The sequence below is a fragment of the Syzygium oleosum genome, unplaced genomic scaffold (assembly GCF_021117445.2).
Source record: "Syzygium oleosum isolate NSW1041296 unplaced genomic scaffold, Sole_v2.1 Sole_v2.19, whole genome shotgun sequence".
Taxonomy (NCBI): Eukaryota; Viridiplantae; Streptophyta; class Magnoliopsida; order Myrtales; family Myrtaceae; genus Syzygium; species Syzygium oleosum.
The window spans coordinates 495,677-771,308 of NW_026607503.1; the positions used below are offsets into that span (position 1 = coordinate 495,677).

The window sequence follows — 275,632 nt, forward strand, 5'->3', positions numbered from 1 at the left end:
AAAAACTCATTACGAAATCAAGAATGCATTCGGAATCAAGTATTTTTAACAAACGCATTTTTATTCCAGAATGCAAAAATCGCTCCAAAATGTATTCCGGAAATTTTTTAACAGACGCTATTCTGTTCTAGAATGCATTCCGGAATAGAATTTTTATTCCGGAATGCATTCCATGCGCACCCCTAATTGCCTCTTGTGACAAATTCTTGCGATTTTCTTGCGTGACTTTTTAAAGTAAATTTTGAATCCAATGTGGAAAATTGTTCATCTAATATGGCAAAGTGAACAAAAGGGCAATGCTTCATTTAAAGTTAAGGAAATCTGTATATCTTTAGAGTTGAAAGAGCAATGCTCTTTTTTCTCGATGGAGAGATAGAGCATTATGTCTCAAGCCCTCGTTCGCGTTCGCCATCATGATGCAGATGAGACTAGGGCGCGCATGATAACCATTTTGTTTCTGTTCAGAACTAGTTTTCTATTCTCGGGAACAGGTTTGGAACAGAAACCCTTTTGGTAATGCAATTCCATTTTTTTATTTCTGAAACAATTTTTTGTTCCAGAACAAAAAAAAAGTAGTTTTTCTGTTTTTGAATGAAAAATGAAAACTATTTCTAAAAGAATCTGTCTTCTCTCTCAAAACATATCTCTTCATAAATTTGGCCCCAGTTTGACCTAGTCAGACCGGTCCGAACGGGCTCGGTCCGGTTCATTCCAGGCAAGAAAATAAAAAAAAAATTAGAAAATTTAGAAAAATCGGAAAAAAAATCTAAAAAAAAATAGAAAATCCATAAAAATCGAAAAATTCCAGAAAAATTCATAAATATTTCCAGAAAATAACAAAATTTCAGATTTCGGGAAAATAGGAAATTTGGTGAATTTTTTCAAAAAAAATCATAAAATCAAAAATTTCAAAACTTTACATAATGGCTTAGAATATCTGTGGCCACCCACTTTGATTGAAATTTAAATTTTTTGAAGTGCCCAAATGATATTTTTTAAGACTCCTTAGTTTAGGGATTTAAAAGGGGTTTTAACCCCCTAAAAAACCCTAAAAGGGGTTTAACCCCCAAAATGGGTCTCCACCCCTAAAAAACCCTAAAACCCTAAAAAACAATACAATCCCTTGAATGAATAAGCCTTTCGGGCTTTACTAGGGTTTTGGTGTTTTGATTGATTTTCATTTTAAAGACCATTTCTAAAAAAATGGATTTATGTTCCGAGAAATATAAATTTATGTTGTTATCAAACGGGTTTATGTTATAGGAAATAGAAATTTTATGCTAATATCAAAGGATTTTTGTTCCAGAAATAGAAATTTTTTTTTGTTATCAAACGGGTTTCTTTCCTTAGAAACTCGTCCTATTCCAAGAATTGTTTATGGAATAGAATGGTTATCATTTGCGCTCCTAATCTTCGGGCTCGGAGGAGGAAGAGGATGCCTTGCAGAGAAGATGAGGCCATAAGTGGAGGATTGAAGACAAGACCTTGCATTAAAGTAGACTTTTGGAGAACATAATTAATTTGCTGAATTGATTTTTGCAATTGATTATCAATAATCAATTTAATGTAATATATATTTTAAAAAATAGACTTTTGGACATTTGAAGTATTTACTTAAATTAGATAAAAATATCCTTTTCCAAAGATTGAAAAATTTAAAAGTTTTCTAAGTAGTAAAAGAAACTTAGAACGTTTAAGGGAATTTAACCTTAATTCTTCAAGAGATAAAAGTTTAAAGTTTTGGAAACGAAAGTAAAATCAATTTTTAAAATCTCAATCTAATTACAAACATCGTATTGTATTGTAAATTTTCACATAGTAAAAATGAGCTAGGAACAAGGCTATCGGTAAGAGAAAAATATTTCAAAGTATACATAATAATACGTTATGAATTTTAAATTGCATATTGTAAATTCCATTAAGAGAATATTGAATCCAAATCTTCCCAAAAATAAGTCGAGAACAACCGTTACGAAACTAAATCATCTCGATATGTCATTCCTATAGCCGATGTTGCATCACTCTCTTTCGAAAGCCACGCCGGCAGCATTTTTATCCGCGATACCATGCACGTGCCCCAAAAAAATGAGAAGACAAGTCACGTTTATATTTCGTGCATTAAATGATACTGGTAGACCCATCAAATGAGTGAATCAAATCCAAAATGGTTCGATTCAAATTGATCAATGTCTACGTAATGCATATATAGTAACCTATACTCGACCCAATCAATATTGTTAAAACATTTCCATATTTAACTAAATATAGGAAAACTTATTCTCAAACCAGGGTGAGCACATAGAGTGAACGAGTGCAAGTTTGAGCGAGGGCGAGAGAGAACCATAGATGTGAATTGGGTTTTAGTAAGTTATGAACTCATTTGCCACTCATATTATTTTGAGTTTTACATTTCTAAACCCATCTACAACCCATTTAATATAATTAACCTACATAACACATTAACTCATCAAATATGGTTTAATAAATGCATCATAAACCCATTTTGACGTATCTAAGTACTGTCACAAAAGTTTTATCCATTTATCGCATTTTAAAGCTCGACGCCTTTAGCAAAAAAAAAAAAAGCTCGATGCCAAAAATATATTCTTAGAAAATTGGAGTTAGCAACGGATAACGTAAGACGAACAGCCTACGTGCACAGTCAGCATTGCACGTGACAATGCGTGCCGGATCAGAAATCTCGAGAGAGAGAAAGACGAGACGAGACGAGACCAGTCTTCTGTCCGAGTCAGACAACTTTCCTCAGACACAGATGGACAGAGATTCTGCGTCCCATCGCGACAAACAAACGAGACATCACCTTGCCGAGCCCACCGCATCACGCTCCCCACCACGCCATAAAGAAACGAAAAAAGCGATCTCGATCTTCTTTACTTTCAAGCCTTTTACTTTAAAGATCGATTTGCGTGCAGCCCGCTTTCTTCTGCTCATCCATTCATGGGTTATCCGAAAAATGCACCTTTTCCTTTACAGAAACGAGCTCATGCCATTTAGAAACCTGAAGAAGATAAGGTTACACAGGGAATGCACATCGAAATCTTCACATCATCTTCAAGCTCGACACACTCAAAACGATCGACTCAACCCACAAAGAAACCAGACATTTCGTGCCGGTCTTTCCTAGTAGGAAGATATCTGTTTATTACGAGAAACTTAGGACTAAAGCTTAAACTCCACTGCACTGGACTGAACTTGGCGTCGAGCTCTTGCGGCGTTGGCGTCAGTGGCAGAAGATGACCTTGAGCTCGCGCGGCGAGGAGCACTCGTGCATCAGCGAGGGGCTGTCGTGCGCGAACGTGAACGTGGCGGGGCACGCGCGCTTGAAGAATTCCGAGTAGCTCGAGGCCCGGCACGTCTCCTTGCTGTTGTAGTGGTTCCTGCAGCACAGCTCGTCGGTGCGGAAGGCCTCGCACCCGCTCTTGCACGCCACCACGGGGCCGTGCCCCGGCGGGGACCGCATCTGCAGCTGGGGCGGGCACGTCGCCAGCAGGTCGGCCCGGCAGCCCACGACGGGGCACATTCCCTTCCCCTCGTGCGGCGTCACCGTCATGGGGACGTTGAAGCCGTCCACGAGGCTGACGCCGTAGGAGGAGAAGTCGGCGTGGCCGTGGTGGATGGTGAACTGGGCGAGGGTGGCGGGGGCGGCGCCGCCGAGGCCCCCGCACTCGAGGCGGCCGCCGCAGTCGCCGGTGGCGCAGGAGAAGCGGCCGCCGTGGGCGTGGGAGCAGTGGGTGCGGGCCCAGACGCGGCCGGACCAGAGGGCGTCGGGGGCGGGGAAGGAGCGGTGGGTGAGGGTTGGGAGGGGGAAGCCGCCGCGCTCGAGGACGGGGTGGCCGGCGTTGGGCTGGATGGCCGGCCACACCGTGAAGGGGCAGTTGTTGACCAGGGTCAGAGTGAGTGCTTGGGAGAGGCAGGGGGCGCGGAGGAGGAGGACGAGGAGGAGGGTGGTGGTGGTGGTGAAGAGGAGCGAGGGAGTGGAGCTAGCCATTGTCACCGAGAGAGAGAGAGAGAGAGAGAAGGAGAGAGGGAGGGGAATTGGCCAAGTGTGAGAGGAGAAGGGTAGAGGGTGAGTGAGATTTTATAGGCGTGGAAGGAGTTCTTTGGGCCCTAATGGAGTGGCGGAATGACTCGTTTGCCCCCCAGCTCAGCAAGCTCTTCTTCTTTTGGAGAGGTGGAACCCTTTTATGAAGCCACTAAAACAATTGGCTTCGTGCGGACAATGTTTGTCTCGACTCGTTCGGATAGATACTACGAGTGTCACAGGTTCAGATTGTATCGAGTTTCCATCGATATCCGAACCGACCCCAGCATGATTGTCGTGTGTTTATAGTGTCTTGAACTGCGTGGAACTCAAATCGAAAATACAGCTCAGGTCGGTATGATTCAGATCGAGTTAATTTTTTTTCTCACATAACTCACTCTCTGTAACTATCCCCTTTTCTCCTTTCTCCCTTCCTCTCTATCCTCTGCCATGCTCTAAGTTGAGACATAGCCATTGTCCCTCGACCACAATGTTACTGGCGACCCCGCAGCCCGCCTAGATCCACCCGGCCGCGCCTCCATTTCTATCCTCTTCCCCTTTCGACCTAAGATCAGGGATTTTCCGGGACCTCGACATAGGATCGAGTCAAGCTCCATCAGAGGCGAGCCCATATATCTTGACTTGTTATCGTAGTCTCTTGTCCTTGTTGAGGAGGGAAGGCTTTGCTCACGTCGTGCCTAGTGGGTTCAAGTAGCTAGGTAAAGAGACACATTCAAGGTCGTTACAGATGGGGACGAGGGATGGAAGACATAGAGGGGTGACGACGTCGTACGAGGGCCGAAGGAGTAGCGGCCAAAACAAAGTGGGAGACCGAGATTGTGATCGAGCTACAGACGAGGAGTGGAGTCGACACTAGTGTTCTTGGTGATCGAGGTGCAAATGACATTTTTTTTTAGGGATTCACATTTTCGAGGAGTGAGTGGGTGTATTCTTTAATGTTTTTCGATTTGAGTCAAGTACCTGACCCGACCCGACCTGTGTAATCCAAAATTATTATGATGCAATTTTTTTATACATATTATCCGAATCAGAAAGAGACCCGACTTAAAAAAGATCCAAAATTTTCGAGTCGGTTCGGGTATTTTTGGCACCGCTGGATAATGAGGGAAGAATTTTGCTAGCATAATAATTTTTGGACAATTGTGAGATTAACAACATATTGTGAGTTACAAATTCTTAAAAAAATAGATCCCACAATAACTTATAATTATTTATTTTTTATTTTTTTGTGGTCCAGAACATTGTGTTAATTTCATATTAAATTAAGGACTGTCACTTAATCATTTCTTAGGGGGAAATTATCCAATCAATCACAAATCTATTGTGCGGATATCAAATTAGATATAAACTTTTCAATAATTTAAAGATGCCCCAAGAAGAAAACAAAATATAGAAACCAAATGTACACATCGAAACAAAGTGACCATATGTCTAATTTATTTAATGATCTAAATTTATAGGAATAGACGATCGTGCATTCAATTCAAAAGCATTTTGAACAATGCACATTGTGATTTTTGTTAGGGAAAAATTGTCCAATTAATCTTAAATTTATTGTGCGGATAGTAATTCAGTCATAAGCTTTTCAATTTTACATAATTTACTTCCATACCTTTGATCGAAAATTTCAATGTAGCCTTTTTGGGTGAATCTTCGTCGGAAATCGCTGACTTAGCGATGTGCCATGTAATACGATCGGCGATGACTGCACCGTCACGTCATCCATTTCCAAAAAGATATTGGTTAGAATGACTATATAGGAAATTCACTTAAAAATTTGGAACTAAATTAGCAAAATTGAATAATTTATGACTGAATTAATATCTATATAATAAATTTATAACTGATCGGGGATTATTTCTCCGATTTTTGTGATCAACGTTTCATTGAAAAGAAAGCAAGAGTAGGCAACCCACTGACCCGATTTTGAAAATTCAGAATCTATTGGCATTGGGGAAATGGAGGCCAGCTCAGCACATGGATCCTCCGAATTCCAGCCTACGTTCTCGATTCCCATTTGAGAAGTGGCGTGGAAACGACGACGTCTCGAGCTGCATGGATCAGCATGCATCAGTCCCGATGTGAGGTCGACAAACTAGTTGGCGCAATAAGATAAAGCTTCAACCCACCACGAGGTCGTGTCGGCTTCCCCGCTTTTAGAAATGTGGATTTTGTTAAAAACCGTGCTCCAACGAAGGAATCGGGAATCGGACTAAGCTGGCTAAGAACCGGCGTTTCCATTAGGATCGGTTCGGTTTTCAATGAGTACTGATCCGATTCCAGGCGTGAAATTGCCCATCCAATATATATAAAACGGAAGCATGCATCCAAATATCACGATATCATTTCGTGTGAAATAATAAGCAAGAGATGGAATCAAATATCCAAAAGAAAGCATTCATGTTAAAATCATGGTATCATTTCGTGTTTAGATTTCTTTATTATTCTTATCTTTTCCCTTGCAAAAAAAAAAAATACCCACATAAAAACTAGAATCATCATGATATTAATTGATGAATGCAATTTTTATGGGGATTGGGGACCAGTTCCATAGATTCACTCGGGAACTGAATTGGACCGACGGCCCGGTTCCCGAGTGGATCCATGGAACCAACGGACAGTTCTCAATTTCAATTTTTCGAAACCGGTCCTTAATAGGCAGTTCCCGGTTCTAGGGTGGGAATTGCCCATCCAGATCATGCTCACCCCTACAAAATTTCTAACACACTAAATGGCCTTTTGTTTTCGTGATAGGATAATATTTACTTCTATAGTTAGTTGGTATCTTATTAAATATGTTGGATTACAATCGTATGGGCTTTGAAATAATGGAGGCGCGTGCTAGCTAGCATCTCTCTACGGAGAAGGTGAAAAGGTTACTTTTGACTTTTGATAATATAGAAGAACGACCCTAAATTAAATTAACATATAAGTTAGATTAATATAATTTAGATGAAATTTAAATTGCATCGCCAAATTAAAGACACCCATTATAACCACTTCATAAGCCATGAATACCATATTTCACATTCACAACAAGCGGTGCATTCCAGTGGAGAGATCGTGAGTGCGCCGGTAATTCAGAAAACTTATTGCAAGGGTGCAATGGTTCCCAAAATTTTCGATTAGTGCAATTAAGTCCGAGAACTTGTTAACTCTTTAATCCATTGCCTCTATTAGTTCCGTCTAGTTCGAGCTCAAATCTATTGCCGGCATCTAAGATTGATGCCGCCCGAGCGAGCCGCCGGACCATGCGAGACGACCTCAAGCTTGCGCTGTTGGTGCCGTTCACTTGGTCTTGTTGTTTCTGCTACCAGCTTGCTGGGGACATAATCCGACGCTGTTCGAACCCACATCTGTTCCTCACCTGCGGACAGATTCAATATCAACCCATTTCCCCCCTTTTCTCAAGTCTATTTCCTTTTAGTTTTTTTTTCTAAAATGGCTGACGTGGCAGCAACATCAGCACATCTCTCTTTGAAAAACAATAAAAAATGTCACATCATTTTCGGTTAGTTAATTATACGGAGTTAGCGAAGGTATTTGACTGCACCGATTTGATAAGTTTCAATACTTGATTGCACTTTTAGGACTCGAATGTACTTTTACAGCAACTTTTAAGACTTTTAATGTAATTATCTTTATATTATATAAGAAATTCATTCATGACATTGTAGCTGATGATCTGGTCGTATTAGCATGAGATTATTACTTACGCAGTGTTCCCCGCCCAAAAAAACCATCGTCCTATTATGAAAAACATAAAAAAAGAAGATAAGAGCTGGATTGGCCTCTAATAACCGCTTTTGAGTTCCTAAGGATTATCGTGATTTTCACCGGAAAAGTCGATTCCGAAAACTGAAATGAAATATCGCGTGTGAATTGCAGAGAGATCGAGGACGATTGCTGAAGACTGTGGAAGGTCATCGAGGCCATTGCCCTTGAGAGATGACCGCGATGGCGGCAGTAACGGCGACAACGAATAGCGATAGCAATAACGAATTTCTCTAAGTGAGATACTCTCTCCACTAGGGGTGTCAAAAAAGCCCATGCCGACCCGATCCGACCCTAAATTTTAGGGTATTTTGGGGTTGGGCCTTAGTCTTCTTCTGATAAGGCTTTTAGACGTGGGTATTATTAGGGTTGGGGTAAGATTAGGCTCCACCCATTGACACATTGGGACCACCCGCAAATCTCCCTCTCTCTTTCCCCTTCTCTTTACATGACGAAATCCTAGATCTAAGCCAACAGAAGCATTGTTCTTAATCCCCTGAGCAAAGAGGCGCCATGGCTTCGAAGCTCAGAGAAGCCACGACGGCGCTAGCAATCTTGGCCCACCAGGCATCATCCCCCCACCACGTGGCTCCGATCTCGGCTGTCCGCCGCCGCTGCCGCCTCGTGGCCCGGCGAGGACGGGATGTCCGCGTCCTCCGGTTTCAACAGCTCCGGCAAGCTGCACCGAGAGCTGCAGGCGCTGCATGACCGGACGAAGTCCCCGCTGGCTGCGAACCTGAGCTCCGGCACCCGGAACGGCGGCAAGGGCAGCGGGAGCGAAGGTATCGAGTGGATTTTCTTGCTTTTGCTGCTCTTTCGGAACAGGCTGTGGAAGACGGACGCCGGAGGAGGAGGCGGCAGAGGTGGCAAAGGTGGAGGTGTTTGCACGGCGGAATGGGAGGTCATCTGGGGTGCCAGTTGGTGGGCGGCGTCGTTGTGTAGCGTTTCTGGTCTTCCGCTTCTTCTTTCTCTTTCTCTGGTTGTACAACACCGAAGCCAAAACTGTCTTTATCTCCTTCGCCACGCTGCTCTTCCTCCACTTGATCTTCGCATACTTGTACTCTGTCGGCGGCGTGGGCGGTGGCCGCGGGGGAGGCGGCAATGGTGGCGCCTTTCCGACTTTAGCAAATTTAGCTCCATCGCTTGCCCTACCTGCCGAGCTTTCGGGAGCAACGGCCTCGTATGTGTGCCTCATCGGCAGAGGAGGCGATGGCAGTGGCGTAGGTGGCAGAGCTGGAGATTTCGCCGCTAGTGGAGGCGGAGGAGACACCCTATAAATTTCGAGTCGAGTAGGGTATCATGAAATCCCGACCCGACCCGACCCATTGACACTCCTACTCTCCACTAGGGGTGTGCAAAGGAACTCGGAACTGTCCCGGAACCGGACCGGACTGGAACCGGCGGTTCCTGTGGAGACCGGTTCGATTTTTTGTTCCAATTTACTAGAATCGGTGAGTACCAATCCGGTTCTGGGCGTGGAACCGCATACCCACCCACCCACCACGACCAGTAATATATATATTTTAAAGAAAATTTTCAACAAAGAAAGAAAACATTTTAAGAAAAATCAAAATAATAAAATCCTTAATCTAAAACTCAACATCCATTGACTGAGTGTTTGTCTCGTTCTCATTTTGTCTGAGTCGTCTCTCTATCTCTTATTTATGATCTCGATTCTTAAGCTCATCGTCCATCAACTCACGGCCTCGACTCCAACTCCCAATAACTCACGGCTGCGCCGGCCATTTATCGCCTCCCTCTCTCGATCTTGGTCACCTCCATTTATGTGAAGCTTGGGGACACACCAGAAAAATCGGATCGGATCGGACCGGACTGTGGGTCCGGTCCGATTCCTAAGTGGATCCATGGAACTAACGGGTGATTTCCAGTTCCAATTTTTCGGAACCGGTCCTAAGTGAACGGTTCCCTGTTCCACGGTGGGAACCATCCACCTGGACCATGCTCACCCCTGCTCTCCACCACCACCACCTTCTCCAACAACAGCTCCACCCACCCCATTCGGATTGAGCTCGAGAACGGTAATTGCATTGGATCGAGTCGACTTGACTCGACTAGACCCCGACCCAAATTAACCTGCTTATAAATGGCCGTCTTGTCCATGTTCCTAGCTCGACTTCCGACGCCGGCCCAACGAACGATCTGGATCCGGATCCGGGTCAAGTTCCGGTGAGGAATCGAAATAACGTGCTGGGGTCAGAGTCGGGTCCGTGCGAGATGATCAGGGGTGCATCGATTTCAAGTGGGCCCGCTGTCCAGCTTTCCCGGAACCAAATGGGCCCCCCCTTAATCATCTCATCAAACGGCCCTCAGTTTCCGGGCTAATGCCATAACTGACGATCTGGCCCACTGGGCCTCCATTAATAATAATGCAGTAAGGCATTCTGTTTTTGCTTTTTTTTTTTGGTTTTAAATTGCATTGGAACAGTAGTATTGATTGCATTTTCTTTTTTGGTCGAAATATTGATTGCATTGAATATAGAGAGGATTGCAATAATTTTCGCATTTGATGTGAAAAAATGTGGAAAATCGACTTGTTTTTGCATTTTTAATGGCGGATACGAGAGAAAGAAAATTGCTGGATAAGTCTACGAGGAACGATAAGGGCGCCAGAGATTTTACATGATTCAGCTCGAGTATTGTTACCTGCTTCGCGGAGAGAGCCGATCAGCGATCGTAAGAAAATTCGCTATTAATTCGGGGAATTACGCCGAAGAGATTCTCCATCGTGTTCATTCACAATCTCTCATGGTACTCTCGCCAAGGAAATCCACGGAATTAACACACGAGATGGAAATTTTATGCGTAAAATAGGAGCGTAACCCCACTTGTGTAATGATGTTGTGCATCCTTATCTAAACAAATGCAAATCTTCGTGCTCAGAGTTTGAAATCGAGAAAGAGTACGCGATCGAATCTCGGCAAGTTTAGGACTGGGGAACGCTTGCACGATCAAGCCATTATGACTATGCAATTCTTCAAATTCATAAGTTGATCTCTTTGCGATTTACTCTCCTTGTTGATGTCTTTGGTAATTTCGTTCTCTCTTGTTTGATAATAAATTTTAAGATACGTAGAGTTCTGCGTTATTGCACAAGAATTAGTATCATAGCCAAATGCTTGATCGGCGACTCATTCTCAACATGTACCGGTGTTTGGTGGATATCTCAAAAAAGGAAAATACTAGACACGACTCTCTAATCAATGTGACAAATGGCGTCCCCCAACTTCCCGCTAAGCTTAGCTGGGCCAAGGCAATTGAGGTAAAGTCCGGAAGATAGATATTGTCGTGACGAGTACTTGCCAAACTCGACATAGCCAATGTGAATGTTCTCGAGTTAAGATAATGTTGGCGCGGAAGGATACCTAGACTAAGAGGGAGCGAGCCTAAAGCAGGTGGCTCGCATATGAGAGAGGAGCGTAACGTGAAACGATTAATATATCATAATTCAATCCTAACTTATCGGTTTAAATTTTCGAATGGAGATACATCCAATAGGATATACCGCGTTATTCAGACTCGGCCTTTCTCTTAGCGATCTTCCCGGACCGAGATATCGGGTTTCCGTTGTGCCTCCCAACACGAACAAAGCATCCTATCGCACGTTCGACTAGGGAATACAACTGTTGAAGTATTGTGCTACATCGCTTGACAACGGAACGGGTCCTAAACGCTTTATATATTCATGTAGTGTCCCTTTCGTGAATGTGTTTCCACCCCCATTTGTTAAATTTCATATGCACTGCTGAAAATTCCACGCGCTTAAATTTTTTGGCAGGACTTTCTATCGACGACAGAGTTACTTTCGAAATGACAACAACAATATGATCAAGGTGCATTTGAATTGTCGTGCAAGATCGATTAGTTTGAATATGGAGTACAGTTCGGTGCGGTCGTGTTCCGTCAAACGTGCGCGTACGACCCAGCTAGATCTTCGCAGGTGACCGTTGTCGAGCTGTGTTCCTCCCCCTCCTCCGCTGCCTTTGCTTTGCGTTCCCCCCCACCACCCCGAACAAAAAAAGATCGAAGCTTTTTTGCTTTCGCGGACGCCCGCGTGGGTGATGCAATCACCACCGATTATTTTAAAGGCAAATCCCATTCAATTCCGAAGATTTTCTCCCAAGAACTCCCTCTCTTCTCTCTTCTCTCTCCTTCTCCGTGGCTTTAATGATGCACGAACTTTAGCGAACCCCATGTGATTGCGAGCTGATCTTTTTTCCTCCAACTGTAGATTTCCACCACTCTTCTCCCCCCTCACGCATCTTCATACAGCCCACCTTCCACACACATCCCTCCATCGTCCCATCCTATATAAACAGGCAATTCTCCTTTCGCCTCTCTCGTTTTTTTCCGGCAAAATTTGAGGTCCGTCCGTGCGTTCTTGTCTGGTTTTGAGCTCGGAGGGGGGCTGTAGTGATGCTTCGTCTCCATCTCGACCCGTCTCTGGCTTGAAGCGGTTGAGAATTTGGGCTGGTGGGTAAGTGTTTTTTTGTCCTGCAGCAGCCCTGTTTCTCCACTCTGAAGCTTGCAAGATAACCCCCGAGTTTGGATCTTGTGAGCCGTGAGCGAGAAGTTGCCGAGCTCTGGCTTATTCCGGGAGGTTGCTTCGCGCTTTGTGGCTTTTCCGAGAGTAGATAGCAAGTGGGGTCTTTCCTGTTTTCTCTTTTGGGGAAGTCTCGACTCCGTGGTTGAATTCTGGGGGCAAGTTTCGGAGTTGATTGTTTGCTTCTGCTCTGCGTTTCTGCTCAAAGCGAAGTTTTTACCGTTTGGGTGTTCTCAGTACTCGCTAGGAAGGTCATAATTGGAGTTGACAAGTTTGAATTATCTGAGCAAACTTTTCAGTTGGTTGGGAATGTGAAATTGGAGTGAGAAAGATGGCAACTTTCAATCATCTGGGGCTTGCGCTGAGCATAATCTTCGGTTGCCTCTTCTTGGCTTTTGTAGCGGAAGTGTACTATGTGCTGTGGTGGAAGAGAAGAAGAATAGCCTCGAGTAGTATTGCAGACGTCCCAGAAGAAGAAGACTACACCAAATACGCAAAAGAATTGCTCCAACTCATCTGCTGGAAAAGGCCCTCTTCGTTTCAGCACTCCGCCAACGCCAAAAACAGCAGCGCAAATCCAGCCAATGGGAAAGATTTAGGTGCGAATGGGCACGAAATGTCAGACCTAGAAGTTGGAAACAGCAAGGACTTGCTGTCGAAGAGCCTTGGGGATCAAGAGAGTGTGGACTCGGAGCTCATGAGGCTCCACAACCTCCATGGCCCGCCGAGGTTCCTCTTCACAATCAAGGAAGAGACTAGGGAGGACTTGGAGTCTGAGGATGGGAGGTCAAGGGGTGATAAGAGCAGGAAAGGCTCAAGGACCACGAGCTTGAGTGACATAATCTTGGCCCTCGACCAGACCCAGTTCCTCACTCCTCTGGCCTCACCTCCAATCAAGTCATCATCGGCCCTCAACCCCCTTGAGAGTTACAGCAGCAATGGGTTCAACAACCCCCTGTTCGAGTCCTCGGCAGAGACCGAGTGGGCTCGGCCTCCGGAGTCGCCGCCGCCGAAGTTCAAGTTCCTCAGGGATGCAGAGGAGAAACTGTGCAGGAGGCTCAGAGAGGAGGCTGCTAGAAGAGCAGGGGGTCAAGAATGTGGCTTTGCAAAGCCCTGCGGTGGTGATGGAGACAACAAAGAAGGGCCTCTTGTGAGGATCATCGTGGGCAAGAATGGAGAGAAAAGGGAGGTTCTTTGGAATGCGATGCCGCATTTTCCTTCAAGCACTTCCCAGGTACTCCCGCTGGCATCTTCTCCAACAGCAATCAGACCCCTAGACAAGAACTCCATTGTTCATTGATCTCCATGAACTCTGCCTTAATGGGCCCTTGTTCATTCTTTCTTTTTGAAATTTTTTTTTTTCTTGGGATGTGATTGCTTATCGTGTCGATTCTATTTTAATCCAAAAGGGCACTTGATTCCATCCGAGCTAGCTGTTTCTGTTATGTGGGGATTTGGGTAAAAGGCCTGATAAGTGATAAGTAGTGTCTAGGACATTCTTGGTCGTTATGAGTCATGAAGCGCACCAGAAGATGCATGAGAGTTTGCCTTGAGCATTTAATGCGAGCTCATTGAAATGAGAAAAATCATGGTAAGGTCACGTCAAGCTCGAGTGGCGTGGCGACCCTCCCAGCTGAATTTTTCAGCATCTAAATCATTCAAATGTCCAGGAGCCTTTGGACACAAAACAGGCAAACATTGAACAAGGGAAAAAAAAGGAAAGAAGAAAAGCGAAAGAGAAAGGAAGACCAGCATATATGGGCTGCCGCTGGAGCCTTCTCAGCAATCACAAGATCACATAGTTTTCTCTAGTTTTTTTGCCAAGTGGGTGTGTGAAAATGCTCAGTCGGAAAGGAAAAGATTCTCCTTTGGCTGGCTTCAAGCTGATACCAGAAGAAAAAACACTGTAAAATCCTTTTACTTTAAGAGCGTTCGAATCACTTTTCTTCTACTTTCTGATTCATTCTCTCCCTCGCTTTCTCAAGAAATCTGATTCTTGGGTACATATGCTTAAAGCGAAGGAACAAAACATGGTGCCATGAACAGCTTTAGTCGTGCAGACGAAGTCTTCTACCTTGTTCGTCTTCTCTGTTTTTTTTTTGTGTTCCCCCCTTTTCTTTTCCCTGGTCACAAGACAAGTCATTATCTCCATCTTCATGGAGGTGGAGGACGGTGTGGGGCTGCACCAGGCAGACCCCAGAGAAAGAAAAACAGAAACGGTTGGCTCCTCGTCATCGTCGTCATCATTATCGTCTGCAATTTTTTTTCCTTTTATTTTCGCTCAGTTCGTATGCATGTTGTGAGGAGCATATAAGCATATGAATAAGAAAAAAGACGTGATGGTTCCATAATACCTACTTCGTGCCAAAAACAAAAGATGAGATGGGGGGAGGAAGGTCTTCTCGAGTCACGCGTCGAAACGCATTATGGTGTCCAGCTAATTGTTGTCCTCTTGGTCGTTTAGATTGATCCGCCCCCCGTTTGAAAAAGGTGGGAAAGCAAGAGAAATTCCTACTCCCACGCCACCGCAAAGTCATCTCTTTGTGCTCAAGTCAATCGAGGGTAAAGACTTTTTTTTCCGTTTCCTCGGCACGAATTTAGGAGTCGATACACCAGAGAGAGAGAGAGAGAGACAGAGGGAGATGGTAGTGGCGGTCTTTGCCCAACTCATTCTAGAAAAGGCAAACCCCGAAGAAACCGAACCCTTCTTAAAGAAGGACGCGGGAGTGCCATGACTCGAATTCGAGCCTCGGGGACGAAGGGATTAGCCCCGGTCGTCTCGTTCGAGCAAAACCCTTTTTAATGACTCAAGCGATCGACTCGTCCAACGAATGAATCACACGAGAAAAGTCGCCGGAAGAAAAACGAAGGGATCGCGCGAACAAAGGTCCGAGGGGACGAAATGTCGAGCAGCACATAGAACGGGGGGAGACTGGTTTTTTCACGAAATTTGAAAAGTAAAGGGGTTGGGGGAGAGGTCGATTCCAAAGGAACAAGTGTTGGACAGGCCTTGGGAGAAAAAAACAAGGGAGAGAGTCCATCGGGGCATTTACCTAAACAACAAGAAAACGTCGTCGTTGTTGTTCACGCGATCGGGCCGAAAGTTTTTTGCCCCCACCACGCACACACACACACACACAAACCTCCCTCCCTCTCCCTACTCTCGAAGTTTTATCAATTCCCTTTGCAAAACCACCACCTTTTCCTTTTCTTTTCTTCTTTGTTTTTCCGAGATGGACAATCTTTTAGAAAAGAGAAAAAAAAAAGAGATTTTGAAGCAGTGAAAGTCACACCACCACCAGCGCCCATTAAGAAAAGATGGTGCCTTTCCGAAGTATAGAAAAAGCCTTGAGAGATTGATTAATGATAAATGCAAGTGAGTGGGTGGAAAAATGTCATCCTCTGTTTTTTTTTTTTCTATTAATTCTAGATTTTTTTTTATGGCGCCAAAAATCTCAAACTCGTACCTGTGTGACGTATTTATCTTCCGTCAAAGTTCTGCCAATGATAACAATTAAAAATCTAGTTACACGGACGCCAGAGAGCAAACAGTGTTGGCATAGCGCCCATATGTCTTAAGTGAAATAAAAACGACGTTGTTTTGGCTGAAAAATCATTAATGGAACATTGACGGAGGGAGGGTAAATGTGTCACGTAGGTGTAAGTTTGGGGGGCTTTTATGTCACAAGAAAAAGTTTAGGATAAATACGTCACGGTTAGATAGTTTGGCGTTTTTGATATCTCAGAAAGAAATTTAAGGTAAATGTAGCACGGTTGGGCATAGTTTGGAGGTTTTCCGTGGCTTTTCCCCTCTACGGAAATGTTGAACCACGTGGCATTTTGTGGACCGCCCGAAACGCCAATCGCGGAATCATTTCGTGCTCGTGTCGTCCATCCAAAACTTTCGATCCGCACCTTCGTATTGTCTCGTTGGTTTTCGGTTCACATTAAAGAAAAAGATAAGGGGGGCCAAAAAAAACCAAAACTCCCCATTGATTATAAAAGGACGTACGACACGACGACATGCTACCAACTGTTTTTTAGAAATGGGGGGGTAAAGCGATCTTTCGAAATCGAACTCTTTGGTTTTTTGCTTTATTTTTCTTGTATGGACATCATTTGAATATGGGTTGAAGAAGCTAGATACTCCGAGACGTAAACGTTGTTATTAATAGTGAGGGAGACGACACCAGAGCAAACATGTTTCCATGTGAGGGTGCGGCCCCCATCAACATTTAAAACTCGAAAATGGCCGACCCATCATCATCATCAATTCCATTTATTTTCAGATCTGCCACCCACCCTTCTCTCTCTCTCTCTCTCTCTCTTTTTTGGGGGCCTCTCCTCCGTTCGGAATTTCGGGAGCGCAATGAATGTGTTCACTGATGGGGCGTGCATCGTACTTCCCCATCGACAGGAATGCATGGGGTCTCGCGAGCACTGTATTGATCAATGTCTGATATTTGTGATCAGTAGGATGATCTCAAGAAGCGCTGCCAGATCCCGTTGGCCATACTTCTGGTGGTGTCGCCTGGTTGTATCGGCGTAGAAGTCCTTGGAGCTCGGTACCTCGAGTTCCGCGGACATACCGGCTACTTCCTATCAATCTCCACATGAAAGACAAAAACCCTCGGAAATTCTCGAAGAGGCGTCTCTAGAAATTCTCAAAGTTGAAAGACTTATCAGATAATATAGAAGACAGAAAGACGGAGCCGACTGAATCCTGCCCTGGCGGAGGTCATAGGATCAACGCTCTCGAGCCGCCAAATGACTTTTATAGTTTCGGTTTGTGTATTATTTGTAATTTGAGTTTGGGCCAATGAATATGATTTTTAACATGAATATTTGGGAATAAAGACACTAGGAATGCCATAACTTTTGTACGGTGCTCACTTGAGTGTCATAACTTTTTTTGGCTCACTTAAGTGCCTCTTCGGCAAAAAGTGATCACTTGAGTGCCATCGGCCATTTGGCAACCGGAAAATACGACGTGGTTTCGCCGGAGCTGACGTTGACAATATTTTAACATTTTTTTTGAATTTTTGAATTTTTTATTTTTATTTTTTCTCTTGCTTTGCAAATTTTTTTCAATGCCGGCGAGGGTCACCGGCGACCCTCACTGTCTGCGAAGGCCTCGCCTAGATTGGGTGAGTGCCGCCTTGCCCTTGGCCGCGAAGGCCGTCGCCAGATCTAGGCGGTCGCGAGCGAGGTGGCCTCGCCAGATCTGGCGAGAGCCTTCGCCGACTCCCCTGCGACTGGCGAGGCCGCGATTGCCCCGCCAAGGGCCTTTGCGGCCGCGAGCGAGGCGGCGAAGCTCTCGCCAGATCTGGCGACGGCCTTCGCGGCCAAGGGTAAGGCGGCCATCGCCCAATCTGGATGAGGCCTTCGCAGCCGGCGAAGGTCGCCGGTGACCCTCGCCGGCATTGAAAAAAAAAAGGAAATAAAAATAAAAATAAAAATAAAAAAACATTTAAAAAATCCACGTCGGATGAGAAATTAATAAAAAAATCCACATAGGATGGTTTGCCGGAAATAGTACTCAAATGACCTATTTTCGCCGGAAGTAGCACTCAAATGATCTTTTTTTTTTTTTTTTTCTAGAAGTGGCACTTAAGTGAGCGAAAAAAGAGTTATGACACTCAAATGAGCGCCGTACGAAAGTTATGGCACTTCTAGTGTCCTTATCCTTGAATATTTGCTATCCAAATATGATCTCTTTCTTTTATAATTGAGAGTTGAAAGTAGACAGGTGTGAGATGCTGGGAAAATTGTCAAATCAGTCCTAAACCTATTATACGGCGGCCAATTCAGTCCTAAACCTTTTAATTTTGCCAATTCAGTCCTAAACCTTTTAAATTCTTGCCAATTGAGTCTTTCCGGCCAATTTTGGCCGGTCGGCGCTGACGTGGCCGCCGTTCAGCGGGGTGAATGTTAGGATTTTGCCAATCTTCTGTTGGATGTAGCCCTAGTTTAAGAATGAGCTGGATAAAATCTTCTATTTCGCTGTGTTTGTGCGCCTAATCCTAACATTCACCCCGTTCTTCCTCCTCTCCCGGCTGCTTTCAATATTCCGAACATATCGCATAGGCTCATTCCGTAAATGGCAATGGCGATGTGCTTTCTGAAATTCCGAGCGTTGCTCGCGCTGGAGGCCATCGCGTTCCATCCGTCGCTCCTTTGGCCACGGGGGGCGACGTTTGTATTGCGGCCGAAAATCTTCTTCAAGAAAAAAAACAAAGCCGGAAAGCGTGGCCCGCACTGCAAAGGTAGCTTGCAAGGAAGCTCACCAAAATTTCGGGTACTTCACGAAATCGAGGGGGTCGAAATTTTGTGGTCTGTCCTCCCCTAATTGATCAAGCAGATGCCTTTGCTACCAGTCTTTGCAAAAGACCATTTCTTTTCGCACGTAGACAGAAGAGAAAGAAGGGGGGTTCGAGCTGTCTTAGGCAATTGCATGTGATGGCGTTAATAAAAACATGTGGACTATTCCACCCCCTCGTGCAGTGCGGGAAGCCTTTCCCCTCCTCTTCCCTTTCTATTTCGTAGCAATCAATGCACAGCTTTTGATTTTCTGATTTTTCGGATTATTTATTTATCGTGCCAGTCGATTCGGCCCGACACCTCTTTTGGCGGAGGAAGGCGATCGGGATTCCGAGTTCAAATCTAGTGAGAGACGACAAGGGTCGCATTTAGCAGGGGTAAAGTGATGAGGATGTTATTGCTAATTAGAACAATATTTCTATTTATGTCTCGCTTGATAGAATGGTGGAAGTATATAACCGTGTCGCGTTCACTAGATATTTCAATGCGCGGCTTCGTCATCTTGAATTTTTGTGTTAAACTGCTCTCGTAATTCCCCTTCCACAACCATTGTTGCACCGTTTTTACTTTGTTCGAAGTTCGCTATAACAACCGATATTACGTCATGCTTAGTACAAAAGTAAATGCACTATAGTAATTCGAACGGTTGAGTTCGGATGTTGGAGCACCGAATGAATTCGCCTCCAACCAGTTTTGAGTTTCATAGAATTTCCGAAATACAACTTGATCTCGTCCCACTACTAAGAGATGTGAAATCCACACGTCAACACAATTCATTTAAAAAAAAAAAAAACCTAATTGGCTCGAGTCGAATTTTAAGATCGATCGATTGATCGATTATACCGCTTCGCGCCGTGAGAAACATCAATATCTTTAGTTCTATTTTCTAATTTCGACATAAGGAACTTGTCTAGCCAAATTGATTTTTTAAAATATAAATTTAATCTCTTTGCCCGAATGTCACTGAATTAGTTTAGTTTACCAAATAACCTAAAATGTAAAGGGAAAATGAACCTGAACTTGAGGTTTATTTCCATTGTATGCTAATCACAACTGGTTGAGTGAATTTCTTAATTCAAAAATCGACAACAAATCTATATTTGCAAAAAGAAAAAAAGGAGAGAAATGGCTGAATTTCGGGCTTGGTACGACCCAAATTGATCCGGTCCGGGCTTGTCATTCGGGCCCATAAACCCCAGGCCCGGTATGCTTTATTGGGGCTTAAATCCTGAAAAGCCCGGCCCATATTCCGCCCTTCCAATGGGCCAGGACCCCCGGGTCGACTCGGGCTGGGCCTGAACGTTCGAGCGGCGGTCGGACCGGAAACACTACGGCTCGACCCCGATCTCCGTACTCGCCGATTTTCTCAGACAGACCTGCAGAAGCCTCGGCCCTTCGAAACCTCAGTACGGCGACCCTGCTACCTCGGCGCAAAGCTGGTTCCGATCCGGCGCAGGTACGCTCCGTTGATTCCAGCCGCTAAATCTTGTTCCTTTTGTGGCGATTAAGCAGAGGTTTTTGAGCGCAAGAATGAACTCTGTTTGAGTTTAAGTTCTGCTGGGAAGCGCGCTTCTTGATTTTCTTTCGAATCTGAAGTCCCTCGGGGATACGATGGAATTAGGGTCGTGCCCGCTCGATCTTTTACGGCGTTCTCGCTGTGTTGCGAAAGTAAAGATTCTGCTGAATTTTGCTGGGTCCCTTTTGAAAAGCTGTCCTGTTGGAATCGTGGGTGGGGGGATTCTTGTTCATTCTTGTGTTTTTTCAGCCAAGTGAAATGCAGATTAACTTGATGGCATGATCTTTCTTGATAATCGATTTTGCCATGCTTTCTCTGTTGGATGTTGCACCCTTGAATTTCATTTGTTAGAGTAGCTCACACGGTGCCGATACTGAGCAATTTTACCGGGAAACCCGATAAACCTCTTGTCGAGTCGGGCTATTCTTTGTTTGAACGAAGGAAGTGTTGCAAGTTATATTCAAAGTGGGATGTTTTTTGGAAGGAAAAAAAAACGCTATTAGCAGATTAGCATCTGGAAATTAAAGCGGAGTGCGTAAATATGTAAATTCAAGTGCCTCAAGTGCTATTGTGTATATACAGGTTAAGGTTACTTTAATCTAAACCTCAATGATATTGGAAATTGTTTAGCAAGTCATAGATCGCGTGGATTTGTTTGATACAATGCTGCATAAGCAAACTGAATCATGTAATACTTTTTTGAACTGTTAATTCATCTGAAAGAATTTTACTGTTTACCGCTTGGTAGGGTCTTGTTCGCAATACTAGAGTAGATCTGAGTGAGACCTTTAGCTTCTCTAAGCAGTTCCATTAATGCTGACTTTAGTTAAGTTTTAAGGAGTTTGACATTTAGAAAATGTTTACATGCGTTCTGCTTCACTTTGTACACCCCTTGAACAGGAATTGATTTATCCTGATGTTTGAGTGTTCCTCTAGTGAAGTTATTTCTTATCAATGGCTCAGTGTAGAGGTGAAATATCGCTGAGTGTGGAGGTGAAGTGGAGATCACGTATAATGAAAAGTCAATGCTCAATGATGCATTATGTTTTTGTCTGGATTATCTGCCAACATGTTGTTTATGAAAGTATGAGCATCACACCAAAGTTGTAGAGAATGGAATGTGGTACTGTTGGTAATAAAATGTTGATGCGGACGTTCTTGGTGCTTTGATTTGGTTTTCCAATCAAATGGAGAGTTGGATGTTAGGGCCTTAGCTACCTTTTTCCCATTTGCAGGATATTCAGATAGAACTTTCTTCCCCTTCAAAAGGAGTGTGATGGATTCTGTGGACATGTTCTTTTTGGGTTTGGTTTGCTGTTTTGGTGGTTGTACTTTTCTGGATGACACCAATATCCACTTAAATTACTCTGTTCAATATGGACTATCTATGTTCTTTTAGCAAAATTGTGGTCATTAGGCGTCATAATCATGTACTAGCCTTTTTGGTTGGTTCCTAAATCAATGCCATATACCGGTTTTCCTCTCTCTCTCTCTCTCGCTCTCTTGCTCTCTTGATCTGCAGCGCTGTGATTCTTGCTTCATACGAGTAGTGTGGGTTGTTTGAATATATTAGGAAGGCTTAGGCAGTTGCTCATAGTTTATCTGCCTGAAAGTGTTTATTGAACTGCTGTGATGGAAATTGCTACAGGAGATCTGGTTCAGTGTTTCCTGCTGTTTAATCTTACTATATTTGAAGGTCTTTCATCTCTGGTTTGTCTGATAATGACCGTTGGGATGTGTGCAGTGAGATTCAAAGTACAATGGGCCGAAAAGCAGGAGCACTGTACATCAACCCCAAAAAGTTTGGTTCGCTTCAAAAGCCATGCATGAAGGAAATGATATCATTTCTCAATTGCTTGGCATTAAGCCAGAACAATGATGAGAAATGCGTCCGGCCAAAGGAACTTTTGAGTGCTTGCATGGATGCTCAGGTTTGTTTTACTTTTTCTTTGCGTATCTATTCTTATTATCTCTCTCTCTCTCTCTCTCTCTCTTGTGCATGATTGTGAGCCCGATACCTGTATGAACACATTTTTAAGCAGAACCACCTTTTATTTTTGGCTCTTGTTTGATTCAGAGTGGAAGAAACAGAACGGCTTGGGGAAGCATTAATTATCACCTGCAGAGGCTTAACAGGGGAAGGAAGTAGTTCAGCTGCGTAGAGCGGCTGGTTGAAATTGATAAGAGTTTCCAATTGAAGAAGCCAAGTAGAAGATGATATTCAGTGCCGAGTCTGAACATTTGAGCAAGTCCTTGTCTGTTCCCGCATTTGAAAATTTTTTGGAACTTGGTTCTTTTCACTTGGTTTAAGTTTCTATTTTAGGAAAGAAATAATTTAACCGGAGTGCTTCATTATGAGAGCTGAATTTACGCTCGAGTGTTTCGGGTTCTTTTGCCATTTGGAATGCAAGTTCTACTCACGTAGCAGTTCATCGATCTATCTGGCAATCTTGAAGCGCTGCCTCACGACCTGTAGTAGAGTTTGATTTTAAATAATGACTGGCGCGAGTTTCATCACAGCTGGAGTGTATATTCTTGAACTTGCTTCTTCATTTTCGTGGGGATGTAATATCTACCACAACTCTGGTCCGACCTTGTCATGTAGAGATGGTTTTAAGTAGGCTGAGAATTCAACCAAATTGCGAAGGATGGATGTTGAAAAACTGGTCGTAGCTTATATATAGGAAGTATGACATTGGAACAGAAACTTTTGCTGTCGACACATGGGACAAATTTGCGAGTCCAACAGTTATGTAAACAGACATCTCTTCCATTAAAAAACTTAGGACGATGATGGTACATTTAGCTCGTGTACATTGTATACTGATGTCAGAAATAACTTAGCCCCTCCTCGATCTCCCTCCGCGCTGCCACCTTTGGCCGCATTTCTTCCGACAAACAGTAAGAATGATGCGGTCCTTGCCACGGGCTGACAAAAGAATTTTAACTTGCATGGCCAGGTGATTTTCCCACCTGCGACGAAAAATGAAAGCTGGCTTTCCAAAATGTTTCCCAAGAACAGAGAAAGAACGAAAAATCGTATAAACAGTTAGCTATCTCTTTGGGGGAGAGGCTGTGTATGGTGAATCTGAGCATCGGCTTCTTCAGCTTGCGCCTGAGCCTGCTTCTGCTGCTCGACATACCGGCTTATTCGCTCGAGTAATTGTGCCGCCTTTCTCTTCCCTCTATCTGTCCCGTTTTGCGCCAAATCCACGAGTGAACCCATCACTCCGAGTTCTTGTGCCTTTACTAGGTGCCTCTGATCTGCAGAGCAGAGATGCGCCAAAATTGCAGCTGCATTCTCTCTGTTTCGTGGAGAACCACGGCCGATAAACTCGACAAGAACAGGCACTGCCTCGGCAGCTCCCATGGCTGCCTTTCCTTCGGAGTGACTAGCAAGTATCGCCAATATGGCCAAGGCCTCATCCACCATAGTACCCACAGGTTCGGTGAGCAGTCGCATTAGTGTGGGCACGATACTGGCCCTCACAGCCTTACCCTTGTTGCCTTGGTATATACACAAATTGAAAAGTGCTGTTGCAGCATCTTTCTTCCCCCTTTGGGTACCTTCACTTAAAAGCGCTACTAGCGGTGGTATTGCGCCCGAAGCACCAATGGTGACTTTATATTCATCCACGACCGAAAGGCTGAAAAGGGTGGCTGCCGCATTTTCCCGCGCTTCCATGCTTCCCTTCTTCAGAACGTGAACTATACCAGGAACTGCTCCCGAAGAGACGATGGTTCCCTTATTGTTTTCGCATATGGATAAGTTTAGAAGAGCTGTTACGGCATGCTCCTGCGTACGAGAGTCAGGTGTTAAGAGGAGTCTTACTAGGAGAGGAATTGCGCCGGCTTCAGCAATGGCGACACGATTATCTGCATTGCGCTTCGCAAGAAGGCGGATCTCACCAGCGGCAGAGTGCTGCTCTTCGGGGATGTCAGAGATTAGTTTACGGAGAAGAACTTCAATCTTTGCACGATCAGCAGGGGAGAAGGCAGAAGTAGCTTTATTAGCGTGAGAGCTCGCAGGACGTTTAGGCGGTTTGATGCCATTTGCTTCACACCACTGAGCTATGAGGCTGCGCAAAACGTAGTTCGGTGTGAGGGAGGTATTGGCGAGGGTTTGTTGTGTCTTTGGACATGTTCCATGCCCTTCTTCCAGCCATTTCTCAATGCAAGAGCGTTCATAGGTCTGCACTGGCAAAACGAGGATCATTCTATATACAGTGTAACATGTAACAGGCATATGGATATGCTAATGTAGAAATACAGATAGGGATTAAGTCAAATGACTCTTATTAGTAGAGAGAGAGAGAGAGAGAGAGAGAGAAGAGATACGTGCGTCGCCCTGGTAAAAGAATTGGATGTATCTTCAATTTTGAATTGCTTTAGAGACGAAAAAAGATAATGAGTTTTGTTCTGGTATATCTCAAAATATTTCAGGCTGCTCTAAGCAACTGCAATGAAATGACAAAAGTAAGCAAGAGTTTCCAATATGCTCTTCCAATGGCGGGACCTCAGACAGAACACAAAATTGTGAATGTGATACACCAACTCGAATGCTTGTTATTTATGGTCACTTGAACAGGATGAAAGAGGGTTAGACAGGCAATTGAGATTCTAAATCCTAATTCACAGAGAGAAAAGATTGTGCATCCTTTTACCTGTCCTGTTGAAACAATGACAGGATCCTTCATCAACTCTAATGATATTGGACAGCGGAAATCATCTGGTATAATGGGGGCTTTGTGGTTTCCATCAGCAGATGCTTCTCCAGCTGAACGCAGGGGTGAACTTTCTACTTTTGCAGGAGCATTCATTTCAGGGTTCTCTGTCTGAACAAAATCTTTAATTTTCTTCAACAGCATGGACATCTTCTCAATGCTCTTCCCTGGATCCTCGCCACTAGCAGAAACCATCTCAAATAGAGCAAGCGATTCCTGAGTAAGGTCAGTTATTTCCATCAATTGCAACTTCGCAATCAATCTCCTTAGGACAGTTGGATCTGCAGCTGCGTCAATGCCCTCATAAAGAGACAATAGATCTTGATAGAGTTCCATGTCCGGTGGATCAGTCCGTCCTTTGGCTCTTCTGAACTGTGCAAGAACAAGCTCAACCTGGACAAAGAAATCAAATTGAATATAAGCACATTAAGAGACAAACTGAGCTTCACTGAAGCGTTTACAAGCTGAATATCAGCAGAGATGATTGTTGGTTTGAACGATTGGCAATATCTGACGAGCTCTATAAGGTGCATATTTGTGACATTGAGCATCATAATAAGGCCAGACAGCGTAAAAGCGAACTTAGGAATATATGAACTGTTGAAGCTCAAGAAATTACTGATGATAGATGAAAGGAAGATAAGTCTAAATTGAACTTCTAGTTAACGATGTCCCGCACCACTGGCAACTGAAACTTGCGTAAATGGAAAACTACCTGCTCCTGAACTTCGTCAGATATATCGAGTTCTTCATAGGAAATTGCACTTAGAGCTCGTTCTATATGCGCTGTCACCTCGTCAAACTTGCTCATGAGTTGCTCCCTTTCTAGGACCTGCAAAATACGAAAGATCGAAGCTAAATAACGGCAAGAACCCAATGGGCAAAGCTTAGTAGTGCCATAACGAAAGACTAAGAGCTCGTGACAGCCGTAGAATACTGTCAATATGAATGATTAAGATACAACCACGTGACAGATTCAAGAACAAAGCGGCAGCAATGAAATCATGAATTGCATTTTGTCAACAGATCGATATTAAATGGATCGAGGGTCAGGAGCACAAAAGTCCAACTCAAGCTTGCAGACCGAAGTTTATTGACAAATCATAAACTTCATCAAAGTGGGGTAGAGGTGGAGTGCGTTGACCAAAGCAGTTGATTCGATTTCCCATATGTATATCTCCCTTTCCTATTTCAGAAATCTTTCCAACTCAAAAATACTTGATGACAGATGACGATTCGAACAAAGCAATCCAGTCTCTCTCAGTTTGAAAACAATCAGCAAACCCTTTAGTCCGCGATACATATTTTACTAGAAATGAATGCTCAGAAACTGGAAATCAGGAATCCAATCTAGACAGCACCACAGCTTGCAAAAGAAGGAGCAGAGCCAGAAATTTGGATCAACCGCAACTACTTCCATCGGTGTTGCCTGATTTCATACCCTGCAGTCACGAGATTGCCTCGAAACCGCGGCTACGAGCGACGTGATTCAGTTGTTCGCAGGCCCTCAACAAGTGAATAAGCAGATTCCTAAATCTAGCTGCGAGCTCTAACTCCAGCTACGGCAGCAGCAGATTCAATGCTCGCCTCGATTCCAAATCGAGTAAATCAACTGAAAACGACTCCGAGAACTAAGGAAAACACACACACAACAACAACAGCAACAACAAAAAGCATGCGCGCATTGATTACGGTATAGCATCAGAGCCGAAAAGGCAAAAAAAGAAAGCCACGTACAAACCATGTAAATCTTGCTCCCCTCGCTCCCGAATCGGAGCAAATCCTTGGCCGAATCCAGCGCTTCCTTCAGCGAGGCCAGGGCCCCCGCCGCCCCCTCGCCGACCGGCCGCTTCGACTCCCGGACCTCCTCGAACATCGGGATCAGGAGCTTCAGCCGCCGGGCGAGGTTGCAGTACTGCCTCTTCACCGCGCACCTGTAGTCGGAGATGGAGGCAATCTCGTTGACCGTCTCGATGAGGCTCTCCGCGAGCGCGAGCTCCGCCCTGTCCGCCGCCGCCATGGCCACCTCCGCCGCCGCGAGCAGGTTTTTCCGGGCCGGAGATGGCCGAGCGCCTGCGGCGTCGATCAACTGTAAGTGCGGGCGCTGATCCTCGAGGAGGAGGTTGCCATGGTGAATGCGTACTCCATGTGAGAGAGATAGAGTGAGCGTATTTTATATCCGTTTGCGCAATTTTAACACGACGGATTCGCGTTATTTACGAAAATGCCTCGATCTGGACAGTGGACACTCCAGAGTTTACCTTATTTACATTACCGTTACGTGAGATGGCGATGGGCAGCGTAGGCTGATTGGCGCGGCGGAGAGATCTTGAACTTGAACCACAAGTAGAACGGATAATGACATAAATCACCTAAGAATTTTAGTTTAATTGTCTGACGTGATCCTATACTTTTGATATATGTTAAATTTAGTTCCTGAATTAAATGAAAATCATTTTCATAAAGTCATGTCCAGGGATAATATCGAAAATATAAAAAATTTACTGACTTCATTGTTGAACTAAAGTTCAAGACGTTTCGTGTCATTTTTCTGGTTGCAAAAATGCGTACCGGGGGATTTTATACGTAACAAGATTAAATATATATCGAAATCGTTCGTACGGTTGATGTGCTTAGTGATGCTGTGAATTATAGTCGATTTTTTAAAAAATGTGGATCATATTTAATAATTTTGCTGTATTCTTAATATCTGCTTTTTTTTTTTTTTTAGAGAGAGAGAGAGATGAGGATTGAGGAGGGGGACATGAGGTTGGCATGGCTGCAGCGGCTTGGCTTGACTTGGCTTTGGCTTCGCCTGCTTGGCATGGACTGGTTAGTGGGTAAGGTCAAAAGCACGCGCGATTGATGCTCAGCTCGGCGAGGAAGTAGTAGCAGCAGCAGCAGCTATTATAATTGGCTTGAGCATGATGGCGTTCGAGAAATTATTCGGTGGATTTTTGGACTACTGTAAATCTAAATCCGATTCGACAAAAAAAAAAAAACTAAATCCGACAATTTGAATTAAAATTTATATGAAACTCATGTGATTCCAATCATTTTTAATGATTTATATTCACTTTTGTACGCGTATGACATTCACGTAATAATTTCTCTCGATGTGAGCGGGATGCATAATATAAAGATGCTATTGGATTAGGGGTGAGTGGTTTCGGTTTTCGTCCAGATTCCAGGTGGAACCTGCCTAACATGTTCCTTAATTTTTAGAGCCCGAAATCTACTATGTATACCTAAGAATCCGTAACCTACCGTGTCATGGGTTCCACCTATACTCTTAATTGAACAATTACAGTAAATTATCATATCTAATAACCACCATTTGCTACTATCCATCGATCACGACTCATATATAGACACACGGAGAATATGAAATATTGACAAAGTAAAAGTGTCAGTTATGGATATGGCCGGAAATGGAAGCTTATACTGGTGATTTTGGATTACACACTCATCATTATACACCATGGAATGCCTCAAGATTGCGCGAAAACATGAAACAAGAAAAACATAAAGACTTGTTCCTGGTTTCGGGTTGAACCTATCCATTGGAACAGGTTTTCCAATTTTTTGAATCTGAAATCTATCCCAAACCAAAAAAAAAAAATTCCTCAAATTAATGACCTATAGATCATAATCGATATGGTGACAATTTTCTCTTCTTCTTCTTTTTTTTTTTTCGTTTTTTGGCTTTTTCTTCCTTGCTTTTTATAACTTTTGGCATTACTTTTTTCAAATTCAGTGCCACGTTAGTACCATGTGAGCTCAAGATATATTTTAAAATACCACTTGTAGAATTTTTTGTCACTCGAATTGGACGAAGTTGACAATAGTACTCGATTGCACAAGTTGAATAAGTTTTAGGCGTCCATTGTAGTTTTTGAAAGTTTGAAACTTGATCGCAATTTTGCCTCAAATTTTAGGATTTCTCATGCATTCATCCCCAAAAAAGTATATAATAAGTTTGTGGGCATAGAGCGCCTAGTTCGGGCCCAAACGAGATGGCCGACTATAAGCCTTTGCCCAGGCTCGCCCAAAGAGGGCTTTAAACTCTTGTGTGGCTTGGGCAAGGGTGTAGGCCGCCGTATCCACAATCAGGTTTAGTGGGTGATCATACGAGAAGGAATTTACTCAAGAATTGCTTCACCAAGTCCATCTTCCGTCCCCAAAAAAATGATTTTAGGGCGTGACGGTGTCCGTCTTACATATACTATCGACCATACGCATGTTGTTCAAATCATTGGTTCGGTATTAGATGGAGGAATGGAGCCATTCTCTTAACATTTCCCACCAACAGATTAAGTCCTATGCGACCACTAGGTCCACTCCCTAGTAATCCAATGTGAGAAGTAACCAATTCCGACACGTCATGATCGGCCCCATCATGCTACTTACTCCAATGCTTTTAGGGAAATTGTCAAATAAGGACCCAAAGTGGGTGCCTTTTTTTAAAAGAGGACCCCAAGTGAACAAACTATCAATTAAGGACCCAAATGCCCAAACTAGTATCAAATAAGGACCTGAGCTCGCCGGGTGACCAAATGTTCGCCGGCCGGCCGACATTTCCGGCACCGGAATAGGGGCAATTTTGTCCAATTTTTTTTTTCTTTTCTTTTCCTTTTCTTTTCTTCTTCCCCGGTCGCCGGTCCGGCGACCGGGTCAGAGCTGAGGCCGGCGAGAGCTCGAGCTCGAGCTCGCCGGCCATCTGGACGAGCTCGGCCGGCAAGCTCTGCCCAGATCTGGGCGAGCTTGAGCTCGCTAGCCATGGCGAGCTCCGCCCAGATCTGGGCGAGCTCGAGGAGGCCGGCCTCGCCCGGATCGCGTAGTCGAGGGCCCTGGCGGGGCCGTCGCCGGAGGCGATGGTGTCGCGCGCGAGCTTCAGGAGGAAGGGCCCGAGATCCGGGTTGTCAAGGGCCGCATCGGGCGGGGCGGGGTTGGCGGCGGAGCCCGGGGACGCCGGCGGGGGCTTCCGTGGGGAGAACTTGGAGCGAGAAGGGGAGGGGGAGGGTGCCATGGCCGGCGAGCTCGAGCTCGCCGGCCATCTGGGCGAGCTCGGCCGGCGAGCTCTCGCCCAGATTTGGGCGAGCTCGAGCTCGCCGGCCATGGCACTCTCCCCCTCCCCTTCCCGCTCCAAGTTCTCCTCACGAAAGCCCTCGCCAGAGTCCCCGGGCTCCGCCGCCAGCCCCGCCCCGCCCCGCCCGATGCGGCCCTCGACAACCCGGATCTCGGGCCCTTCCTCCTAAAGCTCGCGCCCGACACCATCGCCTCCGGCGACGGCCCCGCCAAGGCCCTCGACTACGTGATCCGGGCGAGGCCGGCCTCCTCGAGCTCGTCCAGATCTGGGCGGAGCTCGCCATGGCCGGCGAGCTCGAGCTCGAGCCGGCCTCAGCTCTGGCCCGGTCGCCGGTCGCCGGATCGGCGACCGGGGAAGAAGAAAAGAAAAGAAAAAGAAAAGAAAAAATTTTTGGACAAAATTGCCCCTATTCCGATGCCGGAAATGTCGGCCGGTCGCCGGCCGGCGAACATTTGGCCGGCCAGCGAGCTCAGGTCCTTATTTGATACTAGTTTGGGCATTTGGGTCCTTAATTGATACTTTGTCCACTTGGGGTCCTCTTTTGAAAAAATGTACCCACTTTGGATCCTTATTTGACAATTTCCCATGCTTTTATGACACTTGTAAATCAGTTCATGAATCATTTTTTATTTTATTTGAACCTATTTTTTTTTTAACTAAACGAGGCAATAATTAAAACTTATTCGGACGTAGACCCTAGGCATGCATCATAAATCCTTAATAAGGATGGCTTCGCCTAGCGATACCGTTTCCAAGTTAGTGGATCAGCTCGATCCGTCGAGACCACACATTATGCATATGCATAGGCCACGTCCAAGTTGGGTCTAGATTTAGCCTAATGAGTGCTCAATATTGACGTTTGGATAAGATAAGGGAATGAAACATCAACGTGGAAAACAACGTCGATCCAACTGCCTCCTCGGGAAGTAGTATTCATGTAGGATGGATCTTGTGGCCCTGAAAAGAGACGAAGAGAACGGGGGCAAAACCTCTCTTGCCATGCTTTCGGTCATCGTTAGGTACAACATAGCTGGTTTCGATAGGTTGTACAAATGGCGACGACACGATCCTAGGCGACCTCTTCTTTCTAATCGTGCTCGAGAGGGGGCCGTCGAGTCTGTCGAACTTGGAAATTCAAAATTTATCGAGCTCAAGTCAACTATCGAGCCTCGTTCTGCCTTGTTCTTGTTTTGAGCTTTGATTTGTTGAGTCGAGATGACTTCGAGTTTTGCGTATTTGAGTTAGCTAGTCTCCTGTGCGGGGGGCGACCTTGCAAAGATATCGACGGAAAAGTAAATAATCAATTACGCGAGATTACATCATCGTGTCGATACGGCAGAGAAAACTTCCTTCTCGCCCTTGGAGAGGATTCTAGCCCGGATCGGAAGATCGGATTCTTCTCGAGAGCCGTTGATCACGCGAGTCTCGCGTGAGCCCGATAACACAGGTCAACACGATCAACGGGCTGAAATGAACCCGGATCCCAAAGAGGGTGTTTTCCCCCGTTCCATGGACCAAATTGTCCGGAGTGTCGTCAAGAAGGGCTTGTGCTGGCAAAGCAGCACAAGAGGAAATGCCGACCAGTCCTTAAGGTACGCGCGGGGACCAATGAATTTTCTAATCTTATCTTTCCCAAATTGCAAATCCCCGGTCCCAGATGAGGAGATTTGGCTTTGGCTCGCGGCACGCCTTCGTACAATCGACGCCCTACGCGTGTCGATCGGAGTTAATGATAGCCGTCGATGCCCCCTCAGACTCGAGGGAATAGACCACGCCGGATCAAGACCGGAGATACACGTGGCCCACGGGGCACGTGGGAGTTGGTCTCGGATGGTGTGCTCGCTTAAAAGATAAGATTGGGACCGTCAATTTCTTGCCAAGCCGAGAGCGACTCCATCCTATCGGCTCGAGCCGACGCCGGCGTTGGCTCCCAGGCTCCCAGCCGTCCGATTTCAGACAGCCAAAATGTCAAGGACCGCGAGAGGAGAGCGGAGCGTGTGGGTCCCAGGTTGTTTTCTCTTATTTGTCCCACCTCCACCCTCGTTAAAAATTAGAAAACGAATATAAATAATTTCTAAACTTTTGGCTCAATATATAATGTCATTTCTAAATTTTTAATTTGTATAATATGATTCTCAACCTTTAACTTAATATGTAATATGATCATTGAAATTTTAATTCGTTCAATGTGCTGAACTTTGAGTCCATGAATTAATATATTTATGGATTCAATATAGTCCCTGAATTATCTAATCCGGAGCTAAATTTATTGAGGGACGATATTATACATTAAACTAAAATTTAAGAACCATGTTAAGTAAATTAAAAGTTTAAAGACCACGTTACACATTAAGCCATAATTAATGAATCATTTATGTCATTTTTTCTTTAAAAATCTCAATAACCCATCGCTTCGAGAAAAACTTCACTTGCTCAAATTGCAGATTCTATTCATATTTCATTATTAAACAAATGTCAAAAAGTACTCACTGATAGGTAAATGAAGTGTTTTGTATAATTTGAAATTGAAGGGGAAAAGATGAAGATGCTTGTGTTTCGAACGGAGGTCGAAGCCGAGTCCCATGTCGATCTTAAGATCGCCACAATCGATTGGAGCGCCGGGGAATTTCTAACTGGAAATTTAGAGGTCATTAGTATGAATCTCCCCAGGTATATGAAGTCATATAACCAGATCAAATGCTCGGACTTTAATCGGCTAATGATTCGTGCATGACTTCGTACCATTAAAAAGAAGAAGGTGGGTCCCACGTCACGGTTGTTTCACGCGATTTCCCGGACGAGCGAGGGAAGAGATTCGACCCAAAAAGCCGAAATATATAAAAATAAATAAATAATAATAATAAAAAAAAGGGACGGGCGAGTGAACCGCGGCGCGAGCACGTGGTGGATGTACGACGGCGATGATAGTTGTCGTATCCAGCGTGGCACGATCCGGTCTTGGAGTTGGCGGAAGGAATCGCCACCGTCCATTTCGGGGAGCCCAGGATGGGGAACGCACGTTCCTGTCACAAGCCGAAAATGGGAAGTTCATTCGAAAATAAAAAGAAAATAAAAAAAAAAAACACAAGATAATCCACCGTCAATGCAAAACTCTCGTACGGACTCCTTTTCTTTTGTCCCCACCAAAACGAAACACCCTTCTCTCTAAACTTCGTCCTCCACGTCACGGATAATCTCGAACATTTCGAGGAAACATTTTTGCTAAAAAAGAAAGCACCGCCAATTAATTGGAAAAAAGATATTATCATTATTCTTTTCCTGCATGGACTTTATTAGGGAACATAAAAGAAAATTTAAAGGGCATTTGTTGAGAATTGAAATAATGACATAAATAATTCATGAACTTTAATTCAATATGTAATTTGATCCATAAATTTTAAATTTGTTCAATGTAATTCCTGAATTTTAGCCTAATATTCAATATGGTACTAGACTTTTAATACATGTTTAATTTAGTCCTCGAACTTTATGAAAATGTTCAATGTAGTCCCACAGATTAAAAATTTATGAACCATATTGAAAATTAGGGAACATAAAAGAAAATTTAAAGGGCATTTGTTGAGAATTGAAATAATGACACAAATAATTCATGAACTTTAATCCAATATGTAATTTGATCCATAAACTTAAAATTTGTTCAATGTAATCCCTGAATTTTAGCCTAATATTCAATATGGTACTAGACTTTTAATACATGTTTAATTTAATCCTCGAACTTTATGAAAATGTTCAATGTAATCCCACAGATTAAAAATTTATGAATCATATTGAAAATTAGGCTAAAGTTCAGAGACTATATGAAATAAATTAAAAGTTCAAGGATTAAATTATACGTCGTGCTAAAGTTCAAGGAGTGTATGTGCCTTTTTCTCTTAAGCAATTAAATAAGAAGAATCGGCCAGCGGATCTATTGTTTTTTTTTTTTCTTTTCGTGGTGCATACCAAACGATTGCCATGTTGCAGTAATGACCCGAAATCCATACCAAAACCTACATGATCATTGGCATGGATCGGGCGGGAGCCGCTGCGACCGGGTGCGACTCCGGGTAGAAGCCGTGGAACAGGTGGCGGAGGGGGAGGGGCACCACGGGCGGAGGAGGGGGGGGGGGGGGGGGATTCGATAGCATGTGACACGCCGGGACGAGACAGGTCAGCTCGACGACCCTTAAAGGGGAAAGCGACTAAAAAAAATCGCACGCGAGGCCTGCCCCTACCACCAGGAAGCCTGGCGGTGGTGGTGGTGCTGCTCGGCTTAGCTCGACGGCGATTACTTTAATCGGGCGGGCAGCTGATGGGGAGGGATACCGTCACCCGCCGGTGACCTGACAGCCACGGAAAACGCCACCGCACTCTTCCTTTTTTCCATCAAGGCCTCTCTCGTCAACGGCGTCCATTTGCGCGCTGTAATCATGGAGTTCTATCATCATTGTCGGGGGCAAGAAAAACCCTAAAAAAGATGGACATGGAAGGTGGCGGTCCACCACCACCGCCACCGCCACCGCCACCGCCACCGTCGCTAGCGGAGGACGGGATGGCGTGGCGCTCGCGGGGCCCGCTGGTTCGTCCCACGAGGTTTCGGATTTGCGTTCGGTTGGGGAGACAAAATGAAGTGTGTGATGTCGAAGGAAGCACTCGTTCGGTTTCCCCTCCCCCACCCCCGTGCATTCGTCCCATAAAAATGTTTCGGAGAGAACGAGGAGGCGCGGGGATAATTGTTATGCGTCGTCGGAAGGAAGGAAGATTTAGGGTTGGTTTTACGGCGATAGGATTTTCGAATGTCGGCGACTGGCGAGGGGAGGGGTGGGACGGCACCGAGCAGGTGATAGGAACTCCGAAGGAAGAAGAAAAAGGAAATAAAAATAATAATCTCTCTATTTATTTCGCGAAAATGAAAGAAAACAATCACTTAAATAAATTTCTATTATTGACAGTGATATATGTCTAAATATTTTCGTGAGTGATAAAAATATTTTTCGTTCGTTATTTTTTATGAGCGATTTGAGCAATTATTTTTAGAAAAATATTTTTTTAATTATTTATTTTGTGAATGACTGTAAAGTGAGGAGCGCGCGAGGCGCTCTAACTTGAAGCCAACACAACAAGAAACTCTCTGGTTTTGCTCAAAGTGCTTTTGGGCCGAGTGACTTCGGATGGCCCATGGAGGACAGAAGTTTGGTTCGGCCCAGTAATGTTCGAAAAATCTAGTCTAAAAATCTAGAAGTTTCCCCCAATATAAAAAAAAAGGGGGTAAAAAACAAAAACAAAAAAAAAGGCAGGCAAAAGAACTATCGAGATCGATAACCCCACCTCGTTTTTGCTTGCCATGATTGTGTGGCAAAAAGATAATTTCTGGAAAGAAAGATGTCAAAATTTGGATCGTAAGTCCGATACTCAAACCATCCAAATCGACCGACCGAGCGTACACCACTGTGAAACTCAACTTTAGCACGAATCTCGAAATTACCACTGGGCAATGCATCGTGCATCAGAACACATATATTAATAACAAGGATGTGATTGCTACCGTAGATAAATGCAATTTTTTAAATAAGAGGTGAGCACTCGATAAGTTTAATTTGGGAACCGAACTAAACCGGCCTCACTTGACCGTTTCACACATAGACCGGTTCTGTTCATGGATAGAAAATTTAGAAATTGGCTTTGATCAGTTCGGTTCTACTCGAGAATCGGCCTTAAAGCCAGTTCTTAGGTCGAATCGGTTTAAAACTAATCCTAAAGCCCTTATGTTTAAAACACTTTTCTAATTTCTCATGTTGAGTATTATATTTGATTTTATATGGAATATTCAAATATTAAATCACGCTTTCGACTAATAACTTAAGTTTTTTAAACAATTGGCAATGATCCCATCAAATCTCATAGAGCTAGAGGTCCTGAAGATTTGTCCATGTTTAGTGCTAGGTAAAAAGACCAGACTTAGCATGTGAGGGAGTGTTAGAATATTCAAATATTAAATCACGCTTTCATCTAACAATTTAAACAGTTGACATTGATCCCACCAAATCTCACATTATATTTCTTTTTTATGGGAAAAGTTGCGTTACCATCACTGAATATATATGCTTGATTAAGAAAAGGAACAGAAAGATAAAAAAAGAGGGATGGATTGGTTCTAGGCTTGATGGTTTCAAGTCAGTTCTAGGATCAACCAATTCAGCTCTCGGTTAAAGAACTGGAAATCGACTCTAACGAGATAAATTCTAGATTTTTGATCCGTTACCTACCCACTTGAGATTGAGAACCCCTATTTTAAGATTCATATGTAGGCAAAGTCAAAGAAAGCTAACGAAGGGCCAAATTTACGACATGTCCACTTGAATGCCATGACTTTAAAAAGAAGAAGAAGAATTCACCACAAGTGTTGGAAAATTCGACGTGGTATGAAACTTGGTGTGAACGTATTTTTTTTAGTTCTTTCTGGCCACTTGTTATAGAGAAAATATTGCATAGCCAGTGTTGCCAAGTCAGTAAGAGGCGAGTCCACTCAAATCCCTACAACGTGTATCATACGGGTCCCACCTTGCATAAATTTTGAAACACTCTCTCCTCTCTCCATTACTTTTCCATCAACTCCTCCGTTGCGGACACCCGCTCTCCTTCCTTCCCACCCAAGAATACCCAAGTCTTCCTCTTTTTGTTTTCTGAAAGGTAAATACGTGATTACTCCGGCATTACACTGCTTATATGAGTGTAATGAACATGGAGCTAAACATAAAAGGATGGAAAACTTGCGGGTACTCTGTGGAGGACAAGATGAAGAAATAATCAACGTCCATGACTCCCTTATCCCAACCCGTACTCGTCTCCTCTTTCCGAGCCTTAGGGAGCTGAGTCTCTGGTATCGTCCGAAACTGAAGTATCTTTTTGGGCACGGGTCTAAATTCTGCCTTCCACATTTATGAGAGATTGAAATATTTGACCGTGAGGAAATGGTGGGGATAGTAGCAGAGTTACATCACCACCACGACATCCACCCCCAATCTCCCTAGTCTAACGGAAATAGAAGTTCAGCGCTATGATAAAATGAAGAGAGTGGTGGAATTTGAGTGGCTTCCCCACTCCCCTAATCCGAGAAGAATCAAAGTATGCTTTTGTGAGAACATGGATGAGATAATCGGAGGTCATCCCCGAGTAGAAGAGATTTCTCTTGAATCTCTAGATGTATATGGTTGCGATAATACGAGAAAGTTGTTTCCGCATGAGTGGCTAATCCATCTTTGAAATCGTAGAAAGATCGAAGTCAGGTACTGTGAAGGAATGGTGGAGATGATAAGCAGAGTGAGACAAGGCCAAGAAGGAAGCATAACGACTCCTATAAACAAGGCCGCTTCATATTTCCAATCTTCAATTTCTCTCCAAAAGCTGAAGCACCTGTAGCTACACAATTTACCCCAATTTAAAGAGGATATGTGATGTACCAATAACTTGCGATTCCATGAAAGTTATAGCGGTGTCCAAATTTCAGAACTGAACAGAATTCCTTTGCAATTGCGATTACTTCATTTTGAGAGAGACAAGTAGGAGAGAGAGGGAGAACACAGAGTGTCAGGAGATGATGGAAAAAGTAACATAGAGAGGGGGAGTTTCAAAATTTCCGTAAGGTGGGACCCGTATGGTACACGTGGCGAGATTTGAGTGGACTAACTTCTTAGGGCCTGTTTGGTTCAATTTTGAAAATGCTACTTGGGGAAATGCAAATACCTTTGGGTGAAAGCCCATTGGGGAAATGCAAATGGTGTTTGGTAAAAATATTTTGTAAAGCTACTTTGGCCAAAATATAGTGTTTGGTAAATTTTTTTTGCAAATGGACTTTGAGAATTATTTTATTTATTAAAAAAAAAAGCAAAACCTACCATCGCCGGAGCCGGCCGCCGGCGAGATAGATCTGGCGTCGGCGGCCGTCGCCCGAGGTCGGGCGACCACCGGCGAGCCAGATCTGCCGCCGCCGGCGGTCGCTCGAGGCCAGGCAACCCTCGGCGGGGTCGCACGACCTAGGCGACGGCCGCCCGGGTTGCGCGACCTAAGGCGGCCGTCGCACAGGTCACGCGACCTCGGGCGGCCGTCCCTCGAGGTCGTGCGACCTTAGGCGGTCGTCGCTTGGGTCGCGCGACCTCAGGGCGGCCGTCGCTGGGTCGTGCGACCCCGCCGAGGGTCGCCCGGCCTCGGGCGATCGCCGACGGCGGCAGATCTGGCTCGCCGGTGGTCGCCCGACCTTGTTGGCCCTTCTCCCTCGCCGGCCGCCCTCGCCGGCTGCCTGGTGAAGAACAGCTTCAAACCAAAAAAATATATATATATTGGTGAACAATAGCATTCGTGGAATGCTAGTATTTGGCCAATGCTAGGCCAAATGCTGAACCAAACACTCCAGCATTTTGGGAAGGGGCTTTCGGGGCTCAAAGTCCCTTTCCAAAGCTGAACCAAACACCCCCTTAGTGACTTGGCAAGATTGGCCTATGTAATATTTTCTCCTTGTTGGATGAAGTGTCATCTAAGGTGAAGTAGGCTTTCGAAGTGTGAGAAGTCATAACATTCGGGTGATTGAAAAATCCCTATAAAATCCGGACCGTGCACGTGTTTTGCGATGTTAATTTATTTGGAGAAGTGTACGGACGAACACTTCAGTTTTACCCCCTACAGTGCTTTGCAATTAGGTTCTTTTACATAAATAACCCCTATATTTTCTCTAGCCTCGAAAAACTTTGGTGCGGAATTACCATAGAAAAAGCAAAGAGTAGGGCGGTCTTATAAAAAAAATTCTTATCCGCACTTAAAGTATACGAGTCCCCACGTGATCTAACGGTCGAATGAAATGACCTCGATTTCACCGAGGTGCGCGCCAGACTTGGTCGATCCCGAGATCGCCATCTCGATAGTAGGCCCCTTCTTTAGCCAATAATATTTTGCCACTTGTCAAATTGATGTGCGCCTGACGGCACCGAGAGGAAAATCCCACCTACACGCTCGTCATATTAAAGGGGGAAAATGACACGAGCAGTCCATGAACTTTGGCCAAATATGCAATTTGATCCTTGAACTTTTAATTTGTTCAATGTAGTCCCTGAACTTTAGCTTAATGTTCAATTTAGTCCATGAACTTTTAATCTGTTTAATGTGATCCCTGGACTTTTAATATATGTTCAATTTAGTCCCCGAACTATATGAAAATGTTCAATATAGTCCATGAACTTAAATTAATGGAAGGACTACATTGAACATTTTCATATAGTTCGGGGACTAAATTAAACATGTACCAAAAGTTCAGGGATCACATTGAACAGATTAAAAGTTCATGGACTAAATTGAACATTAAGCTAAAGTTCAGGGACTACATTGAACAAATTAAAAGTTCATGGACCAAATTGCACATTGGGCCAAAGTTCAGGAACTGTTTGTGTCATTATCCCTATTAAAGGAGGCCCCTGGAAGCCCTCCCCGGTGTAATATCATACGAAATAGGCCGGTTCGGGTTTCGGCACCCTGGCGGGGCCATTTTGCCTTTCAATGCAGCTTCGGATAAATATATATGCCTTTTTTTTTTATGAATTCTCACGTACAATTTCGACGTGACATGTCTTGAGCTAGGTGACTCCAACAAATGCTTTTAGGGTCCGTTTGTTTCGTAGAATATAAATGATCGTTCATTTTTGTAAGCAATCGAAAAATATTTTCTAAATCATTTATTTTCGCTAAATAAACCCACCTTAATAATGTCTGTCTAGTTTATGTTTTTGGCCAAACCAGGATCAGCGCTCCGCGCTGGTCAGTGCTGGTCCGCTGTCAACTTTCGGTGCGTTGGTGGATGAAAACAGAAAAAAGTGAAAGCACGACAATTGAAGATATTAACGAAGGTCTAACGATAGAAAACTTCCCCAGGACAAATTCGCTCCTCCCACCCAATCAATCAATTCACCACCACAAAATTCAAACCACAAAGGTCGGGATCATTCAATGAGTGCCATTCCCACAAGCGCAGCAAAGAATTAGAGACACTCCGTACCCATCATCGCCTTCCTCCAGTCCTGGACTCGCTCTAGGAGGGGCGACCTGGCCGTCGACGAAGAGCGAGTTCGACGCCCCGCTCTCGCGTTGGGCTATGACGATCTCGTCGGGACCATACATGATCGGGCTCTGGCCGATCCTCCTACATTCGTTGGCAGCTTTCCTCTCCACGGCAAGGAAATGGCCGAGCGACTGAGCAGTGGCATTGTCCATGTTCTCCACATCAGTGCTCACTCCTGAGCACAGAGAGAATAACCAGATTCTGGGCTTGGAGCTTTTCTTGTTCTTGATGGCCTCCGGTTTTCGGATCCTCGTCGATCTCCGAGAGAGCTCTAACATGGTGGAAGTTCCAATTAGGCTCCCGAGCGTGATGCTCCTATCATGGAAGAACGATCCTGTGGACTGGATGATGAGACGCACAGTTTGGTTAGCGAAATTGGGAGGGGCTTCACCAGTTTAATTTTGCATACAACGAAACCGCAGATCCTTCATTCACATTAATTTAGCAAGAATTAGCTGATTTGTCGACTCCCGGATGAATTCCCGGGGTGACGAACTGAAATTGACCGGCATTGAGGTTGTTCAGATGCGAGATCTTCTAATTCTTCCGGCAAAATGCATTTACAGAAACTGAGTACTCTGTTTATAGCAGATGGGATTTTTCAGTCCAACTAAGTCTGCATGACAACCCATTTATAATCTCATCATTGCCTTTATTCTCTACTTTATGTCACTTTTAAAAAATGGCATCTTTGCTTCCACAGGGAATGCGCTCATAGGGTAGGGGCAACATCATTTTCAGGCAATTTGCCTTCCAATTTTTTCACTGACCTCAGTGTCCAAATCCGACGAAGAGTCTGTGGAAGAAGTGGGAGAGCCAGTGAGCAGAGTGTTGAAAGATATGGAGCCAGCCGAGTGTTCCCTGTTGTTCCTCCCCAACCCAACCCTCACGTTCACTGGCTGCAACCCCAGAGGCCATCCCTCTCTCTGCCAAACACATAGAGATCAGATCAGACCATTCAGCAGAAACAACAGCCAATGCTATTTCGAAAGGACATTGCATGAACAACGTAATGTACCGTCTTCGGCATGTCAAATTAGTAAGCACATTTGTCATCAAGGAATCTAGACGCAGAATGAAAGAAAAAAAACAAAAAGAAAGGCAGAAAACAGGTACCTGTTGAGCCATGTCCCTAGGGCACTCTGTCTTGACCGTCTTCTTTGCAGTTTCAAGCCCTCGCATGAGGTGAAACACGAGACATTTCCTCCAATGTCGTTTCCTCTAGAAACGAACAGAGTCAGGTTGATTGATCGTCTAAGATGGTGGGCTATATACAGAGAGAGGAACAATTGGATCCGTCAGACACAGAGAGACAGAGAGAGTCAAAAAGGAGGGAGAAGTTGAGCCAGAGGACTGGTGATGATTTGGGTGTTTGCCTTTTTCCTGTGCTCTTTACGACAACAACCTTGTTTGACCAGAAAAGAAAGAAGGAACAGAATCATGGTGTGCCTTTTCAAGTAGAAAAATTGCAGAGAGCACAGGGAATTAGGTTTCAGTCTTCGGAAGCATGTTTTCTTTGCACAAGATGACAAACATGTTCCGCCAACAACCAGTGCCACCAAGTTGTTAACGGTCGGGGCTCGTGTTCTTAGATGAGTATGCAGGAGGAGAGACGGCATTTCTTTATTCGCACCCCGAAGATACAGAAAATAGTTAAGACCATGCCCTGCAACTTCCTTTGCTTGTCCTAAAGCTGTTTTCTCCATAAAAAGAATTTGCCTCCCATGACCCATCAAACAACTTCCCCATAGCCGATGTCACGCCCCGCGACACCATTAGGGTTCGTCGACTTGTGAAACTTTTAGGATAGCATATCCCGAAAAGCGTGGGATCTTCGCTTCAATTCTTACTCAGGATAATCACTTGCAATCAAATCACGAGAAGCAATTCTTCATGAATCTTTCAACCTTGGTTTGGATTGACTATCTTTGACCGGACCGGTTGTAAACTAATCCGGTCCAAGAAAACTGATTCAAGATACCATCTGATTGCTATGCCAAGATAATTTGCATGCTCAAACTTGAGGGATGTAATCTAGTCGGAATAAGAAGTATGTCAGGTATTTTCTTTAAGGGGGATTTCTTTTCTACGGAGCTTTTGTGTCTTTCTATAGTTATCTTAGAGCTGATTAAAGGTCATTCGAGCTTCATAAAATTTCAAGAGACTTAACTTTGCGAAGAGCTAATTTGACTATCTAACTGTGTTGAAATCTTCTGTAATGGTTTGCTTTTGGATATAGTGCGCTGCACGCTAAGCAATTTTAGAGATGTGACCCGAAACCAACCCGGCCCGACCCAACACTTTGCTCCGGCGTGAAACTCGCCGGGCCTTTTGAAGAAGTGGGCGGGCTTGGATATGGCAGTTTGGGCTTACTGGGCCCGTACTGGCCCAATCGTCTGTGCTTAAATGTCGTTGGCCCGAACAACGGACTGGCCTGATTACAAGTAAGCTTCTCCACAAAAACCACAATCACTCGGTCCTCTTTGGCGACCCAATTCGCACTTGGGAAAATGACATAAATAGTCTTTGAACTTTGACCAAATGTAAATGTGATCTCTGACTTCTAATTTGTTCAATATAGTCTTTTAACTTTAGCTCGATGTGCAATGTTGTCCCCGAACTTTTAAATGGACTTTTAGTACATGCTCAATTTAGTCCTTAGATTATTCGAAAATGTTTAATATTTTTCCTAAACTTGAATTAATGGAAGGATGGTATTGAACATTTCCATATAATTTAGGGACTAAATTCACGTTGAACAAATTAAAAGTTCATGGACCACATTACACATTAGAGTAAAGTTTAGGGACCACATTGCACAATAGACCGAAGTTCATGGACCATTTGTGTTATTATCCCTTCGCACTTTGATACGCATCTCTTTGGGGCCATCACATGACAAAGTCCTAAAATTCAATATGTGATGTAATTGAGTCATAAAACTTATGATTGTAGTGTGCTTGAGGCTTGTCATTAACTTTGTCGGTTTTAAGCAAACAAAAAATGCCACGCGACTTTTTTAAATTATTTTTTCAATCTCATGTGGCCTTTAATGAAAAAAAAAGTCACATAGATTTTCCGTTGACTAAATTCTTACGGAGCTAACGGAACGATTAAAGTGAACTGCTGTAACAAGTTTTGGGACTTAAATGCATAAAACGAGAGTTTCGGAGCTTGGGTATAAATACGAACGAGGATTAGTCGTCCTTTTTTTTTTCTACTAAGCATTTTTTTTTCTTTTGCTTTGTTGACATTCATGAAACAATTGGATATTCTCTTGCAAAGATTACTTAGAAAACGACTCTAGCTTTTTCGATTCGGCTTAGTAAATATTTTAATTGACGCTAGTAGAAAAGTCAAAAAGTACCACGAACTTCTAATGCGTTGTTGGTTCTTGCATGGTCCGTAGCTAATTAGCCAAGTGCCAATGAATATTTTTACTTTGGTTCCTCCGAGCTATACCTACTGCCCATGACTTTATATTCCCCAAATTCATACTCCAAAACATTATTATTTGACTTTTGCAGGAAAAAATTAAAGAGATAATGCCCACATGAATCACTTTTTGTTGCCTCGAGAAGTCAAGAGAGCAGAGACTAGTATGTAGAAGAGAGTGAGCAATCCCTTGATTAGACCTTTTAAAAGAGTGGATCGAGTCATGATTTGTCCAACCAAAATTGACCTGGGATACTAAAAACAAGAACAAGCTATGTTTATGATAAGCCGTGATCCTTGTCGTTTGTTCGTGGTTAACCCTAATTCATTCGCGGTAAATCTTTTCAAGTATTTACAAAGAACGGGTAATTTTTGCCGCGAACTAACAGCTCAATATGATGAAGAACAAACTCATTCTTTCGTGGTGAAAATATTGAATAAGGTTCACCAATTTGGGTTTACCATGGACAAAGATAATGTTTACCACTGCTTATCACAACCATAACTTGTTCCGGATAAACGCAAGTCATTCTTGATGCATGCAATTTGTTCTAGGTATATAGAAGTTGTTCGTGATACATGCATGTTGTTTGTGGTGAAATGACTACTTTACTATAATCTATTTATGATGGATATCATGTTGTTTATGATAAATATAATTCATTCTTAGTAAATACAAGACCTATCGCAAACTGGCCACCAATCAAATAAAGTTTACTGTGAATAAATGATGGGATGCAAAATTTACCATGAACAAGTAAAGTTTAATGCCAACTGAAAATTTTTATTGACAAATAGACTCATTTTACTCTTGATGAATGTGGTATACCAGAAAGTATATGATGTTACTAAGAATAACCACGCTTTGCTACATGAGAAATTTAATTTTCCTTTTGAAAAAAATTAAAAATTTACATAAAAATGAGGTTTGCTTTACTTTTGATGAATCTGATTTATTACAAACAAATGTTCGAGCTGCTCTCTGAAGTAAATGACTTTATCTTACATCGAGGTCACCTGACTACAGAGAGCCCCTAATGTGAACTTAATATAACTAACAACCAACTCGTCGTTTCACATTATGTGGATACAAAAAAAGTAATCGAGATATGATATATGGGCTATACCCATGAAGCAATCGAAATCTTTCTTGCATAAATAAAAGGAAAAAAAAAATCAATCTGAGTATGATATAAACAAAATATGCAGATAAGAGGACGATCGATATCAATGATATAGGATTCCAATACATGTAACGTGCCCATGATCGGCTTCATAGATAAATTCTTTCTCTTTTTTTGCAACTTCTTTTCCATAAATAGCAATAAAGAATGGTCAGTGCCGGTCACTGCCGGCTACATTAGGGTTCCAACATTAAAGACACTGAGACGAGACGAGATGCTCGCAGCAAAAGACACCTGGAAGGAAGTGGCAAGTGGTGCTGCACTTAAAGACCCTTTGACTAGACGGAGCGCGGCGTGCCATCTTCAAGGAACACGAAGATCCTCCTCCATATCCATTAGGGTTCAAGAACAGAAAAAACACAGAGAGAAAACAAATGGAGCATGTCTGCATCTCTCTCTCTCTCGCCAAAAGTCAATGCTGAACAAGGAGAGAGAGAGAGAGGTTGCATGTGGCGCCGGGAATGAGGGGGAATCCTATGCAGACACTGTGGATGACATGTTCTTAGGTTTGTGACATCCCCCCACGTTATACCAGGATCCCATCCGAATCTGAGGTGTTATTGCCCTTCCCATTTAATATGTCAGGCCTCTAGCCGCGTCTTTTCTGATTTGCAAGTTACGAATTATGGACAAAACCCATTTACAAACTTAACTAAAATTAAAAGTGAATGGCGCCCGTGTTCTTAGCCCTCCAATCCAATGACCGATTGGAGGGAATCGAAGATGGAGGACAACATTACCTTAACGAAATTATAAACTTCCGTGGTATAATAAGTCGGACGTGTTGTGTAGCTAAACCACATACATATCGAACTTATTACGTTATTCGATATGTGCATCAATCGAGTTTGACCCTTTAGCCGTATAAGTCATGTTTGCATATATTCTCGTTTTCTAAGCAATAGCAGACAGTTAACTTACCAATGAGCATGTGAAATAGACCTCAATGTTGATTATACTTACATATTTTAATTTGACATCCGTAAACTTAACTTCAATTCTCTCAAAACCAGTAGAAGTGATTTTGATAACCTAACTCGAGCGCGAAAAATCGAGCTTGATCTCGTTGGAGTCGAGCATCGCGGTTTGAATTCCCAGTCGAGTTTGAATAGTTGATGTATATCCATAGATATTCAAACCCGATTGTACAGCTACTATCTTGGCGATGAAGGAGAATTAAGCCCTCAACCAACTTCGAAAGGAAAGCGGTTCGTTCATGAAGAGCGTGAGGGAAATGCAGTGTCAACCAAATAACAAGATTACAAAAGAGGGAAAAGAAAGGAAACGAAGTCCGAGGAGAGATTTCTATTCTCGTTAAGACAGAACAACGTAACGGCAACAGCTCCACATCGAAGAATGAATTATACAACGTCAAATCTTCAACACAATGCGGTCACATTGCTCTCCCTCTTCACTTTCTTGATCTTACCGTACAGGTGTCTCCGGATCGCCGGCGGGAACAGGGAATCGATCTCGTCTGTCAGGTCGAGCAAAGCAACTCCTGCAGTGCGATCTTTCCTCTTCGCTGACCGGACCGCTCGAGCCTTCCTCGGCGCCGGCGGGCACTGAACTGCCGCCGGGATTTCTGCTTCCCGGCCTGATGGTGTCGTCGGCGTCGGAGTCTTGAAACCGTCTTCGTCTTCTTCAACGCTGCTGACTTCTCCTGGAGATGCCAATTCTATAACCTCCTCGCTTTGTTCCTGTGCACCAACTTCTTGAAATTCCGGCGAGACCTTCCTGGAGAAGAAGTTCTTGAGGTCTTCCATGGCGTTGAGATCTCTCTTTAGGACCACGATAACTTCAGAGCTCGACGTACCCATGAAAGATTATGAGCTAAACTGAATCAGGACAACATATATACTTGGAAATAACCAGGATCGAAAACCAAGAACCAAGGGTTTGTAGGAACGAGAGGGTGGGGGCAGATCCTGCAGAGCTTTGCTAGAAACAAAGTGACAAGAAGAAGAAGGAGAGGGAAGTGGTTTAGGCTAAGAGACGGAGAAGTCTAGGAAACAAGAAGGGAGGTGGTTATTAATATAATGGTGATGGATATCTCAATATATATACATACATGTTCAGCAAGAATCCCATGTTTAACCCTCAAGAGTTTGGCCAAAATGTTAAATTAAACACTCCAATTTGGGATGCCCTAGATTTTGCTGTCGAATTGCGGTGTCCCGCACTTGAAGTAATATTTGAACGAATGATGTCATTCCTGTGAGCAAAGTTAGCGGAATTAGTCAAGCCGAAAAGCTCGAATAATCGTATAATCAAAATTTCATGGCTTATATAATAGTACCCATATGTATTTTTTTTCTGGGTCTTTAATTAGTTAATTCTTTTTGCAAGATTCTTTGGATTTTAGCTGTGAAGAAGCTTTGGATCATGAGATAGATAGAGAGAAGGTGGGGAAGGGGATTGGAATTTCTAATGTCTAACCCACTTCGGCGAAGGATCCGATGCAACAAATATGTGGCGACACCCACGTTAAACAAGAACTGAGAAAAGAGGGTCGGGTCGAGTCAGACACATGAAGCTTAAAAGAAAAAAACTTATGTAAGATCTCTCCTCAAAGCGGGAGAGACACTGCCTTTTTTAACATGCTTTCTCTAAGTAACTTTTTATGCAGGGTGCACGTGCTTCGCTACAGGGAAACCCACCTGTTAATCCGCAGTTGTTCGTCTAATATAATGCAGAAAAATTAGTACGTTAATCAGCAATCTTAATGCCTTTTCAAATGTATCTCGTATCATTAGAAATATCTTAAAGCTTTTTTTTTTTACAGTAAACTAGTGATTTGGTATGAGAACCGTAGATCTTGAGTTCGCTTTCGCGCATTATCTTACTCGTTAGATTTAGGGTTTCCCTTTTGTTTTATGCAATGACTTTCGACACTCTTTTTCACTCGTACGTATCGGATTAACAGGCTTAACGCCTTGGTATTATATCCTCCTCAGTATGACAAGAGTGTTTAAGTTTTTGGAATAAATGATGGCGAACATAATTTTTAAGCAAAATATTCCAGAAAGTTTGCCCTATAAAGTTTGCATGCACACTACTTTCGTCTCTCTCTTTCTTTCTTTCTTTTTTTCTTCTTAGAAGGCATTGGGCAAATCTTTCTAATTAAGGTCTTGGACGGCAATAGGGTATGGTCCATTATCCCAAAAAAGAACCAAAAAAAACTATAGTCTATCATATCTACCATACTATAGCCGGCCTAAAATGCCTGCGAAATGGGTACTTGTTAGCATATAGAGAGTGGCTCTCCGCATTATTTCAGCTAATAATTTGTCCATTTTAGCATGTATCATCTTTCCTATTCTCGTCGCTAAGTACGTCCACGTCAAGCTCTCGAGATATCTATCGTTCGCAAGGGAGGTACGCACAAAACATTAATTAACGTCAGTGATGTGTCTCCATATCTCTTGGGTTAGACACAATAGCCATGGCGACCTCGATCGATGGCTTGGCCAGAACGTGTGGATTTTGTTTCTAATGTAAATCGAATTTAATGTTGAAGTTCACTCATGATTCTCATTGCATGCAATGGGTGAAGCTTTGTCTACTACACGTATAGCTCTAGAAAAATTCCCATGTCCGTATTAAGAAAATTCATTTATAAAAAGAATCCCATGGTGCACAAAATGGGGAAAATCACCAAAAAAGTCCACGATCCATTATACGAATGTCAATTCAGTCTTAAACCTTTTAATTTGGTCAATTCAATCCTAAACATTTTGACGGTTTGCCAATGTAGTCATTCTTGCCAATTTTGGCTAGCAATCGCTAACGTGGAAGCCGGCCATCCTACGTGGTACGGCCGATGTCAATGTTGACAATTTCTGCAATTTTTCTGATTTTTTTTTAAAATTAAAATTTTTCCTTTTTATCTTTTCTTTCTTTTTATCTTTTTTTTTTCCGTTCTTCCTCCACTGATCACCATGGTAGAAAAGAAAAATAAATTTTTTTTTAGAGAAATTATAAAATATTATCCATGTCAGCGCTGATTATGCTATGTGGGACATTGGTCTATGTCCACATCAGTGATTGCCAACCACAATTGGCCAAAAAGATTACATTGACAAATCGTCAAAAGGTTTATGACTAAATTGATTAAATTAAAAGGTTTTGGACTAAATTGACGTTCGTACAATATGTTTAAGACTTTTTTGGTAATTTTTCCCACAAAATGTGCCTGCTATACTTCTTTTTAATATTTTGGCTCTAGAGGGAAAATTAGGGAATAAATAAAAATATCCGAAGACCCATTAGTGCTTAGTGGAGAAAATTGCTCCTATGGATAAGCAAGTGTTGGACTGACGACAAATAAGTGTATTTCAAACCCAAGATGATTAGTCAACGCATATGTCAAACCCATGTTGAGCAGAACATAACAATTTTTTCATCACTAGGTGTGTTGAACATAATCATATGTAGGCAAGGGTTTTGGTTCATGAGGATAATAGTCTTGGGACATGGAATCATGAATCTCTCCAATGCAAGCTATTATTGAGGGCTGCTTGGTCAATCTTATATGATTGTTGGGCTCATAATGTCAAACCTTTTCTTGATTGCTCTCTGGTTTTGCTTTGTTTTCTGCACTTTGCATGAGGCAGGCTTTGGGGCACCATTTGGCCTAGGATTCCTCGCTGAAAATGGGATCGAGTTGAGGTCTGGTGTGAGGTTCTACTCGAGTAAGCTTGAATAATTATACTGGCTTTTGAATGATTATAGCTTCATCTCTTGAAATGATTAAAAAAGGGGAGGTGGGATTGATCTATGTATATGCAGGAACTGAGGACCATTTAGAGGCCCAAAGAGGAAGATGGTGAGGAAGAGCATGGCATACCATGGCTTACAAGCCATGAGGTCCATCAATGCTAGTCAAATTGTCACAAACTATACGACTTTCTCACATTTCTTTATGGAATTAGGGTTAGCCTGCTATTAGTTGGGAGAGCCGACTCTCGCGTACATATGTTGTCACAAATTTCTTTAATCTTGATGTCGAACCCGCCCTCTCTCCACACGGATCCGAGCTGGATCAACCGCCTCGGGATGGAGCTCGTTGACCTCGGATCGAGTTGATCGGAGGTCGAAAACCTCTAAACATCCTCTCAGAGAGAAAGAGAGAGAGAGGGAGAGAGATTGGATTGCTTGGATTTCACCACATCGCAGACATCATGAGGGGGTGTGTGTCTGTGTGTGCGGAGGACCACTGTGGCGGCTTTACACTTTACATACTAACTACTCCTGTTGATCAGTCCATACTCTACAATCTACACCAGCAGTTACCAAATTAGATCCAGATGAGCATAAGCTGCTTTTCCAATCATATAGATCACTGCAACACTAGCATGAACACTTCACGTGTTGATTCAGAGCAAGGTATTCTCTTTTGCGTTTACAGGGAAAAGTACCTTTTCTTTTCTTTAAATAAGCATTGGATAGACTCATCCATAAAATTCTTTAGTCAGTTTGGTACGATCAGGAAGCTCATTTCAAGTACTTCGGTAAATTTTCGATTCACGAAATACATCCCTAACCTCATGCACGACCTCATTAATATGTCGAAACGCAAGAATATTTTCTTTAAATCGAGTGAAAGATAATTTAAGGGATCAGATAAGAAATTGAAAAATGCTCAAGGTAATGGTCGGAACAGAATCTGCCTACCCAGCATTCTCTGGGATCGTGCTTCGTACGGCACATGTATTTCTTTATTTGCCCAAATGAATAGTTTAGAAATCTGACCCAAAAAAAAGAGTTTAGGAAAGCTTTTCTGATTAATTAAAGTTGTAAAGTTAGGGGGGGGGGGGGGGGAGATCTGATAATGTGGGTATGATGCAGAGAAATTAAGGGGAGGAAAAAAAAGTGAACACGCACTCTCATGGCGCATCATTGCAGCTCATGCTCATGCCTCATGATTTTGCTCCCCCGTTGCCGATCATGATGTCCCATCACCAACAATCATGCCCCTGGTTTATACCTGCTAATCGTTTGATTACTTTAAACTATTTATGGCAGAAATACTGTTCTTGATTTAATCTCCATCTTTTGGCGCCTCTCAATCATTTAAGTGAGATGGAATCCGATAGGATTCGAGTGTTGGGATATACGAGGCAAGAGCAACATGATTCCTAATCTTGAGCAGATTAGGGTTTGAAGCAAAATTTGCAAATGTTCAAGAGTAAATGCTATATGCCAAAACATAGTTATTACGTAGGCGCAATTCCGAGAATAGTTCTCGTGCTCTTGGCTAATACTTTCTGAATCTGATTGATTTCATCCTTTCAGATAATTGGGCTACGTTGGCTGTCCAATGTACTCGAATCTTTTGATGGAGCTAATGGGCAGGCCTTGTGAAGTGAGATGACTTGTGAACAATGACGATGTTTGAAGAATCACTATCGTAGGACGTGCGAGGGTGAGATAGGACCCCATCAACTTGATGAGCAAGTGAGAGTCTTGATGTTTTAGGAAAAAAAAAAAGTGAGAGTCTTGATGCTCCAAGATCATAGAATGTATGGGAAGAGTGTTCAAAATCCGGCTTTAGTTACAATTTCATCTTGTTCTTTTGGGTCGTGCATCTTTTAATAGGATTAGTGCATTTGAATCCTAAAATTTGTCATGAAAATGCAATTGAGTTATAAAACTCTCAAAAAGTGCAATTAAATCCTAAAACTTTTAAAAAGTACAATCAAGTCTTAAAACTTATTTGCATTTTCCGTTTGTCAAGTTGGACGGAGTTAATGGAATGACTTGATTGCATTAACTTGACTAGTCTTAGGACTTAATTGCACTTTTTGAAAGTTTTAAAACTCAATTACACTTTCATGACAAGTTTTAGGACTTTCAGTAAACTTAATCGCGGTAATTGGGGATCACTCTCAATCCAGCCGCATGGAAAGCCAATATGGATAAAAGGGCCTTAATCAATCTACCGATTGAACCTGTCAGTAACATTCAACTGCTTCAATGGCTCACGCGGTTACGAGCTTACTCAACGAGCTTGGGTTTTTCAGCGAGGCTATGTACCAGCACTTGAAGAAGATGAACTCCTTGGGAGCCATTCACGACCATTGTTAGTCGAGGATCGAGGCTCAATTACCTCCTCGCACGATACCCCCATGAGCCATGTCTCGATTTAGACGTTAGAGCGGGTTAAGACTAAATACACAGTAGCCAAAGGGGGCCCGTCAAAGCAACAAAATTTGGTCGACCTTGCAGACCCAACTAAAAGAAACTGGAAGAGCTCATTAAGCGTACACACAAAAGGCCACGGTTTCCCCGGTCAGTTTCAAGAAGAAGTCCAGCAGACGGTCTATTGTCAACACTGGCCCAACACCATTCAAGTTTGGATCGAATCAAAGTCATATTCCCTACTGTCGTTTTCAAGTGTCAGATCTTATGGGAGAAGCGCTTCAAATTCAAAGTGGAGAATGGTGATCTTACAATATTCAGAACGATGCGTAGACCGCGTATCCCCTTTTGACAAGTCTTCTCCTTCTCCATTCGATCGTGTTTATGTGGATTATGGATTTGTGCATACGTTTGGGAAAACGTTGACAAGTCAAGTACCCAAGATGTCGTCCCTAGAAAGCCGAGTCGTTTCCTGGCTTCTCGAAGCCCCCCCATACCCATCACCAATCACAGTCCTCAGTTGAAAACATGCAAATGGAATTCCGGTCCAACACAGCCACCTCCTTTGAAACTTTGAAACATTCAATGTGAAAGCCTGTGTCTTACACATGACCTCCATCTTCCGGTGTCTGCGAAAGAGACCCCCACTTTGGGGGTAAGACATTGGGGGGTAAGAAATGGGCGAGCCCATGAACAAATCTCAGGGGAATGATTATGGACCGATGGATAATTCTATGCGCTGCAAGACATTGGGGGGGTAAGAAATGGGTGAGCCCATGAACAAATCTTAGGGGAATGATTATGGACCGATGGATAACGCTATGCACTGCTGTTTTGGTTGAATTGACAGCACGGCGTTTGAGATTCATATATAACATCATTTATGTAGATTTTGTGGTGAACTTTTGCAAGCACAATATCATCTTTTTAAGGTTTTTGTTATCAAAATAGATACGAAATCGAGTTAGACCTGAACGATACACTTGTCTGCACGTTGCATCTATAATTTGTGTTTTGATTAAGTAAGAAAGCTGATGACCCCTTTTAGTTAAACGTTTTTCGTTATTAAATTTTACCAAATGCCCTTAATAAAAATTTACTTGCACGCTCGATACAGACAGAGGTCAGTATTGTGTTTTAGCATTGACCCCTCCTCTCTCTCTCTTTCCATGATCGCCAATCTCCCTCTGTTTCTCCATCTCTCTCTCTCTCTCTTGTTCTTGACTCACATATGTCTGCGCATCATTCACAAGTCCCTCATATAAAGAATTGGGATTAATCTGAAGGAGGGCAAGTTCATCAACTCCTCCTGAGCCTCACTGAACAGAGAATTTATTCATTTCCAAATGATAGTCTTTGGTTGGTCAACTAAACCTGCTCCTTCCCATGACCAACCGCACAGCTTCCTTCTCTTCCTTTCTGTTTATCTTTTATTCGGGTGGTGACGAGCAGGACGTCATGGAGCTTTACTTCATTGACTTGCTTTGGTGACTTCGTGGTTGTAACAAGTTGGACCGGACCAAAACAAGGGGAGTTAGAGAGAGAGAGAGAGAGAGAGAGAGAGAGAGAGAGAGAGAGACAGAGTGGACCGGTCTTGGGTTTCTGTCACTACTTTAGCGTATCCAGCGCGCCAAAAAACCTGCGGCTTTTAGGGGTGCTGGTCAGTCTTTCGCCTTCTCGGACAACAACCACCATTAACGACTCTCCCTCCGTCTCTTTCCTCTCGTAAAACCAACCCCTTCTTGCGGTTTCGCACGAAGTACCTTTTGTTTTGTGAGAGTTTGATTCTTGCGCAATTCTTGATTGCCCAAGTGTTCAGACACCTTTTCTGATCTTTCTTAAGAGCAGTCAGCGCTGAATCAGACCGAGTCCTTGCCCTGTCTCAACTCTATAGGAAGCGTCGAATCTTGGAGGAGCAAACTCCGAGGTCCGTGGTCTTCAACTTTGCTGCTAATTCAATGTTATGAGAGCTTGTTTTGTATGCCCAGTTTCTTCTTCGTTTCGCTTCCGGGGGTTTCATTGTTTTATAGCTGAAGCATGAGGCAAGGAGTTGAACAAAACCTTTCTGTCTCTTTAATTTTGATTTCTGTCGTCTAATTTGCACCTCCGTATTCATTTTGCTGCCTTAACTCTGCATGAAACTGGGAGCCTTGCTTTTCTCTATGGCAAACGGTAATAATAGCCCGAAAGCCTATCTTTCGTTCCTTTTTAATTGCTAACAATCTCCGGTTAGACATGTTCGAAACACAATCTTTCGATCGGTAGTTAAAAGAGGGAAGTTGTTCAATGTCCATTGAATTCTGAAATCAGATGCAGGAGCGTCAGATTGGAAGGCTAAGAATGAATTAGGCATGGAATTTTAGAGCGTTTTATATTTTTGGGAAAGAGAGTTAAGTGGTTCTCATGTTGCCGAGGGTTGTGCCCTGCGTTTGGATAATTATAAACTCTGAACTTATTTTGGTGCTTGATGTTGATGATAAGGTCACAGGAATCTTTGGTGCCTTTAAACTGTACTTGTGGATTTTGCCCATCTCCGAGCATGGCTTGTTGGTAAAGATGCGAACTTTGCTCACATAGCACATTCTTATGTTGATTCAGGTTCCAGGGATAAAGTCGGGCCTCGCGACATAACTGTCGGTAAATAGCTAAACGGCCATTCAAGACTTTAGGCGCACTCTTGCTTCGACCTCTCACAGATGGAAGGGGACATTGAGTGCGGAGATCACGGTATCCGACTGCAGAACAGTCATCCCGGTTGCTGGTTTGGGTTATTTCACGTCTTCGACTATCATTACTGGCGTCCCATTAGGAGAGCGCTTCACGGAAAAGAGCGTCGAGGAAGAAAGCGCCACGGACGTAAGCCATGTCAGTTTGTCTCATCCTCCCTCGTCGCTTGTTTTATCGCCTTTTGCATCTCGTTTATCCACTATAATAACGAAAAAAGTGGGCAGTAAAACCTTTTCAATTCCAAATGGTTGTTGCTATGTTTAAGAGACCGTTTTCTATGTTGATATGTGACTGCTCTTTTGGCAATGACTAAGTACTCTTCCAGATATCTTGTTTCCTGACACCGCCGCCGACAATCCAATTACCCACCTTTCCTTGTCCATGGTACAAACCCTGATAATGGAAGATGTCTAGCACCGTGAGGAATTTTTGCCCTTGAATCAATCAATGAACAAGATAACTTTAGATTATGCTACCAATTCGAGCATCACATTGCTTGGGTAGCTTTGGATATCACATTCCTTTTCTGAAATACCGCATTAACTGTGGGTATCAGTGCTGTTTCATTTTACGATATTGCATCAACTATGACGACTTTGGATCTCACATTCCTTTTCTATCTCTTGAAGTTCTTCTCAGAGTTTATTTTTCCTCTGGTTTCAGGTTGCGCTACACCGAAAACAATCTCTTTCAGCTGCGACACTAGTCAAGGGCAAGATGAAGCAGAGCATCTACTGGTAAATGCATGTTTTTAACATAGAGCATTGTCTGAATTTCAGTATACAACTCTCAGTTTATATCATCAAATTACCAGCTATATTAGAGAATTCTCATTTCAATTACACCAATCTTTAATCAGAATGCTTTCGCTGGCACACATGTAACAATGAACTTGGATATCTTTTGATTCTGAAACTTTCAGCAGGAACGGCCTAGAGTAGAAGCTAATTCTCTCAACGATGTTCCTGCGAGTAGCACCAGAGAGCTACTTGCTAAAGATGCACCTGAGGAACAGATCCATCAAGATTGGATCTTGAGCGTTCTTCTACGTCGACATCACCGCACCGATTCCATCCTCGATGAAATAAAAGCTGAATGGAAGGATCCCATTATTATCCTTCATGATGGAGCCGACACTCCGATCCCCACATTGCAAGACCTTTATTCACTAAGGACAGGAGAGGAACTTGGTGCTGGAAAGAGAGCACACCTTCTCGAGAGAGGTGGAGAAGTGAAGCGAAAGCTGATGGGCGTTGGGCAGGGCGAGAAAAATTTGCAGCAGCACAACAAAGATAAGGCCGAGACAGAGAGAGTCAAGGTAAACACGGATTTCCTTCCCAATTTCCCCCACCAGCAAGATTCACACGCGGGAATTGCGAAACAATATGATGGCCAGCAAACTTCCATTAGAAAAGCAAGCTTCACAAAGTCTCGATCATTTCCTGTGGCCGATGCATCAGGCGTTAGAGATTATCCAAGCACTCTTAAGCACAAGCAAAGTGAAATGTGGTCTTTGCCAAAGGGTGAAAATCCGACAATGATCACTCCAGGGCCAAGAATTACCTCATCCAACTTGCTACAAAATCACGAAATACAATCAGTGCAAAGCAGTGCCATGAAGCAAGAAGTTACGGTTTCTTCCTCGGGCAACTCCCACCCAAAAAACGTGCACGGATGGAATCAGACGGTCATGAATCAGATTAAACGCATTAAGCATAGAATAAGGCGTGCATTTAAAGAAGAAAGAAAAGAAAATGCGACAGTGGATGCTCGCCTTGACAGAATATCCCCCGGATCTAGTTCTGCTGCCGACACAAATGAGATTTCTGAAAAATCCCAGTACCAAGATGGCGAAAACTGGACCCCTGTGGGTAAGCTACACAGCATGGAGAGAACTTCCTCTCTACATGAATCGCTGGATAGATATGCTCAGTTATTCGAGAATGTTTATGGGAGGGAGCCTAACCTGCATCATTCCAAGAGCCTAAAATTGACAAACGAAGACAGGAATTCCTCGGGTGGAAATACGCGTAAATATACCAGAAGGAGACTTTCCCTTCCGGATCCTGAAAGCCTATCTTTCCTCCTAGGTGTGGTGTCTTTAGATGCTCTCTGTTCAGAAATGCGAGAGTGGAAGGATGGGGATTTCTGTGTGAAAACCGAGTGTGATTCGGGTAGCAAATTAAATTCTTCAGCTATTCCTTCGAATCCTGATAGAAGTACTCCGTCGCATGATATCCCGGAGGTCAAGTTCCTTGAGAATATTAAAGAAGAAGACAGAGAAGAAGAAGAAGAAGAAGAAGGCGATGATGATGATGCAGAGACTAGTACTGAACTGCGCTCCAGCACGGTTGTTGCTTTAGATCAGAAGACTGTTATATATAGTGACAATGTTGTTGAATCAGCAAGGGAGGATAACCGTTCCCTGCATGAACGGGAGATGTCTATCACATGGGAAGCCATCGGTCAAGTAGATGAACTAAGTTCAGTTTGTAGACCCAAACCCTCTCCAAAGGACGACGAAGCTACAACAGGGGAGTTCTTGCCCTCAAACGGTATCAACTACATCTCAGAGACAAGTTCCATTTGCATCATGGCGCCTGGATTCACCTGCTTTATACTGTCTTGAATGCAGATTTCCCGATTCATATCCTCTCTAAATCGTTAAATGTTTCATCTGATCCTAGTCACTCCAAGTTCATAATTAGACCTGCTATCGGAATGCATTTACACTATTCATCAGTTGTTACTCTATTTTTTCTCATGTGCAAGAGTTGGGTGTGGCTAATTTGATCCATTGTTGCTTCAGGTTGCATTCATCTGGAGGAGCCGGGTTCTCTTGCGAACCTGCCCAGCAGCTCTGTCCTGGAAGCTTTGTCAGCATCTTACGAGGCTTTAAATGATACAGACACTGGAATGAAAAACAACATCGTAAACCGCTTCTTAAAGCCTTCGCATTTGGAAAAAAGGGACGAGGCAGACTTTAGCTACGTAAGTCACTTGCTCGACCTATCCGGTATCTTCAAAAGTGAGCAATTTGAACAGTGGCAAACCGCGGAACAACCACTGAATCCTGAGTTATTAGACGATATGGAGGATTGCGCAGCAGACCACGAGCTAGGATGCTCAGATGAGGTTGTCAGTACTTACAGCGACCACCAGCTTCTGTTCGATTTAGTCAATGAAGCGCTGCTCGAGATCTTCCAGCGATCGTCCGCTTTCTTCCCCAAAGCCTTCTCCTTTACAACCAACGTCAGACCGATCCCGAAGGGTCAGCTTATGCTCGAGGAGGTCTGGAAAAGAGTGAACCGGTATCGCACGAGGCCGGAGCTGGACCAGACATTTGATGACGTGATGGCTCGGGATATGGCGAAGGGAGATGGTTGGTTGAACCTCCAGTGGGAAGGGGAGTGCGTCGCGCTCGAATTGGAGGATTGGATTCTTGATGATCTCTTAGATGAAGTACTGAGTCCTTGAGAGTTGAGCAAGTTGGCAGGTAGAATCAAGATGTCTGCATACCGTTTTTTCGCTTGCTTGCGCACCAAGTTTTGTTCCTGATATGGTGGTTTTGTGCAGCATGTCATGAGACCGAGATGTCTTCTCAACTTATGCTAGAGTACTTGCTAGTAAAGGGGCCAGAACTTAAAAGGATTTTAGAGTCGGTTTTTATACAACACATCTGTTCTGCGTCTTAATAGACAATTAGTTCGGTATCGAGGCATGATCGTAAAGAATCTCTTTCTTTTTCTTTTTGTATATATGTTAGTACGGGTCGTGAGGGATCCAGAGTCATTCGTTGGATGTCGATAGATTCGTCATTGTATTTTGCTCGGTTGGATTAGTGTGATTGAGAGTTCATTAGCTCCACCATTCTCTGTAATTCGTAGCGAATGGAATCGAGATTGGAGCAACTAATTGCTAGAGCTTCTTCTGTTATTAAAAATTATTCATGTCAGCGTTGCGCCTACCATGCCACGTAGGACGATCGGCGTTCACGTCAGCAGCTTTTCGATCAAAATTGGCCGAATGGATTTAATTGGTAAAACGTGAAAAAATTTAGGACTCAATTAGCAAGATCAAAAGGTTTAGAACTAAATCAATAAAAATATAATAGGTTAAGGATTTATTAGAAAATTTTCGCTCTCCTTTACTGCACGCGAGTGAGCTGAAACATATTCTAAGAGGTTTTTGAAACCCTACTGGCTGTCGTATAGGCGACAGGGATCGCGATCCCCGTCTCGCCAGCACGCTCGTCCTCGGTCGTCGATTCTTCTCCCCACCGACGGTCCAGATTCCTCGCCGCGAAACCCTCGGAATTTTCGAAAATCTCCCGCCTCTTCCCCGTGAAGAACTTCCGATTTAAATACAGCGGCTCGCCGTCGTCTCCATCCTCACCAATCGCATCGCCCCATTCCTTCCCTCCCAAATCTCCTCCGCGAAATCCGGAGCACCGACCCGAAAGAAACCCCTAGCATCCGCGACCCCGGAAATGGCCCGCACGAAGCAGACGGCGCGAAAGTCCACCGGCGGGAAGGCCCCGAGGAAGCAGCTGGCGACGAAGGCCGCCCGGAAGTCGGCCCCGGCGACCGGCGGCGTGAAGAAGCCGCACAGGTTCAGGCCCGGTACGGTGGCGCTGAGGGAGATCAGGAAGTACCAGAAGAGCACGGAGCTGCTGATCAGGAAGCTCCCGTTCCAGAGGCTGGTCCGGGAGATCGCCCAGGACTTCAAGACCGACCTCCGGTTCCAGAGCGGCGCCGTCGCGGCCCTCCAGGAGGCGGCGGAGGCGTACCTGGTCGGCCTCTTCGAGGACACGAACCTTTGCGCCATCCACGCGAAGAGGGTCACCATCATGCCCAAGGACATTCAGCTCGCCAGGAGGATCAGGGGCGAGAGGGCTTAGGAGGTGGCGGTGGTGGCGGCGGCGGCGGCGGCTGTGTTGCTGTTCTTTTCGGTTTGTGTCTTAGGGTTTTTAGATCTGGATTTGTGGTTCTGGAGATGATGGGTCTGGGTCTTGCTCTGTGTGTGATGATGGACCCAGTTGTAAATCGCTCAGTTAGATGTGATTCCTGCGTTTAGCAATGCCAATTACTGATTGGTCAGTCTTTCATGGCTCTCTTGAATTTTTCTTTTTATGAGTAGACGAAAGTACTGTTTTTTAGGCCTTGACGTGGGTCGATTTGCAAAGATAGACCAGAAAAAGAAAAAAGGCTGTGTTCGTCCATTTGGAAATTGTCAAGAGATGGGCAAGCTGATCTAATCTTTGTGTCTGCAGTGAGAATTTCTGGGTCATTTGTCTGATTAGGCACTTTCTTTGTTTTGATTGACATGGACGTATCTGATTTACTTCCATCATCTACTTTAGTTTTTGATGTTTCACCGCATTCACATTCATCCCGAAATAGCTTGAGCGTTTCGTGCCTTGTGGAATTGACACAAATGGGCAGCGATGGTTGAGTCATACCGGTCTAGCGAGACGACTATCGAGGTTCCCGGGTCATCACCATGGCAGCTGCACAACCTTGCGAAGATCAAATTGGAGCAGTATATTTTAGTCATGTCGAGAAAAATGGCAATGAAGCTTGTTTGCGCTCTGCCAGTTCTTCGGGCATAATAAAAGACTTGGAACTTCCTGGAATAAGAATCGATTGCGATTGGTTTGAATCTTCAGCCTTTTGCCTAGATTAATTTTACTGCTGCTTGCAGGATTGAGATTTTTCCTGGCAAGTGCAGAGACGAACCCTTTGTAACGGCAAGCGCTCCTGCCCACCGCGAGTGCCCTTGACTTTTACTGGCAGATGCTCTACAGTGTTCTTCGAGACAAGAGGAACAAATGCGAAATATTTTAATGTGTGAATCGCAACCCTCTTTGATGACCACAAAGAAGAAAAGGCAGAAGCCACGATTAAAGCAAACTCCACAATCAGGGGACATGGGGAGTTGCAGACCCACCCACCATGTGAGAGCCTTTCGTTTGCTTTTTCGTTTCCATAGAAAGCGATTATGCGATTCCAATTCCATATCTCGGGAGCTGTTCGCCCATACCGGGCCGCACCGGATAATGCGGAGTCTCTGCACCACTCGACTTCCACCCCTCAAATACGTATATACAGAAAACTTAAGGACCAAATTTTTGTTGCCCTTTTGCTGGCGTTGATCCAGTCTCGACATCAAAGTGAAGAAAACAAAAGCAAATAATCGAATCAGTCGGGAGATGGAGCTCTCTGTTAATTGCTTTTGGTGAGTTTGAAGCACCATAGAACTGTGCAACGAAACTAGTAGCAAGTACTGCATGGAAGGATGCATATAAGATGGAATCTCCCATGAGTCACCTACCGCTTCTTTTGTTTTCTTTTGGGAGGGTCCTAGCAGTCACCATACCAATCAATTTTCACACACGAATAATCGATGAATTAATCCTCGCAATGGTGTAAATATCCTCGCAAAGGCATGCTTCGTGCCTTCATGCCTGGCTGTATCTAACGACAAATTACTTTGCTGAGCTTCCTTGTATCATAGTTTGATCCTGGTTTACTGTCATTCTTATGGGAAAGAGAGAACCGGCGGACAAATTATGATTCCGAAGGCCAGCAATCATGGAAGCACGTTCATGATATGTTACTGCTAATCATTCGCGACCAAGGTAAATACAATAATATTAATTATTGCCTGACATGGGTCTATTCTACACACAAGTCATCATTCAAGATAATTGTGCAAAAACATTAAAAAGGAGAGAATTTTCTATTTGATCAGGCTCTAGTGGGATTCGTCCACGTGTGTGGCGCATGTCCAACGTCCGTCTGCTCTTCGACAGTATAAATAGGACTCTGGTTCATGAGCTAAGGACTCATCCTAGAGTTTGATCCTGTAAGCTCAGTAAGTTCCAGAGATATCATCCAAGACTATAAACATGTCTTGCTGCGGCGGAAACTGTGTATGTGGCTCTGGATACATACGCGGCAACGGCTGTGGCGGGTAAAACGATCTCCATCATTTACTCTCGCGAGTACAGCTAGTTTTCATTTGGATAATCTCCTCTGCCATTATCAATTCAATCGCCTGCTAGTCCTGATTGTGTCGAACTAGGAGAGAAGAGATAATGGTCTATCTTTCATCTGAGTGACACATCCTATTCCTAGTTCACCAATTGAGTCGACTAGTTTCCATTTTCATCTTCTTCTTTTTTGTCAAATTTTGGGCAGACGCGGTGTGTATCCCGACGTGGCTGAGAACAGCCCTAAGACCATCATCGGCGGCGTTGCCCCCGTAAAGATGTACGTTAGTTCAACACCAACTACCGATAATGCAGAGTATCACTTAACTTTCTCCTGAACTTTGATGTCCTTGGCGGCTAATGTAAGAACTTACTGTCCTTCTCAGGGACCATGAAGTGTCCGAGATGAGCTCTTTCGAAGCAGAGCATGGCTGCAAGTGCGGATCCAACTGCACGTGTGATCCCTGCAACTGCAAATGAAGTGTCTTTCTCAGGTATCGGCTCACGGTTCGGTGACCGTTCCATAAAAAGTAAAAATCTATAATGAAGAATATGTAACCAGTAAATAAAGCAGCCGTAGCATCTACAAATCCTTTTCCGGGGGCTTTAAGATGCTCTAAGGCTGTGTAATGGAGCTTGTATTTCGTTTGCTTTGTTGTGGTGGGTACCATTGTTCGGGAGGGAGAAGACTGTATACATGGCTGTGGAGTTCACTATGAGTATGTATCTATCTGGACCTATGGTAATTCTATCTGCCATCTCTCTCATGGAATTGCTTGCAAGTGTTTCTAATAGGGTTTTGTTAAAGAGTGTCAATGGACACTCGTTAAGTTCATAACAAGGAAATGTTAAAATTTTCAATGCATCGATCACACAGGATACGAGTAAGACTTTTAAATAAAAAACTTTCCTTAATTGGACGCTGAATGTCCGCGAGACACTGTTAACGAAATCCTTTACAATTTTATTCGTTGAAGAGGGCTCGAACCTCCGAGCACACGTTTTCTGCCTCACATTCTCACCCATGTACAAGCACAAGCAAAATATTGTTATCATCAATCTGGTCATTAAACATCCGGAGAACTATACTCTTACTCTTTTTTTTTTTTTTTTTACGAAAAAGAGCGAGGAGGGGCAACCGGCACTAGCAATAGCAATCCCATTGATCATTACCATAAGGTTTTGTACACTTTCTATGGAATGTTAAGTCTGTGTCATAGCTAATCCGCATCACCCAGGAGGCGAAAATATAAGATTGACGATCCCGTCACCGTAGCCCTATCAAGACGCTAGCAATCATGAAGTCTCTTCACACGAGACACGCGCATCTAGCAACGCAGCATGAGCGGTTCAAAGGTTCGTCCACCAATCTAACTCGTGATACCATGAAAGACAAATAATCCTCTACAGCTAGGCCCGCCATCTTGGTGGTATCCAGGGAACTATACTTGCTGCTTACTGCTAATGGAATCACACAGAGCCCACTGCTGACCTCCTACTCCCCAAAGGAACATATCATCTTCTGCCGTTGGACTCTGAATAAAGCATCCATATCTCACAATCAATAGCTGTGTAGCCTATTAATTATATAGGTCATGTGATTCTCCCGTCAGGAGATAATTTCCATTGAAAAACTGCAACAGAACCTCCTTTTTTAGTTACTGACATGTCAATATTGCATTTATTTTACACTACCTTATGAATGGATTTACAAGGATTTGTATTGAAGGTTTCAGCTAATTTATCCCGCAAGGTCCTCTCAAGAAAATAGGGTAACTATAATCACTTGTACAAAAGGTTCACACTAAAGTCCTCTGTAGAAAATTCGAGTTTGCGATGTAAGGAGGAGTTCCATTGTAAAAATAGCTCCATAAACCTCAACATACTTATGAGCGATAGTTTACAGATGAGAAAATGATGATTCGGTTCTCGTCATCAAACTTTCAGTTGTCTTGCATACAAGAGAGGGGCGATGAGCAGAAGCAGCATAATAGATGCTTTCTACCTAAAAGGTCAAAAAGCATCGGGAATAAGTTGTTCCATTACTCATGTCAGACAATTAAGGAACTCTGCAGCAGTTGCGATTGCACCTCCTGTGATGGCATCCAACACAACTCTGTCTCTGTTATTGTTGCTGGCCGCAGATATTGTAAGGCCGGTCAAAGCACCCCCTATCATAGCATTTTTCTGCAAGAGTGAAAGAGTTTTGGTCAATCGCTCAGCTGATAAGAGAGATATTGCTGTGTTGGGTAAATCAGTAACTAGGGAGCGGAACTCAGGAAGCTTAGCAACAAAAACGTAGCATTTTTCCAGCTAGACTTCCATACAACAGTTGTAGAAGTCTTTCATGTCTGACCATCCATGTAAAAGTTCAGGTTGCGTTTCTAGTAGTCGAGGAAGCGGAAGACATTGCAACAACATCATCCTTCCCACTACCGAGACTCGTATAAAAATTTTGAACAACTAAAGAACTCTTCTTGAAGAAAGCCAAATCCCATGAAGAAATGGCAATTCCACACAAGGCAGAGCAGGCATTACCCAGTCTCTGGTGCCACGGATTCTCTCTACCCCGTACTCCACTCCTGCATAGACTCCAGCAACTGTCCCTGTTTATACATAGGATAATCCTCACATTATCGCTGCTCTTGTAAAGAGAAGAAATTTTAGACACTCCCCTGCGCAAATATGAGAAACTTTGCATGTACAGATTGTATCTTGATTAATACTTACCCCAGTACGCCCCTTCTTTGCACATCTTCTTCAACTGCAATTTCCAAGTAATCACATCAGCAGGACAAAATGGCCATCAATTATCTGTTAAACTACTTTGCAATATGCAAATGAATATGCCACAGAAATCCCTCTTGGCAGATTCTACAGTCCAGCAACTCCAAGGAGCAAAATCTTTCGAGATAATTTCGGTCTCGAATAAACCAATGAAAGCATTTTATGAAGAATGGATTAGAAGCGTCATAGTGATTGATCATGCAAACTGTTCATTACATTCGATAGTACAGATCTTAAGCATAATTTGGCAAGAAAATAGGATATATCTCAGCATTACAGATCGAATTGACCAGCATAGTCCAAGAACACTCACCGTGTCCTCAAAACTGTGACTCGAAAAACTCCCTGCAAAAAAGCCACACCGAACGTTAGCACCACTCCAGCCAATGGAACAACCTGCCAATCTGATAATTGAGATCTGAGAACCCGCTAAAGAAAGTTCACAGGACGAGACAAGTCCTTCACGCCCTTTGCGGGTAAAAATCGATACACGAGAGATCGAACAACCAGCTGAACTCTTTCAGCTGAACCGCTAGGAACATACTCGACATACACATTACTCCATTCATACTAATTTTTGGGGGTCAAACACCAAAAAGAAAAAAAGAATCAGCTTGGTAACTTCTGCAAACGTAGGAGCATAGAGCAGAGCAGACAGACACATAAAAAAGTATCATCTTTATCGTATATTCTGTCCGATGTTAAGTTCAAGAGAAGCCAAATCAATCGTGAAGACAACAATAGCGGTAAAAAAAAAAAGAAAAGAAGAGACCTTTCTTGACGATGAAGTAGGCATCTTCCGCGGCTGCTCTGGTGGCTGCGACCTGCGAGACTCAACGACCCAGTTGTCAATTCCAACCGATAGATAGATTCAGGGGAGAAGAAAGACGGAGGAAGAAAGCAGCAGAAGAAGAAGAAGAAGAAGAAGCAAGAGAATGGTTACGGTGCCGATCTTGAGGAAGCCATCGACGGTGACGTTGAGCAAGGGATTGCCCATGTCAATGGCGACGTCCACCTTGGGGCCCGAGATCGACCCGGCGTACCTGCTTCTCGGCATCTTCCCCGCCCTCACGCTTCCCACTCAAGCTCGCTGCAAATGATTTGGATGATGAAGATGAAGATGATATCGGTGTGTTTTGTCGTTATAGTCTTGTAGATGCTCCTCAATAAAATATCTCCGACCCAAAGGAAGATGAAACTAAGGCCGCATTTGGTAACTCGCCAAATAGGCCAAATAGTAACTAATTTTATTTTTTTATTTTTAGAATCAATTTTAGAATAGAAATTCGTTTCATAAATTTTTTATTCCTGAGTATAAATTTATTCACAGAAACAGTTTTGAAACAGAATCAAGAAAAAAAAAGTTTCTTCTTGATTCTGAGAATAAGAATTAGAAATGAAAAAGAACTTTTTTTTTCTTTTTCTTGATTTTCTTCTTCTTCTTCTTCCTGGCTTGTGGCCGGTGGCCGGCCGACGACCGGCCACGGGCCAGGACCGGCTCCGGCGAGGGCTGGACCCTCGCCGCCGCCCTCGCCAGATCCGGCTTGCGGCTTGGGCGAGGGCAGCCCTAGCCCAGGCAGCTAGTCGCCCTCGCCGGATCTAGCGAGGGTCCAGCCCTTGCCAAATCCGGTGAGGGCAGCACTCGCCCAAGCCCCGAGCCGCCCTCGTCGGATCTGGCGAGGGAGGCCCTGGCCTGTGGCCGGCGCTGGCGACCTGGCCATGGCCAAGGAAGGGGAAGAAGAAGAAAAAAAATAAAAATAAAAAGAAATTAATATTAAAAAATTCAAAAAATTATTAATAAAAATAAATTTTGTGTAGTTACCAAACGCATTTCTGTTCTTTTTCTATTCCAAAAATAGAAATTTTGGGCAGTTTACCAAACACCTTCAAATGTTTAGAAATTGTTCTCGGGCACAGAGTAAAAAAGAATCATTTCTGAACAGAAATTGTTTCCGGGAACAAAATGGTTACCAAACGCACCCTAAAACGTTAGTTTCGAAAGATCAATCATTTTTTATGTTTAAATATTTCGTGGGAGACCAAAATATTTTTCGCACATTCGTTCTTCAATGTAGTCTCTGGACTTTTAATATATGTTCAATGTAGTCCATAAACTATTTCATGTTCAATGTAGTCCTTCCCTTAATTAAAGTTCAGCAACTAAATTGAATATTTTCATACAATGCAAGGACTAAATTGAATATGCACTAAAAGTCCAGGGATGACATTGAACAAATTAAAAGTTTAGAGACCACATTGCACATGGAGTTAAAATTTATGGATCACATTGGGTCAAAGTTTATGGATTGTTTGTATCATTTTCCCATATCAAAATCATGCTTTCAATTAATAATTTAAACTTTTAAAATCGCCGGCCGTGATTTCACGAAATTTCGCATTGTATCAGAGCATGGGTCAAGAGTCCATCTTCCCGCTATTCTGTTTGTTTTCCTCTTATCACCGCTTGCCTCACTAAAGTCATTCAACCATATCTTGTCTTGCCCATGTAAGAAAATTGATTCGAACATGCTTAAGTTTTCAGGACGGATGATTTGGCTTTCGAAATAAGAGCGCATCCTTTGGAAACTGCAGAGGAAAAGCACCGGAAGTTTTCTAAAGAAATAAGGGATATGTTTACTAGAAATCTCAAAACTTGTCACGAAAGTGTAAATGAATTCTAAAACTTGCAAAAAGTGTAATTAAGTCCTAAAACTTATCACGCTGGTGCAATCGAGTCTTAAAGTTAACACTGTCTAACTTACTAACGGAAAACGCTAACGTGGCGCTGACGTTAATTTTTTTAAATTATTTTTTCTGTCATACATGGTGATAATGTGACTTATTATTATTATTATTATTATTTTAATATAAATTTTATTTAAATTAAAAATTAAAAATTTAAAAAAAGCAGTAGGGGGAGAAGTTAGGCGGAGAGGACTGGAAGCCCTTGCTGCCGCCGGCGCCTGGCGACCCCCACTTGCTGTCCCCTCCCGATGATGGTGGGTCGGCGGCGACAAGGAGGGCTGTTTTAAATTTAATTTAAGTAAAATTAGTATTAAAAATTAAATTTTAGTCAAAATGACGTCATTTTAATTTTATGTTTTATAATATAGTCACGTCATCGCCATGTCTATAAGGAAGCATATGTGAGCAGTAAATAAAGCAGCCGCAACATCTATAAATCCTTTTCCGGGGCATTAAGATGCTCTAAGGCTGTGTAATGGAGCTTGTATTTCATTTGCTTTGTTGTGGCGGGTACCATTGTTCGGGAGGGAGAAGATTGTATTGGAATGTTAAGTTTGTGTCGTAACTAATCCGCATCACCCTCGAGACGAAAATACAAGATTGATAATCCCGTCATCGTAGCCACTATCAAGACGCTAACAATCAGGAAGTCTCTTCACACGAGACACGCATCTAGTAACATAGCATGAGCAGGTTTCACACTAAAGTCCTCCATAGAGAATTCGAGTTTGCGATGTAAGGAAGAGTTCCATTGTAAAAATAGCTCCCTAAACCTCAATAAACTTAAGAGCGAACAGTTTACAGATGATAAAATGATGACTCGGTTCCTGTCATCAAACTTTCAGTCGTTTTGCTGCGATGAGCAGAAGCAGCATACTCTACCTAAAAAGCAAGAAAGCATAGGGAACAAGGTTGTTCCATTATTCATGTCATATTATTAAGGAACTCTGCAGCAGCTGCGATGGCACCTCCTGTGATGGCATCCAACACAACCCTGTCTCTGCTATTGTTGCCGGCCGCAGATATCGTGAGGCCGGTCAAAGCGCCCCCTATCATAGCAGTTTTCTGCAACATATTCAAAGGGAGCGAAAGAGTTTTGGTCAAACGCTCAATCGATAAGAGAGATATTGCTGTGTTGGGTAAATCAGAAACTACTAACTAGGGAGTGGAACTCAGGAAGCTTAGCAACAAAACTGTAGCAGTTTTCCAGCTAGGCTTCCATACAACAGTCATAGAAGTCTTTCATGTCTGGCCATCCATGTAAAAAGTTCAGGTTGCATTTCTAGTAGAGTCGAGGAAGCGGCAGACATTGCAACAACAACATCCTTCCCGCTACCGAGACTTGTGTAAAAATTTTGAACATGTAAAGAACTCTTCTTGAAGAAAGCCAAATACAAGGCAGAGCAAGAATTACCCAGTCTCTGGTGCCACGGATTCTCGATACCTCGCACTCCACTCCTGCATAGACTGCACCAACTGCCCCTGTTTTATACATAGGATAAATCCTCACGTTATCGCCGCTCTTGTAAAGAGAAGAGATTTTAGACGCTCCCCTGCGCATATACGAGAAACTATGCATGTATAGATAGTAGCTCGATTAAAACTTACCCCAGTATGCCGTTTGTTCGCCCATCTTCTCCAACTGCAATTACCAAGTAATCACATCAGAAGGACAAAATGGCCATTAATTATCTGTTACAACAACTTTGCACAATGCAAATGAATATTCCACAGAAATCCCTCTTGGCAGATTCTACAGTCCAGCAACTCCATGGAGCAAAACCTTTCGAGATAATTTCGGACTCGAGTAAACCAACGAGAGCCTTTTATAAAGAATGGATCGGAACCGCCATACCAATCGATCATGCAAACCGTTCATTACTGTTGAAGGATATTTTAGTCTTTTTCATTGTCAGTGAACCCTAATGCTCGCTATATATACTAATGTAATTCGTAATTATGACATAATAAGAAATTCTTATCTTTCGTTTTCATGGTATCAGAGCCACAAAACCTTTTGCCTTAGCCGCCGACGATCATCGTTACATCTCAGGAGAAATCATTGTCGCCGGTTATGATGACACGTTTTCTCCTGTCGCAAAGATGCCTTCTGTTCGTGTTTTCATTTCTCTTGCTGCTCGATATGGTTGGACTCTCCATCAACTTGATGTCAAGAATGCCTTCCTTCATGGCGACTTGGCAGAGGAGGTATATATGGAGCAACCTCCGGGGTTTGTTGCTCAGGGGGAGTCTACTAGTGTTTGTCGCCTGCGCAAGGCATTATATGAGTTGAAACAATCTCCTCGTGCCTGGTTTGGTTGTTTTAGTGATGCAGTTATTCGGTTTGGCTTGCAACGTTGTACCGTGGATCATTCTGTATTTAGTTCCACTTCTTCTCCGGGATGTGTTCTCCTAATTATGTATGTGGATGATATTATTGTCACTGGTAGTGACTCTGTGGGCATACAAAAGTTGAAACAGATTTTACGGACAGAGTTCAGTACAAAAGATATGGGTCGTTTACGGTATTTCTTGGGCATTGAAGTTTGAAGTGGCCTACTCACATGATGGTATCTCATTATCACAGCGAAAATATGTTTTGGATATCCTCAGTGAGGTTGGTTTTCTTGGGGCTAAGCCTGTCGATACTCCGATGGATCCTAATGTGAAACTTGATGCAGAGCATGGAGACTTACTCATGATCCTAGTAAGTATAGGAGGTTAGTGGGTAAGCTCAACTATTTAACTGTCACACGACCAGATATTTGCTTTGCTGTTAGCGACCAGATATTTGCTTTGCTGTTAGCGTGGTTAGTCAATTTATGAGTGCTCCTCGCACTACACATTGGGAGGCAGTGCTACGTGTTGTTAAGTACTTGAAGGGAGCACCAGGTAAAGGAATTTTGTTCAAGAATCATGAACATCTTAATGTCACTGGCTACTCTGATGCTGATTGGGCAGGATGCCCTATGGAAAAGTAAGAAGCAACAGGTGGTGTCTCGATCAAGTGCAGAGGCAGAATATCGAGCCATGGCTCATGTGACTAGTGAGTTACTTTGGTTAAGGATGTTATTATCCGAACTTAGCATGCCATCTTCAGCTTCCTCAGTTTTGTGTTGTGATAACCAGTCCGCCATGCATATCGCTTCAAATCCAGTTTTTCATGAGCGCACGAAGCATATTGAAGTAGATTGTCATTTTGTGCGAGAAAAGATTCAGAACAAGGACATAACACTTCAATACACACGGACCGAAGACCAACTTGCTGATGTTTTCACTAAGTCATTGCGAGGTAATAGAGTAACTACTTTATGTAACAAGTTGGGGCTCTTTAATATTTATGCCCCAACTTGAGGGGGAGTGTTGAAGGATATTTTAGTCTTTTTCATTGTCAGTGAACCCTAATGCTCGCTATATATACTGATGTAATTCGTAATTATGACATAATAATAAATTCTTATCTTTCGTTTTCAATTACATTCGATAGCACACATCCTACGCATAATTTGTCAAGGAAAGAGGATATATCTCAGCATCATAGATCGAATTGACCGGCATAGTGCAAGAACACTCACCGTCTTCTCAAAATTGTGACCCGAAAAACTCCCTGCAAAAAACCACATTGAACATTAGCACCATTCCAGCCAATGGAACAACCTGCCAATCTGATAATTGACATTTGATCAGAGTCCGCTAAAGAAAGTTTACAAGATGAGACAAGTCCTTCACGCCCTTCGCAGGTAAAAATCGATACTCGAGAGATCGAAAAACCAGCTGAACTCTGTCGGCTGAATCGCTAGGACCATACCCGACATACTATGCACACTTCTCCATTCACACTTTTTTTTTGGGATCAAACATCACAAAGAAAAAAGCTAAAAAAAAGAAAAACAGCTTGGTAACAGCGTAATTTACTCAATACTAATTTTTTTGACCATGAAATCCCACACACAAACGGCGGATGGCTCTCCAAGTCTTTGTAAAAACGGATGTCTTTTAGGCACCAAGCCCCCTGCGGATTTTGATTAGCACAGGTGAATTCCGATGCTCAGGTTCTATATTATGGCAAGTGCAGAGCATGTTCTGATGCACCGGTTCCATAATATGGACAAGTTCAAGGGAAGGTAAATCAATAGAGAAGAGAACAATAGCGGGAAAAAAGAAAAAAGAAAAGACTAAGACCTTTCTTGGCAATGCAGTAGGCATCTTCCGCGGCTACTCTGGTGGCTGCGACCTGCGAGACTCAACGCCCCAGTTGTCAACCTCAACCGATATACATTCATGGGAAAAAAAGACGGAGGAAGAATGCAGAAGAAGAAGAAGAAGAAGATGCAAAAGAATGGTTACGGTGCCGATCTTGAGGAAGCCGTCGATGACGGCCCTGATGAAGGGATCGCTCCTGTCGACGGCGTCGTCCACCTTGGTGCCGGAGATCGACCCTGCGAGCCCGCTTTTCGACATATCTTCCCCGCTCTCTCACGCTCCCGCTCAAACTCGCTGCAAGTGATGAAGAAGACGACGACGACGACGATATCGTGTGTTTATAGATGCTCTTCAATAAATATTTTTCGTGGGCTGTCGGAGATATTAGGATAATTCTCTAAAATATTTTGAGATCATTAGAATATATCTATTGGTTTTTTTTTGGTATCTTTTAAAATTGCGCGATATCTCTTGTTTGATAATGCATATATATTATCAGCTTATAAACAGACTGATGTACTCTTCTTTATGATATATCGAATTATACACAAATTTTTCCGTTTTCTCTCTTCTGCATTCTTATATTTAACTGACGATGAAAATATTTTCCGTGGATTCATTTTTATAAGCAATACAAGCCATTATTCTTAGGAATATTTTTCAGATCATTCATGTTTCACGAAACAAATAGAGAACTTGTGATACTCACCTTAATCAGTGAATTTCATTTACTTATATATTGCACTTGTGGAATGATAATATTGCCCAAAGTACTCGGATAGGAAATCCTAAATTCAAATCTTTCTAAATTCCTATCTACTTCCAAAATTCAGCTTACGCATGAAGTGAAGTGTTAAAACATATAAATATCATATCACGCTTTCGATCAATAATTCTTTTTCCTCTTTTTATAATTTAAATTTTTAAAACTGTTAGCTGTGATTTCATGAAATTTCACATGGTATTAGAGCACGGGTCAAGAGTTCATCCATCAGCTTTTAAAACTCTGTCCAGATTGCCATGCATGTTCCTACATCAGCTCCACAACTGATGCAGCGATAGCAACAGCATAGGAAAGAAACACGATTCTGCATTTGAAATCCTTGAAGATGGAGCATGATGACTGTCAAAACATTTAATCGCCTAAGGAGCGTCATTCTCGACATCCATGACCAGCCCATTTTACACGAACTTCGGTCGTCACATGAGGCAGGACCAGGAACATACCTAGACCCTAGTTACTAGTTAACTCAATGTGCCATTTACGCGGCAGTTCAGTCATCACCCGAGCCACACTCTGCCTACTCACTCATTATAATTTCAATCAACTCCAACATCATCGCCCTAATGTTAGCAAGCATGAGGAACTCCAAGATGTCTAAAGCCGTATGCAGTAATATGTACAAGAAGATTTTAAGGCGAAGAAACAGCAAAAACAATTATCTTAAAGCACCACAAGAACTTGCACATACTGGACCTGGTTTTCCTCCATCCTTGATACTGGTGCTATTGAGAAACAAGGCCTTCCTAGGCATCAAGCCAACAAGAAGTTGCGTCCAAATGTGGTCTTTCTTTTAAGGTCTATGATGGAACATGTACCTCCAAATGTCATTCACAATCACATGAGACATATGTACTTGCATACTTCTGACAATTGGTCTTATTCTACACACAAGCAGGTGCAAGCGTAAATACTCCTCGGAGAGTTTCAAGCACAAACCTGGATATATAATGAGCGAAGCATACTTGGAGGCGAATCACTTCATTTGAGGACAACAGCTCAACTAACCCCGCAGGAGTTCATTTCACTACATAATACATGATGCAGCTCAAGAAAGTGTGACCAAAGAAAGCTAAAACAGAATATGCTACTGGTGCAACGGGTGCATACCGAATCCTCAGATTAGGCTGGTCTTATGTAGAGCCTGCCATATCCAAGGGCTAGGATGCACTCGTTGAGCTCCATATCGTTCCCTGTAGAAGACTAACACTGTTCAAACCTTTGAACGATGCTCAGCAAATTCAGCAATTCAAACATCAAAGTATAAAGCATAGAAGTTTTTTCTGTTTTAGACCGATTCCACCAAGAATGAAACTCACAACACAAAAGTGATGCATATCCTGTTATTCCACAGAGATCATCTGTGCTGTTATCTGGTTCCAAAGATACTCCATGGGAATAAAAAGTAAAAGCAAAAAGAAATTTTTTTCAAGCCATCATGAGCTCATGTTGAACAATTTACTTCTGACAGCACAAGAATTTGAAGTCCATGAGTCCCACGTCACAATAAACAAAGCAAGTCACATTTACGAAGGCAATTTTTAATGTAAAACTAAGGCGGCAGTTCTTAGGATGCTAATTCATCCTTCGGAAAACTAATACTCAACAATTGATAGCAAAAAGTGAGAAATTGTGTCTTAGCTTAAAGAACTTCAGAAGGCTTTTCCATTTTCAAGACACCACGTTCTAGTTCTTGCTCTCCCCAAAAGTGACCTAAGTAAAATATTTAAAGAGCTGCAAACAGGCCGGTCAATCGTCATGCAGTGCATCGGCTTTAATGAAATACACAGAAGACTTCATGTCCTTTCTCTGGGAATCAGCAGGTTCAAAAGATATCGTCAGCATCGGAGACACAACACATCTCACACATCTCACACATTTCAGATTAAGGATTCCCTAAGGATATCTGAGCATTATATCAACTGTCCACAGCGAGTATTTTCACAGCCATACTCTATATTCAAAATGTCATGATGAAATTTATTAAGGAGACAAGAATCACCACCGTGGCTCCATAAATGAACCTAACAATTACCCTTTATAAAATAAAAAACATATATCAATCGCTCAATAGCGAGGGAAGAAAACTACTCATTAGGCAACAATCTGCACCACCTAGCACTGTCATGTAATTCAAAGTATTGATGTAACTAATAGACAGTTCTTCTAGTAAGCTTTTAGATAGCAGAATAAAAGGAGGAAAAAGTAGCTTTCTTGCAGCAAAATAACCACATCATTTCTCATTCACATAGAGAAATATCTAATCTTTAGTTGACACTTCGATTACATTCTCGTATAGAAAGACATTCCACAACATAGAAGTCTTCCACTTAAGATCAGGCGTGGCTGCGTGGCACGTTCCCACTCCCAATTATTTTGACAAAATAGCCGCGTACAAGTCACTTACCTATATATCTTAGCTAGAGTCATCCTCTTTATGACGGTGTCTTCTGCTACTCTTGGCAGATCGCTTCCTTTCCCTCCCAACACGTGAGTCATCTGAGCTACTTGCTTGGTAATCAGAAGACGCAGCTGCCCTCCAGCTCTTTTGCCTGTGCCTCCTGTCATAATCACCTGATTCATCTGAGCTGGAATCATCTGTATATCTATGACTCTTTCTCCTCCTTTCATCCGTCTTACTATTCCTATGCCTTCGTCGATGCTCCTCCTCATCTGATGACTTGTCCCTCTTCCTCATCCTCCCCTTCCTTCTCTTTCTTCTAACTTCATCCTTATCCTCAGAGAGACTGCTTCTTCTCCTTCCACTCTTTCTCTTCTTCGACCTCCCTCTCTTATTTCTCTCCCCCATATCACTAACCGAGTCATCATCTTCTGAACCATCCCCCCTTCTCGTCTTCTTCTTTGATGAACTTTCTGTGCTACCCTTAGTGATTGGCTTCTTCCCCTCACGCTTGGCAATTACCCTCTCAATCTCCACGCCAACATCAGAATCCGAAGTCTCACTTTCGTCTTCTTCCTCTTTGCTATCCTCCTCACTTCCCGCTTCAGTGTTACCATTCGCCTTGTTACCACTCCCCTTCAGCTTATCCAACCCAGGAAAAGATGCAACCGCAACCTGCACTGCCTCCGTGTCCTTTTCCTTATTATCATCATTCGTATTCAGGAAGTTTCTACACTGAAATGTCAGGTGGCCAACACGGCCACACTTCTTGCATGCGCCGCGGGCCTCGTCGGCATTCGACCCAGTAAAACGGGCAAGAGCAAGCAGATCTTGGAAGCTCGTGTACGAGTTCTCGGCCTCACGCTCTGAATTAGCCCCCTCGTTGGGAGTGGAGCTCTTTGCATCATCCTTGTTGGGGGCATAGGGATCATACCCGATCGCGCTCTGCCATATGCCATGGGTTTGAAGGGCTGCACTGCTGTGAACCCTATTGTTCGCGGGCATGCGAACCCTTCCTGCGGTGGCCGGCATCTTCAAAGCCTACGAAGCCCTGTATCCGACAACCAAACCGGACAAATCATAAACACCCGTCTCCGATTTCTCAGCAATCGCAATGACCAAACTGACACGTGGGCTTTCGGAACTACCAAATCATACCCCAGCCGAGATTTCAACCCCGAATTCAAGAAAACCCCAACTTGCAGACTCCGCAATCAAGCCACCTTAAAACGAGTCGGTACATACATAGCCGCGTCGCCATCCAACACCCGCCCGACCTTAAAATCACACCGACACAGACAACGAACGCTGCTCATAAAGACTAGGAAACATGAACAATGCGAATGCTTTACTATACATGCATCGGATCCTAAAATTTAAACTAAATCCCAGGATAAAAAAGGAAGAAGGGAACCGGACGAGACATCACTGCGACGTCTAGAGATGCTTGCTTTACCTCTGTGGTCGCGACTCGATGAGTTTGGATGGATACAGAGGCGATTCGGTTGATGAAGAGGAATTGCCGGACGAACTTCGCGGCAAAGCGAAGTTTCAAAAATCTGTTTTGGAACGAGAAAAAGAAGGGAAGGAGCGGTTCCCATTTTATGGGCCGCTCTACGTGTTATGGCGGGCTTAGCGGACTACTTCTGTTCAATGGGCTCTGGCCCATCCGGCCCAATCACCGGTCCGTTTTGTTCTGATCGTTTCAGCTTTCTGAATTTTGAGCATTTCGAGATGTTTTCTAACCCCAAAAAAATAAAAGTATTAAGAAATGCTTTGCGTGGCTTCAGAATTAAAAAAGATATAAGTACATATATATATTCAAAAAGTTGTTTGCGCGTAGTTTTGAGCAGTACTCACATTGCAAGCAACCAGCAATAAAGAGTCCAATAAAAATGAAGTGAATTTAGATGTCCGGCGAAAAAAACTGAGACGAAATAAAGGACGGTCATTATATATCAAATTAGAAAATATCATGAAAAATAATAAAAGATGGGGAGTGCAACCCCGATTTCGGTGTCTAATTTTCGCTTACCAAACACGTCGTTGGTCTTTGGTTTTGCCTCTCGAACTTGAGGAACCTTTTTACGTGCCGACCGATCATCAAAGCAAATCACGGGCCTGAACAACTCATTTGGCCCGTCGAGGCTTGCTTTTCTGAACACGACATCCCTCGATGTCCGGCTCGGCTCTTCGGTTGAGTTCCCGCGCATTCGGGGTTCTTTCAGCTCTCCCGGGCCACTTGAGGTCAAGCTCGAGCTCGCGAGACGACGAGCCAAAAAAAGAAAAGAAAAGAAAAGAAAAACAGTAATGAAAGAGAGGGGGGGGGGGCAATGAATGGGGGGCAAATCCTCCTTTCCTTGAGCGGTCATGCCAAATGGATAAATACGAACAGGAAAAGATCATTTGAACGACCCGGGATTCGGCAAACGAAGACCAGATGGCCTTACCCAGAGCGACACCACTTCGTGCTTCGAACTGAAACCAAAGTGCTGCTCCGCGCGGAGTCAAACATCCGACGGCTGTCGTCTCTTCTCCGCTCGATCGCACTGTCCTCATCGCTCCTCCGCTGAAAAGTGAAACAACCCCCCCAACCCCAACCCCGTTCCCATGAAGGCACGCGCGTCCGCCAAGAGATCTCCTCCGCCGCCGCGCCGCCCGCCGCCCATGTCGACGGCCGACCCCGAATCGCCGCCGGGGGGCCACGTCCCGGACCCCGGCACGCCCGAGCCCGACCACCTCGCCGGGGCCGCGCCGCGGGATCCCCTCCTCCAGTCCGGCTGCTTCATCGATCCCGCCGACGACGACGCCGCCCTAGCCCCCGGCGACCGGGAGGGCCAGAACGGCGCCGCCGAGGAGGCGGAGGCGGCTCCGATCTCGAGCCGGGCCCCGGGCTCCGCCGACGGGGCCGCGACCCCGCAGAGGCCGAGCTCGAACGGCGGGGCGGAGGCGGTGCCCCCGACGCCGGAGAACGCCGGCTCCGCCGATGACCCTTCGAGCCGGCGGAAGACCCGCGTGGTGTTGTCGGAGACGCCGGATTGGCTGCCCGCCGGTTGGTACGTGGAGGATCGGGTCAGGACGTCCGGTGTAACAGCTGGGACGAGAGATAAGGTGAACTTCGCGACCGTTGTTTGAGCTAATCTTCAGCTATTTCAATCGCCATGGTGTAGTTTTAGCTGCAACTAGAATGAAGTTGAACTAGCTCTTCAATGCCCAAGTATTAACAAGACTGAACAAGACTGCCCGATGACGAACACTGTGACTTGTCTGTGGTCTCAGCTGAATGTAGAAGCTTAGCTGATTGCTTTCCGTTGAGGAACTGGGTTGCAATAACTGATGGGTATGTTGAACCTTGATACTATGGAATAGACTCAGTGCCCATTAACGGAGTGATGAGAAGCTATTCTGGGAAAAAAAAAACTTTGTTTAGCTTGATGATGGATTGGTTTCTCTGATACCATCTGTCTTGTGAAAAGAGGAAGTGAGTAGTGAAAGCAAGGCGTTGGTGTTATGTGCTGTGAGGTAGAAGGCTAGATATGTACATCATTTAGAGCAGATAATCTTGCTGTTGTGAACTGAGAACAGTAATTTTGGGTATAGGGCTGCGAAAACGAGAGAAGTTAATGTTTCTGAGTAAATCACCCGTCGGGTTTACATTGTTGCCGAAGCTAGTGATGTTACCATTTCATGAAGAAATAACCATGCAGTGGAAAACTTGGGGATGGTGTTTAGGGAACTGCTCTAGAGCCATCGTATATAGACACATTTGACTTAACTCTCCCTCTCTTTACTTGGAATATTCTTTTGGAGTTAAACGTCCATGATTACACTCTTGCAACTAGTAGTATTTAATTCATATTTGACTATCAGGATTTGGAAGATTCATGTATTTACGTTGTAACATATTGTATCAGCCTTTGCATGTGTCGAAAGCCGCTTAGCCATGTGCCTATTTTAGGGAAAAGAAGAGCTAGAACTCAATCCTCCTTTTGCCTTTCTAAATTCATTTCATTCACTTGCAATCCTGAACCATATTATCCTATACAATCAATTGCTACTGCTTCACAGGCTTACTTTTCCAAATTCTAGTGTCTTTCAAACGAATCAAATCGCTCCGACGGTATTATATCTATTTGTCATCTCTGCAGCCAATATAAGTGTCTTTAAACAGTACTTTATGAGAAAAAAGACAGCTGGGTGTGATTTTAATTACAGGCATATTCCAAAAGATCAGTTGGTTAGATTCGTGACAGTAATTTTCAGAATTGTATCTGGTGCTGTGGCTGGAGAGCATCGTGGAGCTCTCTGTAAGTATGGGTGAGTTCTAAGAGAATTAAGCACCTCTGTCTAGTATAGATGGATTTGCTTTCTCTCGACTTGATGAGCAGGTGGAATGCTGCCAAGAGAAGTCAATATTGTCACACAGCAGCGCCTCGGGCGTGCTATCCTGAGCATCCATGAAGCTGTTCCCACTAAGTAGGACAAAGGCTTTGTGGTGGTGGGTGTTTGTTTCTGTATTTTCCAGTGCATCCATCTTAGAAGTCGCTTCAAGTTGGTCTCAGTTAGAGTTAAACAGGAAAATTCAAAGAAGGTTTTTGTGTTATTGATCTTATGTTGCTTCTTGAGATATCATTAAAAGCTCAAAGGTTGGTTGATGTTGGAAAATCATGCTCTTATAGCATGTCTTTGAGCATTAATTAGTAAAGTACACTACGTAGGTTTTATGTCTTTGTTGTTTTGTGCGCTCATGTATGCATCCACCGGCAAAATTCTTTACCTTGATACCTGTAGGATATGTTTGCTTCATCTATACAACATTACTAAGAGAGATCTTCTTAAATTCTTCAACCAGAGCCTTCTCTTTTTTCTCCTCATATAGATACCATGATGGTTTTTCTCTCTCTCAATGCTCACCCTCCTGATTGTCACACTTTCAACGTCAGTTATTGGAGAAACTTGAAGTGCCTCAAGTAGACCTTCTCACGTTTTACCTCGCCTTGGCTCCATGACGGTTTTTCTTCTCTCTCTCAATGTTCAGCTTCCTTACGCCATACTTCCGTTATCTTTACTCTTCCCAATGTCCGTAGCAGAATAGTCGAAAATCTCCTCATTTTTTCTCTCAACTGTGCATCATGACAGCCTTCTCTTTCTCTGAATGCTTGCCTTCTCAACTGCCCCAATTCTGTGTCACTCACTCTTCCAGGGTCAGTTACATACTTCATTTAAACCTCCTCATGTTTTAAGTCGCCTCCACACTGTAACAATTGTTTCTCCCTCCTTTAAATCCGGGCAACAAAGCTGCCACGTTTCCATTGTCAATTACTCTTCCCAATCAGTTAGTTTACTTTCTCCCTATAAATCACCTCTCAATTATCCTTCTCCAGTCTCCTGATATCACTTCACTGGGCTCTTACTGTTTGCATTGGTGCGGTGTTGTTAAGGTCAGTACCTTTCGTCAAAACTTTCCCTGAGCTTACTCTCTTCAGTTTAACTACTTGAAGTGTTAGTCTAAACATTCATAGTTTTTTTTTTGTCCGTAAATGCCAAAATATAGTTTTTCAATGTGCGCTCTTTGTATTTGTTAAGGAACCAATAGGATGCAAGTTATTTGTCCGGAAAAAGGCATTTTCCATTTTACATGATTTGTTTCCCTCATTTCATTTATCTGCACAGGTCCTTCATTTATTTTGGTCATTGAATATCTGATTCTCAATCTTTGCGAGTTCATCCCAAAGAAAGTGAACCCCCAGTATATGTTACCTGCTTTGCTTGCTTCCTCCCCCTTCATTCAGTCGGAGCTGATGAATTCAATGATATTACCCAACCAGCATCTCTTTCGGTTCTTCGGCCATTTAGAGGTGTATATAGCCATTCTGCCTGGATCCAGTATCATAAGTCATATTGTTTCGACTTTTTCGAGAAAACCGGTCTTCGGGTATCTAGGCATGGTTTATGAAGGAACCTGGTCCGGTCCCGTTGCCTTAGTAAAATTTTCAGAAGGTTAAACCTTTTAAAAAACTGATGTTGACCCGGTTCAACGAGTCGATCAGGTGAACTAGTGCTGTTTTGTCCGAATCTTTTGTTAAGAAAGCTAAATGTTGGGGTGTGCGAGGCAAAACGATTGAACCCCTGACCTGTTGGTTGCCGTTCAAAGAAGCACAAACACATGAGTTGCACTCTCTCTTTGCTAAATGTGGGGAATTCATTTTCAATCTGTATACTGAAGCCCATTATAAAAAATAAAGAGGCTAGATTGCTGTAAGGTGGACTCGAAGGTGTGACCTTATGGATAATAATGGGTGCCTTGACCATCCCGGCCAAATGGAAAACCATTCTGGTGATTGCATTATTTTGTAAAATAGTAACCGACTGGTCGTGTACTGCTACTCATTCAGTTTGGTTTGTGGTACGTTTTGAAAATGTTTTGTGTAGCAGTGCATTGATGGATAGCAAATACTGAGGAAATAGAAAGTTTTTGTCTGGTAGTCTCCACGGCATTCAGCATTAATGTCTAGTATCTGATTTACTTGTTAGTATCTAGTCATTAGTGTTGAGGATTGTTTCTAATATTAGGGTAGGGAAGGAGCATTTATAATTATTGGGATTAGCGATCACCATCATGCAAGCCACCAGGCCCACCATCTAGAGCCAGATAAATGTGTTCTCAGCGATCTGACCAAAAAAAAGTGTTCTTGGTAATGGTCATTTACATCCGTCATCGCTGTCCTAGATTTTTTTCTGTTATCTCCTTCCAAGCATTGCCGCTCTGATCTGTGACTTTCCCAGGTTACTTGGATAGATTCCAGAGACTTTGCTCCTTCATCCATTGCATAATCATAATTGTCTATATAAATACATAAAGATGTCTGATTTTCTCTCGTGTTTCTCAATTTTACTGTTGGTGTGGGTAGATTAGCAGTTTTAGTGCATTGGGAGTACTGTGTAACTTCTTTAGTCAAGGGCTTTTCACTTGAAAAAGAATAGCGGTAATAAGAATTTGCAAATCGTGTAGTCTATCCTATCTTTTTTTTTTTTTGGTCGAAATAGTCTATCCTATCTAAGTTGCTGAAGTTTTCATCCTTCCTGACATTATTTGCAACAAAATCAGGAGAAAAGGCAATGCAAATATGTGAGAGTGATTCAAAATAAAAAGAAATCATTTGAAGGGGAAGTTTTATTGGTTTGCAGTAGTACTGCATTGTTCTGTGTTAAGAGTTCATGAATCCATTGATTCAACAGATAGCGTGACCATGTTTGGGTTGCCTTGGTCGACTAGGGAATATGGATCATTTTCTACATGATTAAGCAAATATTGCAGCATTGTCTACCGAGTGAAAAAAAAATGAGTGTCCATCTTAAGCTCTGCAACTTGTAGATGCAGTTTTCGCTTTTTTGTCTATATCCATTGTGACTGATTGATGGACTTATTAAGAAACTCAAGGCTGAGATTGGATGGTTCGTTTTTTCAGTTTATGTTATATGAGTAGGGAAAAAGTAACTCAGGCTGCCAAGCTTGATGACTTGTCTTGGTTATATTACCAAGAATAATGCAGCTTAAGTTTAAATGTAATTAGCTGATCAAAGATTCGGCTTTTTGGAGTTTTACAAAAGTTGTTAGATTGTTGCATAAAAAGTTGACAGTGGTCTGTGTTTATTGGATTTATATTTACAATACAAGAGTAGGGTTCTGGACTATGCTGGCTAACTTATCATTTTATTCTGCAGTATTACTGCGATCCAGTGTCACACCGTGTATTTCGCTCGAAGAAAGAGGTCCTATACTTTCTTGAAACGGGATTCTCCCGGAAGAAAAAGAAGATGGAGAACGCTGATGCAAATAATGACGTGGGGAACTCCAGTGCTAATAAAGCGGTAATCAGGAAACTTCTTTGCATTACTCCCTTTTGTTTTGCTCATTGCTGCAAGGGGAATCTCGTCCCCCGTCCGACGCTTATCTTTTTTTCTGGTCATTTGAACCTGTTTACGCTCACATGAAAATAATTCGACAGCAAGCAGAGACCTCTGGAGGCCAAAGACAGAAGAAAGCAGGCCGAGCGCCACCCCTGCCGCCGTCGACTTTTGACTGGAAAAATTGCCCCGATCAGGTAAAATGGGTACTGAAAGACGCTTCGACCAATACATGGATTCCGCACATTAACAACGAGGAGGTGCCTGAATCGATCCGCAAAGAATGGGCTGCTGCATTGGAGTACCTTAAATACAAATCTAAAGTTTGACGTTTGCTGCGAAAAATTTCAAGGCTCAAAGTCGAGGTCTTTCTGTAGTTTGGGGCTGAGAAACTCTTTGGTTTAAGGTTCCTCAACTACTTCCTTTTTACCTCATTGACAGTCTTGTATCTAGTAGTAGTTTTGTTCGTGCTGTCAAAGGATAGAATATCAAAGTGTCCTGTCAATGTACTTCGTTTAAGTGCGCTGTTCTGGTAGCTGAACTTGGGGAAAAGCACAGTGGAAGTTTCAAATCCTTTTCTATTGCTTCCAGCTTGATGCCACGATTTTTCGATCGCTTATTTAAGTTCCTTTAACTTTTGAATATCGTTCATTTAAGTTACTCCAAACTCGGATCACCGGTATTGGTGACGTGGCAATATTCCAATTAAAAGAAGGCTACTGGGTGACTTTTTTAATAATGTCGTGTCGATTTTTCTGGCAAGCAAATAATCAACATAACTTAAATAAAAGAAATTTGAAAGTGAAGGAATTTAAATGGGTGATTGAAGAATTATGATGCCGAACTAAGCGCTGTACAATTGATTTCATTGAATGCGTATGGATCTACCTATTAGATTTCGGAATTCCTTAACATGGGAATATAGATTTCGAGTCGACTCGAAAAAGAGGAGCAACTTTCACCTTTTTAAATTTAGAAATTCATTTGACCAAAAAAAAAGTTTAGAAATTTATTTTTCTAATTTTATGCATGAATATTTTTGTCCAATAAAAAGTTATTTTGGTTAATTAGTCCATTGGTGAAAGTTGGTAAAGCTAATTTTTGGAAACCATTTCACGTCGTACAAGCGCACGTGAATATCCATGTTCAAATCTCAGTCCGAGCTAGTAGTAGTGAAAACACGCGAGTTCAATCCTCAAGTCTGCGATCCTCGCCTTCCCTCCTCGCCTTCTTCTCTGCGTTCCTGAGGAAATCGCGATCGCAAGTATGGCGAGAACGTTCTTCGTCGGTGGCAACTGGAAATGCGTACGTTCGCCGCCATTGCTTCCTCCTCTCTCTCTACTGTGGTCAAATTGAGACGTGTCTTTGATCCCTTTCGCGGCTCTATGACCCGGGACGCTTCGAATTCCCCGTAAAACTGATCGTGCTACGTGCTGTTCTGTGAGTTCGATCAGGCGACTCTCGACCGCGTGATCGATCGATCAATCTGTCTACCTGTGTCGTGTTTTGTTGAATTTGTTCAATCTAGGTTGATTTTGGGAACTGTGGACGGCTGACTCGTGTTTGCCGTGCCTGGTTCGACTTTGATACGTGCTGGGCTTGTGATTCGCTGCAGAATGGGACGGGCGATGATGTGAAGAAGATCGTTAGCATGTTGAACGAAGCCGAAGTTCCTCCCGAAGATATCGTGGGTGAGATCATTTTTTTGGCCCTCTGTTGTATTTTGGAGTTCCTGTTCGGTTGTTGTAATGTGTATCTGCATGAGATTGCGAGCATGTGATCTTATCTTCGGTCTTTACTTAGTTGTCCTTATAGTCATTGTGGTGAAGCTTTTGTGATCTTTGTATTTACAGAGGTGGTGGTGAGCCCTCCGTATGTATTTCTTCCTCTGGTAAAAAATCTGCTGAGATCTGATTTCGGGGTCGCGGCGCAAAACTGTTGGGTCCGCAAAGGCGGTGCCTTCACCGGAGAGATCAGGTAATCCAGTTCTTGAAGGCTCTTGGAGCTTCTGATGTGCCTGTTAAGTTCGTGATCTTTTTGTAATTGGTGAAGTCTAGCTGATTGCTTAGAGTTTGCTTAGACCTTCAAAATTGGCTATTCATTTTCCTATGATGTCTCATTCTGGCTGACTCGTTTGGACCGCAAACTTTCATTATTTGGCTGGTTTATGACCTCTCAATTTTGCAGAGTAGTTCTTGTCAGAGGTTTGGTTAAAGGCCTAAAAAATTGAGAAGGTCTATAAATGTTTATGTGCATTTCCAAATCGGACCATGTCAATCAAATGAAAGACTGCAAAAATGTAGAACACTGCTGAAAGATTTTTTTCTTAGAGCAATGTTGGCAATTCGATTAAAGAGCTTTTCTTAGAGCAGTAATAGCAGTTCAGGGATAAATGGAGTAATGGTTTGCCATACTAACAGAAAGATGCAACTGTCCTTTTGAATGACCATTTGGTCTTCTGTAACAAAAAATAGTGCACTTGTCAAAAACTTGCAGTTTTCCTTTTTCAATTTGACTTAATTGTAAAATAGCTCCAGATGTCAAAGTTTACTGCGTATAGGAGGTATTCTTGTATGCAGAACCTTTCTTCTTGTGAAATAGAATGTGAACTATGCTAAGCAGTAAGCTCCACATGTCTCGAAAGGTGCCGAACCATTCAAGGTTTAAAGTGCACTTCAGCTGCAGTTTACCATGTTGGAGTTGTATAATTTGTCACAATTGTCCAGATTGTTAGTGTATTTAATCCAGGACTTTTATGCCTTCTTAGTGTTAAATAGAGCAAAAGGCTAGTTATGCAGTCCCATAGTATGGTTATTACCTCCGAGTTATGATCAAACTGGTGATATTAACTGTGTTTGCTATTTTTCCTGGTTCTCACTGTTGAATGCTTCCAGACAATTGACATCATTGGATCTGTTAATCTCAATCTCAATGGCAATTGCATTTAGCTGACAGTTTAGTCTCCTCTATTTTTGCATGCCACTCAATAAATTAAGAGTTGCTAGCCCACTTCCTGTTTTCAAGTTCGATACTTATGTGATGCTGAGTTTTACGTTATGCAGTGCTGAAATGCTTGTCAACTTGAACATTCCTTGGGTCATCCTCGGTCATTCTGAAAGGAGACTTCTTTTGAATGAGTCGAATGAGGTATACGACTGGACAATGTCACAGACTCCCTTCTAATTATCAATCCTTCAAGTATCTCCATTCATTTTTTTGCCTCTTCTCTTCATTTGTCATTTGAGAACTCGCAAGCATTGATGGAATATCCGATTGCTTTGTTTTGCTCTACAGTTTGTTGGTGATAAAGTCGCATACGCGCTATCTCAAGGCCTGGAAGTGATTGCCTGTGTTGGGGAGACTCTTGAGCAGCGTGAATCAGGGTCTACAGTGGCTGTTGTTGCTGCGCAGACAAAAGCAATTGCAGGTACTTCTGTCTGACCAAGCCATCTCCTTAATACGGGAATATGGATTTTGAACAGATCTTTCTGTGTTTCTTGAATTTCAGGACCACCAATGTACGTGTGCATGGTTCGCCTAGTCAGGATAGATTTCTTTTGTTTAAACTTAATATAAAAAATGCATGACCTGTTTCAGTGGTTTTGCAGAGAGAGTTTTGAACTGGGATAACATTGTTTTAGCCTATGAACCTGTTTGGGCTATTGGAACTGGAAAGGTTGCAACTCCGGCTCAGGCTCAGGAGGTAAATCCAGTGCTCATTTGATATTCCTTCTCTTGAAAAACTTCCATGGATCTACCTGTGCTTGTAAAGCTGGCTCTTCTCCAAATTAGCTCGCACGTAGAAATGCACGTATTTTATGTTTGAATAATACATACACAGGGTTTTGACTATTCTTTCTACAACATCGCTTAACATTATGATGTAAAGTACTTCTAGACTTCTTAATGGAAAATAATTATTGTATTTCCAAAATCCACAACGTATACATTGGTGGAATAGGCTGGAAACATGAAGGGAGTTTGTCTTGCACCCATTGATTGGCAGAAGAATTCTTGTAGCTTGCCTGCCATCCTTTCTGTTGCTGTGATTTATCATGTGAATGGATATTTATGCTATGCATCAATTTTTTAGATATTTTACAGTTTTTACGATATTGCTGCTCTAAATCTACACCTAATGTTGCTTTGTGATCCTGTGTACCCGTGTCGTCTCATGTGCTTGCACAACGTGCTGACTCTTGGTTCTTTTATGATCTAAATATGTTATAGTAGCTGAATAACTTCTTGTGTGTTAGGTCCATACAGAATTGAGAAAATGGCTGCATGAAAATACTGGTCCCGAAGTTGCTGCATCTGTCAGAATTATATATGGAGGTATATTTTTGGGTTTCTGAAGCCAAGTGTTTCGGATTAATCGACTCCTGTCGTAAGCTGGAATTTCTATTGATCATTAGTGGTTCGTCAAGTTATTTCATTCTATGTCAACAATGCCTTCTTTTCTCTCCCCCTTCTCTATTTCCTTTGAAAAGAAACTTCTCAAAATCCCTTTCGTCAGATCGGAAAAAGAAGGACAATAGTGGAGGAAGCTCCTTCCTAGTATTACAATTTAATTCGGTAGATTTGTTTTACCTAAATGCACATTTATTCTAGGTTCTGTTAATGGAAAAAATTGCAAAGAATTGGCGGCCCAGCCAGATGTGGACGGATTTTTGGTTGGCGGAGCTTCCTTGAAGGTGATCCTGTCTTTTAGCATATTTTATCACCATTTGTTGTTGTTCTGTTCGTATGGGTGCCTCATCTGTTCTCTTTCTTGAATGTGATCAGCCGGAGTTCATCGACATCATTGAGTCTTCAACAATGAAGAATAACAACTAGAGATCAAATCAGTAGTAGGCCGTTCAGCCTAACCATTTGATGCGTGCTTTCAGGAGATTATACTTGTAGTTTTTTCCCTGTATCTGGAACCGCTGGGGGCTGCATACTTTCTGTTACTCAATACTCTACTTTCTCGTGCTTTTTACTGTGAGGATAACTAAATTTTCGGATGGAATAAGAGATCCAATGAGATGACTGAACTGGTATTAGCAACCCTTTCTCAGATTTCTTGCTATGCAATCAACCATTGAATTCGCTTCCATGGCAACATCATGAGAAAATGGACCGGGTGTATAAATCTGCAATGGGGATGCAATCGTGCAAATGATGGTTTCTCGCTGTACATGTTTGCCTAAATGTATTGTTCGATAGATACACGACGGATTTTACCTGGTGGAAGACGAGGCTTTGATGTGCCCGTGGCTGGCATGCAGAATTATGTAGTTCATACAACGCATGGAAAGAGCGGTTTCGCGACATCAATCGACCCCATGTTTCCTGAAGTGGCTTCAGAATCGGCTATTTCCCCTTCCGAAAGCCTTTCATCCTCGTTAAACTTGGGTGAGAACTATTGCTGAAAAAAAACACGAATCATAGTTCTTTTGGATAATCCTGAGGAAAGTGTCACTAGGGTCGGGCCTAACCTTTTCGGTAAGTCATATTGAAATTCTCCACTTTTATTAGTTTTTGGTAATTGGGCGCATGCTACGCGCGTGCGTGAAGTTGAGTGAGTTTTTATCATAGGAGACATACTAGATATATTTTCTTTCTTTCTTTTTGTCCCTTTATTATTTTATATAGGGATCATGTGGGAGTAAATTCATTTTCTTTCATTTGCTGTGGGGTTCATATTGATATAAACAAGAAGCGAAACTCTTCGGCTATATGGTCGTTAGAGATATTTAACTACGGCCAGGCTGATAAATCCGAAAACTACAGTTTTTTTGGATAATTAACTTAATAAGTGAAATTGAAAACACAAAAAACCAAAATGCAAAGAGCAAACAAAACACCCACTTCTTCAGGGTTTTGCTTGGCATGCACTATGCAGGATGACATTGACTGTCACTGCGTCTTCGTCGTTTATCAAGATTATATAAAACTATGAGGTTAGCCTTAGCGCATAGCTCTCGTAGCTCAGTTGGTTAGAGCACCCGTTTAGTAAGCGGGAGGTCTTGAGTTCGACTCTCAACGAGAGCATTTCTCCTTTTCTCATATTCCTCTTCTTTTTCCTCTCTCTCTCTTCGGGCGTCAGTTAAACTCTTTTGGTCACATTGATAATACAAAAATCGCATTTCGAGACGGGCTCTACGCATGTAAATGTCTAGGCATTATGCCCGACGTGCACACCACACCCGCTTTCACCTACGTTTCCATCACGTGACATCAATTTTCCCCGTTTCACAGTAGAGAGTCCGAGGCGGTCAGAGCGCATCGCGTTGCGGTTCGCCATTCATGTCATCCCCCCCCCTCTGTACTCTCTCCCTCCCTCTGCATGTGCAGCATGCGCTGGACAAAGAAAAATTATACCCACGAACCATCCAAGAAAGCGCACAGAAACTTCGCTTGCAGAATTCCACGAGGACGGCCATGCGCTCCTCGATGTCTAAACCTTAGGCCTAACGAAAGAGATCTTTACCTAATCCCAGTCCTACGTCTGCCTTTGAGATTTGGCGCTTGAATTTCAAAAAGAAATGCTTTATTGGAAAAGTCTTAAGACCGACAGAGGAGGCGAAGTTTCTTCTCCTTTGGCCTAACCCCGCTTTCAACGTGTACGTGAGCCCATGAAAGACGCTCTCTCTCTCTCTCTCTCTCGTCCAATCTTCTGTTCATGTTGGACTCTCTGTTTTAGATTGCTGAATTCGAAGCTTCCTTTTCTTATTTTCTTAGCTATTTTTCTCGAGTGCATTAAATAGAAAAAGAAAGAGGAAGCTTCATTTTCCATTTTCCTCCAATACCCAAGTTTGAGCATGTTAAGAATTGTCCGGCACTTGGATCGGGAAAATTACCAAAACAATCTTAAACTTATTGTATAGATCAATTCAGTCTTAAACTTCTTAATTTGGCCAATTTAGTTTTAAGCATTTTGATGATTTGCCAATGTAGTCATTTCGACTAATTTTGGCCAGCAACTGTTGACGTGGGTGCAGACCGTCTTACGTGGTATGGCCAAAGCTAACGTGGATAATTTTTGCAATTTTTTTATAATTTTATGAATTTTTCCTTTTTTTCTCTTTTTTTTCCTATTCTCTCTGCTAATCGCAGGAGCAACAAAATCCAAGCTTTTGTTGATTCCTCACCTCATCGTACTTGAACGGGCTTTCTCTATGCAACGTTGTATTTGAAGAGCTCCCCTCGGCCAACCCTCGCCTGTGGCCAGCAGTCACCGGCGATCACCGAGGCTCGGCGACCGGTGGAAGAAAATCAATAATGATGAAAAAGGAAAGAAAAGAAAAGGAAAAAATTCAATAAATCTTAAAAAAAATTATAAAAATGGTCAATGTTTGTGATTTCCGGTCAATTTTGGCCGGAAGGACTACATTGACAAATTATCAAAAGGTTTAAGATAAAATTGATCAAATCAAAAAGTTTATGACTATATTAACATTGAATCTTAAGTACCCGCACGCGTAGTCCACTTTGCAAACTCGTGATGGACATTCTCCAATTTTCAGTCGACCAAAATTCCTTTTCAAGTTAGTCGAACCTTGAATCTTAAGCAGATAACAGCATTCCAATTCCAAGTGTAGACGATCACCAAACCACAACTTCTCAAATCATATGATTATAATTATAGGGTCATCGAGACGTACACATATCGAAAGTATATATATCAAACCCTAGAGCACTATCATAAGCTGCGGGCTACCACGTGTTTGTGCAGCCACTTCAGCTACTTTTCTATGCCTCTGAACTCACCTTACAATAAACCCAAATTAATTAGAAAACTATCACAGTCTCACACCCTAATTTCTTTCCCTTATATGAAAACCAAAGAGAATGAGCCCTCGGTCAATGCCGGAGTCAAACCCTGAAGTTCTTGCCGGTGAAGGTCTGGCCGAACTGCCATCCGGCGGGGATGATGTTCCAGGAGGTGGAGGTGCGGCGGTCGCTGCCCGTGACCCGGAAGGAGAGTGACTGGCCGACGAGGACGGCGTCGGACTGCCAGTTCTGGCCCCAGTTGCGGCTCATGCTCATCCAGCCGGTGCGCTCACCCTTGACGCTCGCCCTCACGATGTCCCCCGCGCCCGCCACGTTGGAGATCAGCACCAGGTTGAAGTACCGGAAGCCGTTGATCGTGAACCTGATGCCGCCCTGCTTCCGGCACGGCACCCTGTGGTGATTACGCGAGAAAAACGCAAAGGTGAGGAAGTAATTCTCACGGGGGCTCAAGTTGCGGAAATGAACAGGCGAAAGCGACCACGTTAGCTAGTGTCGAAACGACACAACGCAGGACGACCGACAGTTATAACTGACCGTTACTAAAAGCCGCAATGCAACGTTGGATGCATGTTGGCGAACACTAAAGTGTGGAAACATAGAAATTCCTCCCCATGATCTGACAAGAAAACGGAATAAAGGAGGAAGGCCCACAAATGGAATCTAACCTCCAATTGCTCTGTTTAGTAGCTAAAGTCTATCCTATTCAATGCTCAATTTCTGTCTTAAACAGTGACAGTTCTTGCACACATCACCTCTGTCACTGTTCCCAAGACCATCTACAGCGATAAAATGGAAAACGAGGTTGTGCATGTTCAAACATTCGAGCCATGAACTAATGTTGGCGAAGAGTCGTGAAGAAGGGGGGAAATCATATTCAAAATGGTCCCTTTACCTGCGGTACGCGACGGGGACGATCCCGGCGCGGTACTCAGCGATCTTGAGGAACATGGGCATGGCGAGGTCAAAGTGGGGGCGGGGAGGGTTGCACCACCCGCCATTGTCGTTGGGGAGCGCATAGTTCGGGGGGCAGAAGTTGGTGGCCGTGACGAATATGGAAGCGCTGCCCGAGTGGCACCACTGTGGGTCGTTGGCGCACTTAATCTCGAAGCACGCGCCGCAGCTGAACCCGTTGTTGAACAGTGCGGTGCTCAGCGCGGCCGTGTTCACGCCATAGCCCTGGCTGTAGAGGTTGCCGTAGCCACAGGCTCCACCTATGAAGTCGTAAAGGAGAACATCAGGACAAGTATCAGATTCCATTTTGATGGGTCTATGAGACTGCTGACTCTGTGACTCTGCAGTTTGTGAAGTTTTCGTTGATTTCACGGGCATCAGTGAGGAGATTCGATGGTAAATGAAAAGATTCGAACGCAAAGTAGGATTTGGATGAGGGTCATCACACAATGTGATGACCACTGACTGAAGTTCCTAGAATCTATACTGTTGGCAAGTTCCTTGGTCAATTCATTCTTTACTTGATGAAAGCGACAGTCAGTTAATTAGCTACAACCGTTTAAACATTTCCTCCACGAGATTGGCTAATTCATATTTCTCTTTTGAAGGTTGGAATTGTGGGAGGTGGGCTCTGCTAGTTGTGTGAGAGGTAATTTTGGGAACTAATGGTTGAAAACAGGGGAACAAGACCAAACTAGGTGCATATTTCGAAGGCACGAGAGTAGAAGTGTTGGGAGAGCAGAAAATGAAGAAGTACCCATGGTGCCGGAGGCGTCGGCGCCGCCGTAGAAGGTGGCGTGAGCGCTCTGCCACGGCCCTTCGGTGTAGATGCCTGGTATTCTTGCTTCAACCATCCATGTTGTGGACAGGGTGATACTGAGAAGTGCAACAGCCAGAGCCATCACACTCGCTGAAGCCATTGTCTCTGCTCTAGGATGCTAATGAAGCTGGACTTGGGGAGAGAGAGAGAGAGAGAGTGTGTGTGTGTGTGGGGCGACGAGGAGACTTCAACTAGCCCTGCTTATAAAGACGAAAAAACAGGGGCGGTGCAATTTCCTCCAAGATTTTTGGCCCACCCTACTTGGCTCATCGTACCATATGAGCTGCACATGGAACTCCTTAAAGTGTCAATTCTTGTGAACGGAATACAATGCGATTTTTCAGAGCTTTCGGTTGGTAAAAGTGTTAACTCCTTTTTCTCGATCATCTTTTAAGGTTGCTACGCAGGTAATTACGAATTAAAAAGCTAGCGATTTTGAATCACTTTTGCTCCCCGACCACGGTTTTATCCCAAGATAAAAGCTAAGTACGTGTTAGCTTTTATCTATAAAATCTTTCTTCAAGTGCAAGATAAGGAGTAGGTTAAGAGTATTAGATATAGAGGTAGGTTATGAAAAATTGAAGTGTGTATTATGGAAAAAAAATATAAAAGAAGAAATTGAATGGTGCATGATAGTATACATATAGTCTTGGAACTACAAATTAGATGTGCGCTCTTTTGATCGTAAGCCTTACAGCCCTTTGACCTTACTCAGGACATCCCAAGCTCGATCAGTCCTGAGGCAATTTGGGTTGGCTTGGGTGAGGGTGGTTAACGAGGGTCGGGCTTAGTAGACCCGACGGCTCTTTGAGTTTACTCAGGTCATCCCAAATTCGATGAGTCCAAAGGCAACACAGGTAGGTTTGGGCAACGGTGGTCAACGAGAGTTGAGCCGGGGCAACATATGAGTACACCCGACCTTCAACCGTATCCTATGCTCCGGCCAATCACGACCAAAAGTATTTCAAGCAAAAAAGCATTTCTACCTATGAAAAGGGCACCAAAAAAAGGAGATGCACAAAGTGATGATTCTAAGTGCAAGTACAGAGTTGGCTTTTGCTTCAATCCGAAGTTGAGGCGTGAACGGTGCTTTGATGCGGTTTAGTGACATTTTGGGTCCATTGGGTTTTTTTCTGTGCGTATATGGTTGGTCCAATCTATCATCACATGATCATATGTTGGTTTATGAGTTAAAGTGTAGCATCTTGGATTAGTAATTAATTAGGTTGCTAATGAAGTTGCTAATTGGGTTATTGCCCACCACCATAAATTTTTTTTGTCAAACAATGATCTGAGGTATTTTCCTCCTTAAGACTCTGTATTGATTTGCCTCCAATAAAGTCCAGTCGGTAGTGAAAAGAAAAACACAAGATTTATGTAATCACAAGAAATAAATTTTAAACAATTACAATGTAAAATAACCTTGATATCAGCTGGGTAGATGAGGATGGCTAAATTAGTGTTGTGAGTGATATTCGAAGAATTGCAAATTAAGGGTCGGTTTGTTTGAAAGAAAATTGTTTCCAAAAAATTATTTTCCGAGTTTCCGGGGGTTTAAATGACGAAAAACTAATTGATATATGAAAAATGTTTTCCTTGGACTGAAAGCAATAAACTTTGATTGTGGAAAACGATTTCCCTTTCTGATAAGAAAGAAATTACTTTTCCTAAACTGTCAAACAAATGAAAACTAATCACGTTTCATGAAAATGATTTTCATGAAAAATATTTTTCTTTTTTATAAACTTTTCAATAAAAAACAAATGCTCTCGAAAATCAATTTTGCACTAAGGTTCATTTGTTTCGTGTAAAACATTTTATTTATTTCCCGGCATTTGGTTCGCTTAGGAAAATGAGTCGACAGAAAATATTTCTTTACCAAAACTTAAATTTAGGAAAATTATTTCGTCTTTGAAAGAATCGAAAAACGTTTTTCAAAATATGATTATGTATCGGCACTTAAATCCATAACTCTACGCTTGGGCATGAAAATCCCAACGTTGGTTCCCAGTTCCCAGTCTTCACGACTAGGTCTCTAGCAGTCGGGCCCAAATCCATCGAGGCCTAGCTTGGGACCTAGCTTGGGTCCCCGGCGCCTACAACTGGTCCATCGAGGCTGGGCCCGAACTCCTAGTGCCCATACCCGATGCTCCGGCACCCAAACTCGGGCCCATAAAGGCGGTGCTCGAGATTCCCTTGATTTATAATACTTTAGTTAATTGTTTGATACAAAATGCCCATAGTGAGCTGGGAAGACTTGAAGAGGGATTCCCTTAATTTGTCAACAAAAAATAAAACTAACTTTAACAAAGTTGGCAAAAAAGGCAGCACAACCAAACTGAATTGTGAATTTTTGAATGAGAATAATGGGATAAGAACTTTTGAATGACTAATTGCGAATATGGTCAAACTTTACTTAAAAGTGTTCAAAAAAAGAAGAGTTGGTCAAGCTTGGATAAGTGAAAGTTTGACTTTGAACGTGATTTGTCATAAACAGTGAACAAGATAAGAGAACTAAAGATGGATCTATGCAATAGAGAGCAAAGAAATTTTACAAACGAAAAGGGAGGTTAAATAGGAAAAATACATCCCCTTAGTCCTCTATTCCAATTCTCAATTAGGTGAAGGATTTTTTTTTTTTAGATTTTCGCCGCTGCTAATAAAGGGGAAAATTATCAAAAAAGTCCTAAACCTTTTGTAATTGTGTCAATTCAGTTCTAAATCTTTTTTTTTTGCCAATTCAGTCCTAAACCTTTTACAATTGTGCCAATTCAGTCCATCCGGCCACTTTTGGCCAGCCGGCGCTGACGTGGACGCCGGGCGGCTGACGTGGCAATATTTTAATAAATTTTTTTATTTTTCGAATTTTTATTTTTATTTTTTTCTCTTTTTTTTTTCCCTATCTTCTTCCCCGGTCGCCAGTCCGGCAACTGGCGACCGGAGAGAGGCTGAGGCCGGCGAGTTCCACCTCGCTGGCACTGGCGAGGGCGAGCCTCGCCCTCGCCGGGCGAGGTCTGCCATGGTGAGGTCGAGCTCGCCGTCGCCGGGCAAGCTCGACCTCACCCGGCGACGGCGAGGCCTCGCCCAGATCGGGGCAGCATCGCCGTCGTCGGGCGAGCTCGACCTTGCCATGGCCAACCTCGCCTGGCGACGGCAAGGCCTCGCCCAGATCTGGCGAGACCTCGCCGTCACCAGACTCGACCTCGCCCTGGCCATGGCGAGGGCCAGCCTCGCCCATGGCCAGTGAGGCGGAACTCGCCGGTTGATGGACCGGTGACCGGGGAAGAAGATAGGGGAAAAAAAAAAGAAAGAGAAAAAAAAATAAAAAAAATATTAAAATATTGCCACGTCAGCCGGCCGGCGTCCACATCAGTGCCGGCCGGCAAAAAGTGGCCGGATGAACTGAATTAGCACAATTGCAAAAGGTTTAAAACTGAATTGGAAAAAAAAAAGGTTTAGGACTGAATTGGCACAATTGCAAAAGGTTTATGACTTTTTTGGTAATTTTTTAGGCTTTATTTAGTTCGGCGGATTCGTCCGATAAGGAAAAGATAAAGTGGGGTGCAAAGAAAGAAAAGGATGGGAAGACAAAAGAGTCCGCGTTGGAAGACGGAGCATAAAGGCCCCGTTTGGTTCAGCTTTGGGAAGGGGCTTTCGAGGCCGAAAGCCCCTTCCCAAAATGCTGAACCGTTTGGTTCGGCTTTCCGAGTCCGAAAAGCCGAAAGCCAGCATTTGGAATGCCGAAAGCCCAAAGCTGGTCCGGACCAGCTTTGGGCTTTCAACATTCTACAAATGCTGAAGCCTATTTTTCCCTTCCCAAATTGCCCTCACTCAAATTTCAATTTTCCAGTTTTGCCCTGTTACTGTTCATCTTCTTCACCGTGAGGGTGGCTGGCGAGGCTAGCCGGCAAAGGGCCGGCGAGGTCGCCTGACCTAGGAGGCTGCTTGGGTCGCGCGACTCTAGGCGACCGCCGACCCAGGCGACGGCGCCTGGGCGGTCGCCCGACCCCAAGCGGCCGTCGCCTGGGTCAGGCGACCTCGTCGGCCCTTCGCCGGCCAGATCCGCCCTCGCCGGCCCTTCGCCGGCCACCCTCGTCGTGAAGAAGATGAACAGTAATACGGGCAAAACCGGAATATTAAAAATAAAAATTGCCAAAGCCCTTTGCAAAATTTTTTTTACCAAACACTACTTAGGCCAAAGTAGCTTCACAAAATTTTTTTTACCAAACACCACTTGCATTTTCCCAAGTGGCTTTTACCTAAAGGTATTTGCATTCCCTCAAGTTGCATTTGAAAAGCTGAATCAAACGGGCCCAAATTCAATACCTTGATACGAGGAGATTGCGGAGGAAGAGCTCAAAGTAAACTTACGAATGACATCCCAATTTGACCCGTATTCATTTAAAAATATTTAAGCCATTGAATAATGGGGGTCAATTAAGATATATTAATTGATTTGCTTTGCACCGCATCCCCAATACGAGACATCTTTTCATGACACTTTCGCGCGTGCGCACCACGGGTCGCTTGCATGAACATTTCGTCATGGGTTGCAAGTAGAGGTGGCCACGGGCCGGTTTTGGCCCGGAACCGGACCGGAACCGGCCCGGTCAAACCCGGGCCCGGCCCGTTGACCGGGCCCGCGGTTCGGAACCGGAACCGGCCCGTGGCATACGGGCCCGGTTCCGGTTCCGAAAAAATTTGAAACGGCCGGAACCGCCGGTTCGGGCCGGTGCAAAAAAAAAAAAAAAAAAAAAAAAAAAAAGCTGCGAGCCTGCAGGTGCGAGGGGCTTCGCATCAAGCGGCTGCATTGCAAGCCATCTTTGCGCAGAGCAGCCATGGCCTCCGCGGCCGGCCATGGCCGGGGCCGGCGCGGAGGTCGCCGGCGTCGGGCGAGGGGGCCCTCGCCGGCGTCGGCGAGGGGCCCTCGCCGGCGTCGGGCGAGGGGGCCTCGCCGGCGTCGGGCGAGGCGGCCCTCGCTGGTGGGGCGAGGCCGGCCTCGCCAACGCCGGCGAGGCTCGGCCTCGCACAAGCCTAGGCGAGGCTCGACCTCGCCGGCGTCGGGCGAGGCCGGCCCTCGCAGGGCCGGCCCTCGCTGGGCGAGGCGAGGCCGGCCTCGCCGACGCCGGCGAGGGCCGCCTCGCTGAGGCCGGCCTCGCCCGACGCCGGCGAGGGCCGCCTCGCCTGAGGCGGCGACCTCCGCGCCGGCCCCGGCTATGGCCGGCCGCGGAGGAAGAAAAAAAAAAGAAAAGGAAAAGGAAAAGAAAAAAAACAGAAAAAAAAAATCGGAACCGGCCCGGAACCGGAACCGCCAGAGGCGGTTCCGGTTCCGGTTCACACTTGGCCACGAACCGAAACCGCCGGTTCCGAACCGGAACCGGTCGGTTCCGAACCGTGGCCACCTCTAGTTGCAAGTTTAGAGTGGCTAGAGTTTTTAGTCAATAATCAAGCTCCTAACATGATCACTTATCGACGTTCATGAATTTTGTACGATTTGCTGACCATCCAAAGAAACATGATCATGCCTGCCCCTAGTCATGTGAAGAACATCATCCAGTTCTTACATCATTATGCAGCCTTATGAAGCGAGATTAAGTTCAATCAAGCCCGTGTGTTCTTTGACTTTGTGAGGCTCACCATCATTCTTAGGTCAATTTCCTGTGGATTTCATCTCCGGAAAGGGTTTCTTAATCATCTAATGCATTATTTTTTCTCGATTAAAGTGGTCAAATTGAAAAATTTATGACTGAATTGAGAAAAAATGCAATAGATCTAGGACTTTTTCGAAAATTTTCTTGACATCGATTCTACTAGTTTCTCATTGGGCAGTTTTTTTTCTTTTTAGGGTCAAAAGTCGGGTAGTTTAGTTTAGTCTAGTTTTCTTTGTCGGGCTCCAAATAGCGAACACGGACGTATAGGGATAGAACAGCTTAGAAGAGCAAAAATGGTTGCGATATGATTAGGGTTTTTGAGTACCGAAAATATCACAGTTGGGGATTGGTATTCGATTTGTAAAGGCATCGTAAGATCGGGAGGACTATTCTTATACTCCCGTTTTTTTGGCGAAAATTGATCGGAAGAATTTCGCATAAATGTTTAGAACTAAATTGGCAAGATTGAAAAGTTTAAAACTAAATTGGCATCCATACAATATATATAGTACCGAGTGGGTAATTTTTTGCCAAAATCAACTAATGATAAGGGTGCATAATAGGCTGGGCAGGCTATTGGAAGGGGGGGAAAGGAAAAATTTATTAATTCAATTTGATTGTCTTAACAAGCCAAAAATCACATGAATCAAAAATATGATCCCATATGTTTTTTCGTACTTTTTACGTGTCCATATTTGTGGATATGTAACATAAGTCAAATCACTCAATTTGAAATGATTTTTATACCGAAAACAAGCTTTCAGGAAAAGAGGCGTTTGCTAATTCGGACTAGTAAATCCCGCTTTTTTCGAGTAAAAGACACAACTATTTCATCCATAAGAACGCTAGTTATTACGGTTGGCATAAAAATGCAATTTTACTTATGGATTAAACCAATATCGCGACAAACGCCGTGCGATATTCTATGATCGTCGTCACGAATGAAGTTTGATTTGAAAAATCTCTTGATAATGCGTCGCGAATGAATGCACATTAATCTCCTAGCTTTTTTCGGAGTGTATAACATATAAACCGAATGGCAAGAAATGGAGTTAGACGCGACATCAAGTGACGTAACTAGCATTCGAAGATCAAAACATTAAAGAAAAAAATCTAAAACGTATGGGCCACTCAGGATTCCGATGTCGACTGGGCCTAGCACTGGCATAACCGACAGACGGTTTTGTTAGTTAACATGGGCCATACTTGCTAACATTGAACTCGATTGGCATACTTCATTAAGACATCAAAATTGAAATTCCAATTAAAAGTGATGAAAAGATGATTTTTGTGGGGGGGACAAGATTAAAGTATGAGGTTTGGGTAGAAGATATTGGGGGTATTTTATAAGGATAATGAATTATTTGGCGTGTAATTAGGACTAACTAAGCATCATTACGAGCTTAATTATCATGTTCGTTAACTACCCTTCGAAGTTTGAACCTCAATCCACATAACTTCGACGTCAGCCGTCGGCGAAAGTATAGTTTCCAACACACGGCATACGACATTAGATGACCAACAGTCTGAGCATTTGAAACTTAAAGGCATTAACGATCATTATGTTAATAGAATTCAAATGTGCATATGTGAAAGTCTCACATTATTGGTGGAAGCTCTTTCAGGGTTTGAGTACAGTAACTTATCGTTTCGCTTGGACGGTCTTTGTAAAAGTATCTCTCGCGTCGCTCGTGTAAGGAGCTTATATAAGTTTTACATACGTATGGTCTCCCTCTATCTTCCGACTTAGAGGTCGGAATTTTTTCAATGAGGATGACTTAGAGTTGGCAAGTATGGAATGATGGATGATGACCCGGTCATTAGAGTGAAGTTGGATGATGTCGGGACCATAACCAGATTGTCCCAAAAACATGCAAAGAACTGTATTGATGAAGCACTATGCGGCTTGCATGCCTGCAAAAACATGGTCTCCCCCCATCTTTACGCAATCCCATCTTTTGTAGGATTTGTTTGGTTTCTCAAGCAAGCTAAAGCAAAAATGGAATCATATCATTTTTAGACATTCTTTTCCTTTCCCCATCATCGACACTCCAAAGGGTATCTTCCCCCACCAGATCTCTTGCCTTACTCCTAATGGGAACCTCTCAATTCAAGAAACTCTTTTGGCCACGGAGAACAAGAGTAGAAAGAAAGAAAAAATAAGGCATACGTCGTCGGTGTAAAGAAAATTATACACAAATGGCTTCGTTCATATTTGATTTGAGAATTATAACTACTCACTCTTTCAAAAGCAGCTATTGAAGCTTGCATGGTATGCTAGTTTTCACTTATCGTTTGGAGAGCTCACGACAATGCAGTTAAATACTGATGTGAAGATTGCGAAGGACTCGAGTTGAAAGTAACTTCAGCTTTGAATTGCAAGCTCTGGTTGGCTCGGAACATGTGCTTCTTGGATTAGCGTCACCTACTGAACCAGAGGGTAATATGATCTGTTGAAGGACTAATTGAGTTTCTGATCTATATGGACTTTGTGATCTTGCCAATGACTTTGTGTCTACTAGATTATGTGACACTTCATAAGTGATTATTTAAACTAGCGGAACCATTCGGACACCCGACAAAAATCTGCCGTATCGCTTAATAAATAAATCTGATAGATGAGTAGTGTATCTAACATTATTTTTTGACTAAAACGTCAAGATGTAAGGCATTGATAGCAGTATTCTTTGCCTTATCTTCTTTCTGAAACTAAAGGGAGAGAAGCGGGAGCTTTAGCTGACAGGGTTCATCTCCAATTTGTTGTACTACTTCTCCGGACGAGCTCTCCTATTGAATATATTCATTGATTCAACAGCCGCGATATCGACTCTTTCTGCAGTACCTCCAAATTATTACATGTTCGTCAAACAAAATATAGGCACTATAGTGTGCAAAAGACTTACACTGAGTGAACTGTCAAAACCAGAAAGATTTAACAGCAGCACCATATATATGACTAGCTCAAAAGTGACTATTGATATGAACAGGTCTTGCACTACCCAAGGGCAAATCACACTCTGTCCTATCTTCACTTCCGTGCAAGAACAGAGTAAATGGAGCATCCTCTAGTTAGCTAAAACTGCTTCTTGTGTGCAACTGCGCTGGTGAATTTTACCTTCTGCGGAGCGGTGCTGTTTGTCAATAGTGACAAGTACATTTCATGAGCATGCGATGCATAGATATCGTTTCGGTTTCTCAACAGCATCTGATACTTTAGGATTCCACTGGGATTCCTAAGAGTCCACTTGTGTCACATTGCGTTTTCGACTTTTCCTCGTCATATGTCAAAGCAAGAACGTGATTCATTCATCCAGTTCACCTCATAAGACTGACGTTCGAGTACTAATTTGCTGGTGGATTGAGCTAATAAAATGGCTCTGAGCTAAGTCATAATCAGTTCTAGTGCATTGGCTCTTTTTTTTTTTTTCCTAATTCTTTTTGAAGGGATGCGAGACAATGTTCTCTGCCAATGCGGATTCGAATTATGTACAGCAAGAAATATTGCTTATGCAAAGCTCCTATACCTGTTCTTGTGAGTCAGTATTAACTGCATAACTGCGTACATAAATGCTGGATCACGGAAGGATCATCGTCCGACAATACATAAACGTTGCTTTTCCCGTTGCTTAGGCATGTCAAGTCAAGCACATTCCCAGTTTGGTTCATCTGCAAAAGTCACATTTATAAGTTAAGAAGACCGGCATTACACAAGAAAAATGAGGAATTCCACAGCTTTATCATTCGAAAAATTCCTAAAATTGCAGAACTCTCCCTCTAAGCTCTAGGGTCACACCTTGCAGCTAAATAAACGGCTAAGGCCATGCTGACTACTCAGTTTCTCACAGATGGCCCTTATTACTATCATGAAACTAGAGATCTTTTTTAGTAAGGTCCGACTATCATGGACTTCTAAAGAAGTATCTTCCACGAAACCAAAATGTATACACTTATAGTATCAATTTGATGCTGACTATACAGGCATGTTTTCCTTGTCACGGCTTCACTTTAATTTGCCCATAGCAAGCAGGCCCACGCCAAATTTTATTTTTCCTTTCTAGTTTTTGACTGTCAAATGAGGAAATCACTTCTGCTACAGTAGATAATACTAGAGAAATATGTAGATGGTGGCAATCGGCCCAGTTGATATAAAGTGCACAATAGCAGCATCAGTTACCATGCAGGATACTAGTTGCGATTTGCAGCTCCATTTTGAGGTGGGGAAGCAGCTCATATAATGACACCACGAGCAGTATTTATTTGCATTAACTCCACGGAAGAGCATCACCAGGCCAACCGTAAACCTGTCAAGACAATATGCCCCTAATGCTCATATTCATAATCCTACATTCCTCAGATCTGTAGAAGGAGATTATCAAATGTAACAGAAGCTTAGAATGATCGAAACATAACAAACTTACCATGAGATCAGTAGAATCACAGAAACCACCCATAGCACATACTGATACATCGTGTGCTTTGGTTTAAGCGAAGCGGTTGGATATCCAGGAAGAGCATTTCTTTGGCTAACCCACCCGAACTGGGGCCGAATTAGAAACACGAAGCCAAGAAGAAAACCAGAAAGAAATCCCCCAATATGAGCAAAGTTGTCCACATGAGGCAGAATACCCATTGCGAGATTTATTATAATGATGACGATGAGAGTTAACAATGCTGCTAACTGCACATACAGACAAAATGATCTAGATGGTCAAGAGGCACGGTCAAAGAATTTCTAAAGGCTGAAGGTTTTAATAAAGGCCATGTTCAGTTGTTTATGTGTACCTTGTTCGCGTATATTGTCCAGTTTGTAATGAGTTCGGAGAGCATGCTCCCTAGCAAACCAAAAAGGGCACCCGATGCACCAACCGAGATACTAGATTGAATGAACAGGGCTGATAACAAACTCCCACCAAAGCCAGATATAACATACAGTAGCCCGATTCGAACTGAAAAGTTGGAAGAGAAACTAGAAGTTAATTTCTGCAAAGCTACAATACTTCACAATAACAAGAACTTAATATTTTGATGGAAGCATCAGTGGGAGCCTATCCGATTGGGTTTGTGTCAGAATCTCAAACAGGTAGAGGCTTTCAAGGTAAAGGTGACGATGCATTATGAAGTTGCCGTAAAATCATCTGCTACAGTAAAGAAAATTGATGCATACCAAAACCAAATTCCTGTTCAAGTCGGATCCCTATGAAAACTAGACTCAACATATTTGCCAGCACATGGAAAACCCCAGCATGCAACCATATGCAGGTAAATAGGCGCCAAGCCTGGTGATTCTGAACCACGTCAGCAACTTCTAATGCGCCCATCTTGTATAACCTGAACAGGAAAACAGCAGATGACATAATTTTGTTGTATGAAAAATTTCCCTAAACCATAACTCTGCCATATGGCACGCCAAATTGCATGTCAAGATGGGCTGAACACATAACGTAAATCTCCACCAATAAGAGTTAGGAGTTCTATTTTAGAGATTAACATTAGATCACGATCTAACACATGCGAAACAGCTCAGAAATAACTCTCAATAGAGTCAATCATTCAGAATTAATCTGACAACATCTTCTCTTGTTTAGACGTGTCTTGGTAAGGACTGCAAGAAATGCTATGCCCAGCACTATCATGTTCAGAAACATTTGTAAGTCTCATCCTTTCTCTGTCTTGCTGCTTCTTTTCCCCTTTTTTGGGGGTTTAAGTTTGTCTAATGGCCTTCAAATTAGATCATACACGAACAAGGTGGTTAAATTGAACTCAACTACTTAGTTCCAATTCAAATTAAGAGATTTCCGGTTACTACACAAGATTTCTATTATCCAACCACCTTTTGGTACAATCCACTCCAGATCTTGCGGTTCCATTACTGCCCATCCACCTTCTGCCTTCTGAACCCTAATTTGGAACAAGTACGTGGCAATGCATACAGAACATTAACTATAGTATGAGCCTTATTTTAGCAGAAAAGTTAGTGCATCTCCGACTCCTCTCTCCGCTAACAATTGACATCATGAGCGCTTCCGCATTTACCATTATGCATCTTGAATCACAATGCCTTTGAACTCTGGATATAGATCTCTCCCTTTTCACAGCTTAGATTTCCATACCCATAGGATCAAGTAAACTAAACACCAACGGAGCACAAACTCACACCAGTCAACAACTACAAGGATCATTCTAAAAAACCCTATCCAGCATCCATAAGTCCATGTCCTATTCACCTGCAGACACATCTAAACATTGCATTCCACCCACCATGCCATGCATTAATCCCATATACATGCTAGAAATGATACAGAAACAGAGAAAGAACAGAGAGAGAGAGAGAAGGAAGACTCACGTATCTGATGAAGGCCCAAGCAGAGGATTCTCCTTGAGCGTTTGAAAAGAGAACCTCCCCAGAAACCTGGCGATGCAAAAGCCGGATTTCTTGGGACAATCGTTCACGTACATGGTCACCACGAACATCACCACGTTGACCGCCACGAACGACGGGACCAGCCACGGCACCCATCGTCTGTACCTGACCTCGCTGAACACTTGGTCCTCCGCCCTTGCTGCCGCCCTGCCGTCCCCGCGCTGCCCGCGCACCTTGATCTGTACCTCCGGCGAAGAATTCTTGCCCTTCATTGCGACTTCTTCTTTCTTTTTATCGAAACTGCGTTAGCTTGCCATCGACATTGGGATTTGCGGGACGAAATTCAATCTCGATGGCAACTGGGTCGAACAGGAATCATCAAAAGAGGGGAGATTACGTTCTTGTTTGTATTGGGTTGGAGGGAAACTTCTCTTCTTTCGTTTCTTCAGCAGCTAAACAACGCGCTAGCGTCACCCCGGGTTTACGTCGCCGGCTGTCGGCTGTACGGCGGTTCCCGGGTCATCAAAAACAAAAAAACAACGCGATACGGATGTGATCGATCTAAAGGGAACAAGAAAAAAAACAAATGAGTTCTTGCAAAATCAGGTGACGTGGGTGATTGGTTTTGTGCTTGGGACGAGGATCTCGTGATCCGTTGTTCCTCCTGTCTTACAGTTCATATTCCATGTCTGATCTCGCACGATTTCTTTCGCGAAAACGCAGAGGTTTCCGTTTTATATTGGTTCTTTGCTTGGTCTATTGTTGGTGACGTTGCCTGGTGTGGCGTGCAACGGTTTGATGTATGTCGTTGGCCGCGCGGATAGAAGAATACGCGGCAAAGTTTTTCAACTTTCACCCCCTGGGTTTGCGCATATTGTTCAATCAAGTCCTTTTTAATTTGTCTAATCAAATCAATCGATCTTCATAACGTTTGCAGCTGATGCCTTTCGGCTCCCAATCCGATCAATTGAAACTGCATGTTTGTCGAATCCGACGAGCGTCTAGTCCAGCATGAGAAAAACTTCCTGCCACTGCGGATTACCAGATAACGTGCATGGCGACAGATCCCGACGATGAAAACCGTAATCGGACCTTGAGCAACATGATTTCAAAAATATAAGCATTGAGGATTGAGCTTTCCTCATCCCACTCTTGTCGACTCCAACAAACACGCCTCGATTAATTAATCGAATTTGGAGTTAAACTTACGCAAGTTCAAAGATTCATCAGATCGGATTAACAATTCAAGGATTAGAAAAAAATTTCAAAGTCGAGGACTAAAAGTAGAATTTCCATCTCGTCCAGATCCTAAAGGATCTTTCGACAGGAACCGTGACAAGTTTAGAATGTGCGTGCCGTATTACTCACAGCCTAATCTAATGAGCCATTCACAAAACCACCCCCCCAACTCCTTTTAAGATACTAAAGGTTCCTTGCGCAATTTGTAAATCCTAAAACACAAAATTAATCGTGCATAATCGTACTCTTCTTTTCGAAATCCACCGTTTCGAGCCTAAGATCTCGGACGGTTTGGAATTCCATCTCCCAATCTGTGACGGGTTTTGAGAAACTTCTTGAGAACTTCAGAGCACGAGTTCGGGGTCTATTTGCAATGACCAAGATCTATCGCATATGAACCAGAGATATCATAACCAAACTTGAGCACGCCTAATTTACTACAAAACCCATCCGCTAAGCCCTCATTTGCAAATACTGCCGTCGAAGTCGATTACGAAAATAGCGAAACGTTCATTAATAAATGAATCCATAGCAAACTTTTCTCGTCATGAAAGCGAAATGCGAATAGTATAATCCTGCTCATTGACAAACATTCCATGCTCTCCATTTGGCGGATGCATCTACAAAAACTCACCAAGTACAGAAAAAAGATAGATGTAGTGACGAATCAGAAGACATGTACGCCATCAATAATGAAAAGACTACCCCCGCTCCTTATGTCAGCTGCTTTCTCTATTCATTTTGACAGAGGAATAGGAGGGATGAATCGGCACGACTAGTTCTTCGCATTAGCTTACGGACAAACGCATGTGTGCATGCAAAGATCTTGTTTGGCAAGACAACGAAATGGGCGACATTTGTTGAAGTATTGAGGCCCATTGAAGTCGTAATCAAAAGGAGTGACATGCTGATTAATTCATAAGAAGCTGCGCAAGTGATGTTAAGTAAAAGAGGACGACAAAGTGATGACCATCCTCATTTGGAATCTCCTCCGTCCCTCTCTCCTAAGCACCTCCATTCTTCAGGGGAAATTGTCAAATCAGTCCTAAACCTATTGTACGGCGGCCAATTCAGTCCTAAACCTTTTAAGTTTGCCAATTCAGTCCTAAACCTTTTAAATTCTTGCCAATTGAGTCCTTCCGGCTAATTTTGGCGGGCCGGCGCTGACGTGGGCCATTGTCAAGGCACCGGCCGTCCGGTCAACGCTGACGTGGCAATTTTTAATTATTTTTTTTCAATTTTTTAATTTTTTTTTTCTGCTTTCTCCCCTCCGGCCGGTCCGGCGACCGGCGGCCGGCCAGAGGGGAGGGCCGGCGAGGCCTTTGGCGAAGCTCGCCCCGCCGGCCATCGGCGAGGGCAAGCCTCGCCGGCCCCTGGCTGGGCGAGGCGAGGTCGAGCCTCGCCGTCGCCTGGGTTGCAATGGCGAGGCTCGACCTTGCCTTGCCTCGCCTCGCCTCGCCTTGCCCAGCCAGGGGCCGGCGAGGCGAGCTTCGCCAGAGGCCTCGCCGGCCCTCCCCTCTGGCCGGCCGCCGGTCGCCGGACCGGCCGGAGGGGAGAAAGCAGAAAAAAAAAAGATTAAAAAATTGAAAAAAAATAATTAAAAATTGCCACGTCAACGTTGACCGGACGGCCGCCACGTCAGCGTTGGCCGGCCAAAATTGGCCGGAAGGACTCAATTGGCAAGAATTTAAAAGGTTTAGGACTGAATTAGCAAACTTAAAAGGTTTAGGACTGAATTGACCGCTGTACAATAGGTTTTGGACTGATTTGATAATTTTCCCTCCATCTTCATGATTTTACTTAATACCCTTGGACACTACATTGGTGCGCATCCTTGAAATCGCTCTATAGATATGGATATGTTCAATTCTAGTAAATACCCATCGGGTACGGAATAATTGGGATTACAATACCCGATAGACACATCATTGTAAGTATACGGCAACTCCGTTGTTAACCCTCAAAAGGGAAATCGCTCTGAACTCCAAAGCGAAATGTGCTCCCTAACTCCGCTCCATTCGAGTCTCCTTTAACAGTGCTTTTAACTCTCGGGGGTAAATTTCATCCACCGAGGTTGATCGAATAAAACAAGTGACAAAACCGCAGGTTGGTCCTACATAGTCTGCGGCCGAATGGGATAAACATTATTCAAAAAAGTAGTATATTTTTCCACACAACAACACTACCACCAACTAGCGTTTGTAGTCCAACGGTTAGGATAATTGCCTTCCAAGCAATAGACCCGGGTTCGACTCCCGGCAGACGCAGCTCTCTCTTTTTTTGTTTTTTAGTACTTCACTTTTTACGTTGCCCCTATGTGAATTTGTAAATTTCCTCTGACCACTTTCTCCTTGAAACAAAACAAGTAGATGAACCCATAATTAATGCCTCGTATCATGCCTCGATAAGGCTCAGATGTGGAAGTTTAATCAGGGGAGAGAGATGGAATATCTGAAGCTTAACATAACCCACGAAATTGGACATTGTAAGCCCAGTCTTTTCTTGAAAGTTGTACCTGTAGTACTGTACCGTAACTACATGAATTTAAGCTTTCATGTCTGTTGACCAGCTTGAGTTCGGCCACATAAGCCCCTCCGGAATAGATCATGCTCAGGAGATGACCTGTAAAGCAGGGGCTTTTTTTATTTTTTATTTTTTTCATTTTTCGAATTTTCAGTTCTTGGTCATCGGGGAAAAATATGTCAACTGAGATTTGGCCATTTAACTACAACAGAAGCAACATAGGAGGACTGAAACATTTCCCACATGTCAATTAGCTAGTTCTGCAGTGAGCTGTCGTCAGCTCCGAGGAACAAAGCCGAGAGATGAAGCTAAAAACATTCAGCTGCCACATGAAGCAGCATTTTGCTCGCCAACATGGCAGCAGAGGAAACAGTGATATAGAAAAGATTACAAGAGAGTCCACAAGTGGGGAAACCAAAGAAAACAAGTCGCCAACTATTGTTTTTCCGTATAACTTTATTTCAGTGACGAAAATAACATCACGGATATCGTCCGTGAGGGCATCGTGTATTGCTACATTTCCTGAGATGTTTGTTGAAAACGACAAAAAAGAAGAGGAAGAATTCGTCGAAAGCATCCGGTGATTATGAGCCAAAATCCGGCAAATTGATGCTCTGCCAGATTTGACTGTTGCATGCTCAAAAAATAGAAGGAAATAATCGCAACTAAGAAGCTTCTCACTGTCGCCATTGGTAATGTTGCACTGCCCACGAACTCCCTGAAATTTGTGGGCACAAAAACCATCTAACTTGTTCCCATAAGGACAGGCCATCCCGCAATACTATCTGATCAGAAATGAGCCAAGCTATAGACTAGAATCCATGCAAGCTGAAAAAGAAAATAGACAGTTGTAAGTATGGGAGGAAAGAGAGAAGCAATGTAGAAAAGAACAAGGAACCCCGCTGCAATTCTCTGGTTTAGAAAGTAATGCAACTTCAAGGTTTCTCTTTCCTTCATGGAAAAGGTTCACTGATTAGCATGCGATATTAATCAATACAAGACGAGGAGCCGAAAGAGAAGAAGCTTTAAAATCAAAAGTCTTGGTATCTCCCCACAAGCAATAAGAAAAGGGTGAAAAAGAGAAGAACATCTTCCATTTTGCACAGAAAAGACATATACCAGAAAGAGAGTCAAGGAGGCAAATAGCCCCTCCTGAAGAAGAGCTCCGTGACCGCCATATTCCTCTTCATCAATCTTTAGTATCATCGCATAATAGCCATACACTATGCCAGATGATATTGCCAGGAACCTGCAGAAGGATATACTCTTAGTATCGAAACAAAATTTTTAATTTGAGACACAAAATACATTTATATAGCATGATGATGGCATATTCCATATGGTAGCAGATTAAGATGGGGTCATCAAGTTCATAGTTATGCACACAATCTTACATGCTCTCCTTTCTCTGGTACTTCTACTCATGTTATTAGCTTTCATTAGAGTCTCAAACTGCGATTGTCACAACAGACGTCGAGGAACCACAAAGGGGCACGAGTCTGGTTTATAAAACTTCTCCAGGAGTTTCAATCAAACTAGATAATACTAACAGTTTGAATAACCCAGGTATCATCAAAGCATCCACCCCAAACCAAAGCAACAAATCATTTAAGTCTTCCGCGCAGCCTAAATATTCAAGAATTCGATACATTACTATTTCCAGAAAGAAACAAGAGAATATCAACAAAATGCCCAGAGTATGCTCCAAAACCAATCATCAGACATAATCTATCAGACTAGTGCACCCTGAGAACAAAAGACAACAGTCATCTACAGCAAAGGAGGTCCACTTTTAACTGCTGCCCCATTCTTCACTTGGAATGATTGGCTCGAGAAACTCCATATTTTAAGCAACTATGCCGTCTAAGGTCGTTAAATAAAGATCCAACTTCATATCAAAGGGTGTCTTAAGGATAAGATCATTACATCCTACAAATGTCAGAAACAATGCATATATTACAAACCATTTTGTGACATCGATTATATACAATGTGTTAGTATCTGAACTACAAAGAGGTTCGCAAGTTATGTGAAATTTGATAATTTCCAATCTAATGGTTTCATAACACATTTCAAACTATATGAGCTTCCACTCTCAAATCCAAGTTCATCCCAATGGATATGAAGATTGTCTGCATCTATTAACTTCATCTCTAAATTTTGAAAAACTTTTCAATATTTGAAATTCTCAGATAGTTAGGCAAATTCGATGATTTTTTACCTATCGACTTCGCAACATAACTCGTTTCCACACTATTGGAATCCAAATTCGTAACGATAAAAGTGCAGTCTGTTCTTAGCTATTATCGACTTCATTTTCAAACTTCGTGAAACTTTTTAAGGACTAAAATCCTCAACAGCTCGGTCAAATTTGATGGTTTTCATTGAAGCATCCTACATCTGTTATCTACAGAATTTATATGCTCTTTACACCTCCACCTATAAGTGTAAGTTTTTAGGTTGGACTTTCTAACATGGTAACAAAGCTAAGTTCCACCGCAGTATATTTCGCACATACGGCCCCCCGTTCGTCAATTCCATGTGTTTTCTTAATTCAGCTTGCACATGAGAGGGAGTGTTAAAGTATCCCACATTGATTGCCTATAGTGTTTCAGTGGACCTTATATTCATGAAATCTCCCTCTAGTTTTAAGTTTAAACTTTTGGGTTGAACATTCTGACAATTTTCTATGTATTGATTTTTCAAAATTCCTCATTTCCTACTACAGGGTTTTTCGTTCTAATGGAATTACAAGTTTCTTGAGGAAGATGGTGCATCAAGTTGTTGACAAGGCCAACTCGATCTTCTTCCCTAAAAATCACAGATGAGAGAAAACTAAAAGAAATTCAATTGAAGTTATCAACAACTGACACTAAATTGCTAAAAATTGGAAGGATTGTAAATACCCTATGACTTTATCTATTAGGATGGGAACCGCTAACAAGACTAATTAATTAAGATCATAGCACTGTAAGATGCTATGACCAGATTTTAACGACCATGATCTCAATGTATAACATGCTACCTGACTTTGTTAACCTGCAAACAATTTTCCTTTGTAGATGACTACTGCTTAGACAAACATCTGAACTCCTTTACTCATAAACGATATGGAATGTTCGGCGGTGATAGGCAAATTGATGGCTCAACAATTTACCCTAATCATCTATATTATCTTTCTTAAATCAAGACTTAGTTTTGCAACTTTAGCCCTTTATCAAGATGCTTCCAATTAAGTACTCAGAGTTAAAAAATACATTACACGTGATTGCCTTGCCATCTTACTATATCTCTACTAATACAAATAGCAAGGTCTAAGAGATGCAACCTCTAACCAATTACATCTTAGGAAAGCAATTTACTTGGAATAGCATGTGGGCAGCCCCTAAGCCAAGCCTAAGTTGGCTAGTGAATGAGTCATGGGTGGCCCATGCACGATGCCTCTTCAATCTAACCTCTTTAAGTAGAAACTTGAGGTCAACCATCTCATAATCTTGAAGAGTACGAAACGACTTTTTGACATGTAATATTGGGCCCGTTTGGTCTTGGAAAACATTTTCAGTTTTCGTTTTCATTTTTTTGTTCCTTGAAAGCACATTTGATTCATGAAAACACAATTTTCAAGAAAAAATAAAATTATGCAAATATGTTTTTTATGCTATTATTGGTAGAATTTTTCTATTCTAACATTTTCAGTAGAAGTTCACAAGTCAATAATCCACTTCAATATATTGACTTTTTTAAAAACAATTTAATATATAAATTCAAATTAATCAAATTACAAAATATTACTTACCATGAATTTTTCAAATATGATCCATGTAAGTAATATTTGTTCTTTTTCCTTCCTATTCTATTTCTTCTCCCGTTCTCCATTTTTTTCATCTGCCAGAGTCTATTCTTAGCCACTCCCATTGTTCAGAATGCAATAGCCCATCTTCAATCCATCTCCAAAAAGAGGTTCAACGAACAAAGTTCACCCCCACAATGCTCCAGTGAGAGTGAGACAAAAGTTCGGTCTTATAATTGGATGGCCTTCTTGTTTTCAAATAGAAAGAAAGCACTGGGAACATCTTTCAGCTGTTTCCAAAAACCTAGCACCTTCAAGAGAAATTGGACTACTGTATTTTCAAATTAATTTTTTCAAACAAGCCACCAAACATGTTTACCTTAACTTTTCATTCTCAAACGAAAATGAAAACAGTAATTTCAGAAAGTTCTCTCCAACCAAACGCAACATTGGTTGGTCAGGACTCGGCATGTAAGCGCAACCCAGATATGTCAAAACAAAATCATCTCCTCAATAAGAGAGAGACTTACTAATTCCTAATGGATGCATATTTTGGGTGCCTACTAACATTCTGCCGTTTTGTTTTATTTTGAATAAACTTATTTCAAAAGTTCAACCAGAGTGTAATGGCTAGGGAAGATCAACGCACTCATCCCACTTTGTTGGAAAAAGGCTCCACACTTGCTGATGTACCAAAAGAAACTAAAGATGTCTAAACCATGATGGGTTTTTTCCTTCTCAAATATTTGCAATATTTAGTGCCCATAACCTTCAAAGCATCTGGCAAAGATATGGAGGAAGCCTTCATAGCCATGTTATTTCTATCCAATACTTGCAATGATTCGGAGGGAGAAAACCTAGTATTGTAGAAGGTCAACATTTGCCATTACAGTTGCTATATTATAAGATAAAATAGCATCAGTAGCATCTCCATGGTTTTAGCTCAGGGAACTCCTAACATAATATCTTTGGCAAATTGAGGCGCTCAATTTTATTCGAGAGCTGTGGATCCAGGTTCTATTTTTCATTGCTTCTTTTATCTACGAGGATGCCTAGTCCTCTACAAGAATTTCAAGCTTTTATAGCACAGAAACAGTGAAAGGTCGAAAAGGTGCGTGAACGCGAAAAGCAATCAACTCACAGGACAATCCATATGCCTCCAACCAAAGGTATCGCACCCCACAGCAATCCGCACACAAGCGCCACCACCTGCCGAATCCAATGCAGCACATCTCCCAACTGATCCTGCAACAACCACGGACGCACACGATCATCAACGACTCGATCGCGCCGACAAAACCCAACCTTCGGGGCCCAATCAGAATCGTTCAAAATCGAATCAATCCCACTTCAATTGCAGTTCAGCTGATGAATCCATAGCACTCTAGCAATCTATAACGGCAAGAGTAAGCAAACTAAAGCCACATTAACCAAACCTCGCATGCTCCTCCGAGAGCGTAACGCCAAACCCAAAACCCAAAAAAGTGCCGGGAGTAATTGAACCCTCAAGCACCAAGGTTGCTCGGATTACCTTGTCCCACGAGGCCTCCGGATCCAACAATTTCGCGAGCTTGAACGGAGACAGGTGATCCTTCTGGTGCTGCTGCTGCTGCTGATTCTGCTTAGCCGATTTACCCTCTTTCATACTTGCACCGGAAATCCCTCCCAAAACCCTCTCGCGAACGGAACCGGGAATCGATCGCCGGGATGCGAGAAATCGCAGGGAGGGGCGGGCCGAGAACGTCGTCGAGCTCGGCTAGGGTTTCGCAGGGAGAGTTCCCGGTTGACGAAGGAAGGCGACCAGCAGCGGCAGCCAGCAACGGTATGTTTCTCGATAATCTGTCAACTTCTAAAATGATTACGTCGCTGGAGAATCTTTTAAAATTGAATTATCGACCCCCAAAAAAAAAAAAAAAGGAAAAGCTTCGTTGCAGATCTGAAGCTGCAGCCGATTGGTCGACACGTCCATGGAGAGAGAGAGAGACATGGCCATGGAAAAATCACTTCAAATAATTAGTACGTCAGTGGACTGCACGTGATCGCCGCCGGCGATCCCATCGGGCGGCGGCGGCGGCGGACGTCTCGTCACCGCCCTGTGGCCGCCGGCTCGACCCCCGGATGCTGAATATGGACCGGGCTGGGCAGTCAACCTTTTGACGAGCCCGAGACCATATCCAACGGCCCGGCCCAAGATAACCTTTTGGCAGATGGATTTGGTTATGTGGATTTGTCCCAAAAGGGCCAAAGCCCACAAAGGAAAAAAAGCAAAAAGAAAAAAAAATTAGCATGGACATTATCATAGCACTTAAGTTTATATGCACATGTAGGGGTGTCAATAAAGCCCGCGCCGGCACGACCCAGACTGGCCCGGCCGGACCCTATCCTAAAATTTTGGGTATTTTGGGGTCAGGCCTTAGTTTTTTTGGAGTTGGGTTTTAAGGTATGAGTATTGTCAAGGTAGGATTGGGTTGAGCTAGGCCGAGGTGGGCTTTTTTGACACCATTACCCCTGATATCACATTCAAGATCCACCTGCAACCAAATCTCTCCCTCTCCCTCTTTGTGCTCGCGCCTCTTAGTTCCGCGCATGGTGAGATCTTGCTCCGGCGAGTGAAACCTCCAAATCGCCGCCGCCATTGCACTCACGACCGTGTCCCGGCGAGCCGGAGATTTGCTGCCCACCCGTCCGCTTCCTCCCCTTCCTACCGAGCCTCCGCCGTAGTTATTACAGATCTGCTGAGGCGCGAGAGTGTTTCGCTGTGCTCTAGGGTTCCGATCTCTAATTGCTTCGTTTGAGGGGGTAGCTAGGGCCTCGGCCTTGGCCTCGGCAAGTTTTAAAGCCCCCGCCTTCACAAATTTATCGAACAAAGACGACGACAACGAAAGCGGCAACAATTGCTCCTCTAAGCTCTTGATTCTTTACTTGTTCCTTCCCCTCGGAAAAGAAGAGACCGCGGGAATGCCTGCCCTCGCTTGCTATATGGACCCTGTCGCCGCGCCTCCCGGCTACGCCCTCGCCATGGATGGCTCCCTCCACCTGCTAGCGGCGGCTGTCCCACCTTTCTCCGGCACGCCTCTCTCGACGACGATCGCCGCCGCCGTTGAGGACGGGTCCTTCTGGTCACTCTCGCTGTCAGCATCCCTCAACCGGATCCCCGGGCGGGGGACTCCGCACTTCGCAAGCGGCAAAGAGAACATCTCCCTCTCTCTCCTCTCCCAACCCGAAACCCAACCCAGACAAACCCGACCCAGACAGACCCGACCCAACCCATCTCTTGGGGGTATATGATGAATAGGGTCTCGGGTCAAATCGGGTCGGGTCAAATGCCACCCTATAGGTTTAGGGTCGGGTCAAGTATCATGAAAACCGATCTGACCCGACCCATTGGCACCCCTATGCACATGGAACAAAATATCCCAACATTTCCGAAGTACCCCCAAAAAAAGAAAGCTCGACCTTTTGCTAGTTTTCACTTTGGGAAAAAAAAAATAAAACGACATTTCAAACCTCTAAAAAAAAGAGAAGCCCTTATTTAGTCGTGGGGACGAAAAATGACACCCCTTACAAATTCTGTCCAATCCCATCATTAAACTGTTACGGGTCATCTTTGGCAACCCACTTTATTGATGTGTACGAGGAACTACGGTTGATAGCGACAAAAGAGCGTCGTTGTTTTTTTTGGTACGGAATGCAAAGGATTTGGTAATGAGGATTGTAAATCACGTTCAGCTAGTAAAGATTATAGATTAAAAGTCGACGTTCTTTCTGTTGGTTGATGCGACTCACGGTATACACCCAAACAGTGTGCCGAGTAGGACGACGTATCGTGATTCACCCACGAGAACGAACAGAACTCGTGACGACTTCACATACCCAGGAACTAAAAGTCAGCCGCCCAACGCTGCCAAATGAAGATTTTTCCTTTTTACTCTCCTTTTTTGAGCCCTTTACGAAGGACAGAAAACAAAAGGCAGTAGCATGAATGGCGGAGGAAGAAATCTATCTCCCGTCGATCACACGTAAAACCGCGCTCGAGAGTCAACCCGCGGTTTCACTTTTCACCCCTCTAATTGCTGCAAAACGATTAACTTTTTACCATCTTATCAAAGTTAAATTCCCAGGAGCTTTCTTGCCGCGGTGGGTCAAGCCGTAGTTAGGCAGCCACTGCCCAACAAGTTCCTGTCCGGGCGGACCCTTTGGATAGAGACCACATACATTGTATCGTGCAACGACTCCCGAAGACCCCGTGCTCATGACAATTTGACCAACGATGACACGTCGTGTCGATCGTGGCCAACCTGGACCCCACTTGTGGGTGCATGGGAGTAACGTTTTACCACAATATTTTCATAAAAAATATATATAGCGAGTGGACGTATCAGAATAGGTCGTAAACTCACTTATTAACCCTTACTTGGTGAGTTGAGTTGTTATGTAAGTTAATTATAATTAGAAAATGGGTCATAAATAGATTTAAAAGAATTTATTAAGACCCAACTCATTTTTATGACTTTTCGCTTCATTCCCTCTAATTCCCGTTCAATGTCGTGCTCGCTCACTCCGCATTCTCGTCTCTATTTAGATACGAGTTTTTCCATATTGTATTAAATATGAAAATATTTTAGCAATATAGGTCAGATCGGGTATGATCTATTTGGGTCGGACTATTCTTGATCCGACCCAGTCTCAACCCGACCCACCCGCTTTGACGGGGCTAATGGTGAGTGGACCCGATATCAATGATCAAAGAGCATTTGGGGAATATGAATTCTTTTCTTCCAAGACCCAATACAGATCTCGTTGATATCCGAAATGAGATCGAGATCGATCTGATAGAAGAGGTCGGGGACAAACGCAGGCTCGAGGTGCTTGGAGAAGGGTCAAGAACCGAGCTTTGTTTATTCAAATTCAATTCGAGACAAAGTAAAAGGAGAGAGACAGAGAGATACAAGTCTCTTGGCAAATCACGTGGAACAATGATTTCATCGTTGACCAAATGGGCAACACGACCTACCCTCCTCACCTCATTTTTCCAAGTGCACGAGGTGGAGTTTGGGTAAGTGCGAGTCCTGGTCACGAAATCGGAAGATAAGCGAAAGCGGCGGCAGGGCTCGGTGGAGGTCAAATCAGGACCAACCGATGCCCAACAAGCTAACGCTCTATCTCCTCACGTATCCATCCATACAAATCGTTCGATCGTGCGTGGCTGCACATTCCACGGGGTTAGGCAATTTGGCCAGTCTACTTCATCTCTTCCGAATGGCATCACTATTAAGCCATTTGTTAATCACTGATTTCCTCCTCCTTCTCTTTTTGCCAAATCTGACTCTCAGTTATTTACCGTTTTTCTCTTGATGTTTCTCGATTGCTCTTGTTCTCTCGATTGCAAATTTCGTGGGGTTCTATTCCGAATGCGAACCGTTTATCAAGTACGTCGAGCGAATCGCAACGGTTTTAGCTCGACTCAGAAGTAGTAAATTGTTGCGTCGAATTGATAAAATGCGCCGTTGTTCTTTTTTTTTTTCCCGAAATTATCGCGTATATATGTGGTGTTATAAAAGATTCGAGTTCGTAAAACTATATGTTTTTTATGCACAAAGCAATTGTCGTATCGATCGAACGTGTTTATCACGCATTGAGTTGATATCGTGCTTTTGTACTATGCTATGCATTGTCGCGTCGTGTCAATCCATATGGAGAATTATCAAATTACAAGACGTATGTTATCGGGGTAGTATACATTGGATGGGATGCGTACTCTCCTTTTAATAGGATAGGTCAATCTGCCCATCTACATGTACTTAGATTGCAAATAGCATATAAGTTGCCCTCTATTATAAATGCAAAATGTGTCCTAAATCCTAGGTGGTAATCTAGAAATCTAATAACTTTAGGAAAAATTATGACATCATGGATCGTGAGTGATTACTTTTCTACGATTAAAGCAGATGCTACATGATGTAAGTATGCACTAAGAACATGAACTAAAGACAAATTATAATTATATGTGAGGAACAAAAGACAAGAAATACGTGACAACACCCCACCCCAGCCCAGCCCACCCCCACCTACCACAAAAAAACTACACGTGCCCCCGAATGATCCATTCAAATGATTTATATACCCTCGATGTCAACTTCACCGACGAAAATGTATAGATTGATCCAGAAGTCTAGTCCCGAATATACTGTCGATACATTAAAAAAAAACCTTGCGTGACTTGACAAAACGGTCGTGTAAACATACACTCGGGGGAGGAAATTATCAACAAGAATTTCAATTCGTAATTAATAATATCAACACGAATGACCATACTTGCAAATGGTACTTAGTATCAATAATAATAATGACAGCAGCATTAGTGTGGATAATGATACTTTAATCGGGTCAAAGCCTTGACCCGTAACTTGCGTAGACCGGGGCAGGCTACGTAGGCAGACATGGTTAAAGAAGAGAAAATGCTGCCACGCGCAAACTGCTTACGTGGCGTCTCTTTGTCTCGAGTGCCGACGAAAACCGCGTGGAAAACGCCCCACCCGAGAAAGCGCGCGCTCATTGGCCCACAGGATTACGCCCGGGACCGGTCGACCGCCACGTGTGCGCATCGCATCGGACCGACGCGCTGACATAAACTAAGCTTTTTTTTTTTTTTTTTCTGTGAGTTTGCGCCAGGCTCCCACCCACCCGAGCAACCCATGCGTGGAGAAGTGCGTTTTTGCGTGTCGCAGTTTCCGCGATCTAAATGGCTTCCGACGTATTTAATGCCCCAAGAGGGTTTTATCTGATCTGGGGGTGCACCGGAACAGGATCTAATTGGACCGACCGATCGATCGATTCTGGGCGGTGAACCTGTCCAGTTTCTGATTCCGAAATCTTGGACCTAGTAATTATTAGTCCAATTCTTGGTTTTCAGGTGTGGGCTGAACCACGCAGACCTGAGTCAATGATACTTAATCGTATCATTTATTGAAGATCCAGAACATTAAAGAACGAAAGAGTCATCGTCTTGTAGAGAATAAGAAAAACAAAAAGAGAAAGATATCACGGTCGGTTCCTAGATTCACTCGCGAATCGGACGGGACCGGTCCCGTCCAGTTCCAGGACAAGGTGGGCTAGTTCCCAATTTCACAAACTAGAACCAACCCTCGGAGCAATCACCCATATCATCCGCGACCGCAAATCACTTATTAATTATAAGGTTAACACCACAAAAAAAACACTAAATCATGTTCATCATGACATCAATATCCTAAACTTCTTATCGTGTCATAAAAAAAATATGCGCTTTAACATCGATATCCTAAATTATCTTTGTGTCCAAAACCCTCGAACTTGTATCGATGTGACAAGGAAACCCCTAAATCTTTGTGACACGAGTAACACGAAAAGGAAAAAGAGAGAGAGATTCAGGTGTCGGTGCCACGGCGAGCAAAATTTAGCATCTTTTATGATAGATAGAGAATACTTTTGTCGCACCAATACAAATTTTGCGTCATATTCGATGTCACGGTCGACTCTCTCTCTCTTTATCCCTCTTCTGCGGATCAAAGGGAGACGATATATCCATTAATTTTATTTCCACCGTCGCACACCAGATAACTCCTTCGGGAACTAGAAAGATTGCCCTGTCTACTTTAAGGAAAAAGGCCAAGCCGCAGCGGTCCCTCGAGTTGGCAGAGGAGGACAAAAGCTGTCCCAAAAATTAACCAATCAAATCAACCTTAATCAACCTTAATTTCAGACCCAAAAAAAAAATAAAAACCAACCTTAATCAACGTAGGTTTTGCGTATAATGAGGTTTTTATACTGGAGCTTTGCCGTAATTGACTTTGACTCTGGCGGCTCAAAAACCAAAAAAAACAAAGAAAGAAGAAGAAATTGAAGGAGAGACAAGTTCAGCGAAACGTCAAAAGGGAGGAGAAATTCCGGGCTCACGAGCGAAGAAGCTGTTGAAAAAGCTGCGAGGTGCTGCCTGAAGCCGAGGTCCTTTTCTGTAGAAATCACTCTCTCTAGAAATCGGCTTCGCGGTCCTTTTCTGTTCCGAGGTGAGGCTTCCGATCTTCGTCTCCACCGCAAGATCTGGAAGGTTCTTGTCCGTTCTGTTCCTTTTCCTGTTTTTGTGGTCGGAACTGGTTTCACGGTTTCCGACGATGGTCTGAGTCAGTGCCCTTCTTGCGCTCCTCGCCTTCTTTGATCTGCCAAGGATTTCTGATGTGCGAGTACCCGATTCGAGCTCGTGGATCATGGTTTCTCCTGACATCGCTTTTTTTTTGTCTGTTTGTTTCTGTGAATCGCGGTTTCAGGGGTTGGGAAATGCGCGATTTTGCTGCTTGACGACGATTGCCGGGTAGGAAGAATTCTGGGGTCTCTGTGGAGGAAGTGCTTTTGGAAGCGGGGGTTGGTGTTAGCGGGGCCAGTCGCGCCGGCAGATGATTATGGAGCCGCGCGTCACCGGATTCTCCGGCTCCTTGAGCGCCTTCAAGTTCGACGACGAGACGCTCTTGCCGTTTTCGGATCAGCGCTTGAATTTCGCGAATGGGTTTAGTCGTGGCGACCCCCCGTCCTCGGATCTGAGCTTCATGGACAAGCCTTTCGCGAGCACGGAGGCGGATTTCCCGTCCGACGATAGCGACTTCTCCGAAACCGTGTTCAAGTACATAAATCAGATGCTTTTGGAGGAGGACATGGAGGAGAAGGACCTTATGTTTCATGACCCTTTGGCTCTCCAGGCAGCTGAGAAGTCGCTCTATGACGTTCTCGGCGAGACGTACCCATCTGAAGCGAACCTGTCCCCTCCGTTCATGGAGAGTCCGGAGACGAATTATTCGGGAAACAGTAGTGACTACGGTAAGAGCAGCCCTTCTAGCATTACCAGCGGCAGCAACTTTGCTGATCATCAATGGCTCGGTGATTTCGGGGACGGCAGAAGTTCTATGCTGCAATCTCCTGTCACCGGAGACTTCATTTTTCGGTCCACTGTGGATGCTCATGTTCAGCCATCCTTTTCCTTACCAAACAGCTTGCTGAGTAACGGTAATAGGATGAATGCATCTTTAGGGAGTGGCCCTTTGTTCCCTAACTTCTCGACCCAGAGCCAATCGGTATTGCAGTTCCAGAGAGGTGTAGAGGAAGCTAACAGATTCCTTCCCAAAGGTACTCAGTTATTTATTGATCTGGAGAAGAGCAGCGAAAACTCGTGGTTGAAGGAAAGGAAATCAGTGCATGTGGTTAAGGTGGAGAAGGATGAAAGTGACTTTTTGACTCTCAGTGGAATAAGGGGAAAGAAGAACCACAAGAGAGAGGATACTGAATTTGAAGATGAGAGGAGTAACAAGCAGTCAGCAGTGTATGTTGATGAAGCTGAGCTATCCGAGATGTTTGCTAATATCTTAATCTGTAATCGTGGAGACAGGAGGCCAGATTGCGAAGCTGATAAATCCTCTCGAAAAGAAGGAAGCGAATCTTTGCAGCAGAATAGACAGACACACGCTGCTAATGGCGGGAAGACTCATAATAAGAAACCAACCACGACCAGCAATAAGACAGAGGTGGATCTCAGAACTCTGTTGATCCTTTGTGCACAAGCTGTCTCTTCTGACGATCGAAGGACCGCTGATGACTATCTAAAGCAGATTAGGCAGCATGCTTCCCCCTTTGGTGACGGGTCTCAGAGGTTGGCACATTACTTGGCGAATGGCCTTGAGGCACGCTTAGGAGGCACTGGTTCTCAGGTCTATACTGCTCTAGGTTCTAAAAGGACATCAGCGGTGACTCTTTTGAAAGCTTACCAAGTTTATCATTCAGCCTGCCCGTTTCAGAAAATGGCAACCATCTTTGCGAACCATATGATCTTGGATTTAGCTGAGAAAGCAACAACGCTTCATATTATCGACTTTGGAATCTTGTACGGTTTCCAATGGCCAGCTTTCATCTCTCGTCTCTCCAGGAGGACAGGCGGGCCACCCAAACTGCGTATTACAGGGATAGAGCTTCCCCAACGAGGTTTCCGACCAGCAGAAGGAGTTCAGGAGACGGGACGCCACTTGGCAAAGTTCTGCGAGCGATTCAATGTTCCATTTGAGTACAATGCGATTGCTCAGAAATGGGATTCTATCAAAATTGGGGATCTCAAAATAAGGAACGGCGAGACCATTGCTGTGAATACCATGTTTCGGTTTAAAAATCTCCTTGATGAGACGGTTGTCTTGAATAATCCCAGGGATTCTGTTCTGAATTTAATCAGAAAAATAAGGCCACATATCTTTGTGCAGGCCATTGTCAATGGATCTTTTAGTGCCCCCTTCTTCGTGACACGGTTCCGTGAGGCTCTCTTTCACTACTCTGCCATGTTTGATGCATTTGATACTAATTTAGAGAGGGATAACCAGATGAGACTGATGTTTGAGAAAGAGTTCTTTGGCCGAGAAGCTATAAATGCCATTGCATGTGAGGGGACGGAGAGAATTGAGAGGCCGGAGACATATAAGCAATGGCAGATTCGCAATATGAGGGCCGGGTTCAAGCAATTGCCACTGGACCCAGCACTTATGAAGAAATTGCGATATAAGTTGCAGAGGTACAATGATGATTTCGTGGTTGACGAAGATGGCCACTGGATGCTGCAGGGGTGGAAGGGCCGAATTCTGTATGCTTCATCTTGTTGGGTACTTAACTAGGACTTTGTTGAGCTTGTTTTTATGAGTCATCTACCAGATGGACCCGACTGAGTACTCATTGAAGGCATCCTTGTTTCCTGAAAAGAGCGTGAATTTGTGGAGCTGCTGCTTGTGATCTTTCTTTTGACAATACTAGAGCAGAAAACATTTATGGGGCTTTCTTGGAGGTGCGGGCGTTCCTTATTGAGCCACTGTCATTACTTTGGTAGGATATAACCAGCTGTACTTTTATAGCTGCTTGCTTTTCTGACAGTTAGTAGCAGAATCTGGGTTCACACGATTACATTAGGGAGATGTACTTCTTTTGTAGACAGTACTCACCAGCTTATGTGATTTGATACCTCTGTGTATGATATATTTTTTATAGTTGAACTTCTTCGTGCATGCCTGGCGATAAACGGTGCAGCCTTGTTGATTAGTCTAAAAAGGATCAACTGAATGTTGTTCTTGACCAGAACTTTAATCCTAGAATAAGCAGGCAGACGGATGAAATGTGTCTTTTGCTGCATTCGAAGATTATATGAAGTTTCTTTGCATACAAATTAAGAATAATTCTGGTCATTGGCTTCTTCAGCTATTAGCATAGTTGTGTGCTTTTAACATCACTTTGCTCTCTGGTACAAGATATCATCCCAAATCAAAAGAACTTGAGCTCTTCCTTCTTAGTCGTGTGGTTAGATATCTGTCAAGCATTTATTGTGGAATCGGCATAGAATGTACAAAGGATCCTTTGTATGAGGGTAGGTGCACTTCCTAAAGTGGACTCTCGTTCGTGGTTCTGGTAACTGGTTCTTTTGCAAAGGTGATTGTATCTGTGTCTGGTTAGTCGATATCAGCAATAATTATACATTGCCTTTTCCTCTGCATTGTTCCTGCTGATATTCACTCTGTAGCTCCTCGATGCTGAACAAATTCTTTCTCGAAGGATCATGTAGTAATATTTTGCACTAAAATAAGATGTCACCTCCTCAATTACCGAGCCAATAGCAAAATTTCAGTTCTAGCAAGCTGAGGGTATGGTGATGTAATTGATAATTTAGGAAGGCGTAATTCTTGCGAGCACGTGTTTAAAAAGGAAGAATTCTACTTCTAAGGACGGATGGGGTGGTCCGACATTCTTTATGAAGGATAAGCAGCTCGCTTTATCTCTTATGTCAGATTACATTGCTTGGAATCTTCCGAAAGTTTATCTAATTTGCTTGTAAGTTTGTTGTATCTTTTCGTTGGGACAAGCCAGGGGTATATTCTGCTGTTGCCAATCAACTTCCTCTCGAAATTTTAAACCTTCATTCAGTTGGAACGAAAGATTCTGCCTTTACAACGGTGCCTTGTTCTTTTGTTTTGGGTCTGGTCCGTTAACTTGAAAGAGATTCTTATCTTTCTAAAATGAGTTCAGAAAGAAGTCATGATACAAAATTTAATCAGATTACCACTTCAAGAGAAGAAATTTACTATTCACAGAAGACAGCAATCCAAGTACTATCATCATCATCATCATCATCATCATCATCGGTTAACAATGTCAAGGCAATGCACTAGACAACGAGTGAATAATCGAGATTAACACGCGTTTAACACTGACTCCCAGATCTTGCTGTAGTTTTTGGACTTTATTTAATACAGTTCTAACCTATGTAAGCACGATAATATTTTATGATCTGTATGCATCAGAAGTGATGTATGAATCTTCAAGGCAGTAATTGACAAAACTATATAACATAAGCAATAACCATGCTTCTCTATTTGTTTCTTGTTCTGTGTCTGTGTATATATATATGGAAGAGAGAACTCATCCATCTTAAACAAGACAAGTGCAAGTCCTAGAGCCTGCGTTTTGTCTCTCTTTGTTCTTTTGGCTCCGATTCAATTTGTTTCTTCGGATCCACGAGTGTTCAAGTTCTTTCACCTTCTGCTATTGACTTGATTTTGCTTTGAGCTTGCATTCATAAGATAACATATTCTTGAACATTTTCAGCTGCTTTCTTTCTCCTTCCAAACCAGGTCAGATACTTCCGTGTTGATTTTTCCATGCCATCATTGTTACCTTTGAATTGTTTACCTTAAAGTTGAAAGGAATGACGATCAAATGAGCTTTGATGCCGTATGAAAGTAGAAGAAATAGCTCTGATGGTCTCGTTGAAAGCTCAGATGATCTCACTTTTGTTGCACTTCCGATTAGAAAAAAAAAAATGGTCTCGTAGTCGGTGTTTTCCGCGTTCTCTCATTTCGGGAATGGTTCTCTAGTTGATGAAGTCTTAACACTTCTCCAAGTAAGGGTCAGTGTCATTACCGAAGGTTTGGGTCTGACCAAATTAAACATCCTCCTTGCAATCTAAACTGCGTGGATCACTCTTTTCCTTTTACCAAATCATGGCCTCGGTAATCTTGCGCCGCCCATCGCCATGAACTCGGAAGCTAAGCTGTCTGATTCGTGTCGCAGTAGGAGCTTGGATGGAGAAGGGACCTCCAACTCAGATGGCAATGATTTCTCTAGACAGATTCTCAAGTGCAAAAGCAGCATGCCTATGGAGGAAAACATGGAGGACAAACCCTGCTTGTTCTATGATCCGTCGGTTCTACGAGCATCTGAGAAATCATTGCACAAGGTTATTGTTCTCGGTGAGAAACATCCTGCTTTACCTAATGAAACCTCAAAGTTTGTTTGCCAAAATGTTCTTTTTCCGAGAACAGGCCGTGATTGCGGCGAATAGCAATGGAACCAGCGACATTGGTTGCACCGAAAACTCTAGGGAAAAACAGACACTTGCGGACAACCGAGAGAACAGAGGCTCTACATTTCTAGTTTATCCTTCTAGCGACTGTTTCTAACGGTCCACTGACTTGCCCACTTCATGACCATCCTCAAACCGTCCAAAAAGGCCTTGCCGGCTATGCAAACAAGATTTTGGCCACTCCTACAAGCGAGTTTCCTGTTCAGTATGATTCCCTTAGAGCCTCGCAGTGCAAGAGAGGGCTTGAGGAAGCTTGTAAGTTTCTCTCGGGGGACACTGCGTGTATTGATGCTACAGACAATGGCAATATGTCTGTAGCCATGAAGAAACGTTGTCTAAAAGTTGGAATCGATGCTAAGGAGCAGCAAGGCCCTTTTTATGGTCTGAAGGGAATGAAGAATCACGGAAGGGAAGAACTATGTGAAAGGGAAGGGAAGTTCAACAAACTATCAGCAGCTTCGATGAAAGAGATCGAAGTCTTAAGAGATGTTTGATAGAATTTTGCTCTGTGAAGCGGAGCCGGAGCCCTCCACAAGTACCGATGGTAAAACGCCGAATGCAGCAGTCAGAAACTTGTCTCTGGTTGCGCATATGCGTGGTTCTAGTGGTCGCAAGAATCGTGCTAAAAAGGGTAAAAACAGTTAGGACATGGTGGATTTGAGGAATCTCCTCATTCTTTGCGGTCGCCAGTAAGCCATCTCTACTGGCGACCGCAGGAATGCTGGCGACATACTAAAGCAGATCAGGCTTCACTCCTCTCCCATTGGCGATGCCTGTCAAAGGTTGGCCTGCGTCTTTGCCAATGGTCTTGATGCGCTCTTGGCTGGAACCGCAGTTCAAAACGTCTTCACATATTTGACTCTGAAGAGGTCGCCAATCAGTGAGCTCCTCAAACCGCACCAAACTCATTATAAGGCCTTCCCCTTCACCAAGATTGTGATTTCTTTTGCGGATAACATGGATTTAAAAGTAGCCGAGACAGCAAAGGTGCTGCATGTTGTAGACTTTGGCATCTTGTTCAGTTGCCGGTGGCCGCTCCTTATTCAGCTACTAGCGAGGAGGCCCCCAAAGCTTCGCCTCACAGGGATAGAGCTTCCTCAACATGGTTTTAGACCTGAAGAGAGAATTGTCAAAGCAGGTTGTCATTTGGCGAAGTACTGCGAGTGGTTTGGCGTTCCATTTGAGTATAATGCCATAGTTTCGCAGCATTGGGAAACTATCAAATTGGAGGAACTGAAAATCCATAGAAATGAGGTTCTTGCCGTAAACTGATGTACCGGTTCGAGAATTTACTTGATTAGACAGTTGTCGTGAACAATCCTAGGGATGCCGTCCTGAAACTAATAAGGGAGATGAGACCAGATATATTTGTGCTGTCTGTTGTCACGGGAACTTTCGACTCTTCTTTCTTCATCCCATGGTTTTGACAAGCGCTCTTCCACTTCTCTGCACTGCATGATACGTTCGACTACAATATACCCCGTGACGACAACAACAGGTTTCTCATTGAGAGGGAGTATTATGGGCGACAAGTCATGAACGTCATTGCGTGCGAAGGATCGGAGAGAGTGATGAGGCTCAAAACCTACAAGCAGTGGCACACGCAGGTCTCGCAGGCCGGGTTTAAGCAACGTCCCTTGGACGAAGCATTGATTAAGATATACATAGATAAATTAAAGGTGACAGACAACAAGGATTTGGTGATTCACGAAGACGGCAACTGGATGCTGCAGAGTTGAAAAGGAAGGATACTTCACGCACGGTCTAGTAGGAAACTGCTTAAGTTTCAGTGGTGAAGCGCCACGAGCCATTACAAGAGTCTCTTTAGCATGGCTTGCAGATCTGCCTGGCTCGGTTAGTCGTCAGTTGGACTGCTAGTAGGCAAACTAATTGAATGTATGAGTTAAGTGTTTAGATTGCTAAGTTAGTCCTGCCGAAACCCAAGCAAAGCATTGTTCCCGCCTTAACACTGATTATTTTTGGCGCAGTTCCAGATTCTTTGTATAATGACTTTCAGAAGGAACGGCTTCATACGGGCCCTGTAATCCACATCCGTCTTAATAAAAGCGAAAAGCTGTATAGCTAAACTGCCTTAGCTCGAACTGTGGTCCAGCGCCGACCACAAACATCACAAACCCGACATGAATGATGACAGCAACCTCAATTTGCTGAAGCAGCTCTGAACTTCAGTATGAATGTACACAAGGATAAGCTCATCATTGTGTGTTCCATCTCGTTCTTCCTCTATGGCCCGACCTTGCAAGGGATTACTAATGTTTGTCAACAGGTTATACAGATATTTGTTGACGATTCAGTATGGATCCACCAGATATTGAACTGCTCTTCGCTGCCGCAACACCCAGTGCCCACATGGCAAAGTCATGCATGCTTAAGAATGCATCCGACATTTGCTGCTGCATTCCGCAATTCTGTCCACCGCCTTCAATATCAAGTGAAGCCATATGAGATACTGTACCTTAGCGTCTGCGATGGTATTGGATGATATGATCAAATGATTCTCTCGGCACTACCATTTCGTGGTTGGGCCGTGGCCGTGGCCATGCATGTCATAAGGTTTTCTTCTAATCGCCTTCTATAAGCAACTTTTTAGACAAGACACAACAAACACCAGCATGATTATTAACCCATGTAAAGCCATGAATTGGCAACTGTCCAGTGGTTGGAATGGCTAACAGCATGAATGACACACAATGAGCTGCGAAATAGGTCTCGAAACTGGAAGACACAACAGCTGAATCCATGCAAATGGATTGCATTTCTTGAAGCGACTCAGATCGAGCTAAGCCTTTGATCTTGGGCCAAAACACACACAACAAGAAGCCCAGACAACCAATGCAGACAAACTTATAGCATGGTCAACTAGACCGGCACTGATCACAGGTTCCCGAGAAACCAAAAGACCAAACCGACCTCGGTCTGAAAGCTAGGACAAACAGAAACCCATTTCCCATTTCGCGTCAAAAAAACAAGACCACATCACGCATCTCTTTCCATTCCCTATTCATGGGCTGATTTAAATATCAACATACGTAGAAGGGCTTGACCAGTTCCCGTTGAATCGCAGTACAAAGTCCCCTGTTCTGGTTCCTTCCCCACTCCTTATTCTATTTCTATTTTGCCCTGCTGCAGCAGCAGCAGCATCTCCTCTGGTTCCTCGTCACATGCCGGCACGTGCAGCCTCAAATGCTGATATTCCCAGCCCACATGATCGATCATCGAGAGAGACCAAAGCTTCGTAACAAACACATGAAGCTCAAGTTCCCATTTCATTAGAACCCTAACAAGAACATCGCCATGTGGCCTGTACAATCTTGACCCACGTCAGCTATCTCTTGACCAAAGTTGGAATCCTCCCTCCCCTCCGCAGCTTCTTCACTAAAGGCACAGGAGAGAAGAAGTCGCATGTGGACCTGATTTGATGCTGGATGCCCAAATAAAATAGATGAACAAATTGGCTGAAATGTGGTGTTAAAAATTGGAGGAAATTGAAATTCAATTTGTCAGTGATCACATGGAATTGGCCACATTTTTCTAAATGGGTCTTCCCTGATTTCTTTCTTTTGTTGATTTGTTTATTTGTCTATGGTGTTTGTTCTCTCATTGTTTGTTGATTTTTTTGGTTTTTCTTATTCGAAAATAATTTCGATCGACCAGAATCCAAGGACCAGGATACCCGAAGGCCACCCATGTCGGTGGCGAAAACCTCTGTGCATGCATCAAATGGATTTGGACTGGTCAAAATTCATAAATGCTAAGGTATATATACATATAGATCACGAACTTGTTTTGTTTAAATTCATCGAATCGTGGAATCTTTTTACTATGGTCCATGTTCTTCTCCGAAAGTTTGCCCCCTCTCATTGTTTTCCGTTGCCAAAAGATTTTGGCGCGAGCCAGTGCAGTGAGATTTCAGATTGGCAGCTCGAAAGACGATACACGACAGATTGCCGGTAGTCATTGCCATTTTTGCAATGGAATACGTACTTTTGTAGGCCTCAACTTGAAAATCGTTTACCCAAATCGTTAGCATAAGGCGACGAGATAATCTGCCGTCGCGTTAGGGTAACTATCAGCGACGAAATCGGCATCGTAGCTAAAAGTCTTGTCACCAAATCCGCCGTCTCTTACAGCGCGAAGATGGATCATCTCAAAATGACTTTTTGGATAATTAATTCCACGCATGAAATTGACTTAAGATCCCATGAACTTACTGAGTACTTTTTTTTAGGATCGAATTCGAGTGCACGGATTCAAGCATGCGTTACAGGTTCGATGTTCCTATATCGATATGTGCAAACCAATCTCATATCTGCATCGAATGCTCATTCAAGCTCATGATCGTGTCTGATCTAACTCACGAGGTTTACCGAAATACTTGATTAATATTTCATGATTACCATCGAGACTGACAAATGTTGTACCTTAATTGCATAAAATTATGTCGAAATCCTCTAATTTGGAGCCTTCCCGAAACTCTCTATAGTAAATTAATCGTACCGTGGGAGACCAATCCAGGAATACAATGCAAAGTACCGGTGGAAACCGGATCATATGTGTTGGGGCTCGACAAAGAAGTAAATTGGAATTCGAACAGAATCCGAGGGAGGTCCATTTGGAAATTAGTAAATTAGGTCCTTTTTTTTTTTAATTATTCTACCAAAAAAAAATTAGGTTCTTTTTCTTTATTTTACAAAATTTTGATTTAGTTAAAATTATGAGATATTTGTGTCTGAAAACATATTACCCTACTATTTTGAGATTTTTTTTAACGCTTAATTAAGGCTCCGTTTATTTCGTGAAAAATGAATGATTTAAAAAACGTTTTCTTGAAAATAACCCCTTGTATCACTTAAAATGATTAATTAATAGAAAATATTATCATTATCGCCAATAATGTATGTTCATATATTTTCGTGGACGATGAAAATATTTTTCGTTCATTCATATTTTTGTAAGAGATACAAACAATCATTTTTAAGAATATGTTTTCCAAATCGTTCATTTCCCACGAAACCAACGGAGCCTCCAATACATTTCGCAAGTCAAATAAGATCTATGTATATCATTTTATCGAGGGCTCGTAAATTTTACGCAATTCTTATCGTTTTCATTGTCAAGTGAAAAGATTATTTTTTATCAGATAATGATTATGCGCGTACGCGGCATATTAAAATATCTCACATCGGTGGTCCATAGGGTTTTTTTTTTTGCTCTTTATATACACATGGACTCCCTCACCTATAAATTGAAGTTTTTGCTTTGAACATCTTAACGTGGTATCAGAGTTATGTTCCATTTTTAACTTATTCCACTTGCGCACCTGTTCGTCAAATCACACATCGTTCGCAAGCACGGACGGCGGGTCTATATGCTCAGGGCCGAACTTTCTAACACGGCATTTCATTGTGAATTCCATTCTTAGATATCTCGCAACATCTTTATGATAAAATTTACTGCAAAATAGGAAAAGTCATCTTTAATCCATTCACAAGAAAAGAAAATCCGTTATTCACATAAATTTTGTTTAATCTGCCAAATCATATGATTAGAAATTAAATAAATAAATAAAAAGAGAGAGAGTCAAATTTAGAAGCGCGGATGGTACTCTAAAACGAGAGGGAATCACACAAACCAAGAGACTGGCAGTGGCGGTGCTGCTGGTCAATTAAATGACGGGATCCTGTCGTCACTCCTGCAAAAATATGTATTTTTTTATTGATTAATAATTGATTATTGCTAATAATAAATAATAAAAATGAAAATCAAAGTTCTTTAAATAATGAGCACAGGTCAGGCCTCAGAGACTTCACATGTAAATTAACTCATATTAAAATCCACAACTGCCAAATTGCTAGAGCACCTTCCCCTCCCATCCTCTCTCTCTCTCTCTCTGCTTTGTGTTTTTTTAGAAATTCGAATTTTAAATTGGCTCGCCGTACACTAGGTTTGCTGTTCGATGGCGGTTCTCACGTCATTGAACAGGAATTTAGCCAGATAAAAGGCCCTCTCGATAAAAAAAAAAAATACGGGGCCGGTTAGTCAATTTGAAAATTCTAATGATATCCATCACTTTCAATTTTCAAAATGATGCATCTCTTGTTCATTAGGCCAAAACCCTCGATTATCTCACTTTTTGTGTCTTCCAAAATTAGCCTTATACAATAACAAGAAAAAATAAATAAATAAACTACCCTATTTCTTGTTCAGGTATCCCCCAATTTATAATTGTTTTTCTTTCTATAAATCTATTAAAACTCCTCACATGACATGCACGTAATGCGTGCTCAACCCTAGTAACAAATTACGTTGAGATTTGACGTACTAATGCAGTGTTCAACACAGTCGATATTCATAGACGATGTCCTCGGATCAATGGGATTTGCCCGACTTCTAGACGATGCTCTTGAATCAATGGGATTCACCGAACATCTATATCATCTATGTCCGCAAAAATGACTATCTCCAAAATTTATTCTACAGAAGGTACTGCGCGTGAATCAATTACAGATGCAAGAAATACATTGAAACACGTGTTTTTTTTCCTCGCAATTTTACATGGATTTTATCATTCTCGACGTGCAATTGAGTTGATAAAATCACAATGATTTTGCGCAATAACGCATAGACTCTTCGTCTTGTCCCTTTGATGTCCAATTACAGTTTATCACATTACTCAATAAATCAATTTCGCGGACCAATCTTCAATCAACTTGGCATTTCTTAATTGCCATTACTATGGAGAACCTAGTAAATGCTAGTTAGAGACCATGTTACTCCCTCCTCTCGACCATACAGTTTCTCAAGGATATTTTCATTTTTTTATAACAACAAAAGACCAAACACTTAGGTTTAGCCTTAGCTTAGGTCCTCACCTTCACTATATATATGACCTCAGAGTGGCAATCTCTCTTCCCCCATCATCCTTTGATCCTTTCCACATTCAACAAAAGCTTTGATCCTTGTACACATTACAATGGACGATATATGGAAGCCATCCAAGAAGGAAAAATGGAGCAATGGCCATTCCACATCACCCTCGTCTTCATCTTCTAAGTTCGCTCTTTCCAGGAGTTTCTCGGCCAAGACCTCTTCCTCCAGCTCCCCCGGTAACCTCGTGAGGAGCGGCTCCCAGCGGAGCTCGTTATCGTCGTCGTCGTCGGGTGTCCCGTCGTCCAAGGGCTCGCTCTCCCGGAGCATGTCGCACAAGGGCTCCAACATCTCGCGCAAGTGCAGCAACCTGGCCAAGGAGCAGAAGGCGAGGTTCTACATCATGAAGCGCTGCGTCGCCATGCTCCTCCGCTGGCACAAGCACGACGATTCCTGACAGGACAAGCTCCGGACTATACATATATAGGGGGACTGTCGTACGTATAGCATAGAGACGGATCCGATCCAGCAATGGATTTTGCGAGAGAACAAGCATTTTCGTTCCGGAGGAGCCGATGCGCGGTTCCGATTTTGTTTTCTGCTTACTCTTCTTCTTTTTCCCGAGGAATTGGATGCACTTGTGATTGTTGTTGCCATGTCGAGTGAGCTACGCACGGCTTTTCACACGGGGTTGTAATTTTGCATCGAATAGATTTGAATCACATGAGATTGCTCCATCCGGTACTGCGTATTTTCTCTCTTGGGTCCTTCGTTTCGTGAGGAATGACAAATACTTAATGGAACTCAAATCGTCTAGGAAATTGATGCACTAAAAATATCACTCACCTCCCCTCGCAACCGCATAAAAAATGCACTAAAATCCCAATAGATCCGAGGACGAAAGATTTCGATGCATTGATTTTCACCCCCCGCCTTTACAGCTCATGTAAATTTAGATGCTCCAAGGACGACAGAGTCAATATGGACGTTGGAATGTGCCTGGCTTTTGTCTCCTGCATGTACGGATGTACCATCTTGGGTCAGTCTTCAAGAAAACGTACAAAATTGGCAAGATATTCAAAGATTTAACACCCTGGTTCGACTGTTCAAACTTACGGTTCTTTCTAACTTTTCGACGGGTCAGGTGACTCTTGCGAGCCGATGGAGCTCTCGGTTTCGGATACCCGACTCCTGCATTAGATAGGGTAACCCATGATCCCACCAAAGCGAGCCATTCCGGCATGAATTCCTAACATGCACGGCTAATTCCCGCAAGAAAAGTAATCCCAACGTTATCACTAATATTCACATAAATCAGGCAAGCGACGGACGGAAAGACTAGGAACTCAAGAATGGCTAGCTAGATTCAAACCACGAACCGTTGAGGCACGTGTTATGTCTGAAAGATGAACACAAAAATCATTCTCGGTTTGGTAATCTAGAAGCAAATTCCACGCTAGGAGGATTCTTCCCTTTAAGATAAGTCTTCCTGGCTTTTTCTCTTTTATGTATTAGGACGATAGAGTGTAGCGCACAAGCAATAACAACGACTAGGATAGACTAGAAAGAGCACGGGAGAAGAACCAATGCCCTAGCAAACTCATATGTCAAGCGATTGTGACGGGTTAAACGTTTGACGTAAGAACCAATGCGCTTGTCTCACGTCATTGTAAGACGGACAAGAGAGATCAGCCATGTCATGATCCGGATATCAGCCATGTCAAAACTGTCGGTCATGTCACCGAGAGTTACAAGATCACGGGCTAACATGAAGCGGCCGCTAACATGAAGCAGACTGTGGCGCGGAAATGTTAAGGAGAAAACCAGCTAGTTCTGAGACACATTGTGGGGCATTTACACCAAACAGATTGATCGATTGTATATGTAACATCCAAGCATACTAGTCTGGTCTCAGTACAAATTTACACAGTAGTTGATGAGTAATCCTCGAGTGTACAGTGATTAATTTTGTACTCGAAAGGCACAAATTGCGGTTCTCAATCCGTCGACTGACCCGTAACACCCAGGGTTATGTATGCCTTCTGCTAAATCTATGCAAGCTACTGTAAGTCCAACATGGGCATAGCTCCTACCAAATGCTAATATAAAATACGAACTTTATTGACTTATAGAACTGATACACATCAACATATTAACATAAGTAGGTACACGTAATTGGTTAGCCTTTAAACCATGTCCGATCCATCCGACTCGCTATCCCTGCTTTCCTGCCATGCTGCGCCGAGCTTGAATTTACAGACAGGGCATGTGCCTTGTTGTCGCAGCCAAGGATCAATGCAGTTAGCATGGAACTGCAGAGAGAGAGAATCGAATGGTTAGTTGAGGGGAAAGCAAGGGAAAATACACGAAATAAACAAATGCAAAACCTTTATCGAATTTAGCCATTAATCGACAGACACTTCACTCACTCCTAGAAACCATATTATTCATATTTAGCAGAAAATTGACCAGAGACATTGTTGAAATAAACAAGAGATTTTCTTTTGAAGTCGAACATGGAAACCAATTTTACTTTTGCATCTAAATCGTTTGGGGGGAGTCAAAATTCTAGAATGATCAATAGAGTGCTCATCTACTAAAACAAAATCTATAAGTAGCATGGCGGGACAAGTGAAAAAAGGAGCCATTAATATCTCATAATGTTAGGAAAACCACAGAAACTTCACACATGCATGTTGGAGGATGAGATAAGCAAAATTTGAAGGATGGACTCGGGGCCTTCTAAGGTCCCTCGAGGGACCAATCCTGCATCATAATCAGTCAAGCCCAGGTGCACTTTGTCGTAATTCTCACACAAATTGTCTTACCACACCAACACTTAGAAAGTTGTCAATGGAAGTTGAGATTTATTTATTTGCAATCCAACAATCACCAATCCTCATAGGGACAATCCCTTGAGAGATTGTAGAAAACCCTAATGGACACGGAAAAGACATAACAAGACACTAGGAGGAAAAAACACCTGATGCAAACATGGCAAGCTACGAACAAGCTCGCCTCTGTTGACCTGCTCCAAGCATATGCTACAAGTCAATTCATCCTCCGGGGCTTTCATACTTGTATCCGCATTTCTGCTCTCTTGCTTCAGCTGTTTATCACATCAATTAGATCAACTAAGCCAGGAGGGAAGAAAAACAAGAAAGAAACAAAAGCACTTGAACATGAGCCTGCCAGTCCCTTCCCACCTCAGCCACTAAAACATGACTCAAGGACACTCAACAGAAAGGTGCAGGCCTGTTGTCTGCATTTTTTGGAATGCTTGCTCCATCTTTGAGTAACACGGACATTGTGGCCCATGGATAAATGTAGATAGGCGTAGGCCAACATACCAATGTAGAATTGGCCAAACAGGAAAAAAATAAAAAAAGGAAAATGGACAACTGCGGCACGAAATTCACGCTTTTTCTCAAAAATTGGCATGCTCTATATATGAAGGAAAGGAGATAAGATCGGATTAAGACATGGGACCAAAATCCTGCAAAGTCACTCCTGACAACACATATAAAAGGTGAATCCTGATCATCTAGAGTAAGACAATCCACACGTCTGAGCAAACCAAAATAGGTGGTAATCATGTGTAAAGGAAACAAGGAATTCTAACACGGCCAAGACCTTTGAAAACAGAATCTATGTTGTGAACGTATGGATCCTCATCAGGAAAAACTATATTCCCAGCCCAAGCAGCATAAACACATAGTAATACTAGTAAAGTTAAGGAAGTAACTTGTGTTTAGAATTCAATAGTCCAGGCAAACATCTGCAGAAGCTGCCAAAGGAAGAGTACCTCAGAGCCCGAAGAGGATGATGCTTTCTGTAGCGAGGAGCCATCTCTATCAACAAAGCAATAAGCATACAATTACTCACAAGTGGAATTTGGATGCAACTCATAGCAGAGAGATCATTTGCCAAAATAAAATTGGACATAACTATTAAGAAATATGTTAGATATACAGTGTGGACCTTTTTCAAAGAGCTTAAGTTTCCTTTCTGGAAAAAATGATACATCAATTATCGAAAAAAATGGAAAAATGATATATTTGACATAATATTAGAGCTCAGGTCAGGAAATTAAATGTTGGTGCTCCCTCTCATAGTCATCATGTCCATTACTGTTGTTTGTCCTCCTGTTGCTATTTGATGCAATTACTTCCATATTCCATAATTTACATGTACGGTTTGATTACACTCAAGGGTTAGCGTTAGGAAATATGCAAGACATACATTGTGCACCCATTTACTAACAACTTACGTTTATGGGGAAAAAGTTTTGTCTAACAATCCTATGAGATTTTGGGGATCCCTATGACCTCTTGAGCAGTCTTAGAAAAGAAGGAATCTTGACAACAGTTTATTTTTCTTTTTTTTTTAATCTGGGGGTTCGGGCATGAAGACCCGCTATTTGGAGGCCCATGAAATACCCCGTAAACTCCACAAACCATTCAAGCCTAGGTGTTCAACCTACGCAAGAGGCCTGACCCGGAGCAATTTACACGCAATTGATGGGATTCGAATGGGTGATTTCCAGTTCTTAAGCTGGAAACCTCCAATGTCACTACCAACTGCACCAACCGTAGAGGATGACAGAAGCTTTTATCTCCAACAACATGCTAATCGCTCGCCACAGCTTTTATAAACAAATAGTTTAGTTGAAGATCAAAAAGTCTTGCATTATACTTGTACTTTTCCAATAATCAGTTCATAAACCTCAGTAAAGCCAACTTAATTTCCACATGCACAATTGCCACGATATGAAGGAAGCAACTGAGAAGCTCAGACATTGCACGAGTACACGAGTTCTGTCTGCAACTAATTCATTTGCAAAAGGTAATAATTAAACTTCAAGACTAATTTTACGATCCACAAATTTGTATGAACAGAAGGTAGCAGTCATCACATATTTTGGAGCAGCGACACAGTAAATTTCTTTTGAAGGCAAGTGAGAGTAGACAGCTCATGCACGCACAATCCCACCCTTTATTCCATTGCACTTCTGTTGAAAACTAACAAGAAATTATCATTTAAGACTATTGTGAGGAACTTTATCAATAATTTAAGCAAACAACTTCTGTGCTTTTATGCATACTGCATGCTACACACACATGCATGGGGAGATTAATTAGAAAGTTCTCTTTGATTCCGAGCTAGTAATCCTGCAACAATTAATTTCTATCTAAGAATATGACTTGAAAAGCAAATTACAGTCTTCGTCATTGAATTCAGACTAATTTACACTAAGCGAGGTAAATATGGCATACACACACTTAAAAAAAGAAAACGAATTCAAACCACTTTACAAAAGAAAAGGCATTTGTGCTGCTTTACAAAAGGAAAGGCATCTGGACCACTTTACAAAAGAAAAGGCATTTGAACTCACCTCTGGACACCAGAAGCCTTGTATTTATGAACAGGCAGGGTATTTATCTCCTCCTCACTCATAGAAAGAGTTGTGGATACGTTTTCAGAGTCCAGTGCTCTCAAGGTATCATAATCTGCAGCATAGACCAATCAACGAAAGCAATTATTCCCAGACTCTAAATATATAAAAGCTGCCTGAATCATATGAATACCACTTCATATTCCTTTATAACAATAACTATAGCCACCAGTTGACAGCTCAAAACACGTCAACCTCTTCATTTTCTGCTTATCAGTAAGCCACATTGGAAAAGTTATTGAAATACAACTACCTAAATAAACAGACAAAAATTTAACATTGAAAGCTCAATGCCAGCTCACTAGGGATCTCTTTTCACCATTTACTTGCGACAGCTCAACAAAGAGCTCATTTTCCCAATAATAGAGTGCATTACTTATTTATATATCAAGGCATTTGTTCACTGACATGCTTTTCATTCTTCTTAAGTTTTGTGTGGATAAAATTGGTATTCGAAACTGCAAGTCCAATAATCCTTCGGAGGCATGCAAGACATCCTATCTAGATGCATCGAGTAAGGCTCCATCCATGGATGGCAAGCTCGACCGTATGGGATGGCGACCTAATCCCTACGGTCACTCTAGGTGAAAATCGATGTAATTCAAACACGGAACATACCGCATCCCTAAAAGTACTAAATCACTCAACCAACTCTTTGGGGTTTTTTTTTCCTTAAGTTTGAGCTCGGCACAATCAAAAGTACTTAATCCTTGATGCCAAGGCTATTTCATTTAGATCCATGTGCATTTTTAAAAGTAATGATAACCTAAATTGAAAAATCTCAAATCTTTAAATCTTATCAAGAACTCAAAAGTCTTGCATCTTTCACAAATAGGAGAGATGCATGTGTTGTTTGTGAGGATGAGTCAACTAAAAGAACTAAGGAAACAGCAATCTAGGAGTCAAAACTTCAAGACTTCCACAGCAGTAGTGGGGTCTACAGCTAGATTCTATTCAAGAAAGCAGTCACCAACTAAAAGTTCACTTCTACCATGCATATGCCAGTGGTTATTAGACAATAAAAAAATCCTATTAAACGCCCTTTAAATAATCATTTGTTCCATGCTTTACAATTTCCCTATCTTCAAACCTGCTTCAGAAATCAGTTTCCTACCTAAATCATCAAATTCACGATCAAGCAGAGCAAGCTGGAGCCTCAATCCTTGTAGCCGTCCTCTGGTAGCAAATGCTATTGATGGTGGCATGTGGACACGCAATTCAGTATGGCCAAGTAAGCCGCTGGCAGCTGCCGCATGAGCTCGGGCTTGAGCTTGAAGTTGCTGACAAGTAGTGTACATCCGCAGGCTTGTAGCCAGCAAAAAGACACCAACAACAAGCCATAGCTACATTCACAGAGCTACCTCTTCAGTTAATACACAATAACTCTAGGTACAAGGAAAACTGGCATAAAGTTGCTCAAACTTAAGTACCAGGAAGTTGGATGACATCTGATGGGAGTTCAACACCATGAATAGCAAAAGAACTGCTGAAGATGGAAGTCATAAAAATTATTAACAGATAACGAGAACAGAAAAGGAAAAGAACTAGTCGAGAAGAGGAAAAATTACCTGTTACGAGAAAAGCCAGAGAATTGGAATTAACAGGCCGATGGCCATGGATACGCTAATAGAGACGAAAAAAGGACCGTAAGAATGTCAAGTCACTGAAGGAACGTACACCCTTATGCTTGAGATATAAAACAAAGAAGTAGGTCGCTGGCTATTCGTTGCATGTGAGTGAACCTACCAGAGTTGGCCGTTCATGTATAAATCCTGGAAATCCACTCTCAATATCTGCTCTGTTTCCTCTGTATGCAAAGCTCATATTTGCAATGCGGTGCCGGTGTCTTCCTAGATCAAAAGGCTCGAGCAATACTACAAGCACCAAAAGTATATGGATTCTCAGATGCACATTCCAATCTTCATAGCGTGCAAAAGCCATCAAAATCACATAATTTACTTCCACGTGAGTGACGTTAGCCAAAATGCATGCCACAAAACTCCATAATGTGCTTATAAAACGTCAACCGCACTTCAAGAGAGACTCTAAAGTATAGAGTCCATTGAGCAATGCTGAAACATTTTGAAGGAAACATTATTCACAAGCTAACCTTAAACTCAATCTCTTCCTCTCATAAAAACAACTACTGCAGTGCAAGTCCACACTTGGAGTATCCACAAACTAGTAGAAGCGAAGATAAGATTCGCTTGGTGTTCCACAAAATTCAAACCTAAAAGCAATTTCATTTGAAATTTTTGGCCGTGTCTCGGTAAACAGGTGATCTGTTTACTGAGATTGGACAAGAAAGGGGCCAGATGTCTTACACTATCACCTAGCTACACCGACAGATCAGACTCCTTATCTTGCAATCGTAGTATGATTGACCTTCGACAAGACTAAAGATCGAAACGACGGCGTGCACGATCCACGATCATGTAATGCCGCTAATGGGCAGTGCGTTATCGTGAATTGAGCTAAAAATAAACACTACAATTCAGTCAAATCCACACCGAATTTCCAAACAAAGACACATCCAACCAACAGCTGTTCCAGACATCACTCTCAAATGCGTCAATCTGTCGCAAACATCTCGCGAAATCGATCCGGCAACGTTTCACCGACAAGTCCCCCCACGAACGCGACAATGCGGCGAGAGCAACGGAGAAACGCCTCAAACGGAGAAATTAGACTCGGAAAAGCAAATGCAAAACGACGGGAAAATGCGCCGTCGGGTCATTGCGCAGCGACCAGCGAGGTGAATGCACGGATTGATGGAGGGGGTGGGGGAGGCCTGACTCCGGCTTTCTGGATCGTCTTAGTTTCGCTTTCACCAGCAAAACCAATCGCGGTGCGCAGAGAGAGAGAGAGACAGAGAGTGAAGAAGAGGGACTTACGCCATGGAAGGTGCGCGACGAGATGATTGATTGACCTGCACTTTGCAGTTGAAGGCGGAAGAGGTGAAGTGAGCTTAGGGATTAAGCCGTGCGAAGCGAAGCGAAGGAGATGGCTGCGTCTCTCTCTCTCTCCTGCGTTTTCTTGGTCCTAAGCTTTCGATGTACGGACTCCAGACGATTCTGGAAGCTGCCACGTGGGCTTCCTTCGAAGGGAAAATCCGTCTGAATTGCTCTCAATTTTTTCTGATAAGGGCTCGAAATAAACTTTATTTCACATGAGGGTCCGAAATGTGGACCCTGAATGTTATGCATGAGGGCCCGAAGTACTCTTATTCTTTTTAAATAAGTGTTTCAAGTGAACCTTATTTCTAATAAAGGCTTGAAATTGGTATATCATTTTCAAAGAAGGACCTAACCATTTTCATCATTTATTTTTTTCTTTTTTTTTTCTCTCTAGCCAGCCACTGGGCAAGGGCCCGGTGACCCTCTTCGGCCGCTGGTGAGGATCACCTCACTCGGGCCCTCATCGGTCACGGGCAAGGCGACTGTTGCCTAGATCTGGCAAGGGACTGGGAGAGGCGACCCTCGCCGGCAACTGGCCGAGGCCTCCCCCAGTGGTTGGCGAGGGTCGCTAGAGAAAAAAGAAAGAAATGGAAAAAAAAGGAAAAAAAATTAAATTAAATAAAGAATGAAAATGTCCTTGATCAATTGGTGAGGTCAAGCCCTTCTTTAAGATTGATATAGCCACTTCAGGCTTTTATTTGAAAATAAAAGGGCGCTTCGTTCTTTTATTTGAAACAAGATTCACTTCAAGCCTTTATTTGAAAAAATGAGGGCATTTCATGCTTTTATCTGAAATTTGCCCTCTTTTGAATTATAAAGTTCATATTGGGCAATAAAAAATTAGGAAGTATCGTAGTGTGCAAAATTTGACTATTTTCTGTTTTTTTGTCTGAAATATCTTAGATTTTCATAGTACGATAATTTTTTGTATATGAATTTATTAAAATTTAAGACGAAAGAAGTAAATATGTAATATACTTTTCTGTCTATTTATCAAATAAACGAGCCCTCGAAGAATTTGTTCTTTTTTTCCTTTATCGCAATGAATATTTTCTTAGAATTATTATTTGATCCGTACTTTTTCAGTTAAGTTACTTTAATTGAGACCTTTCACATATCAAAATCAGATCATGTCGATTTTAAACTTGGTACTTTATCGATGTGCTCAAATGCTCACTTTGACGTCATTAGTTAAGTATCAGAGAATAGACGGCCATTCTTTACTTCGAGTACTCGGTGGGAATTCGAGTACAAGATTACCTTTTATGTTGTGCTATTTTAAGGAGCTACGACCATTAACTTAACTACATTTGCGAGGTTGAGCTGGTGGATAAAGGACGTGATTTCCACGAAAAATACTCTTTGACACGGTAGTATTTTCCAGCTTCCCTTACGGATCGCATTGGGTACATCCCGTGACAATTGCGAACTCTTCTAAAATCCGAATGCATTATTTTCTTCTTATTTTTCCATCAAACTTCAAATAATGGAGCTAAATCCGAATTGATTTCCCAATCGGATAATCACGTGCTAAATGAAGACTGGGGAATGAATAATTGCTTTGCTTACGTGCAGGCAATGCGCTAGCTGGCACTCGAGAATGGCTCCAATTCAAGGGAAAGGGGAAAAGAAATCCGAGTCACGAGTCGTTGAGCGGTTAGGGGGGGGTGCATTTGGGGTTTTCACCTTCGTACGCACGTCATCTTCGACCGGGTCAACTTTCCAGAGTGTTCCCATTTCACCCACCGCACATCATCCCACTTGGAAACAACAACTAAGGTATTGTTTTTTTGTCCCCAAAGCATCCGCAACTCGACTCCACCAGGACACGAATGTGAAACCAAAACTTTTGGGCCACCTCGGATCCAAGGGCGCAATGATGACCGGTTCCTTCGCCACTGCGGTTGGTGGCAGCAGCAGCTGCGGTGAATGGTCGGAGCTGCGGACGGCGTGACCATGGGGTGGGCGAAGTCTAGGTTAGTGATAGGAATTGCAAGCTAGAGTTGTATCTTGATGGGTGTGAGAAAATGAGCAAGAGCACATTTGGCAAGAAAATGATACAGTTATAGATAGATGCTTATTAAAAAATAGAGGCCGCAAGTGGTGAATGCACAGGAACTTGAAAGGGTATATGACAATTTTCTGTCACACGATGTTTTGGGATTTTTATGAACTCTCGAGAGATGGGATCCACGTCGTGAAATCGTCCTGTCCAAATACGATTTGCCTGTTATGTGACAAATATTTCAAAAAATTCTATCCTTTCACGCTCCAAAATTATCGAGGACACCAGATCCTCTTTGGATGCAGTGCAGTGGGAAAGCAGAGCAGTCAGCATCTTCGCTCTCCAGCCACGCCTTTTCTCACACCAACTTTTGACCAATCCTTTCAACACTTTTTCCTTTCCGCGCTGTCTTACCTCGGATTCATCGCCCCTCTCTTTCACCGGATCCGACCATCAAGTCTCTCTCTCTCTCTCCCCCTCCCCCTCCCCCTCCGGAAGAACGAACAGCCATTGTTGCAGACACATGAACTCGGGTACCCGATTTACAGAACGAACCATCGAAAACCAATCTTTTCGAACGTCATCGATTGAGGGGGCTACCCAAAAAGCGAAACTTTTATGCCGCCAGAGACGGATCCAAGTAAAAAATCTCCAAGAAAAGCTAAAATGGGGAACGAAATCTTGGACCCATCCAAGTAAATCATTCAAGATAGCATCAGGTTCGTCCTCCTCGCCCCCGATGAGCGGCACTGACAGCGACGCAGCCAACACCGTCGGCGTTCCAAAATCTCTCCCCAGAAAAATAAAAAGGATTCGCATCTCATTCTATTCCATATATATACAATTACAAATTTGAATCGGCTCCATCTACAAATTAATTAAATATCTCCCACTCATCGCGACTTAGAGAAAAAACCCCAATGAAAAAAGAAAGAAAGAAAGAAAGAAAAAGTTCGTCCCGACCTCTCGAATTCTAATCCTCCATGACCCAGGATCTTCGGCTCCGCCTCCTCACGAACCTCCCGATCACTGAGCTCGAGCTCGAGGAGCTCGAGACGCTCCGGGTCCTCCTCATCGACCCGGAATCGCTGTCCGGGTTACCGTTGCTGCTCGATCTTGATCTCCAGAAGAGATTCATGATGTTCCTCACCAGCCTCCCGAACCCGCCTCTGTCTCTGCTCCTGCTCCTCCTCAGCCCCCAGTACACGCTCCTCGGAGCTCCGTTCTCGAACCCGCCGTCCATCTCCGTGAAGACCGCCGGCAGCTCCAATTCCCTCTCCCTGTCCGCCCCGCCACCTCTCCTGAAGCTCCCCACCGCGAATCCCCCTCCCGGGAGCCTCCATATCGTCATCCCCACCGCCTCCTGGTCCGCGCCAGGGGTGTCCTCCGGCGCCGGCGGCAGCTCGTGGCGGCAGACGGGGCACGAGTTCCGCACCGCGAGCCACGGCAAGATGCAGTCGGTGTGGTACACGTGCTTGCACGGCATCTCCCGCGCCTCCGCCCCGAGCTCGAACTCGTCCTTGCAGACGGCGCAGTGCAGCTCGGCGGCCACGTGGCAGTGGCCGATCTCGACCGTCGGCATCGACTCCACCGCGGCCTTGGACGCGGGCGGGTTCTCAGACCGGCCGAGCCCGATCCCGGCCAGCTCCAGCTGCGCGAGCTGCTCGAGCAGCCGGTCGAACCCCGAGCCCATCAGGAACTCCGACATCGTCGCCGGCAGCGGCCGGAGTCCCGATCCGGCCCCGTCGTCGTAGTAGAGCTCGAAGGCGCTGGTCTCGGCATCGGGGCTGGCGGTCCCGCGCAGGACGATGACGGGGTTGAACGGCGACCGGTCGCCGCCGCCGTTGGCCCTCCTCCGGCGAGGCCTGACGCTGACGTCGCGATCCGGGTGAGGGTCGTCTTCGGGCAGAGAATCCAACCGGCGGCGGGGGTTGACCGGCGCATGGCGGCCCGGCAGCGCCGCCCCCGCCGCCATCTCCTCGATGAACCCGCCGTCGCAGAAGGGGCAGGAGACGGAGCCATCGACGTCGCCGCCGGCGCGGGGCAGGGCGGTGACGAAGCGGACGCAGCTGTAGCACCAATAGGTCGCCGTCGAGACTGGCATGGTCGCGCCCCTTGGACAGGACGTTTCAGATCCGCCGGCAACGGTGGTGGTGGTGGTGGTGGTGGTCGGAGGGAGGTATGGGATGGCCGGAGAGACAGAGAGAAAGCGGAATGACTTTCGAGTAATAATGACAATGGGAGAGAGGAGGATAGGGGGGGTGGCCCTTTTAAGGGGGGAGGATAAACGGCGAAGGACGGCTCACGCCTCCCTCGCCACGTGGCGGCGTCTGGTTGGCGGGAGGGGGCGACGGCGTTAGGGGGGTGGACCGGTACGTTGAACGCAGTCGGTGAGGAAATGGCTTTTTTGTTTTTGCTTTTCTTTTTCTTTTCTCTTTTTGCCTTTTTCTATTATAAATAGAGGAAAAAGAAGACAAATCGGGAGACCGCGTAGGAGGGGGGACGGAGTATGTTGACTTGACGCTGCCAAAGACGCCGAGTTTGAAAATTCAAAATACCGGTCGCCAGTCGCGGTCGCACGCGCCGGAGGAAGATTCCTCGTTACGAAGCTCCTCCCCACGCCGCATTAGTCCCGTCCGACCCCCGTCTCTGCTTGGGGCTCGGCCTCGGGTTAACACGGGACGCATTACTTTTCAAAATCGGTTCACTTTTAGTAGGATCCTTGCCGGCTCGTTCAGGGAGTCGAAATTTATGGCCGGGTAACCGGATTCGGTTCTCGAGAGCATGGGATGCCGACCCGGTGCCCAGGTGACAATCGAGCGATGTCTGGGGAAGTGGCCCGGGTGTTCGTCACGTCGGCTGTTTGTCCAAAAATTCGATCGGATCTCGGTCGAAATGCATCGGTTGGTGAAAAATGACCGGGAGCTTAACGTGCCGAACGGCTAAAATGAATATCCGGTGGCCCGATTGCAGATTTTCCTTAGCTACGATGACGATGGATGGAATTTACTCGAAATTTATTCATTATGTGCGATCAAATCACGGCCTCGCATGTCGCCACATGCTCTCTTAAATGGATGGTGTGGCATTCCCGTAAAAAAAAAAAAAGGAAGAAGAAGAACGAATTAACACGATGCGCTTAGAATAGTGCTTTTGTAGGCAAAACAAGGGAAAAAACAGTGGTTCCTTCGCATAATCGAGCGAAATTGAGTCAGCACAGCTGCACAGTTACTACTCAAGCTCAAATTCTAAGGGCCGATGCTCAAGTTGAGCTTAATTTATCAAGTTCAAGCTCAATTCAGTCAAAATGTTCCCAAACTAGATCGGCTCAATTCAGTCAAGGTTTCAAAACAAGACCCCCGACACTTAACATATTGTATATTCCAAACAATGAGCGAGCAGCACCCCAGGTTTATATTCCGTACCCACCGGTATCATCCTCCACCTTCCTTGATCAAGGCTCTCGGCCTGCAAATGTCAAATAGGACAAGCAGTTCACCTCGCCATGGATCGGATCGATGCCGCGGTGGCGATCTCCGTTCTGCTTTGGAGCCTTTTACAAAGTCGCGACGGCCGTTCGTTCGTTCGTTCGTTCGCCCTTGGATCTTTACTTCTCGACAAGCATGCTTGGTGGTGGTGGAGAGCACGTGTCCATGGCCTCCAATGTCACGCGCGAAAAGACAGACCCCCACCCCCGCTTTTCTCTCGCTTTTACGACCTCCCCCGAAAAGACAAATGATGAGCAGCGCCTCTCTCATGGTGGTCGGTCTTTGTCGTTCGAAGTGGAGGGGTATGATTGCCGGAACTGCACATGTTGATATCAAGGAGAAGATCGATGGTCCACGCCAGAAAATGCAGAGACATCATTCCCATCTCGAGAGTCTTGATCAAATGGGCTATAAGGAAAGGCAAACACAGAAGCGAGGCCACTAGATCCGTCAAATGGGTGGGTTGGATGATACGATCCGACCTAAATAGATAAGCTTAATCCGTTTTGATCTATTTTTCCATGCAATGCAGATTTAACGGCGCATACTTGACCCGACCCATATCAATAAAACATTTTCATATTTAACTCGATTTAGGGAAACTCATACCCAAATTAAGATGAAAATGTAGAGTGAGTCAGCCGGATCGAGTGAAGGCGAGAAAAAATAAAGAAAGAGTCATAGATGCGGATTGGGTCTAAATAAGTTGTAAATCCATTTATGATCCATTTATGGCCCATGTATGACCCATTTAATATCCATATTATGCTTAAACCCATTTATAACCCATTTACTGAATAGGGATAATGACACAAATAGTTCTTGAACTTTGACTCAATATGCAATGTAGTCCCTGAAGTTTTAATTTATTCAATGAAGTCCATGGACTATATGAAAATGTACAATGTAGTTTCTGAGTTTGAACTAATGGAAAGACTACATCGAGCATTTTCATATAGTTTATGAACTAAATCAAACATGTACCAAAATTTCAAAGACAGCATTAAACAAATTAAAATTTCAGGCACCACGTTGCATATAGTATCAAAGTGTCATTTTCCTTGCGGAATATAACTAACTCATATAACAATTAGGTACATCATATATGAGTTAAGCAATGGATCTATGACTCATTCTGACATGTCTAGAGGCTACGCATCGCTTCGTTAGCTTGAGTGCTAGCTTAGGTTGGCATGTTTCAGGGTAGAGCAATGATTGCGTCCTAGAAAGGAGTTGCTAGTTATCACGTGACGAGCTAAGTAGTCGGGACTCGATCTGATCGAAGAAAACATCGATTTGCTCTTTCTTCTTCAGTATTTCAACGTGCGGTATCCTTTTTTGAGCCCTATAAAATTGATGATTAGTAGGTTTAACACACCGTAACATTTTATCTACTAACTTATTAGCGTGGCTAACTAATCGGACGCAAAGAGATAGAAGTCAATTTTGTAGGCAAGTAAATTCAAGAGCTTGTGGAACATTGTAAAGAATTCAAGATATGCAGTTACACCCTTCTTGTACATTAATACCATTCAAAAACAAAATTATCCAAAGCACATAATTACTGAAGTGCAATTCCTCTCAATCAAAGCAAATCATCAATCGTCACTCGTCCTCGTCGATCCTCTGGCCGAACCCTCTCGGACCAGACCTCGCCCTGACCCTCCCCTTCTTCCCACCTTTCTTCTTCTTCCCCGCCTCTTCCTTCTCGAACTTCTCCCTCTCCCTCTTCTGCAAGAAGTCCGTCACCGCTATGTAGATCACCTATTCAAACCCGCGATTCAGCAACAAACCCACATCAGAAAAATTCTCAACTTTAGCCAATTCCTGCACACACGCATGACTCAACAAGACCTGAACATGGAAAAACGAAGCATATAGTATTACCCCAATTGTGAGAATGGAGAGACCAGCGAAGGCGATGAGGAGCAGGACCGAGACGGCGTTGGACACGCCGTCGTCGCCGCCGCCGCCACCGGACGACACTATCTGCTGCGAACTCTCCAGCGCATCTTCAGCGGCGGCGCTGAGTCTCCAGCTTCCGGCTCTGGGGTTTCTCTCCAACGCCCTAAGAGACGAGCAGCTTCTGACGGTTCTTTGGGAAGATGCAGAGAGCGAAGAGAGGGCGGAGCTCTTGAGAGGAGCGAAGTATTTCAGCTTGAGAATGGAGAGGTGGGGCGAGGAAGGAGATGGAAAGAGAGACGTGGCCATGGCACATCTGCTGGTCTGCAACTTCTTATCGGGATGCACAGGAACACAAAGGTCGCAGCGGTCCAGATACGGCATCGCATGGTCTATTCGGGCCCTCCGAAGGCTTTCGCTTGCGGTCCAAAGTGAAGAAGCTTGGGCTTTCCGTGAGAGGCTGCACGGCACGAGGACGAGCCCAGTGCCGGCGGTTTCGAACCGCACGCATTCACACATGTATCTATGCTCGGCAAAGCCTTGCCGTTGCCGGTGTCGCCCGACCCTCGGCGAAGCTACGCCGGCATCCCTCTACCTCCTCCGCGAAGCTTCGCAGCCACGATCGAGTCGTCTTCTTTTCATCGTAGAGGATAGGCTTGGGCCTATGCAATACTCTCTCTCTCTCTCTCTCTCTCTCTCTCTCTCTCCAAAAATGTTAAAGTTTCCGGGCAAGGTTGATTTGTCTTGAGCCTTGAGCATTTGCAAAGTAAGATTTTGCACCGAAGGTCCCTGAGATTGGGTTACCAAACACCGAAACTTTAGGTCGATATCCTCTAGAGGCCTGAAGCTGCTTGCAAATGTACCAATCCACTTAATTAAGCTAGAACTTATGATGCACCTAGGGGACCGGCGGACCCGTTATGCGACTGGACGAACCGGCGGGCTTGAAGTCAACGATGTCGGATTAAGCTCAAATTTGGTCGGCTGAAGCGAAACGGCGTGTTGATCAATACACGTAGCTTTTAGCTACGAGTAACAATGGATTTTCGCGATTCGGGGTCGTTTAAATGGTTTTTTTTAATTATTTTAGTAATTTTCGAATTAAGGGTATTTTTGTATTTTTTGCGTTTTTTTTGTCATTAGGGTTAACACCCTTTATAAACTCGTTTTTAGGGTTTTGAGAGACAGTAGTTTTTGGATGTTTTGAAAACTTATCGATTGTTAATCGATTGAGAGAACAGTTTGTTCCTCGTTATCGTTTCGATTCTTCTGTTTAGCCTAATTTCTATCGCGCTTCGGCATCAATTGGTATCAGAGCACAGGTTGCTTGAATTAATGGCTGAACAGAATTGCGGTCGTGGACGGTGGGCTCGTGGTGGCCTAGGGCGTGGAGGCGTTCCTGAAGCAGACGACCAACTGCGTCTAAGAAATCTGCGAGACGTAGAAATTGAAGAACATAGAAGACGAATCCAGGATTTGGAGCGACAACTTGCGGAGGCGAGGTTGGGCGTTCAATCCGTAGAAGCAGAATCTAAGGATCCATCCAATGATGAAGAGGAGAACGTAAACCCTTTTCGGGTTTTGAACCAGGGGCGGAATCGAGGAGTACGACCTGGAAATCAGCGCTCTTCGCAAATTTTCGGGATGAAGATCGAGATTCCTGAGTTTAATGGTAAGGCTCATCCTAATGAGTTTATTGATTGGTTACATACAATAGAGAGGATCTTTGATATTAAGGATCTGACTGAAGAGCAGAAAGTTAAATTAGTGGCTATTAGGCTACGAAAACATGCCTCGATATGGTGGGAGCATGTGAAAAGGCAGCGTGCTAGAGAGGGGAAATCAAAAGTAAACCACTGGGATAAGATGAAGAAATTATTGCAAAAGAAATTTTTGCCTACCCATTATAGGCAAAAGGCGTTTATCGAGTATCATAACGTCAAGCAAGGTGATAAAACAGTTGAGAAATTTACAGAAGAATTTGATCGCTTGCGAATGCGTTGTGATGTGGCGGAGGAAGACGAGCAGACAATTGCACGATATCTAACAGGGCTGCGATATGAGATCTCTGATGTTGTCCAATTACAGCAGTATTGGACATATGAGGATGTGTGCAGGCTAGCCCTAAAGGTGGAGGGGCAGTTTAAAAGAAAGAGCAGTAATTCTAAGTGATCAGGCAGCAGTTCCAAGTGGTCAGATAAAGAATCCCAAGGAAAAGCGGGAACATCTGCAGTAAATTCGACACCGGTCACAGTTAAGGATGTGAGTTATAAACCTGCATCCAACAAGGGGCAGAGTAGTGCTGGAACTAGCAGGGGAGGAATTGCAGCCAAGCGGTGTTTCAAGTGTCAGGGATTCGGGCATTTTGCTGCTGATTGTTCGAACCGACAGATTGTGACGCTTGTTGATAATCTAGTTTTTTATGAAGGCCCAGTTTATGATGAATCTGAAGGCGAAGAAGAGGATGCGGATGCAGAATAGGAAGAGATTATCTATGCTGATTCTGGTGAGTCCCTAGTCGTTAGAAGAATATTAAATGTTGCTGTAGCGGATGATGAATCATGGCTTAGACATAATATTTTTCATACTAAGTGCACTAGTAGAGGAAAAGTATGCAGCATGATAATTTATGGTGGGAGTTGCGAGAATGTGGTGTCCACGACTATGGTGGAAAAGTTGGGGTTGAAAACAGAAGATCGTCCTCAACCATACAAGCTGTCATGGCTTAGGAAGGGGAATGAGGTAAAAGTGAGCAAGAGGTGTTTAGTGCAGTTCTCGATTGGAAAAAAATATACTGATGGAGTGTGGGGTGACGTAGTTCCAATGGATGCTTGTCATATTCTGTTGGGGAGACCTTGGCAGTTTGACAGGAAATCACAGCATGATGGATTCAAAAATACGTACACCTTCAAGAAGAATGGTCGAACCATTACCCTAGGTCCTTCAGATTTGAGAAAAGAAGGGAAAAGTAATCTGCTTTCCAAATCAAAATTTCAAGAAGAGGCAGTGAATGCGCTTGAGCTTTTTGCCATTGTGGTGATGGAGCAGAGTTCTGACAGTCCTGAAATTCCTACCCAAGTTCTGCCCTTGCTTGAGGAGTTTGCTAATGTCGTACCGGAAGAGTTGCCACCTGGGTTGCCGGGTGAGCACAATGTTTCTGGAACTTTTAATGTAGCAGATTTGTCACCTTACTACACTGAAGAGGAAGAAGACCCTGAAGAGATTGATGACAATGAAGACGAAGTAGATTCGAGGACGAATCTTTCTCTAGCAGGGGAGGATGATGCACCTAGGGGACCGGCGGACCCGTTATGCGACTGGACGAACTGGCGGGCTTGAAGTCAGCGATGTCGGATTAAGCTCAAATTTGGTCAGCTGAAGCAAAACGGCGTGCTGATCAATACTCGTAGCTTTTAGCTACGCTTAACAATGGATTTTCGCGATTCGGGGTCGTTTAAATGGTTTTTTTTTTATTTTAGTAATTTTCGAATTAAGGGTATTTTTGTATTTTTTGCGTTTTTTTTGTCATTAGGGTTAACACCCTTTATAAACTCGTTTTTAGGGTTTTGAGAGACAGTAGTTTTTGGATGTTTTGAAAACTTATCGATTGTTAATCGATTGAGAGAACAGTTTGTTCCTCGTTATCGTTTCGATTCTTCTGTTTAGCCTAATTTCTATCGCGCTTCGGCATCAACTTAGTTTTGTCTCACTTTCCGTTAATTTCAATATAAATTTTCGCTTCAATTTTGTTTTTGGATCCGTCCTATCCTAACTCTTTCCTCGTTGTATTTTAACTTTGTTAAATTGCCTATTACTCTCTCTTTCATTAAATTATCTCTCAATTCCCACATATTTGATAACTATTCCGCACTTATATTCAATTCCTTTAAAAAAAGACCATTTCTTTCTCTTCGTAAGTAATTCGCCGACAATCGCACGTGCACAAAACTCGTCTCGATGCTTTTATATTAGAGGAGATATCATTGGCAAGCGAGAAAATAACGCGAGTTGACACAAATTCCCCATAATTTAGAGCAGAGATTTCACAACATTTGCCTCCAGCTAATCTAGCTCTTGTCTCTTGCTTGGTGAATTGTGTAATTAGGATCGCAAAATCGCATGTGGACTCGAGTAAAAAAGAATTGCTAACAAAATCCCCACATGAGGTGCAGGAAGCCTTAGCTCATAATCGAATTAAAATGTTTGAATTGTTGTAATTATGGGCCTATGGATCAATGCATGTGAGCAAAACAAGACATGCTTCTTTAGTTCACATGTCTCTTCGGTTCATATATTTGTTAAATTCATGAATCTCTTCAATTCATGAATATCTTCAATTCATGTATCTCTTGAGTTCGTGAATCTTTTTAGTACATATATATATTAAGTTCATGTATCTTTTCCACTTATTTTAACTCTCGTATTGGGAATCACAATAGGTGTACTCGTAATCGTGTGGTTAGAAAGAGAAATATTTGCAGGAATACAACAATGGTCCCGAATACCTTACTCTGGGAATTCTTCGAGCTTTAGCAGGTGGGACAAAACTTATTTTCAAAGGGATCTTTTTCCATCTAGAGGAGATACTGGTTTATTCGGTATAGGACCATCCTGCATGGCAATTTTATCTATTTTACTACGTTATTCAATAATTCATTTTAGTTATCACCTTATTTTATCTGATATGAATTGCCATTTCTAATTTTGCTCCCATAAGATTGCTTATGTCAGGATATGGATCAAATAATAAAAAATTATTTTTTAGGTGGTCCATGAGCTGCTGCTCAATCGACTAGTTATGAGATACCATTAACTCTATGATTAATTTTTTCAAAGCTGTATAATTAATCATTACGGTTGTTTTGACATGCTTTGTAGAACTTCCGTAATATTTTAATCCGGAACTCCACACGTGTTCCTTGCTTTCTCGCTAGAACCTCCCACGTACCACGAACCAGCTGTACGCCAACATCCCCCTACCCCATTGGTCCGGCCGCCGCACCAATGAAAAGAAATAAAAATCGCTAAATCGGTAATTTACCAAAAAAGCCCTCCAAAAGCGCAGCGCACCGCCTACGTGGCCACTCGCCGCGAATGGCACGCGACTTTAAGATGGCCCTCGGGGTAAAACTCCGGTATTGGCCCCACCCCCCCACTCCTTTCCGCCACCCTCGCCGAACCCGGGCGCCCGCGTGGCGCGATCCGGTCGGGTCCGCGGGACACGTGGACGGCGGAGGGGGCGAGTGCGTGGCCGCGGGGGTGGGGGAGGGGGGCGGGCGGGCCCGGGGGGCGGGGGGGGGGCAGAGGATCTAAAATATCTGCGCCAAGTGATCCACGTCGGCACGGAAGAGCGTACTGATCTGGAATCAGATCTTGCACTTTTTCCACCAAAAAGAGCAGGAATTAATTATTGTTTAATAAAATCTCTTAATTCTCTCTCCCTTTTTCGCTCACGAATTATCTTTCCCTTTTTTTTTTACCTCCTCCTCCTCCTATCTCTCGATCATTTTCTCTCTCTCTCTCTGTCTCTCGGATCTCAGGGCCGAGCGATTCCGCGGAGCATCCGTCGTTTCCAAGGTCGGATTCCGGCCGTTTCAGGGTTCGATATATCGGAGCTCGGGCTTCTCCGACGGTGGCGGGGGGCGCGGATATGGGCGAGGAGGTGAGGATGAGCGAATACGGCGGCGGCGTCGACGATCGGGTTTCCGAGTGGGAGGCCGGCCTCCCGGGCGCGGACGATCTGGCGCCGCTCTCGCAGCCGCTGATCTCGGCGGAGCTGGCGTCCGCGTTCAGCATCACGCCGGAGCCGTCCAGGACCCTGCTCGACGTCAACCGCGCGTCGGAGAGCACGCTGGCGGGCCTGCGCGGCCACCGGTCGCTGTCCCAGGGGTTCTCATCGAACAACGAGTTCAAGTCGTTCGCGGAGGATCGGGACGCGGCGGTCGCCGAGGAGGCGGAGGCGGAGGGGGACGGGGACGGGGACGGGGACGGGGACGGCTCCGATTCGAGGAAGATGAGGAAGATCGACTCCGCCGAGGAGGCGGATTCGGCTATGAGGACGGACAATTCGGTGGAGGATCCGTCGGCGAAGGCGATGAAGAGGCCGCGATTGGTGTGGACGCCTCAATTGCACAAGCGGTTCGTGGAGGTGGTGGCGCACCTAGGGATTAAGAACGCCGTGCCGAAGACAATAATGCAGCTGATGAACGTGGAGGGATTGACCCGCGAGAACGTCGCCAGTCACTTGCAGAAGTACAGGCTTTATTTGAAGAGGATGCAGGGGCTGTCCACCGAGGGCCCGTCCTCATCGGATCCGCTTTTCGCGTCGACCCCGGTGCCGCAGAGCTTGCACGAGACCACCGGAGGTGGAGGTGGGCATGGGAACGGGCCCGCGGCGGTGCCGATACCCATGCCGATGCCATATGTCGTGCCGCCTCATATGCCGATGCCTGTATATGGGCATATGGGGATGCAAATGGCTAATCCCCAGGGGTTTCAGTCGAATCCGTACATGTTACCGCAGATGGACTGGTCGGGAAATAGATGTGGATCGGTTGTATCATATCCAAGCTCTGGTCCTAATGATAAGTGATTGTATTCCTGAATTACATGGCATTGGTGGTTTGAGGTGAGCTTCTTGCTTTCATCAGTTATTCACTGTAGCATCAAATTTTGCCATTGCTTATGATCGTGGCCCATGTACTAGCTCTGTTTTGCCGGGCGATTGTAGTGCTTTCTTTACAAAGAAGTGGAACTTGCGATTCTTTTCCATTAACAAGTGTTAATTGTTTCTGCCATTGCTTAATGTAACTTATACACGTTCAGGTTGCCTCCTTTTGTCACTGTTTGTATACAATTGTGATTGCCCTTTGGAGTGGAGTGAACATTTGTGGGTTAGAAATGAGTCAAGAAATATCTTTGGCATGTTAGGAAAAGTTGTCTCTCTTTGGTACTAGAGAAAGAGGAAGCCGGGTCACAGAGGCCTGTTTAAAAGCCTCTAATTCACGTGGTATGAGTGATGGAGGACCCGCGGATACAGATAAGACATCAATGATGAAGTGGGCATCGTGGCTTTTGCTTGATCGCTTGTTAAAAGTTGAGCAGAGAATTGAATTGCGATGAATTTTCATCATTCTACTCTGTTTGGCATTTTGGGTTAGTAGACGATGCCTCCTCATCTGAAGTCTCGTGGGCTTATTTAATTATGAAAATTTTGGTACTTGCTTCAATCCTTCTCGAAAAAAATCAATTTGTTTACCAAGATAGTCTTTCTTCTGGCCAAAAGGATTATGGAAGTTCTTCTAATTGTGCTACAGACCGGTAGTCAATATATCTGCGTAAGGTGGTGGAAAGCGTAGTTCGCTATGCTATGAACCTTAATGGATACTGCTGGCCTTGTCAACTTGCAATAATCCTGCTTGAATTGATTTCCTAGTTTAGACTGTTCATCAAGGTGCTTCTTGTATAGAGGAAGCTGCCATCATGTTCACAAAAATGTCAGCATTTATTGTACCTGATGCTCTTATCTTGTTTGACCTTATCCTCAGCTTGTATGTTTCCCGAAAATGATACTATAGGTCGAACTTTCTTAAGTGTCTTCACTAGTTGACTCTACTTCTGGGAGAAAAGGAAGAAGCTGTATGGTCCCACCCCCCTCAATCTCGCATAAAGATTCTACTCCAACCTTAGCTTAATTGTGGGATGAGTTGGTTCCACATCTTTTCAACAAGCATCTTAATTTTTGACCCCCCAAAAATAAGAACAAGTATCTTAAGGATAACGAAGGTAGCCTACAACTTCAATAGACACGTATCTTACCTTTTGGTGACAGGGTTTTAATGAGAATATCGCATCTAGTGTAAATGCTAGAGGCACTGGACCTGAACCGGGTGGCTTGAGAACTTCTACATATGTTGCTTTCTCGCTATACATACTAACAAACACTGATTTTTGTCATTTTGCTTCAGAGGTCATTTCCCTGCGCAAGCAGAAAAAGAGTGCAGTAGGGGGAGCTGTAAGCTGAATATCGAGGCAGATTTACCTATTCAAAGCTGTTCAGACTTCTATCCAGTGGAAGAGCTTCTCTTAGATTATTTAACCTCCTTTGCAGCATTATTGTCATGCAAGCATTCTCACTGGTGATTATTGTTTCAGAAGGGGAAATAATGAAGTCCCAAGAGGAGCATCCTGCTGGAACTCTTACTGTGAAGCAGGTCAAAGAGATGGGAAGAATAAAATGCTGTAGCTGATGAAGAGTGAAAATGGGACAATTGTTCAGTTGTTTGACTCTAGCTAAAGTTTTAGAGACATGCTTCTAATTTAACATTTCTTCAAATCTTCGGTATCAGATGTCAGCTTTGATCTTGCCATATTGTTGATTAATCGTTGGAATAATTAAGGCTGATCATTCGTCACATCCCCAACTCTCCAAGTACAGGGGAAATGACATGTCCGTTTTTGTTCTCCTATCCGAAGGACGCAGCCTCACAGACATAATCAACATTATATACATCTACAAAATTTACATAACAGCAAGCTGGTTAGAGTTTTAAAGTCCACAAAAAAGAATATATACATCTCCAATGACTAACAAATTACCTTAACTTATACCCAAATCCAACTCTCAAAATGTAAAATTTGAACATAATTGATAGAAATGGTATGAGCAAAAATCACAGCTTGATGAGTAGTATAAATCTCTTCTAAGCAAATTGAGCATTTATTTTATATATTTACAAATGGTATCCAAACACATTTATCCAAATCTAGTATATAATATACGTGCAAGATCAAAGACGAGTTATATCACTTCAAATATATCTATTTGATCAACAATATTAATGCAGACATCAATGATTCAGTCCATCAATCAATATAGATAGTGCTTACTATCAAACTATGTTCACGTTTAACGTCCCATGACAACGATTATTCCTCCCTTGGCGTAAGTCTCCACCTATATCAGTCGGTGTCTTGGCCCAAACAGGGCGTCCGGTGACATTATGCGTACATAACCTCTCAAATGGGTTTAGCACTTAAATAAGGGCATAAAACCACCAACTCATTTTCCAACAACTCACAAAACCAATCCAAAATCTATTTTATAAATCGGAACACAAACCGAAACCTATAACTTTTCCCAGTTCAATTTATCAAGCAACATACATTTTAGATAGCATTTCTCCGACCATTTTAGAAATAATCAACTAATTTCAAGAAATGCTTTACTATGCCAGTTCAAATAACCAAAAGGGTATGATCTAGCTTGATGCGACAAAATATACTCTAAGTACCACAAACCTTTTTCTCTTTTTAATGTAAATCATATTGTGTGATGCCTCTTTTCTATCATTTTCAAGACATGAATTCACAATTCCTTTAAAACATAAGCACCACTCTCCTGAAAATTTGAAGTAGCTTGAGTGAAATAACTCTACATCTAATCAATTAAGTGACAAATGTATATCAAAATCAAGGAAATAACGACCTTAACTAAGATTTGACAAAACTAAGCTTATTTGGTGACAAAGCCACTCTGACAACCAACAAAAAGCTCACCCAAAGCAGAACAACTACCGCTGTTGTCCGCTGTACTGCAATAGCTCATGCGCCGAATTTAAAACCGTTTTCTTGAACTTTACCTATGCTCGTTTCAAGAGGGTCCGGAGTCATTGGTAAATTAACTTGACACACTAAAAGATGGCCAGAAGCGGGTCAAAATTGGCACCAAACACAACACTTCAAATTTGGTACGAACAATGCGCAATAAACTCCAAAATTTCACTCTGACCGAACTGTACACAAAAAATCAATTTCTATAGAATTTTACACGCTCACGACACCCTGCAATTTCTTAATAACATGATTTCTCAATTCACCAACCTCGAGAACCAACCTAGCAACTCAAAATACAACACAATCCTAAATTACATCTGTACTAAGAAATTATCTTCGATTAAAGAAATCAAGACTTCAAATTCTTACCGAGCGCTTCAAAACGACATTGATTCTGCGTGTCGAGTTGCCCGTGGCTTGCCGAACCAAAACCCTTCCTCTCTCTCTTGATTTCTTTCTTTTCTCGTTCCCTCTCTGCTTACTTCTTTTCCTCTTCTTCAAATTAACACCAGCTGCAGAAAAAAAATGATAAATTTGGCTGAGGAAAGTGCGCTGGGGTGTATCTTCATGGGCTTAAAATAGGATTTGGAGAATTGGACACAAACTTATTTCTCTTATTTGGCCCATTTGTTGCAATTTTCATAATAATTGCAATAAGATGTGTTTTAACTTCTCAGACGATGAGAAACAAGTATGCTGCTTGGCTAATCAAACAGGTTCCATGTTGACACTCCTATCAAACCACAAGACATGGCTCAATGCCAATCCTTCCTTCACAAACCCCGTGGGGCATGTCAAATCTAGTCACCAGTCGATAGTGTCAACTAGGATTTTGAGATATATACAAGAAATATGGCTCTCACCGCAATAGATCTATCTTTTTTCTTGGCAAGTTCTCAGTTTCCCTATCTCCCCATTCAAATGGTCGCACTTGATCTGAACCATCCGATGGAATCACCAATTATCTCTGCTCGTCATCTGATCTTCCACAGCAGTCCCGTACTGAGTTGTAACAATGTAGTTGTAACTGATTGTAATTGCACCTGTTTTAATGTGCAAGAGTAAACTTTTTCATTCTCAGGATGGAGATAACATAGTAGCATTCACTTCAAGCTGTCTCTGAGCATCAGACAGACTCTATCCAACTAGAACCAAGAAACTTAATCAGTTTTCTTCTTTTCATTCTTAACCTTGCATTCCAATCATTACTGGCATTGGCATATAATTCAGACAGCAACATACTATTCCCGGCATTTCCAGGCTCAAGGCTTGAAAGATGCCGAGCCGCTATTTCTGCGAGTTCCAAGTTCCCGTGGTTCCTACATGCCCCTAGTAGGGCTCCCCAGACAAACAAGTCAGGTTCCACAGGCATTGCCTCAATAAAGTCATAAGCTTCCGATAGTTTTCCACCTCGACCAAGAAGATCCACCATGCAAGCATAATGCTCAAGCCTTGGCGCTATCTTGTAAGCTTCCTGCATCTTGTGGAACAAACTCTGTCCAAGTTCAATCATACCTCCATGACTACAAGCAGTGAGAGCTGCCGTGAAGGTCAGGTGATCGACCCTCTTACTATCTTCCTTCTCCATCTGAGTGAAAGTTTCAATTGCTTCGCTACAATAACCATGGCTAGCCAACCCAAAGATCATGGAATTCCAAGAGACTGCATTCTTTTCAGACATATTATAGAATAACAACTTGGCTTCGGTTATAAGACCACATTTCGCATACATGTCAAGAAGAGTGCTTCTCACAAAGATATCGTTCTCCACTCCAAGCACAACTGCATAACCATGCATTTCCTTCCCAAGCCTCACATTGGCAGATGTAGCACAAGCAGGCAAGAGACTACTAATGGTGGCCGAATTGGGGTAAACCCTGCAAGCCATCATCTCCTTTAATGTCTTAAAAGCATCTTCGTGTTGGGAACTCTGTACGAGTCCAGATATAATAGAAGTCCAAGACACCACATCCGGCTCAATACCAGCAAAGCTCATTGACTTGAGTAGGTCTCGACCAGCCAGAGGATCCCCCTTCTGCGAAAACCCATTAATCAATGCATTCCAGGTTACAATATCTGGCTTCAGACCCCAAGACTTCATGTCCTCCGCCAATCCAATTGCCTCTTTAGCAAAGCCATTTTGAGCATAACCTGAAACCATAGCATTGAATGTGACCAAATCTTTCTCTACCATCATATCAAATACCGTGCGCGCCTTTTGAACTTGCCCACATTTAGAGTACATATCAATCAGCGCGGAATTGATGAACAGATCGTCTTCGACCGACAGTTTCAGAACCAAAGCGTGCACATTCTCTCCGGCTCGTCGATCCGAGAGCTGCCCGCAGACTTTGAGCATGCTGGGCAACACAAACTCGTTGGGTTCCATCCCCTGCCTCCTCATCTCGAGGAACACATCGAAAGCCTCCTGATGGTACCCACGCCGAGCAAAGGCACCGAGGAGGACGGTCCAGCGTCGGACATCCGTTTCAGGAATTTCATCGAACACACGTCGTGCATCAACCGCGCTTCCACAGTCGGTGTAGAACCCGATGACTTTGGAGGCAATGTGGGCGGAAGTACAGAGACCCGTAACGATCAGATGGGCGTGAAGGGCTTTTCCCGAGCGAAGTGCTCGGTTACGAGCACAAGCGTCGATCAGCGCGGCGCAGGCATCGAAAGAAGAGTGGTACGAACGGTTGATCGATGGAGTTCCACGCGGGTTCTGGTTCCGTACGAGGCACCTGGTGAAGAAAGACATCAAAACAGGCACCGCTCCGAACCGGTCCGAAACTGGTTTTTGCGCTAATCGGAGACGGGCGGTTCGGTTCCCATGTATCTTCATCATCCGGTTCAATATCCCTCCGAACCGGTCCGACCTTGTTTCTATACCGTGAGAGTTTGGGCGAACGGAGTAGCCCAAGTGAAAAGGTCGAATCAGTATAAATTTGTTTCGCGCTATCCCTTATTCTGTTTTATATTTTTGTTGATGGAAGATATTTTATTTTCATCGTATACTTCATTTATAAACACCGTTTCATCTCCTCAATGGAGATTTTGCACTTGAGCATGAAATAGCTTCAAAAAATACTGAAACAACTAATTCACCTCGCTCTTAGTTATTAAATCCAATTCATTTGGGACCTAACCAAATGTCTCTCTCTCTCCCCATTTAGTGTCGTCATTGCACCGTTGCACACTTTTAAGCTATGATTGCCTGAACGAGTTCCTTCGTTACCGCCTCTCTCTCTCTCTCTCTCTCTCTCTGCATGTTGCTAGGTTAGGCCATGGGTAAGTCGTGATCCCAAATTTTGAGGTGGCTCGAGGACGGTCCGTGTTTTCACATAGTAATTGTAATCATAAAGGACGTGGCAGTTGAGCGGGCTACTTCCTAGCCAGCCAAGTTCACAGAGCAACCTAAGGGGAGAGAGAGAAATGGTTTTGATGAGTGACTGGGCATGGCGATGGAGTGCAAGAACACGGTGGAAAGAGGCAGTCGCGGTGTCCATGTGGCGAGGCGAAATAGCTGGCGCACAAGTTATTAGAGGAGAGAGGGCACGTGTTTTGAAGTTTTCTTATTTAGTGTATAATAAATTTGTTTAAAATTCTAAGTGGTATTTTGTCGGTGAACTTTTTCGAGTATCTTGATCCATAAAAATATTGAAGATGTGTATGTTTATAACAAACCAATGGAGAGAGTGGTCGGAGGAATTTCACGGGCAAGGTGGATCGTGAAAAACATAATCCTATAAAAAAAAAAGCTAACCGTATTTTACATGTTATTGGATCATATGTATATTACATGATGAGCTCAAGTAATCCAACGGCTGACATTGTTTGGTCTCTCCAGCTAAGAATCTAAGGTGGTTTTGATTGTGCAGATTGGATCGGTTTTCTTACAAGAGTCTGATTCGTACTCGGCAGTCGGGCCGACACGTCTCGAGAACAAAGATTCCATTTTTTTTTTCCTTCTCCGCAGTTCTCCATGGCATGAGATCCACACGCACACGCACACGCTCCCCGCTCGCTTTGACGAACATGCATCATGGATTAGCTTCGCCTCCGAAACCCCGAGCCTGTCGCTGCTCGCACCTCGCTTCCACCGCCGACTTTCTTCCTTGCCCTTCTTCTCATCCCCATCTCCAAGCCCGACCGGATCGATTCTTTCGTCACGGGCACGGCCATGGGCGTGCCCTTGGCCCGCTCGTGTCCGCTCCGCAGTCGTTTGTTTGGCCGGGGGAGCGGAGCCGGAAGAAGGGTCGGCGGCCGAATGCGCGCGGCACCCTCTTGAGGGCGAGCCGAAGAGAGTCTCCGTACGAAGTTCTGGAGGTTTCTCCTTCCGCGACTCCCGATGAAATCAAGAGGGCTTATCGGAAGCTCGCTTTGAAGTATCACCCTGATGTCAACAAGGAGGTATGAGCGGTGTCTCGATGATGGGCTTGATTTTTCCACACGGTTTGGTGTGTTTAGCTCGGGATGAACCGTGTCGATGCTTGTGGGTTCAAATTAGCTATGCTGCTGCTTGTCCCTCTGGTCTAATTGTAGATATACGGTGCTGGTTCATTGACATATTAAAAATTTCACTGGGTGTGGTTAATGGTTGTACTGTAGCCGTTGCAGTTACTCGTGTTGTTCCGTGTGTTTGGTCCCTTTTTTTTAGAGTTGCAATACCTTGAAGCCGGGTGGGCAGGCCCTGCAGCTGGTTGGTCTTTTGCTCAATACCTTGTAAGTAAACTTGCATAGTCCCTTTTCACAGCAAAAACTGGAAAGCTGTACCAGATAGGCTAAATGCTAGACTTACTCGGGGTAGAATATGGCCCACTGGCAGTCTGGCATGAGACTCTCTATGGCTCTTGCAGACAAGTGCTCATCTTTCTACTGTTGATGGATGGCTAGAAGAAATTAAGATTACAGCACTTTGTAGCTTGGGGTGCTTTTTACATTCAGCAGTTTGGCGGAGAAGTAGTGTTTGGTGGAAGCTATTTGAATTATGGGTTATCTTTCCTTTGATCTAAAGCTGGAAGTTAGTCTGCATTGATGCTCCTAATGTTAGCCACAAACAGACCACAGAATGATGGATTTTCTCCTTCATGTGACATTTTAGGATCGCATCTTTTTAAGTCAGGGGTAGCACTAAAGCCTGCCTTATTCTGACCCTCTGGTCTCATTGATCTTTGATCTCTATGAACCAGTTTAATAGTCAACGCAGACTGGTCAAAGTTATCCAACTTTTGGAATTCAGCCTGAACAAATGTTTGGAGCCTGTAAACTGTTTATGTGCTTCAATGGTGAAGATGTCAACGGAGTGTTCTGATTTTAAGCACAAGAGCCGGTAGGGCTCATAGATCCTGACAAGTTTGTTCCAACGTATGAAGTCATTTAAATCTCATGGACCCTGACTACTTGTTCTGGAAAACTTCACACTCTGACTCTAGACAAGTGACAGAGGAATATGGAGATTCTCCCTGTGCATTGTTGCATTTAGTGTGTTCTCAGACTTGTTAGCGCAACATTTTCACGTCAAGACGAATATCTTCAACCAAATATCATTCCAATTTCTACACAGAGACAGGTTTGTTTAACCACATTAAGTTCATTAAGTGCTGAAAATAACACTCCATTAGCATTTAATGTCAGTAAGTGTGTTTGATAACCACTAATTACACACTATTTTATTAATTGATTTAAGTAAAAAGTCACTTAATGTGTAAGTAAGATAATGCACTTAATTGGTTAATTGATAAAATACACAATGGAAAGTAAGATCTTACCAATTATATTGTCAAAACAGTTCAATAATACTCGCTATTGCAAGTTTGGTAAGACACCAAGAAGAAAGTTAAAATTTAATTTTTATGTGTTATGGAACTTTTAATTTTTGTTTTCAGTACTTAAAAACTTAAGCACTTACTGTTTAGTGTTTAAATTTTCAGCACTCATCTTTCAGTTCTATCAAACGAGCTATATACAGTAGTTACATAGGTTCCTTGAATATTAGGGATTGGGACTATTCACATCATCTTGCATCTGTTTAACACTGTCTTGTATGGGCATTTGAAAAATGGCAAGGACCTGTCTTCGATGCTGTGGTGAAATTGTCGACCGGTTGAGTGGAAGTGTGGGAATTGTCTTGTTGTCAGTGATTGATCTGTTCACACAGTTTGCCTCTTCTTTAGGCGATCATACTTACAGACTGCAAGTTTAGTGGCTGTGGATGGATGCATTTATCATCCTTCGAGGAATAGTTTTATTTCAGTACTTGTCAACTGTTAGTTTATGCTTAATATCCCTAGGTAATGCCATTTTCCACCATGCACGATGAAGAAAAAGACATTTGGATCATTATTGTTGCCAGGGCAGGGGTAGTTCAATTTGCTCTTGGTACGGGTCCTTAAAAACGTCTTGGGAAATGCAGATGCATTTCCTAGAGAACCCTTTAGAAAATAGGTTGACACAAGGACTTTGAGTAAGATCTTTTATTTCATCTGTGCTTATCTTGTTGTCCGTCACCAGGCATTGATTTTATCAGCAATACACGTTGAGAATGTAGTGTTTTTAACCATTATACACGATCACAAATGGGTTATTCCTCGTCTCCAATGGACATTTGCTCCTTTGAGTCCTTTAAGTAAGTAAAAAGGCTTAGAGCTTGTGTTTTTTTATCTGCAGAATATTCCTAGCTGCATAGCTTTCCTAGCTATATCCTTACAAGATCTTTGTTGCAATAGCAGCCTCTCTGAAGAAAAACAGACGAAGAAGCCCACTCAAGTAATGGTCGATAAAATTGGAAAAACTTAGTCTGCAGTTCGTGGGTACATCATTTTGTAGCACTGCATTTGTCCCTGATGAATCTGGTTTTTAATTATGAAAGACTTATGATTCATTTCCTTCTAAAAGAAATTCATGATTAATTCCACAAAAGTGGTTGTTTGCAATGTGATGTAGTTTGCTTTCTCAAATTGCTGTTGGCTAAAATTTAATTATCTTAATATGTCAAAATGTCTCATATTTCAGGCAAATGCACAGGAGAAGTTCATGAGGATTAAACATGCATACAATACTCTCCTTAATTCTCGTGATTCGGATTCCAAGAGGAGATACAACACTGGAAATCGTGCATCTGGGTTTTCGTACTCCACTGAGGATAGCAGCACCCTAGATGAAGAATTCTATGGACTTGGTAAAAGCAATAATAAGCTGCGGTCATTACTTTGTGCATTATACAGCATCCCTTTCAGGGCTTAGGTGGGTTTAGCATGTTTTGACCAAAATGACATCCTAAAATCCGGACCGTTGTGGAAAGGCAATATTTCAATAGATGAAATAGTAGGTTATTTCCTGACCATCATTAGTAATTTAATTTCTCGGTTAATGTCTGGATATGGTGCAGTAGAAAGCAGAGGCCACATGGATATGCAACACAGTATAATTTAAATTGGGTATGGCCCTTGCGAATTTCTATTGAAGAAATACTTTTGGAGTACACCTCACTTGTTGTTTAGCTTGGTTCTAGCAAAAAAAAAGCTTGGTTCTAGCTCTTCTTTTGTTTTGTCAACTTTAGATCGACCTTGGCATGTGATTGTCTAGGGCAAAGTTTCTTTTCTGATGTGTTTCCAAGTGTATGTTAGTTTAGGGGATTTTGTATGTTCTTATGTTTAACCCGTTTATGCTGCAGGTAACTTTTTCAGGGATGTTCAGATAACAATAGGTAGATAGTTCTCTCTACGAGACATTGCAAGTGCCATCTAGTTCTTGGCTTACCTGTTACTTTTTAATCTGACAGCCTATAGCATTTCCTGTATTTAGAAAATTTGCTTCGATTTTTACCATCTTGTTTCGCATGGCAGAGGATTTCTTCAGAGATCTACAAGAAGAATTTAGTAACTGGGATGCAAGTGCGTCTTCACAAGGAAAGCCGAAGAGCTTGTGGGAGGAATTGGCGGTGAGCGTTGCTTTTAAAATGTTGCTACATTTGGAAAAAACAAAATTTCTTCTGTGCTATTCTTTTCAGAGCCTGTTTTTATGGCAAAAAGTAAGAGAAATACAGAATCATTCAATCTAATGTCTTCTATCCGTGGGGTTTGAGAGACGTGATTTGAGGCTAGGACCTTATGCTCTGAATTTTGTTGCTCGAAGGAAATTGGTGAAGAATTTGTGGAGTTTCTAGAGAAGGAGCTAAACATAACCGATTCAGAGGTGGAAGCAAATCAATATGATGATGGGTCGCGAAAAAGTTCCGGGACGGAAGGTACGCATAATGCTAGTGAAAATGAAGCTAGCAAGGGAAGCAGCATCGAGGAAAATATTGATGAGATAGAAGCTACTCTAGCTCAGTTGAAAAAGGAATTAGGCCTGTAATCGATTCATGATAATTTTGTGCCGCATATTTTATTCCGTTACTCATGTTGTGTTTGTATAGATATGATATGTTGTGATACATGTGGCTACAATAATCTTGAAATTGACAAAGGTCAGCGATGAAGGCAAAGAGAGGACTAGGAGATTAAGAGCAAGTCCTGCAGGATCATTGAATAATAGGTACAACTCTGATGAAATTTTGGAGCTCAAATCTAACTGATTGAAGAAAAGGTGTTTTTTTTTAAGTTTGAACATTCTTATAAGTACGTTTTCTAGGCAGTTATCTGAGTAATGTGACCTGGAAAACTGTTATCTATGTATTTGCTGTCTTCACTTCCATGTTGTGGTGGTTGCATTTATAATTTCTAAGTAACCATGCATTTGTTTCCATCATGATAATGGGAGTGCCATTGTCTGAAAAGTTCAATTTATATCAAACTTGCATCAATCTTTCCTTATTAGGCCCTGGTGGACCGGTCGTGTCTACTTGTACCATTAGCATGCCCGTAATTTGCCTCAAGACATTCACCCGCAGTTGCATATATTTGCCTTTGGAATACAATAAAAAAGCAGTCTTTTTATGTAATGCCGCGGCTTTTTTCCGTAACTTCAAGGTGCCGAAGATTTCTTTCATTCGAGAGAACTCGACAAATCAGTATGCAAAACCCTTCTGAGGAAGAACTGAAATTGCAGGCATCGTCTTCTCAAGTTGTTAATTCCACGATATAAAGAGTAGGAGATGTTGGGGATTGATTGTGTTCTTGGATACCACATGGGGTTGCATGCAAGACTAGTCCCCTGAAATTTTGACATGTGCAATGAAATTGCTACTGATTAAGAAATACCCGAGATATATGTGATTCCATGGTAGTGAGACTGATAATCGCCTTCTGTAAGATCGAATGAATGTACCGAGCACGATAAACCGTGGAGTTTGCGCGCTACAGATGAGGGTCACAACCTGTTTAAATCCATAATCCGACCTTAGCTCAACTCCATTGATCAACTTCATGCGCGACATAAGATCTTTTGAAATAGATTTACATTGAGATTTTCGAGCTCCAGTCCCAGCGAAATAGTGAAGCAGCAGGAATTCAAGAGGCAAGAGATGGCCATGGAATGGGACCGGATTTCGCTGTTCGTTTCCTGAAGCCAACGGCAGCTAGAGGCCACCCATCTTCTTCTCCCTCCACCGTAACAAGAACCTTTCAGTCGCCACTGCGCAGAAGACGAGAATGAATTCTCATTCAACAGCCGCCACCCGCTTCGCTTCGATGGCACTCCGTCAGAGCAGCTCGACTGGGGAAGCATCTCGGAACGGCATGCATTTTTACGAACACCTCGCGTGCTCAGCAAGCTCATATCTTGTTGCGCCAAATGGGTCTCTCTTGACGCTGGGGCTCAGCTCCATTCCGTCGTCGTCAAAATGGGGTTCACTTCGAACGTCTATCTGTGCAGTGCTCTCGTCGATATGTACGGTAAATGAGGCAGAATCTCGCACGCCCATGACCTGTTCGACGAGCTGGGTGAGAGGAGTGCGGTCACTTGGAACTCCTTGATCTCCGGTTATCTTCACGTCGGTTGGCCGCTGATTGCCGTGGACTTGTTTCTGAAAATGCACCAAGTGGGAATTGCTCCTACGCGGCAGGGTGGCTCCACTGTTTTGGTGGCTTGTGCTCAACTCAAAGACGGAGAATTTGGGAGAAAGATGCATGCTTTGGGTTTAAAAGCAGGGTTTGGGTGTAATGTTGTCTTTGGGACTGGCCTGATTGACATGTACAGCAAATGTACAAATTTGGAAGATTCGAGGAGGGTTTTTAACCGGATGGTGTGCAGAAACGATACTACCTGGAGGACGATGATTACTGGGTATGCGCACAGTGAACAGCCAAGCGAGGCAATGGCATTACTAAGAGATATGATGCGTCAATATCTCAGACCAAACTATGTCACTTATAATAGTATACTCTGCTCGTTTTCTAATCCGGATCATTTGAATTGGTGCAAGCAAGTTCACTGTAGGGTGATTGTAAAAGGTTTGGAGTCCAACATGTATATAGCAGTCTCACTCGTGACTGTCCATTCTGAGTGCAGTAGTAGCTTGGAGGACTTTCACAAGGTTTGTTTGGGTATAAGAATATGGGATCAAATCTCATGGAATGCGGTGATCGCTGGATAAGCTAATCTTGACGATGGGAAAGAAGCTGTGAACTGTTTTTGCAAAATGAGAAAGGCCGGAATTTGTACAGAGTTTTTCACATTTGCAAGCACCCTAAAAGCTGTAGGTCCTTTCTCTGCTCTTGAAGAGGGGAAGCAAATCCATGCTCTAATTTTTAAATCCGGGCATGCTTCTCACATGTACGTTCAGAATGGACTTGTCCTTTTGTATGCTAGATGTGGCCTTCATGGTGATGCAAAAAAGGTTTTCTCATCAATGGAAGAGAGTGATGTTATATCTTGGAACGCATTGTTATCTGGCTATGCACACCATGGCTTTGGCAGGGAAGCTGTTGAGTTATTTTAGCAAATGAGGAGAACTGATATTAAACCGGATAGTACCATCTTCCTAGCTGTGCTGACAGCTTGTAGTCATGTTGGTTTGGTTGAGGAGGGACTCGAATACTTTTCTGTAATGAGGAGCAGTGATTTGCTCGAGCCACCAAAGTTGGAGCATTATGCTCCTGTTGTCAATCTTTTGGGTTGAGCTGGACATCTCGAAGAAGCAGAGGCATTCATTTATTGCATGCCAGTGAAGCCAGGTCCCTCGGTCTACAAAGCTCTACTGAGCTCTTGCAGAATTCATGGAAACAAGGAAATTGCTCTACGATCCGCAAAGAAGCTTTTGGAGCTGTATCCTGATTATCCTGCCACTTATGTTCTGCTATCCAATGTTTTGCTAACAGGATGCGAATGGATTGATGCTGCAGAAGTACGGGCGCTCATGTGTGATAGAAGAGTTCAGAAGAAACCGGGTTCTAGTTGGCTTTAGCTCTGAAACAGGATATGTGCTGAATTTTCTTTTCTGGGACATGGAAACCTTATTGCGGGAGGTGTCAACAGTCAGAACATGTGAGTAGCTATCTTTTTCCCCCTCATATAGGTAAGGAGAAATTAATGTTTACCTTCGTTGGTCCCCAGAAGCACAAATCTCTTTTTAGGGGTATATCAAGAGGTGACGAGGTGAAGGAGTCCATTATACCTTTTGTCCCCAAAAATTACTTCTTTTTAACTTGCTGAAAATGGTAATATGACTACTGAGGACAAAATTAAGATATAGAGAAGATTGCAGGACGTCATAAATGTGTGGTCTTAGCTGTGGCTACGCCTTCACTCTCATCCCTTTCCAAGGATAAATGCAAACTTCTTCAGGTGGTTTCGTCTGAGAAATTATGGAAATGTAACCTAGCATAGTCTATCGCGATTCTGTTAAGAATTGAAGTGACTATTAAATTAACGTATACTTCATCCCCAATAAGTGCGAGTGCAATGCTTTAAAAGATAATAGATATGGAAAAGCAAAATCATCCTCAAGAGTAAATGAGAAGCATATGTCATATAAAAAAACCAGTAACACAAACAGGAAGACTGTCGCATTGAAAATCTCATAATATAAACAGGAAGTGAACTTATGGATATCGTTTTTAGGACATCCCAACCTTCGATAACAGAGGATTCTAATACTGGCAGCTACCATTGTCACTCCTGGCTGTTGGATCAAAGTTTGTCGCAGCTGGGTCAGTGCAACCTTCAGGAACAGGAAGATTGACTTGTTGGGCTGCTTGGCCTGCGTTATTGTTTTCGGTAGGACGCTTAAACAAAAACCTGTAACCGAAGTAAAGAGAGTGCAACTAACCATTAAAAACAACCTCAGGGATACCGGGGTTCTAACCATAGAAAGTTCCCTGCTTCATAGCATCTTCATTGGCATCTCCCAGAGCTGCCTCGGCCAAGTACTTGTCGGCCAATTGGACTCTCTTCACATTTTCTTGTTCCTGCACCAGCATATTGCCATACTCAAGCAGCTTCTCAAGAGTCATTTTGGGCTGATCAAAAGTTGGGGGGCCCTCCTTTGAGTTTACGAGCTTCTTCCCGATGCTGTCGACTCCCACGCCCGATACCCACTTCCTAACCTCGTCGTCGTAGACTCTTGCTCTTAGAGCACCAAAGAAGTCTGCAAAGAAGATTGGAGTTTGTGATGAGTACAATTTGACGCGATGGCACTTCAGAAAATATTTATAAGATTTCCCCATCTCCATCACCATTTTTTCTCTAACAGGACCCGGTAATTTTCAACGCTCCTGCAAATTTGTTATGCTCTTTTGAATTGATTTTGGGATTTGGGTATGATCTTAATTGTGGAGTAATTGATATATGTCATCCTTTCCTACATAAAGAATACTTAGCAAAAAGTTCATAATTGCCTTTGAAGGTGATAGTTTACTCAATATTTCTTCTTCACATTAGTACTGAATTTGCAATATTAGCAGAGTATGTGGAGATCTACACCATGCTTACCAATGGATTGACCAGGGAAACTGTCAACAAGCTTCACGATGGCTTCATCAGAGACATTGTCAGTCCTGAAGATACCGGTGCAGACACCAATTCGGTCCTCACGAGTGGGAGCCCAGTAGAATTTCTCCATACGACCATCACGAATGAGGGGGGCATACAACGTGGAGAAGTCGTTACCCGTGACAATGACAGGGACACGAGGATTCTCCTCCTTGTTGTACATACCAGGGAGCTGGACATTGGTTGGGTTATCAGCAATATTCATGAGTGTAGCATTCACCATTTGGTTGTTCACTGTGTACTGCGTGGTACCACCAAACCTACCCGCACCTGCATCAAGATCATTGATAAAGAGGCAGCACATCTTCCCTTTCTTGATCATGTCGGCCGCTTCACGGTATCTTTGCCGGATGAGTTTTGCTGGTTCTCCGGCATTTCCACTTTCCAGCTCTCCAGCACTCATCATGATGGGGCTGAAATTTCATCAAGTAGTCAGAGCAGACGGACAGTACCATAAGTCATGTCTAATCAAGGATGGAGGCTTTTGGTTAGCTCACTTGATTCCCATTTTGGCGAAGACGAGCTCGCACTGGAAGGATTTACCCTGACCTTTTCCACCCCAGACACCTAAAATCAGGGGGATCTGATCGAAAACCAGATTAATTATTTAAGTCATTTAGTTCAGACTAGTCGACCAAATTTGTACACGTTTTTTTTCTCAGAACAGGAACTTCAGGCTTCTAACCTTGATGTTCGGCAAGGTCATGAAGTTCTTGGTGATGTGAACAACGAGCTTGTCCATGAAAGCAGGAGCGATGTAGAATCCATCCACGGTATTATCCAGGTTATATCTAACTCAAGGGGAACATATAATCAGTATGTATGACAATCGAGTTTGGTTGATTATTTGACTTTGTTCTGATTGTGTGAATCGAATAACCATGTAAATCCCTCATTTACTTACTGGCGAAGACCGGTGCTGAGATATTCATAGGAACTCATGACGGCGTAGTGGGTTCCGCTATCCATAGGAGCCTGGAACAGAGAATCGACCATGCCTTTGCCTCTGGTAATGTCTTGCTGGTCGTCGGAAGTGTCGTAGGCGAGGCCTTTCCATTTGTCCTTCTCGGTCTGCTTGTCCTCGTCAATTTCGGCGCAAATCCTGAAGCTTCGAGATGAAGGCTTCGGGCTCGTGATTCTGGAGCTCACCTTCTTCAGGCCGTTGCCCAAGAAGCCCGAGCTCGGGATCACCGAGCTCGAGTTGTTAAAGCTCAACTACATCACAGCACATGAACTCCATTACACAAGCCAACATAAAGTCCACTGGAACTAGAATGTCTCGCCTAGGCAAAGACCATCTCTCAAAGAAAACATATAGTCCCTCACTGATTCGTATTTCTTTCGTATAAGCCGCTCCGCTAGGGATCATACTACTTACAGAATCAACTATGATTAAAGAATGAAAAATCCAAGAACTGATCACAATCTACCGGACTTTATTTGCTTATGAGCTAGAAAACCAAGAAACATCAGCAACTGGAACAGAGCGACAGGTTCCGGAAAAGAACCGAACAAAACAAGAATGACCCTATAGAGAAAACAGGGCGAAAACGAAGTACCGGCTTCCCATTAACAGTTCCGACAGTTGAAATTGCGGCAGCCATTTGGGCTTATAGTAAGGAAGCTTCGACTGCTGTTTCGAAGCGCGGCTTTTTTCTCGTTCGAAGTGTTGGGGGGAAGTTGCGGACTACAGTGACGAGCTTTATGAGATTCTAACGTCCATACAATCGGGGATTGGATGAGAGAACACGTGGCACCTCCTGGAGGCCATTCTCATGTGCAGACGAAACAAGATATCCCCAATTACATTCTCGCAAAGCTTCTTGGCCACTGAAAAAAGGAAGACTTTCTAACAAAATCAGAGTCAGATAAATGGAGGTCCTGAGATGGGTTTTTGAATGGGACTTGTGTGCCTCTCGAGAAGGACCGGGCCCCTCCATTTTATCTCCAATTATACAGTCACAAGCTGACGAAAACTGAATCTCTGTGATCCCAACATTCAAGAGAAAAAGTTCTACAGGAACACTCCCACGTCAATGACCAAAAAGAAAAAAAAAATGTATCGATGCAAAGCAAGGTACTGAACAGCAACACTCCCCCATCAATGTACTGATGAAAGACTGAATACCAGAAGCCAAGGACTTGAGCTCGGGGTCATGATCGTACCTATGCGAATCGAATGGTTCTGACTTGACGGCCAAACGCAGCCTAAGGCCATAAACAGACTTCTCTTAAAAAGACAGACACTCAAGTCATATTTTTGTGAGATTCATCATCATGTGGACGAGATGGATCCCCTTTCTTTCTATTGCTAGTCCTCTGAATTCATAATATTCGTTCATTTGATCTTTTCACGGTTATGTTGCCAATGGAACGGGGGCAACTGAGGAAATATATGGGAAGTCTCATGCAAGATTGAATCCCCGGCAGCAATTTATGAGGTTTCCCTAAAATGGTGGCTCATTTTTATCGGTTCCGCAATCCAAGTTGCCCGCATGCACACACGCCGTGCGTGCACACCTACCTTATGCACCGGTTCATAGCAGGACAGTTATATAACAGTCATACCCTTAAAGCACAGTACCTTATTGGGCTATCATATATTACACTTACCAAATTCTAAGGCCAGCCACCAAAACTATAAATAGATGTCTTAACCGACCTTTTAAGCATGAAGGACTTTTAGTAACAAAGAAAGAATGGGAAAGGAGAGCTGCAAAATAATGCTACCCAATGTGCTCTAGAAAGTTACCAAAGGATCAACATAAGATCATGATTCATAGGTAAAGAAATGCAATCAGAACAAATTACATGAAGTCTCAGAAAGTCAAAAGTACAGGTTACATAAGATGCTGGTATCGCACTTCATTAGGGAAATGGAAAAATTCCCAAAAGAGTCGTGAATTTGACCGTCCATTTAAAGGCCAATAAGGGAAAAAAATAGAATAAAACTCTTTCATTATGTACAATAGGCCAAACCATCCAACCGAGGCTTGATGGCCTCGACCTCACTTCCCTCACTCTCTCACCTACGAACGATATTTAATCGATAGAAGGGGAAAAAATACGAAACACCAATTACATATCTCGATTGTCTCTTCCAAGTAATTCCTGCTATGCAGCAGAACTAATAATACTCGAACATCATCAGAAGTCAAACTCTCCCGTTGCCTGACAGAAATCAACATAAAAAAAGCCGCCAGAGGTTCACGTTTAAAACAAAAAAAAAGAACGTAGAGAACAGATAAAGCTTGAAAAAAGTGAAATCAATTAACTCTAGAACCTGACCTTGTTGAAAAGGATATCCTTATTGTTTATATGCATTATGCCATCCTTAAGCGTGCACTTCCACCTGCTCTTCGTCCGTGTCACCTATCCACACAAAAATACAAACTAAAAATATAGTTTCTACCTAAACAAAGTAAGACAGCTCCAAGGCAGATAATCATTGTCATCCTGAAGCAACCGTCACCTTGTCAAATTGAGCTAGGACTAGGTGCTGGGTATTTAGCTCCTCCCCCTTGTCCACATCATCTAAATCATCCTCATCATCATCATTTTCATTCAACGGTGGCTCATCTTCATCTTCATCATCTCCAACATCATTATGAACTCCAATAGCAGGGGTACTCGCCTGTAATTCTGTAGAAAAACAAGGAGATCATCTGAGTTTTCTACTACACCAGTGACACCAAAGTACTGGCTCAAATATCATAAACTTGCAAAAGTCGCAAATACCATTTGGAGCCGGTGTACTAGCAATGTTGTAATCTTCATTCATGACTCCTTGATAATTGTATATCTTCAATGCCAAGAAAAGGAAACACATCAGAAGGGAACCAACCAGTGAGATTGCTCCTTATCTCTCTTATTTTTTGGGGAAAATTACTCATCTCAAATTGAACGACTCTGCAGATATGGCTATTGAAAACAAAACACATGAACAAGGCATGGATTTTTAATGCAGATAATGGTATACCCTTGCACCTTATGAAGACTTCTCTAAGGTCTGCTATTAGATATATACTAGCAAGATATACTCATCACATGGATCCTGAAGGCAACTACAGAACTTTCTGGCCACAGAGTGAAAAAAGGAAACACATGAACATGCAAAAATTCAGAATTCTATTATCAGAAAAAGCAGAAGAGAGGATCAAGCATTCAATTCTATGTTCCAATATCTTAAGTGGAACTCACATTGGGAGTAGAAAGCATCTCGTCATATGGATCAGGAGTTTGCCCATCTACTTGAGGTATCTTTGACAGTGGCCTCCCCACATGTGCCAGCATCTGCCTATTTGCGGTGTCTGCAGTGGGTAGAATAGTCGTCTTCTCTGTGATCTGGAAATTTACCACACCTGGGTTAGCAAATGTATGACTAAGCAAATTACAAAAGTTCCAAAACAGATGTTGAAACTAAATCCACCAGGAAAAGGATTGCATATCCTGTGGCACAGTACAGACACTGGCCCACGATAAAAAACAGAGCTTCAACAATTGAACTAGAAAACAATAACCAAACTTCAAGCACCAGATCTACATGTTTATACTCCCAAAACTCTCCCTAGGTCAAATTCATCAGGCTCATTCAGTGACACAAAGTAATTCATGGAGACTATGAAGTATCAAGGCCTGAGAAAATGGCATTATAGCAACATACAAGACCAGAAACAATGTGTTCATGTTGCGCTAGCGCCAGTGATTCTCTAAGCCGGTCTGGATTTCCAATGCCTTTGGAAACTGAGCACATGTCAGTAGTCACTTTCCTTGCTCAACATCTAAACGCTGCATCTTTTGCTAGAGCTTTAAACCACTAAAAAAACTGGTTACAAAAGCAACCCGCTCAACTCATTCCATCAATTGCACAAACAAAATCTGCTTCACTCACAAGACTGTCTTACCTCTCTCTGTCTCTCTCTGTCTCTCTCTCTCTTACTAAATCGATTGAGAGCATAAAGAAACTGGCATTAGCAATTGGCAATAATCAGCAATATAGAGCAAAAATATCAGCCAAACCAAATAACAATAAGCATACCTAGGTATTTTCACAAGAATTAAAGATCACATACTAACAATATGTGCAATGAAAATCAAATTAGACCTGTGAATCCTCAAATACAGCATCTCCAGCTCCATCCTGTTGTGGTATATATCCACCATTCTGATAGTGCGGAACAACATCCTCACGTTTTCTCTTTCCAGAGGACATGAAGAAATCCTATAATTTTTCAACATCAAGATCAATGCTCAAACTTCAAGTGATAATACTACCATCATTTTAGGCAAGACAACCACTCACTAGACATCCAGGAAGCTATGTGAAAGTAAAAAATTAGAGACAAATATGAGGCGAAAACTTACTTGTGTATGGGGCTGATGAGAAGTTCCTCTATCTCCATCCTCTCTAGCCTCCATATAAGCTACATAAATTAGGATAGGAGAGAAATTACAATAGGACCATTAGATTGAAACCCGTTGCAGCTCCAAGATTTTACTCACCAACATTAACATCGACACCCAAGGGGGGCCTTTGATTCATCCAAGGTGAGGGAGAATGCTGCCAAATAAAAAAAAAAACCAATCTGCTTATGGAAATTGTACTGGACAAGGTTTTGAATAGCAGTTGCACAAAAAGGGCTGTTTGCAAAGGGGATAGTTCATAATGGGCTTGTCTCCAGGTATGCTAGATGTGGCATTCTCAGTGATACAAAATCTATCCTCCCTTAAACACTAGAGCACGTGTTACAGATTAGAAATTCTGTTAAGCACAAAACGAGTGCATGAACATAGACTTCAGCAGACAATCATAAAATTCTGAAACCAAACCTACATTTCTATTTGTTATAATTTCTGATAGGTTTCTACTGTCCATATAAATATGGCTCAACATTTGAGCCTTCGTATATCTAAACATCAAAACATATAACAACTAAAATTACTATCCTCCCGTAATCATCTAAAAGAAGAGTTATGAGCTTAAAATTGGCCATCATACAGAGGCATTCTTGAAAAATACTATGTAAACAAGCATCACGAAATCAACTTAACCATTACTCAACTACGTATACTAAAAATCAAAACAGTAAGATACCAAATAAGATATAACCATTCAGTCTTACAGGAATAGGGTTTCAATATTTCTTTATCCTTTTTTTAAGCAAAAAAGTAACAGCTTCGCATTATTGAAGAACAACGGTTGCTTGTCCGGTCTGGTGGTTTAGCTAATCAGCTGGGAAAATCATTGAACCAAGCTGAATTGCTAACCATACGAAAGTCAAGAGCAAGAAGCATCGTATGTGGCATGGTATAGAATACAACAAAAACTACTTTGATTTTCAATGTCCTGGGGAATAGAACTACCATACCATGTAAGCGCTGGGTCGCCCAGTTTTTATCTCAGTATTGCCGCCAGAATTGCCGACACCATCATTTGAAGGAGTGGGGTAATCAGAAGATCCGGTCGGAATGTTGTACATCGAGCTATCTACAGTCCCAGGTAGCGGGGTTGGAATGGGAGTTTGCAAAGGCGTCTACATCTCAAGGAAATCCCAATCAAACGGCAGCACCCACAAGATTCAGAACCGAGCCACTTAAAAAAAAAACGAGCAAGACGACATGGGGTGAGTGGATAAGGGACCGAACTCACTGGAGGGAAGAGCATGTCAGCTGTGGGAGTTTCGTATTCTTCCGTCCCCTCGTAAGGTACATTGAGATCATGAACAGGAGCAGCTGCACCGCCCAGTGGAGGCTTCGCGGCGGCGGCCGACCTGTCCACTGGACCGAGAACAGCACCCGCTTGCATCATCTTCGTCTCCCAAATCTGTCGGATTCCGCATTCAACAAGAATCAAGAATCCCCCGACGGTGATCGGACGCATCGAGAACAGAAACCCAACTTTCCGCATAAAAATTAGACCCAAATTTTACAAAATAAAAAAAAAAATGAGAGAGAAAGCACACTGGAAGCCCTAAATCAGGGTAAACCCACAAGCCCGGCAGATCTAACACTGCATCCAATTCATCCAGAATCTCAAAATGAAATCGAAACTCCACCCTCGCAGATCACACGCCAAAAGAATCCTCTCGACAATCCAATCCAACGAATTGAGGTAAAGAGGAGAATAAAAAATTACCCCTTGGAGCTCGTTCAGGACCTCCTCGCCGGGGCCGCCGTTGTTGACGAACTCCTCCCGGACCTTGGTGATGACGTCTTCGATGACGTGGAGGTACACGGAGCTCGTCATCGAGGAGGCCGCCATGTCTCTCGATCCGCTGGAGATTCGCCCGGGGGAAAGGAGCTGGCCCCTCTTCTTCTTCCCTCTCTTCCTCTTCCTCCTGGGGGACAACCGAGCGGAACGAGCGGCGATCCGATCCGAGAATCAACGGCGGAGCGGCTCGGAGGTGACGGGCATGGACGGAGGTCGGAGGAGGTCTAGGGTTCGCAGGGGGAGAGGGAGGGAGGGAGGCCTGTGCGTTTCTGGCGAGAATGCTTGAGAGAGATGAGGGAAGGGCGGACGAGAAAGGGAGAATAAAGAGTGGAATATAAATATGTTTGCATCCGATTGTGCGCGTGGGTCCACGTGTCGAGATCTGCACGTCACCTTTGATTTTTTTTTTTCTTCTCTCTCTCTCTGCTTTGCCTGTTCCGGACTCGAGGAGGAGCGGACCCCCGTGCGCGCTCGCACGTGATCCGGATTCCGGATTTTGGACGGGGGTTGGCTTCGTTCCCGGCCCACGTGGTCTTAAGGCCTTGGGCCCATCGCGCGCTTTGTTCTTGGGCTTGGAGGCCCGTTCGTTGCTCTGGGCTCCTTTACGCGGCCCATTCATTGATTGGGCTCCTTCATGAGGCCCAATGTTCTCTCTCTCTCTCTCTCTCTCTCTCTCTCTCTCTCTCTCTCTCTCTCTCACGGCAGGGAAGGCGGACAAGGGGCCCGTTTGGCTCGACTTTGGGGGAATGCAAATACCTTTGGGCTAAAGGGGTTTTCCGAAATGCAAATAGCGTTTGGTAAGTGTTTTTTAAAATCAACTTGGGCTAAAGGACTTTTGCTATTTTTTTTTTTAAAAAAAAAGCTCCAGTGGAGCTACACCGCCGGCCGCCGCCTCCGGCCAGATTTGGTCGCCGGCCAACCGCCGATGGCTAGATCTGGTCGCCGGCGACCACTGCCTGGGGTCGCCGGACCTCGGGCGGTCGCCTGGGTCGCGCGACCTAGGCCAAGCGTTGCCTGGGTCGCGCGACCCAGGCGATCGCCCGAGGTCCGGCTACCCCAGGCGGCGGTCGCCGGGGTAGCGCGACCCCCGGGCGGTGGTCGCCGGAGTTGGGCTAGCCCTCAGGCGGCGGCGGCCGGCCGCCGGACCTTAGTTTAGGGAAGATGAACAGTGTCGATGAATAGTGCAAGTTGCATTCCGAAAATGCAACTTCCCAAAGCACCTTCAGAGGTGCATTGGCCAAAGGTCCCTTGGGGAGCATTCCAAATGCAATTGTATTTCCCCAAAGTGAGTAAAAAAAATTGCCAAATGCCATTTGCATTTGGCCAAGGGACTTTAGAGGCCAAATGAGCATTGGGAATGTTGAACCAAACGGGGCCAAGGAGCCATTCTGAGTTCGATCCTTGACAAAAGCATTATGTAGCCGTGGAGCGTCGATGCTTCCCTGAGCAAAAGGACCAAAAAAAAAAAATCACTTGAGAAGGCAAAACTTGAGGGTAAAGCGCGAGAGTGCAGGGATTGTTACGTAATATTGACCTATAAGAGTGCCTCCTAAATTGTCATTGGATATTTGAATAAATGGGTCATATTAAAATACTTAAGTAGGCGCATACGAAGCCTATGCTGTGATTTTTTTTGGTCATAAGCCTATGCTATGATTATAAATTTAATTATATATATATATGATTTTTGTATATTTACATTATTCAATATAGACTAGATTTAAGCATTTTATGAACATTGAGTTACTTATGACGCGCATAATAACCATTATGTTTTTGTTAAGAACTAGTTTTCTGTTTCCGGGAATAGGTTTGGAACAGAAACCCGTTTGGTAACGCAATTCCATTTTTCTATTTCTGAAACAACTTTTTGTTCCAGAACAAAAAAAAAGTAGGTTTTCTGTTTCTGGACGAGAAATGAAAATCATTTCTAAAAGAATCTGTCTTCTCTCTTCAAAACACATTTCTTCCTAAATTTGGCCCCGGTCTGAACTGGTTCAGTCCAGTTCATTCCTGGCGGTAAAAATAAAAAAAATTCTAAAAAAAATTAGAAAAATCAGAAAAAATAAAAAAATTCAGAAAATTCATAAAAAAATTAGAAAATCCGGAAAATTCCTAAAAATCTAAATTTTTTTTTCCAGAAAATCCATAAAAATTGAAAAATTCCAGAAAAATTCATAAAAATTTCCAGAAAATAAAAAAAGTCAGATTTCTGGAAAAGAGGAAATTTGGTGAATTTTTTATAAAAAAATCAAAAAATCAAAAATTTCAAAACTTCACAGAATGGCTTAGAATACTTATGGCCACCCACTTTGAGTGAAATTTAAATTTTTTGAGGTGCCCAAATGATATTTTTGAAGACTCCTTAGTTTAGAGATTTAAAAGGGGTTTTAACCTCTAAAAAACCCTAAAAGGGGTCTTGACCCCTAAAAAATCCTAAAATCCTAAAAAACAACACAATCCTTTGAATGAATAAGCCTTTAGGGTTTTACTAGGGTTTGGGTGTTTTGATTGATTTTCATTTTAGAGACCATTTCTAAAAAATGGATTTCTGTTCTGGGAAATAGAAATTTGTGTTGTTATCAAACGGGTTTCTGTTCTAGGAAATAGAAATTTTATGTTGTTATCAAATGGATTTCTGTTCTAGAAATAGAAATTTTTGGTCGTTATCAAACGGATTTCTTTCCTCAGAAACTCGTCCTGCGAACGGAAATAGAAAAATCTATTTTTGTTCCAGGAATTGTTTCTGGAACAGAATGGTTATCATTCGCGCCCTTAATATCCTTTTTTTGTGGTCAAGTACTTAATATCCTTGACAATACGAATATTAAGCATAATACTATTTCTTCATCTAGTCTGGTTTTGAGATAAAATATATAAAAAGAGAGTCGGATAAGTGGTTTAGAAATATTTGGACTCTAGACTTCCTATTTTGTTACCATGTAATTTTTTTTGTGAGATCACTACTAGCCTTCTAAAAGTCTAAACTTTTAGATGAAAACATGATTTAATATTTAAATATTCCAACACTCCTATCAAATTTATAATATCTTGAACGCTTGATTGAAAGTTGCTTGAAATTGTAGATTTAAAGAGAAAATATAATTCACTCATACTGAGTACGTATCAGCTAACAAATTGGACATGACAATTAGTTACAATGATCAAATTTATTATCATGGCAAACATACATTAATTAAGGGTGAAGGTAATGATAATTTCCTCGAAAAATGATTATAGATCATTTAAATCCTATCTGTTGACACTTGGATTTTTACCTAAAGATCTCCTACATTTCGTAAAATTCAAGAATTGAATTTGTCGATAACGGCAAACTTTGACTTATAAAACAAAATATCGCTCCCATTATTTTGCATGTGCATGGCATTAAGACATTATGAACATTTTTTGTTTAGCGATAACATGTCCGCATCGAATGAATCTCATTTAAATTGGCCTGGTTGTGAATTGCATTTGAATTGGCCCGATATGCGAAGCAAGCTAGACATTTTCAAATAAGGACCTGAAGTGGCATTATTTTTTCAAATAAGGGTTTGAATAGGACTTTGTGTCAAATAAGGGCTTGAAGTGCCCTTATTTTTTCAAATAAGGGTCTGAAGTGGATTTAGTTTTAAATAAAGGCATGAAGTGGCTATTTTTTGTTTGGCCTCACTTTTCGGATGGTAAGGGCATTTTCTTCTTTTTACTTTTTTGAATTTTTTTCCTTTTTTTCTTTATTTTTTCCATTCCTTTTCCTTTCCTTTCCTTCATTTTTTCCTTTTTTCTTTCTTTTTTCTTTTTATGATTTTCTCTTTGTTCTTTGCCGATGGCCGGCCAGCCACGGGCGAAGCCTGGGAAGGGCTGGGTGAGGCGACCCTCTCCAGATTTGGGCAAGGGTCACCTCGCCAACTGTCGGCGAGGCTAGTCTTGCCTCGGCAAAGGTCGGCCTCGCCCATGGTCGACGAGGGATGGCCTACCTCACCCAAGGCCGGGTGACGCCTAGGCGAGGTCGTCCCTTGGCTATTGTCGAGCTTCGCTGGTGGTTAGCCGGCCGACCATCGGCGAAGAACAAACAGAAAACCTGAAAAAGGAAAAAAGAAAAGAAAGGAAAAAAGAAAAAAAGAAATTAAAAATAACATTATCTTTGGACGAAAATGCCCTTGACCAGCTGGAATATTTTGTCGGCCGGCGATCGGCGAGGTCAGGCCCTTATTTGAAACTATCATGGCCACTTCAAGCCCTTATCTGAGACTAACATGCCACTTTAGGCCATTATTTGATACATTGTTCACTTCAGGCTTTTGTTTGAGAAAATAAGAGTACTTCAAGCCTTTATTTGGAATTTTCCCTTAAACAAAATATCGCTCACATGATTTTGCATGTGCATGGCATTAAGACATTATGAAATTTTTTTGTTTAGCGATAACATGTCCGCATCAAATGAATCTCGTTTAAATTGGCCTGGTTGTGAATTGCATTTGAATTGGCCCGACATGCGAAACGAGCTTGAATTTAGGGGGAGATAAACTCATTCCAATTTTCAAGACCGAGCTCCCACGAGCCGGGCCACCCTCAAATGCAATTTAGCCAACACCCTTCAAGGAAAGGGATTTCAGCAAATACCGCAACATACTCTACCATGGAAAGCATGTATTCTCGGTTGGGACAAACAGATTATGCAGTGGAATTGTGAAGAGACTCTCGACCAAAAACAAAATACACAACAGAAAGAATACAAGCAACATTCAGATTCCATTGCTCGTCTCGATTTGATCGAGCCGCATCATTCACATTGCCATTGTCGCGTCCATCTCGAGGCACCGCACTGCCGAGGGTGTTGCTGAATTTGATAGCCCCTACAACAATTCCTTAGTGATAGTGCGTCGTCGTCGCCTACGCTGATCTTTTCACTCTTAGTCGTAGTCCCCATCGCAAAGCTGTGTTTGCTAGCCTGAGTCGATCGAGACAACGAGTTGCTGCCATCCTCTTTGAGCTGTCGTGTTGGAAAAATGTTAAATAATATGAAAAATAAGAATTGCTGGAAATCAGTTGAAAAAGATGAGAAAATTAAGATACAAAATTGAACTGTCGTCTTAGACGTGCAAGCACTGTCTTTAAGAATAATTCTGCCCCTCTAAGTACAAAACTCAGTGTAATAGATTCTAGCGGCTATCCTCTCAAGATACAACATACCTGTTTCTTTATTCCACACATAATAATAGAAGGAATAGGAACTACGTTATGTGTATAACCAAGCAAAAAAGGAAAGATAAGTAGAATGAGATTAAATATTTTCATGTTTTTGTATATCTCTTTTAAGTTATGTTCGGAGTAACAGTTTGTTGATAAAATTAAGAGAGAGCCGTTTTCCATCGTCAATTCTTGCATTAAATTGCAAAATTTTACAAATATGTTGAAATTTGATAGCAGTCAAGAGTGTTACAAAACCATTACTAAACCATTATAAAACGTTATACAACCGTTATAGATTAATGGCAGACAAAAAAGGTTATAAATTGATGACGGTATAAAACCGTTACAAACATAATAGCTTTCAATATTCGTAACTATCGAAATATCCAACAATCCCCACATATTTCAAAAGGTGTTAAGATGAAAAAATAGAATAATACTGGGTTATTAGAGTGTAATGCATCGAAATTGATGCTTGTTATGCTATGAACCAGTACTAGAAAAAATGAAATATAACTTACGAAATCATTGGTGAAATTTGAAAATACTATAAACCAAGAATTTCTTTTTGTGAATCATAATTTTCATCAATCACATTACACTCCCACAAAATTTGTTGTTCAACACGGTTTAGCGCTAATAGGCCATGTGAGTGTTTGGTTTATTCATAAGTGCTCTAGAGAGTATCGCCAATAATTCTCATAGGAGCAGCCCCACTCCACATTTATATAGGTGATTTCATCAAGCGTATTCTGCAATTTAAAACACCACCAATAATGGCTATGGAATTCATTAAGAGCTTAGCTTAGCCTCTTTTTACTTGCAGTCTTGCACTATTCTTATTCCTACATAAATTTTTAATAGTGCATCACTAGATCAACAAGTGACATGTTATTACCCATATGAATCTAATTCATGGAATCGCCAATCACATAGGTTGGGTTACTATCACCGTTGATTTTCTTTAACTGGCTTAAGTTCTATTCCCCTCGATGTTTAGTCAAAGGATCGGCCAAAATCACTTCTGACTTTACATTATCGATGGACATAATTCCATCTTCAAGCAATTGCTTTACTACATCACGTTTCAATTGAAAGTTTCATTTTTTTTTTCAATTACTATTGTCGCTTTGTAATGGCTATTGCCACTTGGCAATCACGATGCACAGACATGTAAGGTGTTGGTTTGATTCCCATTCCCAAGAACTTGAGTAATTCTCAAATCACCAAGATAAATATTTTCTTCTCCTTGCCCTACTAGAATGTAGGAGGATCAACATTTTATTTTAACATATTTACCTTGTAGCACCTAAGTTTACCATACATTCTTTCACATTGGCCACAATATTGGCTTGAGAAATGACCGCAACAATTATGTCATTGGAATCATCTGCTTTAGGTGAGTCTTTTGGTTTAGCAAGTTTATTATTTCCCCCCACAATTTTTTTTGGCTGATATCCAAATTACAGATCTCCACCAAAGGTGAACACATGTCCTATAGTGGATTTTGTCTCATTTGAATCTAAGCTCCAGTTAGCATCACTATATTCTTCTGATAGAGCGGGAAATCCACTATATGAAATGCCATAATTTTATATTCATGTGGCTGCAAATTTACAACTCCGAAGTCCATATTTCACCTTCATATTTTTCTTTTTACTTGTGTCGTGGACTCCATTTTTCCCCCACATTGTCATGCTGTAGAACCATTAAGACAAATGCAATAACCGTATCATGAAGCAAAATGAGAGAAAATCTGACTATGGCCGATGCTCCTGAACCCTTTCATTATTACTTCACATCTTTACTCGAAATGACTTTTTACCAGTTCATCATAAATTTTTGCTATTAAGTAGCCTCGTGAATGCACATCCAATTAAAAAGATACTTAAGTAGGAGTTCCTAACTAAAGACCATCGGATTCTACATTCGGTAACATAGACAGCAAACATGGTAAAACACTAGCATTTCTCTTTTGAGAAACCTACCCAAATTATTCCATTTGAATCGGCCCTCCATATTAACCCAGTAAACTTCCAAATGCTGCCAGAAGTACAAGATTTACCAAGAACAGGTAGAAAAATTCTAAATCCTCCAACATAATCAGAAAGCAATAAAAAAGGACGGATAAACTTTCTAACATACCTCATGCTGGGCAACTAAAAAAAGCCTCACTAAGTCACCAGTCCTTGAGAAATAAAACACTTTCTTACGCGAATTGTCCATTTTCTTTTTTGAAAAACAGAGTTTTAGCATACGAAAACCTAATTTACATCCAAAGAGGCTAGGCGAGCTTTACCCACGACAGAGCTCAAGTGCTCAAAATCACACCTAGAGAAACCCAACAAATAGCAGTCCCCACATGCCTCACCAATTTACGGTCGCAGATGCATGCTTACTGAGACAAAGATCACGAACTTGAGAGAAAAAACACCTTAACGCGTCCAACTTCCTCTCGAAAAAAACAAACATAGGAATTGAAACCCCAAAGAGCGATTTTACCTAATACTCAATAACCTTACCGAAAAGACTAGAAGCTCTTTTGTGCTGATGCTCGGTAATATCCAACGACAAACTGCCACGAATATGCAATACTTGTCCTTCGCCATCTCTGAGTCCTCGTTTAATTCCAATAGCAGTGGTAGTAGCGGCAATTTTAGCTTGTGAATCTATAAGGAGATTATCCTTAAGATTGTTGGAAAAATGTTAGATGATATGGAAAATAAGAGTTGTTGGAAATAGGTTGAAAAAGATGAGAAAATAAGATTAATTATCTGAGACGTGCAAGCACTGTCCTTAAGGATAATTCAGCCCTTCAGAATACGAAACTTGGAATGATAGGCTCTAGCGGCTATGTTTCCAAGATACAACAAACCTTATTCTTTATTTCGTATAGAATAATAGAAGGAACATGAACAACTTAATGTATATAACCCAGTAAAAAGAAGGAAAGATAAATAAAGATTTTCATGTTTTTGTATATCCCTTCTCAATTATGTTCGGAGTAACAATTTGTAGGCAAAAGAGAGAGAAAGCCGTTTTCATCATCAATTCTATCATTAAATTGAAAAACGTTACAAATCCGTTACAAATTGATAACAATGTTACACAACCGTTATAGATTAATGGCAGACAAAAACGGTTACAAATTGATGAGGTAAGAAACTGTTACAAAAATAATAGCTTTTAATATTTCAAAAGTACTAAAATATCCAACATATGAACACGGCGAGACTGTCTATTTGCTCGCGCGGTTGTTCAGGTATAATCAGCTATTACTTTCCTCTGGATCTTCTCGATTGTTAATAAAGTTTTGACAAGTCAATCGCGCAAAGTTTCAGTCAGAGAAAGGTGTTCATTATTGATTTGAACCTGTGCCTAACTTCGACTACCCTTTGGAATTGATTATGAATGTTCTATACGTGGTTCCTGAATGTGATTTGTCTTAGCTCGCTATATATGATTAAACAGGATTGCACGATGTGAGGGATCGGTGTCTTACATGAAATCTCCACTTGAATGTTAGGTAACCGAACTCTTGAGTGCAATCCGTGATGCGGGCTGTCCACGTTTGGATGTGATGTAGGGCCAAAATGGTTATCTTTAGGATGCATCTCATGTGATAAAAATAAGGTCTCTTTTGCATGCATTTTCCTATTATTAAAAAAAAGATAGAAAACTGAAAGTAGAAGTGTTTTCTTGCACGTCACTTGCTCATGATTGTTCAATTGCGTGTTAGGATGAACATGGCCCTTTACATAAGTTAAAGTTTTATGGGTTCACGAATCTTATGTTTATTAATTAGAGGTTTTGCATACAGAGAAATTCCCTCTCGAATATTTGCATATTTAGAAAATTCATACTCGCGAATCTAACTGTATTCCCATTTGCACATGTTTAAGGTTTTGCATGTCTAACTTATTGGGATAGAATTTTGCATTATATTTGCGTTGCGACTATTGCCATGTTAGAATAATTAGGGTTTTGCATGAATAAGTGTCATAGTGTACATCCAGGATATTTAGATTTCAGTATTAATCAATTGCCATATTCACATTTTTGTTTCCATAATCACATGTCATAAAATAAAATAAATATATCAAAATAATCATATCTTGGACGCCAGTAATTACATTGCATCTTTGCTGGAAATCACAAAAATATGCAGTGCATTTAGGGGCATATCCATATTATATATAGAGAAAAAGCCACAAAAACTTTAAACTATGTCCACTGTCACACATTTACCTTGAATATTTTTTTTTACATCAAAAATCTCAAACTATGCCTATTGTGACACATTTACCATAAACTTTTTTTTTGTGACATAAAAAGCACCACAACTTGTATCTAAATGACACATGTACCCTCTGTCAAGGTTCCGTTAGATGATTTTTTTAGTCAAAACAACGTCATTTATATTTCACTTAAGCCATGTGGACGCCATGTCAACAGCGTTTGCTTTTTAGCGTCAATGTGGGCAGATTTTCAAAGATTTTCATTAACAGAACTTTGACGGAGGATAAATGTGTCACACGGGTATAAGTTTGGGATTTTTGGTGTCATAGAAAAAGGTTTATGATAAATGTGTCACCATGAGCATAGTTTAGGATTTTTGTGGCTTTTGCTCTATTATATAAATAGTTTCCTTCTCTTAGTATTGCATAGCATTATGTTAAATTCTATTCCCATGTTATAATAAGGCTTTGTTAATTTTTGCCCAATACGGCTCGGGTTCCTTATTACTCTAGTTATTTTTTTTTGTAGAGATAGTTATTATTTATTTGCTGGATAATTGCTTGATTGTTTATTTAATTGCTTGAGTTCCATGTATGATCTTTTTTACACATGTTAGAGGCTTCAAGCAATAAAATATGATGAAGATCGCATGCAAAACGTTTTCATAAAGAGAAAGGGTATTGAAATGACATTAAATAAATTTAGTGTAACCAAATTTGGTTCTCAAGGGTAAGATGGACTCCTACATCCTATTTGGGTTTCTACCCAGCCCATAATAGGTTAGTGGTGACTCTTCAGTCTAATCTTGCATGAATAATCAATTGGAAAAATCAAGTTACGATTAGTAGGATTTGGGAGGGTCCACGCTACGCGAAGGGGTTGCCTTGGAAGGGTAGCTGTCAATTTCATTACCCACTCAACTAAGATTAGCGTTTGACAAGGAAAAAAAAGAAACTAAGATTAGCTAGCGCTACCGGTAGTGGAAAAGTCTTTTCCTCTCCCTCTCTCTTCTCTTGCCATCGTCTCCTTCAACCTTTAGCCACGGGGGAGGGTTTGAACCTAGATTTTCAATGAACATATTCAAACTTGAAAAGGAATTTTATAATTCTTGAAGAATAAGGAGCAATGAGATTTCTAAAAAAACCCTGCACTCTGTCTCCTTCTCCTTCGTATCTCGGTTTAAGTTGTAGCTTCGCGATTCCTCTGCAGTTCTTAGGATCATGTCAAAGCTTCATGAAAATGACGAGAGAGTCGAAGCTTCTTCTCCTCCTTAGCTCTTTGGTCCACGTCAAAATGTCCACGAAAGCAGCAAGGGAGTTGAAACTTCTCTTCCTCAGTTACTCTATGATTCTTGTTAAAGTTTCATGAAAGTGGCACAAAAGTTGAACTATACCTTTTGGATTCACATAGGTAAATAATCATGTTTTCTCTCTATGACTAGATTTGACATTGGCTGACTGATCTACCTCTTCGATGTTGCTGGTGCTCGTCTACATTTCTTGTGTTGAGCTCATTTGCTATTTAACATTGATTGATGGGAGTTATCTTCATTTGTGCATTTGTGGTTTCTTTAGCTGTGAATCATAAGAGATTCTTACCATTCTTATTTGTGCATTTTTAGGTTCATTTACACTAAGAAACTGTTCATACCAAACAATGGACATGATAGGATATGAAAGTTTCCGGCTTTATTACTACTATTTACCAAACAGTGGATATGAATCATATAATATAGCAAAATCTCTGAATTTCTTATCATATCCTATCCAGTTCTATCATGACTAAAAATTTATACGATCAAACGCAGCATAAATCAATATATATAAGACTGCCATCGGAGAAGAAGAGAAATGACTCGAGCAATAAAAATTTCACCCATCATTGTCAGCATTTTAAAAAACCTATTCAAAGATCCAAATACTAACGAATGAATGTGCTCGATCGAAGAGTTGGATCTCTTCAATATAAAATTCAAACATCCCATGGTAATTGGACCGTTCAACATGGTCAATGTCGACTTGACCTGTATTTGTTTATTTGTTGCTTTCCTTTTTCTTTTTCCTTTTCTTCTCTAACTAATTAATTGACATAAAATGAAGCGCGCACATATATATATATATATATATATATATATATACAAAGTTCTGGACTACACACAAAGTTCTGGACTTGAGTAACGTGGTGCTTTGATAAAAGACAAAGCTCTGGACTTGCTTCGCTGTCGTGATTTAATGCGAATGCTAAGATTTGATATTGTCGAGGGTCACTGCATTTTATGATTTCCCACCGTCAATCGCCCATCGTCCATTTATGTGGTCAGGACAGGAAGCCTCTGCCAATTGCCGACTCTCTGTCGGCCATTAGAGGGAAGGAACCAATGTGTAACACGGAAGAGTTGAAAAGTGACGCATTCGACCCAGAAAGAACAAATGGAGAGTCATCAAGGGGAAAAACCAATGCACACCATGCCTAATCACTCGAACCCCTAGCACGTAAGCAGTGATGCTTAGTCTCTCCACCAGAGTTGTGTGGTCAGGAAGCCTCTTCCGATTGCCGTCTCTCTCTCTCTCCGCCAGTGAAGGACTTATATAAACCCCAGGTGGGAGAGTTAGAGAGAAGCATCAGACCCGAAAAGAAAAAAAAGAAGAGTTCAGGGGAAAGATCACAGTTCAGAAAGAGAGAGAGAGAATGGCTCAGGAGGGGAATGGGACTGCAAGTAGATGCAGCAGCCGCAACAGCGACAACGAAAACAGGTGGTCGCTTCAGGGAATGAACGCTCTTGTCACCGGTGGAACCAAAGGAATCGGGTCTCTCTCTCTTACCAAGCACTTCATTCGTTTATTTGTTGATTTAGATAATCTGTTATGGTTTAGATTGGGACAAAACATTGTAAATTAGACATTTGAAAACTGTCATTCTTGAAATCTCGTTCCTCTAATATTTTGGTAATAGTAGGATTGTGCCCACCAGGGCATTGATGAATATCTTGGCCCAGCCGGAACAAATTGGGCGTATGATTTCTAGGTCGGGCACAGTCCTTTACTATGCTAGGCTGAACCGAAATGAATCGGTCGTGTCCAATCTGGGCTTTTCTAGCTTACGCCTGAATTTCGTGCACCTCGACTTTAACTAGACATAAGATTTGATCCAGATGGAGTTATGCGCCTTGTATTACACGTCAAAAAGCTCCCACAGAGAGCTCAACACCGTGAGGCTATAGGGTAAAGGCATTTGATGCTATTTTTCGACCGTTAAAAAGACTTTTTCAGCATTCCACCTTATTGAACTTTACTCCTGCTATCATATCATTTCTCACTTATATAATGTGTAGCTAGTGATAACCCGCGCTATGCTACGGTCATATAAATCTATATATGTTAATTTCAGGGGTTCTATATTTCTAATGCATGAAGTTTCTCAATTTGTACCATCCTGATCAATCATAATTAATAAAGTAGCAAGCATACCTGGCCCACCGCTTGATGCTGCATATCTTGTGTTCGAATAAGAACATCTCCTATTCATGATAACTTTGAGAACCATATCATGCATGTTAATTTCAATATTTTATATTTCTAGTAGACAATCTTAATTAATAATAGATTACAATGTTGCAAAATTAAGTGGTAAAGCGCTTCTGACAAAAAAAAAAAACAAAAACAAAAAAGTGGTAAAGGGCTTGGCTCGAATGCGGTAAATCTTGTTCTCGATTCCTAGAGTCTCCTACCCATAGTAATGGCTATGCCTGTCGACCAATGATTGGGGCTTTACTCGATACAAAAGTGAATGGAATGCTTTGTGTACCAGACCGTATGATTGAAAAAAAGGTTTATGTCATATACACTTTTAATGATGCTATGCTAATGCCTCACTTTGTTCAGTTATATACTTATCTATTTATATTAATTCCAAAATCAAAAGTGTCATTGTTAAATGAAGACAAACCTATAGTGAATAATCATAGACATTAAAATTGTAACATGTGGCGATAACACAGTGTGCTGGTTTATATTATTTTATTTTTTCTCCTCACGCTTTCATTGAAGACAAATTAGTTGTCGAAACAAAACTATTCAGATATATCTACGTTTGCATGTGAGTTGGTGCTCAGTTATTCTAGTGTCTAAAAACATATAGGAGTACTAAACCATAGTAGAAAGAAAGAACAATGAAAAAAAGGGGATCCATATTTTCTCTTCGAGAAAATGAAGTGAGAAGGGGAAAATAACCAACTCAGGGTACTTAAAATAAAAAATATATTTTTTGCAATTTTTCGTTTTATGTGTTTTTTTATCTTTATTTTGGAATATCTATTGTAGCAAAATGGGTATAGTAGCCCAACATAGGCCTATCCGGGCCCGAAAAATTCGAGTCGGGTGTGTCAGACAGGGCTTTCAACCGCCAAGATTTTGTGAAGGCCCCTTATGTAATGGCGGGTGCTTTTGAATCCAATAATGTTTGATTTCATTGATAAAAAAGTTAGACAACTAATTTCATCATCACTCAAAAATATATACGATGAAGATGACGAGAGACTTGACACAGCTCAATTACTTCGAGGATTTCGGAGCTCGGGTGGCTGGTTCATGGGTACTTTTTTTTTTCAGTTTTGTAGTAGATGTTAATAGCTCATTTGACATGTCATTAGCTACTAGAATTTCTGTTCTCCTATTGTTATTTCCCAAATGAAAATCCAGTGCATTTTAAAGGCTTTAGTCATTGGTTAGACTTCAATTGCGAGTGCAATTGAATCTACATGTCCTAGGGCGCCGACATTCGGAACTTCTGCTATTGGCAAAGAGAAAAAGGCTTAATCTGTTCTTATTTGCAGTTACGAGTTGGTAAATAGTCATATGTCGTCCCATGATCAGGCGTGCCATTGTCGAGGAACTAGCGGGGCTTGGGGCTACTGTGTATACCTGTTCCAGAAATGAAGCTGAACTTAATGAATGCTTGAAAGATTGGAAGAGCAAGGGTTTCCATGTGGCGGGTTCGACTTGCGACGTTTCCTCAAGATTGGAGCGAGAGAAGCTGATGCTCACCGTGTCCTCCCTCTTCGACAGTAAGCTCAACATCCTAGTAAGTCCGAGTCATCTTTGATCCTGTGGATCCAATAACAACATTAATAAGGTCTTAATTTGTGCTTCTCTTTCGATAGATTTTGTTTCGTTTTCATTTTCTTGGGATTGGTTTGTGTGTTAGATAAACAACGCTGGAACTCTTGGGACCAACAGTGGAAAGCCGACGGTGGATTACACAGCGGAAGATTTTTCCTTCATCATGACGACTAACTTTGAATCGGCTTACCATCTAAGCCAGCTCGCGCATCCTTTTCTCAAGGCCTCGGGAACTGGAAGCATCGTGTTCTTGTCATCCGTCTGTGGTGTCGTTTCATTGAGCGTCGGATCAATTTACGCAGCCACCAAAGGTGAATTGGTGGTATCATAAGTAACTTTCTAAACACTTTTAATAGGCAGCTAAACAGATTCCGTCTGTTTCTTATTTTCTCAACTTATTGGCAGGAGCAATGAACCAGTTGACCAAGAATTTGGCATGCGAATGGGCTAAGGACAACATAAGAAGCAACTCTGTTGCACCTTATTTCATATACTCTCCACTGACCGGGCCTGTAATTTAGTCTCCCGAGGCTTTAAATTTCCTATCCTGCTCGAAAATAGTTCACCTCATAGATCTTCATCACCTTTACCACCGTGATCTAACATTAACCCATCTGTCATCGGCAGCTGCTTGGTAACGAGGAGTTCCACGAGGAGGCGGTAGCAAGGACACCACTTGGTCGCATCGGAGAGCCGAAGGAGGTGTCGTCGTTAGTGGCCTTCTTGTGCTTGCCGGCGGCCTCTTACATAACGGGGCAGACCATTTGTGTCGATGGAGGGTTCACTGTGAATGGCTTCTCCTTTCCTAGAGCATGAGTCCAACTTTCTTCTGCATCTGAGATGTTACGTTCATCATGCATTACCGTCGCAGAGACTAAGAAGTTTATTAACCAATAATGGCAACATTCGCGGTACACTAAAATATGTACGTCGATAATTTGTTGACCGCATTTAAGGGAGAGCATCGTACTCCCACTTTCTATTACCACTTTCGAGCTTTATCTCTCTTTACTTTCAGTGAATTTTTTTCTCACCTGCATGCATTTGCCTGAAAGTAAAATTTACAATCTTGACAAGCAATGATTGAAACGACAAACATTGATATATAGTGGCACTATACGAGAATATAACTTTTTTTTGACACAAGATAAACGTAATCGATTCACATATGTATATTATATCTGTTTCTATATATCTAAACCCTAAATCCTAAAATATAATGCGCAATTTATTGTTAATTCTTGACATCAAATTGACAATGTATGTTTCATAGCAAATGCATTGGTATCAAAATCGTGTTTGCCAATGCTTTGTTAATTTGACACATTTCTAGTCATTTATGTTCTTCCAGTCTTATCAAATATTTAAGCCGTGATACTTCATCCGATACGTAATTTATTAATTTAAATAAGTAGTTTTTTCAACTTTTTAATGATATCCCAATTATTTTTAGGAATTTTTTTTTCAAAATTTTTTTTTTAATGCATATCCAGTCATCTCGCTAATATAGATTAGCATTGTATATAGTTGATATTCCTTCTATTTTATTTTACACGTTTTCATGAGGATATCTTAGTACAAAATCAATTAATCTATAAATTAATCTAAATCTTGTTTTAGAGAACATGAATTACAAAAGATTCAAAATTTTATCAATTCAAAAAAATTAAGAATGATATTTAGATTATTGAAAATTATAGATCTAGAAAATGAGGAACAAGATTTAGATTTATATAAGTACGAGCATTTATATATAGATTGATATTATTCCTAGATATCCTTATGAAAATACTTGTACTTGAAATAGTACGCATGTCAATCCGATATAACTCTAAACGAGTTTCCACTTTTACTATTATACAAATCATAACTTAAAATTTTCTTAAATGAGACTAATTTAATATTTATAAACACAAAAAAGTAAAAAGATAATAACATGATGCCTTATCTTTTGTTGATTTAGGAAAAGGACCGGCATGAAAATATTCTATAGAATATGGGCATTACTTTAATTATTGAAACTTGTAAATGGTATTGAATAGCTATTTTGACTTTGTTGAAAATTTGGAAGAACTAGAATGAAGGAAATTGAATGTTTAGGGGCTATATTGAATAGTTATGAATAGTTCAAGAAGGGCATTGAATGAATTAAAAATTTAGGGATGACATTACACATTAGGCTAAATGTTAGGGATTATTAGTGTCAATTTATCAAGAATTTTTTAGCCATTTTGCGTTAGCTGGAGACATAAGAGTTCTTCTCTCTCACTCTAATATAATTTCCATTTCTCACTCTCTTCATTATATAATTCCTTTACATTTATGAATTATCCCTTCTTAATGATAAGTGATACCATTAAAATAATGCAGCAAGTCAATGTAATTAAGATAGAAAAAAAATTAATGTTTGGACTTTTCTGAATATATATATTTATATATATACTCATTGGTACCTGGTTTCAATAGTAGCTTGTCAACGTTGACATCTGCTTTATCGGCTTGCAATGGGAATTGGTGCAAAGCTTGGCGGCTTATCAACAAAGGCTTGTCCCGGTCTAAAAACCCACAGCGACTTATTGGGTGGTCGCGGAGGAATCATCTATCACAACCATTGAGTTATGACCTAAGTCGGTCGATTACTCGCATTTTTGTGTGAAATTGCTCTATCTCTAGCGAATGAGTCGGACGACTACGCAAGAGTAATTATCGAGTGCGAGTGAGGACTAACTATCGAAAATCCTTAGGAAACGAGCACATCATATCTGTAGATTCCTTCGTTATAAGTTGCCGGCACCAGTTGAGAAAAAAATTATATGGAATTCGCATTTAGTGATGGTTGAGTGTCTCGATTCAATTCTTAATCCCATAATTGTCGCAACCAGTAAGAGTACTCAAATAAGGCCCCTTCATCCACCGATTTTGTCAACAGAAACAAGTGAGGCTGAGACTAAGAGAGGAATCTAGCGGTGAAAAAATGCAAAGAAAAGAGGGAGTCAGATAGGATTATGAGAGAGGAGATTGTTGGGGAGTATTGGATTTCATTGAGTGACGAGGAGAGGAAAGAGTGGCTTCAGGTTGAAATCTCTAATATGGTGCAATGTGTTCAATCTGTCAAGGTAAGTTGGCTTGAGACAGATTTGGAGGATGCTGTGGCATGTTGGACAACTAATGGATCATGCTAGAGCTTCTCTTGTCTCTCAGAAGAGGCAGGGTTGCGAGGAATGCGGAACCTCTTAGGCAGCATATTCTCCAAAAGCATGTGCCAGGCCAAGTCTTCTTGAAGATCGATTCAAACGAGGACAATGCTTGCTTGCCTGTTGGATCACGCCTTTCACTTGATTACTAGATTGTTTTTATTGACCCCGAGCACAACTACTCCGGAAGAGATCTCATTCCCTATTTTCGTAATTGATAAGACAATGATTGTATTGACATGAGTCATATTGATATGATTTCGGTATTTACATTGGATGTAATAATGTGCAATCCCATGCTAGATAATATTCTTGTAGATAATATTCTCGTGTGTTTGGTGTTTACGAGCCACCCAGTTTTCGAAAATCTTCCGATTCTTGAGGCACATAAATGATAGTTGTAGAGAAGATAGTAGTGTATAGAATATTCATAGGACTTATAGACAATACAAAAGACATGCTAAAAATAATAGAAATGGAGGATAAAAAATTGCAACAAGCTAAATAAGTTTTTTTCAAAGCCTTGGAAAATCATGCAGCTAAGGATGCGGATAAAATTCGTGTTGAACTGGGAAAAGTCTACTTTAGGCCACGGGTTGACCTGCGGCATAAGCATTGATGACCCGTGCCGTGTGACATCCGGAATTTTCTACAATAGCTGATGTATTAGGGTATTAAGGTAACAAATTAATGGCTTGAACTTTGGATAACATTGGTTAAACTACAACTTTGCTTTTGAGTTTGTGATGCTAATAAAAGTAAAAATATTAATTAAATTATATTATGTCTCAAGTTTGAGCCTGATGAACGAACACGGTCCATATTAAAGCATGCAAATCTGGACGAATAAATAAAGTTTAACCCACCGTGTTTGATTAATGGTTTCAAATTATTAGAACTCGTGGAAAGACGTGTGCTAAAGTTTCGGATGTCGTGAACCATTTTGGGCCCATTAGGTATATTGGGTTAGGTTTCAAGGGTAGCTTATCAATATTGACATATGCTTTATCAGCTTGTCATGGGAATTGGCGTAAAACTTGACGGCTTATCAACGAAAGCTTGTTTTGGTCTGAAAACCCGAAGCACTTGGGGAAAATATATGAGATAAACGCATTGTTTGCAAGGTTTATCGTGGATTCCGAAGCGAAAGCGGAGCGACTTTATTGGTTGGTCACGGATGAATCAGCTATCAAAACGACCTAAGTTGGTCGATTACTCGCCGGAAGGTCTTATTTTATAGAGGATCAAATCATTCTTAACGATGAGGCATCTTATTTTATTCTGCAGGAAGGTCTCCTACTAAGTAATTTCTCAACTTCTGATCTTATCTCCCTCTTAGCATTCAGTAAAACTCTATTACTTTCAGGATTTTCATGCAAAGAATAATGTGATGATTAGATCATTAAAGTGAACAAGAAATGGCGAAGTTATGGAGATACTTCATAAGGAAGGTTCTACTCTACAACTCTTTTGTAATAGGAGAAGTATGTTATTGAACTACAAAATAGTATCTCTAATGTACAAGTATCTGATGTAAGAATTTTTTTTTTATCAGGTTAATGTCTTGGGGGGTGAGTATTAAACTCGCGCTCCCTATAGAAAATGGAGAGTTACTTATATTGTGTAGGTACCATTTTTGGTCTAGGATTGTGCCAAAAGTAAATGAAATAGAGAAACTGGCATAAATTAACATCCGCTCAAACAATTGATTATCATACCCTGGTACCTCTAATCATATGGATTGTTTATGTGAGTAATACTCCCATTGATCTTGCGTCATGCTCTTCACTCCGTCAGATAATTTTTTTGAGCCTTTGTTTCAGGCAAAACTCGAAGATACAACCATAATATATGCTATTAAGAAGTTTGATGCTGCGGAACTCATGAAAGAAAATATGCTTGTTCTGGGGAAAGGCCACAGAGGAAATTATAATATTAGACCTTCGCAGAAAAAGAAGAGAAAGGGGAATAATAAGAAAAGAAGTAGGAAAGCTGGCGATATTAAGATCTTTCTTGTTGCTTTTTTTAAAAACCCGTCAATAATAGATGATGGTAACAGTGCATTTAAAATCATTCACATCCTTGGAAAATACTAAATTTCAACTTTTGCAATTGTTAGCAAAAATTAGTGGCCGGTTGCTCATTTTTTCCTCCCGAATCTTAGAAATCTCATATGTGGAAATCATTTGTGTATCAAGTGGGCTTAAATGAACAAAACGAAAATAAGCCTATCTGCAAGTCTCAATTAAGCCCAAAGCCTCAACCATATATAAGTTTTCTTCTTCTTCATTGCGCATAATTGATGAGAGAGAGAGAGAGAGCGGAGAAAGAGAGAAGGGGGTTTGGTGCGTGCACACTCCGGAGACCTAGAGAGTTGAATTAACGCTGTTTTGTAGAGCCCGATAAGCATTCGTACTCTTTGTTCATTTTTTTTTTGGTCGAAATGCAGATTTCCATTCATTCATTAAACAACGGATTACAAGAGTGAAGATGACTAGCGTCAATACAAAATAAATCCCAAAGAGATTGGGGCGGTCTCGACATCCAGTTGGATGGAAGCATCCCTTTTCGATGATTTTTGGCGATCCAATCTGCTACTTGATTGGACTCGCGCGGACAGTGGACTAGAGAAACCCTCTTTAATTGGGAGAGTAACTTGTTACATTCCTCAAACAGACTCCTTAAAGCCCATGGGCTCAAAGCTGGGTCAAGGGTGTATTTTACTGCAGCTGCGTTGTCTGACTGTACGCAGAATTCCAGCACAGGATTGTTCTTCGTCGCTGCCTCTTCTCCCAGACAGCGCAGAGCTTCCTTCACTGCTGCAGCTTCAATTTCCAGCGGGGAGGAAGCAGACGCAGCTCTAGCAAACCCCACAATACACAAACCTCTGTGATCCCTGCATACCCTAGCCACCGATCCCTCTATTGCCCCTTTGATCCACAACCCGTCTACGTTAAATTTCCAGCTTCCATGTTCTGGGCACGTCCATCGCGCTGTCTTGGATTTCACCCGCCAGCTCCACGACACAGGTAAGTTTTGCTCCCGGTAGATACCATTTAGACTAATTGCTTCATCAACTATTGCTCCTGATCTTGGGCTAATATGATGGAAAACCCAGGCGTTCCTTGCCTTCCAGATTTGCCAGAGAATTCCTGCAAGCACCTCACGGCCAAACTGTTCTGTGATGTTGGTAAGGGATTCATCAAACCATTTATCCATTCTTGATAAATTTGCTGGTGATACGTCCACTCGAAGCCTCGGGTCTGACCAAATGTTGTTTGTCCAGCTGCAATGGGCGAATATGTGTTCTGTTGTTTCTGGGTTTTCCCGACAAATTGGGCATAAAGGGTCAGGTAAGGCCTTCCTTTTGTATAAATTCTCCGAAGTAGGCAGAGCATTGTGACACATACACCACAGGAAGAAATGGATTTTTGGCTCGTTTTGTAGTTTCCATATCTTTGTCCATAGTGAGCGGGGCTGCTGATAAGAGGAGGACGCTAGATCTGTATTTAGCTTGGTTGACACAGCTCGTAGCTTGGAATAACCCTGTTTTACCGAATATTCTCCTGATGAGTTTCCTGTCCAAATTTGTCTATCATGGTCCGGGATTGGCTTTAGCCACATGGCCATAATTTCGCTCTCAATTTCCCCTTCAAACATCCTTTGTAACTGATTAACATCCCATGTTTTTGTCTCCTGGTTGATCAGTTCTACGACTTTTTGTGGGTCATCTCGGTTTGCTGGGCCGCCTATTAATCCCCGTTCCAGCCATATATCCTCTCTGATGTTAATGCATTCTCCATTCCCGACTAGCCATTTCACGTCTGGGCTTAAGGCATCTCTACCCATTAGTAAGCTTTGCCACCCCCATGAGGGGCGGGATCCCTTTGTAGCTTTCCATAGATTTCCGTTGGGGAAGTAAATCCCTTTAAGTAGCTGGCTCCACAATGCTGTCGGGTCTTGAACAAGTCTCCATGCTTTACTCTTTGTTCATTTAATCAGTGGAATTTTCTAAATTGATCCTAAACTCGGATTCATGTGAATTTTGAGTTTCTGGATCTAATCTAGGAGTTGTCTGGTTGTGAAACTATGTGGAAATGATAGATTAGGGTTTGTGGAGCCGTGAGATTTTGCAGAAATCGATTCCGAGTTACGATTTGGTCGGATTGAATTTTTATAGTTTCACGCGCTTGACTGCCCAGTTCCAAATTTTTGTTTTTGGTAATGATTTTTGCTTGTGTTAGTGGTTTGCCCTAAGAATCAATCAAGGTTGATACTCTAATATTAGTTGAGGATTAGGTTGTGTCGCAAAACCGATCTTCACTATACTTAGGTAGTCATAATGTATTGCTAGAGACCGCTTATGACTTGTGGGCCAAAAGAGTTTTGGGCACACTGCTAATGTTTAGTGAACCTACAGGGTCGCACACAATAGCGAACGGACTTAATATTGTCTATGCGCCTTGATCTACTTAAGAAGTAGATTTTAATTTATTCTCCTATTTAAATTATCTATACGGTCGTACGCGTTATGAAATAACGATTAAACGTACGATTGAAGGTGGACAGTTTGGCGGGCCCAAATAGCCCGGCCCACTTCTTTTAATTCCGCTAGATAATGAGGCTGTATAAATAGATAGAGAATCGTTCTCTATCTAGGGTTTTTCGACAGAGTATCGAAAAGCAAAAGGCGTTCAAGAAAAAGGAACTTCAAGATCTTTCGCTAGCACGTGGATCGTTGGAGAATTCCGTTCGTGTGTGTGGATACCGGTAGAGGCGCAACACTTGGGGCGCTCATCCAGACACAATCAGTTGCTGACTTATCTTCGATCTGCAAAAGGTACGTATCGAAATTCCTTTTCGATTTCAATATACACATGGATCCTGTCTAGGGTTCTATATTCCGCTACGTTGTTTTTCGTTGATGAACCCTACAGCTTGTTTTGGCCGTCTTTTGAGTCGGTGAAGTTTAGAGTCTTTTAGTACTTCGAAGGGGGTTTATTTTGATAGTAAGCATAGTTCAATTAATGTACAGTAGATGCAAGAAAAATTGTCGCACGAGTGCTTGTTCTTTGTGTTAAGGTGGTTATTTACTCGAGTTTTGATAACGTTTCTCCTTTAATTTATAGGATTTCGAGTTCGTCGGCTTGAGATAACTTTCGTGATTTGGTTTGGACTTTTTCAGATGAATGGTGTTTATATCTTTTATGACTTTTTAAACTCATGTCTTGAAAGTGATATGAATTAAAATCTACTACCTTTCGGTATTTGTGAATAGCTTGAGAAACGTTTTAAGAAAGGTATATAAATACTACTTTGCGAATCTAGTATATGAAATGAATTCTGAATGATTTGAGAAATGCTTTAGGACTGAGTTGTGAAAAATTATTTGTTTTAGTTTGTGAATTGATTTATATTATGAATTTCGGATTGGCTTTGTGAATTATTGGAGGATGACTTAGCGGTTGATGCTTACTATTGTTATAAACCCAATAAGGGGTTTGAGGGTATGCATACGGTCCCAGATATCCTTGTGGACCGAGCCATCGGCAATATATATAGAGATCCATTGAAGAGGAAATCTTGGTCATTTGCCATCGGCTCCCCAATGTCGCTCGGTCGCATTGAGGAGCTGAACGAGGTGTCATCCTTAGTGGCCTTCTTGTGCTTGCCAGCGGCCTCCTACATAACGGGGTAAATCATTTATGTTGATGGAAGGTTCACCGTAAATGGCTCCTCATTTACTAGAGCACGAGTCCAACTTTTTTCTACCTCTAAGTTGTTCATCAAAAGACTTGGATGTTTAGTATCAAATTTGAATGAATGAAGATGACAAGATCGATGAAGGCATTTTATGTACCGATGCATTACGCTGCTGTAGCATGAGCAGAAGCAAGCCGGTGGGAACATAAAGTTTTCAATTTCCAAACATAAATCGTCTAGAGGCATGGTACTTTAATAATGATATCAATAAATATGAATTAGTTGGTGTTTAGTCATTTACACGCATCAACGTTAGAGAAGTGATTGAGATAACACTAAGAGCATGAAGTGAGGAAGAGGATCTCCATCCACGAAAGAGGATCTGCTACGAGACAAGGGTGTAGATCATTTCTACCTCTATTTCCACGCTCACGTTTGATGCTTCAATTATCCCACTTATCGTTACTCCAAAAGAGATTAATCTTAAAGGTAATCTCTAAATATATCAATCACTGAGATTCGTTGAAACGTCGAAGGCAATCTTATGGGGTAAATGATTTTTCTTTAACAAGTTCCTCTATCGCACTCAGTCATTTATTGATGCCTCAAAAGATTGTAACCGCTTATATAGTCAATCACGAATTTCCTAAACAATGTTATTTGTCAATTTATGATATTAAGACATCGTATGGGACACTAAAGGAACATATCTGGAAAAGCAATTCGTTCGCAAGTGAAGGTACAACTTGAAACTCATTGGTTAATTTGCATATCCTGTCACGCCACCTACCTTTTCTCTGCTTTGTATAGAAGCTCGTATGGAAAGTTACATCAATTACACTTAATCTCTGTATCTATAGCCAGTCATACGGTCTAAAATGCAGATTTTTCTTCACAATTCTCACCAACTCTTTTTCTATAAATGCCCATTGACCATATTTAATGAATTGAAGAGAATACAGGGATTTCTAGAGATATTTTTTGGTCTTTTTCTGGGTGGTTTCCCAATTCTTTGGCACACAGCCCCTTCAAATAGTCTGTTGCATCTTCCTTTACCCCTTCAAAGAGAATGGCTGAAGAGGGGGATGGGACTGAAAGTAGATGTAGCAGCGGCAACAGCAACGACGAAAACAGGTGGTCACTTCATGAAATGACCGCTCTCGTCACCGGTGGAACCAAAGGAATCGGGTCTGTTTCTCTCTCTCATTGAACATTTCGTTCTTTTATGTCGACGGTTTTGATGATCGATCATCAGAATGATGTAGGTCAGGGGAGAAAACATCATGACTAAGGTATTCGAAAACTGTCAATCTTGAAATCTCGTTTTTCTATAGTAACTCGAATGATAGTAGTAGGATTGTGCACTGACTAGGGCAATCCGCGGTCAAGATACTTCTTGTCCTAGCCAAAACAAATTGAGCCTATAATTTCTAGGCCGCGCCCAGTCCTAGCCAGAACAAATCGAGCCAAGATGGATAAATTTAAGCACTTTAAGTGGGTTATTTCCATCATATCTGGGGTCAAGAAAATCTTTTTCGGAGTGTGTCAGATCGAGTTTCCGACCATCAAGATCTTTTTAACTGCCTGAGTGACAGCGGATGCTTCTGAATCCAATAATGTTTGATTCCACGGATAAAAAACTAGACAATTGGTATCATCACCACTTAAAACTCTATACGATAGAAATGTCTATCTTGAGAGACTTGAATAGAGAATTCAATTACTATGAGATTGTCGTCCCTGGGTGACTGATTCATACGTAACCTTCTCAAGTTCTGTAGCCTTCACACGTTGATAGCTCATTTGACATATCATTAGCTAATAGAATTAGTTTCTCCTTTTGTGATTTCGCAAATGAAAATCCAGTGCATTCAAAGGCTTTAATTATTGGTCTGACTTCAATTGCGATGCGGCCAAATCTTCCGCACATTCCTGGGTAACACATGTCCAAACGTCTGGTCACATGGAATTTCTTCTTCTGTAAAAAAAAGGGCTTAATCTGTTGTTGTTTGCAATTACAAGTTGGTGAGTAAAATCATATTGTTGTACCATGATCAGGCATGCCATTGTGGAGGAACTAGCGAGGCTTGGGGCCACCGTGTACACCTGCTCCAGAAATGAAGTCGAAATTAATGAATGCTTGAAAGATTGGAAAAGCAAGGGTTTTCGAGTCGCGGGTTCGGCTTGTGACGTTTCCTCAAAATCAGAGTGAGAGAAGCTGATGCTCACCGTGTCCTCCCTCTTTAATGGCAAGCTCAACATCCTAGTAAGTCTAAGTCGTCTTTAATCCTGTGGACCCAATAACAATATTAATAACAAGGTCACAGTTTGTGCTTGTGTTTCAATGGATTTTGTTCTTGGTTTTCATTTGTGGTAGATAAACAATGTTGGGACCAACATAACAAAGCCGACCGTAGATTACACAGCGGAAGATTTTTCCTTCATCATGACAACTAATGTCGAATCGGCTTACCATCTGAGCTAGCTTGGGCATTCCCTTCTCAAGGCCTTGGGAGCTGGAAGCATTGTGTTCTTGTCATCTGTTAGCGGCGTTGTTTCAGTGAATACCGGATCAATTTACTCGGCCACATAAGGTAAATAAACATTATTATAAGTAACTATCTAAACACTATAAATATGGAGCTAAACAAATTGCGTCTGTTTTCTGTTTCTGTATCCAAATTGATTGGCAGGAGCAATGAACCAGTTGACCAAGAATTTGGCATGCGAATGGGCTAGGGACAACATAAGAAGCAACTCTGTTGCACCTTGGTTCATAATGACTCCACTAGCCGAGCCTGTAATTTGATCTCCGAAGACTTTAAATTTTCTCTCCTGCTAAAAAATAGTTCACCACATAAATCTTGATCATCTTTGCGATCGTAATCTAACATTAACTCATCCGTCACCGCAGCTATTTTGTAATGAGGAGTTCAACAAGGAGGCAACAGCAAGGACGCCGCTCGGTCGCATAGCAGAGCCAAAGGAAGTGTCGTTGTTAGTGGCCTTCTTGTGCTTGCCGGCAGCCTCTTACATAACGGAGCAAACCATTTGTGTTGATGGAGGGTTCACCGCGAATGGCTTCTTATTTCCTATAGCATGAGTCCGGTTGTTTTCTGCCTCTAAGATGTTCAGCGTTCTTTGTCGTCGCACGGACAAAGAAGTTTATTAAACAATAATGGCAACATCTCTGAACATTAATGTGTCTATTTATATAATTTCTTGACCACATATACAAGTATGAAGGGGAGTAGCTTCAGTTTACCCTTATGTTCACCTACTCCCACGCTATGCTTTATGTGACACATTTCATCAAAAACCCCAAACTATACCCATTGTAACATAATTGTCCTTAACTTTTTCTTGTGACGTAAAAAACCTCAAACTTGTATTTATATGACACATTTACCCTCCATCAAGGTTCTGTTAAATGATTTTTCAATCAAAACAACGTTATTTTTATGTCACTTAAGCCACTTGAGCGTCGTCATGTCAACACACCGACGTCCATGTAGGCAGATTTTTAATGATTTTCGTTGACAGAACTTTGACGGAGGACAATGTGTCACATAGGTACAAATTTGGGATTTTTGGTGTTAAGAAAAGAGTATAGGGTAAATATGCCACAATAAGGATAGTTTAAGGTTTTTTTTTTATAAAAATAGTTAATACCACAAAAAATCCAAACTGGTACACCTGTGATAAATTTTTCCCAAACTAATTTTTTTATCACAAAAAACTATAAATTGGTATATCCGTGATAAATTTACCCTCCGTTAGTTTCCGTTAAATTTTACCGTCAAATTTTTAGGTTGGATGACACGTGACAGTTGACGGATGTATCAATTTGGGGTTTATCCTCTGTTTGTCACATGTGTAATAATTTGAGGTTTTTTGTGGTATCAATCCAATTTAACGGAGGGTAAATTTGTCATAAATGTATCAGTTTGGGGTTTTTAACGGTCAAAAAATTAGTTTGGGGTAAATTTGTCACAAGTGTACCGGTTTGAGATTTTTTGTGGTCAAAAAAATAATTTGGGGTAAATTTATCATAGATGTACCAGTTTATGATTTTTCTTGATATTAACCTTTATAAAATTATAGATATGTACACACACTTCCAATAAGAAATGCCATCCAGCACTCTTGTATAAAATGAATTGCTCTAAAATGTACAATAATTTTTATATATTTAGTCATCACTTCATATATTTATAAAAGTCTGTGCAACAAGCAGACATAGATGTCTAGTTATATGTCACAGGTGAATATTTTTGGATCGCACTTTTTCCACTCCTCTTTGGGCTTAAACGCTCCTCTGCACAGTACTTTGACCATATTACCCTTGTGTTGCCCACCGCTTTCCTTCACCTTCTTCTCCATTGCAGGCAATTCTCTCTTTCCCCGCCTTTGTGTATAACAACAAAGATGCTCTTGATGTCCAACTTACTGAATCGAAAATAATTCAACACAAAGCGTAACCTTTTTCTCCAGCAAAACCACGGATTGATACCAATGGCTTGTCCTGCAGTGATGAGCGGACTTAACGATCCAGCGACGATAATATGGCAAGGCGGCCACCGAGTTACAAATCTGTAACAGCGGCGACTCAGCTTTAAACTGCCAAAGGTGACAACTCGGCATGCTAGTGGCTCGATTCAAACTAACCCAAGAAACCAGAACACAGACAAAATGAGAGAGGAAAAATCTGAACAGACGAACAACTCAAAAAATGAATAGGAATAGAAACGACCCGGTGGTGTCTTTTGTGGATCGTAGATGGTGATAAAAAAAATATCTAGGTGGGTGCTTTCTGGTCGTGAATGTCTCTTGTGCGTTGCTCAGAACTTCTTTTCTGGCCTACAATCTGTATTCTCGATGAACTCTCTCCGTTGTCCCCTTGTGTGGGTTCCCGTTGTCTAATCTCTGAGCATAAATTATGTGGCTCTTCCTCCGCTAAAAAAACATTTGAACAATGGTCTCCCATATTGCGCAACTACAGCCTTGCATTCCTCACTCATAACACTAGAGGCTCCAATAAGTTGGTTGACTTCGGTGATGATAGTCGGATACTCACAGTTGGAGCAAACCATTAGTGAGGTCCCTGTATCTGTAATTGCTTAACAAACACCAGCACAAGGTCCACTTGCTTTTACCATGATGAGAACATCGCCCATACCCTTTTTGGGTCAAAAGATCAAACGTGTGTTCCCCCTACATATTGATTAGGTTCTACACGCCAAACACAATTTCATCTCCCTCTTCTTCCTTAGCATTACGACCACCAGCCCTTGATTGACAATGCTATACCAAACAGTATCGTTGTTGGTAGACACCAAGCAAATCGCCTACGAGAGAGAGAACAGAGAGAAGTGAGTAAGAAGGAAAGTGGGACGCAAAGAAAGAAAAAAAGAAACAAAACAAAAAGAGGGACTTCGCTTTGATCAATAAAAAGAGGGTAATACAGGGAAGGAGGATTAGGATTGCTCGATCTGAAATTATGGAACAAAGTATTGTTAGGCCGCATGCTATGGAACCTCATCAATCGTCCATCCTTTTCCCTTTGGAGTATATGGGTTCACAACACCAAATGCATAGGCACTCCAATTATGCAGATCAACATTACGGATAGTTTGGCTTAGAGTTGGCGATGTCTCCTTAAATTACAACATGTTTTAACCTCGGTTATCCATAGCTCAAGGTACTGTTGCCGGAAAATTTATGAAGAACTCAGACATGCGGGACCGGTTGTGGAGTGGTATGACCTAATATGGACCAGCGGTATTAGCAAACACAATTTTATTGGCTGGCTCGTTTGCAGAAACAGATTACCGACGGTAGAAATCGTCGTCCAATGGAGGACCTCAATTGATATCCATTGTAACTTTTGTAAGGCCGGTATAGAAGACAGAACATATTTATTCTTTCAGTGAGAGTGGACAGGTAGCTTATGGCGTAGTATCCTTACACAACAGGAGATTAGGCGTCTTTTGGGAGGATGGAATAAGGAACTTCAATGGATGATTATGGCAACAAAGGGCAAAGATTTGGTGGCTAGACTCCTTAATGTATCCTTTCTAGCAACCATTCATGGCATATGGATGGAGCGCAACCGAAGATGGTTTCAAAACAAGTCAACTGATATCCATATTATTTTGGCCAACGTGCGTAAAAATGTAAGAGGTAGAGCTTTACTCACCCAAAATATTAGACCTTCTCAGACAAATATTATATTGACTATTATGTGGAGACTTCCCACCTCCATTTTCTCGAGCTATTAGCACCATTTGTAATGCTGGGGGATACCTTTAAGCTGCTCTACTTCATTCGCTCTATAATATTGACATTTTACACAAAAAAAAAAGATAGGAGGGAACCACTTTCTTTCGTAGAGTTTAATTGAAACATGCTAATTGGTGGGCCACGTAAGGAATAATATGGTCAAAACACTTTTGAAATGGAGTGTTTGAGTCAAAGGAGGAGTGGGACCCATTTTTTTTCTTAATTTTTCGATAACTGAGAGGATAATGGTGCTATGCAACAGATAAATGATACTATAACGTAAATGATAAAAATATAAAGGAGTCTAAGACAAAAAAATCAGGAGTCAATGATGTACAGAGGCTCACCTGTTCACGCCTTATAATCACCGAAGGCTAAATTCCACTATCAAATCAAGTAGATCACGAGTTACAGAGGCTTTCCGCTACCGCAACAATAGATGCTTTCCGCTACCGCAACAATAGATACTGCAACACTAAGTATCTACAAGAGATACTCTACCTAAAGATACAATTCCAGAGTAATTCTCAATACAACCATTAGTTATAACACATGACAATAAGCACAAAATGATTCTCGAAAATCGCAAATGTTATTATGTGATCTCCCAATTCCTTCGAGCTAAATGATCAACCTTATAATAGACTGCTTAGTCGAACATTGTTTACAAGTTGATCTCGTAGCCATCGCTTGAATTGAGATTGACCTGCACAATCTTTGTAGAATTTTCCAAATCCTTGTATGGTTGTTTCCATAAGTACTTCAATCACCAAGCGATCATCTTGTAATCAACGAGATTTTTTATTAAACGACTGTAAGAAACTTTTTACATTTCCTAAAAATAGTGGTTCTTATAAGTTGATCATAGTCAACGAGACAAACTTTGTCTTATTTTGATTCTTAAATAGTCGCTTCCAGATTCATGATGCTAACGTTCAAGAACGTTGGTTCTATAACCTCTATCTGAAACACTCTTACAGGAGTGATTTTGTGATAGTCAAAATACATGGTTAAAGCACAAAGGGCGTAGAAGAGATTTCTCAACACATAACGTAGCCCCTCCTCCTCTTACCTCTTTTTCGTGCATGCTTCATCAATTAGATTGAATTGGATACTGAATAGGCCTCATTTAGAAGGTCCCATACGATTAAATATGTCGACTTGAATCTTTTTGTGGGTTACATCTGATGCATTGCTGACCGTAGTAATTCAAAACTTGTAACTTGGTAGTCTCTGAGTATGAACATGGACATAGCAACGGGATGATGTAAGAATCAACTGAGTTTTTAGTCATTGATAAGACCTCGGGTGAGATTTCAAACGTTTGGAGCTGCCTTTTGGCCCAATTCCAAAAAAAACCCTCAACTTTACTGTCACCCCCCGAGCCCTACGGACACGCAACATCCCGCTATGGTAGTTATGATGCGACGACCCAGGACTCGTCGCCGACCCTTTTCTTTTTATCTTTGAATTACGCAAGCGGAAACGATAACCAACACAACAATCCCCAGACAATAATTAAATCAGGGATAGCAGAGGAAAACCAGACATAACAACAGCCATTTTTAATATTCACTTGATTAACCCCTGGGAACATACTTACAAGCCACTCCAGGCGTTTCCACAAAGACCAGCAAAAGACAAAAGTTAGGGTTAATCTACTCCATCCAAAAGACCAGCTTCCAGGCCTAACCTTCCAAGACCAACCAAAAACTGCGGTACTCCAAACCGCATAGGAAGCAACGACAAGCTAAGGTCCTGAAAAAGGTTTAACAACAACAAATGAGATAAAATCTCAATAAGTTAACGGCCTAAGCCCCGCTTAGGAGGCCAACTCGCACGGGGGTCCCTAAACAGGCAACACGGCATCCATAGCAACATTCTTAAACAACCACAGGCATCCTTACCTCGCCTTGGTACACTCGTTGATGAAATGCATATGTCGCAAACTCGAAACATCTAAATCAATTACTCATGCATCAATGCATCACAAGCGGGCGTGTCCCGATTATAAGATAGAATCCACTTGGGCACGTCCCATACCATGCCTAGCAGTTTCTACCACATAATCAGGCACTATGTATCATACGTATTCCAGTTATTACGCCCCCTCGGGGCCACTACACATCAAGCGATACGCAGCAAGATGGCAGTCTTCCGGTAAAAACCGGGCTCCGTCCCGCCCCGTCGGGCACGGCTACGTCAAACGATACACAGGATGACGGCATTCCAATACGGCAACATCAAACGATACACAGTAAGATGGTATCCCGTAAGGAGCATCGAGTCCGGCCTCGGGCCGCGACAAGGCATCCAGGGTATCGGCACTCCAGATAATCCCCAGGCATCCGATAAATCGGGCATCGTCAAGCGATACACAGCAAGACGGCTCCAACGTGTGACCACACGAGCACACAAGCATTCCGGCCAATTATTATCTTCTCAATTAGCCCATGCGTCCGTGAATAGTGCTCACATTAATGCCATACAATAACATCACATGGTCACACATGCAACAGTCAATCAATTTCGCAAGCTTCGATAACGACACAAGTATTAACCGCAAAACACCACTATCCATTTCTGGCATAACAATAAAAATAATTTAATGCCAAAAACTCGTAAATTTTCTTAAAAACTTCCGATCAAAACAGTTTGTTATAAATTCAATTTAATACGACAATTCACGGTATAAACGCCAACATTCAAGCTAGAAATCATAATTTGAAATTATAAATTTTCCGAAATAATAATAAATAAATTCGGAATTTAATTATTTAATAATAATATATTAATATTTAATCCGAAAATAATAAAATAATAATTAATTCCGAAAATAATATTTTAATAAAATAATCGATAACTTATCACCACACGACGATAGCTTACACGCAACAATCATAGCTTATCGAATAAATAACGATAACTTATCACCTAATTCTAATTAACTAAACATAATCTTAATTAAATTTAATCTAAACTACCCTAAGTAAATTTAACACCCTAAACACGGGATTAGGGGTTAACTTACTCGGCTAGCGCCGGGGTTACTGCGAGGACGACGGCGGCGGCGAGGGCAGTCCGCGGTGTCCTCGGATCGCTCCGGCGAGCGGCGGATGGGCGCAGCGAGGGGAGATAGCTGCTGTGGTGGCTGGTCGATGGCTGTCCGAGGGCTGTTCAAGGGCTGAACGGCGGCTGATGGTGGTGTTTCGGCGGCGGGGACAACGGCGGCGACGGCCGGGGCGACCACGGCGCGATTGGACAGCGTCGGGCACGACGAGTAGCGGCAGTGAGCTCGCTACCGCGCGCACGAAGGAAGGGAAAAGTGGCTGGCGGACGGCGGCTGGGGCGATGCGCGGCGGCTGGACGGTGCGCGGCGCCGACGAGCGACGGAGGTCAGTCCGGCGAAGGCTGCTGCGTCGGTGAGCAGCAAAAATGAAGAAGCCAGGCGTGAGCAGAAGCAGACGCACGAAGAAGAAGCAGCGGCCAAGAAGGAAAAGAAGAAAGAAATAAAAAGGAAAAGAAATGATGGGCTTTGGTTGGGAATTGGTGAGAGTCAGAGGGGGAGTGGGTGAGAGTCAGAGGCGTGGAGGGGTGTCGGCGGGGAAGGGGGAAAAGAGAGAGGGGAGAGAGGAGAGAGAAGGGGGGTTGGTCCACGTGATCATCCCCAAAATATCTTCTACATTTTTTTTTTCTTTTTCATTTTGCGAATTTATCTAATTTTTGTCCTCAAATTTTCACTTTAAAAATCACCAAATCGGATCGAATTTTCAATTCTTTAATTCTTTTCCGAAATTGAAATTTTCGATGGCCCCGGCAACCCTCGCCGGCCCCGGGCGAGCCGCCGACGAGGGCGCGCAGCCCCCGATCCGAGGGAGGGCGCGACCCTCGCCCCGAGATCGGGGGTGGCAGCCCTCGCCGGCGGCTCGCCCGGGCCCGGCGAGGGTCGCCGCCTCGGGAAGGTCCAGGCATGTGTGACATCCCGAATTTCGGCCCATTTTTGGGACTTATAAAACGCGTAATTTGTCAGTGTGCTTATAGTAAAATCTCGCCCGGAAACTGATCACTCCCGGTTATCATTTTAAAATAGAGATTTCGCTAGAATCGCACTCGATCGAGTGGCCGTTATTTAGATCTGAACTTGGCGATCGATTTTCGGAAGTTTCGGGACGAAATAAATTGGACGGTGTCGATATGGTCGGGGCCAACGTTGAGATTGTCAGGAATAATGGAAAAAGGGGAGTTTTTAACCAGGTGCAAATTTGGACTAGTAGACCTCCCTCGCTATAGTTTGATTTAATTAATTTGGCCTTTGTCCCTTTTTATATTCGAGGCTTATTTTAGACCGGCAAATCGTTTTCGATTTTGAATTTGGGCCATCGGATCGCATTTATTATCTGAATGAAATTTATTTTTTTGTTCTTCTCTCTCCCCCTCTCTCTCTCTTTCTCTCTCTCTCTCCCTTCCTTCTGTCGCGCCGAAAACCCCCCTGCCCGCACGTTTGTCCTTTTCTCTCTCTCTTTCCTTCTCCCTCTGCTTTCCCGAGCCGTGCACGTCTTCTCCCCCGGTCATGTCCCGTCTGCATGTCAGCCATGCACCCACTCCCTTCTCTCTCTCTCCTTCTTTTCTTTTTTTCATTCTTTCTTCTTTCTCTCTCTCCTCTCTTCTCTTTCTTCTTCCTCCTCGCCCCGACCGGGTTCTCGCCCGTTCCTACTCGCTCGTCGGTGCCTTGCTCGACCGCCCATCCAGCTTCGCCGACGCCGCCTGAGCGGCCGCCGACGCCGCCGTCCTCCTCGCACCGTCGTCGCGCCGCCGCGCCGCGGCAGCTCCGCCCGACGCCGGCTTCCTCCCCTCCCGAGCGCACGAGCTCGGCCGTCGTCCACCCGCGATCCACCACCGCCAGACAAGCTCATTGTCGTCGCGCCCTCCGCCGGCCCGCCGCCCCCAACCGTCGTCTTTTCCTCCCTTGCGCGCAGCTAGCCAGGCTCGCCGATGTTGCCCTTCGCGCTCGGCCGCCGCTGTTCGCCGGCTCGCCGCGCCGCCCGTCACCGCCGCGAGGTCGCTGTGCCGTCGCTCGTGGCCACCGTCCCTCTCACCTCAGCCGCAGCCCTTCCACCCATTGACCATCACTCCTCCCTCTCTTCCTCTTTGTTTTGGCCGTGGAAGGCCCTTCGCCGGAGGAGCTTTGCCGCCGCCGCCGGGGACTGTTCCGCCGCCACCACCGTCTCACCCAGCCTCGTCCAGCCGTCCCACTCTCTCTGGCCGTGTCCCTTTCCCCCTCTCTAAGCCGTGGAATCGTCTAGTCCGTCGCCGCCGTTCGCGCCGTTTGCCGGAGTCGCCGCTCGCCGCCACTGTTCCGGCGAGGGACTGCCGCTGCCCAGCCCCTTTTCGTCGCGTGTTCGGCCCGTTTCAAGCTTAGGACATCCGGTGAGTTTGACCCTAAACCCTAATTAGGATAATTTGCATTTCTAGATGGGTTTTAGGGATTAATTAGGGTTTTTTTTAAAGGGTTAAATGGTGGAGGGTGATATAGGCTGAATTTGTGGTGTTTTTGGTAATCAAGGATGATTATTTAGTCGAGGTTTAGCGGCCCGTATAGTGCTGTGATGTGGCGAAGCATGGGTGCCGAGATTTAGACAAAATGGCGAACTTAGTGGATGAAATTGATAGACCGGGTGGTGGCTGTTGTGGTGGTTGTTTTGGTGGCTGTTCTACGGGATTAGTGTGATGAATTAATGGAGGTTTAGTGGCCCGAGAGGCGCTGAGTATTGACTGGACAGATTTGGATCGGAATAGCCCAAGTTCGGGAGAGTTCGGGCTTGAATTGCGGATTTTAGTGTGCATTTTATTTAGCTTTGTGGTGGCTGATCTGAGTGGCGTTCTGGAGAGCTGATGGAATATTTCGAGGATAATTAATGGCCTAGAATTAGTGGACTAGTGGCTGTCCATGGCCGGGTCGTATTGGTGCGAGGCGCGGTTGATTTGAGGTTTAATAGTGTAATTGGCGGAATTATCGGACAGACCGAGTTAGTGATTAAATTGTCCTCGATTAGGAGCGATTCGGCAATGTCGTGACATGTTTAATGTGGCTAAGAGTGGAGTAGCTTGGCAAGCCTCAATTGCACGGATTTATGTTGAGCTAATCGCGTGACTTATATGTGTGAATTTCGTGCCGTGCCAGAGTACTTGATTTGTCTTCATGGTTGTGTAGTATGTTGGTTGGGCATATTGAAATGTGGAATGAGCATATTGCGTGATTTTCGGGTGCCGATGATGTACCATGGCTGATTTGAATTAATTGATTGATTGGGCTTGTGATTCATTGAATTGAGCATATTGTGTTGTGAATTGAACAAGTGGCGTTGTGCAATTGAATGCTCATTGTGAAATTCGTGAGTGCCCAAGTGTGAACTTCATGGCCATGGGTGTGCATCTCGAGCATTGGCATGGCATGTGCATATATGAGTGTGCACAAATGACATGAGTGTGTGATCACCTAAAATGCCCTGATGCGTTTTACGCGGGGTTCAGATGAAAATGGGTGCTTGTGAATGTGTGATCACAATAAACCCTGATGCGTTTTACGCGGGGTAGTGAACCCGTCCTGAGGCGTGTTACGCGGGACGATGCCCGGACTACCGGAAGATGGCCAAACCTGATACGTTTTACGCGGGTGTTGTGCCATAAGCCTGATGCGTTTTACGCGGGCTAGAGATTGATCTCGAAGTGATGGACCTGATGCGTTTTACGCGGGTCGGACCTGATGCGTTTAACGCGGGTCGGAGGAGAAATTGATAAATGGCAAGTGTGCTGAGTGCAAGCGTGCGAAAATGCATTGATGAGGCGTGAGCACGCGTATGAGCACGAGCATAAGCATGATATGCGTTGTGACCAAATGATGTGTACGTGTGCTGCGATTGGGTCCTATGTTTTATGCTTGAACTGTAAGTGCCTAACCTGCAGGACAATGTGAGTGTTGGATTTGGGCCCGAGGGCCTAAGTCAATTATGATTTGCTTGGTGTATTGATTTAGTACTCGTCAGGAGGTGCACTTTAGCCTAATTTAGGTTTAGGGAATTACTCGCTGAGATTTATTCTCATTGTTGTTGAAACCCAATTTTTCAGACCCCCAGCCTTGAGGATGGCAGCGTATTGAAACGTTTTGGGAGGAGCCCCGGCTAGATATAGTGTTTGATCGCCGAGCCACGTACCTGCTTTTGATTATTGAGTGTGGGCTGTATATGAATATTGTATATGTTTCCCGATGTCAAAACAAGTGTATAATTATCCGTGCTGGTTGTTGTATGGCTATCCTTGGTCAGGTGTATTTTAATGTACGGTTGGTTTTAATTACTTCCGCATGTGCTTTAAATCTCTGTGTTGGGTGTTGGGTCGGCGACGCGTCCTGGGACGTCGCACACGAATTGACCTTTGCGAGGGATGTGGCGCGCCGAGGAGTGCGGGGCGTGACATCCCCGTTTGATTTGGTATCAGAGCAAGGTCAGCTCGATCCATTTCGGTCGAAGCCTGGAGTGATAAGGAGCGATGACCTTGGGTAGCTAGTAGGGTAACCTCGTGTGCTAAGTGTACCTCCTGACTATTTGTGTTTGATTGAGTGCTTGTTTTAGTTGACCCGTAAAGTGCAGGTGCGGCAGGACCCGAGGTAAGTACGCGAATCTCCTTGGTTGAGATGTCGTGCTATTGTGTAAGATCGCATGCTGGTTGCTTGACTGCTGTTGTGTATACCTGCCTAGGACCTTAGACCGGTTTAGCTTGGTTTAGGTCTCTAATTCCTGAATGGGATTATAGCAGGTAAGTGAGTGGTGTGACCTTGTGAGTTTGAGTAGTCAAAGTTGAGGTCGAGGTCGAGGTCGCATAGGTCCGCAAGCTGGAGTTGCAGAGGATCCCCGGGTAGATGGAATTATGAGGGCACTCGAAGAAGTTGGAATTTTAATGGGAAGGCAAACTGAGGAGCGAAATGCTACTGTTGCTACTAATGCCACTGATGCTGAGGCCATTATTGTCGCCGTTAATGGAAATGTTGGGAATCAAGGTCAAGGGCAAGTGAATGCAGTCAGATAGATGCGTCAGCTGGTTGGAAAATATTTGAAATCGAAACCTCTGAAGTTCGATGGTAAAGGTGACCCTGAGGCTAAATTGCTTTGGAGGTATTCGGGTGCACTGGTGAGGAGAAAGTGACCCTGGCTATATATCAACTCTAAGAAGATGCAAAGGATTGGTAAGAGGGCCCCGAAGTGGGATATTTCAGAGGGCATATTTCCAAGCTGGGGTGTCGTTATCGAGGCCTTCAATGGGAGGTACTTTCAGAGAGTGCGCGAGAACAGAAAATGACGGAGTTTCTTCGGCTTCGCTAAAATTGATTGTCAGTTGATTAGTATGAGATCGAGTTTGTAAGGTTGTCTAAGTACGCACCAAGGATAGTCAATGATCGTGTGGATAGAACAAGGAGGTTCTGGGATGGATTGAAATCGGAACTTTGCAATCAGTTAGTACTCTTGTGTCTTAAGGGATTACAATGAGCTATATGAGAGGGCTCGATAGTTGAAATGGATATGAGTGATAGGACTGTCACTTCTGGATCGTGGTACGCGCCGGTTAGGGACAATAAGAACTTGGGAAGAAGTCTATGACAGAGAATCGGAGATTTGTCCCTCTAGTAAGAAAGGACTTTGGGAATCCGAGTTACTACTCCAATACCGCATGTCAGTCTTGTGGAAAGAGGCACGGGAATGGCCCTTGCCCAGGTGGACCTGGAGTGTATTTTGGATGTGGCCAACATGGTCACCAAGTGAGAAACTACCCGAACCGATAAGCTAGATCGTTAATACGGCAACAACAACCGCAAGTCGGACATTAAGAGAGAGCTGCCTCGCGTAATAACCAGATTAACCGCAGGCACAAGGAAAGATGTACGCGGTGGTTGGGAAGGAATCAGAGGATTTGTCTTGAAAGTCTGGATGCGTTACGTGATGATAGTGGGTGCAATAAGAGAGGATTTTGAAATTATAACTTGAATGGTCATGTAAGACTTATAATCACTTATGGTGAATAGGTGCAATCATTTTGAGGATTTCTGAATTACTGATGATGTTTTTGGACGAGTTTGGAAGGATAAGTGTTACTTAGAAATTTCTGATTTTGTAAAGGACCGATGTGATTCGTTTTTGGGAGATTGTTGGATTGAAATTGGATGGATTGAGCTTGGTCTTTAAGGTATAGAAAGATAATGATTTGGTGGCTAACTAGTCGGTTGAGGAACCAAGGCTAAAGGACATAAACGAGATGTGTAATCTTCCCGATGTCTTTCCTCAGGGATTGCTGGGATTGCCACCTGAAAGGGAAGTGGAGTTTGTGGTTGAAAGTAGCCCTAGGGACTGAGCCAATCTCGAAGCCGCCCTATAGGATGTCGTTGTCAGAGTCGAAAGAACTAAAGGTTCAGATGTAGGAACTGCTGGACAAAGGTTTTATCTGACCGAGTGCGTCTCCATGGGGAGCGCTGGTATTGCTTGTTAGGAAGAAGGATGGGTCGTTGAGGCGTGTATCGATTACCGTTAGCTGAATCAAGTGACAATCAAGAATAAGTATCCCTCCCAAGGATTGACGACCTGTTCGACCAATTGCAGGGAGCCTCGGTATTTTCTAAGATCGACCTAAGGACGGGGCATCATCAGTTAAGGATCCAAAAGGAGGATATCCCAAAGACGGCATTCAGGACGAAGTATGGACATTATGAATTCACGGTTATGCCGTTTGGATTAACTAACGCCCCTGCGGCTTTCATGGATTTAATGAACCGGGTATTCAAGGAGTTCTTAGACCAGTTTGTCATTGTCTTTATTGATGATGTTCTAGTGTATTCAAAGAGTTTCGAGGAACATGAGGTACATTTGGAAAAGGTTCTACAGACGTTAAGGAAGCATGCACTGTATGCTAAGTTTAGCAAGTGCGAATTTTGGCTGAATCGAGTTGCATTTCTCGGGCATATAATTTCCGGAGAAGGAATCTCCATGGATCCGGCAAAGATTGAGGCAGTAATGGATTGGCTGAGACCGACGACAGTTACTGAGGTTCGAAGCCTTCTAGGACTGGCAGGTTATTATCGACGATTTGTGGTAGGATTCTCAGCGATAGCCACTCAATTGACGAGGTTGCTTAAGAAGGAAACGAAGTTTCAATGGACGGAAAAGCACAAAGAGAGTTTTCAGGAATTGAATATGAGCCAAAGGCGTTGGATGGAGTTGCTAAAGGACTATAATTGTGATATATTGTATCATCCCGGTAAAGCCAATCGGGTAGCGGATACCTTGAGTCGGAAATCGAGCCACGCTCATTTGTTGGTCAAGGAGTGGATTTTATTGGAGGGAGCGCGGGAATCAGAAGTTAAGTTCGAGGAAGGACACCTCTCTAGTCTGATGGCGACATTAAGGAATGAACCGGAAGTGCAAGCCAAGATCAAAGCGTTGCAGTCTACGGACCCTGAGATTCAGAAAATTGTGAGTATGGATGACTCTAAGAGGAAACCGGACTTTCAAGTGTCCGAAGATGGAATTCTTAAGTTTCGAGGACGATTGTGCGTACCCGATGATTTGGAGCTTAAGGAAGAGATTTTTGTCGGAGGCTCATAGGAGCAGTTATAGTATTCACCCGGGCAGCAATAAGATGTACTAGAACCTTCGTCGGCACTACTGGTGGAATGGAATGAAAGTGGACGTGGCCAAGCATGTGGCCAAGTGTTTGACGTGCCAACAAGTGAAGGCACAACATTGTAAACCTGGCGGAATGTTGCAACCATTGGAAATCCCAGAATGGAAATGGGAACATATCACAATGGATTTTTGTAACGGGACTGCTGAGAAGCCAAAGGGGACATGATTCTATTTGGGTGATAGTAGATAGATTGACGAAGTCAGCGCACTTCCTAGCGGTGCGAAAGGACTTCGAGCTAGAAAGGCTGGCAGAATTATATGTGCGTCAGATAGTTCGCCTTCATGGAGTACCAGTATCAATCACATCGGACCGTGATCCCCGGTTTACTGCGAATTTTTGGAAAAGTCTGCAATCGGCCATGGGAACTAAGTTGCAATTCAGTACGGCCTATTATCCGCAGACGGATGCCAGTATGAGAGGACTATTCAGACTTTGGAGGACATGCTGAGAGCGTGTGAGTTAGATTTTCAGGGCAAGTGGGAAGAACAGTTACATTTGGTGGAATTTGCCTACAATAACAGTTTTCAGCAGAGTATCGGGATGGCACCGTTTGAGGCATTATATGGCAGGGCGTGCAGAACACCTTTGTGTTGGAATGAAGTGGGGGAAAGAAGTATAACGGGTCCAGAGTTAGTTCAGCAATCGGTGAAAATAGTAAAGGTTATCCGGGAAAGGTTGAGAACAGCCCAGAGTCGTCAGAAAAGTTACGCGGACCAAAAGCGTAGACCGTTGGAGTTTCAGGTTGGCGACCATGTATTTCTTAAGGTCTCACCGATGAGGGGACTATCTAGGTTTGGCAAGAAAGGGAAATTAAGTCCAAGGTATGTAGGCCTGTTCGAGATTTTGGAAAGGATTGGGACGTTGGCCTATCGTCTCGCCTTGCCGCCGAATTTGTCGCAGGTTCATAACGTCTTCCACGTGTCGATGTTGAGGAAATACGAACCGGACCCGACCCACGTGCTAAATCATGAGGTGGTAGACGTGGACGATAGGGTGTCGTACGTGGAAAAGCCAGTGCGAATCGAGGACAGAAAGGAACAAGTGTTGAGAAACAAGACGATTACGTTGGTCAAAGTTATCTGGGAACATCATGGGACAGAAGGTGCCACATGGGAAAGCGAGGAGGCGATGCGACACCAATACCCCCCAATTGTTTGAGTAGTCGAGTTTGGATTGTAAATTTCGAGGACGAAATTTTTATAAGGAGGGAAGAGTTGTGACATCCCGAATTTCGGCCCATTTTTGGGACTTATAAAACGCGTAATTTGTCAGTGTGTTTATAGTAAAATCTCGCCCGGGAACTGATCACTCCCGGTTATCATTTTAAAATAGAGATTTCGCTAGAATCGCACTCGATCGAATTTGGCCGTTATTTAGATCCTGAACTTGGCAGTCGATTTTCGGAAGTTTCGGGACGAAATAAATTGGACGGTGTCGATATGGTCGGGGCCAACGTTGAGATTGTCAGGAATAATGGAAAAATGGGAGTTTTTAACCAGGTGCAAATTTGGACTAGTAAACCTCCCTCGCTATAGTTTGATTTAATTAATTTGGCCTTTGTCCCTTTTTATATTCGAGGCTTATTTTAGACCGGCCGATCGTTTTCGATTTTGAATTTGGGCCATCGGATCGCATTTATTATTTGAATGAAATTTATTTTTTTGTTCTTCTCTCTCCCCCTCTCTCTCTCTTTCTCTCTCTCTCTCTCCCTTCCTTCTGTCACGCCGAAAACCCCCCTGCCCGCACGTTTGTCCTTTTCTCTCTCTCTTTCCTTCTCCCTCTGCTTTCCCGAGCCATGCACGTCTTCTCCCCCGGTCACGTCCCGTCTGCATGTCAGCCATGCACCCACTCCCTTCTCTCTCTCCTTCTTTTCTTTTTTTCATTCTTTCTTCTTCTCTCTCTCCTCTCTTCTCTTTCTTCTTCCTCCTTCAGCCCGACTGGTTCTGCTTCGTTCCTACTCTGCTCGTCGGCTGCTGCTCGACCGCCCATCCAGCATCGCCTGACGCCGCCCAAGCAGCCGCCGACGCCGCCGTCCTCTTCGCACCGTCGTCACGCCGCCGCGCCGCGCGGCAGCTCCGCCCGACGCTGCTTCCTCCCCTCCCGAGCGCACGAGCTCGGCCTCGTCGCCGCTCCAGCCGGTCACCACCGCCCGGCCAAGCTCGGCCGTCGTCGCGCCCTCCGCCGGCCGCGCCGCCGGCCAAGTCGTCTTCTCCTCCCTCGCTCGCATGACAGCAGCTCGCCGATCTTGCCCTTCGCGCCGGCCGCCGTGTTCGCCGGCTCGCCGCGCCGCCCCTTCACCGCCGCGAGGTCGCCGGTGCCGTCGCCGTGGGCCACCGTCCCTCTCACCTCAGCGGGCAGCCCTTCCACCCACAACCATCACTCCTCCCTCTCTTCCTCTTTGTTTTGGCCGTGGAAGGCCCTTCGCCGGAGGAGCTTCGCCGCCGCCGCCGGGGGGTTCCGCCGCCCCGCACCGTCTCACCCAGCCTCGTCCAGCCGTCCCACTCTCTCTGGCCGTGTCCCTTTCCCCCTCTCTAAGCCGTGGAATCGTCTAGTCCGTCGCCGCCGTTCGCGCCGTTTGCCGGAGTCGCCGCTCGCCGCCACTGTTCCGGCGAGGGACTGCCGCTGCCCAGCCCCTTTTCGTCGCGTGTTCGACCCGTTTCAAGCTTAGGACATCCGGTGAGTTTGACCCTAAACCCTAATTAGGATAATTTGCATTTCTAGATGGGTTTTAGGGATTAATTACGGTTTTTTTTAAGGGGTTAAATGGTGGAGGGTGATATGGGCTGAATTTGTGGTGTTTTTGGTGATCAAGGATGATTATTTAGTCGAGGTTTAGCGGCCCGTATAGTGCTGTGATGTGGCGAAGCATGGGTGCCGAGATTTAGACAAAATGGCGAACTTAGTGGATGAAATTGATAGACCGGGTGGTGGCTGTTGTGGTGGTTGTTTTGGTGGCTGTTCTACGGGATTAGTGTGATGAATTAATGGAGGTTTAGTGGCCCGAGAGGCGCTGAGTATTGACTAGACAGATTTGGATCGGAATAGCCCAAGTTCGGGAGAGTTCGGGCTTGAATTGCGGATTTTAGTGTGCGTTTTATTTAGCTTTGTGGTGGCTGATCTGAGTGGCGTTCTGGAGAGCTGATGGAATATTTCGAGGATAATTAATGGCCTAGAATTAGTGGACTAATGGCTGTCCATGGCCGGGTCGTATTGGTGCGAGGCGCGGTTGATTTGAGGTTTAATAGTGTAATTGGCGGAATTATCGGACAGACCGAGTTAGTGATTAAATTGTCCTCGATTAGGAGCGATTCGGCAATGTCGTGACATGTTTAATGTGGCTAAGAGTGGAGTAGCTTGGCGAGCCTCAATTGCACGGATTTATGTTGAGCTAATCGCGTGACTTATATGTGTGAATTTCGTGCCGTGCCAGAGTACTTGATTTGTCTTCATGGTTGTGTAGTATGTTGGTTGGGCATATTGAAATGTGGAATGAGCATATTGCGTGATTTTCGGGTACCGATGATGTACCATGGCTGATTTGAATTAATTGATTGATTGGGCTTGTGATTCATTGAATTGAGCATATTGTGTTGTGAATTGAACAAGTGGCGTTGTGCAATTGAATGCTCATTGTGAAATTCGTGAGTGCCCAAGTGTGAACTTCATGGCCATGGGTGTGCATCTCGAGCATTGGCATGGCATGTGCATATATGAGTGTGCACAAATGACATGAGTGTGTGATCACCTAAAATGCCCTGATGCGTTTTACGCGGGGTTCAGATGAAAATGGGTGCTTGTGAATGTGTGATCACAATAAACCCTGATGCGTTTTACGCGGGGTAGTGAACCCGTCCTGAGGCGTGTTACGCGGGACGATGCCCGGACTACCGGAAGATGGCCAAACCTGATGCGTTTTACGCGGGCTAGAGATCGATCTCGAAGTGATGGACCTGATGCGTTTTACGCGGGTCGGACCTGATGCGTTTAACGCGGGTCGGAGGAGAAATTGATAAATGGCAAGTGTCTTTGAGTGCAAGCGTGCGAAAATGCATTGATGAGGCGTGAGCACGCGTATGAGCACGAGCATAAGCATGATATGCGTTGTGACCAAATGATGTGTACGTGTCTTTGCGATTGGGTCCTATGTTTTATGCTTGAGCTGTAAGTGCCTAACATGCGGGACAATGTGAGTGTTGGATTTGGGCCCGAGGGCCTAAGTCAATTATGATTTGCTTGGTGTATTGATTTAGTACTCGTCAGGAGGTGCACTTTAGCCTAATTTAGGTTTAGGGAATTACTCGCTGAGATTTATTCTCATTATTGTTGAAACCCAATTTTTCAGACCCCCAGCCTTGAGGATGGCAGCGTATTGAAACGTTTTGGGAGGAGCCCCGGCTAGATATAGTGTTTGATCGCCGAGCCACGTACCCGCTTTTGATTATTGAGTGTGGGCTGTATATGAATATTGTATATGTTTCCCGATGTCAAAACAAGTGTATAATTATCCGTGCTGGTTGTTGTATGGCTATCCTTGGTCAGGTGTATTTTAATGTACGGGTGGTTTTAATTACTTCCGCATGTGCTTTAAATCTCTGTGTTGGGTGTTGGGTCGGCGACGCGTCCTGGGACGTCGCACACGAATCGACCTTTGCGAGGGATGTGGCGCGCCGAGGAGTGCGGGGCGTGACAGCATGGGCCGCCGCTCTTTCCCGACGGCTGTGGCGGCGGCCACCGGCGAAGGCTTGGCCACCGCCGCAGCTGCCGGTTCTCTGTTTTTTTTTTTTTTTTTCTGACGGATTTGGACGGATTTTTAACGGGAGGGTAGATTTGGGACTTAGATAAAAGTTTGTGATTTTTCTTGAGATAAAAAAAAATTCATGATATATTTGGGACAAAATGTAAAGTTAATGATTTTTTTTGAAATTGGGCCGCTGCCTTTTGGACTCCGACCCATCGTTTGATTTGACTGGCAGCATTATGTGGCCTCGAGTGGTGGTGGGTGAGTTGTCTACGCTACTGTGGTCATTGGGCACAAGCTTCGGCAACTTCTCCCAGCCATAATCTTTTTGATTTAGCTCGTGTAACAAGTGACTCTTCTTTTTTTGGGTAATATATTATTAGGAAAATTTCAAATAAGAACTTGAATTGAGATGATTTTCTCAAAAAATGATCCAAAGTGAGTATTATTTCAAATAACGACATGAAGTGGACAAATTAATTTCAAATTATGGCATGAAGTGGACAAATTAGTCTCAAATAAGGGCCTGAGCATATGGGCCGAAAAATGCCCTTCTCTGAAACAAAGTCCAGTTTGGGCTATCATTTGAGAAAATCACTCTACTTCGAATTTTTATTTGAAATAAAATCCTCTTTGGGCCTTCATTTGAGAAAATTACTCCACTTCGGGCTTTTATTTGAAAATTTGTCTATATTAGATATATTTAGATCCTATTTAGGACTTTTTAGTTTCTTTTTTTGGCTTTCTCAAATTAGTAATTGCAAATTTTCTAATAAAAATTATAATCAAAACATTTAACATGACCTTAGACGTTAATATTTACCGATATACTTTTACACTGTCAGGTTATTCATTAGTAAATATGTAAGTCAAATCATAAACGTCAAGGGCAAAAGATAAACATCAAAATGTTCAAACTCAAAGCAACTGAAAATCAGTTCGAACACAAGGGGCGAAACGATACATGGAACCCCTATTTACATAGTAACAGCAATGCGTCAACTATTGGTCTTGTGAAATCTTATCATGCGGCGCCCACGTAAGATTCATGAAATGAACAGTTATGTTTGCAGACTTCTATGACCGTACGTAAGTGGTCTGTCCACCATATTTGTGTGGTCAGGAAGCCTCTTCCAATTGCCGTCTCTCTCTCAACCGGTGAAGGACTTACATAACACAGGTGGAGAGTTAGAGAGACGCATCAGACCCAAAAAGAAACAAGAGTGCATAGAAAGAGAAAGAGAGAGAGAATGGCTCAAGAGGGGAAAGGGACTACTGCAGGTAGATGTAGCAGTCGCAACAACGAGGGCGAAAACAGGTGGTCGCTTCGGGGAATGACCGCTCTCATCACCGGCGGAACCAAAGGAATTGGGTCTCTCTCTCTCGCCGAACACTTTGTTCTTTTGTGTAGATGATTTCGATGATTGATTGTCTGTTGTGATTTAGGTTGGGGAAGAAAACATCATGATTTAGGCATTTGAAGACCATCATCAATCTTGAAATCTCGTTCCTCAATAATAATTTGAGTGATAGTAGTAGGATTGTGCACTGACTATGTCCATCTCGGGAAAAGGTACTTCTTGTCCCGGCCAGAACAAATTGAACCTAGAATTTTAAGGCCGAGCACAACCCTACCCAGAACAAATCGAGCCAAGATGGATAAATTTAAGCACTTTATTCCATCATATCTGGCCTCAAAAGAATTATTCTGACCAGAGCGCGTCAAACCGGCTTCCGACCATCAAGATTTTTTGAACCGCCCGAGTGATAGCGGATGCTTTTGAATTCAATAATGTTCGATTCCACAGATAAAAAGCTAGACAATTGATATCATCACCACTTAAAACTCCATATGATGGAAATGACGAGAGACTTGATTAGAGAGCTCAATTACTTTGAAAGCGTCATTGCTGGGTGACTGATTCATCCCTAATGTTTTTTAAGTTATGTGGCCTTTAGACATTGGTAGCTCATTTGAGATATCATTAGCTAATAGAATTTGCTTCTCCTTTTGTGATTTCCCAAATAAAAATCCAGTGCATTCAAAGGCTTTAATTGTTGGTTTGACTTCAATTGCGAATGCAGCCAAATCTTCCGCACTTAACATTCCTGGGTATCGCATGTACTGAGGTCTTGTCACGTGGAATTTCTTCCTCTGGAAAAGAAAAGGGCTTAATCTCTTCTTGTTTGCAATTACAAGTTGGTGAGTAATCATAATGCTGTACCATGATTAGGCATGCCATTGTGGAGGAACTAGCGGGGCTTGGGGCGACCGTGTATACCTGCTCCAGAAATGAAGCCGAAATTAATGAATGCTTGGAAGATTGGAAGAGAAAGGGTTTCCGAGTCTTGGGTTCGGTTTGCGATGTTTCCTCAAAATCGGAGCGAGAGAAGCTGATGCTCACCGTGTCCTCCCTCTTCAACGGCAAGCTCAACATCCTGGTAAGTCTAAGTTGTCTTTGATCCCGTGGAACTAATAACGATATTAATAACTAGGTCGCAGTTTGCGCTTGTCTTTCAATGGATTTTGTTCTTGGTTTTCATTTGTGGTAGATAAACAACGTTGGGACCAACACTAAAAAGACGGCCGTGGATTACACAGCGGAAGATTTTTCCTTCATCATGACAACTAACTTCAAATCGGCTTACCATCTGAGCCAGCTCGCTCATCCCCTTCTCAAGGCCTCGGGAGCTGAAAGTATTGTGTTCTTGTCATCTGTCAGCGGCGTTGTTTCAGTGAATAGCGGATCAATTTACTCGGCCACAAAAGGTAAATAAACATTATCATAAGTAACTATCTAAACACTATAAATATGGAGCTAAACAAATTGCGTCTGTTTTCTGTTTCTGTATCCAAATTGATTGGCAGGAGCAATGAACCAGTTGACCAAGAATTTGGCATGCGAATGGGCTAAGGACAACATAAGAAGCAACTCTGTTGCACCTTGGTTCATAATGACTCCACTAGCCGAGCCTGTAATTTGATCTCCGAAGACTTTAAATTTTCTCTCCTGCTCGAAAATAGTTCACTACATAGGTTTTGACCATGTTTGCCATCATGATCTAATGTTAACTCAAATTTCGTCGCAGGTACTTAGTGACAAGAAGTTTCATGAGGAGGTGATAGCAAGGACGCCGCTCGGCCGCACCGGAGAGCCGGAGGAAGTGTCATCGTTAGTGGCCTTCCTGTGCTTGCCAGCTGCCTCTTACATAACGGGGCAGATCATTTGTGTTGATGGAGGGTTCACCGTTAATGGCTTCTTATTTCCGAGAGCATAAGTCTAGCTTTCTTCTGCCTCTAAGATGTTCATGGCGCATTGTCGTTGCAGGGACAAAGAAGTTTTTTAACCAATAATAGCAACATCTATGTACATTAATGTGTGTGCGTGGACAATTTCGTGTTCATACATAAGTATAAGGGAGAGTAGTTTCCATGCTACTCGTACTTTCATCTACTCCCACCTTCTATTCTCACTCGTCGAAAATTTTTCAAATTAATCCTAAATCTGTTATAAAGATATCAATTTAGTTTTAAACTTTTAAATTTTGTTGATGTAATCTTGCTTTTCGTAAAAAATGTCAATAAAGTTATTCCGGCCAATTTTTTCTAAAAATGTTAACGTGGCAGTTAGTCGTAGCCAGTTTACCTTAACGGCACAGTGGTTTTTTTTTTTTTTTTGTAATTTTCACCCTCAATTTTTTCCACAATTGTTGGACGGCCCGCAATTTGAAGGTAGACAAAAATATGTCCACCTCACGAACGCCTCTGCAAATCGGCGTCGCCACCCACCTCTCGCATAAACCGCCATTGCTCTGCTTCCAGAGAGGGAGAGGGGCAAAGGCAAAAAAGAGCATCAAGCTTTAAGATTCAGTCCAATGGCCAAGTGTTTTACCTTCGCGGCGACGAGGCACTAGTGCCTCTGCTTCTCCTTCCCGCAGTCTGGCGTCAAGTCCACCGTCACCGACCTGGCGACCTTGGCGACAGCACGGTGATGCAATGTTGTTGGTGTTAGAACATGTTGTATAGTTTTGTAGGTTTTCCTTTACATCTCTTCTTTCTCTTTGGTCCCACATAGGAAGAATGCTAGGCTCCTTTACTCCTCTAAGCCTATATAAAGGCTTCTCATGTACATTGTTTCATACACCATTATAAGGGAACAAATACCATTCTCTTTTAATCTTTCTTTCTTATCATGGTATCAAAGCCAGGTTCATTGTCTTGAAGAGTATGCTCTGCGGTTGCCATCAATTGGATCTTCCGCATTAGAAATTAAGACAATGAGCTCATTATTTTTTAAAGTATGCTCTGCGGTTGCCATAAATTGGATCTTTCGCATCAGAAATTAAGATAATGAGTTTAGGGCTTTTGGGCCATCATCCTTGCTCGTTCTAATCCGCGCTTCTTCTTTCTCGATCCTTTCGATCACCTCAATCCATATTTCTAGCTTTGCTAGTGATTTCTTTTTCTGTCGTCATGGGTGATTCTAGTGACTGTATTGATGTCAAACTCGATGGTTCAAACTATTCTCTTTGGAAACCATCGGCAATGGCAGCACTTGTTTACCGCGACTTGTTTGAGCATGTTGAGGGACTTTGTCCTTGTCCTGGTGCTCTTAAAAGTGACTCATCTGATGAAGTTGCGAAACGTGCCGCTGAAATTCGAGCATGGAAAGTTGCTGATCGGAAGGCATGGGCTATCATTTTTGGTTCCATTGATCCTGCTCTTTGCCCACAATTTTCTAATGTTGTTGAGGCGAAAAGTTTATGGGATCAACTTGCCGAGATGTTCACCCAGACAAGAGACATTCGAGTTTATCAGTTGGAGCAAGAAGTTTACAGTGCTACGCAAGGGTCTCGCTCTATTCGAGATTTCTACAATTACATGCACTCACTTTGGAGTCAACTGGATATTCTTGCTCCTATTCTCTGCCCATCATGCCTGAACTGTACTCGGTGTCCATCTACTCGGCTTCAGACTCAAGATAGGCACCGTCTACATTCTTTTCTTATGAAGCTCGGCTCTCCTTATGAAGGTGTTCGCAGCCAACTTCTTCACCGCTCTCCAAGACCATCCCTCCTTGACGCTGTCAAAGAATTACAGTCTAAGGAAACTCGTCTTGGTCTTCTTTCCTCCTCGGCAGTTCCTGATTCAACTGCTATTTTGGCTGCTCCACCACATGTTCTGCCTACAGTTTTGGCTGCTCCACCACGTCCTTCGCCTACTCGTGGTCCTCGCCGCCTTTCATGTACGTATTGTCATCGTCCTGGTCATGACAAGTCACATTGTTGGAAGAAGAGGAATGCTTCACGCCTTTCTGCATCACCACGAGTCACTACCGCATCTCCAATCTCTCAACCTATTACTCTGGTTTCTCCCTCTACGGATGACCGTATTGCTGCTCTTGAGGCCCAACTTGCCCGATTGAGTCCTTCTCTACTCAGGTCTTTTCCCGATTCTGGTACTTTTACATCTCTCTCATCTGCTGGAAGCATCGCTGCAGCTACTCCACCTTCAGGTGATATTTCTACTACTTGGGTACTTGACTCAGGAGCTGCTAGACATATGTCTACTTCCGCTGTTTTTCTTACTAAGCTCTCTGAGCTCAAGCAACCAGCACATTTCTTTACTGCTAATGGTTCTCCTTTACTAGCTATCCGACAGGGTACTCTTACCGTCTCTAAAGATTTCAATGTTCCTGATGTGTTACATGTTCCCTCTTTGGCTCTCAATTTATTATCTGTTGGACAACTCACCGATGCTGGATGTACTGTAAGCTTTACAAATAGCTCTTGCTTTGTGCAGGATCGTTTGAGTGGCAAGATGATTGGCAGGGGCAGTAGACGGGATGGACTTTATATTATGCAACATCTCCATCTTCCAACTTCCTCTCTTCCTCATCTTGTGTTGGCTACCCTCGATCTTGCTCCGTGGCATCAGCGTCTTGGACATATTCCGTCTTCTCGTCTCATCGTCCTTCACCATCAAGGTGCTTTGGGTCCTATTTCTTCCGGTAGTCTTCCTCCATGTTCTATCTGCCCTTTGGCCAAGCAATCTGCTAAGCCTTTTCCTGTTAGTAACTCTAGAACTAGTGCGATCTTCGATCTTGTTCATTCTGATGTTTGGGGTCCTGCCCCGCTCTCTTCCAAGAGTGGTTTCAAATATTATGTATCTTTTATTGATGATTATTCTCGTTATACATGGGTCTATCTTACGCGTCAACGTAGTGATTTCTTTACCATCTATCAGTCTTTTACTTCCATGGTTTCCACACAATTTAATACAAAAATCAAAGTTTTCCGTTCAGATTCAGGGGGAGAATATCTCTCTGGTGTCTTTCGTTCCCTCTTAGCTAGTGATGGTACACTTCCTCAGTTATCTTGTCCTGGGGTTCCAGCTCAAAATGGAGTTGCTGAACGCAAGCACCGTCATATTCTAGAGACCACTCGTGCCCTCTTACTTAGCACATCCGTTCCCACTGAGTTCTGGGCTGAGGCTCTTCTCACGGTTGTTCATCTAATTAATCGCCTACCCTCATCTGTTCTCCATCAAGACACCCCGTTTCAGCATCTCTACTCTCGACCTCCTAGCTATAATCATCTTCGAGTTTTTGGATGTACTTGTTTTGTCATTCTTCCACTCACTGAACGTGCAAAGCTTACCGCTCGCTCTATCCCATGTGCATTCTTGGGTTACAGCACTGAGCACAAAGGTTATCGTTGTTATGACCCAAATGCGCGACGTGTACGTATTTCTCGTGATGTTATGTTTCATGAACACATCTCTTTCTTTCCGACAAATACTACACCTCATGTTTCGTCTCCTATTCCATTTATGGATTTTCCTGTTGATCCTCTACTTGACCCTTCTAGTCCCTCTTCTACATCGGATCTAGATATATTGCCACCTTCTCCATCTTCACCTATCCCTTATACTGCACCTCCTGCTGTATCTGCCCTCGACGATTCTGCACAACTAGAGCCACGCCGTAATCCTCCTCGAGATCGGCGTCCACCTACCCGGTATGTTGCTGCTACTTCTTATTCTACTGAGTTTGGATCCTTTTTAGCTGCTGTTCATGCTGTGCAAGAACCTAATAGTTATCGCGAGGCGGTTCGGCATGTAGAATGGCGCCGAGGCTATGTACGAGAACTCTCGGCTTTGGAAATCTTGGTACTTGGGAGCTTGTGCCTCTTCCTCCAGGTCGCTCCCTCGTATCTTGCCGATGGATATATAAGATTAAGACTCGTTCTGATGGCAGTATTGAGCGTTACAAAGCTCGTCTGGTTGCTCGAGATTTCTCGCAAGAGTATGGTATCGACTATGAGGAGACCTTTGCTCCCGTAGCAAAGATGACATCTGTCCGTGCTTTATTAGCTGTTGCTTCAATTCGCAGTTGGCCTCTCTTTCAGCTTGATGTGAAGAATGCTTTTCTTCACGGTGATCTTCGAGGAAGATATCTTTATGCAACCTCCGCTTTGGTCTTGCTCATACCTGCGGACGGGTTTGCCGCTTGCGACGGGCTCTTTATGGTCTCAAACAGGCCCCTCGTGCTTGGTTTGAGAAGTTCAGTGATACTATTCAGTCTGCTGGTTTCATTCAAAGTGAGGCTGATCATGCTATGTTTGTTCATACCTCTTCTTCAGGCTGCACTATTCTTCTTCTTTATGTTGATGATATGGTCATCACCGGAGATGATCATGACCATATTGAGCATACCAAGCGGCACCTTCAGCAACATTTTGCCATAAAGGATCTAGGACCACTGCGCTATTTTCTTGGGCTTGAGATTGCTCGTAGTTCACGTGGTATTCTCATTTCTCAGCAGAAATATACCGCTGATATTCTGTCCAGGGCTGCTCTATCAGATTTATGTACTGCTGCCACTCCTATTGAGCTCAATAAGAAGTTTTGCCCAGACGATGGAGAACCTCTTTCTGATGTCACCCTCTATCGGACCTTGGTTGGCAGTCTTATTTATCTTACTATCTCCCGACCCGATATCGCCTATGCTGTTCATGTTGTCAGTCAGTTTGTTATTGCTCCTCGAACAACTCATTATGCAGCTGTTCTAAGGATTCTGCGCTATCTTCGAGGCACTTTATCGCGCTCCTTATTTCTACCATCTTCTTCTGCTCTCAAGTTACGTGCCTATTCTGATGCTGATTGGGCTTCCAATGTCAATGATCGCAAATCTATCACTGGTTATTGCATTTTTCTTGGCGATTCACTTATTTCTTGGCGTTCCAAGAAACAACATATTGTCTCACGCTCTTCTACAGAGTCCGAGTATCGTGCTATGGCCGACACTACTGTTGAGATTGTTTGGTTTCGCCGCTTACTTGCTGATATGGGAGTTTCACTTCTGGATCATACTCCTCTGCATTGTGACAACAAGAGTGCCATTCATATCGGTGCAAATCCAGTCTTTCATGAGCGTACCAAACATATTGAGATCGATTGTCATCTGACTCGTCATCATCTCCAAGCTCGCACTATTTCACTTCCTTTTGTTGGAACTGAGAATCAACTTGCCAATTGTTTTACGAAGGCTCTTACATCACAACGATTTAAATTTCTTCTTTCCAAACTCTCGTTATTTGATCCACCTTGAGTTTGAGGGGGGTGTTAGAACATGTTGTATAGTTTTGTAGGTTTTCCTTTACATCTCTTCTTTCTCTTTGGTCCCACATAGGAAGAATGCTAGGCTCCTTTACTCCTCTAAGCCTATATAAAGGCTTCTCATGTACATTGTTTCATACACCATTATAAGAAAACAAATACCATTCTCTTTTAATCTTTCTTTCTTATCAGTTGGGTCCACAAGACTCCCAAGCTGGTGAGGCCCAACCTCCTCCTCATCCACGGCATCGGAGCCAATGGAATGTGGTGGTGGAATGACTTCGTCTCCCCACTCGCTGCCCGCATCATCGTGTACGACCCCGACTTCGGTCTTCTTTGCAGACTCGTTCACGATGAGGCACGAGCGGAGTGAGCAATTCCAAGCCCGGGGCGCGGTTGCTCTAATGGAGGCAATTGATGTGAAGAAGATGAATGTGGTGGGGATGAGCTACGGAGGGTTTGTGGCGTAAAGCGTGGGGGTTCAATTTGGAGAGAGGGTGGACGAAATGGTGATGATTTGCGCGAGGGTGTGCTTGGAGAAGGACATGAACAATATGAACAGAAGAAGGAAAGGAAGATGAACCACACCCACAAAGGAAACAAAAAAGAGAGTTCAGAAAACGAGATAAAAATAACACTATTTTGTCCTTGTCATATCGCCGATTATGTTACCTAAGACGATTCATGATAACTGGATCATTACATAAGTATTTTTAGACGAAAATTAACCGGAAATACTCCATTAAAACTATGAGAATGAACGAACCGTGTCTAACGGGTCGGGCACCCAGGATCCTCCTCCGGTGGGGACACGTGGATCCTGATCCAGGGATGGCCTCTGTCGTATTCATCTCCACGTATGATTACAACGGGAGGCATCAACGGACGATGGGGATGTGTGGGTCCACATGTCAATAGTTGCACAAAATTAATTTATAAATTCAAAGGTATATTGTATTTACATATTTTTTTAAAAGCATGTAAAGCTAATTCCGAATCCCACTAAAAATAAATTTATTTAAGTAAAGAGCGGATAAACCCTCTAGCTTAGGTGGATGCACGCACGAAATAAGTTGACGTGAAGCGTAACTATGATACAATATTAAAATGACCAAATTAAAAGCTTAAATTAATAGGTGAAAGGAATTGTACATGAAGAGTATATAAATTCTGTAGTATAGCGATGTGGGATATCTTATATATAATTGTCGTGGTCAGTCATCTTATTCTTCACATAGGTTGGCCCAAAAATAGATTTTCATTCATCACGTGATTGTTCCGTAGGAAAATTCTCTAATACGTCGTAGATGTTGGATTGGGCCACACATGAGAGAGAGCGGACACACATGGTTGGCTTCGATGAAGGAGAGAGGGTCGTTTGGTGGGAGATCGACTGCTGGGATTGCCTCATTTAGGTGGAAGCACACTTGCATTACGTATATGGGGGAACCTATCCCGTCACGAGACAACGCTTCTTTTTTTTTCTTCATTGGAAAAGCGAAAAATTTTAAATAAAGGTATGAAGTGGAGTCATTTTTTCAAAAAACGATTCAAAGTGGACGTTGTCTCAAATAAGGTCTCGAAGTTAACAATTTAGGCTTAAATAAAGACATGGAGTGATAAACCCAATCTCAAATAAGGCCCCAAGTTTATCTACCAATCATACGTAGCCAGAGGCACTTTCATCCAAAAGCCTTTTTCTTTTTCTTTCTTTCTTCTTACTCCCTTTCTTTTTTGTTTCTTTTCTCTTATTTTTTTCCCTTCATCCTTCCGCAACCTCATTGCACGACCCAAGCATTGTAAGATTTCAGCTGAGATGTTCTCAGTTGCAATCACTAGTCCAACTACTTCTCGGAAGATCCAGAAAACGTCACTTGTGAAGATGAGCAACGGTTATGAAGCTTCGGACTCGAATAACTTTGAGTCTCCACGGTCAAGAAAAATGTCAGAGCATAGCACTCCCTATGTTCTCCCAAAATCGGCATGGACGGAGAAAAAGGCGCTACCAGGAGTTTCCGTGATGATTATCAAGCTTCGATGACTTTATTATTTATGGACGATTTCTCTCCGAAAATCTACGAGATTCCCTTTCGTGTATGTTCTTGCTCTGTGACATCTAAAATGAAGTCTCTCTCAGATATGGAGTCTATGATGGGTGAAGATGATAAAAAAGAAGAAGGAAAGTCTCCAATCACGAGAAAATGGTGATATTGAGAAGGGCTGCGGCCGCGAGCACAACTAGGGCCGCTGGTCCTTAGTCGAAAAAAAAAATAAAGAAAACAAAACAAAACAAAAAAAAAACGATTATAAAAAATTACGTCAACACCGGCCCTATCATGTGGGATGGCCGGCATCCCCGTCAATAATTTGCGGCTAAAATTGACCGAATGAATTCAATTGACAAAATGTAAAAATGATTAGGACTAAATTGGCACATTTGAAATATTTAAGATTGAATTGATATAAGTGTAATAGGTTTAAGACTTTTTTGGTAATTGTCCTTGTGAAAGGTGGCCACAAGTTTTTCCTAAATAATCATTTGTATCGTTAAGAAAAATTAGCTAAAAGAAAATGTCCTCGTTATCAATAACGATTCATGCCTAGATAACTTTTTGCTAACCGTTGAAGTAATCTTCATTCATTCAGTTTTACGAGCAATATGAACTGTCAAAAAAGAAAAACAGTTTTCTTAGTCGTTGATTATCCGGGAAACGAAGGCGACTTTCACCGAACCAATGCACAAGAGCTGATTTACCGGTACCAACACATTTCCATTAGCTTGCTATCGATTTCAATCTACGTGTATCATCTAATAAAGTCTTTGCCTAAGACTCATCATTGATGAGAACTCTTGTCTGGACTCGAATTTAATAACACCAATGCGCGACAATTATTGATCTAACAAAATCCTATGTATGGAGCCCGTATAAGATTTCACAAAATAAACAATTGATTCACTTGATACAAAAGACAAAATAAACAATTGTCCTCTGCCAATTGCCGACTAATATAACACGGGTGGAGTCAGAGAGACGTATTAGACCCAGAAAGAAAAAAAGAAGAGTTTAGGGGAAGAATCACATTTCCAAAAGAGAGAGAGAATGGCTCAAGAGGGGAATGGGACTGCGAGTAGAGGTAGCAGCCGCATCGGCGACAACGAAAACAGGTGGTCGCTTCAGGGAATGACGGCTCTTGTCACCGGTGGAACAAAAGGAATCGGGTCTCTCTCTCTTTATCACTCTCTCTCACCCGACACTTCGTTCTTTTATATCAATGATTTAGATGATCGATCATCCGTTATGATTTATGTTGGAGGAGAAAACATCGTGACAATCTTGAAATCCCGTTCCTCTATAATAATTTGAGCGACAGTAAGATTATGCACTAACTAGGGCAATCCGCGGTCAATGTACTTCTTGTCCCAGCAAGAACAAATTCAGCCTAGAATGTCTAGGCCGGGCATAGTCTTAGCCAAAACAAATCGAGCCAAGATGTATAAATTTAAGCACTTTAAAGTGGGTTTTTTTATATCATGTTTGGGCTCGAAAAAAATCGTTCTGACTAGAGCGTGTCGACCGGACTTCCTGTTGTAAAAAATAAAATGGCTTCGAATCAAAAGAGCAATCAAGTCGGACTTTGAGGCGTGATATCACTTTCCTTAAGGATTTATTTGCCCTACAATTGTTGCTAATGGTCACCGGCAAAAATCCTCCAGGATACAACAAAGTCTCAAAATGAGAATACTAGATAGCAATTCTAGTATTTCTCCAGGGTCTCTCTAGGAAACAAAAGAAATGATGGCTGTAGTTTTCGAAAGAAGACTTGAAGAAATTGATCTCTATTTTCTTTCTTGCCAAAAACTGACATATATAGAAATCGGTCTTAAAGAACATTGGCAACTCTTCACGAAAGGTTGCAAAGCTAACAAAGATATTCCTTCGGAAGAAGTTGCAAACTGAATAGATGCAACCCTTCGGAAAAGATTGAAAACTGAACAAGTATAATCTCCAAAAGTTGTCTTGGAAAGACACATGTAAAATTCGGAATAAAATAAATAAATAAATAAATATATAATTCCGAATTTTCATAATTTCGAAAATTACTTAATAAACAAAAAACAACCTTTCAACTAATAAAAAATTAATAAGATAACCTTACGAAATAAAACAAAAAACAACCTTTGCGCCAAAATCGCGCATCCGCACGCGGGCATTGTGTGGACTAGCACACACCCCATTGTCTTCACTCTAAGGAGCAAGAAGATATTCACAGTTATAAAGCAGCCCACTTTCTCAAAACTTTCCTATGTGGGACAAATGAAAGAGCATTATTTTGTTTGTTTTACGAACAAACATCCAACACTTCCAACCATCAAGAATTTTTTAACCGAGCAAGTGATAGCGGATGCTTCTGAATCCAATAATGTTCGAATCCGTGGATAAAAAGCCTAGACAATTGATATCATCTCTACTTAAAACTTTATATGATAAAAACGACGAGAGACATGATTAGTGAGTTTAATTACTTTGAGGATGTCGTCGCTGGGTCACCGATTCATTCGTTACCTTTTTAAGTTCTGTAGCCTTTAGACGTTGATAACTCATTTGACGTAGCATTACCTAAGAGAATTAGTTTCTCCTTTTGTGATTTCCCAAATAAAACTTCAGTGCATTCAAAGGCTTTAATTATTGGTTTGACTTCAACTGCGATGCGGCCAAATCATCCGCATATTGATGGGTATCACATGTCCTAAGGTCTGGTCACATGGAATTTCTTCTTATGGAAAAGAAAAGTGCTTAATCTTTTCTTGTTTGCAATCACGAGTTGGTGAGTAATCATGTTGTTGTACCATGATTAGGCATGCCATTGTGGAGGAACTAGCGAGGCTTGGGGCGACCGTGTATACCTGCTCTAGAAATGAAGCCGAAATTAATGAATGCTTGAAAGATTGGAAGAGCAAGGGTTTTCGAGTCACGGGTTCGGCTTGCGACGTTTCCTCCAAATCGGAGCAAGAGAAGCTGATGCTCAGCGTGTCACCCCTCTTCGATGGCAAGCTCAACATCCTTGTAAGTCTAAGTCGTCTTTGACCCCGTGGATCCAATAACAATATTAATAACAAGGTTGTGGTTTGTGCTTATCTTTCAATAAAGTTTGTTCGTGGTTTTCATTTGTGGTAGATAAACAACATTGGGACCAACATTGTAAAGACGACCATGGATTACACAGCGGAAGATTTTTCCTTCATCATGACAACTAACTTCGAATCGGCTTACCATCTGAGCCAGCTCGCGCATCCCCTTCTGAAGGCCTCGGGAGCTGGAAGCATTGTGTTCTTATCATCCGTTTGCGGCATTGTTTCAGTGAACGTCGGATCAATTTACTCGGCCACCAAAGGTAAATGTGAATTTTCATAAGTAACTATCTAAACACTGTTAATATGGAATTAAACAAAGTGCGTTTGTTTTCTGTTTTTGTATCCGAATTGATTGGCAGGAGCAATGAACCAATTGACCAAAAATTTGGCATGCGAATGGGCTAAGGACAACATAAGGAGTAACTCTGTTGCACCTTGGTTCATACTGACTCCACTAGCCGAGCTTGTAATTTGATCTTCTAAGGCTTTGAATTTTCGCTCATGCTCGAAAATAGTTCACTTCATAGATCTTGACCATGTTTGCCATCATGATTTGACGTCAAGCATCTGTCGTCGCAGGTACTTGGTGACAAGAATTTTCACGAGGAGGTGATAGCAAGGACGCCGCTCGGCCGCACTGGAGAGCCAGAGGAGGTGTCGTCATTAGTGGCCTTCTTGTGCTTGCCGGCGGCCTCTTACATAACAGGGCAGACTATTTGTGTTGATGGAGGGTTCACCGTGAATGGCTTCTTATTTCCTGGAGCATGAGTCCAACTTTCTTCTATCAGTAAGATGTTCATCATGCATTGTCGTTTCAGGGACAAAGAAGTTTATTTTTCACCAATAAGGACAACATCTCTAATGTGTGTATGTGGACAATTTCTTGATCATACAAGTGTCAGGAAGAGTAGCTTCTATGCTACTTTATGTTTATCTACTCCGACTTTCTATTCACACCGGCGGAAAAATTTCAAATGAATCCTAAATCTATTGGGCGGATATTAATCCTGTCTGAAATTTTTAAATTTTGCAAATGTAATTTTAAACATTTTCATAAAATTCTAATATAATTCTTCAGATTAATTTTTTTCTAAAAATGTTAATATGGCAGATCACTCATCCCGATTGTCCTACATAGTATGGTCGCTTTTTTTTTATTTTTGTTTTCTCCGTCAATTTTTTCCACAAATATAGGATTTCCTGACATTTTCTGAACTTTCTCTTTTTTTCCACAAATATAGGATTTCCACAATTTTTTTCTTATAATTTTCTAAACTTTCTCTTTTTTTGACATGTTTTTCTTTGGTGATTACCATTCATCTTCTTCTTGCTTCTTTTCATGTTCATCTTTTTTGGGATAAGTATACCGCAAGTTCCATAACTTTGGGACGGCATTCACTTGAATGCCATAATTTCTAGAAAATATTCATTTGAGTGCCATAACTTCGAAATGATCATTTGAGTACCATAGATTTTGAAAAACTTTCATCCAAGTGTCCAAAATCTGACATGGCATGGCACTTGTGGTGAATATTTTTTTAAAGTTGTGGGACTCAGTTAATCAATTGAATTCGACAAAAAAAAGTGATTAATTAAAAAGTTATATGGCACCCAAGTGATCAGAAAAAAATTATGCTACTCAAGTGAGCGCCATACAAAAATTATGATACTCAAGTGATAAAAAAAATTATGACACTTAAGTGAGCGCCATACAAAAGTTATGGCACTTATATTATCTTTTTATTTTTATTTTTTTCAAAAACACACACCTCTCTTATCCAGAAATCAGCACTCACGAAGTGACGGCGTCGCCACCCACCTCTCGCATAAACCACCGTTGCTCTGCTTCTAGAGAGGGAGAGAGGCAGAGGCAAAAAAGAGCATCAAGCTTTAAGATTCAGTCCAATGGCCAGGTGTTTTAGCTTCACGGCGACGAGGGACTAGTGCCTCCGCTTCTCCTTCTCGCAAGTCTGGCGTCAAGTCCACCGTCACCGACCTGGCCGCTTCGGTGACGGCACGGTGATGCAATGTCGGGTCCACAAGACTCCCAATCTGGTGAGGCCCAACCTCCTCCTCATCCACAGCATCGGAGCCAACGGAATGTGGTGGTGGAACGACTTCGTCTTCCCGCTTGCTGCCCGCATCATCGTGTACGTCTACTTCGCCGACTTCTACAGGATGAGGCACGAGCGGAGCGAGCAATTCCAAGCCCAGTGCGTGGTTGCTCTAATGGAGGCAATTGATGTGAAGAAGATGGATGTCGTGGGGATGAGCTACGGAGGGTTTGTGGTAGGGTTGTGCAAAATGGACCACTCAATTCGAGAACCGCCCGATTTGGTCCAGTTCTCGGGATCCGATTCCAGCTCCCTAAAAGTGGAACTGGTATCCTGATAGTTCAGTTCCTGGTTCAAAAGGGAACTGGACCGACTATATTTATATAAATATATATATTACTTCAAAAAAAATTAGTTAAAAGTGAATTAAACCCTAAATGAAGTACGTTTTTTGGTTCGTCTTTTCAATTTGAGGATCATTACTGATGTTTGATCATTCATGTTTGCAAAATAATCCTTATCTCTCGATGATTGGTGGGTTTAGTTTATTATTTTTGATCTGCAATATATAAATCTGCTTTTTAATTTTTGTTTATTGTGGAAAATATATGAGCACATAGTTAGGACCAACCGGTCCGGATCCCTAGTTCGTGGAATACACCATTGGTGGTTCAATCCAAATCCTGCTCCGGTGGGGACACGCGGTGCCCGATCCGGCTATGGCCTCTCTCAGATTCATCTCCATATATGCTTACATCGGGAGGCATCAACGATGGGTACGTTTGTTTGACAAAAAAAAAAATATGGGGACGTGTGGGCCCACATGTCAATAATTGCATCAAATTAATTTAGAAATTCAAAAGTACATTATATACACATATATTCAGAAGGCACGTAAAGCTAATTCCGAGTCCCACCAAAAATAATTTTGTTTGCGTACAGCGCATATAAAACTTATAGCCGAGTGATGTGAAATTTGATGAACGAGGTGGATGAAACCAAATAAGTTGATCTACCAATCATATTTTTATATGGCCAGAGGCACTTTCATCCAAAAGCTTTTTGCTTTTTTATGTTCTCTCTTCTCGTTTTTTTCCCTTCATCGTTCCGCAACCTCATCGCACGACCCAGGCATTGTAAGATTTTCAGCTGAGAAGATGTTCTCAGCTACAATCACTAGTCCAGCTAGCGCAAGGAAGATTCGGAAAACATCAATTGTGAAGATGAGCAACGGTTATGAAGCTGTGGACTCGAATAACTTCGAGTCTCCACAGTCAAGAAAAGGGCAGAGCAAAGCACTCCCTGTGTTCTCCCAAAACTTGGCATGGACGGAGAAAAGGTGATACCAGGAGTTTCCGAGATGATTATCAAGCTTCCATGACTTATTATATATGGACAATTTCCCTTCGAAAATTTACGAGATTACCTTTTGTGTATATTCTTGCTCTGTGACATCTATGAAGAAGTCTCTCGGATCTGGAGTCTATGATGGGTGAAGATGATGAAAAAAAAAAACAAAAGGAAGATCTCCAATCGCCAGAAAATGGTGATATTGAGAAAGAATGAACACGAATATCCTTTTAAAATTCCTTCCTTGAGAATGAATTTTTTTGGCTCCTTCCTCCTCCGTATCTCCTCTACCGCATCTCTTCCAGTCGTTTGCCCCTGTGATGAAAAACCAATTCATTTAGAAAACCCATCTGACTCAACGTTCTAGAAGACCCGCGAGTGAGATCGAAAATAAATTTGGAAAGCATTGATGTGGACATTTTTTAATAATTTTTTTTGAATTTTTTTTTATCTTTTTTATCTTTTCTTTACTTCTTTTTTTTTTAACTAAGGGCCGGTGATCACCGGATCTGGGCGAGAGCAAGCCCTCACCTAATATGGGTACCGCGGCCTCGCTCGAGGCTAGCAAGAGCCGCGACACCTTCGCTTGGCCCAAATCTAGCGAGGGCGCAGGGACCACTTGCCATCCTTAGTAGGGATGAACAAGATGGATTGACCGAAGTAGGAATCGCCCGGACCGGACCAACCGAAAATTCTAATCCGATTCCCGGTTCCCGGTTCCCAGTTCCTAAAAGTGAAACTGGTGTCCGGACAGTCCAATTTCCAGTTCCAAGGGGGGAGCCGAACTGGACCGATTGTTTTGTTTTTTAAATATCTCACGCATGCCTCCTCAATTCATACTTTGATTGGGACTAGGGAGTGTTCAGTCCTCTAAATGCTCCAAATCCAGCCAAACGAAGCCAACTTGCTCTTGCTAACAAATGATCAAAAAGTGACGCTAGAGATGAGGAGAGACAACAGAGACTGAGGTCGATATTTAAGGTGGGCAACCCAAAACTGGTCGAAATAACATTGACCCGGATCTCATCGTTCAAGACTTCATATAAATCAAAGAGGTAAGACACGTGCTTTGAAAATCCCACACCAGCCAAAGACAGATGATGATAGAAGGTCACGCTTGCATATGAATACACAGGAGTAGAGACAAAGCGCCTTTCAAGGTGAGACAAGAGCTATCAAACTCCGTTTGCTGGCATCATCTCCCTCATCATGTCTTACAAAGATGTTCAGAACTCAATGGACCCACCGAATTATTCTCTTGAGTTCTGTTTATGCTCAACAAGCGCAGTACGTCGTCACTAGTTAATTATTGGACGATAAAAGATTTCTCGGTGATGGAGAGCGAGGCATTTTTCCTTTGAACTTGACCGGTTTCATTGGACCGCTCGGAAACTGATCACCCCTACTCCCCGGCCACAACAAGGGCCGCTGGTCCTCAGTAAAAAAAATCAAAGTAAAGAAAAAAAAACAATAAATAATAAATAATTATAAAAAAGTTCAAAAAATTATTTAAAAATGTACACGTTAGTGCAGGCCGTGTCACGTAGGATTGATGCGGAATTTATTAGTGGTGCGTTTCTGGACCGATTGGACAAACAAAAGTCCAAACGGAAAGCCAAATGGTATTAGATAGTATTTTTTCTATTATTTTAGTATTTTTTTATGAGTTAATTTTAAGGGTCGTTTTTGTAATTTTGCTATTTGATGCTTATTAACTTTCCTATTATGATTAGGTTTCCAATTCAGATTAGGTAACTTTCCTATTATGATTAGGTTTAACCCCTATAAAAGGGTGTTTAGGGTTTGTTTTGAAAAGAGAACATTATTATCATCAATATTGAATTTCGAGATTTTTCTCTCTAAGCAAGGTTTTGCTTGAATTATTCACTGAACGTTGCGTCAGGTGGTATCAGAGCCTATGGCGACTGGCGGTGGTCTTCGTGACGATGCTCAGGAGACTAGAGCCCCAACCCTTGGGGACGACGCGCTGCAACGTTTGGAACAGCGTTTAATGGAACGCTTGGATCAACGATTCGATCAAAGTCTTCGTCATTTCGAAGAACGATTTAACGAGTTAACAGAACGATTCGAAGGTCTCGGCGTTGATGTGAACCGGAATCGGCAGAACGACAGAAGGCCGGGTGCAGATCTTGCTCGTGGTGATCCTGTTGATAGGCATGTTCCTGTCCGCAGGCAGAATAACCTTCTGTTTTCAAAGAGTTTGGAAGAAGAAGAAACTAAAATTTTTGATGAGGAACGTGCTGATTATGGCGGCAGACGTCGTCATGGAGGATTTCAAGGAGGATATGATCGGAGAGATGGAAGACGACAACGCTATGACGATCGTGAAGGTAACGACTTTAAATTGAAAGTCGATATCCCTTATTTTAATGGTAGTCTGGGTATAGAAGAATTTCTGAATTAACTTGCTGATATAGATAGATTTTTTGATTATATGGAGACCTCTAGTGAGAAAAGGGTGCGATTAGTAGCCTGTAGATTAAAGGGGGGTGCGTCTGCATGGTGAGAGAGATTACAGAATAGGAAGGAACGAGAAGGGAAAGATAGAGTTCGAACTTGGACTAGGATGAGGAGGCTGCTGAAGCAAGAATTCCTTCCACCCGACTATGAGCAGATTATGTTCCAGCAGTACCAACGTTGCCAGCAGGGCAATCGGACTGTGCATGAGTATACGGCCGAATTTATGAGATTGGCGGAGCGGAATAATTTATTAGAGATGGAGGGACAGCAAGTGGCCAGATATCTTGATGGTTTGAAACCCTTCATTCGAGATAAAATTAGAGTACAGTTTCTGTGAAATTTAACTGAAGCCAAGAATATGGCGATGAAGGCAGAATTGATGCAGCAAGATAGGGGAAGAAGAGGCTACGAAAATTATCGAGGTAGCAGTTCGAGCAGTTCGGTAGAAAATAGCAGTTTCAATAATCGCTTTAACGCAGGGCGAAATCAGGAAGATAAGGCGGTAGAAAAGCGCCCTATGAACGAGTCGAGGGATAAGGGAACGCAAGCGCAGAAAACTGCGAACCCTAACCCTTATGCTAAACCAGCCGCGATAAAGTGTTACAGGTGTAATCAGCCTGAACACCGATCTAATGAATGCCCTCAGAGAAAGACCGTAAACGTAGCAGCGAGAGAAGAGGAGGAAGATGGATATTGCTATGCGCCGGATGGTGAGGACGATGATTTTGAAGATGAAGAAGAGGAGCAAGTAAACTGTGTGGTGCGCAGGATGATGTTGGCCCCAAAACAGGAAGATGATTCGCAGCGCCATCAGTTATTCCGAACCAGGTGCACTATTATGGGAAAGATCTTTGCTGTGGTTATTGATAGTGGAAGCATGGAGAATATCATTGGGAAGGAGGCAGTGAAGAAGTTGGGAATACCCGTAGAGAAGCATCCTAATCCCTATACGTTAGGATGGATTAAATCTGGAGCGGAAAGAATTCAGATAACTGAGCGATGTAAAATTCCATTCTCCATCGGTAAGTATCATGATGAGCTGTATTGTGATGTAGTAGACATGGATGTATGTCATGTGTTATTTGGGAGGCCGTGGCAATTTGATGTAGATGCTCAGCATTCGGGAAGAAGCAATCAGTATAACCTTGTGAAGGATGGAGTGAAGTATACGTTGCTACCCCTGAAGAACAAAGGAAAACAAGCTGTTGAAAATAATTTCCTTACCCTTACGAGGAAATTTGAAGCTGAGGTTAAGGAGACTCGATAGATTCACGTGCTGGTCGTGAAACAAGCAATTGAGACTGAGGCTGAATTACAAGTGGAGGAGCAGCCCGAATCAGTTAAACCTTTATTGAAAGAATTTAGCGAACTGATGCCTGAAGAGATTCCAGATGGGTTGCCGCCTATGCGTGATATTCAGCACCATATAGACTTAATTCCTGGTGCTAGTCTGCCAAATTTACCGCACTACAGGATGAGTCCTAAGGAGAGTGAGATTCTGAAAGAAAAGGTGGAGGAGTTATTGCGAAAGGGGCACATTCAGAATAGCATGAGCCCATGTGCTGTTCCGGCCTTGTTGACTCCTAAGAAAGATGGGAGTTGGCGGATGTGTGTAGATAGCAGGGCCATTAATAAAATAACCGTGGGCTATAAGTTTCCAATTCCGAGATTGGATGACATGCTGGATAGGTTGCACGGTGCTAAGTGGTTCTCGAAGCTGGATTTGAAGAATGGATACCATCAGATTCGGATTCGGCCCGGAAATGAGTGGAAGACAGCTTTCAAAATAAAGGAGGGGTTAATGGTTGGTGATACCTTTTGGACTTTCCAATCCTCCAAGCACTTTCACGAGGCTTATGAATCAGGTTCTGAAATTTTTTATTGGCAAATTTGTTGTAATTTATTTTGATGATATCTTGATTTATAGTAAGACCGAGGAGGATCATCTGATGCATTTAAGGGAGGTGTTGACAGCCTTACAGATTAATAAGCTGTATATTAATCTTAAGAAGTGCAGTTTTTTAACTAATAAGCTGTTATTCTTGGGGTTTATTATTACTGCTGAAGGAATAGAGGTAGATGAGGCGAAGGTAAGAGCAATCAGAGAGTGGCCGACTCCTAAAACAGTTTCTGACGTTAGGAGTTTTCATGGGTTGGCTACTTTTTATCGGCGATTTATTAAGAATTTTAGTACTATCGCAGCCCCAATTACTGAATGTATAAAGAAAGGCAAATTTCTATGAGGAGAGGAAGCTGAGAATAGTTTTGCTATTTTGAAGGAGAAGTTATGTACTGCACATGTTCTTGCTTTACCTGATTTTGATAAACCGTTTAAAGTTGACTGTGATGCTAGTGGAGTGGGTATAGGAGCTGTTTTATCTCAAGAGCGCAGACCAATTTGCTATTTCAGTGAGAAGCTTAGCGAGGCGAGACAGAAGTGGAGCACTTATGACAAAGAATTTTATTCTGTCGTAAGGGCTTTGAAGACCTGGTAGCATTATCTGATTGGGAAAGAATTCGTCCTTTATTCTGATCATGAAGCTTTGAAGTATCTGAATAGTCAGAAGAGGATTAACAAAGATATGCATGCGCGATGGTGTCAATTTTTGCAAAAATTTCCTTTCAGATTACAGCATAAGTCAGGTGTGCATAATGTTGTAGCAGATACATTGAGTAGGAGAGCTGGCTTGTTGATTATATTAAGCCAAGACATCTTGGGGTTCGAGCAGCTGAAAGATTGTTATGCAGATGATGATGACTTTGGGCAAATTTAGAAGTCATGTGCTTCTGGTCAACCTGTGCAAGAATTTTATGTGCAGGATGGCTATTTGATGCGTAGCAACCAGCTTTGCCTTCCTCGAACATCATTACGAGAGAAGGTAATTCGTGATTTACATGATGGAGGATTAGCTGCACACCTGGGTCGTAATAAAACTATTGCTGCAGTCCGGGAGCGATTTTACTGGCCCCAGTTGCGTAGAGATGTCAGCAGTTCTATTGGCAGGTCGCCTTTTTCTGTTGTTTATATAAAGGCGCCTCAGCATACTCTGGATTTGGTACAGTTGCCTAAGCAAGCGGATAAAAGTGTAGCAGCGGATCATATGGCTAAACAGATTGTGGAAGTGCATCATGAAGTCAAACAGAAGCTAGAGGAAGCTAATCAGAAGTATAAAGCTGGAGCAGATAAGCACAGGCGAAAGCAGGTGTTTGCGGTAGGTGATCAAGTCATGGTTTTTCTTCGTAAAGAGCGATTACCAGCTGGATCTTACAGTAAATTACAGCCAAAGAAGTATGGACCTTACGCTGTCAGCAAGAAGATCAACGATAATGCTTATGTTATAGACCTTCCACATAGCATGGGCATATCCAACACTTTTAATGTTGCTGATTTGTCACCGTTTCATGAGTCCACAGAGCCGTTATATCCAGATCCTGATTTTAACTCGAGGACGAGTTCTTTTCAAGTGGAGGAGAATGATGCGGAATTTATTAGTGGTGTGTTTCTGGACCGATTGGACAAACAGAAGTCCAAACGGAAAGCGAAACGGTGATGCGATTAGATGGTTTTTTTTCTATTATTTTAGTATTTTTTATGAGTTAATTTTAAGGGTCGTTTTTGTAATTTTGCTATTTGATGCTTATTAACTTTCCTATTATGATTAGATTTCCTATTATGATTAGGTTTCCAATTCAGATTAGGTAACTTTCTATTATGATTAGGTTTCCTATTGTAATTAGGTTTAACCCCTATAAAAGGGTGTTTAGGGTTTGTTTTGAAAAGAGAACATTATTATCATCAATATTGAATTTCGAGATTTTTCTCTCTAAGCAAGGTTTTTTCTTGAATTATTCGTTGAACACTGCGTCAAGGACAGCTAGCGTCCTCAATAACAATTTGCAACCAAAATTGGCTGGATAGACTCAATTGGCAAAATGTGAAAATGTCTAGAATTAAATTACCATATTTGAAATGTTGGATTAAATTGGCACAAGTGTAACAGTTATAAAAATTGTCCCCAAGAAAGGTGGCCACAAGATTTTCCTAAATAATCTTTTGTATCGTTAATAAAACTAGTTAAAGGAAAATGTCATCATTATCAATAACGATTTATGCATGGATAAGTTTTCGCTGACCGTAAAAGTAATATTCATTCATTCAATTTTTTGAGGAAGAAAAATGTTTTCTAAGTCGTTGATTATCCGGGAAACGAAAGTGACTCACACCGGACCAATGCACAAGAGCTGATGTACCGGGACCAACACATTTTCATTAGCTTGCTGGGGATTTCAATCTGCCTGTATCATGTAAAAGAGTCTTTGTCTAAGACTCGTCACGTGTGAGAACACTTGTGTGGACTCGAATCCAGTAACACCAATGCACGACAATTGTTGATTGACTTGATATAAAAGGTAAAATAAACATGTATGGCAGATTTTTAATGGTTCTCATTGACAGAACTTTGACGGAGGGTAATATGTCACATAGGTATAAGTTTGAGATTTTTTGTGTTATAGAAAAAAGTTTAGGACAAATATGCCACCGTGAGCATAGTTTAAGGTTTTTTTTATAAAAATGGTTAATACCATGAAAACCTCAAACTGATACACCTGTGACAAATTAATCCCAAACTAATTTTTTGATTACAAAAAATCCCAAATTGGTACATCCGTAATAAATTTACCCTCATTTAGTTTCCGTTAAATTTTACCGTCAAAGTTCTGAGTTTGATGACACGTATGTATCAATTTGGGGTTTTATCCTTCGTTTGTCATATGTGTAATAATTTATGGTTTTTCGTGATATTAATCCAATTTAAAGAAGGGTAAATTTGTCACAAATGTACCAGTTTGGGATTTTTTTGTGGTCAAAAAATTAGTTTTGAGTAAATATGTCACAAGTGTACCAGTTTGGGATTTTTTGTTGTCAAAAAAATAATTTAGGGTAAATTTATCACATGTGTATTAAGTTTATGATTTTTCTTGATATTAACCTTTATAAAATTATAGATATGGTTAATACCACGAAAAACCCTAAACTAGTACACATGTGACAGATTTGCTCCAAACTGATACATCTATGACAATTTTACCCCGAACTTTTTTTTTAACCACCAAAAACCCCAAACTGGTACACCTGCGACAATTTTACCCCAAACTATTTTTTTAATAATATTTTTTTTGAATTTTTTTTTAGTTTTTCTTTTCTTTTCTTTTTCCTTTCCTTTTCTTTTTCCTTCATCTTCTTTATCTTCAACCTCTGGCTGGAGAGGTCGGCCCCGCCGGCGGCTAGCGAGGCCGACCTCGCCGACAACTGGCGAGGTCGGCCTTGCCCCACCCCTGGCGAGGTTCGACCTCGCCAGTTGCCGGTGAGGGGTCGGCCCCGCCGTCACTGGCGAGGCTCGGCCCTGTCGGCAACTGGCGAGGTCGGCCTCGCCCAGAAGCGGCGAGGTTGTGCCTCGCCAGTGACAGTGAGGACGACCCCTCGCCGGCAACTGGCAAGGTTCAACCTCGCCGCTTCTGGGCGAGGTTGATCTCGCCAGTTGCTGGCGGGGCCGAGCCTCACCAGCGGCCGGCGGGGCCGAGCCTCGCCAACGGTCAGCAGGGCCGGCCTCGCCGGCAACTGGCGAGGTCGGCCTTGCCCACTCCTGGCGAGGGGTCGTCCTCGCCGTCACTAGCGAGGCAGCCTCGCCAGCGACGGCGAGGACGACCCCGCCAGTTGCTGACGTGGCTGAGCCTCGCCAGCAACGGCGAGGACGACCCCTCGCCAGGGGTGCCTCGCTAGCGACGGCGAGGACGACCCCGCCAGTTGCTGACGTGGCTGAGCCTCGCCAGCAACGGCGAGGACGACCCCTCGCCAGGGGTGGGGCAAGGTCAACCTCGCCAGTTGCCGGCGAGGCAGGCCCTGCTGGCCGGTCGTCGGACAGGCGACCAGCCAGAAGTTGAAGACGAAGGAAAAAAAAAGAAAAGGAAAGGAAAAAGAAAAGAAAAGAAAAACTAACGAAAAAAAATATTTAAAAATTAGTTCGGGGTAAAATTGTCGCAAGTGTACCAGTTTGAGGTTTTTAGTGGTCAAAAAAATTGTTCGGGATAAAATTGTCACAAGTATACCGGTTTGGGGTTTTTTGTGATTAAAAAAATAGTTTGGAGTAAATCTATCACATATGTACCAGTTTATGATTTTTTGTGGTATTAACCCTTGTAGATATGTACACACACTTCCAAGGAGAAATGCCGTCCACCACTCTTGTATAAAATGAATTGCTCTAAAATATATAATAATTTTTATATATTTACTCAACACTTCATATATTTTATAAAAGTCTGTGCAACAAGCAGACATACATGTCTAGTTGTATGTCACATCGAAATGCCAATAAGGCAACCAATAGAGGAGGGAGGGGTAAATTGGTGGATACGTGAATTTTTTTCGATCGTGCTTTTTCCATTCCTCTTTAACTTAAACACTCCCTTTCACAGTACTTTCATCATATTACCCCTTGTGTTGTCCACCAGTTAGCATGCTTCAAAAGATGCTCTTGATGTCCAACTTACTGAATCGAAAATAATTCAACACAAAGCGTAACCTCTTTCTCCAGCAAAACCACGGATTGTCCTGTAGTGATGAGTGGATCGCGAGTTACAGAGGCTTTCCGCTACCGCAACAATAGATACTGCAACACTAAGTATTTACAAGAGAAATACTCTACCTAAAGATACAATTCCAGAGTAATTCTCAATACAACCATTAGTTATAACACAAGACAATAAGCACAAAATGATTCTCGAAAATCGCAAATGTTATTCAGTGATCTCCCAATTCCTTCAAGCTAAATGATCAACCTTATAATAGATTGCTTATTCGAACATTGCTTATGAGATGATCTCGTAGCCATCGCTTGAATCGAGATTGACCTGCACAATAATCTTTGTAGAATTTTCCAAATCCTCATATGGTTGTTTCCGTAAGTACTTCAATCACCAAGCGATCATCTTGTAATCAACGAGATTTTTTATTAAACGACTATAAGAAACTTTGTACATTTCGTAAAAATAGTGGTTCTTATAAGTTGATCATAGTCAACGAGACAAATTTTGTCTTATTTTGATTCTTAAATAGTCGCTTCCAAATTCATGATGCTAACGTTCAAGAACGTTGGTTCTATAACCTCTATACGAAACACTCTCACAGGAGTGATTTTGTGATAGTCAAAATACATAGTTAAAGTACAAAGGGCGTAGGGGAGATTTCTCAACACATAACGTAGCCCCTCCTCCTCTTACCTCCTTTTCGTGCATGCTTCATCAATTAGATTGAATTGGATACTGAATAGGCCTCATTTAGAAGGTCCCATACGATTAAATATGTTGACTTGAATCTTTTTGTGGGTTACATCTGATGCATTGCTGACTGTATTAATTCAAAACTTATAACTTGGTAGTCTCTGAGTATGAACATGGACACAGCAACGGGATGATGTAAGAACCAACTGAGTTTTTAGTCATTGATAAGACCCCGAGCGAGATTTCAAACGTTTGGAGCCGCCTTAGACTCCGAACCATCGTTTGATTTGACTGGCAGCATTATGTGGCATCGAGTGGTGAGTTGTCTACGCTACTGTGGTCCTTGGGCACAAGTTTCTGCAACTTCTCCCAGCCATAATCTTTTTGATTTAGCTCGTGTAACAGGTAACTCTTCTTTTTTTGGGTAATATATTATTAGGAAAATTTCAAATAAAGACTTGAATTGAGATGATTTTCTCAAAAAATGATCCAAAGTGAGCATCGTTTCAAATAACGACATGAAGTGGACAAGTTAATTTCAAATTATGGCATGAAGTGGACAAATTAGTCTCAAATAAGGGCCTGAGCATATCGGCCGGAAAATACCCTTCTCTGAAACAAAGTCCACTTTGGGCTCTCATTTGAGAAAATCACTCTACTTCGAATTCTTATTTGAAATAAAATCCTCTTTGGTCCTTCATTCGAGAAAATTACTCCACTTCGGGCTCTTATTTGAAAATTTATCTATATTAGATTTTTTAGAGCCTATTTAGGACTTTTTAGTTTCTTTTTTGGCTTTCTCAAATTAGTAATTGCAAATTTTCTAATAAAAATTATAATCAAAACATTTAACATGACCTTAGATGTTAATATTTACCGATATACTTTTACACTGTCAGGTTATTCATTAGTAAATATGTAAGTCAAATCTTAAACGCCAAGGGCAAAAGATAAACATCAGAATGTTCAAACTCAAAGCAACTGAAAATCAATTCGAACACAAGGGGCAAAACGACACACGGAACCCCTATTTACATAGTAACAGCAATGCGTCAATTATTGATCTTGTGAAATCTTATCATGCGGAGCCCACGTGAGATTCATGAGATGAACAGTTATGTTTGCAGACTTCTATGACCGTACGTAAGTGATCTGTCCACCATATTTGTGTGGTCAGGAAGCCTCTTCCAATTGCCGTCTCTCTCTCGACCGGTCAAGGACTTACATAACACAGGTGGAGAGTTAGAGAGACGCATCAGACCCAAAAAGAAACAAGAGTGCATAGAAAGAGAGAGAGAGAGAATGGCTCAAGAGGTGAATGGGACTACTGCAGGTAGATGTAGCAGTCGCAACAACGAGGGCGAAAACAGGTGGTCGCTTCGGGGAATGACCGCTCTCGTCACCGGCGGAACCAAAGGAATCGGGTCTCTCTCTCTCGCCGAACACTTTGTTCTTTTGTGTAGATGATTTCGATGATTGATTGTCTGTTGTGATTTAGGTTGGGGAAGAAAACATTGTGATTTAGGCATTTGAAGACCATGATCAATCTTGAAATCTCATTCCTCTATAATAATTTGAGCGATAGCAGTAGGATTGTGCACTGTCTATGTCCATCTCGGGTAAAGGTACTTCTTGTCCTGGCCAGAACAAATTGAACCTAGAATTTTAAGGCCGAGCACAATCCTACCCAGAACAAATCGAGCCAAGATGGATAAATTTAAGCACTTTATTCCGTCATATCTGGCCTCAAAAGAATCGTTCCGACCAGAGCGCGTCAAACCGGCTTCCAACCATCAAGATTTTTTGAACCGCCCGAGTGATAGCGGATGCTTTTGAATTCAATAATGTTCGACTCCAAGGATAAAAAGCTAGACAATTGATATCATCCCCACTTAAAATTCTATATGATGGAATCGACGAGAGACTTGATTAGAGAGCTCAATTACTTTGAGATCGTCATTGCTGGGTGACTGATTCATAGCTAATGTTTTTTAAGTTATGTGGCCTTTAGACATTCATAGCGCATTTGAAATATCATTAGCTAATAGAATTTGCTTCTCCTTTTGTGATTTCCCAAATAAAAATCCAGTGCATTCAAAGGCTTTAATTGTTGGTTTGACTTCAATTGCGAATGCAGCCAAATCTTCCGCACTTAACATTCCTGGGTATCGCATGTACTAAGGTCTTGTCACGTGGAATTTCTTCTGCTGGAAAGGAAAAGGGCTTAATCTGTTCTTGTTTGCAATTACAAGTTGGTGAGTAATCATAATGCTGTACCATGATTAGGCATGCCATTGTGGAGGAACTAGCGAGGCTTGGGGCGACCGTGTATGCCTGCTCCAGAAATGAAGCCGAAATTAATGAATGCTTGGAAGATTGGAAGAGAAAAGGTTTCCGAGTCTTGGGTTCGGTTTGCGATGTTTCCTCAAAATCGGAGCGAGAGAAGCTGATGCTCACCGTGTCCTCCTCCTTCAACGGCAAGCTCAACATCCTGGTAAGTCTAAGTTGTCTTTGATCCCGTGGAACTAATAACGATATTAATAACTAGGTCGCAGTTTGCGCTTGTCTTTCAATGGATTTTGTTCTTGGTTTTCATTTGTGGTAGATAAACAACGTTGGGACCAACACTATAAAGACGACCGTGGATTACACAGCCGAAGATTTTTCCTTCATCATGACAACCAACTTCGAATCGGCTTACCATCTGAGCCAGCTCGCTCATCCCCTTCTCAAGGAATCGAGAGCTGGAAGTATTGTGTTCTTATCTTCCGTCTGCGGTGTCGTTTCAGTGAACGTCGGATCAATTTACGCGGCCACAAAAGGTAAATGTAAATTTTTATGAGTAACTATCTAAACAATGTTAATATGGAATTAAACAAAGTGCGTTTGTTTACTGTTTTTGTATCCGAATTGATTGGCAGGAGCAATGAACCAGTTGACCAAGAATTTGGCATGCGAATGGGCTAAGGACAACATAAGAAGCAACTCTGTTGCACCTTGGTTCATAATGACTCCACTAGCCGAGCCTGTAATTTGATCTCCGAAGACTTTAAATTTTCTCTCCTGCTCGAAAATAATTCACTACAAACGTTTTGACCATGTTCGCCATCATGATCTAATGTTAACTCAAATTTCGTCGCAGGTACTTAGTGACAAGAAGTTTCACGAAGAGGTGATAGCAAGGACGCCGCTCGGCCGCACCGGAGAGCCGGAGGAAGTGTCATCGTTAGTGGCCTTCCTGTGCTTGCCAGCTGCCTCTTACATAACGGGGCAGACCATTTGTGTCGATGGAGGGTTCACCGTGAATGGCTTCTTATTTCCGATAGCATAAGTCCAGCTTTCTTCTGCCTCTAAGATGTTCATGGTGCATTGTCATTGCGGGGACAAAGAAGTTTTTTAACCAATAATAGCAACATCTATGTACATTAATGTGTGTGCGTGGACAATTTCGTGTTCATACATAAGTATAAGGGAGAACTCTTACTTTCATCTACACTCACCTTCTATTCTCACTGGTCGAAAATTTTTCAAATTAGTCCTAAATCTGTTATAAAGATATCAATTCAGTTTTAAACTTTTAAGATTTTCATAGCACGACCCAAGCATTTTCAGAAACATTTTCAGCTGAGATTCTCATAGCACGACCCAAGCATTGTAAGATTTTCAGCTGAGATGTTATCAGCTGCAATCACTAGTCCAGCTAGCATCAGGAAGATCCGGAAAACGTCACTTGTGAAGATGAGCAAATGGTTATGAAGCTTCAGACTCGAATAACTTCGAGTCTCCACGGTCAAGAAAAGGGCAGAGCAGAGCATTCCCTGTGTTCTCCCAAAACCGGTATGGACGGAGAAAAGGTGCTACCAGGAGTTTCCGTGATGATTATCAAGCTTCCATGACTTTATTATTTACGGACGATTTCTCTCCGGAAATCTACGAGATTCCCTTTCGTGTATGTTCTTGCTCTGTGACATCTAAGATGAAGTCTCTCCCAGATATGGAGTCTATGATGGGTGAAAATGATGGAAAAAAAAAGAGAGGAAGGTGTCCAATCGCAAGAAAATGGTGATATTGAGAAGGGTCACGAGCCCTCCCCGGCATAACAAGGGCCGCTGGTCCTCAGTCGAAAAAAAAAGAGTAAAGTAAAGAAAAGAAAACAAAAAAACCAATTATAAAAAATTACATCAGCGCCGGCCATGCCATATAGAACGACCGGCGTCCACGTCAACAATTTGCGGTCAAAATTGGCCGGATGGACTCAATTGATAAAATGTGAAAATATTTAGGACTAAATTGACACGTTTGAAATGTCTAAGATTGAATTGGCACAAATATAATAGGTTTAAGACTTTTTTGGCAATTGTCCATGAGGAAGGTGGCCACAAGTTTGTCCTAAATAATCATTTGTATCGTTAAGAAAAATTAGTTAAAGGAAAATGTCCTCATTATCAATAACGATTCATACCAAGATAATTTTTAGCTGACCGTTGAAGTAATCTTTATTTGTTCAATTTTGCGAGCAATACCAGCTATCATTTTGAGAAAAAATAGTTTTTTAAGTCGTTGATTATCCGGGAAACGAAGGCAACTCGCACTGGACCAATGCACAGGAGCTGATTTACCGGTACCGACACATTTTCATTAGCTTGCTATCGATTTCAATCTGCCTATATCATCTAAAAAATTCTTTGCCTAAGACTCATCATGGGTGACAACTCGTCTGGAATCGAATTTAATAACACCAATGCACGACAATTATTGATTCACTTGATACAAAAGACAAAATAAACAACTGCCTCTGCCGATTGCCGGCTAATATAACGCAGGTGGAGAGTCAGAGAGACGCACTATACCCAGAAAAAAAAAGAAGAGTTCAGGGGAAAAATCACATAGTAGAAAGAGAGAATGGCTCAAGACCGGAATGGGACTGCGAGTAGATGTAGCAGCCGCAACGCGACAACAGAACAGGTGGTCGCTTCAGGGAATGACTGCTCTCGTCACCGGTGGAACCAAAGGAATCGGGTCTCTCTCTCTCGCCGAACGCTTCGTCCTTTTGTATCAATGATTTGGATGATTGATCGTCCGTTATGATTTAGGTCGGGGAAAAAACATAGCGATAATTTTAAATTGTAATTATTTGAATAATTTAGTAAATTAGATTATTGAAATGTACAAAAAGAATCACTTAATAAAAAAGGAACAAGAAACCAGTAAGTTGTAAAATATTATAGTTTCTATTTATTCAGTATTATATATGACTAAATTTATATACTTTTGGGAATGAGTTGTTTTATATTATTATCGTTCATGGACTTGTTCTTACGCTGAGCATCTATTGAAGATGTATATCCTGAAGTTTTAACTTGATACAAAAGACAACATTTATCCCGGTCACGGGTAATGTCAGGGTTGATTAGTATTTGCCTCTGCCAATTGCCGTCTCTCTCTCTCTCTCGGCCACAGAAGGACTCATATAATACCAGGTGGAGAGTCAGAGAGACGCATTAGACCCAGAAAGAAGAAAGAAGAGTGCAGGGGAAAAATCACATTTTAGAAAGAGAGAGAGAATGGCTCAAGAGGGGAATGGGACTGCGAGTAGATGTAGCGGCCGCAACGGCGACGACGAAAACAGGTGGTCGCTTCATGGAATGACTGCTCTCGTCACCGGTGGAACCAAAGGAATCGGGTCTCTCTCTCTCTCTCACCGAACACTTCGTTCTTTTACATCGATGATTTGGATGATCGATCATCCATTATGATTTATGTTGGGGGAAATAGGGCCAAGATGGATAAATTTAAGCACTTTAAGTGGGTTTTTTTTATCATGTTCGAGCCCAAAAAAATCGTTCTGACCGGAGCATGTCGACCGGGCTTCCAACCATCAAGATTTTTTGAACCACGCAAGTGATAGCGGATGCTTCTGAATCCATTAATGTTTGAATTGGTGGATAAAAAGCTAGATGATTGATATAATCATTACTTAAAACTTTATACGATGGAAATGACGAGAGACAAGATTAGAGAGTTCAGTTACTTTGAGGATGTCGTCGGTGGTTGACTGATTCATACGTTACCTTCTTAAGTTCTGTAGCCTTTGGACGTTGATAGCTCATTTGACATATCATTAGCTAATAGAATTAGTTTCTCCTTTTTGTGATTTCCCAAATAAAAACCCAGTGCATTCGAAGGCTTTAATTATTGGTTCGACTTCAATTGCGATGCGGCCAAATCTTCCGCACATTCCTGGGTATCTCATGGACGAAGCTCTTGTCACGTGGAATCTCTTCTAATGGAAAAGAAAAGGGCTTAATCTGTTCTTGTTTGCAATTAAGAGTTGGTGAATATATCATACTGGTGTGTCATGATTAGGCATGCCATTGTGGAGGAACTAGCGAGGCTTGGGGCCACCGTGTATACCTGCTCCAGAAATGAAGCCGAAATTAATGGATGCTTGAAAGATTGGGAGAGCAAGGGTTTTCGAGTCTCGGGTTCGGCTTGCGACGTTTCCTCAAGATCGGAGCGAGAGAAGCTTATGCTCACAGTGTCCTCCCTCTTCGATGGTAAGCTCAACATCCTGGTAAGTCTGAATCGTCTTTGATCCTGTGGATCCAAAAACAATGTTAATAACAAGATCGCAGTTTACGCTTGTCTTCCAACAGATTTTGTTCTTGGTTTTCATTTGTGGTAGATAAACAACGTTGGGACTGCCATATTAAAGCCGACCGAAGATTACACAGCGGAAGATTTTTCCTTCATCATGACAACTAACTTCGAATCGGCTTACCATCTGAGCCAGCTCGCACATCCGCTTCTCAAGGCCTCGGGAGTTGGAAGCATCGTGTTCTTGTCATCCGTCTGTGGCGTTGTTTCAGTGAATGTCGGATCAATTTACTCGGCCACCAAAGGTAAATGTACATTACCATAAGTAACTATCTAAATACTGTTAATGTGGAGCTAAACAAATTGCGTCTGTTTTCTATTTTCGTATCCGAATTGATTGGCAGGAGCAATGAACCAGTTAACCAAGAATTTGGCATGCGAATGGGCCAAGGACAACATTAGAAGCAACTCTGTTGCACCTTGGTACATTATGACCCCACTAGCCGAGCCTGTAAGTTTATCTCCCCAGGCTGTAAATATTATGTCATGCTCAAATACAGTAGATCTTGATCAAGTTCGCCATCGTGATCTGAAGTCAACTCATATGTCGTCGCAGATACTAAGTAACAAGAAGTTCCATGAGGAGGTGATAGCAAGGACGCCTCTCCGTCGTACCGGCGAGCCAAAGGAGGTGTCGTCGTTAGTGGCCTTCTTGTGCATGCCGGCGGCCTCTTATATAACGGGGCAGACCATTTGCGTCGATGGAGGATTCACCGTGAATGGCTTCTTATTTCGCGGATTCTAATTCCAACTTTCTTCTACCTGTAAGATGTTCATCATGCATCCTCATCGCACGGACAATCAAGTTTGTTGTTTGAAAAGTTTCAATGTATCATGAGTTTATGGCATGACAATGATGTTGTATCTTGTTGGTTACAAACAAACTAAGAGGTGCCTTCTCCCACGTCGAAAAGATGTGAGTGTGTATGTGGACGAGATTTGGCAATAATCCACTATCATTATTTTTATTTATTAAAATTCAAAATAATAATTATAAAAAAATAACTATCGTGTCCTATTGAAAGGAGTTATGATTATTTTTATTAATTGTTTAATTTTGAATTTTCATTTTTTGCCTAACGGTTATTATGCGTGCTTATAACCTTTGGAAGGTTGTATTTGTTCGGATATAACTTCTTAACTTTTAGAAGGTTGTGTCTATTTGGACATAACTTCTTCACATTCGAAATAGTTGTGTTTGTTCAACATATATAAGTTTTCAACGTTTTTTGTTCATTATCAAGAACTGGCATTTTCGTTTCTTCCAAGAAATATACTGCCTACTTTTCCAATTGTTTCCCTTTGAGAGTTTCTCGAGAAATACCAGAATTGATATCTAGTATTCTCGCCTGAGACTTTGGTGTATCTTAGAGGAATTTTGTCGGTAACAATTAGTAATGTTGTGGGGCAAATAATTCCTTAAAAGAAGTGATGTCACACCTCAGAGTCTGACTTTATTATTTTTCTCGATTCACATTCATATTTCCCCAATAATTTTAAGGAATTATTTGAGCAACAATGGAGTCAGACTTTGATTACGCCATCGCATACAAACTGCGTAATCCTTTCTGTTTTCTACGCATTCCATGGCGATTTGTAGTTGGTGATGGCAAGTTAGACGTGCGAAGGAGGATGACGTGGAATTATCTTGTGGACTAGCTATTCTTTCAGTGTTCACTCATTTTTATCTGAAGGAAGTCATGAATGCGGTTGACTGGATGGGGATCACATTGGCGGGAATTGGTACCATAGGAGTTGGGGCCGGAGACGACATCATAGGAGCAGGAGATGATGGAATATGAAGTTGTTGAAGAAATGACATATGGTCGTGGTGATCTGATCTGATATTCTCATCTCGCATGATATTTACCTTGCTCTTCATGCTCGCGTACCAGAAACATGGCACAGAGAGTTCCTCGGGCAGTGAAGGCCCCCTCTCTCTCTGCCGTCTCGTCCTATTTGAGCCATCGACCTTGTCCGTCACCGCCCTCGACAGAAATTCCAGAACTTTCGTCGTCAGATGGAGTTCGATCTGAGCCCTCCTAGATCAACATAAGCGAGCTGATATCTAACGCATCCTGAGGAACTATGGATTTCGTTGTCGGAGAAGGCAGTGAGGACGCGAAGCTCACGAACTCGCATGTGAGAGGAGATATAGCGAAGGAGGAGGCGTAAGGAAGATGAAAAAAAAAAAGAAAAAAAAGAAAAGAAACCAAAAGGAAAGAAAGAAAGAAGAAAGGAAAAAAAAAATAAAGAAAAAAGTTCTAGAACGAAAATACCCCTTGCTGTAAATAAAATTTGGCATGCAGGTAAATTTAAGCCCTTATTTGAGACTAAATCTGTTGAGCAATAGATTTCACTTTCAAACACTTAACAAGTTCAAACCCACCAAACAAAGGCACCGAATGAAGCGACGGAACTTAACTTACTCGACCTGGGCAAGTTTCACCTTCTCAGCATGTCATTCGGAGAAGTCGAAGCAGGAGAAACCGGACAGGATGTAAGACGAGGGAGACTTGAAGGGAAAGATGTTCGATTTGTGAGCTGGTCCAAGGGTTGAGAGAGTATTTGGAGAGAAAAGATATGGATAGTGGTCGACGCGCAATGACGGCTTTCGAGCATTAAGGCGACGGAGATACAACGATGAGTAGGGGGCCGATGGCGAATGGTCCACTTGCACACGAACAACCTGTGACACCTAAAAAAAAGGGAGTAACTGTTGATGCCACTCCTCCACTTCTTTAGTGCGTACAACCACCCCTCTACTTCTTTGGGAACGTGAAAAGGAGAGAGAGACTGAGAGGGAACAGTTAAGAGTTAATGTGCTTTGGGTTATTCCTGTGTTTTTTCTCTACGTTCTGCGTGAAATAGAACTTGGGCGTCTGGGTTATCTCTTGTAAGGGAATCTTGGGTGTGCAGTATCTCTGTGATTGTGAGAGTTGTACTGAGAAAAAATTCACGGTTGAGAGTGCGACCCACTGTTTGGTGTTTGAAGGGTTGAGGGGTGTGCGTTGTAATTTCTCCTGTTATACAAGTGAGTTCCGTGTGCTTACCCCGTGGATGTAGACAGACTTATCTGTCGAACCACGTAAATATGTGATCTCCTCTTTATTTTGCTGCACTTGTTTTGCCTATCACTTCGTGCAACGTACGTACCGGTTACGTGAGGTGAATTAGCGAAACAATTGGTATCAAAGCCAATGGTTCGAGAAGCCTGTGCTGCATGTGATCGACGTCAACGTACGTGTTTCAGCTTTGTGCGATGGCTGCATCAACTTCTACAAAGTTCGAGGTGCCAAAATTCAACGGATCCAACTATCCATTGTGGAAGCTGAAAATGCAAGCGGTGCTGGTGAAAGATGGTTGTGCAGTTGCTCTTGCCGGTAAAGACAAAAAGCCGATAGAGATGAAAGATGAGGATTTTGCACAGAAAGATCAAACGGCAATGACGGATCTACTTATGGCATTAGATGATTCTGTCCTCTTCAATGTCTCTGAAGAAACCACTGCCAAAGGCTTATGGGAGAAATTGAAGAATCTCTACGAAGGGAAAACAATGTCAAACAAAATTTTTCTTCGTCGGCAATTATACAGTTTAAAGATGAAGGAAGGCTCCTCTTTCCAAGAGCACTTGAACAGGTTCAACACCCTATTGAGCAAATTGATTTCCATCGGCGTCAAAATCGAGGACGACGAGAAGGTAACACTTCTTCTATGTTCTATGCCTAATACATGGGATTCCTTGATCATGAGTCTCAGTACTGGAGCGGATCTTGACATGGATTCAACTATAGCTACGTTGCTGACGGAAGAGTCTCGTAGAAAAACTCTCGAGAGCACTTCTGGTAATGCTATGATGGCCAGAGGAAGATCCATGGACAAAGGTTCCAGTGGGAGAAAGAAGTCAAGGTCCATGTCAAAGAGACGAACTTTGGGTCCTTGTTGGAAATGTGTACAAAAGGGTCACATGCGTAAAGATTGTAAATCCAAGGAGAATCAACAAAATCGCAAATCTGATTCCCAAAATGCATCAACATCAACAAATTTCCAAGGAAACATCGTTGAAAATGTAGACTTACCTGAAGATGGCGAGGTGATGACTGCAGTTCCAATAAAGAGCGTGCAACATCAATGGATTTTGGATTCGGGCGCTTCTTTCCATATGACACCACATAGAGACTGGTTCCATACGTATCAGTTATGTGATGGAGGTACGGTATACATGGGCAATGATAACTCATGTCAAATCATGGGGATTGGAGATGTTCGTGTTACCATGCTTGATGGCTTCACGCGTACAATATCGGGTGTACAGCATGTACCAGTTATGCGGAAAAGTCTACTGTCGCTGGGAAAGTTTGATGAAAATGGCTATAAAATTATTCTGGAAAAGGGACGAGCTAAGATCGTCAAAGGAGCACTTATCGTGGCGAAAGGAGAATTAATATGCGGTTTATACAAGCTAATTGGAGAGACCATAGTCAGTGAAGCCATAGTTGCCAATGCTGTGACAGAGTCAGCAACTATCTGGCACAGGCATTTGGGACACATGAGCATGCAAGGACTAAAGGTACTTCTTGATCGCGGTCTTCTTCCTGGTTTAAAGACTATTAATTTAGAATTTTGTGAAGATTGCCAGTTTGGAAAGTTTCATAGAACTCCCTTTCGTCGTTCCACAGCAAGAAGTTAGAATATTTTAGACTTGATACATTCTGACAATTGGTAGTCTCCTGATGAGTCTTTGGGTGGTGCCAAGTACTTTATTTCATTCATCGATGATTTTTCCAGAAAAGTTTGGCTTTACATCCTTAAAAGGAAAAGTGATGTTTTTGCTTCTTTTAAGAAATTTAAAGCGTTGGTAGAAAATCAGAAAGGAACAAAAATAAAGTGTTTCAGAACCGATAATGGAGGAGAATATATTCTACAAGAGTTCTTAGATTTTTGTAGTGAGCATGGCATTCAAAGGCATTTCACGGTCCCCAGAATTCCACAACAAAATGGAGTGGCCGAGCGTATGAATCGTACGCTAATGGATCGTGCTCGAAGTATGTTGAGCTATGCTGGTATGAAGCAGAGTTTTTGGGCTGAAGCTGTATGTACGGCATGTTACATAGTGAATCGTTCCCCAACAACTGCTCTTAATGGACAGATTCCAGAAGAGGTATGGTCTGGGAAAAACTGTTGACTATTCTTTCCTCCGTACTTTTGGTTGTGATACTTATATGTGGGTTCCTAAAGAGCAAAGGACAAAGCTTGAAGCGAGGTCCAGAAAGTGTATTTTTCTTGGCTATGCAGAAGGTGTAAAGGGGTACAGATTGTGGGATCCTACTACCCACAAAGTTGTTATTAGCCGAGATGTCGTCTTCAATGAAGATTCGTTGCAAAAAGACAAAGAAACACCAAATACTGACTTGTCACAGATATTTGAACTTGAATCATCAAAAGAAGTTCAAAATCAATTTGAAAAACATTTGACTCGATACTTGATGAAGCTAGTGGAGATGAAGGCGATAGAGAGCATACGGACGTAACCGGTGGTGAAAGTCGGGGTGACCAAGGACCTCATAGGAGGACCTCTAGACCTCCAGTTTGGCTAAATGATTATGTGACAACTTTTGCTTGCATAACTGAAGAGGGAGAGCCTTGTACATATCAGGAAGCTTGTGAGTCCAGTAATGCTCCTCAATGGAGGGCATATATGCAGGAGGAAATGGAGGCTTTACACAAAAACAAAACCTGGGATCTTGTCAAGTTACCTGAAGGACGAAAGGCTATCGGTTCCAAGTGGGTCTACAAGTTGAAAAGAGATACTAACGGAAATATTGAACGATATAAATCTCGTTTAGTGGTGAAAGGTTATGCTCAGAAATCAAGTATCGATTTTAATGAAATTTTTTCTCCAGTTGTTCGTCTAACTACTATTCGTACAATGTTGAGTGTGGCGGCTGTGCTTGACTTAGAGCTTGAGCAGTTGGATGTAAAAACAGCCTTTTTGCATGGAAATTTGATGAAGAAATTTTTATGACTCAACCTGAAGGCTTTATTGAAGAGAACAAGAAGAGTTTGGTTTGTCGACTGAACAAATCGCTTTATGGCTTGAAGTAGGCGCCAAGATGCTGGTACAAGCGATTTGATTCTTTCATTGTGAGTTTGGGGTTCAAAAGATGTGAAGCAGACCATTGTGCCTATGTTCGCAATCATGGTAATGGTGGCTTTATAATCTTGTTGTTGTATGTTGACGACATGATAGTTGCGGGTACTTCGAAAGAAGGTATTGCATATCTCAAAGCTTGTTTGGCTAGGGAATTCGATATGAAAGATCTGGGAGCCGTAAACCGAATTCTTGGGATGACCGTACTCAGAGATCGTGAAAATAGGAAGATCTGGATAACTCAAAAGAGCTATGTTGAAAAGGTTCTGCGGCGCTTCAATATGCAGAACGCCAAACCAGTTAATACCCCACTTCTTATTGGTTGTAAACTGTCTTCTGAACAGAGTCCTAGCACAGAAGCAGAGAAGACAGAGATGGCTCGAGTACCGTATGCGTCGGCAGTAGGGAGTCTTATGTTTGCCATGGTCTGCACCAGACCAGACATTGCGCAAGCAGTGGGAGCAGTCAGCAAGTACATGGCAAACCCGGGTCGAGATCATTGGACTGTGGTGAAATGGATCCTTCGGTACTTGAAGGGTACCTCTGATATGGCTATTCATTATAGTAGCCAAAATTTATAGTTGGTTGGATTTGTGGATGCAGATTTTGCAGGAGATCGTGATAGACGAAGATCTACCACTGGGTACTGTTTCTCTTTAGCTAGTGGAGCAATTAGTTGGATGTCTAAGTTGCAATCTGTGGTGGCATTATCTACTACAGAGGCTGAATACATCGCAGCAACAGATGCTTGTAAAGAAGGCATTTGGTTGAAGAGATTGCTTGATGAGCTAAGAATCAAACAGAAAGTCATCACTATTCATTGTGATAGTCAGAGTGCATTACATTTGGCCGTTAATCCAATGTTTCACTCTCGTACGAAACACATTGATGTCAGGTACCATTTTATTCGTGATGTAGTGGAAGATGGAGTTATCTCTTTGCAGAAAATTCACACCAACGACAACGTATTAAATGTGCTAACGAAGCCTATTGCGAGAGAGAAGTTTTTATGGTGCAGAACTTTTCTTGGGCTTGTAGTTATCACTTGATTGGTGATGGTTGGGCAAATCGGAGCTGTGAAGCCTATTCGAGAATAGTCTTCAAGTGGGAGAATGTGACACCTAAAAAATAGGGAGTAACTGTTGATGCCACTCCTCCACTTCTTTAGTGCGTACAACCACCCCTCTACTTCTTTGGGAACGTGAAAAGGAGAGAGAGACTGAGAGGGAACAGTTAAGAGTTAATGTGCTTTGGGTTATTCCTCTGTTTTTTCTCTACGTTCTGCGTGAAATAGAACTTGGGGGTCTGGGTTATCTCTTGTAAGGGAATCTTGGGTGTGCAGTATCTCTGTGATTGTGAGAGTTGTACTGAGAAAAGATTCACGGTTGAGAGTACGACCCACTGTTTGGTGTTTGTCGGGTTGAGGGGTGTGCGTTGTAATTTCTCCTGTTATACAAGTGAGTTCCGTGTGCTTGCCTCGTGGATGTAGACAGACTTATCTGTCGAACCACGTAAATATGTGATCTCCTCTTTATTTTGCTGCACTTGTTTTGCTTATCACTTCGTGCAACGTACGTACCGGTTACGTGAGGTGAATTAGCGAAACACAACCCATGGTGGCGACGGGCCTCACCGGTGAAGCTGGAACGACAGTGCCACCCCCACCACTTGCAATCTCTCTCTCCGCTGTTTTTTTTTTTTTGTATCCTTAGGTTTGAATTTTTTTGTTTTTATTTTTTCCGATGTGTCGCTTGCATGGCGCCGCATCAGATTTTTAACAATATTTATTGACGGAACATTGATGAATGGTAAATGTATCACGCGGGTACAACTTTGGAGTTTTCGGTGTTGTACAAAAAGTTTTGGACAAATGTGTTACAATGAGCATAATTTAAAATTTTTTGTGACTTTTCCCCAAAATTCAATATTCAGAATTCAGTTTTTCAATATGATCTTGCTTTCCACGTAGAAGTTGGTAAATTGATAACCAAATTGGTTTGTAAATACTTTTTTTTTTGCTAGAAAAATTGGTTTGTAAATACTTAATACATGTCGGCATTGACTTTCACTTTTTATATTTTTGCCTAGTCCAACGATAGTTGATACTCATCCACCCATCGGTGGCTGCGTTGGTTTGCGCTCAGTTCCTTTCACAAGAGGTCCTGGGTTCAAACTCGCCCATCGATGATTTAAGTGGGGGGTCGTGGCGGTAGGATGCTGCGCTAGCCCCCCTCGAGGACTAGTCGGGTATCACCGTTGGTTTGAGCCCTAGCTCGCCGGCCGCGCGGACACCTCGGTTATCAAAAAAAAAAAACGATAGTTGATACTCTAAAATTACTTGGCAATGCGGAGAAAAGTTTAGTAAGTAAGCAACTCCCCATAGATTTTGGTCATTTCATGAGTAAACGACATAATAATCGATCGCTCAAAAACTCAATTATGCAAGAGTTGGTAACTTAAGAGTGTTGGTAAGTTACACTAGGTGATGTCAGAAAGTTGGAAAGTTATCACTATGAATTGGTAACCAAAAGATCAAATGAAATTTGGTAACCTCATCCTAATTAAAATTAACGGGAAAATGAGTTGATTATTAACTCAAAGTAAAGATGGAATTTATTCACAAGTAAAATTTGGTTAGGTTTATAATTCCACAACGACTAATACATCTTGGAAAAAAATTAAATAGATTTGACATAACCAGTCCCTCTTTGTCTTCTTCCGGAATACTTTAGCTTATCACGGCCAACAACTTTCAGATCCTTGCAAATCAACATCTGTTTTCTGGTAAGACTTCAATTAATAATCTGGCCTTGATTTTAATCTATTTCATTTTTAGTTTTTCTTGGGCCCTGATTTTGACATAGTTCAATGTGCGACCTGCTGGAAATTCATGGGAAAATTTTAAATCAGTACCTAAAATGGGGTCATTTTTTTCAAAAAATGATCCAAAGTGAACATAGTATCAAATAAGACCCTGAAGTGCCCAATCAGTCTCAAATAGGAGCCTAAAGTGCCCAATTAATCTCAAGTAAGGGCCTGGATTCGCCGGCCGGTCAAATGCTCACCGGTCGGCAAGCACGTCACTATTCCGGCGATCAGAATAAGGGCAATTTCGTCTTTTACTTTTTAAATTTATTTTGTTTTTTTTTTCCTTTTTATGTTTTTTTCTTTTCCTTTTCCTTTTCCTTTTCTTCTTCTTTTTTTTTTCCTCTTTTCGCTCCTCCGGCCATAGCCGGGGCCGGCGGAGGTTGCCAGCCTTGGGCGGAGGTTGCCCTCGCCAGCGTCAGGCGAGGGCCACCCTCGCCGATGTTGGGCGAAGGCCGCCCTCTCCTGGGCTGGGCAACCAAGAGTCAACCCTCGCCAGATCCGGCGAGGGCAAGGGTTGCTCTTGCCGGATCTGGTGAGGGTCGCCCTTGTCTGCCCAGCCCAAGCGAGGGCGACCCTCGCCAGACACCAGCAAGGGCAACCCAGGGTTGACAAAAAAGAGGAAATAGAGAGAGCGAAACCCCATCGCCGAATCATGATCGGTGACCGGAAGCGAATGGAACCGGAGTCCAAAAACCACGAAGAGGGGAGAAGAAGAAGAGATGGTTACCCGATGTAGGTGTGGCCTTTGTGGCAAGGGCTAAGGGCAGCCAAGAGGTAGCAAGCGAAGAACTTCCCATCTCCATCTCCTTTCCCTCCTCCTCCTCCTCCTCCTCCTCCTCCTCCTCCTCCCTCTTCTTCTCCGATCTCTGCCGATCCGACGGTGACGACCCTCGCCTAGGTTGGGCGGCCGAAGGTCGACCCTCGCCAAATCCAGCGAGGGCGAGGGTTGCTCTCGCCGGATCTGGCGAGGGTCACCCTCGTCCGCCTAGCCCAGGCGAGGGTGGCCCTCGCTCGACGCCGGCTAGGGCGGCCTCCGCCAACCCTGGCTATGGCCGGCGGAGGGAAAAGAGAAAAAAAAAAAAAGAAGAAAAGGAAAAAGAAAAGAAAAAAATAGAAAAAGGAAAAGAGAAACAAAAAAAATTTAAAAAGTAAAAGACGAAATTGCTCTTGTTCCGATCGCCGGAACAATGACGTGCTTGCTGGACGGTGAGCATTTGACCGGCCGGCGAACCCAAGCCCTTACTTGAGACTAATTGGGCACTTCAGGCCCTTATTTGACACTGTGTCCACTTTGGACCTTTTTTTAAGAAAATGACCCCACTTTGAGTACTGATTTGAAATTTTCCCGAAATTCATTTGATCGTGTGGGAGAGTGATAATTCGTGTTAGATATGTGTGTATGAACATTAATTAATCACATTATAGGTCCGAGATTAATACATTATCTTGTTGACTACACAAGTCGATTTGCCTGTATAAAAAATCATTATCTTCCGGTTCATAACTTCTTCCCCCTTGTCTTCTTCGGAAAGATTAGTATCGATTTTGTCGACGAATAGACTAATGGGATGTACATCAGAATCGCTATAATAACATATGATTATCGATCAATTAAAACATTATCGCGACAAATCGGCCATCATCGACGGAATCTAAATATAGGTATCAGCAAGTTATGTTCTTTTGTTTCCTTCCTCTTTTTCTTTACTTCAGTGTTCGCATGAATCTGCATCTTCGTTTCATCTTCATTGGTCAGTTTTCTTATACTTATATGACGCTAAATAAAATATGTCAGCTTTGTTTTTCTATTATTAACAAATATGTCAGCTTGATGACTGCCGACAAAGTAAAAAGAATGCACGCTTCACATGCATGTAATCTATCACTAGTTAGAGTGATCTACCTTGATTCCTAAACAATCCTTATTTATTTTCTTCTATTAGACTTTAATTTTGTCGACCAAATCATAACTTATTTAGACTTTGATTTTTATTTATTTATTTATTATTTTGCCTTGATTTTAACCTTGTTCGATATTTGGAGTCATCTTGAATCCTAACCAATCCTCATTTGCCGCCTTCTTTTAAATGTTTTTAGTAGAGGTCATTACGATATATGGCTTGATCGAATAACCGCTCCAATTCCTCTGACCGTTATTCACGAGTTAAATACAAGCAACATACAAAATGTGAGTAACCGGATGTATTTTTCTTGCGAGACGTCGATCGATTTCAAGTTTGTTGTTGTAGAACTAAGCAGGATTTAAAAACTTTCAAATAACGATCAAATTACTCAACTTTGTTTATCCTTTCCGAATATCCAACAAAGATTTCAGGTCGTAGACATACTTGATGACCATAAACACTCTTGTACGGACATATACTGCGGTCAGACTGAGAAAGATGTTTTCACTGATCATAGAAAGAAGGAAAGGAAAGATAAGCAAGAACTCTCTCACTGCGTGTTCATCACATTCACGGGCACCTATATAAAGAAAGGTTTCTTAGATTTTCTTTTTCCTTATACTATTTTTTAAATAGACCTTGTTAACAAGTTCCGTGAATATTTGATAATAAATTAATTAAAAAAAATGTATATGCTTTAATACGTTGATTGTCATCGTATCACACAGAATCAATATCTTGAAAATTAAATTATCCGAATTTAGCACGCTGATCGAAATTCTTTTGAAATTATTCTACCCGGATGGAAAAATCCGTATTTAAAATATCGACGAGAATAACAAGGAAGAGAAGAATAGCAAGATGAGCTACCTATCTCGCCGTCCAAAAAATCCAAATATAGCACGCTAACTGAACCTCTTTCGATATTTTAATACCCTGATCGAAAAACCCGCGTTTGAAATCTCAAGGAGAACAACAAGGAAAAGAAGAATAACAAGCTGAACTACCTATCCACTGTCCAAGTTCCAACAAAACTGGAATTTATTGGGTCTTTCTGCTTATGTTTTGTTCCTAATTTTGATTAAATTATTGAAATGTACAAAAAGAATCACTTAATTAAAAAAGAACAAGAAACCAGTAAGTTGTAAAATATTATAGTTTCTATTTATTCAGTATATGTATGACTTAATTTATATACTTTTGGGAATGAGTTGTTTTATATTATTATCGTTCATGGACTTGTTCTTACTCTGAGCATCTATTGAAGATGTATATCCTGAAGTTTTAACTTGATACAAAAGACAAAATTTATCCCGGTCACGGGTAATGTCAGGGTTGATTAGTATTTGGCTCTGCCAATTGCCGTCTCTCTCTCTCTCGGCCACAGAAGGACTCATATAATACCAGGTGGAGAGTCAGAGAGACGCATTAGACCCAGAAAGAAGAAAGAAGAGTGCAGGGGAAAAATCACATTTTAGAAAGAGAGAGAGAATGGCTCAAGAGGGGAATGGGACTGCGAGTAGATGTAGCGGCCGCAACGGCGACGACGAAAACAGGTGGTCGCTTCATGGAATGACTGCTCTCGTCACCGGTGGAACCAAAGGAATCGGGTCTCTCTCTCTCTCTCTCTCACTCAACACTCTCTCTCTCACTGAACACTTCGTTCTTTTATATCGATGATTTGGATGATCGATCATCCTTTATGATTTATGTTGGGGGAAATAGGGCCAAGATGGATAAATTTAAGCACTTTAAGTGGGTTTTTTTTTATCATGTTCGAGCCCGAAAAATCGTTCTGACCGGAGCGTGTCGATCGGGCTTCCAACCATCAAGATTTTTTGAACTACGCAAGTGATAGCGGATGCTTCTGAATCCAATAATGTTTGAATTGGTGGATAAAAAGCTAGACAATTGATATTATCATTACTTAAAACTCTATATGATGGAAATGACGAGAGACTAGATTAGAGAGTTCAATTACTTTGAGGATGTCGTCGCTGGTTAACTGATTCATACGTTACCTTCTTAAGTTCTGTAGCCTTTGGACGTTGATAGCTCATTTGACATATCATTAGCTAGGGGTGTGCAACCGGACCGGGTTTACCCGGGAACCGGATCGGCCCACCCGAAAAACAGGTTCGGGAACCGGTTCCTGTTTGAACCGGTCCGGGAACCGGCTCTATTTTTTCGGAACCGGTTGGAACCGGTCCGGTTCTCGGGTCTAAGTGAAAATCCACCCGGACCGGTTTTAGAACCGGTTTTAAGTTACTATAAAAAAAACCGTAGCATTTGTTACTCTCAGTCGCTCCCTCCTCTTCCAGTTTGCGAGTCCCCTTTCTTCTGGCCCTTCTCAGTCTGCTCGCGAGAGCTCGTAGCTGCGACTGCTCGCCGCTCATCGCCGCGGCTGCTCGTCGCCTCTCGTCGCTGCAACCCAGCTCGTCGTCGCGGCTGCTCGCCTCAACCCAGCTCGTAGCATCTCGTCGCCGCGGCTGCTCGCCGCAACCCAACTCGTCGCCACAGCTGCTCGCTGCCTGAGTCATCGTAACGCCGCTCGTTGCCGCTCGTCGCTGAAACCCAGCTTGTCCCCCCTCGTCGCCGCGGCTGGTCGCCGCCTCAGTCGCCACAACCCAACTTGTCGCCGCTCGTCGCTGCGGCTGCTCACCACCTCAGTCGCCGCAACCCAGCTCGTCCAACCCTTACGCCGCCGCGAAGGTCAGCTCACGGTTCCCCCCCTCCCCCGACCCGATCCCGCTCCCACTACTACTGTTGTTTTTAGGGCGCGCGATTTTTGTGTGACGGCAAATCGATGTGGAAAAGAGACGAGAACGATCGAATCGCTTGTGACGAGGAAGTGTCGTGAAAGAGCTCGAAAAGGGAAGGGAATTGAATGTTCTGTGCACGTCGCATATTGTATTTCGATACTCTCCCCTTGCCTAAGTCCGAGTTTCAGTGACCCCAAACCTTGGATTATTTGCCGCCGCTTGAAATCTTGTGCTCTGGTTCTGTTCTCGAAGTGAATCGGCAACGGTGGCTGATGTTCCCATCTTCCCCTTTGCCAAAAAAGCAGTTGAGATGACCTTAGACCAGGCCCCTTCTTTGATTAACCAAGCCTTGTGTTTGAATAGCCTGGCTGGTGAGGATGATTTGCAGGATTGGAGAGGGACAACATGGATCTTTAGATCTGTTGTCATTGCCTGTCGTGTCCTTCATCAAAGCCGCTCTTTTACTTCGAGAAGTTTCCGAGGGGATGGGTTGGGATTTTGGTGTTTAGGAAGAAGGTGGGTGGCATGCTGAATGAGAGAGATGCAGCATGTTGTACACGACACTTCATCCTTGTCTGGATTTGATGGAATGTTCTGGCTGATATATTGTGATGTGTGTCATGTTCTGGCTGATAGAATGCTTGTGGATTGTTTATTTTGCTCCAAATTTCTGAAACCAGAAAAAAAAAAAAAAAAAAAAAAAAGTAGGTTGTCGGGTAGACCCTGGAACCGGACCGGAAAAACAGGGTCTAGGGAAAACAGGTAGGTTCCAGGTTCCAAAAACTGGGAACCGGTTGTAACAGGGTAGGTTCCAGGTTCCAAGTCTGGACCCTACCCACTCTGGAACCGATCACCCCTATCATTAGCTAATAGAATTAGTTTCTCCTTTTTGTGATTCCCAAATAAAAACCCAGTGCATTCGAAGGCTTTAATTATTGGTTCGACTTCAATTGCGATGCGGCCAAATCTTCCGCACATTCCTGGGTTTCTCATGGACGAAGCTCTTGTCACGTGGAATCTCTTCTAATGGAAAAGAAAAGGGCTTAATCTGTTCTTGTTTGCAATTAAGAGTTGGTGAATAAATCATATTGGTGTACCATGATTAGGCATGCCATTGTGGAGGAACTAGCGAGGCTTGGGGCCACCGTGTATACCTGCTCCAGAAATGAAGCCGAAATTAATGGATGCTTGAAAGATTGGGAGAGCAAGGGTTTTCGAGTCTCGGGTTCGGCTTGCGACGTTTCCTCAAGATCGGAGCGAGAGAAGCTTATGCTCACCGTGTCCTCCCTTTTCGACGGCAAGCTCAACATCCTGGTAAGTCTGAATCGTCTTTGATCCTGTGGATCCAATAACAATGTTAATAACAAGATCGCAGTTTACGCTTGTCTTCCAACAGATTTTGTTCTTGGTTTTTATTTGTGGTAGATAAACAACGTTGGGACTGCCATATTAAAGCCGACCGAAGATTACACAGCGGAAGATTTTTCCTTCATCATGACAACTAACTTCGAATCGGCTTACCATCTGAGCCAGCTTGCACACCCCCTTCTCAAGGCCTCGGGAGTTGGAAGCATCGTGTTCTTGTCATCCGTCTGCGGCGTTGTTTCAGTGAATGTCGGATCAATTTACTCGGCCACCAAAGGTAAATGTACATTACCATAAGTAACTATCTAAATACTGTTAATGTGGAGCTAAACAAATTGCGTCTGTTTTCTATTTTTGTATCCGAATTGATTGGCAGGAGCAATGAACCAGTTAACCAAGAATTTGGCATGCGAATGGGCCAAGGACAACATTAGAAGCAACTCTGTTGCACCTTGGTACATTATGACCCCACTAGCCGAGCATGTAAGTTTATCTCCCCAGGCTGTAAATATTCTCTCGTGCTCAAAAACAGTAGATCTTGATCAAGTTTGCCATCGTGATCTGACGTCAACTCATATGTCGTCGCAGATACTAAGTAACAAGAAGTTCCATGAGGAGGTCATAGCAAGGACGCCTCTCGGTCGTACCGGCGAGCCGAAGGAGGTGTCGTCGTTAGTGGCCTTCTTGTGCATGCCGGCGGCCTCTTATATAACGGGGCAGACCATTTGCATCGATGGAGGATTCACTGTGAATGGCTTCTTATTTCCCGGATTCTGAGCCTACTTTCTTCTTCCTGTAAGATGTTCATTGTGCATCCCCGTCGCAGGGACAATCAAGTTTATTGTTAGAACAGTTTCAATGTGTCACGAGTTTATGGCATGACAATGATGTTGTATCTTGTTGGTTACAAACAAACTAAGGGTGCGTTTGATTCAGCATTCTGAAAGCTCTTTGAGGCCTGAAAGCCCCTTTGGGAAAATTTGAAGTGTTTGGCAACCATTCCCCAAGGGGTTTTGGGGTGAAAGTTAGCGTTGAGAAGGCTGAAAGCTCAATGCTGGTCACTAGCATTGAGCTTTCAGCATTTTCGGAATGCTGAAATCATGAATTAATGAAATTTTGTCAGTTTCTGTTTTGCCCTCAAAAACTAATTAAAAGTCCAATTTTGCCCCTTTTATAAAATAAAACCCCACAAAAGCATTCTGCCTCTTTTGCTTCCCTCTCCATCGCTCAACTGCTCCTTCTTGCTTTGCTCTCCCTCGCTCGAATGCTCATTCACTCCGCTCTGTGCTCTCCCTCGCTCAGATCCGTGCTCTCGAAGCAGGAGTCCCTCACCCAGAGCCACGCCTAGCTCACCTGCAGCCCTGCCATGTTTTTTGGGACGCCAAGGTCACCTCCCACGTCGGCGTGAAGCTAGGCTTCCGGTTGATCGAGATCAGGGTCAGCAACGTCAAGATCGACCTCGACAAGAAGCTCTCGCGGCCGATTCATCATCGCCAAATGGCGTTGCCACTATTTGATTTGGTGCGTCGTGCCAGGGTCTACGTGGCGTAGCCGAGAATTTGAGAGGGATAGGGTTCGTGAGTCATCAATCAGGCATTGTGTGAGTGTAGAAATGGTTGCTGATCATTGATTCTTTTTTTCTTTTTTCTTTTTTGAATCGAAAGTTGCTGATTATTGATTCATTGAAGAGAAGACGGCTTCGATTGAAAGCTTGTCGTGACCTTACCCTCCCGCGGGTGTATGGACCACCTAGGGGTTCGGCTAATGGATTATTAAATCTAAGCCTAACTCGGGCTCTTCCAAGCCCTACCAATTCGCGACTTAGGGTTCCAGTTCTTAACGTGCAAATGATTTTCATTTCGGAGTCGCCACTAATCTATTTACGGTGGATCGATTCGAAACCCAAATAAAATATAGGAGATATACTTTATTCCTACGAATCAGAGATTATGAGTTCGGAGACTCGGTTATGCTAGATTACTCTAACGCCCTTTCGGTACCTTTTCTTTTTATGAAAAATGTTTGAGCAGACAGTTTGGATCCATTTTATTACTTCCTAACATGTGGGGTGATCATGCGGGTGCGCAATCCACCAAAGTAACACCCAATAATGAAAGCAGTAAATAAATTGCTAGGTAGGGAGAATGACGTACCTCGAAGCAACGTAAGCATCTACATTGTTAGCTAGAAAATCATATCAACAGTCCTAATATGATTTCTAATTAACAAGCAATTCACTCAATGTATTTTTTTTTGGGTTTTCTCTTGATTAAATGAAAATTAACCTACGTGTCATGACGTGCAAAGTATGACATGCGAACTATATGACATGCGCTTAAATGACCTAACTCTAATGACGAGCAAATGAGGTATTTTTGGTGTTTTTCAATGAAATTTGGAATTAAAAAGGATGCCTAAATTAACATGCAATCTATTCTAGAAAAGATAATTTAACCTATTTTAGAGTGACTTCTTTTTGGTATTTTTTTTATGAAAATTCGGAATTAAAATTACCCTAAATAAACTATCAAGATTAGGGTAATATCTAAACTAAACTAGGAAGTACATTACTTTAAATCCTAATTTAAATTGAAAAATTATCCTATCTTTCTAGCAAATCTAGGTTATTCTATTCTATTCAAAGAAAGTTATCTAGCTATACCCTAAATATGCAGTATTATCTTCTAAGAAAGCAATTCAAACTTTAACTAATCTTTTTGAATTTTCTTTTAAAGGAATCAAACAAACAAATAACCACCATGGTCAAAATCAATCCACACAATCCGCAAGATTTGTTTTATCATCTTTGAATTAGGAAAACGATATAAACCAACGATCATATCCATGTGGTTATGGATATTGATGGAAGGCTATTCGTTTAAATTTGTAAACAAAATAAAATTTATTATCATATCCAAATGGTTATGGATAGAATAAAGATCTTCCGTGCCGCCAATTATCGTATCTTATGGTTGAGATCGGATAGTCGTCCAAGTGCGTTGTTGAGTCCTAAACCTATAGCTGAAGTTCTTTGTGTAATGAGCAAGAATTGATCCTATTGGCTCTTGTTTATAAAATGGATGGGTGACTTGGCACCCTGAATGGCTAGGATTATGCGGAAAAAGGACAACTTTTAATAATATTCCAGTATTTTTTTTCTTTTTTTTCTTTTCTTTCTTTTTCTTTTTTTTTTTTCTTTCCTTCCATCTTCCTCCAGCCGATCGTCGGATCTCGACAACCGGCCAAAGGCCAAGGCTGACGAGGCTCGACCTCACCAGATCCGACGAGGGCTTGAGCCTCGCCCACACCCTCACCAGCGAGGCTCGACCCTCGTAAGATCCAGCAAGGTCGAGCTTCGCCCATGGTCGGCGAGATCTGGCAACCGATTGGAGGAAGAAAGAAGGGTAGGAAAAAATAAATAAATAAATTCGAAAAAATATTAAATTTTTATTAAAAATTGTCCACGTCAGTACTGGCCATGCCATGTATGCCAGCAAGCATCTATGTTGGCAATATTTAGCCAAAATTAGCCGGAATGACTGATTTGATACTACATCAAAAGGTTTAGCACTAAATTGATATTATTAAAAGGTTTAGGACTAAATTGGCACAAGTACAATATATTTAGGACTTTTCTGACGGTTTTCCCTAAAACTGTGGGAAGGATCGAACTGTGTCCCTCGCTGTTAGCGGGTCGGGCACCCGGTGGGGACACGTGGTGCCCAATCCGGAGATGACCTCTCTAGATTCATCTCCGTATATGCTTATGACAAGAGGCATCAACGATGGGACGTGTGTTTGACCCCAAAAAAAAAAATGGACATGTGGGTCCACATGTCAATAATTGCACAAAATTAATTTAAAAATTCAAAAGTATATTATATATACATATATTTTAAAGGCACGTAAAGCTAATTCTGAATCCCACTAAAAATAAATTTACGTACGTACAAAGCATATAATATCTATAGCTGAGCGATGTGAAATTTGACAAACAAAGTGAATGCACGCACGAAATAAGTTGACGCGAAGCCTAACTATGATACCATATTAAAATGACCAAATTAAAAGTTTAAATTAATAAATGAAGGAAGATCATACATGAAGAGTATTTAAATTCTATAGTAAAACGATTTGGGATATCTTACATATAATTTTCATGGTAGTCGTTTTATTCATCACATAGGTTGGCCCAAAAATAGATTGTCATTCATCACAAGATTAGTTTGTAGGAAAATTCTCTAATTCGCCGTCGATGTCGGATTGGGCCAAGCATGAGAGAGATCAAGCATTATGAGTCCATTAGGTATGGTGCTGCACGCCCCTGGTCCGAGGCATTTGTTTCTTCCTTGTGTGCTTCTCTTACCATAGGAAGCAT

The 275,632-nt window shown here is 42.7% G+C and overlaps 32 protein-coding genes, 2 non-coding genes and 2 pseudogenes across 55 annotated transcripts; 21 read left to right on the top strand and 15 right to left on the bottom strand.

Moving 5' to 3' along the window:
• Positions 1-2,987: 2,987 nt before the first annotated feature.
• Positions 2,988-4,048, bottom strand: LOC115663593 (osmotin-like protein). The gene has a single exon (XM_030585582.2). The coding sequence runs from the start codon at positions 4,007-4,009 to the stop codon at positions 3,242-3,244; it is 768 nt and encodes a 255-aa protein (XP_030441442.2). The 5' UTR covers positions 4,010-4,048; the 3' UTR covers positions 2,988-3,241.
• Positions 4,049-11,899: 7,851 nt separating this feature from the next.
• Positions 11,900-13,826, top strand: LOC115670553 (uncharacterized). The gene has a single exon (XM_056320053.1). The coding sequence runs from the start codon at positions 12,730-12,732 to the stop codon at positions 13,696-13,698; it is 969 nt and encodes a 322-aa protein (XP_056176028.1). The 5' UTR covers positions 11,900-12,729; the 3' UTR covers positions 13,699-13,826.
• A 6,219-nt stretch (positions 13,827-20,045) lies between these two features.
• LOC115670555 (uncharacterized) lies at positions 20,046-22,610 on the top strand. Its single transcript, XM_030591872.2, has 3 exons — positions 20,046-20,175; positions 21,980-22,166; positions 22,313-22,610. Exons 2-3 carry the CDS (start codon positions 21,996-21,998, stop codon positions 22,382-22,384), a joined length of 243 nt encoding a protein of 80 aa, XP_030447732.1. The 5' UTR covers positions 20,046-20,175; positions 21,980-21,995; the 3' UTR covers positions 22,385-22,610.
• Positions 22,611-22,888: 278 nt separating this feature from the next.
• Positions 22,889-27,115, bottom strand: LOC115670552 (U-box domain-containing protein 13-like). 2 transcript variants are annotated; one of them, XM_030591868.2, is made up of 4 exons: positions 26,701-27,115; positions 25,675-25,791; positions 24,900-25,352; positions 22,889-24,427 (listed from the first exon to the last, which is right to left on the bottom strand). In XM_030591868.2, exons 1-4 carry the CDS (start codon positions 26,977-26,979, stop codon positions 23,285-23,287), a joined length of 1,992 nt encoding a protein of 663 aa, XP_030447728.1. In that variant the 5' UTR covers positions 26,980-27,115; the 3' UTR covers positions 22,889-23,284. The 2 variants fall into 2 exon arrangements, with proteins under 2 accessions (XP_030447728.1, XP_056175910.1); XM_056319935.1 differs by having other exon boundaries at positions 26,697-26,836.
• Positions 27,116-39,941: 12,826 nt separating this feature from the next.
• On the bottom strand, positions 39,942-42,127 carry LOC115670554 (uncharacterized protein At3g17950-like). The gene is made up of 3 exons (XM_030591870.2): positions 41,267-42,127; positions 40,921-41,076; positions 39,942-40,491 (listed from the first exon to the last, which is right to left on the bottom strand). Exons 1-3 carry the CDS (start codon positions 41,330-41,332, stop codon positions 40,036-40,038), a joined length of 678 nt encoding a protein of 225 aa, XP_030447730.1. The 5' UTR covers positions 41,333-42,127; the 3' UTR covers positions 39,942-40,035.
• An 11,335-nt stretch (positions 42,128-53,462) lies between these two features.
• On the top strand, positions 53,463-58,510 carry LOC115670548 (uncharacterized). 5 transcript variants are annotated; one of them, XM_056320193.1, is made up of 6 exons: positions 53,465-53,839; positions 54,511-54,777; positions 55,303-55,376; positions 55,562-57,194; positions 57,449-58,135; positions 58,216-58,510. In XM_056320193.1, exons 2-5 carry the CDS (start codon positions 54,609-54,611, stop codon positions 58,114-58,116), a joined length of 2,544 nt encoding a protein of 847 aa, XP_056176168.1. In that variant the 5' UTR covers positions 53,465-53,839; positions 54,511-54,608; the 3' UTR covers positions 58,117-58,135; positions 58,216-58,510. The 5 variants fall into 5 exon arrangements, with proteins under 5 accessions (XP_030447725.1, XP_056176169.1, XP_056176168.1 ...); XM_030591865.2 differs by lacking the exon at positions 58,216-58,510 and having other exon boundaries at positions 53,463-53,839; positions 54,511-54,768; positions 57,449-58,197; XM_056320194.1 differs by lacking the exon at positions 58,216-58,510 and having other exon boundaries at positions 53,463-53,839; positions 54,511-54,768; positions 55,565-57,194; positions 57,449-58,197.
• Positions 58,511-59,032: 522 nt separating this feature from the next.
• Positions 59,033-59,988, top strand: LOC115670526 (histone H3.2-like). The gene has a single exon (XM_056320022.1). The coding sequence runs from the start codon at positions 59,129-59,131 to the stop codon at positions 59,537-59,539; it is 411 nt and encodes a 136-aa protein (XP_056175997.1). The 5' UTR covers positions 59,033-59,128; the 3' UTR covers positions 59,540-59,988.
• Positions 59,989-61,455: 1,467 nt separating this feature from the next.
• LOC115670161 (metallothionein-like protein type 2) lies at positions 61,456-62,388 on the top strand. The gene is made up of 3 exons (XM_030591363.2): positions 61,456-61,614; positions 61,842-61,913; positions 62,020-62,388. The coding sequence occupies exons 1-3, from the start codon at positions 61,550-61,552 to the stop codon at positions 62,111-62,113; spliced, it is 231 nt and encodes a 76-aa protein (XP_030447223.1). The 5' UTR covers positions 61,456-61,549; the 3' UTR covers positions 62,114-62,388.
• Positions 62,389-63,482: 1,094 nt separating this feature from the next.
• Positions 63,483-65,579, bottom strand: LOC115670182 (outer envelope pore protein 16, chloroplastic). The gene is made up of 6 exons (XM_030591391.2): positions 65,364-65,579; positions 65,193-65,244; positions 64,734-64,765; positions 64,364-64,397; positions 64,172-64,239; positions 63,483-63,820 (listed from the first exon to the last, which is right to left on the bottom strand). Exons 1-6 carry the CDS (start codon positions 65,475-65,477, stop codon positions 63,680-63,682), a joined length of 441 nt encoding a protein of 146 aa, XP_030447251.1. The 5' UTR covers positions 65,478-65,579; the 3' UTR covers positions 63,483-63,679.
• A 2,429-nt stretch (positions 65,580-68,008) lies between these two features.
• On the bottom strand, positions 68,009-69,044 carry LOC115670183 (outer envelope pore protein 16, chloroplastic-like). The gene is made up of 4 exons (XM_056320165.1): positions 69,021-69,044; positions 68,774-68,807; positions 68,580-68,647; positions 68,009-68,230 (listed from the first exon to the last, which is right to left on the bottom strand). The coding sequence occupies exons 1-4, from the start codon at positions 69,042-69,044 to the stop codon at positions 68,090-68,092; spliced, it is 267 nt and encodes an 88-aa protein (XP_056176140.1). The 3' UTR covers positions 68,009-68,089.
• A 5,326-nt stretch (positions 69,045-74,370) lies between these two features.
• LOC115670179 (CAX-interacting protein 4-like) lies at positions 74,371-76,082 on the bottom strand. The gene has a single exon (XM_030591388.2). The coding sequence runs from the start codon at positions 75,580-75,582 to the stop codon at positions 74,566-74,568; it is 1,017 nt and encodes a 338-aa protein (XP_030447248.1). The 5' UTR covers positions 75,583-76,082; the 3' UTR covers positions 74,371-74,565.
• An 866-nt stretch (positions 76,083-76,948) lies between these two features.
• On the top strand, positions 76,949-83,059 carry LOC115670184 (methyl-CpG-binding domain-containing protein 5-like). The gene is made up of 3 exons (XM_030591393.2): positions 76,949-77,661; positions 82,276-82,422; positions 82,560-83,059. The coding sequence occupies exons 1-3, from the start codon at positions 77,161-77,163 to the stop codon at positions 82,785-82,787; spliced, it is 876 nt and encodes a 291-aa protein (XP_030447253.2). The 5' UTR covers positions 76,949-77,160; the 3' UTR covers positions 82,788-83,059.
• A 541-nt stretch (positions 83,060-83,600) lies between these two features.
• On the top strand, positions 83,601-87,507 carry LOC115670181 (triosephosphate isomerase, cytosolic). Of its 2 annotated transcripts, none has more exons than XM_030591390.2 (9): positions 83,601-83,763; positions 84,074-84,149; positions 84,312-84,435; positions 85,521-85,605; positions 85,753-85,885; positions 86,067-86,161; positions 86,715-86,793; positions 87,070-87,152; positions 87,244-87,507. In XM_030591390.2, exons 1-9 carry the CDS (start codon positions 83,725-83,727, stop codon positions 87,292-87,294), a joined length of 765 nt encoding a protein of 254 aa, XP_030447250.1. In that variant the 5' UTR covers positions 83,601-83,724; the 3' UTR covers positions 87,295-87,507. The 2 variants fall into 2 exon arrangements, with proteins under 2 accessions (XP_030447250.1, XP_056175826.1); XM_056319851.1 differs by lacking the exon at positions 83,601-83,763 and adding an exon at positions 83,781-83,986.
• A 913-nt stretch (positions 87,508-88,420) lies between these two features.
• Positions 88,421-88,494, top strand: TRNAT-AGU (transfer RNA threonine (anticodon AGU)). Its single transcript has one exon. It is a non-coding gene; the product is annotated as a tRNA-Thr (tRNA).
• A 1,569-nt stretch (positions 88,495-90,063) lies between these two features.
• LOC115670180 (expansin-A4-like) lies at positions 90,064-92,196 on the bottom strand. The gene is made up of 3 exons (XM_030591389.2): positions 91,946-92,196; positions 91,130-91,448; positions 90,064-90,628 (listed from the first exon to the last, which is right to left on the bottom strand). Exons 1-3 carry the CDS (start codon positions 92,106-92,108, stop codon positions 90,319-90,321), a joined length of 792 nt encoding a protein of 263 aa, XP_030447249.1. The 5' UTR covers positions 92,109-92,196; the 3' UTR covers positions 90,064-90,318.
• An 8,266-nt stretch (positions 92,197-100,462) lies between these two features.
• LOC115665537 (RHOMBOID-like protein 1) lies at positions 100,463-104,481 on the bottom strand. Of its 2 annotated transcripts, XM_056320050.1 has the most exons (7): positions 104,003-104,481; positions 102,824-102,987; positions 102,442-102,605; positions 102,078-102,337; positions 101,834-101,960; positions 101,184-101,325; positions 100,463-100,790 (listed from the first exon to the last, which is right to left on the bottom strand). In XM_056320050.1, the coding sequence occupies exons 1-6, from the start codon at positions 104,290-104,292 to the stop codon at positions 101,203-101,205; spliced, it is 1,128 nt and encodes a 375-aa protein (XP_056176025.1). In that variant the 5' UTR covers positions 104,293-104,481; the 3' UTR covers positions 100,463-100,790; positions 101,184-101,202. The 2 variants fall into 2 exon arrangements, with proteins under 2 accessions (XP_056176025.1, XP_030443270.1); XM_030587410.2 differs by having other exon boundaries at positions 100,463-101,325.
• Positions 104,482-107,454: 2,973 nt separating this feature from the next.
• Positions 107,455-107,526, top strand: TRNAG-UCC (transfer RNA glycine (anticodon UCC)). Its single transcript has one exon. It is a non-coding gene; the product is annotated as a tRNA-Gly (tRNA).
• A 596-nt stretch (positions 107,527-108,122) lies between these two features.
• Positions 108,123-113,484, bottom strand: LOC115670488 (uncharacterized). The gene is made up of 4 exons (XM_030591789.2): positions 113,104-113,484; positions 112,714-112,817; positions 108,902-109,031; positions 108,123-108,610 (listed from the first exon to the last, which is right to left on the bottom strand). Exons 1-4 carry the CDS (start codon positions 113,215-113,217, stop codon positions 108,572-108,574), a joined length of 387 nt encoding a protein of 128 aa, XP_030447649.1. The 5' UTR covers positions 113,218-113,484; the 3' UTR covers positions 108,123-108,571.
• A 6,088-nt stretch (positions 113,485-119,572) lies between these two features.
• Positions 119,573-122,620, top strand: LOC115670304 (scarecrow-like protein 14). 4 transcript variants are annotated; one of them, XM_030591548.2, is made up of 2 exons: positions 119,573-119,617; positions 119,876-122,620. In XM_030591548.2, exon 2 carries the CDS (start codon positions 120,002-120,004, stop codon positions 122,246-122,248), a length of 2,247 nt encoding a protein of 748 aa, XP_030447408.1. In that variant the 5' UTR covers positions 119,573-119,617; positions 119,876-120,001; the 3' UTR covers positions 122,249-122,620. The 4 variants fall into 4 exon arrangements, with proteins under 4 accessions (XP_030447408.1, XP_030447407.1, XP_056175932.1 ...); XM_030591547.2 differs by having other exon boundaries at positions 119,594-119,658; XM_056319957.1 differs by lacking the exon at positions 119,573-119,617 and adding an exon at positions 119,710-119,725.
• A 3,317-nt stretch (positions 122,621-125,937) lies between these two features.
• On the top strand, positions 125,938-126,719 carry LOC115670367 (scarecrow-like protein 34; annotated as a pseudogene).
• Positions 126,720-131,936: 5,217 nt separating this feature from the next.
• Positions 131,937-132,605, top strand: LOC115670509 (small polypeptide DEVIL 13-like). Its single transcript, XM_030591811.2, has one exon. The coding sequence runs from the start codon at positions 131,975-131,977 to the stop codon at positions 132,323-132,325; it is 351 nt and encodes a 116-aa protein (XP_030447671.1). The 5' UTR covers positions 131,937-131,974; the 3' UTR covers positions 132,326-132,605.
• A 1,116-nt stretch (positions 132,606-133,721) lies between these two features.
• On the bottom strand, positions 133,722-140,322 carry LOC115670299 (E3 ubiquitin-protein ligase SDIR1-like). 3 transcript variants are annotated; one of them, XM_056320005.1, is made up of 9 exons: positions 140,218-140,322; positions 139,070-139,197; positions 138,892-138,946; positions 138,754-138,809; positions 138,438-138,666; positions 137,264-137,378; positions 135,674-135,719; positions 134,852-134,977; positions 133,722-134,180 (listed from the first exon to the last, which is right to left on the bottom strand). In XM_056320005.1, the coding sequence occupies exons 2-9, from the start codon at positions 139,145-139,147 to the stop codon at positions 134,055-134,057; spliced, it is 831 nt and encodes a 276-aa protein (XP_056175980.1). In that variant the 5' UTR covers positions 139,148-139,197; positions 140,218-140,322; the 3' UTR covers positions 133,722-134,054. The 3 variants fall into 3 exon arrangements, with proteins under 3 accessions (XP_056175980.1, XP_030447400.2, XP_030447399.2); XM_030591540.2 differs by lacking the exon at positions 140,218-140,322 and having other exon boundaries at positions 138,754-138,806; positions 139,070-139,279; XM_030591539.2 differs by lacking the exon at positions 140,218-140,322 and having other exon boundaries at positions 139,070-139,279.
• A 2,762-nt stretch (positions 140,323-143,084) lies between these two features.
• Positions 143,085-144,534, bottom strand: LOC115670298 (E3 ubiquitin-protein ligase RDUF1-like). The gene has a single exon (XM_030591538.2). It carries the CDS (start codon positions 144,387-144,389, stop codon positions 143,259-143,261), a length of 1,131 nt encoding a protein of 376 aa, XP_030447398.1. The 5' UTR covers positions 144,390-144,534; the 3' UTR covers positions 143,085-143,258.
• A 2,738-nt stretch (positions 144,535-147,272) lies between these two features.
• On the bottom strand, positions 147,273-148,074 carry LOC115670366 (uncharacterized). The gene is made up of 2 exons (XM_030591617.2): positions 147,661-148,074; positions 147,273-147,537 (listed from the first exon to the last, which is right to left on the bottom strand). Exons 1-2 carry the CDS (start codon positions 148,057-148,059, stop codon positions 147,379-147,381), a joined length of 558 nt encoding a protein of 185 aa, XP_030447477.1. The 5' UTR covers positions 148,060-148,074; the 3' UTR covers positions 147,273-147,378.
• Positions 148,075-153,124: 5,050 nt separating this feature from the next.
• Positions 153,125-154,472, top strand: LOC115662884 (transcription factor PCL1-like). Its single transcript, XM_030584972.2, has one exon. It carries the CDS (start codon positions 153,326-153,328, stop codon positions 154,265-154,267), a length of 942 nt encoding a protein of 313 aa, XP_030440832.1. The 5' UTR covers positions 153,125-153,325; the 3' UTR covers positions 154,268-154,472.
• Positions 154,473-156,340: 1,868 nt separating this feature from the next.
• LOC115662878 (pentatricopeptide repeat-containing protein At5g59600) lies at positions 156,341-160,150 on the bottom strand. The gene is made up of 2 exons (XM_056319989.1): positions 158,154-160,150; positions 156,341-157,802 (listed from the first exon to the last, which is right to left on the bottom strand). Exon 1 carries the CDS (start codon positions 160,136-160,138, stop codon positions 158,417-158,419), a length of 1,722 nt encoding a protein of 573 aa, XP_056175964.1. The 5' UTR covers positions 160,139-160,150; the 3' UTR covers positions 156,341-157,802; positions 158,154-158,416.
• Positions 160,151-161,195: 1,045 nt separating this feature from the next.
• Positions 161,196-165,859, top strand: LOC115662883 (uncharacterized). Of its 8 annotated transcripts, XM_056319889.1 has the most exons (6): positions 161,201-161,703; positions 163,960-164,058; positions 164,305-164,470; positions 164,966-164,998; positions 165,138-165,232; positions 165,427-165,859. In XM_056319889.1, exons 1-6 carry the CDS (start codon positions 161,281-161,283, stop codon positions 165,646-165,648), a joined length of 1,038 nt encoding a protein of 345 aa, XP_056175864.1. In that variant the 5' UTR covers positions 161,201-161,280; the 3' UTR covers positions 165,649-165,859. The 8 variants fall into 8 exon arrangements, 7 of the variants coding, with proteins under 7 accessions (XP_056175867.1, XP_056175866.1, XP_056175868.1 ...); XR_008818455.1 differs by lacking the exon at positions 164,966-164,998 and having other exon boundaries at positions 161,196-161,703; positions 164,305-164,535; positions 165,427-165,509; XM_056319892.1 differs by lacking the exon at positions 165,427-165,859 and having other exon boundaries at positions 161,196-161,703; positions 164,305-164,535; positions 165,138-165,233.
• Positions 165,860-168,306: 2,447 nt separating this feature from the next.
• Positions 168,307-177,735, bottom strand: LOC115662882 (transcription initiation factor IIA large subunit-like). Of its 2 annotated transcripts, none has more exons than XM_056319888.1 (11): positions 177,359-177,735; positions 176,873-177,046; positions 176,592-176,756; positions 175,726-175,783; positions 175,588-175,646; positions 175,328-175,444; positions 174,424-174,567; positions 173,962-174,025; positions 173,696-173,865; positions 173,511-173,595; positions 168,307-168,335 (listed from the first exon to the last, which is right to left on the bottom strand). In XM_056319888.1, the coding sequence occupies exons 1-11, from the start codon at positions 177,482-177,484 to the stop codon at positions 168,322-168,324; spliced, it is 1,176 nt and encodes a 391-aa protein (XP_056175863.1). In that variant the 5' UTR covers positions 177,485-177,735; the 3' UTR covers positions 168,307-168,321. The 2 variants fall into 2 exon arrangements, with proteins under 2 accessions (XP_056175863.1, XP_030440829.1); XM_030584969.2 differs by lacking the exon at positions 168,307-168,335 and adding an exon at positions 173,064-173,394 and having other exon boundaries at positions 173,512-173,595.
• Positions 169,176-171,943, bottom strand: LOC115662880 (ribulose bisphosphate carboxylase/oxygenase activase, chloroplastic-like). Of its 2 annotated transcripts, none has more exons than XM_030584965.2 (7): positions 171,783-171,943; positions 171,128-171,438; positions 170,909-171,014; positions 170,721-170,806; positions 170,164-170,636; positions 169,538-169,819; positions 169,176-169,432 (listed from the first exon to the last, which is right to left on the bottom strand). In XM_030584965.2, exons 1-7 carry the CDS (start codon positions 171,825-171,827, stop codon positions 169,323-169,325), a joined length of 1,413 nt encoding a protein of 470 aa, XP_030440825.1. In that variant the 5' UTR covers positions 171,828-171,943; the 3' UTR covers positions 169,176-169,322. The 2 variants fall into 2 exon arrangements, with proteins under 2 accessions (XP_030440825.1, XP_030440827.1); XM_030584967.2 differs by having other exon boundaries at positions 169,515-169,819; positions 171,783-171,942.
• Positions 177,736-189,460: 11,725 nt separating the features above from the next.
• Positions 189,461-192,967, top strand: LOC115670203 (tropinone reductase homolog At2g29290-like). Its single transcript, XM_030591413.2, has 5 exons — positions 189,461-189,672; positions 191,737-191,944; positions 192,068-192,293; positions 192,388-192,494; positions 192,610-192,967. Exons 1-5 carry the CDS (start codon positions 189,554-189,556, stop codon positions 192,796-192,798), a joined length of 849 nt encoding a protein of 282 aa, XP_030447273.1. The 5' UTR covers positions 189,461-189,553; the 3' UTR covers positions 192,799-192,967.
• An 8,981-nt stretch (positions 192,968-201,948) lies between these two features.
• Positions 201,949-203,982, top strand: LOC115670205 (senescence-associated protein 13-like; annotated as a pseudogene).
• Positions 203,983-223,792: 19,810 nt separating this feature from the next.
• On the top strand, positions 223,793-226,066 carry LOC115669418 (tropinone reductase homolog At5g06060-like). Its single transcript, XM_056319896.1, has 5 exons — positions 223,793-223,999; positions 224,862-225,069; positions 225,181-225,397; positions 225,497-225,603; positions 225,718-226,066. Exons 1-5 carry the CDS (start codon positions 223,878-223,880, stop codon positions 225,904-225,906), a joined length of 843 nt encoding a protein of 280 aa, XP_056175871.1. The 5' UTR covers positions 223,793-223,877; the 3' UTR covers positions 225,907-226,066.
• An 8,191-nt stretch (positions 226,067-234,257) lies between these two features.
• LOC115670204 (tropinone reductase homolog At5g06060-like) lies at positions 234,258-237,337 on the top strand. Its single transcript, XM_030591415.2, has 5 exons — positions 234,258-234,467; positions 236,106-236,313; positions 236,425-236,641; positions 236,741-236,847; positions 236,961-237,337. Exons 1-5 carry the CDS (start codon positions 234,349-234,351, stop codon positions 237,147-237,149), a joined length of 840 nt encoding a protein of 279 aa, XP_030447275.1. The 5' UTR covers positions 234,258-234,348; the 3' UTR covers positions 237,150-237,337.
• A 13,406-nt stretch (positions 237,338-250,743) lies between these two features.
• LOC130140472 (tropinone reductase homolog At5g06060-like) lies at positions 250,744-252,993 on the top strand. Its single transcript, XM_056319894.1, has 5 exons — positions 250,744-250,971; positions 251,834-252,041; positions 252,153-252,369; positions 252,469-252,575; positions 252,690-252,993. Exons 1-5 carry the CDS (start codon positions 250,850-250,852, stop codon positions 252,876-252,878), a joined length of 843 nt encoding a protein of 280 aa, XP_056175869.1. The 5' UTR covers positions 250,744-250,849; the 3' UTR covers positions 252,879-252,993.
• Positions 252,994-255,066: 2,073 nt separating this feature from the next.
• LOC115670206 (tropinone reductase homolog At5g06060-like) lies at positions 255,067-256,964 on the top strand. Its single transcript, XM_030591417.2, has 5 exons — positions 255,067-255,230; positions 255,914-256,121; positions 256,233-256,449; positions 256,549-256,655; positions 256,761-256,964. Exons 1-5 carry the CDS (start codon positions 255,112-255,114, stop codon positions 256,947-256,949), a joined length of 840 nt encoding a protein of 279 aa, XP_030447277.1. The 5' UTR covers positions 255,067-255,111; the 3' UTR covers positions 256,950-256,964.
• Positions 256,965-268,580: 11,616 nt separating this feature from the next.
• On the top strand, positions 268,581-272,118 carry LOC115670365 (tropinone reductase homolog At5g06060-like). The gene is made up of 5 exons (XM_030591616.2): positions 268,581-268,737; positions 270,996-271,203; positions 271,315-271,531; positions 271,631-271,737; positions 271,843-272,118. Exons 1-5 carry the CDS (start codon positions 268,619-268,621, stop codon positions 272,029-272,031), a joined length of 840 nt encoding a protein of 279 aa, XP_030447476.1. The 5' UTR covers positions 268,581-268,618; the 3' UTR covers positions 272,032-272,118.
• Positions 272,119-275,632: the final 3,514 nt, after the last annotated feature.

What these genes read in the sequence shown, in the direction of transcription:
- LOC115663593 (XM_030585582.2), bottom strand. Translation starts at nt 4,009, where the DNA reads ATGGCTAGCTCCACTCCCTCGCTCCTCTTCACCACCACCACCACCCTC.
- LOC115670553 (XM_056320053.1), top strand. Translation starts at nt 12,730, where the DNA reads ATGGCAACTTTCAATCATCTGGGGCTTGCGCTGAGCATAATCTTCGGT.
- LOC115670555 (XM_030591872.2), top strand. Translation starts at nt 21,996, where the DNA reads ATGGGCCGAAAAGCAGGAGCACTGTACATCAACCCCAAAAAGTTTGGT. An exon ending in GTGCTTGCATGGATGCTCAG is followed by an intron (nt 22,167 to 22,312) that starts GTTTGTTTTACT and finishes TGTTTGATTCAG; the next exon opens with AGTGGAAGAAACAGAACGGC.
- LOC115670552 (XM_030591868.2), bottom strand. Translation starts at nt 26,979, where the DNA reads ATGGCGGCGGCGGACAGGGCGGAGCTCGCGCTCGCGGAGAGCCTCATC. An exon ending in CTGACGAAGTTCAGGAGCAG is followed by an intron (nt 25,353 to 25,674) that starts GTAGTTTTCCAT and finishes TTCTTTGTCCAG; the next exon opens with GTTGAGCTTGTTCTTGCACA. An exon ending in TCATTGTTTCAACAGGACAG is followed by an intron (nt 24,428 to 24,899) that starts GTAAAAGGATGC and finishes TTGCCAGTGCAG; the next exon opens with ACCTATGAACGCTCTTGCAT.
- LOC115670554 (XM_030591870.2), bottom strand. Translation starts at nt 41,332, where the DNA reads ATGCGAGGGCTTGAAACTGCAAAGAAGACGGTCAAGACAGAGTGCCCT. An exon ending in CTAGGGACATGGCTCAACAG is followed by an intron (nt 41,077 to 41,266) that starts GTACCTGTTTTC and finishes TGTGTTTGGCAG; the next exon opens with AGAGAGGGATGGCCTCTGGG. An exon ending in CGTCGGATTTGGACACTGAG is followed by an intron (nt 40,492 to 40,920) that starts GTCAGTGAAAAA and finishes CTCATCATCCAG; the next exon opens with TCCACAGGATCGTTCTTCCA.
- LOC115670548 (XM_056320193.1), top strand. Translation starts at nt 54,609, where the DNA reads ATGGAAGGGGACATTGAGTGCGGAGATCACGGTATCCGACTGCAGAAC. An exon ending in GCGCCACGGACGTAAGCCAT is followed by an intron (nt 54,778 to 55,302) that starts GTCAGTTTGTCT and finishes CTCTGGTTTCAG; the next exon opens with GTTGCGCTACACCGAAAACA. An exon ending in GGAGTTCTTGCCCTCAAACG is followed by an intron (nt 57,195 to 57,448) that starts GTATCAACTACA and finishes TTGTTGCTTCAG; the next exon opens with GTTGCATTCATCTGGAGGAG.
- LOC115670526 (XM_056320022.1), top strand. Translation starts at nt 59,129, where the DNA reads ATGGCCCGCACGAAGCAGACGGCGCGAAAGTCCACCGGCGGGAAGGCC.
- LOC115670161 (XM_030591363.2), top strand. Translation starts at nt 61,550, where the DNA reads ATGTCTTGCTGCGGCGGAAACTGTGTATGTGGCTCTGGATACATACGC. An exon ending in CGCGGCAACGGCTGTGGCGG is followed by an intron (nt 61,615 to 61,841) that starts GTAAAACGATCT and finishes AATTTTGGGCAG; the next exon opens with ACGCGGTGTGTATCCCGACG. An exon ending in GGCGTTGCCCCCGTAAAGAT is followed by an intron (nt 61,914 to 62,019) that starts GTACGTTAGTTC and finishes TGTCCTTCTCAG; the next exon opens with GGACCATGAAGTGTCCGAGA.
- LOC115670182 (XM_030591391.2), bottom strand. Translation starts at nt 65,477, where the DNA reads ATGCCGAGAAGCAGGTACGCCGGGTCGATCTCGGGCCCCAAGGTGGAC. An exon ending in CTACTTCATCGTCAAGAAAG is followed by an intron (nt 64,766 to 65,192) that starts GTCTCTTCTTTT and finishes GCTTTTTTGCAG; the next exon opens with GGAGTTTTTCGAGTCACAGT. An exon ending in TCCGTGGCACCAGAGACTGG is followed by an intron (nt 63,821 to 64,171) that starts GTAATGCCTGCT and finishes TCACTCTTGCAG; the next exon opens with AAAAATGCTATGATAGGGGG.
- LOC115670183 (XM_056320165.1), bottom strand. Translation starts at nt 69,044, where the DNA reads ATGAACGGTTTGCATGATCGATTG. An exon ending in ACGGTTTGCATGATCGATTG is followed by an intron (nt 68,808 to 69,020) that starts GTATGGCGGTTC and finishes TGGTAATTGCAG; the next exon opens with TTGGAGAAGATGGGCGAACA. An exon ending in CGAACAAACGGCATACTGGG is followed by an intron (nt 68,648 to 68,773) that starts GTAAGTTTTAAT and finishes TGTATAAAACAG; the next exon opens with GGGCAGTTGGTGCAGTCTAT.
- LOC115670179 (XM_030591388.2), bottom strand. Translation starts at nt 75,582, where the DNA reads ATGCCGGCCACCGCAGGAAGGGTTCGCATGCCCGCGAACAATAGGGTT.
- LOC115670184 (XM_030591393.2), top strand. Translation starts at nt 77,161, where the DNA reads ATGAAGGCACGCGCGTCCGCCAAGAGATCTCCTCCGCCGCCGCGCCGC. An exon ending in CAGCTGGGACGAGAGATAAG is followed by an intron (nt 77,662 to 82,275) that starts GTGAACTTCGCG and finishes TTTATTCTGCAG; the next exon opens with TATTACTGCGATCCAGTGTC. An exon ending in ACTCCAGTGCTAATAAAGCG is followed by an intron (nt 82,423 to 82,559) that starts GTAATCAGGAAA and finishes ATAATTCGACAG; the next exon opens with CAAGCAGAGACCTCTGGAGG.
- LOC115670181 (XM_030591390.2), top strand. Translation starts at nt 83,725, where the DNA reads ATGGCGAGAACGTTCTTCGTCGGTGGCAACTGGAAATGC. An exon ending in TCCTCCCGAAGATATCGTGG is followed by an intron (nt 84,150 to 84,311) that starts GTGAGATCATTT and finishes TTGTATTTACAG; the next exon opens with AGGTGGTGGTGAGCCCTCCG. An exon ending in GCCTTCACCGGAGAGATCAG is followed by an intron (nt 84,436 to 85,520) that starts GTAATCCAGTTC and finishes TACGTTATGCAG; the next exon opens with TGCTGAAATGCTTGTCAACT.
- LOC115670180 (XM_030591389.2), bottom strand. Translation starts at nt 92,108, where the DNA reads ATGGCTTCAGCGAGTGTGATGGCTCTGGCTGTTGCACTTCTCAGTATC. An exon ending in CGACGCCTCCGGCACCATGG is followed by an intron (nt 91,449 to 91,945) that starts GTACTTCTTCAT and finishes ACGACTTCATAG; the next exon opens with GTGGAGCCTGTGGCTACGGC. An exon ending in GTCCCCGTCGCGTACCGCAG is followed by an intron (nt 90,629 to 91,129) that starts GTAAAGGGACCA and finishes TAATCACCACAG; the next exon opens with GGTGCCGTGCCGGAAGCAGG.
- LOC115665537 (XM_056320050.1), bottom strand. Translation starts at nt 104,292, where the DNA reads ATGAAGGGCAAGAATTCTTCGCCGGAGGTACAGATCAAGGTGCGCGGG. An exon ending in TGAACAGGAATTTGGTTTTG is followed by an intron (nt 102,606 to 102,823) that starts GTATGCATCAAT and finishes CCAACTTTTCAG; the next exon opens with TTCGAATCGGGCTACTGTAT. An exon ending in GTGATTCTACTGATCTCATG is followed by an intron (nt 101,961 to 102,077) that starts GTAAGTTTGTTA and finishes TTGTCTTGACAG; the next exon opens with GTTTACGGTTGGCCTGGTGA.
- LOC115670488 (XM_030591789.2), bottom strand. Translation starts at nt 113,217, where the DNA reads ATGAAAGAGGGTAAATCGGCTAAGCAGAATCAGCAGCAGCAGCAGCAC. An exon ending in CGGAGGCCTCGTGGGACAAG is followed by an intron (nt 112,818 to 113,103) that starts GTAATCCGAGCA and finishes TGGTTGTTGCAG; the next exon opens with GATCAGTTGGGAGATGTGCT. An exon ending in GGAGGCATATGGATTGTCCT is followed by an intron (nt 109,032 to 112,713) that starts GTGAGTTGATTG and finishes ATCCTTCTGCAG; the next exon opens with GTTCCTGGCAATATCATCTG.
- LOC115670304 (XM_030591548.2), top strand. Translation starts at nt 120,002, where the DNA reads ATGATTATGGAGCCGCGCGTCACCGGATTCTCCGGCTCCTTGAGCGCC.
- LOC115670509 (XM_030591811.2), top strand. Translation starts at nt 131,975, where the DNA reads ATGGACGATATATGGAAGCCATCCAAGAAGGAAAAATGGAGCAATGGC.
- LOC115670299 (XM_030591539.2), bottom strand. Translation starts at nt 139,264, where the DNA reads ATGGCTTTTGCACGCTATGAAGATTGGAATGTGCATCTGAGAATCCAT. An exon ending in TACATGAACGGCCAACTCTG is followed by an intron (nt 138,947 to 139,069) that starts GTAGGTTCACTC and finishes CGTCTCTATTAG; the next exon opens with CGTATCCATGGCCATCGGCC. An exon ending in GCTTGCCATGTTTGCATCAG is followed by an intron (nt 134,181 to 134,851) that starts GTGTTTTTTCCT and finishes CTCTCTCTGCAG; the next exon opens with TTCCATGCTAACTGCATTGA.
- LOC115670298 (XM_030591538.2), bottom strand. Translation starts at nt 144,389, where the DNA reads ATGCCAGTCTCGACGGCGACCTATTGGTGCTACAGCTGCGTCCGCTTC.
- LOC115670366 (XM_030591617.2), bottom strand. Translation starts at nt 148,059, where the DNA reads ATGCCGTATCTGGACCGCTGCGACCTTTGTGTTCCTGTGCATCCCGAT. An exon ending in TCTCCATTCTCACAATTGGG is followed by an intron (nt 147,538 to 147,660) that starts GTAATACTATAT and finishes GGGTTTGAATAG; the next exon opens with GTGATCTACATAGCGGTGAC.
- LOC115662884 (XM_030584972.2), top strand. Translation starts at nt 153,326, where the DNA reads ATGGGCGAGGAGGTGAGGATGAGCGAATACGGCGGCGGCGTCGACGAT.
- LOC115662878 (XM_056319989.1), bottom strand. Translation starts at nt 160,138, where the DNA reads ATGATGAAGATACATGGGAACCGAACCGCCCGTCTCCGATTAGCGCAA.
- LOC115662883 (XM_056319889.1), top strand. Translation starts at nt 161,281, where the DNA reads ATGAGATCCACACGCACACGCACACGCTCCCCGCTCGCTTTGACGAAC. An exon ending in TGAAGAATTCTATGGACTTG is followed by an intron (nt 164,471 to 164,965) that starts GTAAAAGCAATA and finishes TTTATGCTGCAG; the next exon opens with GTAACTTTTTCAGGGATGTT. An exon ending in GGATGTTCAGATAACAATAG is followed by an intron (nt 164,999 to 165,137) that starts GTAGATAGTTCT and finishes TTCGCATGGCAG; the next exon opens with AGGATTTCTTCAGAGATCTA.
- LOC115662880 (XM_030584965.2), bottom strand. Translation starts at nt 171,827, where the DNA reads ATGGCTGCCGCAATTTCAACTGTCGGAACTGTTAATGGGAAGCCG. An exon ending in CTCAGCACCGGTCTTCGCCA is followed by an intron (nt 171,015 to 171,127) that starts GTAAGTAAATGA and finishes CCCTTGAGTTAG; the next exon opens with ATATAACCTGGATAATACCG. An exon ending in TGACCTTGCCGAACATCAAG is followed by an intron (nt 170,807 to 170,908) that starts GTTAGAAGCCTG and finishes GTTTTCGATCAG; the next exon opens with ATCCCCCTGATTTTAGGTGT.
- LOC115662882 (XM_030584969.2), bottom strand. Translation starts at nt 177,484, where the DNA reads ATGGCGGCCTCCTCGATGACGAGCTCCGTGTACCTCCACGTCATCGAA. An exon ending in GGCGACCCAGCGCTTACATG is followed by an intron (nt 175,784 to 176,591) that starts GTATGGTAGTTC and finishes TTTATTTGGCAG; the next exon opens with CATTCTCCCTCACCTTGGAT. An exon ending in AGATGCTTTCTACTCCCAAT is followed by an intron (nt 174,026 to 174,423) that starts GTGAGTTCCACT and finishes TTGGCATTGAAG; the next exon opens with ATATACAATTATCAAGGAGT.
- LOC115670203 (XM_030591413.2), top strand. Translation starts at nt 189,554, where the DNA reads ATGGCTCAGGAGGGGAATGGGACTGCAAGTAGATGCAGCAGCCGCAAC. An exon ending in ACAGTAAGCTCAACATCCTA is followed by an intron (nt 191,945 to 192,067) that starts GTAAGTCCGAGT and finishes TTTGTGTGTTAG; the next exon opens with ATAAACAACGCTGGAACTCT. An exon ending in ACTCTCCACTGACCGGGCCT is followed by an intron (nt 192,495 to 192,609) that starts GTAATTTAGTCT and finishes TGTCATCGGCAG; the next exon opens with CTGCTTGGTAACGAGGAGTT.
- LOC115669418 (XM_056319896.1), top strand. Translation starts at nt 223,878, where the DNA reads ATGGCTCAAGAGGGGAAAGGGACTACTGCAGGTAGATGTAGCAGTCGC. An exon ending in GGCGGAACCAAAGGAATTGG is followed by an intron (nt 224,000 to 224,861) that starts GTCTCTCTCTCT and finishes TACCATGATTAG; the next exon opens with GCATGCCATTGTGGAGGAAC. An exon ending in TGACTCCACTAGCCGAGCCT is followed by an intron (nt 225,604 to 225,717) that starts GTAATTTGATCT and finishes ATTTCGTCGCAG; the next exon opens with GTACTTAGTGACAAGAAGTT.
- LOC115670204 (XM_030591415.2), top strand. Translation starts at nt 234,349, where the DNA reads ATGGCTCAAGAGGGGAATGGGACTGCGAGTAGAGGTAGCAGCCGCATC. An exon ending in AATTTACTCGGCCACCAAAG is followed by an intron (nt 236,642 to 236,740) that starts GTAAATGTGAAT and finishes ATTGATTGGCAG; the next exon opens with GAGCAATGAACCAATTGACC. An exon ending in TGACTCCACTAGCCGAGCTT is followed by an intron (nt 236,848 to 236,960) that starts GTAATTTGATCT and finishes CTGTCGTCGCAG; the next exon opens with GTACTTGGTGACAAGAATTT.
- LOC130140472 (XM_056319894.1), top strand. Translation starts at nt 250,850, where the DNA reads ATGGCTCAAGAGGTGAATGGGACTACTGCAGGTAGATGTAGCAGTCGC. An exon ending in ACGGCAAGCTCAACATCCTG is followed by an intron (nt 252,042 to 252,152) that starts GTAAGTCTAAGT and finishes CATTTGTGGTAG; the next exon opens with ATAAACAACGTTGGGACCAA. An exon ending in AATTTACGCGGCCACAAAAG is followed by an intron (nt 252,370 to 252,468) that starts GTAAATGTAAAT and finishes ATTGATTGGCAG; the next exon opens with GAGCAATGAACCAGTTGACC.
- LOC115670206 (XM_030591417.2), top strand. Translation starts at nt 255,112, where the DNA reads ATGGCTCAAGAGGGGAATGGGACTGCGAGTAGATGTAGCGGCCGCAAC. An exon ending in GGTGGAACCAAAGGAATCGG is followed by an intron (nt 255,231 to 255,913) that starts GTCTCTCTCTCT and finishes TGTCATGATTAG; the next exon opens with GCATGCCATTGTGGAGGAAC. An exon ending in TGACCCCACTAGCCGAGCCT is followed by an intron (nt 256,656 to 256,760) that starts GTAAGTTTATCT and finishes ATGTCGTCGCAG; the next exon opens with ATACTAAGTAACAAGAAGTT.
- LOC115670365 (XM_030591616.2), top strand. Translation starts at nt 268,619, where the DNA reads ATGGCTCAAGAGGGGAATGGGACTGCGAGTAGATGTAGCGGCCGCAAC. An exon ending in GGTGGAACCAAAGGAATCGG is followed by an intron (nt 268,738 to 270,995) that starts GTCTCTCTCTCT and finishes TACCATGATTAG; the next exon opens with GCATGCCATTGTGGAGGAAC. An exon ending in ACGGCAAGCTCAACATCCTG is followed by an intron (nt 271,204 to 271,314) that starts GTAAGTCTGAAT and finishes TATTTGTGGTAG; the next exon opens with ATAAACAACGTTGGGACTGC.